Source organism: Rhinoraja longicauda, chromosome 18 (genome assembly GCF_053455715.1).
Source record: "Rhinoraja longicauda isolate Sanriku21f chromosome 18, sRhiLon1.1, whole genome shotgun sequence".
NCBI lineage: Eukaryota > Metazoa > Chordata > Chondrichthyes > Rajiformes > Arhynchobatidae > Rhinoraja > Rhinoraja longicauda.
In genome coordinates, this window is record NC_135970.1 from 16,954,496 (window position 1) to 17,200,083 (window position 245,588).

Below are 245,588 nucleotides of genomic sequence, written 5' to 3' on the forward strand. Positions count from 1 at the left end.
ATTTGTACCAGAACATCCCACAAAATGTGACGGCAAAATACTATTTCTGAATACTTGGAAAATATATGAAATATATTGTGTTTTCATTATTGCTTAGATTTTCTAGAGAAATATGGGTATTTTTGTTCTTCTGTCCTTTCCAATCCTAGCATTTGAAGATGCCCCAGGGGCTCTATTTCTCCTGTTGAGCTTTTAACAAAGTTGGAGAAGTTGTTTTGACCTCATTTCCAGCTTCAAGATTTGGGGCAAATCTGTGAATGCTGATTCTACATTGGAGTGATTCAGCATCTTGGGATGTTCACTTATCCCACAGGGAATAGTCATTGAAATGTCAGACCTGCTCAATCTTGATAGCAAAACCAGCCCATGTAGACAGCACGAAAGCAAAAGTCCTGAACGTTTTGAAAAGTTCTCTTCAGCAATTGCTGATTGTACTCTAATATTGTGGTCCCTATAGAGTCAGCAGCAAAGGTGTTTAATTGTCATGTGTACCGACAATAGAACAATAAGATTCTTACTTGCTGCAGCTTAACAGGCCTGTAAATGCAATAACACATAATATAAACAGATGTACAATAAATTAATAACTAATTCTGTAATCATAATAGTGCAGAAAATGAAGTCCGTAGTGCAACCAAAGACAAAGTCCATTAAGATCATAGTTGCTGAGGTTAACCTTGTGCAGTTTTCAAGAGCCTGCTGGTTGTGAGGAATAAGCTATTTGTCACTGTTTACAGGCTCTTGTACCACCTTCCCAATGATAGGAGCGAAATTAAACATTAGACCCTAAAAGTCATCTGGCCATTTCTCTCCATAGATGCTGTCCGCCCTGCTGAGTTCCCCCAGCAGCTCTTGAATTATTTGCCGCAGATGCATCTGCATTCTCTTGTGCCTCAGCAGAAATTAGTCAAATGCTCTCAGTTGTATTACATAATGCAGGGGAGTGATGTAACTGGTCATCAAAATATTTATGTGGAATTTACAACCAAGCCCTGATCTGCACTGGGCATTGCATGCCAGCTCAGAGCCAGCATTCAGGACCAAATCCATGGTCCAGACAAGTGCAAGTCTAATGATTGACGAGGAGGGGAGGGTGCACAGAGACTTGCCAGAATATTTGAGCATATATTTCCCCACATCAGTGTCTAGTTTAATGTCGACCTCAGAGTTACATCAAGTGCCAAAAGGAGAAAGAGATATGAGGAGGTAAGGCAATTTACATTTTATTAGTCAATCTGCTTCAATTACTTCTCCCCTTCAGACACGTACAAGTTCATCATTATAGCATTTGCAATGTTGTGCACTCTTAAGGACTCAGTTATTGATGGAAAAATCAGTTACATGTGCGTAAATTGACTGACTTATTTCAAATTTTGCAGTCCAAGAATCTGTCCAAGTTTATTGTATGTTGTTTCCCAGAAGGATAAATCTTTTATAATTGTTTATTTTAATTCTGACATTCACAGCCCAGTGCACCTAGTTTCCCATGAGATTCTTTTATTTTATCCCATTGGGTGTAGTTTCTCGAAGGTTGGCAGCCTTCCATTATCTCTCCAGCCGAAAGAATGAGCAATGACAGACAAGAAAATTAAAAACTACTGGGAATCTGACATGAAAACTAAATTCTAAAAATACACAGCAGGTCAGATAACATCTGTGGAGAGAGAGAGAGAGAGAGAGTTAATGTTTTGGGTAAATGGTAAATGACCTTTATCAAAACCAGGAAAAGTTTGAGATGAGTTGTTAAGTAAGGATGCAGGAAGGGAGAATGGAAGGACTGGTGGGGCATGAATCAGGAGAGATTAAATAACAATTGTGATGAAGCTTGGTGAAAATGGTGGCAAAGATATGAGGAAATTAAACACAGGTTTGGAGAAGTGCAAATAAAAGAAACCATTAAAAATATGAAATTACTAAAAGAAAACAGTTGGAATTATGAAATGCAAAGGCTGAAATTTTTAAGTATTTGAAGACGGCGTCAAGTCCATAGGATGTTAAATACCTTGTTGGAAGGTGAGGTGTTGGAACAGTGTGGGAGGCCATGGGCAGAGTGGTAATGGATTGGAAAATAAAAATGACAGGTATGGTAAGCTTAGGTTATACTTATAGATTCAGCAACGTTGTTCTGCAAAGTGATCACCCAATCTGAGTTTGGCTTTCCTGCATTGTGACCACCTAAAGTAGTATATTAAACTGGGAGTAGTAAAAAATATAACTGCTTCAACATTATATATTTGGGGCCCTGGACAGTGGTGAGGGAGAAGGTAAAAGAGCAAGTCTTGCATCTCATGCCAGACTACAGCAGGGTGCCCGAAGAAGGAGTGAGGGTATTGATGAAGGTGGTAGACTAAACCAGAGAGCTTTGGAGGGGAAAGTCCTTCAGAATGCAGGAAGGGGAGAAGATACGACTGGTGGTGATACAATAAACCTATACACACATGGTGTATAAAATCATGAGAGGAATAGATCAGGTAGATGTACAGTCTCTGGCCCAGAGAAGGCAAATTGATGACCAGAGGACATAGGTTTAAGATGAAAGGGAAAAGATTTAATAGGAATCTGAGAGGTAACTTTTTCACACAAAGGGTGGTCGGTGTATGAAACAAGCTGCCAGAGGAGGTAGTTGAGGCAGGGGCTATCCTGACATTTAAGAAACATACAGGTATATGGATAGGTTTGGTGGGATATGGATCAAACGCAGGCAGGTGGGACTAGTGTAGCTGGGTCATGTTGGCCTGTGTGGGCAAGTTGAGCTGAAGGGCCTGTTTCCACACTATATCCCTCTATGAATTCAGAGATGTTGGAAATGTAAGGAGGGCTCTAGGGGCTGGTGGAATCAAGGGATATGGGGAGAAGGCAGGCACAGGTTACTGATTGTGGATGATCAGCCATGATCACAATGAATGGCAGTGCTGACTCGAAGGGCCAAATGGCCTCCTGCACCTATTTTCAATGTTAACATGCAAGCTAGTGGTGCAGGTGATTGGAAAAGAGGAAGTAATTTAAACATTTGGGTGACAACTGGAGCTCAGTGAGAAGCAGACTAGTGCACGAGTCAAAATCAGCAGTTACTGATGCTTATTTCAGATATCCAGCCACTCGTTTTTTTTTGCTTCTTGGACTAGGTCTAGGATACTTCCATTGATAGACTTTGAGGGGCAGAGTCCGGGAGGCCACCACAATCAATGGAAGGGATATAAATACTGGGTGGGGTGGGGAGTACACAAGTGGCAAGGATTTCCTTTAAAGGTGCGAATACGGCTGAGTTTGACAGTTCAATGCATAGACACAGAGAATGTATGAAGAGCTTTTGCACAGCTTTTGTATTGTATAATACTTTGAATAAAGTTTATTTTTGAAATTAAAATACTTCCTTCTAGATCAAGCAAGTTCACTTTCCATCTTTATTAATAATTTTATTTTCAAGTCAAGTCAAGTTTATTTGTCACATACACGATGTGCAGTGAAATGAAAGTGACATTGCCTGCGGATTGTGCAAAAAAAGTTACAATTACAGCATATAAATTAAAATTAATGCAGAAAAGAAAATTTAGTGCCTGGAATTATAATAGTTAACAGTCCTGATGGCCTATCGGAAGAAACTGTCTCATCCTCTCCGTTTTCACGGCATGACAGCTGTGTTATGGTGACACTTCCCTAAAAGACCCCTCAAGAAGGTTATCAACTAACTTCTCATTGCACGAAATTCGAAAGTGCAGAAATTCCAGAGATGCACGGGGGAAAGGATGGATCAAAGTCTAATGGAAACATTTACATTTACATTTTGTGCAGAGTATTTCAAATCCCCAGGAGATCCAAAAGCCTTTACAGCGAATAACGTACTTTCAACTGTAACCATAGTGGAATTCAGGCAAGGCAGCGGTTAAACTGTGAAGAACAATTCCATGGACAGAAATGTAACAATGACCACATGATCTGATCTTACTGAAGTTGACTGGATAATAAATATTAGTCAAAGAGCGCCATTCACTCACTTCTCCGCCAATTTGTTGGAACTGTATTGTGAGCGCTTTGCACAACGACCTGTCCTTTTACATTGTACATTTCCTTAACACCGTCTGCTTTGATCTGTCGTATTCACACCTTACCTTCCATATCTCTAGACCCTCACCCCCTGACTCAGTCTTGAGAAGGGTCTCGCCCCGAAACGTCACCCATTCCTTCTCTCCAGAGATGCTGCCTGCCCCGCTGAGTTACTCCAGCATTTTGTGTCCTTTTAAGAGTTTCTGTCAATCAGTCTCTCAAAGAAAAATCCCTTTAAGATCCCCAACCCCCTCCCCCCACCATCCCCTCTCAACACCGAGCCCAATGGCTGTTTCTGATTGGCTGGCGGGACGTAGTCTGATGTCAGCGCGCGCGCCGAAATGGGCGGAGGCCAATGGGATGCGGTCTCTTTGGTGTCCGCCATTAACGCGCGGAGGTGACTGAGAGGCGGCGGGTAACGACAGTGGCGGAGAGGAGAGGAGGTGAGGCGGGGAGTGGCAGGCCCGGTGGGGCGAGTAGGCGCCGGGAGTGGTGGAGGGGGGAGTGTGTGTGTTCGTGTTCAGTCGGGACTGGCGGGCGGCTTGAGCTGGTGTAGCGGGGCCTGGGCTTCGGGCTTCCTCTGCAGCTGCTCGCAGCACGTTGCGGGCTGCGCTAAACTGCGGGCCACGCGATGTCAACCCGACCGCTGGTTGGAAGCCAGGCAGCAGCATGAGGCCAGAAAGCCTTTAAACCCTTGGGTCTAGCCTCTGAAGGCATAGCAACCGAAAGAGTTTTATTTCACTCCAATCAATAGTTTCTCGCTCTATAGTTTGAACTTTCAAAAACGGTGTCAAATAAGTTCCAGACTTATTCAGTGATTTTGAAAAACGAACCGTTTTGCTTCATGTCAATTTTGTTAAACTTGCATCAACGACTGAATGTTCAACTCTGTTTTGAGTTGCAATGAGGTACTTTTGTCAGCTTTGAAATTTCCTGCTATAAATGATCCTCAAATGATATTACACTGGAAGTAGTCCTTGGCCTTTCTAAATAAAAACGTGGGTAATGTTTGAGAACGGATGCTGTCTAAGATTTGTCCCCATGGTGGAATATATTTTAAATATTCTACTAGTAAATAATCAAGGGGCTTTAGGGAGGGGGAATTAAACAATCTCTATCACCAGAAAAGTACAAGATAACGAATGGGAATAAAGGATGGTGTGTTCTTGACTCGATGCCATTCATTTTGGAGTCGAAAAGGAGATGATTGCATAGATGGAAGACAAGTTGGTTATAATCACCAGAGTTCCCTGGATTCTGGAAAGGTTGTAAAAGACGGGGGAAATTAAGCAGGAAACTAAGGCCAATTAGTCTGTCATCTCAAAAACGATGGTATCACAAAAAGCTGGAGTGACTCAGCGGGTCAGGCAGCATCTCAGGAGAGAAGGAATGGTGACGTTTCAGGTCGAGACCCTTCTTCAGTCTGAGATGCTGCCTGACCCGCTGAGTTACTCCAGCTTTTTGTGATACCTTCGATTTGTACCAACATCTGCAGTTATCTTCCTACTCAATAATGATGGAATCATTATCTAGAAAGTAATAATAGAACTTTAAAAAAACCCAATCAAGTAGAGTCAGCATGAATTTCAGAATCTAATGAAATCTAGCACTCTATCATTAAAATTCCACACGTTGATAGAATTAAAAATGAAACTCAGTTAAGCCATCTCAAAAATCGTTTTACTTATATTTACCTCAAGGCCTGTGTTTGACTTTTATGCTGGAGTTTTTGTTTTGTAGGTGTAACAAATGGACCCAGTAAACGTGTATTTGAATTCACAATGCACTCAATGAGGTGGCACTTAGAAGGTAACTGTATAGGAGGAATGTGTAAGAAAGAACTGCAGATGCTGGTTTAAATCAAAAGTAGACACAAAACGCTGGAATAACTCAGCGGGACAGGCAGCATCTCTGGAGAGAAGGAATGGGTGAAGAAGGGTCTCGACCCAAAACGTCACCCATTCCTTCTCTCCTGAGATGCTGCCTGTCTCGCTGAATTACTCCAGCACTTTGTGTCTACCTTTGTATACAAGGAATAACCTATTAGAAAGGATAGGGGAGTGACTAGGCAAACACAAATTTAGAATAAATGGCGATCATTTTTGGATAAGCAGTAAATAGTGTGTGCCACATGAATCATTGCTGGGGCAGTGAATATTTGAAATATTCACTGATGACGAGGACCATGGATCTGAGAGTACAATGGAGATATTTGATGATACCAAAATGGGTAGATGAACAAATTCTGAGGAGAATGCAGCTGCAAAGGATAAAGATGGTTAAATGAGTGGGCAAGAAGTTATAAGATGCCGTAAAGTACAAGAAATCATGAGGCTATCCAGGAGACACGAGACTGCACATGCTTTAAAGGTTGTCCACTTTTAGAAGGAAGTAAGAAATTAGCTAAACAGAGTGAATTGAGAAACTGTTGCCATACAAAGGAATCTGAGGAATCTCATATTTGAAACATAGGAAAAACCCTGCAAGTACATGCAAGTAATTTGGCAAGCTAATAAAATGCTGCCCTTCATTGCAAGCTGTGAAGAATATGCATGGAGAGAGGTTTTGAAGCAGTTTTACAGGTGGTGAGATCGTGCATGGAATTCTGCCTCCTATTTTGGTCTTCATATGTAAGAGTGCCTGCACAGCAGTCTTTTCTGAGAAGGTTCATGAAATTCATTTATGGGTTGAAGGAATTGACATATTAAGAAAATTACAATATTTAGGATTGAGGTAATCTCAGTGAGACATTGCTGAGGGGTCAATCCACAAACGATGTTTCCTATGAATGGTGTGCCTAAAAAAGGGAGAATGATAATGATAAAGGAGGGATATCCCAATTTAGATGGAGATGGGGTGAAATTTTTTCTGATGGTCATTTATCTTTAGAATTCTTCACCCCAGAGAGATTTGGTGATATTGTCATTGGATCTTTCGTTCTTAAGAGTGGGAATTTCCAAACCAGGCCGTGATGCAACCAATGTGCATAACTCCGTACACATGCGGAAATTTGATTGAGTATTCGGCGACATGCTGAATAATCTCAAACCTCTGAGGAAGTACAAGCGTTGGTGAGATTTCAATAGACAATAGGTGCAGGAGTAGGCCATTCGGCCCTATGATTGCATCAATTTGCTGGGCCAAGGAACAGATCATCAGAGATGTGTAACCTCAGGAACTTCAAGCTGTTGACTCTCCACCACTGTCCTGCTAATAAAGACAGGTGAATTGTCCCTCGACTTTCCCTTCCTGAATTCAACAATATTTTACTTGGTATTGATAACATTGAGAGCAAGATTGTTGATCTGGCACCATTTAACACGGATTATATATCGCCCTCTACTCGGATTCACCATTACCAGTTATTCATCGATGATGATATTGTTGGCAAATTTAAAGATGGCTTTGGAGCTGCATCTGGCTATACAGTTATGGGTATAGGAAGACTAAAACGGGGGACTGAGCACACACCCTGATGTGCCCCATGTGCTGATGCTCAGACAGAGGAAAGTGTTGTTGCCCATCCGTACTGATTGAGGTTTGCCAATGAGGAAGTCAAGGATCTGTTTGCATAGGGTGGAACAGAAAAAGTTTGATGGAGTTTGGAAGGGTTGATTGTGTTGAACAGTGAGCTGTAGTCAATAAACAGCAGCCTGACTTGTGTATTCCTGTTGTCCAGGTGGTCCTGCACAAAGTGGAGAGCCTGCAAGATAGCATCTGCTGTCAACCTGTTGTGGCAGTGGGCGAATTGAAATATGCCTAGGTCATTTACTGAGGCAGGATTTCATTTGTGTTGTAACCAACCTCTCGAAGCACTTCATTGTAATGGATGTGAGTGCCACCAGTTGGTAATTATTGAGGCATCTCACTTTGTTCAATGTCAGGTATTTTAAAGCAGGTGTGAACCATGGACCATAATAACAAGAGTTGAACGTTTTCCTTGACCAGTTCTGCACAATCCTGTTCGCTTGAGCTGTACTATTCACCTGCTATCTCAATGCAGGAAGAAGGCACACAGCTGGATGGTCTAGTTTTCCAATGTATCGGTGAGGGATGGATTTATAGGTATCTCTGATGGTGGAGTGGCTGTGGTGGAGACTATTTGATCTTCTGATGCTGCAGGAGACAGGCTGATATCGTTTGGAAGTGTCTTCAGGTTACTCTTGATGAAATCTCTATTGGAGGAGGTATCGGTGTATAACTGCTGCTGTTTGTTGGCCCTGGCGTGTAGTTCCTTTCGTTCTAGCCGAACAACTGCAGGATGTAGACTGCAATAGTGACGATATGGGTGAATTCCTTGGGAGGTAGAAGGGACGGCTTCACTGCTAGATGTTGCAGGTGGAAAGAACAGTAGTTGGACAAGACCATGTCCAAGCACCACCAATAGTTTATCATGAAACAGATGCCACCCCTCACCCTTTTCCCAATAACTTCATCCCGTCCATGCGATGGATCGAGCAACCTTTGGGCTGAAGGGTAGAGTGGAGATCTGGGTGTAAGCAAGACACAAAAAGCTGGAGTAACTCAGCGGTATAGGCGGCATCTCTGGATGGAAGGAATGGGTGACGTTTCGAGTCGAGAGCCTTGTTCAGACAGAGTCGGGGAGAGGGAAACAGAAATGCAAGGGTCAGGTCAAAATGAAAGATCAAAAGGGGGCGAAGATAAAAGAAAATGTAGAATGGATCATTGTTGGATTTAGATTTAGAGATACAGCGCGGAAACAGGCCCTTCGGCCCACCGAGTCCGCGCCGCCCAGCGATCTCTGCACATTAACACTATCCTACACACACTAGGGACAATTTTTACATTTACCCAGTCAATTAACCTACGTCTTTGGAGTGTGGGAGGAAACCGAAGATCTCGGAGAAAACCCACGCAGGTCACGGGGAGAACGTACAAACTCCGTACAGACGGCGCCCGTAGTCGGGATCGAACCTGAGTCTCCAGCGCTGCATTCGCTGTAAGGCAGGAACTCTGCCGCAGCGCCACCGTGCCGCCCCGGCTGAGGGGAAAGTGACAACGAGGCATACTAGTTGGCGAACTAGGATGGGGAGGGATGGAGAGAGAGAGGGAAAGCAAGGGTTAAGTTAGAGAAGTTAATATTCATACCGCTTGGTTGTAAGCTGCCAAGTGAAATATGAGGTGCTGTTCCTCCAAATTGTGTTGGGCCTCACTCTGACTGGAGGAGGCCCAGGATAGAAATGTCAGTATGGGTGCAAGGCATATCTCTGAAACAGTGCACACCATTCTTAAAAAAAATATACAATACTGGCACAATGCAAAAAAATTACCCGACATTCTCGAATACATGCATTCGATACTGTTTACCCAAATCACAATTTTACCCCACACAATTGCCACTCATGTGGCCCACTGCCATGAAATCCCTTCCCTTATTTTGAGGGGTGTCTCCACCACACCCTGCCCCCCATGTCAAGAGGTGGTAGGACCCTAGCCCATCCCCACAGTGCCTTGGCGTTGGCTACACCAAGCTTCAGTGCGTCCCTCAGCACATACTCCTGCAGCGGGCCAGTCGGCAACATTTCCCGACGGACATCGTGCTCTGCTGGGAGGTCAACAAAGCTCGGGCAGACCAAAGAGTGTCTTTCACCAAGTTGATGACCTTCCAGCAGCACTCGATGTATGTCTCTGAATGCTTCCTTGGGAACAGTCTGTAAATCACAGAGTTTTCTGTGATGCAACAGTGCACATCATTCCCAATGTCCCTTTGGTATAGCAATTGTGCCCTAAGTATTCAGTCTTATTTTCTAGGGGGTGTACATTGGCCAAGAGAATACGAGGGAGAGGGTGGGACTTAATCCATACTTGATGCCACCCTGGCGACCACGTTTACAGGCACGCTGGAGGTTTTTCCGACTCTTCCAGGTGGTCTGCTTGCTGTGCCCGCAAGTCACAGGGTTGGGCAATCAAGATTGCTAATTTATTTAGATTGTCCAGAATCCTTTTAGTTACAGCACTGATTTGTGTAGTTTTTCTTAGTGTTAGGCTTTTAAAATGGACAGCTGTAATCCTTTTCTGATGCATACAATTTCAACTGGGGAGGTTAGAAAATAGTCACTTTTGGAGTACTTTTCAGAATTATTCTTAGCAAATACAGTATTGCCGTCTCACATGACATGCAGTGTTTTGGTGCATCCCTTTGGAGAGCACAACTTTTCCTAAACGTACTTCTGTCCTTCTCTGCCAACTTCATCTGCAGTAAGTTTGTGTAGCCCATCAATAACTTCATGACTCGAAATTCATGGCCTTCTGATTAGCTGTTACTTGACCTTCGGCAGTAATCTGCCTTCAAGATGATCACTGAAAATTTGTTTTTAACTTTCTTTCATGTCTCCTGTCAATTTCACTTGACCAAATCACTTGGCCCTTCCCAATTAACAATCCTCTCTTTTCTAAATTGCTGTCCCACCTTGAATCATCTTTGAAACATCTTTCTAAATGTCACTCGCACTTTTCATTCAAACTAATCAGGAGAGTGAATAAAATTTATTAGTCCGAACTCTGTTAGTGTTTTTGAATTTAGGACTCAATTGAAGAGAAAAAGTAAACTTGTTTATATGATTTTTTTGCATTCCATTTTGAGGTAAAGTATTAAAACATGAGGTTTTCAGCCAGTAACATCTTCCTTGGACATTATCACTCTATCTAAATCAAGAGTTTAAACAAGTCACCGAAGATATCTTGCCTATTGCCATGGGATCTCTTGTCTGCGCGAGAAGGAACATGGGACTTTGGTTTAAAAGTCTCATCTGAAAGATCTCACCGCCATTCAGTAGCATGCTGTAGTACCAAGCTGGATATTTATTTACGTCCATGGAGAAGAAATTGAATGACAAACTTATTGAAGCGAAAATGCCAACCATTGATGACTAGAATATGTTAATGTTGGATATGTAAATAACATAGTTATTGTCACGGGATAGTTTCCACAGATCTGGTAATTGGTTCAAAGGCACAGGTTTGCATTATCATAATGCAGCAGGAGAATTTAAATTCAATAAATTAAAACTTGGATAACGAACCTCCAATGGTACGATGAATGTACTGCAATGTGATAAAATCTCATCAGATTCATAAATATCTCACCATCCTCATCTGGTCTGCCTTATGATCCCTGACCCAACAATATGGTCTCTTTCTGAAATGGCCTAGTAAACGATTCAGTTTAGAAGGTAACTCGGATGGGTAATAAGTATTAATTTTTCCAATATCTACATTCCATGCTTGTAGATGAAAAAGATTACACTGTAGTAACTAATCATGCATGTCTTTAGTGATTTTTAAAAAAAAGTAAAAACACATGTTTGTGTGATAATATATTAATGTTAATACACTGATCAGCCAAAACATTATGACCACCTGCCTAATATGCTGTTGGTCCTCCGTGTGCCGCCAAAACAGCGCCGACCCGCCGAGGCATGGACTCTACAAGACCTCTGAAGGTGTCCTGTGGTATCTGGCACCAAAACATTAGCAGCAGCTCCTTCAAGTCCTGTAAGTTGCGAGGTGGAGCCGCCATGGATCAGACTTGTCTAACCAGCACATCCCACAGATGCTCAATCGGATTGAGATCTGGAGAATTTGGAGGCCAGGGCAACACCGTGAACACTTCATCATGTTCCTCAAACCATTCCTGAACAATGTGTACAGTGTGGCAGGGCGCATTATCCTGCTGAAAGAGGCCACTGCCATCAGGGAATACCATTGCCTTGAAGGGATGTACCTGGTCTGCAACAATGTTTAGGTAGGTGATTCGTGTCAAATTGACGTCCACATGAATGGCCGGACCCAGGGTTTCCCAGCAGAATATTGCCCAGGGCATCATACTCCCTCGCGTCTTCCCGCTGTCGGTTCGGACCAATGGGATAGCTTTTGTTGCCCTTGCGCATCGATGAGCCTTGGGCGCCCAAGACCCTGTCGCCGGTTTGTGGTTTGTCCCTCCTCGGACCACTGTCGGTAGGTACTTGCCGCTGCTGACCCGGGGCACCCCACAAGTCTCGCCGTTTCAGAGATGCTCTGACCCAGTTGTCTGGCCATAACAATTTGGCCCATGTCAAAGTCGTTCAGGTCTTTACTCCTGCCCATTTCTCCTGCATCCAACACATCAACTTCAAGAACTGACTTCATTTGCTGCCTAATATATCCCATCCCTTGACAGGTGCCATTGTAACAAGATAACCAATGTTATTCACTTCATCTGTCAGTGGTCATAATGTTTTGGCTGATCGGTATATATTAAAACATATTCCCAAATCCTTAACAATAAATGCAAAAGCTAATTTTCATTGGCATGTATCCAGGATCAGCAGACCTTCCATAACAAAATTGGGTTTGGGAAAGGTTTCTTAATGATGGATAGAATGTGAGAGAGGCTGAGCTTTTTATGCAAAGGGGCCATAAAGAGGATTCAAAGCAGGAATAAATTGTAATGACATGATTGGGGAAAGTTGCAGAGAATTTGAAGATGTGATTTTTAAATTAAATGCTTTGAAGGACAGCGGGTCAACATATGTGGTGAGTAGATATAAAAACTTTGGGCAAATGGGACTTTGTACAGGAGGACATGGTGTAGTGACTGGAACTGGGTAGTTTTAATTTGGGATGGTGAATCTCAAGAAAGGTCTCTGTTAGCAGGGATAAATCGTCAAAGTAAATTTTATGAATAAAAAGAGTTTGGTGTTTCCCTGAATGTTCAATTGAAGCAGACAAACCACTTTGATAGTAAAGACGATCTTAAGAGGTGAAGAATTAATCTAAAGTAGTTTGCAGAAGTACTGGCATCAGAAGGCGAACTGGTTTAATGGAAATACATTGGCGATATTCAAATGGCGGGCAATGGAAACAGTTTGAATGGAAGATGAGTATCATAGTGCTGGGTAAGGAGAAGATGGAGAAATGCATCAAAGTTTACTTGGAAATTGTATCATTCAAGGGATTGTAAAAGTGGTCCTGTTGAGAAACTTCACTGGCTATTGTTGTCAATAGTTTTAACATTCTATGGACTTTTAGTCACATTGAAGGAAGTGTTTAGATGAATGGGCATCCATGTTGGTGGCAACAATAACACAATGATGGAATCAAGGAGGTTAAAGTGGTGAGAAAAATGGGATGCATTTAACCAAACTCACTGTTTATAACATGGATGGGGACAATTTGGCTGCTTATTTCATGCTGGCTCGATATAAAAAAATGTCTTCAATTCTCTAGAAATAGTAGGAAGCTAGGGCTGCCTCTGTTGATATCATTTGTAGCTGTGGGTGAAATTTATATTCTGTGCTGATGATAACCTTCTTGTTAATCCTCCATTGGTTCTTTGTTATTGGGTGCCATTTTCTCTCAAATAATATTTGGGAAGAGAAAAAAAACATGTCGGGATTTTTTCATCCACAGCAAAGTAATGAAGCTCAAACACTTCAAATGTTTTACAGGACAAAATCAAGGTTAGGACAATCGTGTGAGATTAAGGGGGAGAAATACTAACATTTTTTTTAAACAGATTTCATTTAAAAATGCTAACAGTTTTGCCTTTGTTTTGACTGCAAATAGTGCCACTGTCATTGGACTGCTGCCACAGTTCTACCCTTCACTTTAATGTTGTTTCTCCTCTCCAACCATCCAATGCTCAGGAAGATTGTTCCCAATGGTTGGTGTCCTGCTCTACACAGCAAATAAAAGAATCACTTGATTTGTATGTATTCTGAGATATGTCAGCTCAGAATATGAAATGGATGAGCGTCATCTTGGGCTTCTCAGAATAAACAGAAACATAGAAAGTAGGTGCAGGAGTAGGCCATTCAGCCCTTCGAGCCAGCACCACCATTCAATATGATCATGGCTGATTATCCAAAATCAGTACCCCGTTCCTGCTTTTTCCACATATCCCTTGATTCTGCTAGCTCGAAGAGCCAAATATAACTCTCTTGAAAACATCCAGTGAATTAACCTCCACTGCCTTCTGTGGCAGAGAATTCCACAGATTCACAACTCTGGGTGAAAATGTTTATCCTCATCTGTCCTAAATGGCATACCCCTTATTCTTAAACTGTGACCCCCTGATTCTGGACTCCCCAACATCAGGAACATTTTTCCTGCATCTAGCCTGTCCAATCCTTTAAGAAATTTATATGTTTCTATAAAGTCCCCTCTCATCCTTCTAAGTTCCAGTGAATACAAGCCCAGTCAACCCATTCTTTCATTATATGTCAGTCCCGCCATCCCGGGAATTAACCTGGTGAACCTACGCTGCACTCCCTCAATAGCAATAATGTCCTTCCTCAAATTAGGAGACCAAAGCTGCACACGATACAGCTGCGGTCTCACCAGGGCCCTGTACAACTGCAGTAGGACTTCCTTGCTCCTAAACTTAAATCCTCTCGCAATGAAGGCCAACATGCCATTAGCTTTCTTCACTGCCTGCTGTACTTGCATGCTTACTTTCAGTGACTGATGTACAAGGACACCCGGGTCTCATTGCACCTCCCCTTTTCCTAATCTGACACCATTCAGATAATCTGCCTTCCTGTTCTTGCCACCAAAGTGGATAACCTCACATTTATCCACATTATACTACTACCATGCATCTGCCCACTCACCCAACCCATCCAAGTCACCCTGCAGCCTCATAGAATCCTCCTCACAGCTCACATTGCCACCCAGCTTTTTGTCACCTGCAAACATGGAGATGTTACATTTAATTCCCTCATCTAAATCGTTAATGTATATGGTAAACAACTGTGGTCCCATCACCGAGTCTTGCGGCATCCCACTAGTCACTGCCTGCCATTCTAAAAAGAACCTGTTAATTCCTAATTTTTGCTTCCTGTCTGCCAACCAGTTCTCTATCCATGTCAATACCCTACCCCCAATATCATGTGCTCTAAGTTTGCTCACTAATCTCTTGTGTGGGACCTTGTCAAAGGCTTTTTGAAAGTGAAGATACACCATATCCACTGGCTCTCCCTTTTTACATCCTCAAAAAATTCCAGAAGATTAGTCAAGCATGATTTCCCCATCATAAATCCATGCTGACTTTGACTGATCCTGTCACTGCTTTCCAAATGCGCTGCTGTTGCATCTTTAATAATCGACTCGAGCATCTTCCCCACTACCGATGTAGGACTATAATTCTCTGTTTTCCTTCTCCCTCCTTTCTTAAAAAGTGGGGCTACATTAGCTACCCTAGTTTCTGTTGCAGCGTGTAAACAAATTGCCTGAGATCATTTTGAAGATGCCGATTGGATGACGTTGAAAAAAAAGCTGAATGAATGAATTGAATTTATTTGTCATTCAAAACAAGTTGAACAACATTTAGTTACCATGCAGTCACAACACTAGAAAAGCAACAAAAACACACAACTACATAATTCAACACAAACATCCATCACAGTGACAATGCTCCAGGCACCTCCACACTGATGGAAGGTAAAAAAGAAAGTGAAAGTTGAAACAACAATAACCACATGCTAGCAAATTTTTATAGAACAGCAAGGTGTCTACGTGCAATACGTCGCATGTCCTTTTGCGAGGGGTTACACAGAATGATTTGTAATTCAACTCATCATGTCTGTGTTCTCTATAAATGAAAATTGGCATTCTGTGCACATGAAAAGTCAACATAACTTTCTTGTGAGAACCTGGGTGTTTTTAATATTACTTCTGTGTTTAAGACAGTATTCCACTGTGTAACAACTTAAAAATGAAAGTGAATTAAAAGTTTCTTAAAATATTAATAAAATAATATCCAACAGTTCATAAAGTCTGAAGGGCAGTCTGAAGAAGGGACTCGACCCAAAACATCACCCATTCCTTCTCGCCAGAGATGCTGCCTGAGTTATTCCAGCATTTTATGTGTGTCTTCGGATTAAAACGGCATCTGCAGTATAATGCAGCATATGCATTATATTTCCTTTTATTTGTCTGATAGCATTATGACTGAAGCTGTAAAAGTAATACTGATATTGCTCTGTTTCTTCCTAGTTGGACCATCGTGAAAGATGGCAGATAAGAACAGGTAGGCCAAAAAATCCATAAGCTTTGGTAATTTCATGTAATTTATAGTTTGATTTGGGAAAATGGGAACAATATACTCCATTATGATAAAACTACTACAAAATTCATAGTTGGATATCTGTACATAATAGAATGTCATTTAAGCTGTGAAATTCATTAAATTGTAGATTTATATATTTAAACTACTTTGCATTGTAAATCTTTGCTGTATTTGTTATTGTGCAAATATTCCCCCCGATCTTGCCATATCAAGTTATTTTAAGAATTTTTCTATACTTTAGATTTAAAGTTTGAAGGCAACAATTCAATATTTGAACTGAATTATTGCTGAGAAATGGAACAATGTGCTGGCATAATTGGGATCTTTACTTGTAATTTGAATCTTTACAGAGATAGAGCTTTGAGTTGTTAGTCACACAATAGCCTTGTTTAGGTTAGATTGGCAATATTAGTTAAAGCATATGGATGCTCTGCAAAAAAACAGTTTAGAAATTTCCATGCAAAAGTTGGGAATCATGTAGATTTAATGGTTCATCTGCATATTGAGTTATCCATAGTTGTTTGAGTCTGAAGTGGGTTATAGCAGTGGCCTATCCTAATAATGTAGCTACTAATAATGAATTCAGTCATTTATGGTGAATCATCGGCTGGATCTGTAGTTGTTGTATGTGGTTCAAATCTAACCTAATGTTGTTGCTGGCTTAATTAGTTGGGTTTCTGCAGCAATTCTTCCTAGTCTGCCTTTTGCAGTTGTAAAAGCTCACTCGTATAAGCGTTCAAGAAAATGTGGCATTTTGGAGGAAGGGTGTGGAAGCAAAGGGTGGCATTTTGAGGAAGGGAGGCGGGTAACTCATTAAACACTTTTAAAATGAGGAATTGTTTAATTCTGGTATTCCAGATATACCAACTGCACATTGATTCTGATGCAATTTAGCAGTTGTATTATGTCGCAATTGATATTTTCCTGCTCACTGTTTGTGCAGGCTGGGTTAAATTAATTTCTATCATATATATTGAGCGTCAGCCCTATGCCAATAGATCTATAGTCCACTGACAATGTTGTTTGTGTTTCAGTAAAGGGGATGATACTTCTGTAGAGCCTTTGGGTATCGACAAACAGCCAACTGAGAGCAAAGGAAAAGGTACGATAAATACTATTGTACCCTTTGTTAATTCATGTTAAAAATAGTTAAGCAGTATTATTAAGGATTAAACTTCACGAACAATATACATTTTTAGTATTCCGTTTTAATTATTTGCTCTTTTTAGTACATTCAGTTGCACTATTCGTAACCTCCTGTTATTCCTCAGACTTGGGGTTCCATTCTGGTGCCATATTAAATAAATCCAGACTATCTGCAGAGTCTCCACATTGACATGGCGACTGGCAAACTAGTCTTGAACATTACGTAACTTGCGTTTGTTTTGGAAGAGCAAATACTATTTTATTCATACAATATTTCCAATAAGCTGTTCATAAATGATTTATGTTCTTAAATTACATATGAGGGTCATGCATCAGCCAAAAAGGAACTTTATTAAGGTAAATTTGTTTTAGCAAAATGTGCGACTTATAAAACCATCAGGGTTAGTTTATTGCAGCATTTTTAAGAAATTGTGATTGAGGAAGATCATTTGGGTTCCATATGAGTGTTGGCCATTGACTTTAATGTAAAGTCAAACCAGAGGACATATAGGGTTACCTATTTTCTATTTGCAGTTTTTTGCAATACAGTCTCAAAGTATGCCATGAAGTTCTTCAAATCTTAGTGATACATATATAACAAATTGGAGTAATAGTTGGTGATTTAACAACCCTAGTCATTATTTAATGTGTGAAATGCTGATTCTTTTAGACTTTTGTGTCCTTTTTTTCCTCTGGAGCGGCAACCTTATTGCACAGTTGCTGCTTTTCCCTGCTTACATCTTCTTTACCTTTCATTTTAGAAGGCACTGAGTCCTGGGAACATTCCATAATAGTGATAGCTTTTAAAAGAGCATTTTTTGTGTGCCCTGTAAGTGTTGTCAAATTGATTGACTGAAGGAAATAATATCTGATCAAGTCGAATCCAGATCATTGGGATGTTGTTTATGCGGTAGGACTTAATTACATGGAATTATTGCAAAGACAAATATCTTTAACATGTTAAACAAACATTGTTAATAAAAATAAAGTGATTTTAAATTTAGCCCAGATTTCCAAATCGGAGATGTACTGCTTGTGATTGTTACAGAAATAATTACTTTCTAGCTTTTTGTAGACATCATGTGAAAATTTCCTTCTGAATCCACAGCGAGAAGCCCTTCTGTATTTTGAACTCAAAGCTTTTTAAAACTAATGGATGGATTTAACTATTTTTTATAAAAAAAGAAAAAAAAATCATTTACTGGTTCCCTTTTATCCATCCTGATAGATGAACTCTCAAGGAACTGAAAGGTATTTCTGTTTTATGAAGCCATATTGATTCACTAATTTAGAAACAAGGAACTGCAGGTGCTGGTTTACCAAAAAATGACACAAAGAGAACATCCGATAGGCAACGTTTCCGGTTGGGATCCGAAGTGTGCGCTGAGTACAAGAGTAGGCGCCTGGCAGAGATTATTCTCATTTTGTTAGTCACTGGTGAAATACTGAAAGACTAGAGGGTGACTAATTTGTGCCTTTATTTCAGAAGGGCTTCAAGTCATGGAGAAAGAGGCTGGTGAGCTTTGCATCAACGATGGGAAAGTTGGATTGGATACTGAGAGGCAGGATCTATCTGCAAGGACTGATTAAGGATGGTCAACATGGTCTTGTGCTCGATAATAGTGTCTTACGAATTTGATTGAACTTTTTGAAGAAGTGACGAATAGGATTGATTGTCTACTTGGACTTAGTAAGGTTTTTGACAGCCCCACCTGGTAGGCTGGTCCAGACGGTTAGATCACATGGAACCCAGCGTGAACTAGCCAGCTGGATACAAAATTGGCTTGGTGGAAGGAACTGGAGCATGGTGGTGGTTATTTTTCAGATCGGAGGCCTGTGATTAGTAGTGTATTCGTTCAGTGGTCAAGTATCAGTGCAGTGTCTGCTGTATATATCAATATTTTGAATGAGAATGTAAGTGGCGTGACTAGTAGGTTTGCAGATGACACCACAAATTGGTGGTGTGGTGAGCCGTGAAGTGGTTATCTAAGGTTGCAACAGGATCAAAATCATCTGGGAAAGTGGGCAAGATATTGCAGATTGATTTTAATTTGGCCAAGTACAAGTAATGCATTTTGTAGACAGGATTGGTTGGTTCATTGGTTGGTGCACTGAATACAAGAATTGGGATGTGATGTTATAGCTGGGCAAGCCATTGATGAGACTACCTTTGGAGTATTGTGTGCAATTCTGGTTGCTATACTATAGGAAGGGTGTGATTAAATTTGAGAGGGTGTAGTAAAGAGGATGTTGCCACAACGGGAGGACTTAAGTTGAAGAGAGACTTGGATTGGATGGGTCAGTTTTCCCTGGAGGGAAGGAGGCGGAGGGGTGGCCTTTAGAAGTTTTCAAAATCTCGAAGCTCCTAAAGAAGATGGCTGGTCAGTCTTTTTCCCAGTGTAGGGGAGTCTAAAATGTTGGGGTGTCGATTTAAGGTGAAAGAGGAAAGATTTAAAGGGGACCCGAGGGGCAAGTATTTCATACAGGGGAAGGTGGGTATGTGGAATGAGCTGCTGGATGAAAAAGTGGAGGCAGATTTTCAAAATATTTGGACAGCTACATAGATAGGAAAGGCTTAGAGCAACATTGGCCAAATATAACAGGTATAACAGGTATAACAGAGCTTTATTTGTCGTTCGGTACCGAAGTACCGAACGAAACTACATAGCAGTCATAGAAAAAAAAAGAACACAAGACACATAACCCCAACACAAACGTCCATCACAGTGACTCCAAACACCCCCTCACTGTGATGGAGGCAACAAAACATCCCCTCTCTTCCCCACGCCCACGGACAGACAGCTCGTCCCCGACCGACCCGCACAGTCCCCGCACCGGGCGCTGAAACGTCTCGCGGCCGAACCGGGCGATGAAAGGCCCGCGACCAAGCCTTGCGCAGCTAAGTCCCGCAGCCGAGCCGCACCAGCGGTGAAAAGTCCCGCAGCCGAGCCGCACCGGGCGGTGTTAAGCCCCGCAGCCGAGCCGCACCAGCGGTGAAAAGTCCCGCAGCCGAGCCGCACCGGGCGGTGTTAAGTCCCGCAGCCGAGTTGCACCGGGCGGTGTTAAGCCCCGCAGCCGAGCTGCACCGGGCGGTGTTAAGCCCCGCAGCCGAGCTGCACCGGGCGATGTAAAGTCCCGCAGCCGAGTTGCACCGGGCGGTGTTAAGCCCCGCAGCCGAGCTGCACCGGGCGATGTAAGTCCAGCGGCCAAGCCGCACCGGGATGTAAAGTCCAGCGGCCGAGCCGCACCGAGGAATGTTAGGCCCCGCAGCCGAGCCGCACCCCGCGCCGTGAGGAAGAGAAAAGTTCCCCACACCCACCCCCCACACACCACCACCCCCTCCCACACATACACAACCAAAAAAATATATATAAAAATCATCCCAACTCCGACACTCAACAAAAAAAAGACGGACAGACTGCTAGTCAGCCGCTGCCGTTAGGCGCCGCCACGTGTGACTATGATACGATAGAACTTATCCCCGGAGGGAAATTGGTCTGCCAACAGTCATAAAACACAAGATACGTGAAACATGACATTAAAGGTAAATTAAAATGACGAGTGGAAAGTCCAGGATTCGGGATGTGCAAAGATTGGTGGGGGAGGGGAGAGTCGGTCTACTCCACTCCACGACAGAAGGGGGAGGAGTTGGGCAGCTACAGGGAAAAAGTATCAGTGGCGTTCTATGCTGCATCTTGATGGAACCAGTCTGTTGCTGAAGGTGCTTCTCGGGTTGACAAGTGTGTCATGGAGGGGGTGAGCTGTATTACCCAAGATGCTCCGCAGAGGGGAGCATCCTGCCCTCCAAGACCATATCCAGTGAATCCAACTCCACCCCCAGGACGGAGCCAGCCTTCCTGATGAGTTTGTTAATTCTGTTGCCGTCCGTGGCCACCCTGCTATCCCAGCACATGGCACGACAGCGAAGAAGATGGCACTTGTCACCACCGATTGGTAGAACATCTGCAACATCTTACTGCAGACGTTGAAAGAGTGGAGCCTCCTCAGAAAGTACCGATGGCTCTGTCCCTTATACAGTGCCTCGGCGTTCCTGGACCAGTCCAGTTTATTGTCCAGGTAAACTCCAAGATACTGGTTTTCCTTGGTAAACTGCACATTCACACCCCTGACGGAGACAGGGGACAGGGGTGTTCCTTTCCTCCTAAAGTCCACCATTAACTCCTTAGTCTTGTCGGTGTTGAGCTGCAGGTGATTCAGCCTACACTACTCAACAAAGTCATTGACTATACCTCTGTATTCAGTTTCCCTCCCCTCACTGATGCAGCCCACAATTGCAGAGTCATCTGAAAACTTCTGCAGGTGGCAGGAGTCCGAGTTGTATCTGAGCTCCAAAGTGTAGATGGTTAACAGGAAGGGAGAGAGGACCATCCCTCGTGGGGCCCCTGTGTTGCGGACTACCATGTCTGAGACACTGTTTTTTCGCCTGACATACTGTGGTCGTCCAGTCAGGTCGTTGATGATCCAGGACATCATTGGAGCATCCACCCGCATCTTCGTCGGTTTGCCCCCTAGCAGTGCAGGCCAGGTGGTTTTAAAAGCACAGGAGAAGTTTAAAAAAATGACTTTTAAAAAAATGACTAGTTCAAAGGTGCAGGAGTAGGCCATTCGGCCCTTCGAGCCAGCACCGCCATTCAATATGATCATGGCTAATCATCTACCCCGTTCCTGCTTTTACCCCCATTTCCCTTGATTCCCTTAGCATGCCTCCCAACCCGTCCGAATTTGGCAGAAAGTTTCCGTTTTCTTCATTTCCGCCATACCAATTTTGCCTCACATTTTTCCACAAAACAGTAGGTAATTGCAATTTGTCAATTCAGCCACTACAGGTCGCTAGGGGTTCAGCGAGAAATCCCCCGCTCCCTGGAAGTCTCCCCGAAAATGTGGCACCTAGGCTGGGCAAGGCAGCCAATCTCGACCTCATTGGGACTTCCATGGCCAATCGGTGGGTTGAATTTGCAACCTGCGGCCGGAGCTGTGGAATTCCAGCCCAGCTGGAGCCAGCACATCTATCCCCATAGCTGACTTCCTTGGCCGGCTGGATAAACCAGCAAAGCTCTGGAACCAAGAGTGCCAGAAAATCAGTGGTGGAACTGTAATGAGTAAATATTAAATTTAAGTGCAAGATAATATAACTATATTTATTAATTAAGACGGGGTTAAAATATAAAACACAGCATAAAAGCCCATTACCACCTTTTTGGGCTGATTATCAATTAATGTGTGAATTTACTTCAACAAGTACATTTTGTGACCATTGTTATTTTATTCAATACCAAGAGAATTGGGATGTGTAAGGAAAAAGCAAAATAGAAAAAACAAAACAAAACAATGTTTTCTTTGTCTTGCAAAAAGTATCTCTGTTCAATAACCTTTCTATAAATAGAATATACTCATGATAGGCCTGACAATGTACATGTAGTCCAAGAACTACAGACTGTTGGAAATAATAGTCCTTTTTCACACATGAATGTAGTGCAACGCTTATGCACATTTGGCGTGCCTACCTTTTTTTTGCTGAAAAGTTACGCGCCATATTATGAATTTTGATGTAAAATTCCGAATTTTGGACGTCTAAATTATGAATTTGTAAAATCAAATGTTGGGAGGTCTGCCTTAGCCCTAAGAGCTAAATCTAACTCAGAAGAGCACTTTGGGCCGACATGGACGAATTGGGTGAAGGGTGTGTTTCCATGCCTATCTAGATTTGTTACTTAATTATCCTCCAAGTTCAGCCTTTGGAAGATTTTCTTTATCGCTGGCACCAAGCAGGTAACACGTCTTTTAAGATTTGAAAATACAGTATTTGTGCTCCTATTTATGTTGCTTAGCTTTTGGGGTGTGAAGATAATTTGAAAGTGTGCAGATGACACCTGCAGATATTTGAAAGTGTGCAGGTAGCTTATTCCTCCCTCGTGTTTTCAGTTTCCAACTTGCTTATCAGTCGAGTTGAAGTACCATGAGCTGCAAATGAAATTGCAATACCTGCAAATGAAACTGGCAAATGAAACTGGCTTCTGCCAGCTTCCATGTTCTGCACCCACAAAATATCACCTGGTTTGTCATGTGCACCATAATTGGACATTTTTAAAACTTCTTAGAATTCAGATTCGTTAGGTGGTTTCATGCAGGCTCAAGGCAATATTCTAATTGCAATGAGCCACCAGCAGAATTGTCTTTGCATTTAAAAATAGATGATTGTGTTGTAGCACAAGTGGAAAAAGGTGACATTGAGTAACTGAGTTCCACAGATTTTACCCTGTTAATTTAAGGAGTGAAGAGGGAAATAAGAACTAATAATGATTTTTTTTAAATATTGGAGTGCTTCAACAATAATTGGCTTTTCTTTTACAGCAAAATTGACGGCCCAGGTTATGCAGAATCCACAGGTATTAGCAGCTTTGCAGGAAAGACTTGACAGTGTAGCGCACACTCCTTCAAGCTACATTGAAACGTGAGTATAGCATTGCATACAAAATTAAAATTGTTCTCAAGTTAGTTTTGGGCTTTGTGGTTTCCAGAAGCAGAACAGTGATTAGTTGCAGAACCATAATGCACTAATGCTGCTTCAATGAGAGAAAAAAAATTGTTTCATTCTGGGATTTAATATGGGCAGTTTTAAAAGTCCGGTCCTTTATCTATTTATATGCAGCACTATTGTGGCTTAAGCATGATAGATGTTCAGAATATAATGGACGTTTCCACCTGTATGATGTAATTGTGAAGCTTGATCTCTCCACCATGCTGCTATATTGTTAGACTACCTGAGCACGAACCAATTCTGTGTAAGCTGCAATTATCTCCAATAAAACAATAGGAAGCCAGAAGCCACTGTTTTTAACAGCCACTGACAAAATCCCCCCCCCCCCCCCCCCGTTTCCCTCATATATCAGGACAAGTCAATTTTTTTGTAACCTGTGTGTTTTACGACCCCTTTGTGGAGTTTCTGCTGTTGTTGTCACCTCCCACAGCTGCTGAAACACTTATCCATGGACCTTCTAGATGTCCACCCACAGAATTCCCATCTTAAAGTCTAAGCCAGCTCCTCCAAAACTTTGTGTCCTTCCCCCACCCAATACAATTCTTGATTGCCCTTGACATAGATGAGCTCCTAATACTGCAGTATTTCATATTTAAAATTGTCATCCCATACATTTAAATGTTTTAAGGGTCTCTCTAACTATCCACCTCGACTACTGATCAGCTTCCTTGTTGAACAAACTTAATTCTGTCTATTGCGTGTTTCCTGGTCCCACAACGGATGATCATGCCTTTACATCATGATCAAAGCAGTTAAATTTCTCAATCCCTTCTGCCTGTTCTACTCTTTAAAACCTATCCTGGAGTAAATATTTGGTCATACTATTGCACACTTGCTACTGTGACCTTATTTCAGTGGACCTTTTTGTCGGATTGCACCTGGGAAGTGACATGCCCTCCTTTAAAATAATTTTAAAACTTTTTTCCATTCATAAGCATTAGTAATGAACTGAAGAAGTCTGAAGAAAGGTCCCGACCCGAATCGTCACCTATCCATGTTCATCAGCGATACACTCTGACCCACTGAGTTATTTTTAGTAATTAACTCATTCCACTGTTTCATCTTTGAGTCTTAAAGGCATTACACAATTTTAAAAGCCAAGAATTAACGTTGAAAATTATGAATCGGGCTGTACAACCAAGATAGTCATAAATTTGATGCCTGCTCTATACTGATATCAGCCAAGAAGGGTGGGATACGTGTAGGGTTGTATTTGGGGAATAGGCGGTTGGGGTTATTTCATATAATTTACTCTGAAAAGCTGGAACCAGGAATGTTGACAGTCATGGTTCTGTTTTGTGTTTGCATTTGATTGAACTGCAGTGAAAATTGCTCACTGCTGAAACTGGATGAAGCCAGGCATTGATGGACTGTGCAGTAGGAAAAAAATACTATTTATTGCTTACACTTACGTGAGGCATGTGAGAACTTATGAGGCTTAACCGAAGGTGAGGCATGTGAACTTATTAGTAGTAACAGTAAGTTTATTGGTTCCACAAACTTGCTCCACTATTCATTGTTGTGGCTGAACTCTGCAATATTGCCTTCCCCTGGTAATATTTCACCTGCTAATCAAGAATCCATCTATATCTGCCTTAAAATATATGCAACTACTCTACTTTCACTGCCCTTTGAGGAAGAACATTCTAAACACTCATATGCAAAAGGGGAAGAGAAAAACTTGCCTGGCTTAAATGACTGACTTTTTGAAGTGACCTAATGGTAGATTCTACCACAAGAGAAGACATTCTCCCTGGAAACAACCCTCACTATCTATTGTTTCAATCATTACCGATCTCTTCTAAACACTTATAACCTCAGCCTGGCCTGTCCAACCTTTGCTCATAAGATAACCTGCTAAACTGCTTGCAAGGCATAATTGTTCTTAATTAAACAGATGTATTCTTGTCATTGCTCTATCAAGCTTAAAACTTTTGGAACATAGAACAGAACAGATTAGGAACAGGTCCTTTGGCCTTAAGGATAAGGGGGAAGTCTTTTCGGACCGAGATGAGAAAACATTTCTTCACACAGAGAGTGGTGAGTCTGTGGAATTCTCTGCCACAGAAGGTAGTTGAGGCCAGTTCATTGGCTGTATTTAAGAGGGAGTTAGATGTGGCCCTTGTGGCTAAAGGGATCAGGGGGTATGGAGAGAAGGCAGGTACAGGTTACTGAGCTGGATGATCAGCCATGATCATATTGAATGGCGGTGCAGGCTCGAAGGGCCAAATGGCCTACTCCTGCACCTATTTTCTATGTTTCTATCTGTGCTAATAATGATGGCAAGTGTAATAATCTCCTCGACCAGCACAATATCCATATTCTTCATTCCCTGCATATCCATATGCCCATCTAAAAGCCTCTTAAATGGCATTAGAGTAGCTGCTTCCACCACCATCCCTGGCATTGCATTCCAGGCAGCCTCCACTCTGTGTAAAAATTAAAAAAACATAACCAAGCCCCTCTGAGCTTAAAGCAATGTCTTTGACATTTCAACCCTGGGGTAGAAGGTTCTGATTGTCTACCCTATCTTTCCCTTTCTTAATTATATACTCTTCTATCAAGTCTCTCCTCAACCTCCAATGCTCCAGAGAAAGAAAAATACAAGTTTGCCTAACTTTTTTTTTGTAGCTTCGGTCTACATAAACCGTCAACGCCGCATCTACGCCCAGGATGAGGTTTTCCATACCAGGGCATCGGAAATGTCCTCAGTCTTTAGAAAACAGGGGTTCCCCTCTTCCATTATAGATGAGGCTCTCACTAGGGTCTCCTTGATATCCCACAGCTCCGCTCTTGCTCCCCAGCCCCCCCATTCGTAACAATGACAGAGTCCCCCTTGTCCTCACCTTCCACCCCATCAGCCATGGCATACAGCATATAATCCTCCCAACATTTTCGCCACCTCCAACGGGATCCCACTACTGGCCACATCTTCTCATCTCCACCCCTTTCTGCTTTTCGCAAAGAATGTTCCCTCCGCAACTCCCTGGTCAACTTGTCCCTTCTCAGGTACTTTTCCCTGCAACCGCAGGAGATGCAACACCTGTCCCTTTACCTCCCTTCTCGACACCATCCAAGGACCCCGACAGTCTTTTCAGGTGAGGCAGAGGTTCACTTGCACCTCCTCCAACTTTATCGACTGTATCCGCTGTTCCAGGTGTTAGCTCCTGTACATCGGCACGACCAAGCGCAGGCTCGGCGATCGTTTCACTGAACACCTCTGCTCGATCTGCCTTAACCTACCTGATCTCCCGGTTGCTCAGCACTTTAACTCCCCCTCCCATTCCCAATCTGACCTTTCTGTCCTGGGCCTCCTCGATTGTCAGAGTGAGGCCCAGTGCAAATTGGAGGAACGGCACCTCATATTTCACTTGGGTAGCTTACACCCCAGTGGTATGAACATTGACTTTTCTAACTTCAAATAGCCCTTGCTTTTCCTCTCCCTCCATCCCCTCCCTTTCCCAGTTCTCCCACCAGTCTTACTGTTTCTGACTACATTCTATCTCTGTCCTGCCCACTCCCCTAACATCTGTCTGAAGAAGGGTCTTGACCCGAAACATCACCTATTCCTTCTCTCCAGAAATGCTGCCTGTCCCGCTGAGTTACTCCAGCATTTTGTGTCTACCTTCGATTTAAATCAGCATCTGCAGTTCTTTCCTAAGCTTTCTTTATAGCTAATGCCTTCCAATCCAGGCAACATTCTGGTAAACCTCATCCTCACCCTTTCCAAAATCTCCACATCCTTCCTGTAATGTTGTGACAAGAACTCCATGTAATGCTCCAAAGGCAGCCTAACCAAAGTCCCATAAAGCTGAAAAACTTCCTGACTCTTATAATAAATGTGCTGTCTGGTCCCGCTGTTTGATCGCAAGCTGCACATCAGGAACTTAGTTTGCTACTTTTGCCTTGGGTTTCTCTAACAGTAAATGGTCATGTTTTGTTAGATTTTCCAATTACTTGCTCTATGTGCATCTTAGGCATCTGAAGGTGCCCAAAACTCTCACCATTTAGATAATATTTTTTATCTCCTGCCAAAAGAGGCAATATCATATTTTCCCATTTTGTGCACTCTTGCCTACATACTTAACTAATCTATATTACTTAGCTATCATGTCCTCTTCACAACTTGCATTCTGAACGGTCTTTGCCTCGTCAGCAAATATAGCAACTTATGGAGTCTTCAAGTCACTTTTATAAATTGTAATAAATTAGGCGGCTCCAGGATTATTCCCTGTGGTATACTACTTATTAACTCTTGCCACTAAGAAAGTAGCCCTTTTTTAGAAAGTTTCCTGTTTACTGATGAGTAATCTTTGCAATGACTGATCAGGTGCTATCTGAAAATTGGGTCAAAATATATCCGTTGTCCATAAAAATGCAATAAATTGATAACAATTATTTTCCTGCCACAAAATCATATTCACATTGCCTGATTATCTTAATATTTATGGGAGCCCTGCTATAACTATATTAATAGCTTCCCTGTGATGTATGTTATAAATTGGCGCATAGTTTGCTTTCTGATTCCCTTTTTGAATTCCAGAGCCCTATTTGCTCTTTTCCAAGGTAATGGAATCTTTTGCAAGACTGTAGAATTTTGGAAAATTAAACCCACTGTATGAACAATTTCACATTTTTAAGACTCCAGTAGAAATTCATCACGGAATTCGTCAGCCAACAAATTGCTCCATCCCACTTTCCTTGTGATTGTAATTTTCCTAAGTTCCTCCTTCCCAATTCCAACTGTATCACTATTTCTGGAATATTACAGGCCCACCGACTTTTTTCCAGCAACTGGTGTCTCACCACCTCCTTTAATTCAGACAAAATTTAAGAGTGAGCTTGAAATTCCCCCCCCCCCTTCCCGAAAATGTGGCGCCTTGGCCGGATGAGGCGGGAGGTCTCAATCTCATCGGGATTTCCACAGCCAATTGACAGTCTGATTTGCCCCCTGCTGCCAGAGCTCTAATTCCGGCCCAGACAGAGATGGCAGATCTGTTCCCAAAGCCAACTTCGAACGCTGACTTTGCAGGCCGGCATCTTGGCGGCCTAGGAGGAACATTCCGGTATCATTCGACTCCTCTCGGAGGCCATGACCTCTGGTCTGGCAAAATAGATCATCCAAAAAGGCTCTGGAACGAAGGGTGCCGGAAAATCGGTGGTGATCCTGTACTTGCATACCATTGTGAATCAAAACAGTTGTTCAAATCATCTGCCATCTGCTTATTTTCCTTTTTTCCTTATTTTATTTTCCGTGATTGTAATCATGGCCTTGATTGGAATCATGTATCTTGATTATAATCATGTATAGTCCTTCCGTTGACTGGATATCATGCCACAAAAAAGCTTTTCACTGTACCTTGGTACATGTGGCAATAAACTAAACTAAACTTTAAAAAATCTAAACCTTAATTAACCAAACTCTGAAAAGACCAATCTCAGTTTATTAAGTTTTCTATTTTAGATGCCTCTAGAAACCTTATTTAAACTTATTTTAGAGTTATCGCAAGTTTTAAAATTTGCACTAGTTTTCCCTTCCTTAATAACTTTTGAGTCTGCTTTTGTGTTCTGTATTCTCTCCAATATTCTGGCATGCCATTCATCTTTATTTGATGTCTGCTTTTTGCCTTGGAAATTATCAACTTTATTTGGGAGATAACTATGGACGGTGGGCCCAGTGCTTGGAAATTTTCTTTCCCGGTGGAATGTTTCATCAAAATATATGTTTGCATGACTCAATCTCACATAAAAAGAGGAAACTAGTTATTTACTAAGTCGTATTTGGCTTACAAAAATGTTTGTACTTGATCTGAATTAAGCACCTTTTTAAAATGTGCAAGAGAAAATATTTTAATGCTTTATTTCGTCAGGAGTATGTGCACCAGTATTTCAGTGGCATATCCGTGCTGCACAATTGTTCATTGAAATTTGATCTTCACTTAGCCTGGCTGAGAGATGCAAAAAAGTTAACTTGTGCATGAGATCACAAAACAGAGTGGGTTATTGTGAAGTGATGGTAATTTGGATAGATGTGAAATTGATACTGCAGAAATGTCATCATGCCATGTAAACTGTTCAGATCCAATTTTCTCATATAACAGGTGAAAAAATAAGTGGAAATTTGTAATGTGTGCTTGTGAAGCTGATTACTTCAGGTTCTGTTACATAGTCACAGTAATCTAATAGATGTATGACCTGAGGTATTCTGCAATGATTAACTAATGCTGTGTGTTCCTGCTCCTAGATATTGTAAAACGATGATTTTTTGAATGAGATTTATCTTGCCTGTAGTTATAAATTTAATTTTGAAGATACAGTTGTAAAAAAGGTAAAATTGGGAATATTCTCCTTTATCTGCCAGTTTATTTTCTGAACATTGACAGCTTGCAAGGGTGTTGCCCATATCCCTTTTGATGCTCATTGGATGTTAATAGAAGCTGATGGTGCACGGCACTAACTTGTGACCATACATGTCAGTGGTCGAGCCATTATGAGGAAGTTGTTATTCATTAACACTGAGATTAGAGTCATACAGGTTGGAGAAAGGACATCACCACACCGGCCCAACCTGTCCATACTGTGTTTGACCCATATCCATCTAAACTTTTCCTATCCTTGTACATGTCCAAATGTCTTTAAAATTTTGTTATTGCACCTGCCTCAACCACTTCCTCTGGCAGCCAGTCCCACATACCCACCACGCTCTGAGTTTTAAAAAATTGCCCCTCGGGTTCATATTATATCTTCTCCCTCTTGACTTAGTTATGTCCTCTGTTAAAATGCACATTGCATTCACCCTATCAGTTCCCCTCATGATTTTATCACCCCTTAGCCATCAGCACTCACAGGAGTCCTAGCCAGAGCATACCCTCCTTATAGCTCAGTCCCACGAGTCCTGGCAATATCCTCAAATCTTTTTTGAACTCTCACTGGCTTAGTGACATCTTTCCTATGACAGTGTGACCAAGATTGAACATAATACTGCAAATGGGGCCTCACCAATGTCTTGTGAGAGTGCGAGATGACGTCTCAACTATGTAGATAAAAGAAATTGCAGATGCAGGTTTACAAACAAAGTCACATAATGCTAGAGTAACTTGCCAGGTCTGGCAGCCTCTCTGGATAATGTGGATAAGTAACGTTTCAGGGTCCCTTATTCAAACTCATTGTGGTAAGAGGGAGAGAGATGGGGGCGAGTGCTTGCAGGTGGCAGTAAGTTCTAGCATATTGCTTGAGCAGCTAGGTTATTATCAGGGTCAGGGCCCTGACCCAAAACGTCACCTATCCATGTTCTCCTGAAATGCTGCCTGATGCACTGAGTTACTCCAGCACTTTGTGTCTCTTTTTAGGTTATTAGCTGTTTAAATTGCGTGGACAAACTGGTGAGGGGTGGAGGGTATAGCTGTGTTGGTAATAATAATCTGTAATTATTTGCATTAGAAAGATGGAATATAACGTTGCCCTGTGTTTCGGCTATTTATGGTCAACTGTCTTTTGCAGTTTACCTAAAGCTGTAAAGAGAAGAATAAATGCCTTGAAGCATCTTCAGGTTAAGTGCGCCCACATAGAAGCCAAATTTTACGAGGAGGTTCATGAATTGGAGCGGAAATATGCAGCCCTTTACCAGCCATACTTTGAAAAGGTATGAGTGCTTAAAAACATTGTCATTTGTATGTCAGCTAAACCAATCCTTTACCTTTATTAGTAACTCCACAATTTGTTATGGCTGATAATTTGGCACGTGATACATTGAAATTTATAATCACCACTTCTTGAAATATCCCAAATTATTGTGCTAAAAATATTTACCTTCATCTTCATTTTAGGTTGTTTTACAACTATTGTGCGTAGGTTATACATTTTTTTAAACAAAATTACTTTATGTTTCTCATGTGAAGGATAACACAGCTTCAGAAATTTTCTCTCTGATTGTCCAATAAAATCAGATTCTACATCAGTTCACAAGTTATAGGTGTAGAATTAGGCCAGTCGGCCCATCGAGTCTACTCTGCAATTCAATCAAGGCTGATCTCTGCCTCCTAATCCCATTTTCTTGCCTTCTTCTCTTAACCCTTGACACCCGTTCTAATCAAGAATTTGTCTATCTCTGCCTTAAAAATATCCACTGACGGCCTCCACAGCCCTCTGTGGTAATGAGTTCCACAGATTAACTACCCTCTGACTAAAGTTCCTCCTTATCTCCTTTTGAAAAGAGTGCTCTTCAATTATGAGCTATGATCTCTGGTCCTTGACTCTTCCACCAGTGGAAACATCTCTTCCTCATCCACTCTATGCCTTTCATAAATCTGTAAGTTTCAATAAGGTCCCCCCTCAACCTAAACTCCAGCGAGTAGAGGCTCAGTGCTATCAAACACTCATCATATGCTAACCCACTAGATCAGCATTTCATTTCCATCCCTATTTGTTCTAGAGAATGATAGAAACATAGATGAACTACCTTTTTGAATGCTGCTGCCTTTGTAACCAAGGTCATTCCACAGTGCAACCAGCAGAAATCTTAACACAGAAGCAACAAAGAAGAATATATTTCTAAGTTAATAGGGTGTGTGACGGAGAATTAGCCTTGGTGTTTTCCTGCAGCTGTTGCCATTCCCTTCTGGGTGGCAGAGGCCATATGTTTAGGAGAAGCTCTAAAAAAAAACTCCCAACAAATTACTGAATTTTACTGCCACTTGTCCTCTCTTACCCATTGCTTTCAAAGGCCAGGCCCAAACTATTTCATATTTGGTGATCCTTTTTGTGAATCTGTAGCATAGTTTAGAAGGATACTTTGAAGGAATTTGTTTTATAATAACACCAGCAGGCAGTTGATTTAAATTTCTCTAATGAGACCGGGGAAATCATGATGCCAGCGCCTTCAAGTATCTGCAGAATCACAGATTCTAATGGGTACAGCATGGAAGAGGCTTATCAGTTTGTCAAATTCAAAAAGAGCAATTTAGCTAGTTTTGCTCTCCCATCCTCTATTCATAGCCCTGTAGATTCTTCCAATAGCTTTACACTATTATTAAATTTGTGATTGTGAGCATCACCAGGATATAGGCCATCTCTTACTGCCTTCAGTGAGCAGTTATGACCTGTCTGGCTCAGAGATTTCAATGGTGCAATTAAGTAGACGGTGACAGTGAGGAAACCATTATGTTGTGGCAGGCTGAGCCATTTTGGTATCGAACCGTCGTTTGTCGGGCTCGAACTCTCGCGTGATCTGGGCCGACCTATCACGCGGTCAGGTGGGCGGGCCGTCGTGTGCCAGGAGAACAAAGGATTTGGCAGTTGGAATTTGAACGGGCTCGCGCGGGTGAGCGATGGGAGGCTGTATTCGGTTAATGATTAAATAGAGTGTTTACACAACGCGTGGACCTCTACAATGTACTATTTATCATTCGGTACAACATCACATTTCATTGAGCAGTGTCATGGACAATGTCTAACCAGGTTATAGAAGCAGTGCAAGGAACAGGATTGGTGTTGCAATAGTTTAAACCACAGCTTTGACCAAGTACAGATGGAGAAATAAGTACGTTCCTGATTGGGTCAGCCATGATCTGAATAACAAGAATGATGAAATTAAAATTTTAGAATGTTAACAAATAGACCACATGATGTGTAGAAGGAACTGCAGATGCTGCTTTAAACCAAAGATAGACACAAAAAGCTGGAATAACTCAGCGGGTCAGGCAGCATCTCTGGAGAGAAGGAATGGGTGACGTTTCGGGTCGAGACCCTTCAGACATGGTAGCGGTTTCTTGGCTACTGATGTTGGCTTAAATATGTAGTCTGCGTAGGATGGGAGGCCTGGAATGAATACTACAGATGTGACTGCTGAATACAGTGGTGCATGTTTTTAAGTTCCTAGGTATAAATATTGCCAACAATTTGATTTTGTCCAACTACTGACACCATGGCCAAGAAAGCATACTTCATGAGAAAGCTAAGGAAATTTGCTTCCAATGACTCATCAATTTCTACGGATTCTCCAAAGGAAGCGTCCTATCCGGATGCATCTTAGCTTGGTATTGCAATTTCTCTTGTCTAAAACCGTGTGAAATTGCATAGTATCTGACTGAGCCCAGTTCATCAGGAAAACAGGATCTTCTTCCCTCCCCTCACCCCCACAATTGACTCCATCTACACTTCATGTTGCCGTGGGACCATTCACAACCTGTTTGTCATTCTTCTGTCTCCTGCTGTGCAGCGCACACAAAAGCTTGCTGAGCACGTACCATCAGATTCAAGAACACCTTTTTTCTCACAAATATCAGGCTCTTGAACAGACTTCTCAAATTCTACGGATGTGTTCCTGACATCCCAATTAACCATATTGCCAAATCACTTGTTTTAATCTCCACCTTCTTTATAGCTGTAACACTACACTGATCAGCCGAAAATTATGACCACTGACAGGCGAAGTGAATAACATTGATTATCTAGTTACAATGGCACCTGTCAAGGGGTGGGATATATTAGGCAGCAAGTGAACAGTCAGTTCTTGAAGTTGATGTGTTGGATGCAGGGGAAATAGGCAGGAGTTTGACAAGGGCCAAATTGTGAGCGACTTTGACATGGGCCAAATTGTTATGGCCAGACGACTGTGTCAGAGCATTTCTGAAATGGCAAGGTTTGTGGGGTGCTCTCGGTCAACAGTGGTGAGTACCTACCGACAGTGGTCTGAGGAGGGACAAACCACAAACCGGCGACAGGGTGTTGGGCACCCAAGGCTTATTGATGCGCGAGGGCAATGAAAACTATCCCGTCTGGTCCGAACCGACAGAAGGTCAACTGTGGCACAACTCACAGAAAATTTTAATGGTGGTCACGGGAGGAATGTCTCACAATGCACAGTGCATCGCACCCTGCTGCGTGAGGGGGTTGCACACAGAGGACCAACAGCATATTCGGCAGGTGGTCATAATGTTTTGGCTCATCAGGTCATAATGTTTTGGCTGATCGATGTATATTCTGCACTCTTTCCTTTCTCTTTGTCACTACCTATTACACTTGTGTATGGTATAATTGTACTCGTGAATGATATTTGTGTGGATGGCAAGCAAAACAATTTTTCCACTGTATCATCACTGTACACAGGGCAATAATATACCAATCCCGATAATAGCTTTTAGCACTGAGGATTTCAGTGCAGAACTCTGACTTGGATGAGTTCACAGAAAATGAGACAAATCAAGTCTGGATAAAGTGAGCTTCATATCGCCTAGAAGGTTAAACATCCATCCATCTTGGGCTTGTTCAACTTGTCACCTCGTCGTAAAGACTTAAAATGATGGGTCATATATGCATTAAAATGTGTGAAACATTTATTTTGCGAGCAAGTATGCAGCACACCAAAAATATTGTTGCGAAGATAGGCAGAAAAAGCTGGAGTAACTCAGCGAGTCAGACAGCATCTTTGGAGAAAAGGAATAGATGATGTTTTGGGTCAAGACACTTCTTCAGATTAAGAGCCTGGGGACACCTAACTCTCAGTCTGAAGAAGGGTCTCGACCTGAAATTTCACCTATTCCTTTTCTCCAGAGATGCTGTCTGACCCGCTGAGTTCCTCCAGCTTTTTGTATCTATCTTCAGTTTAAACCAGAATCTGCAGGTCCTTCCTACACAAAAATATTGTTGCATTCTTTCTTTTCAATGATATAGAATATTAGTTCATTATCAGTTGTTTGCCGTCCTTTTGTTCATTAATTTTTTTCTTGCAGAGACGAGACATAACAATGGGCAATGTCGAACCTACAGATACAGAGTGCGAATGGCATAGCGACAAGGAGGAAGAGGAAGAATTAGCAGTAAGTTTCACTCGGAAAAAGTGAAGCCTGACAAATCCTGTGACTTTTTAAGACCTGTTTTCTGCCATTCAAAATATTGATATATTGCAAAATATGGTGTGTAAATTATACCTGTGTGTAAATTGCTTTCCCTTTATTTGGGAACATCAGGTTTAAGAGAAAACATTTAAGAGAGCTTTCAAGTCCTGTCTATTACTGTGGGACCAAAACTACAGACAATTTTCCAGATGCACCACCAATGTTGTATAAAGCAATACCATAACTTCCCTGCTTTTGTATTCAATGTCCAGGCTAATGAAGGCTAGCTTCCCATATACTGCCTTTATTATGCTATCTACATGTGCTGCCACCGTCATGGAATTTTATACTTGTACGTCAGGGTCTCTGTTTCTCAATACTCCCTGGGCTGCACCATTCATTATGTACAGAGTCATAGAGTGATACAGTGTGGAAACAGGCCCTTTGGCCCAATTTGCCCACATGTCCCAGCTACACCAGTCCCACCTACCTGTGCTTGGTCCCTATCCCTCCAAACCTGTCTATGATACCCTTATTTAACCTCAAAAGGTATCGCTTCACACTTATCCATCGGTCTAACTTATCTGATCAATATTTCTGTTGCTTGAGATCATCCTCCTCACCCATCCGCAACATCAATTTTTGTGTCACCTGCGAACGTACTAATCAGACCTTCTGCATTAACATCTAAATCATTCATGTAAACAGCAAACAGAAAGGGTCCCAATACTGACTGCTGTGCTACACAGTTGGTATCTGGCTTCCAATCAGAAAAGCAACTTTCCACTGTCACTGTCTCATATTGCCAAACTAAAATTGGATCCAATTTCTTGGATCCCTTGGGGTTTTAACCTTTTGGACAGTCCCTGGTGGACATGGATAGATAACGTTTTGGATCGGGACCTTTCCTGCTAAACATCTTCCATTTCTCTCATCAACTTTTCTATAACTTTCACTGGTTTATCTGTTTACCGCTTGTTAGTGTTCTAAATGTGGTTTTATGTCATAAGCGGAACCTGACTAAACTCAAGTGGAATTAATTAATATTTCTAGGTGGTGGTCATGTTTGTGGCCAGGTTTGTTTTCTGATCATTAAAGCACAGATTTATATTTTTATTATACAGATTATATATTGCATTTTATTAAAATTTAATATTTATCTTAATAGGAAGAAATGAAAAAGAAAGCAGCAATAGATGAGAAGAAAGAAGAATCAGAACAGGATGAGAATCCCAAAGGAATCCCTGATTTCTGGGGCACAATTTTCAGGAATGTGGATATGCTATGTGAACTTGTGGAGGTGAGCAAGTGAAGGGCATGATTGTCAGCTCAGTGCAGATTTCATTTAATTTGTTGTTGCTGTCTTTTTGCCAAGATTCAATTTCATTTTCAGCTCTTGATGGTAATTCTTACGCAATTAAGTACTTCATCAAAATGGGTTTTTTCTAGGTAATACACAGTTCTTTAAACATTTTAACCCAATCTATTGCCCAATTCGATTATATATCATGTACTGCATTGCTATATCTTCATCTGCTTTTCTTGATTGCTTCATTGGAAAGAGCTCATTTCAACGAATTGGGTTGAGCTTTTAGCTTTAAGAGCTGATAATTGAATTAATAAGGCAATGTTTATGGATCTAATATTAACTTGCAAAACGCACTTTTGAGTGACCTTTAGCTGAAAATTGAAGTTCACATATTGAGCAGGCAAATATTGGCCTGATTGGGAATTCAGCAAAACAGGTGGAGAAGAGATGAGGGGTAATGAACGGGTACTTAAATTCAATGTTTGTCTTGCAAGAATCTTCTGGCGCTCCTGCTTTTCAGTGCATTTGGAGGATGGAATATACATGCATCAAGAAGGATAAACAGTGCCCTCCATAATGTTTGGGACAAAGACCCATCATTTATTACCTCTGGAATCCACAATTTGTGATTTATAATAGCAAAAATCACATGTGGTTAAAGTGCACATTGTCAGATTTCAATAAAGGCCATTTTTATACATTTTGGTTTCATATTGTAGAAATTACAGCAGTGTTTATACATAGTCCCCCCCATTTCAGAGCACCAGAATGTTTGGGACACAGCAATGTCATGTAAATGAAAGTAGTCATGTTTAGTATTTTGTTGCATGTCCTTTGCATCTAATGGCTGCTTAAAGTCTACAATTCATGGACATCACCAGTTGCTGGGTGTTTTCTCTGGTGAAGCTCTGCCGGGCCTGTATTGCAGCCAGCTTTAGCTTATGCTTGTTTTGAGGGCTAGTCCCCTTCAGTCTTCTCTTCAGCATATAAAAGGCATGCTCAATTGGGTTCAGAACAGGTGATTGACTTGGCCACTCAAGAATTGACCATTTTTTAGCTTTGAAAAACTCCTTTGTTGCGTTAACAGTATGTTTAGGATCATTGTCTTGCTGTAGAATGAACCGCCGGCCAATGCGTTTTGAGGCATTTGTTTGAACTTGAGTAGATACATTTCAGAATTCATTGTGCTGCTACCGTCAGCAGTTGTATCATCAATGAAGATAAGTGAGCCAGTACCTTCAACAGCCACACATACCCAGGCCATAACACCCCCACCACAATGTTACACAGATGAGGTGGTATGCTTTGAATCTTGGGCAGTTCCTTTTCTTCTCCATACTTTGCTCTTGCCATCACTCTGATATAAGTTAATCTTCGTCTCATCTGTTCACAAGACCTTTTTCCAGAACTGTGGTTGCTCTTTTAAGTACTTCTTGGCAAGCTGTAACCTTCCCATCCTATTTTTGCGGCTAACCAGTGGTTTGCATCTGGCAGTGTAGCCTCTGTATTTCTGTCTGTGAAGTCTTCTGCGGACAGTGGTCATTGACAAATCCACACCTGACTCCTGAAGAGTGTTTCTGATCTGTTGGATAGGTGTTTGGGAATTTTTCTTTATTATTGAGAGAATTCCTGTCATTAGCTGTGGAGGTCTTCCTTGGCCTGCCAGTCCCTTTGCGATTAGTAGGCTCACCAGTGCTCTCTTTCTTCATAATGATGTTCCAAACAGTTGATTTTGGTAAGCCTAAGGTTTGGCTGAAGTCTCTAACAGTTTTATTCTTGTTTCTCAGTCTCATAATGGCTTGTTTGACTTTCATTGGCACAACTTTGGAAACTTTTATTGCTGTTTATCAACACGAGGACCAAAGGTGATGGAAAGACTAGGTGCTGAGAGCTCTCTTATACCTGCGTTAAGGTGGCAGTTAAACACACCTGAGCAATTACAAACGCCTGTGAAGCCATGTGTCCCAAACATTGTGGCGCCCTGAAATAGGGGGACAGTATAAACACTGTTGTAATTTCTACATGGTGAAACCAAAATGTATAAAAAAGGCCTTTAATAAAATCTGACAATGTGCGCTTTAAACACATGTGATTTTGTTTTATTACAAATCTCAAATTGTGGAGAACGGAGGCAAATAAATAAATTATGGGTTTTTGTCCCAAACTTTATGGAGGGCACTGTACGAATGCTTTCCCGCATTTTGGTACTTATACCTTTCGCTTTCTCCACATCACTAGTTCAGGGCCATCTGCAAATAGAAACATCGAAAATAAATGCAGGAGGAGGCCATTTTGCCCTTCGAACCAGCACGGTCATTCATTGTGATCATGGCTGATCATCCATAATCAGTTACCCGTGTCGGCCTTCTCCCCATATCCCTTGATTTCGCTAGCCCCTCGAACTTTATCTAACTCTCTTTAAAATGTATCCATTGAATTGGCCACCACTGCCTTCTGTGGCAGAGAATTCCACAAATTCACAAATCTTTGGGTGAAAAACGTTTTTCTCAACTCGGTTTTAAATGGCCTCCCCTTTATTCTCAGACAGTGGCCCCTGGTTCTGGACTCCCCCAACATTGGGAAAAAATTTCCTGCATCTAGCTTGTCCAGACCTTTTATAATTTTATACGTTTCTGTAAGATCCCCTCTCATCCTTCTAAATTCCAGTGAATACAAGCCCAGTCATTCTAATCTTTCCTCATATTGCAATCCCGCCATCCCGGGGATTAACCTCGTGAACCTATGCTGCACTGCCTCAATAGCAATGATGTCCTTCCTCAAATTGGGAGACCAAAACTGCACACAGTACTCCAGATGTGGTCTCACCAGGGCCCTGTACAACTGCAGAAGGACCTCTTTACTCCCATACTCAAATCCTCTCGTTATGAAGGCCAACATGCCATTAGCTTTCTTCACTGCCTGCTGTACTTGCATATTTACTTTCAGTGACTGGTGTACAAGGACACCCAGGTCTCGTTGCACTTCCCTTTTTCCTAACCGGACACCATTGAGATAATAATCTGCCTCCTTGTTCTTGCCGCCAAAGTGGATAACCTCACATGTATCTACATTATACTGCAACTGCCGTGCATCTGCCCACTCATTCAATGTCCCAAGTCACCCTGCAACCTCCTAGCATCCTCTTTGCAGTTCACACTGCCACCTAGCTTTGTGTCATCTACCAATTTGCTAGTGTTACTTTTAATTCCATCATCTAAATCATTCATATATATTGCAAATAGTTGCACCCCAGCACCGAACCTTGCGGCACTCCACTCGCCACTGCCTGCCATTCCGACAGGGACCCGTTTATTCCTACTCTTTGTTTCCTGTCTGCCAACCAATTCTCTATCCATGTCAATACCATGTGCTCTAATTTTGCCCACTAATCTTCTGTGTGGGACCTTATCAAAGGCTTTTTGAAAGTCCAGATACACTACATCCACTGGCTCTCCTTCGTCCATTTTACTTGTCACATCCTCAAAAAAATTCCAGAAGATTAGTCAAGCAGGATTTCCCCTTCATAAATCCCTGCTGACTTGGACAAACCCTTTTACTGCTATCCAAATGCGCCATTGTTACTTCTTTAAAAATTGACTCCAGCATCTTCCCCACCACCGATGTCAGGCTGACTGGTCTAAAATTCTCTGTTTTCTCTCTTGCTCCTTTCTTGAAAAGTGGGATAACATTAGCTACCCTCCAATTCACAGGAAACTGATCCTGAATCTACAGAACATTGGAAAATGATCACCAATGCGTCCACTATTTCTAGAGCCACTTCCTTAAGTACCCTGGGATGCAGACCATCAGGCCCTGGGGATTTTTCAACCTCCAGTCCCATCAGTCTACCCAATACTATTTCTCACCTAATGCAAATTTGATCCGAAGACTGATCCGAAGTACCTGTTCAACTCTTCTGCCATTTCCTTGTTCCCCATAACAATTTCACCTGTTTCTGCCTTCAAGGGATCCACATTTGTTTTTACTAATCTTTTTCTCTTAACATACCTAAAGAAGCTTTTACTCTCCTTCTTTATATTCTTGGCCAGCTTACCCACGTACTTCATCTTTTCACCCCGTATTTCCCTTTTTGTTACCTTCTGTTGTCCTTTGAAAGTTTCCCAATCCTCTGGCTTCCCCCTACTCTTTACTATGTTATACACCTTTTCTTTTAGTTTTATTCCATCGCTAACTTCCCTTGTCAGCCACGGTTGCCTCTTATTCCCCTTAGAATCTTTCTTCCTTCAAACTGTACTTCTGATTAAGTCCAAATCGTTGATAAATAATGATCCTTGTGGAACACCATTTCCAATCTTTCACCAATCTGATTTTCTTTAATAAAATCATTGTATTTATTTGTGGTGGGGAATTGAGAGGATATTGGTGAGTTGAGTTGTAGATGCCATGTGCTGGAGCAACTCAGCGGGTCAGGCAGCATCTCTAGAAGACATGGATAGGCAATGTTTGGATTGGGATCTTTCCATCTGCCGAGTTACTCGAGCACTTTGGTTTTTTTAAACCAGCATCGGCAGTTCCTTATGTCTGAGATGTAGATACTGCTGCATAACAAGGAATAAGATAGGGTGTTTAGCATGACAATTTTTTTTAAATCTTGTAACTTGTCAGGATCTCTGCATTTACATATATATTTCTCATCAGGAACATGACGAGCCCATCTTGAAACACTTGCAAGATGTCCGAGTGAAGTTCTCAGATCCCAATGAGCCTATGGTGAGTAATATTTATAAAGCTGATACAGGATTTTTGGATATTAAATTCATTTGAACTTCAAAGAATCTGCTTTTGCTGGAATTCAGAATTACATAATATCAAGAAATTTCTAGTCACAGCTGAACCTGCAAAAATGTATGTGAACTTAGGCCTTATGGAAAAATATTAGTTGATAATGTTTTTGTGAATGTTTCTCTACCTGTCCTTTTGCTGCCTCTCTTAAACCCAGCAATGGTTAGTTATATAAGATTTTAAAAGATATAACTTAGGAGCTGACGGTGATCCACCATTTTACTTGTTAAATGTTGGTCAGGATTAACCATGATACTCTGTCTGATCTATAAATTAAAACTGAAGGCGAATGGGTAACTAGCCAGTTAAGAGTTTAAAAATTGAGCAAAAACATTATTGAAGACTTTTACTAAAGTAAGGAAAAAAATAACTTTGGTCATCTTAATAGATTTAAAAGACGATCTGTATAGGTATCAAAAGGGCAAAAACGTGTATGTAATCAAGGATGAAATATCCACCTAAAACCTTGCATGATAAAAATTACAATGAAAATGATGAAACTAAATCATCAGTGGATGGAGCCCCAAGCAGAGGGAATCTAGGGCGATGTGCAGTTATATCGAAGCTTTGAACTGGAAGACTGGAAAAATATTTCTTAATTAAGTGGTATTTCTTTTCCGATAATGCACTTGCAATGAGGTGAGGGGTATCACTTTTCTGAATGTTTGAAATCAAAAGATAAAAAGAGGTCTAGAATCTTCAACTGCTGAAAAGTTGTGGATTTACTGGTGGTATCGACAGTACATGGAAGAGAAACATGGCTAAAATTCAAGACAACATTTTCTCTTATAGAAAGAGGTTAGAATTCCACCTGCACATCAAATTGTTATTTTTGAAATTCACTGTTTTGTAAGCAAATTCAACTATAGTTATCAGAAAGGCATTTGACATACACTTAGAGTCATCCAGTATGGAAACAGTCCCTTTGGCCCAACTTGCCCATGCGGACCACGATGCCCCATCTATGCTACCTGCCCGCATTTGGCCCGTATCCCTCTAAATCCTTCCTATCCATGTACCTGTCCAAATGCCTTTTAAATGTTGTGGTACCTGCCACAGCTAACTTCTCTGGCAGTTCGTTCTATACAGCTCGTTGTATACCTACCTACCTCTGTGGAAAAAGTTGCCCCTCGGGTTCCTATTAAATCTTTCCCCTCTCGCCTCAAACCTATCGTGATTTTATACTCCTCTATGAGATTGCCCATCGGTCTCCTGCACTCCAAGCAATAATGTCCTGGGCTGCCCAGCCACTCCCTATCGCTCAGACCCTCGCATCCTGGCAACATCCTCACAAAATTCTTTGTACTCTTTCCAGCTTAACAACATTCTTCCTATAGCAGGGTAACCAAAACTGAACATAATATATAGAGCAGGGAGAGGTGCTGGCAACAAAGTGAGCAAGAAGTGTGAAAGGGACTGCAAAGCATAAATTGAAAGATAGAGAGGAAAGACTTACAGAAGAGCATGAAGTGGAGTGCATAACCAGTTGAGAACAAGTAGAAAGCCAACAATGATAACCCAACATGTTGCCTTATCTGTTCTCAAATTGTATAAATCAACAGGCACAACCTTGTATCCAGTTCTGGTAAAGGTCAAGCTACATAGAATTGTATCCGGCTTCATTGTCTTGTAGTGGAATGGGAACCAGTGCAAGATGCTAACAAACTGATCTTGAGTTTGTGAACCCCCAAGTATCAGTTATGAGAGATGAATGATTAATATGTTCCAACATATCTTCTGTGCAGATCGTTTTAGCCGTACTTTGACTTGGACCATGGTTCATGTTACTCAGAGACCCATTCATCATCCATAGTGGTTTTTGTTTAGAAAAAAGGAAATTCACCAGGCACATCGCTACAGCAACAACATCCTCAAAATGTCATGGTTGCATTCTATGTACAGAGCCATTTAGCTATCCTTGTCTTGAGATATTTGAAGACCAGCTGGCTCTGAACAAAACGTAGAAAGGGTTTAAAAAAATCAATATCTAGAAATCTATGAGTCATCAAGATATTTGTATTGTTACTGACTTGTAATGGAACTGCAGAATCATGGTACTTAGCCATGAAACTGATGCAATATTGCATATTTGAGTTGCCTGGTTTGGCAACTCAAATGCCCAGGAGCAAAGGAGATTACAAAAAATGGTAGACACTGTTCTGTTCATTGCCGAAACTAATCTCCCCACTATTAAAGGGATCTACAGGAGATTCTGCCTCGGAAATGCAGCCAGCATCTTCGAGGACCCACATCACCCTGCCCATGCTCTCATTTCACTCCTGCCATCTGGTAGATGGAAAAGGAGTCTGAAAACCTTGACCTTCAGGTTCAGGACGTCTTCCCAACAACCATCAGGCTCTTGAACACTACAAGCACTAACTAAACTACAAACTGCCTTAGTTACACTAGGGACTTATGGCTTTTTTTTACTAATATCGTTAGTATTAATGTTTTTCATTTCCTGAGGGAGTACTGTGTCTACAGACCTGTTATGCTGCTGCAAGTAAGAATGTCATTGTTCTGTTTTTGGTACATATGACAATTAAACACTATACTCTTAAATCTCTTGGTTCTTGACTCATGAACCAACACTTAATTTCTTTCTCTAAACCAGGGGCCTCCAAACTTTTCAGCATGAGGGCCACATTATATATTTGGCACATTTTTGCGGGCCATAGGAAAAGATAAAGAAGTGTGAGTTTTATAAATTTAATGAACTCAAAAAAGTTTAGACTACGTTACGTTAGATTAGATTAGGAAAGGTTAAACTAGGTGAGGTCATATTAGGTTAGTTTACATTAGGCTTATATGACAACAAATAAATAATATTCAATTTTTAAAAAGAGCCTCAAAAATATTGGAATATATATATACCGTAGGTATACAATTATTTATAAAACAGAAAAAATATAGTGACCACCACTGGGGGAGAGAGCAGAGAGAGAGAGAGAGAGAGAGAGAGAGAGAGGAGGGGAGAGAGAGAGGAGGGGAGAGAGAGAGGAGGGGAGAGAGAGAGAGAGAGAGAGGAAGAGAGAGAGAGAGAGAGAGAGAGAGAGAGGAGGGGAGAGAGAGAGAGAGGAGGGGAGAGAGAGAGAGAGAGAGAGAGAGAGAGAGAGAGAGAGAGAGAGAGAGAGAGAGAGAGAGGAGAGAGAGAGAGGAGGGGAGAGAGAGAGAGAGAGAGGGGAGAGAGAGAGAGGAGAGAGAGAGAGGGAGGGAGAGAGGGAGGGAGAGAGAGAACGAGAGAACGAGAGAACGAACGAACTGGAGCAGCGGCACAGATCTCGCTGCCTCTGGGAGAGAGGGAGAGAGAGTGGCGGCGCTCCTTCGCCGGACCCTCTGACACCGTCGCACTCCCGCTCTCACCCGCTGCTCCCTCTACCCGACTCTCTCCCCCCCCCCCCCCCCATTCTCTCTCCCCGTGGTGTGCGGCGGCGACGAGGAGGGAAGTTTGTTGTTTGCGAGGGGACGCTGCGATCTCTTGCCTTGTCCCGGCTCTGGGTCGGTGGCGATCCGCTCTCCGGTGAACCTTTGCCGGCAGCTTCTGCCTCCAGTCCCCGCCACCTGAGAGCTTGCTGCGGGCCGGATGTGGCCAGCGGGCCATAGTTTGGAGATCCCTGCTCTAAACTTATGTGACATGTTACCGTTGCTCTCTTTGTGTTTCTCCTACTCTTATGTCCTATCCAGTTCTCATTTTGTATTTTATCCATTCTGACATTGCCTCCCCCTCAGAAGTCATTCTGAGCTTTCCCCAATTCGTTTAATGCCATATTTCCCTCCAATTCCCTGTATGCCACATTTTTCTGCTAGTTTTTATGGAACAACGAAAAGTACAGCACAAGAAGAGACCATTGGGACTGCCATGTCTGTGCTAAACTTGATGCCAAGCTAAACTAATTTTATCTGCCTACACAGGACCCATATCTCGACATTCCCTGCATATCCATGTGGCTATATAAAAGCCCCTCTAACGCCATTATCGATATATCAATAACTTTGCCCTTTTCACCTTAAGTTTATGTCCTCTAGACTTTGGACTTATAATCCCTCGTCTTGTATTTTTCTGTTGTCCCTCAGTGCAGGTCATTGCCCCTGGTCACTTTCCTCTTGCCCCCCACCTACTCTCTACCCCATGTCTTACTCCATCATTTCAATCCATTTCTCATTTTCCATGCCTGTATGCCACATTTTCTCAGCATGCCCTCTGTCTCAATCTAACATAGGATTTTTTACAAATAACCTCCAGGTGGCACTATAGTACATTTTTTAAAAGATTTGTGTTTTCTGAAATGAGCATTACTTAATATTGCAAGAATAATGTTTGAAATCGATCCGGCCCTTTCTGGGTAAAACTAGGATTGTTAATTATACCCAGGTTTTAGTGAATCTCAAATCTTGGGGAGCCTGTGAGGGATTGTCAGACCCTTGGGTAAGAAGGTATAAATTTAACCTAATAAACGTAACCACCTTTCTTACTTGCATATTGCAATTCATAGAGCCTTAGGAAATTTGTGACGCAAAAGTAAGCCATTTAAAGATTTGTGTTTTCTGAAATGAGCATTACTTAATATTGCAAGAATAATGTTTAAAATCGATCCGGCCCTTTCTGGGTAAAACAAGGATTGTTAATTATACCCAGGTTTTGGTGAATCTCAAATCTTGGGGAGCCTGTGAGGGATAGTCAGACCCTCGGGTAAGAAGGTATAAATTTAACCTAATAAACGTAACCGCCTTTCTTACTTGCATATTGCAATTCATAGAGCTTTAGGAAATTTGTGACGTGAAAGTAAGCCATTTAGCACATTATGTTCTTGTGGTTGAGATGGTTATGCAGCCCAATACCATCTTCCTTTCCACAGTAGCTCAATTGACTTGCAAATCACAGGATCTCCAACTGCAGTTCAAAGTACTTTGTAAATGTGATGAGGGCTTCCATATCCATCAGGACTTCAGGCCAAATGAAAAGTACCTCTGTACCCTGTCCAGTGCAATCACATCCTTCCTATTTTGTGGCTACCATACTGCATACAGTACAGCAGTTATTGCCTAACCAACGTTTTTTTTAAGTTGTTTGGTTTAAGCTGTTTTTTTTAAGGTTAATTGGCTGGGTAAATGTAAAAATTGTCCCTAGTGGGTGTAGGATGGTGTTAATGTAAGGGGATCGCTGGGTGGCACGGACTTGGTGGGCTGAAAAGGCCTGTTTCCGGCTGTATATATATGATATGATATGATAACCTCCCAGCTCTTGTAATTTATCCATTGGCTGATGATGGCAAGTATTCTGTATGCTGCCTTCACCTCTTCCCATCTTATCAATTGATTAATGTTTTTGGATAGGTACAAGTACACTCCTTATTTTTAACCACCAATTTTCATGTTATCTGCAAATTTAATGTGTTTCACTGCATTCGTATCCAAATTGTTATTATTTCACAAACGGCAGGGGTACCAGCACTGATCACTCTGGTACACTATTAGTCACAGGCTTTGAGTCACACTGACTCCACCATCACCCTCTTCGTCTTAATATCAAGCCAATTTTGGATCCAATTTTTAATTTCACAGTACATTTTTTAAATTGCTTCAATGTAAATTCTTCTATCACAAATAACAAGGGACTGAGCAGTCCTGTAGAACCTTATCAAAAACGCCTTTCCATTTACAAAACACATTAGTCAACCATTATAGATACAAAAAGCTGGAGTAACTCAGCCGGACAGGCAGCATCTCTGGAGAGAAGGAATGGGTGACGTTTCGGGTCGAGACCCTTCTTCAGACCATTATAACTTGGTGCTGTTGTAATATCAGATTCCAGGGACATGTTTGACCAGCCCACTAGCTTTATCACCAAGTCATGTTAAAAATCACATGAACTGCAAAAAAACTCTTCTCTTGGAGCCACCTTAAATGTATTAGTTTGTTAAATATGACTTGTTCTAACTTAAGATTTCCATTTTCTTTCAAAATTGATTCCAATAATCTTTCACCACTGAAATTAACTGGCCTATTTAATTGACTCTAAAAAAAACAATGGTACAACATTGACAGTCCTCAAATTTATTTATTTATTCGTGTCATCACACAACTGTTTGCCGATAGCGAGCTAATTTTAGTGCCACGTCGTTGGCCTCTGCAAGATCCTTTACAGTGCATGTGTCATGCAGCATGTCACAGCTCAGGAGATGTTCCATAGTCTGGAGGCCCCGTCCGCACTCGCAGTCTGCTGCATCTTCAGTATATCCCCACTTCAGCATGTTCGATTTGTTCCTCCCCATGCCTGTCCGCAGTCTGTTGAGACTGCACCAGGTTATCCACGGTTGGTCGCAACCTGATGGGAGTTTCTCAGAGGGATCGATTGCCATGTGAATGTCTTCCGGAGATTTCTCTAGTCTCTCTTCCCAGAGTTTGAGCCTTCTGGACGATGCGCTGCAGTCCAGGGGATGGACAGAAGAGAGGAAACTTCTGTGTTATTTCAAACGCTGAGGTAGCAAAGGGTGGTCATGTAGGGGGTGTCTTTCATCCTCTGATTGTCTGAGGTGTTCTTTTTGACTGGCTACAACTTCTAATTCCAGGAGGTGCAATGCCAGAGAGTAGGTAGATATTGTCAGTCTTGGTAGGTTTCATGCATCCACTGATGCAGCGACAGCTTGTGTTTAGCAAGGGATCAATCTTCCTTGCATGTGTTGAGCGCTCCCTCACTGTGCAGGCATACTCGGCTGTGGAAAAGCAGAGAGCCAGAGCTGTTGATCGAATGGTTTTAGAATTTGCTCCCCATTTTGAGGTACTCAGCTTGCTAAGAAGAGCATTTCTAGAACTGACTTTTCCTTTAAGCTTGGTGATATGTGCTTTGTAGGTCAGAGATCAATCAAGAGTCACACCGAGATAGACTGGACTGTCACAGTGCTCCAATCCGACTCCATTCCATATGATCTTCAACCTTCGATTTGCATACTTGTTCTTCAAGTGGAAGGCGCAGACTTGGGTTTTAGATGGATTGGCTCTCAAGTGATTCTCTGTAGTATGAGGACAGGTTGACTAAAGCCTCACACAAAGTAGCTTCTGCCTCAAGGAAGTCAGCACTTTGGGTTGTAATACACAGGTCATCTGCATAAATGAAACTCCTGGTGTTGGGATGGATAATGTTGGTCGTTAACATAGATATTGAATAAGGTGGGTGCCAGGACACTTGAGGGAGGTCGTTTTTCTGCCTGCGCCAGCGACTTTTCTTTCCCGGCAGCTCGACAAAGAAGCGTCTGTTTTCAACTGGAGTCTTCACCAGGTTGGTTAGGTTCAAGTAGTGTGTCAAATTAAGTACTTTGTGTAACAGTCGGTGATGGTTTGCTGTATCATAAGTGGCTGAAAGGTTTACAAAAACAGTGCCTGTGATAACACCTTCCAGAAAGCCATCCTCTATGTATTGGGTGAGATTGAGAAGCTGACCTGTGCAGGACTTCCCAGGCCGGAACCCTGCCTGCTCCTTTATTAAGGATGGCTCTATCACCTGGCTGAAGCGAGTCAAGATGAGTCGTTCAAACAGCTTGTGGGTGTGGCAAAGAAGTGATATTGGCCTGTAGCTCTTTGTTGCTGAAGGATCTTTGCCTGGCTTCAGCAATGCTATGACACGTGCATGACGCCAGATCTTTGGGATGTGACATCTCTCCATGCAGGTGTTAAACATGGCCAGCAACCACTGTTTTGCAGTTGGTCAAGGTGCTTTGTTCAGTCATGATGTTATCCAGACCTGCAGCTTTACCTATTTTGGCTGTGCAGATAGCAGCATCTAGTTCTTTCACTGTGAATGGCTGACACAGTTGAGGGTTATCAGAGTTACCTTCATAGCACTGCTGGGGTTTCTGCTATGTCACTGGTGAGTCAGTTTTGCCATTGAGTAGGAGTTGGTGTGCTACTTGATTAGCAGTAGGCCGGTCAGTATGGAGTGACTTGGCCTTCTTTGGGTCCTTGTTAATCCGATTGAGAGTGGCCCAAGCCTTCTTGCTGCTGTGTGTCATATCCACGGATTCAATCAGATCCTGCCATGACTTGCGCCGATCAGATGCGATAGCAGCAATAAGAACTTCCCCGGTGGCTATAGTATCAGCAGAAAAGGGGTCGGCTTCATACTTCTCCTTGTATAAGGCATATACGGCAGCAGAATCTGGAGAAAGGCCAGGTACATATTCCGTGCGGCAGCCTCGAGGGATATGTCTTCTCGACGACTTCCATACTCTTAGCACGAATTGGTCATATGCTTCAGGTGTAGTCCTCAAATCATCTGGCACTGCTCCAGTAACCAGAGAGGATTAAAAAATGAATGTCAGAGCTCCTGCAACCCTCATTTCCAACAGTCGGGGGTGTATTTTAACTGAGCCTGTCAGTTGACATTTAAACTTGTGAAATCCCATCAATTCTTTCTTTCATGGTGATAGGGCTGTACAACATTGTACAGGCCTTTCAATTTGCCTTGCTGATCAAGTCCCATTTCCCTGCATTCAAGATTCAAGATAGCTTTATTTGTCATCCAATATTGGACGAAATTCAGTCCAAGCCTCCTATGCTCCAAAGAAAAAAAGTCCCAGACTATCTGGCCCTCCCTTTAACAAGTCCAAGCAATATCCTGGTGAATCTCTATATACCCTTTCCAACTTAATGACATCCTTCCTGTAGCTGGGTGACCAGAACTGCACAAAATACTCCAAGTATCATATTACCAACAATATTTACAACTGCATAACATTTGCCCCATGTCGTGTGGCGGAGCTGGAATAGGCCGTGGGATTTTCCACCGCCCAGCGACCGCCCCGACGTGGCAATTTCGACTGCTTGACCTCGGGAGAAGACGGCAGGGAAGAGAGAAGACATTCTGCCCTTCCATCACAGTGAGGAGGTGACTGGAGGAGACTCTGTGATGGACGTTTTATGTTGGTTTTTGTGATTGTGTGTTTTATTGCTTTCTTTTTTATTGCCTCTCATTGATGACTGTGGGTAACATAATTTTGTCCATAAACATGTTTTTGGATGACAATAAAGGTTATTCTATTCTATTCTATTCTATCCCTCTAACCCCTACCTACCCATATATCCGTCCAAATGTCCTTTGAATGTTGTAATTGTAATTGTATCTGCATCTATAGTTTCCTCTGACAGCTCATTCCAGATATGAACTAAGTAAAAAAAATAAGTTACTCTCCCCTCTCATCATGTCTATGCCCTCCAGTTATATAATCCTCTGTACATGGAAAAAGACTGAGTATCCATGTCCCTCATGACTTGTACACCTCAAAAAGAACACCGCTCAGCCTCCTATGCTCCAAAGAAAAAAAGTCCCAGACTATCTGGCCCTCCCTTTAACAAGTCCAAGCAATATCCTGGTGAATCTCTATATACCCTTTCCAACTTAATGACATCCTTCCTGTAGCTGGGTGACCAGAACTGCACAAAATACTCCAAGTATCATATTACCAACAATATTTACAACTGCATAACATTTGTACTCGATACCCTTCCCAATGAAGGCAGACCACCTTCACCATTCTGTCTACCTGTTTCGCCACTTTCAGGGAACCAGATCACCCTGACGTGCAACATCTTCAGGATCTATCATTTACTGTGTGAGTCATGGATGGCATTATCAAAATGCAACATCTCACACTTGTCAGAGTTAAATTCCATTTGCCATTCCTTGACCCACCTTCTCAACTGATCGAGATCCTGCCATATTTATCTCATCCGATATGCAGTTCATACTCTTCCTTCCTTAACTATAAATTCAGCATTGTTTCCATCCCCCCCCCCCCCCCCCCCCCCTCTTGTGAAAACAATCACAGAGTTTATTAACAACTTTACCCATGTCTTCTGCTTCTATATACAAGTGAAGAGTTTTGGCTGCCTACAATTTTCCTTAGTTATCTTCTTGCTCCATGTGTATTTGTTGTCAATTTTGCTTGTTTGTTGCCAGTTTTTTTAACATGCATTTTGCTTTTGTAATTTGGATTTTATCTTTGCACTTTCCATACTTTTCCATTCCGTCTGTGGTGTTGAATTCTCTGTCTGCCATTGCATCTGTTTATTCTACTGTCCTTTATGCATCCTGACATTCAGGGGCTGCAGATTTAGCAGTCCTATCCCTTTACTTTATGGTCTCCTATTTATCCTGTAGTCCTTGCATTTACTTTTTGAATGCCTCTCATTGCTTTTTCACCTAATGGCAGGTATCCCAGTTAATATTAGCCATAATGGTACAGGGTGTGGTGCTGCTCCTCAGCTCCAACAGCTCAGGTGTGATCCCCACCTCCAGCTTTGTCTGTATAGAATCTCTACATAATGCCTAAGATTGTGTGCATTGGCTTTGTCCAGGTGCTCAGATTTCCTCTCGTGTCCCAGACATGCTTATTGGTAGGTTAATTGGTTACTGCAAATTCCTTTTAATGCAGGTGTGTGGAGAGATAGAGTTGAGAGAGAGCTGATATACACTCGATAAGCCTGACATACATTTGATAAGCTGTCTTCTATGTAACAAGAAAATATTGAAGTTTGAAATTTACCCCACTATTTACTACTTATATGATAGAAATGTATGTACACAATTGCTTTTCTATTTCTCTAGGAATGTTTGGCAAACCAGTACAGTTCCAACAGTGTGAGTTTTCTTCTCTTTTCTTGATCTTCAGCTCAACCCCTTTCATAATTTTAACAAATCAACATTCCTCACTGCTGTGATTTGTTTCTTTACCCATTGTAGCCAAGTTGTCTTTCCTTTTTAATCTGCCATCTCTTCTGAAAACTCTGCAACTAGGAAGCTATATTCCATGACCCTCTTTTTCAGCTTTATTTCATTTATTGCTAAGATGTACGTTATGATGTCCATTTGTACCCTCTGCTCATCTGATTTATTTGGTGTACTGTTGCATTCAGTCCATTAAGTATAGCCAGGCTCCTTTCTGTTTTTCAAAGGAAATTTGTCTTACTACTTTTCTGCCTTCCATTTGCAGTCCTGCTTTTCACCTTTCTTAGTCTATGCTCAGTCTCCCATAATCCTACCATGCAACATTAAAACATTCCCAGGAGCATTTTCAAGCTTCCATTCCAGTCAAGATGCACTCTATCTGGCCTCCACAGATTTCACCTTCCCCAGAACTAGTCTCTTTGCCCCAACATGATGTAACAAAATGATAACTTTTGAAGGTTTGATTTTTTTTTAAATTCTGAGATACCTATTCTACATAATGATGATGAATAAGACAATTGGAAGTGTTGCCTTTCAGTTGAGGTTTTAGACTGAAATCTTTGTTTCATTTGGTTCACATGGATATTAGTCTTGTGTGAATGGGGGAAGGTTAAACTCTAATATTGCCATTTATACCTGAACCTTAACCAAAAATAAGACTGCTCATACAGATCATTGCGAGCTGTTGCTACTATGGCTTTCTTCTGTATTTGGCTGCACCTCAAATTTTCTCATTGTGGAAAGTGCATTGAGATATAATAAAGCACTTGAGGTAAGCCAGTACTTACATTGTAAATGGTTACAATACGCCGCAAAATACTTATGAGCCTGCTGCAGCTTTGTTCCTTGCAGATCACTTCTTGTTAGCACTGAGCACTTTAAAATGTCAGTAGAATTAATTGCATGTGTTAATCAACTATTCTGATTAAACACCTAGTATTTTCTACAATACAATATTATGTTTTGCCTGCCATGTCTTAATAATAATGTGGTTGATATTGGTTAAATGACAGCAGTCTCTTCAGCAACGATCATTGATTCATAATTCTGCACACGTCTGTAGGTTTTAAGACTCCATTGGACTGATGGATTAATAGCGTAAACAAAAGCATAAATGCATAAACATTTTATTTTCATATTGGCTTGAACCAAGTTGGTTCTCCTTGCAATTATTTAACTTTAAGGGGATAATTTGCAAGTGCATTGTAAACTGCTCCAATAGGGATGTGACAAACGAAGTGGTTGTACATCATAACTTATAAAAAATACACTATCAGTTCATTTAAAAAGTGACAAAGAGACACTGCCACCAGGTATGGATCTAAAACAGTTCAGATTAGTGGCTAAAAGAAAGCCAGTCAAGTGTACTTTTCAATCATGCTACGAAAGACATTGGCATCTCATTGAATGTTGATTTTGGATTAAAAAAGTTATGGGAAGATATGGAAGATATTTCATCTTGGCAATTAAGGGCAAGATTTCATCTTGGTAATCATGAAGACAATATTCTTATCTTCATGTAAGTCCCAGAATATTTTGAGGCTTACAATGAATAGCCACATTTAAATTAAAAGTCTGGTTGTGTGAAATTTCTAGTTCGTGGTTAATATCAGCAAATAAATTGGGTAGTTTACTTTCATTCAGCTAACTTGTTTAAAAAGGGCACATATTCAGTGTTTTGAGTACACTGTTTGGATCAATGGGAGATAGAAACAACAGTGTGCTCTTTAAAGTTTTTTGTTTAATTGTTTTCTCCCACAGAGTTTTACACTAGAATTTCACTTTGAACCAAATGATTACTTCACAAATTCTGTATTAACCAAAACCTACAAGATGAAGTCTGAACCAGATGAGACTGATCCTTTCTCCTTTGAGGGCCCAGAGATAGTTGACTTTGTAGGGTGAGTGAAAAGCCATAATTGACATGATATTTTATTACCACTTAATTTTAGCATCGGACAATGTTACTATAACCTTATGTTGAAATAGTCTATGCAGTGAAATAATTTAAAAAGTCATATTTGGTGCAATCTGCGGATTACTGCTTTGTTTTCCCAAAAATGAGATTAAAATTACTTTTAAATTAAAATGAAGATTCAAATTAATTGACTTCCACCTATACTTGGACACATTCTTGTAGGAAGTTAACTGGCCAGTTAATTGACAATATTCTCCTTTCTCTGCCATTCGAATAAAAACATATTTCCATGCTGAATAATTTTAATATAATAATCATACATCTTATGAAGCCAGTACTATTGTAATAGTAATGTGCAAAATGTCACCTTTCTATCCTCAAAGTATGCTCAATTTCTTGGACCTTGCACTGTCCGTAACCTGTTACTTGTCCTCTTGTCTTGCATCAGGTTCCATTCCAGTGCTACATTAATCCCGGCACTATGTAGGTTGGATCTTCATGCTATCTCTGGCCTCTTCAGAGTTGGGAACATGTTTTTGCCACTAAGTTGAAGCTGCATTGATCAATTGTCAATATATTTCTTGAACAAAGGGGCTTGAGAGGTTTAAATTTAAGTACCCAAATACTTCAATTTTTTAGCAGTCATTACATTTGAGCTATAATAGTTATAATATGTTCAAATTGAAATTAATCTGGATCATTTTGAATTTTAAAAAACACGAGCACAAGAAAGAGAACACGGTGCTGATCTTGTTAAATATACCTGGCCAGCTACACGATTGAACAAATCCTGCAAGATAAATTGATTTGTACTGTATGGTCTTGTGGTGATTAAATTTTACCAATAGTTTATGTTCAGTGGAACTATTTGTAACTCAAGATTGTGTTGTATTGTTATGGTATGAAGACTAAACTTAATTCATTTCAGCCACATTTTATATTGCATTATTATAATGATTCTGTAGATGCGAGATGGAATTTAGTTTGCCAAAATACCTGTGTAGATCAACCATGCATTACTATCATTGCAAAAAGATTTCAAATGTTAAAGGAATGACTAATGGCTACATTTTAAATTAATTTGAGCCTGATTCCCAGTACTGCTCAGATGCTGGTTTTTGTTGCTTTCAATTCTGCTTTAGGTTAATCGTTAACTTCTTAACAGGTGTACGATTGACTGGAAGAAAGGGAAGAATGTAACTGTGAAAACTATTAAAAAGAAACAAAAACACAAAGGCAGAGGGACTGTACGAACCATCACCAAACAAGTACCCAATGATTCCTTCTTCAACTTCTTTAATCCAGTAAAAGGTGAGGAGTTTTGGTAATTAGTTGAAGGCAAAATGCCATTCTCAAAAATTGAGTAATTAGAAAGTCTAATTTTTGAATTTAAATAGAAGTTGAAACAGTCTGTACATATGTAAGTCAGCCTTTAACTGAACAAAGGCATTTTTGCAGTAAAAGAAGAGAAAAAAAAATCTTACAGGTACTGGAAACCTGAAATAAGAATAAAATGCTCAAAACGTTCAGCAGATGAAGCAGTATCTGTCAAAGAGCGAAAAAAGCTAGATTTAAGTTGCTGAGCTGACGTGGGAGAGATGGGTAGCACAGAGAATGATAGTGTGTGGCCAGCGGTTGCTATGGGGATACATTGTAGGTAAGGTCATCGGGTTTGATAGATTAATGGGGGCAATTAGCTACTCATAAATAAAAGCGATGTAAATAAGGCAATTAGAGAGTGAGAACTCATTTTAAGAATGTAAAAAAAACAAGTTGCAGAATATACTTCATATATCTGTGCATAATGGAGGGAGATAGAGACAAACAGCATCACAAATGGGTCATCTACCTGAAGTTCTAAATTCAATATCAAGACAAGAGCATAACAATGTAGTTTTGCACAGTACACATTTAAACCTAATTGTTTACAGCAGTTGTAATTAATGCCTTGGAAAGTTTAGTTGATAGAAAATTACACAGGATGAAGTTGTTTTTTGGAATGCAGCATACAGAATTTTATGTTCCTGAACTACAGCCAAAACGGTACACGATAGCACAAGAAGTTTAGGCCCACCTTACTCACCATTGTCCCTTTGGTGCTAATGGAAGAAGTTTCATTGAAATCGGTGTTATATTTTTTAAGTTATTCACATTTTAAAGTTTAAATCTATCTCCTAGGCAGGGAGGGGGGTGGAGGGAGGGAAAGGGAGGAGGATAAGGGGGGTTGAGGGGGATGGAGTGAGGGGGGGTTGGGGGAAGGGAGGGGGAGAGGGTGCTGCACCAATGCAGGAGAGGTTTGGGTCCACGTGGTCTAGTAACCTTTAAAAATTAAAAAGTTATTAACAGTTTGTGATGAGCATGAGAAAGTAGCACAATAATTCGGAAATTATTTTGAGTTATCTCGCTCAGATTTTATGTATAAACAGCATTGCTCATAATATTGGTCGTCTTTTTAAGTATGAAGTAACGCAAATGGTATGTGTATCTTACCACAGAATAAAAGGTGCTTTCCACCACATAAGCACTTTTTCATTCACTTGGAGTAATTAAAACAAAATCAGGTTGACCAAGAAGAGAGCTCCCTGCTGTTCACTTTCACCGTCTTTCAATTCTTTGATGTGCTTTCTTCTTGAAAGACTTTATTAAAAGGACTCTCCCTGAAAGATCAATGTTTTTCTTTTAAGGGATTGAAAAATTGAAGTGCCAACCATGGTGCAGTGTTTTATTGGATCTTAAAATGTATAGTTCCTGTATTTAAGTTGTCTGTGGTGAATCATCAGTGGAAAACCCCATTTACATTCATGCTCTCCTGTTTACCAATTAAAGATTGCAATATTGCTACCGAAAGATAACTTTTCAAAGGTTGAATTTCAGTTCTATAGCAATGCCATAAAATGAAGTAGGGTTGGAACGTTTCTATTAATGATAGAAATGTATGGTAGAATGGTATACATTTAGTATAGAGATGCAGAAAGATGTTTAATAATTTTAAATGATGTACAGCAGTTGCCTCTTTCATGATTATCTGTTTATTTTTTAAATTCTGATCAATTTAAAAAAAAATTATCTGAAGCTTTTGCGTTTTTTGTTGCTACTTGTTTTCTGGGAGTTCGTTGACAATGCCAATAATTGAACAAAATCAAATTATTTTTCGATCAGTGTGGGGAAGAAATGACTGGGTGTCTATATGCACATGCACAACTCTAAATCATGGATGTGGGTTTTATTATTCACCTGTGAGTTTAATTTTCAGTGGCAAAAATTGAAAGACCATAATGAAATTCCCTGTAAATGTTTCTTAGTTTCTTAAAATATATAATTATTCCTTTGATTTAAATGCTCCCTCTACTTTTTCCCCAAGCTAGAAAGAGAATTTGCTTTTCTATCACAATTCAAAGTTAAACAATTGGAAGGACGATAATTCAATTTTTTATCAAAGATATAGGTTTAATTCAATTAACAGGATTAGTTCTGATTTATTAGTATTGTGGGGATGTTGGCGAGCAATAGGAATTGGAATGAAATATGTTATTGCCCTTGCTGTGAAAGACTGATCTCTTCAGTATGGTTGAATTTAAACCAATCCACGAGCTGAAATGCTAAATCATCTCAGAGGGCTATCTGGAATCCAGTTTAAATTAAATATTTCTATTTGAACTAAGACCTTGCATTGTAATTTAAATTGCGATTTTAAATGTGCAAGTCTGATAAATGTTAGCCAAAACTTATTGGATTGCACAGACATTAAAATCAATTAATTTTGATGTTTTTAGGAGTGAAAAAAACTGAAATTTAATTTTGAGGCAGCAGTGAACTAGTGAAATCTCTTGTATGGTCTATTAATCAGCTTGACATACAGAAAGATCCTTTTGGAAAAAGGTTAAACATGGGCGTATAATCTACACCTGTTTAATTCCAGACTCTCTTAAATGATATTAACTTTAAAGGCTTGACTGCTTCCACATTTCTATCCTATCATTTTAGTTATTCATTTATCATCTACTGAAATGATAATTCATTATAGTATATAAAATGTCATCAATAGGTATGATTTAATAATGTTTAAATGTTTAAGAAATAAGATTTGGTTAGTAACATCTCAAGAATAATGCTAATGACAAGAAGCCTGAGAAAGAAAATCGATGCTTTTTTGCTTGGTCCGGTACCCATTTGATGCATTTATAATCTGCTGCTCTTTTTCCACCAGATTTTGCCCCACTTTAACATTTTAAATTAACAATATTAATGTGAGAGCAATATTGTGAACCACATAAATAAGAATGGAAACTTAAGAACCCAGTTGCAATATTTAAACACCTGATTTTTTTTTGTAGGCTAATTTAAACCGTGTTGGTAATGGATGCACAAATCAGTTTGACTGAGAAATATTTCTGGGTAAAATGAAATATGTTCAAGCAAAGACAATCCATAGTTTTTCTCTGCCTTGCAAAACTATGTATGAAGTACCAAATGTACTTAAAAGGGAAGATAAGCACAAAAAGCTGGAGTAACTCAGTGGGACAGGCAGTATCGCTGGAGAGAAGGAATGGGTGACGTTTCAGGTCAAGACCCATCCTCGGACCGAGTCACGGGAAAGGGAAACGAGAGATATAGAACAATGAATGAAAGATATGCAAAAAAAGTAATGATGAGGCAGAAAGAGGTGGAGATGGGAAGATGTGACTAGTGGCGGGATCCCGTTGGAGGTGACGAAAATGTCGGACGATTATGTGGTGTATGTGATGGCTGATGGGGTGAAAGGTAAGGACTAGGGGGGCTCTGTCACTGTTGCGACTAGGGGGAGCAAGGGCGGAGCTGTGGGGTACCGAGGAGACACGTGTGACGGCCTCATGTATGATGGGAGAGGAGAACCCCCGTTCTCTAAAGAATGAGGACATCTTAGATATCCTGGTATGGAACGCATCTTGGGCGCAGATGCGGCGTAGATGGAGAAATTGTGAGTAGGAGATAGAGTCTTTGCAGGAAGCAGAGTGGGAAGAAGTGTAGTTGAGATAGTTGGAGTCAGTGGGTTTGTAATGGACATCAGTCAATAGTCTAATCTCGTGATGGAGACTAAGATCAAGAAAGGGGATGGTCCACGTGAATTTGAGTGCAGGATAGAAATTGGTGACGTTACTTAAAAGGGAAGCAGTTGCTTCCTGATCAAACAAATAATGTCTGTTCCCACAAAACGATTAAAGGCAAACAAGTGTCTATTATTCACCAAATAAGATAATCCATTTTCTTTAAACTGGCAGTTTACACATTTAATGAGCCCTCCTTAATAACACGTGTGCTCTGGTCTTGTTAGGTTTCACACCCATTGAAGAATGTTAGAGCTTAAGAATGAATAAGGCATTCTCCTGGCAACAAGGAGAAATGCTAGAGGTATAATTGGAATTTGATCAGCCAAGCCTTCCACTGAACTGATAGAAAGGAATGCAATCGGTTCATAAAATGCATTGAGAAATAGTTAACAAGGGTGTGGATGTTTAACATACCTCTAATTATAACACTGATAAAAATTGTCAACTATCAGGAAGTAGCAGACGTTGGCTTGGTGCTAACCGTGTTAATCATGACATGTCAGCTGGAGCAGGCATTTAGCATCTTCAGTCCTGAGGTTAATCATTAATGAATGGATTCAGATTAAAGAATGTATTAAAGCAGATTGGATTAATCAGTTTCACTATTGTTTCTAAAAGGAAATCCTGGTTTGTATTTTAAAAGCTGCATAGCATGAACTCATTATACAGAAGCTAAAACTTGAAGCATCAAAAATCATATACGCTCGTACATTCAAAGCATTGTTCAAATCCTGGGCAGTCATCTTGATGTATTTGAATGAATCAAAATGAATGTAGTTTCAAAAAAATCTTAAGAGATTGTGTTTAAGAAAGAAATGCAGATCCTGGTTTAAACCGAAGATGGACACAAAAAGCTGGAGTAACTCAGTGGGACAGGCAGCATCTCTGGAGAGAAGGAATGGGTGACGTTTCGGGTTGAGATTGCGATTGCGTCCTCAGTTTGAATACTAAACCCAGATATAACTGAGGCATTGTGTAAGGTTCCTCAATTTCTATTTGCATTAAATATTATTTTTACACAACGTTCAAATGTAAAAACTTTTGGGCTAAGTATCAGACTGCTGATTGTGCAGGCAGTGAAATCTGCACCTTTCTTAAGTACAGTTAGTTCTGCTATACGGCCATAGATGCATTCCCAGGAAACTGCAGTTGTAAAAATTGCATTGTATAAACAATTTTGCCACTGGAGAAAGGAGTTAGGAGCTAGAGTGTTTCAGACTCGGTAACAAAGTTTTCTCCCACAGGATTTTCAAAAATAGAGGTCTTATTAACATCTACAAGTTTATTTTTATTACTGCTAGCTAAATGACAAATTATTTAGTTGAGTTAATTGCACGTATTAATAGAAGCAATTGCTCATCAATTCCAATGGCCTCCCCGGTGAACTGTTAAGAGACATTGGTGAGAAGGAATGGGTGACGTTTCGGGTCGAGACCCGTCTCGCTGAGTTACTCCAGCTTTTTGTGTCTACGGTTTAAACCAGCATCTGCAATTCCTTCCTAAACAAGAGGCATTGGTGTCTGATTAATTCGGTGAGGTTATATGGAAACAATTTATTTTCCTGTGACTTTTTTTTCCAAGACAGCTATTTTCCTGCTTGTCAATTTCCAAAGTAACTTTTCAGTGGTCCTCTAGCTCCTGATAGAAATCTTGCATGCTATAAGCAGTTCAGTCTGCATCGTACAAATGATGTTCCTTAATGCATCAATCATGTTATATGCAATTTGAGTTCTGAAAACACGCATTATAACAGAGATTTTAAAAAAATCATCATTCATTAGTAATTGCTGGCCTATAAAAACGCAACGTGGATTTTTTAAAATGGGAATATGCAGATGTGATCTAGCTGCATGTAGTGTGATCCACTATTGGTAAAGCTGCACGCAGTATAAATTTAAAAATGTGTTCATAATTATGTGCACTTTTGAATCGTTGCCTGATGATTGGGTGTGCATTTCTATCACATTTGGGTAGATATGAGCAGTTAATGTATTCTGCACAAATTAGGTAAAATATATATTTTTAATCTTTTAAAATGATCTGTTACTCTGGAAGGCTAAATTGGTTAATGATGCTGTATTGTATTTCCTCACTCTAGTATTGGTGGGCTGTGCTGTCGAGTGTTGGGGTACTTTTGTGCTAGAATTACTTTTCTATTTTGAGGTTTTTAATGTCCTGAATTAAATGGTTTTACATTTTGGACCATTTATTCATGCAATGTAATTTTGGTATATGATAGAAAATGCTTCATTTGCACGGGTTTACAAATCTGGTTGTCCAAACATTTGTTTAATTGTTCGCATTTTCTCTGTAAAATGCAAAAAAAATTGTTGTTTGGGGGGGGGTGTGTGCAATTGAAAAGGAGAATGGGGTAATTGAATGAGTTGGAAATTGATTGGTGATGAGGTGTTTGAGGATTATTCCAGCCCTGGCATGCTGGTTTCATCAGGTCACATGACCACTGTCAGATGTTTTTAATTGTATTTATAAAAAAAAAATTTATGCGGCATTCCTTGGAACACATCTTCCTCAACCCCAAGCAATTTGCCCAATGCAAAGAGCAAACTGACACTTTTTAATCCTTTTTTTTCAGTTTCTGGACATGGCGAGGCAGAAATGGTAAGTTTTCTTGGAGTTCGTGATGAGAAAAGAATTAATAGTCTGATTACAATTACATTTCAAATGTATTTGCTCCGTGTGATCGTTATTTCTTGTAGTCTTCTGTGGTTCAGATGGACCCTGTGTAATCGGTTCTGGCAAGCACTGAGTAGCAACCTTTTTCTCAAGGGTTAAGGATGGGCAACAAATGCTTGCCTTGTGATTGATGCCCAGATATAGTTTTTTTTAAACTTCCTGCCTGCAAGCAGCAATCAAAGCTTATAGATACATTTATGAAATGGAATAGTGAACGTACTGTGGTTAAACATTTTATCAGCCTTTCTCCAAGGTCTTATAACAGCGCCACTGAGACCAGAATGACAGTATTGTTAAGAATCAAATTGTCTTTCTAGATTTCTATTAACAATCCAATGTTCCGCACTACTTTTAATGGAAATTACATACTTTATCAAATTTTATTTTATTCTTAGCGTAGTTTTATGAGAATTTATTGTTTCTGTGCAAATAATATCTATCGTTATTAAACATAATGCATTCTAGGACCTTGGAAATTATCTCAGTTGGCAAGATTAAATGATTAAACTAATATTCCCATCTGTCTTATTAATAGTTGCTAACTTTGTATACAAACATATCCTTTTTGATTCTCCTATAAAGAACTTACCTGAATCATAATATTAATATTGGTGCAAATTAATTATTACATATTGCACCACATATTTATCAAGGGTAGCTACTAACAGGGTTTTGTTTTCCTAGGATGAAGATTCAGAATTTAATTTAGCCACAGATTTTGAAATTGGGCATTTTTTCCGTGAGCGGATAGTTCCTCGAGCAGTTCTATATTTCACTGGAGAAGCTATAGATGATGATGAAGATGTGAGTATACTTCTAATATGTAATTTTAACAGAAACTTTAAGACATGAAATAGTCCAATCATCGAACCTTGAATTCGATTGAAGAGAAACTAAGGTTGCATAGGACCTAAGATACTTACACTTGAAATGTTCATGAATTTGCAATCCTTTTGGTGATAAAATAATGCAAAGATTCTGTTTCTCTTAAAAGGGTTGAAAAAAGATAAATCAATTGAAACATTTTGGTTCTATTAGGTTTTAGAATTGGGTTTATTAATGTCACATGTACCGACCGAGGTTCAATGAAAAGCTTTATTTTCCATGCTTTCCAATCGGATCAGATAATACTACACATAAATACAACTCGGGTACAATAAGTAGAGCAAAGTGGAAGATACAGAGTGCAGAATATAGTTCTCAGCATTATTGCACATTAGTTCCATAAACATAATCCAGTGTCGGCTATGGGTAGAGGTGAATCTGACAGTACCCTAGCTTATGGTGGGACTGCCTGTTGACAGTGGGGAAGATTCTGTTCCTGAGTTTGGTGGTACCCACTTTCAAGCTTCTGTATCTTCTGTACGACGGGAGTGGGGGAAAAGGAGGAATGACTGGGATGGGACATGTTGTTGATTATGTTGGCTATTTTTTGAAGGTATTGGGAGAGTAAATGGAGTCAAAGCCAAAGACTGTTTTATTAATGACAATATGTGCAGTTAGAATGAATAAATTGAACCCTGAGGAGGTGACATAGGATTTGAAACTTTGAAAAGATTTGAAACTAACTAAAGTATTTGTGTGGCGAGAGGTCAAGCATCCATAAATTTGCAAACTAATCAATCAGAGGTCAGTCCTCATTAAAATAATTAAGTGATTATAAGGGGGCAAACCAGTTCGAAGAATCTAAATGGACTAGGATGTGTTTGGATTAAAAAAGACTGACAAATCTCCTTAATACTTGGAGAATGTCTAGATTAATGTTAGAGTCATACAGCACTGCAACCGGTCCTCAGTGTTGACCATCAAGCACCAATTTAAGTTAGAATCCAGAGGATATAATGCTGCAACCTCTGCCACTGATGGTAAAGGGTTGTGAGGGTGTTTCACTTATTGTTGTAAAGCACGAAATACTTTGTACTTGTTTTGATGGTTTAAATGCTTAGTCACAATATTAAACGACAATAGAACAAAGAAGAATGTTAGTTCCCCAAGAAACTGCGGAGAAGAGAAGCACTGAAGATTTTAAAAACAGCCATTAGGAATGGGGTTGTTAGTTTCCAAATAAAAAGGAGTCCAGTTTAGTGAAGAGGCCATTGTGAGAATGGCTGTGAGATTCTGAGTGCAATCTTTGAGTAGTAAATGCTGATTTTAGCTTTGTCTTGTGAGGTGGAGCAGCGTTATAGGTAAGGAAAGTTAAAGTCTTATAACTTTACTCTTCTGACTTAGTGAAGTTGGGATGACAGTGATATGCTGTTCCTACAGGATGTAGGATATCAGGGAAACTTCCAGTGTCCCTGGTAACTACAGCAGTAGGATGTGCCCAGCTGCAGCTTCTGACTAACAGTGTCATGACACTGGATCTCAAGTTGGACACATTCTGGATCATCTGGGATGATCTGAGCATCATAGATGGGAGTTTTAATTATTTGTTTAGGAGGGATTTGGAGGCTTTAGAGAAGGCATAGATCAGGTTAACTAGAGGTTGAGTGAAGACGATGGAAGTATATAAAATTTATGAGAGGCATAGATATGGTAGATAGTTGAAACCTTTTTCTCACGGTGGAAATGTCAAAAACTAGAAGTGATAGCTTTAAAGTTGGAGGGGAAATGTTTAAAGGAATTGTGCAGGGCATATTTTTTACAAGGGTGACTGACGAGTGGTGTTGAGTGCAGATATGATGGTGACTTAAGAGGATTTTAGTTGGGTACATTGATATGAAAGGGGAGGTTCAGCGAGGAATGTGTTTCATATGCAGGCAGATATGCAGGATCATATGCAATTTATCTTGTCATCGTGTTCTGCACAGACATTGTCAACTGTGAGGCTTTTTCATGTGCTATATGTTCTAGCCAAGTCATAGTCATAAAGCGTGGAATTGGGCCCTTTGGTCCAACTTGTTTATGCTAAGCAAGATGCCCCATCTAAGCTAGGCCCATTTCCTATCCATGTACCTGTCCAAGTGTCTTTTAAATGTTGTTATAGTACCCATCCCTCCCAACTCTTCCGAATTTGACAGAAAGTTTCTGCTTTCTTATTTCATTCCCGCCATTCCAATTTCACCTCACATTTTTCCGCACAACAGTCGATAATTGCAAGTTGTCAATTCGGCCGCGAGGGGTTCCGTGAGAAATCCCCCCCGCCCTGGAAGTCTCCCCGAAAATGTGGCATCTCGGCTGGGCAAGGCAGCCAATCTCGACCTCATCGAGACTTCTATGGCCGATCGGTGGGTTGAATTTGCAACCTGCGGCCGGGGCTCTGGAACTCCAGCCCAGCTGGAGCCAGCACATCTATCCCCAAAGCCGATTTCCTTGGCTGGCTGGATAAACCAGCAAAGCTCTGGAACCAAGAGTACCAGAAAATCAGTGGTGGAACTGTAATGAGTAGATATTAAATTTAAATGCAAGATTATATAACTAAATTAATTAAAATAGTAAAAATGTTATTAGTATACAGTAACATATTCACATTATTTTGTAATGTCCGTTTTTACTTTGAAATGCACTAAGAGGCTTGAAACTGGTAATTTTGTGTGTAAATTTCCCCAAAAAATCCTTTTTTTGACCCCCACTGCAAGCGCTCGGCTCTTTTCCTCTCTTACCTCGCTCACATGCCTGAAAAGTATAATAATCATAGGGAATACATTTAGCGACATCTATATGGCGCCAGTGTGAAACAGCCTTTAGTGGTCAGTGGACAGGAGTTGCATGTGACAATTTTTTATGTAGGGGTTCCCCGAGACGTGAAAATTATTTCAAGGGTTCCGCAAGGGTAAAAAAGCTGAGAAACGCTGTGCCAGATGGTATAGGAATGATCAAAATTACCGACTGTTTTCGGATGGTCAATATCGATGCGTTGTATCACTATCCTTGTTAGCACGGTCACAGACTCGCGCTATGAAATCCTTCCGTATGCTTAGTCGAGTCGCATATATCAACTCCTTCATAACTTAGTCATACATTTTATGACCATTGTTCTTTTATTCAATACCAAGAGAATTGGAATGTGTAAGGAAAAAGCAAAATAGAAAAAACAAAACAAAACAATTTTTTCTTTGTGTTGCAAAAAGTATCTCTGTTCAATAACCTTTCTATAAATAGCAGAATATACTCATGATAGGCCTGACATTTGTACATGTAGTCCAAGAACTACAGACTGTTGGAAATAAGTTGTTTTTCACACATGAATGTAGCGCAACGCGTATGCGCATTTGGCGTGCATCCTTTTTTTTTGTTGCTGAAAAGTTGCATTACGTGCCACATTATGAATTTTGATGTAAAATTATGAATTTTGGACATCATAATTATGAATTAGTAAATGTTGGGAGGTCTGAGTACCTGCCTCAACTACCTCCTCTAGCAGCTTGCTCCATATGCCTATCACCCTCAGTGAAAAATTTGCCCCTCGGGTTTTATTAAATCTTGCACCTCATTTTAAAGCTATATCTACTGGGTCTTGGTTCCCCTACCCTGGGTAAAAGACCATTCACCATATGAATTCCCCTCATGTTATTAATCACCTCTATAAGATCATACTTTAAATCTCCTGTGCTCCAAAAAGTCTTATTCTGCCCAATATTTCCCTATAGCTCAGGCCCTCAAGTCCTGGCAGCATCCTTGTAAATCTTCTCTGCACTCTTTCCAGCTTAATGACATCCTTCCTATAGCAGGGTGATCAAAACTGAACACAATACTTCAAATGCAGCCTCACCAACGTCTTGTACAACTGTGACATCACATCCCAACTTCTATATTCATTGTGTAGGAAGGAACTGCAGATTTCCTGCAGCACTTTATACCGTAGATGGACACAAAATGCTGGAGTAACTTTTTTTGTCAGAACAAGGGTTCAAACCCAAAACATCAACAATTTTTCTCCAGAGATGCTACCTGACCTGCTGAGTTACTCCAGCATTTTGAATCTACTACATTCATTACCCTGACTGATGATGGCTGATGCACCAAAAGACTTTACCACCCTATCTGTCTGTGACACCACTATCAGTGAACTATGCACCTGTACCCCTAGATCTCTCTGCTCTACAACGCTATCCAGGGCTCTAACATTCTGACGGTCCTGCCCTAGTTTGACTTCCCTAAATGCAACAGCTCACACTTATCTGCATTAAACTTAATTTGCCATTTCTCAGTCCTGTTGCCCAGCTGATCAAAATCCTGCTGTAATGTTTGATCACCACCTTCACTGTCTACAATACCACCTACTTTAATGTCACCTGCAAGGCTTAAGGGAAGTATTCGCCTGTGGTGTGCAGTATCATGTTTCGTTCAAATTGTTGTGCTTCCATGTACCGGTTTTGCTGTATTTCGGGAAAATATATATACAGGATGAGATCTCCATTTTGATCTAATACTTCCGTGTTCAGTGTCACAATGGGAACCCAGCGGGTCATATATGAGATTGCCATTTTGATCTAATATGGCGTCACAACGGGGAGGGTTACCGGGCCCGGCAGCTCCGCAGGCGCAACAGCGCCGGGAGGACCGGTGCCCGTCTCGGCGTGCCCCGTGCCTGACCTTCCTCCCGTGGTGCAGCGCGGCGGCAGAGAGAAGAAGATGGTCGCCGGCAGGACAAGCATGGGGTAGCTCTCCTGCTACTGGCCGCCCGGGGCCAACGGGACCCAATGGGTCTGCACCTGACTTTCCTCCCGCGGTGCAGAGCGGCGGCAGAGAGAGGGCCAAAGAAGATGGCCGTCGGCAGGATGAACATGGGGCAGCACTTTGCGGCCACTCTCCTGCTGTGGCCGCCCGGAGCCAGGGTGAGTGGCTTCGCCACCGGCCCCGGGGGGAGACTTCCCGGCAGCCACAACCTCGGATATACCCTGGGATCTTGCTGTGCGCTTTTGGAGTGGGAGAGGGGAGGGTGCTAGACCAATGCAGGAGAGGTTTGGACGCAATGGGTCCACGGGTCGTCTAGTAATATAATAAAACTCTGAAAAAGAGTCTGGATGGATGCACATCCTTATGAATGAGGCTTTTGGAAATGGGAAGTTTAAGCAATAGTTAAGGTATGTGCTGTAAAAAAAGACAAAATTGAAAGGGTACCTGCTAATTTATCCAAGAAATGTTCAGGGGATTATAAAAAGAGTTATGTGATCATGGATATATTCCAGAGTTTCATCTGCTCCTGACTTGCAAATGTAATTGAATCTGTCCACTAATGTTTTTTCTTCATTTGAGGGACATGAGATTAAGTTAGCTCCTTTCTGGTTTGCAGAATGTTGAAATGCTTTTGTGTCTCGATTAAGATCACAAGTAAACAATCTAACCATTAATTTCCATTCTAAAAATAAAGATAGATAGAAAGACTCAACAGGTAAGTCAACATTTGTAGAAAGAGAAACAGTTAATGTTTGATATCCAAGACTTTATTATTAATTTCAGTGCAGAGTTAACATTTGTTTGATCTTCTGTGCCCAATGTAACACAATTTATTCAGTTTTAATCAGTTTAATTACAATTATGCAAAAAATCTCTGCCACACTTGTCATTTCATGTTTGCAATCCAACAGGCAGGTGTTTTTCTCATTGCATTTTAATTCCTTATACCAATGGTCCTTCCCACTTGTAGAAGAGCATGAAGCACCCAAATTTCTCCGTGTGGTCAGAAAATACCAAAGAATATTTTTTACTCGTTGGCATTGCATTAAAAATTGAAAATGGGTGCAATAGAGGTTTTACACTACAGCAAATTTTCCCCAGTGAAGCTGAGCTGCCAGAGAAAATGATAGAGGCGGGTACGATTATAAAAGACAATTAGGCAGGTAGATGAATAGGAATGGTTTTGACAGACATACGCTGGGTACAGGCAGGTGTTAGGCAACTTAATCCGCAGACAAGTTGGACTGAAGTGCCTGTTTCCATTGTGCATACCTCTGTGACACTAATACTTATGTAAGGCAGAGCCGGAATGAATGCTGGCAGATGTGAACAAGGAGAATCTGAAGCAGAAGAGCTTTGGTAGTCGATTCATTGGAGCTAATTCATCCAAGTGTAAGCGGAGATATGTTTGGCCAGGGCATGTCAATTGAAAATGTTACCTTGTTCTTTTCAATTCAGCCCTGTTTTATTTTTATTTACATATAACTTCTAAATTTGTTAGATGCTTCAGGAAATATATAGTTCTGAATCTGCTCTCTGTTAAAGGGCATTTGTAGTTTGCTGCTACCTATATCACAGCTTAAAGGTTAAATGGTTTTCTTTTGTGTGCTGTTTATATTAAATTTGATATCAAATTGTTATTTTCTGCACCAGTAATTCAATAATATGATAGTATTATATGGAATATTATGCCTTGAAGAGTCGATTATTGGTATCTTGCACCCTTTGTATTGCTGTTAATAATTTTATTAATCTCATCAATCCAGAACAGTTGTTTATTTAGTTTGAGACCAACAGAACTGTAGCTGCCAGCCACACATCAGCCACACACATCAATTCCGCCCTTTAGTTCAACGATAGGTTTCATTAGCTTGTTGAATATGAATATAATCATCCAGTATTTGAATACACTTTTAGTTTATCAAATTATTTTTTTTAGAAACAAATTTTCCAGCGTCAGTTTTAAAGTGCAGAGAAATTAATTTCTTCATATTGATTATCCTAACAAGCAGCTTTATTATGTGGGAAGCACAGGTCACTTATTTGGAATTTATATTAAAGAATGTTTGTAGAGTTTCAAAATTATACCTCTGAAAGCACATGACCTATTTGATGAACCTCAGTTTCATGAGAAATGTTTATTTTTCAGTATGAGGTGGAGGAAGGAGAAGAAGGTGAAGAGGAGGTAACTATACAGCGACTTTATTTTCTTTAGCATATCAACCAATCTTATTTTTAAGCTTCAGTTTATCTTAAAAATGTTATGGCTTCCTTTACTTTGCCCTCTTATAAATAAGTATTAGAATTATCTTGATTTTATTATAGTATTGGGTTAACTGGACCAATGCTTCCATAAGTCTTCTGTTTACGAGCATTGGTCTGATATGAAGTTAACTTCATTTGACGAGAAGCAATGTAAATTATAGATTTTTTTACCTGTAAGATAGTGTCAGTGGATCTGACAAATTCTCCTGCCACTATATAAGCAGTTTAGTGGTGACAGGCACAATACACATTTGCATTTTGTGTAACTGTCATCTCGTGTGTTGTTACTGACCTTGGTAAAATTAAGGACATGATAGCAAGGCACTTGGAAATTTTCAGAGAGTATTTGCAGCGCCTAAACAGTGGTGTGAAAGGAGAATAACATGTAACAAATGTGTTATTTGGGAAGGCATCAGATATTTGAGTAAGAGATATCCAGTGTAGATATTTGCTGAGATATAAAATTATTTCCAAACCTTAATCTGGCCAGTCAAAACTACTCACCTCTGATGACTATTTTAAAACTCATGCCAAATATGCACAAAATGTACTCCAGCTATGTCATGCTCACATCAACCAGATTCTGATCTAGCAGGTTTAGTATATAGGAACTTGAAGGCATTTGATTGGGAGTTGAAACTGGAAAATATTGACAAATTGCAGTAATTTTTATAGAATGGGATGTGATGGGAAAATCTTGCTGAAAATAAGGAACATTTTCTTTGAGGAAGATATATCGAGAATGACAAGTTGACTTTCATCGAGGTGAAGAACCTGATAATGCTGCTACAATCATTCCAAAAATCTGTGCATTAAAGGGTGGGGAGGAAGGAAGAAAAAGTAGACATTTGCATTCAAAGTTCAAAAACACTTTATTTGTCCCCGTGGGGCAATTTACAAAGGCACGTAGAGTAGTACAAAAACTATTTGGGGGGGGGGGGGGGGGGATTAGCAGGGTGAGCAGCGGGACAGGGGTGGTTGGGAGTTGAGGAGCTGAACAGCCTTGGGGACAAAGGTTGCCCTTCTCCTCTGTGTCCTACAGCCTGGGCAGCGAAGCCGGTGTCCTGAGGGGAGCCACTCAAACGCAGAGAACAGGACGTGTGAGGGGTCCTGTAAAATCCTGCCAGCTGACCTTAGCATCTGCTGGTTGCATAGGGAGGAGAGGGCTCTGACAGGGAGTCCAATAATTTTGGGACAGACTTTGGCTCTGCAGTCGGTTTCTGTTCTGAAGGCTGATGGAGTGGAACCAGCAGGTGAAGGAGAACGTGATGACGCTCTCAATGAAGGAGTAGTAAAACGTTATGACGATGTCCTTGCTGACCCCAAAGGAGTTGAGCTTCCTCAGGAGATACTGCCACTGCTGGCATTTCCTGAGGATACCCTCTGTGTTGGAGGCAAATTTCAGCAGGTTGTCGAAGACTGTGCCCAGGTACTTGTATTCCTCAACAATCTCCACAGGCTTCCCGTGAATAGTGGTGATGTCTGCCGCAGCCAGTTCCTTCTGTTTGTCGGAGAAGGTCACTACCATCTCTTTGGCCTTGTTTGCATTTAGTTCAAGACAGGAGTTGTCGCACCACTCCACGAACTCATGAAGAGCTGAGCTGTGGTGCTGTGAAGGGCCTGAGAGCAGAGATAGGAGAAGTGTCATCAGTGTACTTGACCAAATGACAGTTTGGCTGGGTGGATCTGCAGTCATCAGTGTACAGAATGAAGAGCAGGGATGAGAGGACACAGCCCTGCGGGGAGCCAGTTGATGTGTGAAGGAGGTTGGAGAAGTCAAGTCAATTTTATTTGTATAGCACATTTAAAAACAACCCATGTTGACCAAAGTGCTGTACATCAGTTCAGGTACTAAGAAAAGAACATACAATGGTGCACAAACATAACAGCACATACATAAACAGTTCACAGCGCCCCCTCAGAGGGCCTCAAACGCTAGGGAGTAGAAATAGGTTTTGGGAGTCGATGGAGGGGGCAGTTCTGATGGGGAGAGGGATGCTGTTCCACAGTCTCGGAGCTGCAACCACAAAAGTGCGGTCACCCCTGAGCTTAAGCCTAGACCGCGGGATAGTCAGTAGCCCCAAATCGGCCAACCTGAGGGACCTGGAGATAGAGTGGTGGGTTAGAAGATTTTTGATATGGGGGGGGGGGGGGGGGCGGGGGGCAAGCCCGTTTAGGGCTTTGTATGTGAATCGGAGGAGCTTGAAGTTGATTCTGTGCTGTACTGGGAGCCAGTGGAGAGAGGCCAGAATCGGTGTGATGTGGTCCCTTTTACGAATACCCGTCAGGAGTCTCGCTGCGGCGTTTTGGACCAATTGTAGGCGGGACAGGGATGATTGGCTGATCCCAGTGTATAGGGAGTTGCAGTAGTCTAGGCGGGAGGAAATGAATGCGTGAATGATTTTTTCAATTTTGTCAAATTGGAGGAATGGTTTGATTTTAGCTATGGTACGAAGCTGGAAAAAGCTGGCTTTTACCACAGCGTTGACTTGCTTGTCAAACTTTAATGTAGAGTCAAATATCACGCCAAGGTTTTTGACATGCGGTTTGACTAGGGAGGATAGGCTTCCAAGAGAAGGTGTTATTGACCAGCACTCTCTGTAACCATGGCTTTTGTTGTAGGGCTATGGCAATCCTTTAAGGATTTGTTTCATCCGCTTCATTTTGACATGATTTTGTGACATTCTGTTTAATGCCTCGGCTACCTTAATAATCTGAAACATTCTCTTAACAGGATGATGACGAGGAGGAAGAAGGAGATGAAGATGATGATGCTGAGATTGATCCTAAAGTGAGTTTTATTAGCTTCAAATTTAACCTGCAACCGTCTTAGTTTTAATTGAAACAATAGCAAGCATCTGCAGATTCTGAAAATCTGAAACTAAACCGAGAATGCTGGTTGTACTTGGCAGGTCAGTCAGCTAAAGGATTTCAATTCATGCTTTGCCTGTTATTAGCATACTTTGTTAGTTTTATCTATTTTCTCCTTTGTATATATATTCCTACAATTCAAAATATTTAAATTCCTGCCATATTGATTCATGATTTTCTTCAAACTAATGAATTTCAGAGGTGCTCAAAAGCGCAATTGTTCAAATGTGCAGTTTTGTGAATCTTTTCTAATTATTTTGTTTTAGAATTAGATAGGGTCTTTTGGATAGAATTAGATGAGTCTTTTATCCAAAGTAGGAGAATCAAGAACCAGATGACATAGGTTTAAGGTGAAAGGGAAAGATTAGATAGGACCTGAGGGCAACTTTTTCATACAGAGAGTGGTGGGTATATGGAACGAGCTGCCGGAGGAAGTAGTTGAGACAGGTTCTATAACAACATTTTTAAAGGCAATTGGACAGATACATGGACGGGAAAGGTTTGGTGGATTTGGACCAAATGCTGGCAGCGGGACTAGCGTAGATGGTGCATCATAGTCGGCATGGAAAAATTGGGCTGAAAAGCATGTTTCCATGCTGTATGACTGACTCTAATTGCCATTAATATATTAATAGGTATCACCTCTTTGCTCCCTCATTAAATTGTTGTCTGAGAAAGCTGGGTGTTGTTTGATGTTGTCATGTTGAGCCTAAACTTAGCAGCCTCGGGTTCCAGGTTCTTGAAACTTAATAACTTTCTCAAGATTCAGCAACCATACAGAATGGAAGGCGGTTCCCTATAAAACAAACACATATTTAGTCAATTAATCTTCGGTTTATCTAGTTTTCATAAAATATATGAATTCATGTGCAATCTAACTAAAAAGATCTTAACCTTATTTACCTAGAAATCTTTGTTTCATTTCTGCCATTGGTCATCATTCTAAGACAGTAGGAGTCAAATTAACAGTTTGCGACCATTTATTCAGTGCATACTTAATTACCCCAAGAGCATTAAAAATTCTATGGCACTTCCCATGGAAGTTGGATATAAGCTAGGCCCAGTAATAAATAACCAAAACTTTTTAAAATTCAAATATTTGGGCTAATTTCTTAAATAATTTTGCAAATCACATTAATTTCAAAATTTGCAAATGGATTTTTTTTGGAGTTTCTGGGTTTTGTAATTCCAGAGCTGTAAATGTCACGTTACCTTAAATGAGGATGTTCTTCTTGTTTCTGCAAAATTATTGGAGTGTTTCTCCAGTGAATGCAGACATCAACATCCGCTTCTGTTTGAAATCAATTTGATGTTGATTTTAGTAAGATATCAGAATTCATTATCAAATCATAAGTTCCCAGCTTTTGAATTTTGTTGTTGTTTTTGTGCTGGCGTGTTCTGATGTATTAGTATAATATGTATACTTCTGGGGGCAAAGTGGCCAAACAAGCAAATAGCAACATCTAGTAAGATGAGGTAAATCATTATCCTTTATAATTTTAATCATTTGGTATTTAGATATGTTGTCTTGAGTTTCTGAAGCAATTAGTCATTCCTCAATTTTATATAAATTAACCGTAACAATACAAAGTCTTGAAGAGCCGTTGCTTCCCTTCCCCAATGCTTGATGCGGTCCTCAATTTCCATAACTGCAATAAGATTTTCTGTGGTTCAGAATGATTAAGGAACTTTGAGTTCAATTGATCCTTTTAAGCTGTTAAAGGGTCCTGTTTATCCTGTTTCAGCATAAATTTATGTAGTCCTTACAAAACTAAAGTCGATCCATAACATTTTAAACCAATGACTTCAAATTAGTATTATTGCTTGATGTGGCTGTAAACCACCCTTGTTCATTACATAATAATGCGCCAATTAAGATGATTAACTTAAAATTTCAGTTAGTTTAAGCTTCTAATTAGAGAACAAAGTTAAATGTTGTCCTTAAGCAATTTTCAAATCAATCTGAAGGACTTCTGAAGTGGTTTGCTTTTTACTCTTGTTCAGTTCTTTTGCATACTTTAATTTTCCTATGGTCAATTTGCATGATAATTTTTGCAAACTGCATTTTGCGCCAATAAAATTTCAGTTAGGTTCTTGTAACAAATAGAATTGGAGGTGGTTAAATCATGAGTTCAGATTGACTAAATAGTTTCCCAGTGGCTAAACTGTCCTTTAGCATATGCCCAGATTAGTAGTAATGAATAAAAGAACCAGAAAGAACATTGCAAGAAGTCTCATCTATACATTTGTATTCCCTCAAAACTGAATTCTTTCTTAAATCTTGAATACCCTTTCCAAATTGCAGTTCCCAGAGTTGCACTCCATAGTTGGCATCATCTTAAAGTATTATGTTGGTTTTGCACAACGACCAGACCATTGATGTTAAACTAATACATTTTAAATGACCAAGCTTATTCTTCCCTTTTAAACAACATTGTTACATTACCATTATTTCACCCTTCTGCTCCACGCATGTAACTGAGAAGGATCAGAACACAGTATTATTTAGCAATATGTTAAACACCTTTTACTGGAGCAAAACTAATGATGGGCTTTTTGGAATAGTTGATGAGCTTTTTGGAATTAACATTTTCTTAATCAGAATGTAATACTTGATTGATGTGGTTTTGTTAATATTCAATAAAATGATTAAGATGCCAGAACAATTACTCATCCATTTCCGCCTTAACTGCTTCATTGAATTGGCAATCAAGGTACAGAGTAGGATATTCCTGAACCATTGCTGTTGTGCAAACTGTACTCCCAGAATTATTCTTTCCCCTGGTTTGGTATGTCGAGTTAGATAGCTACCTTTTCCTTACTGAAAATTGTACCAACAAAAATGAGATTTAACGTTTACCCTTGAGTAACAATAGAATTATCCTCAATGTTGTAAATACAATTTACATTAGTGCTAAATATTTTTTTGAACTAGTGATTTTCTGATTGTCGATAGACAGGTTATTGCACAAAATGTCAACATATATGTGTGAATTTATTTGGATATATGGTATTGTGAGAAGAAATAGCTCATTCCCAAAAAATCTCACTAATTTGTGATTGGGAGCTTAGAAAAGGGTGTGCATTTTCTTATCAGATTAGATAAGGAACCTCATCATTGGGTCGCTGTCCCCTTCAAATTGAATTTGTAAATCCCATGGGCATATTCAAGAATTTGACCTGTTTGTATTATTAAACAAAGACTGGAATGTATTTTTAATTTTTAGGTCTAAGTGTAGGGGACTAACAAACGTGTCTCCACTCTAAACACTGAGTCATTCACTGAAATAATTACTTTGTGATGCTAAGAGGAACAATTTGTGAAGACCTAGATATTAATATTGGTATCTAATCTGATTAGGTCTCAGTAATAGCTAATTCTCCCAACATATCTTCTGTGCTATTTAAGGTCAGTATCTGGCAAGTTTTGATACCTATTAGAGTATGCCTAGCCCTGATTATTTAATTTCAGTGACATTGATATTGACCTATTTTGTTCTGAATTTTCCCCTGCTTAGGTATAATTCATATCTCAGTAAAACAATTGTACGTTTCTAGGTAAGGGAATTTTCTGCCTTATTTCTCTGATCACTTTTTGCTTAACTTTTGCTCTGTATCTTTAGTTGCAATTGAACTCGTTTTATGGCTGAACCATTTTGGATTTTTTTAGTTTTTCAATGTTTGCCTTTACAGTAATGTAAGTCTGCTTTGAGTTAGCGCTGCTGCTGTATCATATTTCATTTCCAGTCTGTTTTGTGGAAGCTATCCCTTTCATATTAAAAGTTTAAATAATTTCTGCAAAAAATTATTAGTTTTAACATAAGGATGTTATTTTTTTTACATGATATGTAGTTTGATATTTTATGTTTAAATGCTTAAATTTAATTAGAGGAAGTCCACAATCATAAATGATGGTTATTCAAATGTTCTTGAATAGTCTTTCTAAAACAAAAATATTTAAAATTCAGCTTGATCCAGTGTGAAGACCTGAGGTACATATAATCTTTACAGAACATCTGTCTCCATTTCCGGGTGGGGGAAAATAACTGCCTTGCATCCTGTCTGTGGGACCTTTGAATATCCACTTGGCAGCTAGATCCTCATTGCATTTTCAATATCTCTAGCCTCACTATTGTCCAAGCCCTTTATTTTCCCTAATACTTTCTCAATCATATTCTGCAGGATACCAATTCAGCAATTTGATGTATAGTCAGTGATATTTGGCAGGTTTTCTTTTTGCCCTTGACCTAAAGACAAGGGTGTTCACCAGTTACAAAAACTGTACGAGGGTCAAGATTGTCTTATTATCCCAAAACGTAACAATGAAATTCTCGCTTGCAGCAGCAAAGCAGATATGTAAACGTAGTACTCCGTAAACACCATAATCAGCAACCAAAGTTATTTATTTACCTATATTTATAGATATTTATTTATATTACATATAGATAAGTAAATGGGTGAGTGAGTGGATAGGTAGAAAGATAAAATAACTAAAAACATTAATAGTGCAAAGACAAAAACAATGTCCCCAAGTCTACGTAGTTCGGACCTTATTTGGAAGTTGTAATGTTTTATAGTCTAATGGTTGTAGGGATGAAGCTGCTCCTGAATCTGTACGTTAGTTTTCAGGCCCCTATACCACCTTCCCGATGGCAGGAGTGAAATGTGAATGTGGCCAGGGTGCTGTGGGTCTCTGATGATGCTGGCTGCCTTTTTGAGACAGCGACTATGGTAGATCCCTTTGATGGTTGGGAGGTCAGTACCTGTGATGGACTAAATAGTGTTCACCACATTTTGCAATCTTTGTTCTTGGGCATTTGAGTTGCCAAACCAGACCCAGACTATAATGCAACCAGTCAATATGCTCTCTACTGTACAACTGTAGAAGTTTGAGAGTATTTGTTGTTATACCAAACCGTCTCAAACTTCTAAGGAAGTAGAGACAAAGATACTGCAACCATTTGGCTTGAAAGTATAACGCTCTTCATCCCCTTCTGGTCAGTTGTGTTGTTGATGAAATGGGGCATGCCTGTGGATGATGGTGGGTGAGCTTTGCATTTTGGCCAATAGAGATGATTGATCCAATTTTACTGGACTGCAGATGCTGGAACGGTGGATTTTCAACCTTTGCTTTATCTGATGTCTCATCGCTGCCTGATTTTCCACGACACAATAGCATGTTAGGTTACAGGTTAAACTCAATAAGATTAGCAAGATTCCATAAAATACATTGGCTTGTCAGATAGGCTTTTTCTAAAACAGCTCTGTAATTTTTCTGAATGTGGGCAACATTATTTAAACGGATTCTCAACTTAACATTGTAAGATATGAAATTGTACCTTAAGTGATAGGTTTAGTAACACTACCCTGTACAGCTAATGTCTAAACTTTATGAAGATTCAACCACACGGTTTTAATCTTTCATACTCAAATGTTATATCAGTTGAAGTCTTTTGATTGGTCTGCTGTTGATATGGTTGATCCAATGGCATAATTTTCATCGTTTGTGAACAACAATTTAGAATCTGGATATATTGTAGCTTTTATTGTTCGGCAGGGTGATGGCATTTTCCAATCCTTTCCGAGTCATAGTAGCACTCGGCAATTTAAATATCAGATACAAATTGTCACTTGGTCTCATGCCTTTACCTTATGCTGGAGGAGTGAGATTATTATTACGTTTTGTCCTTTAGTGAGATTGAACTTGTAAGATGCACCTAGCTTGGTAAATATTCTAGACCAATTGGAGGCCTAAGAAACTGCAGAAGGTGGAATCTTGATTAAAACACAAAGCGTTGGATGAACTCAATGGGTCAGGCAGCATCTGTGGAGGATTTGGGTCTGATGTTTTGGGTCATTGTGTAACTCAAATACCTATACTTTTAGGTTTTTAGATGCAAATGCTATCATTGTTGCTATCCGTTTTGCCCTCAGACCTATGCTTATAATACCTGACACTTGGGCCTGGACTTGGAAGAAGAGACCACGTCTGTAGTCCCTGAAAGTCTCATCTCTGGGTCCCTTGTCCCGGAATTACTTGGGACCTGGCATTTGGGGTGGGGAAGAGAAGGAGTCTTCAATTGTCGACTAATACTTCCATGCTTCCTGATATGTCACAGGCTGCTTGTTTTAAAAAGTTGGGGTGTCTACGGGATACCTGAGAAATGCTCGGAAGCCAACTGAGAAAGCAGCCAGTATGGTGTGTGACCAGACCAGCATAAATTGGAGCTGGTGGGATAATGAATACAAGCAGGACAGATCCATCAACATGGTCCCTTCTCCAGTCTGAAAACGACCCAAAACGTCACCTATTCCTTTTTTCCAGAAATGCTGCCTCTCCCTGCTGAGTTTCTCCAGTATTTGGGGTCTATGAGAGAGATCTGGGTACCCTCTTACATGAGTACAAGTTTTTAGCATGCAGATGCAATAAGTAATTAGAGAGACGTGATAATGACCTTTATAGCAAAGAAATTGGAGCACAAAGATTGTTATAATTGTGCAGAACGTAAGCGAGTTCTTATTTGCAACGCTATGATTATATTTGGACAGTGGACAAAAAATGAGCCTCTATATCTGAGGATGGCATTGGAGAGGGTCCAGAGGAAATACAAGAATGATCCAGAGGATGATTGGATTAACTTTTGATGAGCGTTTGACTGCTCTGGGTCTATACTCGCTGGATGAGGGGGGACTTAGTTGAAACTTACCAAATTGTGAAAGCCCTTGATAGAGGGATGTGGAGAGGATGTTTCCACTAGTGGTAGAGTCCAGAACCAAAGGGCACAGCCTCAATATAAAAGGACGTACCTTTAGAAAGGAGATAAAGGAGGAATTTCTTTAGTTAGAGGGTGGTTGTAGATCTGTAGAATTCATTGCCACAGACTGGAGGCCGTCATTTTGGAATTTTTAAAGCGAAGATTGACATGTTCTCGATTCATAAGGTTGTCAAAGGTTATGAGGAGAAGGCAGGAGAATGTAGTTGAAAGGGAAAGATAGATCAGCCATGAATGAATGGCAGAGTAGACTCAATGGGACAAATGGCCTAATTCAGCTCCAATGACATATGAATTTAAGATTTACTGGGTTTTGAGATGAACAGATTTTGAGGATCCCTGAGCAATTTAGGCCCATAGTCTGGAATATTTGAGTAGAGGAGTGTTCTTATAGAGATGTACAAAATTCTGGTGGGAGGGATAGGTAGATTGTGTAAAGATATTAGCCTGGGTGGGTGAATTTAGAACTGGGGCCATAGTCTCAGGATTAAGAGTCCCATTTAAGATAGAGGTGAGCAGTTTCCTCGGAATGTTGTCATTCCATGTAATTCCCGACTTCAGATATCCCCAGGTAATGGAGATTGAGTAGTAAAGTGGAGGCCAAGAATAGTTTGCCATGATCCTGTTGAAAGGAGCATATTCATTGTTTACTTCTGGTCCCATTTCTTAAACTCTTACCAAAGATGCAACTTAATCTGTCTTTAAACCTCTACTGTGTTATAACTTAATCACAATTTTTGCATCCCTGGTCCTTTATCTCAAGGTTGATGTGCTTGGTTTCGCTATCTGATCAAAGGCAAAATATAGCTTTCCTTTTTTTCTATGCTTACAACTTGAATTCTATGCATCCCAACCCCGTTTTCAAAATCCTGTCTCACCCTCTTTCCTCATCTACTTCCACTTGATATTCTGTTGCTGTCCATTATCTCGTGCTGAACCAGTATGTTCCGATCTGATTATCTGTCTCAAAATTAATCTATTTCCAATTCCGCTACAGTTTTATTCCAGACTCCAGCATCTGCAATCTCTTGTCTTCCACGACAATACCTGTTTACCTGTCTTACATTTGTCATTAACTGCACAAGTTTTCTATATCGTACCTCATTTCAATTTACTATCAGCTTTGTCTTTGCTAGCTTAGCTGGGCATCCAGTCCGTTAATATCAATTTAAAATACCCATTCACATTCCTTTATGGATATATTCTTGCTTATCTCTAACTTTTTAACTATACTTAAATGTAAATTTTGATGTAAGGCCATCAACTTAACTCTTAAATCCTTATCTCTCTGCAGATGCTGTCTGACCTGAATTTCCAGCATTTTCTGTTTTTCATATATAAACATAGCACAAAAAGTAAGGAAATTTGTGTTTAGTAGATTATTTCTTTGTTGTAACAATGCTTCTTGGCAATAAATCTTATACCGTTGGAAAGCCTGTTTATTTCCCTTTTAAATGGTGCCACATTTGTAAGGAACATGCATTTGTGGGATGAGCAGCAGAGCTGAGTATGTGGGTTGCGCCCATGAAAAATCTGCCAAATCTTCTCTGCCAATGCCAAACAGCTTATTCTGCCATTGACTCTTGTTCGGTGTTGTTTGGTGGATTGGATGATTGAAGTCTGAAGAAACAAGACATATTGGCAATTTAACAATTTATTCATTTAATAAACAGGAGCCTCAGTAGCGTGTGGAAGAACCATACACAGCCACAACAGCCTGGCACCTCCTCCTCATGCTGGTCACCAGCCTGGTCACACACTGTTGTGGGATGGCATCCCATTCTTCAACCAGCATTTGTCGCAAGTCAGCCAACGTGGTTGTGTTGGTCACTCTGGCACGAACAGCACGCCCAAGCTGATCCCACAAGTGTTCAATGGGGTTGAGGTCAGGACTGCTGGCAGGCCATTCCATCCTCTCCACTCCCAAATTCTGGAGGTAGTCTCTGAGAAACCCTGCTCTGTGGGGGCGAGCATTGTCACCTTGGAGGATAGAGTTCGGTCCCAGACTGTGGAGATATGGGATTGCCACTGGTTGCAGAATCTCATCTCGATATCTCTCTGCATTGAGATTGCCTCCAATGATGACAAGCCTCGTTTTTCCAGTGAGGGAGATGCCACCCCACACCATCACACTGCCTCCACCAAAAGATGTTACTCTATCGGTGCAGCAATCAGCATAGCGTTCTCCACGTCTTCTCCACACTTTGACCCTATGATCCAACTGCCGTAGGCAGAATCTGGACTCATTGCTGAACATAACGTTCCTCCACATGTTCAGGTTCCAGTGCACGTGTTGCCGACACCAGCGCAAACGGGCCTGACGGTGAAGGGCAGTCATGGCAGGCCTCCTGGCAGCCCTATGAGACGGGAGATCGGCTGCGCGCAGTCTGTTCCGAATTGTCTGGGCAGAGAGCCGTCGGCCATATCGTCCTGCAAACCTTGACTGCAAATCTGTAGAAGACAGCCTACGGTTCCTAAGTGCTGACAGGGTGAGGAAACGGTCTTCTTCGGGTGTCGTCTTCTTGGGAAGCCCACTTCGCGGCCTGTCTCTGACATCCCCCGTTATATGGAACTTGGCCTTCACTTTGCAGATGGTACTAGGGCTCACTCCAAATAATGCCGCAACTTGGTTTTGCGGAACACCAGCTTGAAGTTGCCCTATCGCACGGGCCCTATCCAAATCAGTCAAACGTGGCATGCCGATTCTTGGAGCAGACACCTACTGACCACTGTAGCAGGCCCATGCTCACAGATGGTGCCAATCAGGCACCTGATTGTCAGCACCTGGGGGTACCAGAAACTCAAAACAAGAGTCAATAGCAACAGCAGAATAAGCTGTTTGGCATTGGCAGAGAAGATTTGGCAAATTTTTCATGGGCGCAACCCATATACTCAGCTCTGCTGCTCATCCCACAAATGCATGTTCCTTACAAATGTGGCACCATTTAAAAGGGAAATAAACAGGCTTTCCAACGGTATAAGATTTATTGCCAAGAAGCATTGTTACAACAAAGAAATAATCTACCAAACACAAATTTCCTTACTTTTTGTGCTATGTTTACATGTTATATTGAGCCTCTCCTTATGGTTGTTATAATTTACTGTTTACATTTGTTCAAGATAGAGAATAGTATATCCGTTGGCTGGGATTGTAATGTCTCGGGTATTAATTTGCCATATTAAAGAGATGGGGCATGGTGGTACAACAGTTAATGCTGCTGCCTCAACTTTAGGCCTGTGTTTGAGCTTACCTTGAGTGTTGACTGCAGAGTTTGCACGTTCTCTATGTATTTGCATGGGTTTCCTCCAGGTGTTCTTATTCCCACACACATCCCAAAGATGCTCGGCCAGGTTAATTGTCTACTGTATGGTATAGGATAACGATGTGGAGTGGAGTTACTGGACATCTCTGGTTGGGGTGCAAGGGATAAGGGGAAAGATAATGGGATGGCTATGTGATGGCCTTGTGTCATTGTAAGTAATTATTACAGTCATTCTTTAATTGTGAGTAGATACTAAAGTTCCTCCTGGACAAATTCTCTTTCATGGTTTTGATTTTAAAAAGTCATTTTAGACAAGCACTCTAGATCCTGGATCTCAATACAGAACAGAGCAGGGGAAGAAGAGATTAAGTACAAAACTTCGTCAGTGGTAACTTTCTTATAATGTGAGAGATGCTTTTGTTCCAATGTTAAAAGCCTTATCAAGCAAGTCATCTTTGAATTTGAACAACAAAATAAGTGGGACATTTTAAATGAACTTGCATTTCTCCACCAGATCTGAAATTATTGGGGAACATTCCATTGTCAAAAATCATACTTTAAAAGTTCAGTTTCATATTCACTTAACTGTTTTAAAATTGGAGCTCCAGTAACTTATTTTTTTCTCGTCTCTACTCTATTTGCCTTCCTAAAATGTCATTGATTGCTATCAATGTCTAAATAACGTGTATTATCTAAGCTGCTATTTTAACTTCCTCAATTTGTGATATTCTTACTGCCCAGTCATCGGGTAGAATGCATGCCAGGGCTGCATACAGTATACCTGTAATAAGTATCACTGATAAAGTTTTTTTTCCTCTTTTCCAGAAAGAATCCAAACAGCCTGCTGAATGCAAGCAGCAATAGGAGTGTGGTACCGAGGAAACACCACTGCCTAGAGACTGATGCCATGTGATAAAGTATCTAAAATACTCTTGTGCAGTTGAGGCAACCCTTCCTTATTGCAGCACAATCTTGTAAGCTAAACACTATTTTAAAATGCATGGGTTGCTCTTTAACTTCAATTTTCTTTTTCCTACTTTTGGCTTACTTTTACAGTGAAAAAATACAAAATTCTACTTCAAAAATACTGAAGGGTTCACGACTGTAAGGTAAAGCAAGCATGCACTCTGCAGCTCCAATGAACATTGGTATTTTGAAATGTAATGGGTGTTACACGCTTGTCACTTGCAACTAGGGCAGCATTGCTGAGTCAGTCGGTGGTGATTTTCATGGACTTCTGAAGTGCATCTTTCCTGTGCTGCCCAATATTTGTGAGCAGCTACAGAGTTTTAGCATTTCCTATCCATTAATATTTATATTTAAAAACATTAAAAAAGCTTAATTTCCTACCCAATCCAACTATGCTATAATCACCATTGCTGTTTTAGTCCAAAATGGTGATGGTAAACAAAATATATATATACATGGTGGCTGCGCTGAAGTGTTGTTGTCACAGACTTATTTATTACTGTTATACAGAAGTTACTAACCAGCATGTGGGGAAAAAAGATCCAATTTCCTGTTCCAGTTACATTCACTTCATCTCCAGAAAAGATGCATATTAGGATGTTGTGAGAATCATCGTCACTTTTACTGTGGAAGTAAAATCTTTAACACAAATCTATTTTTATTTTTGTGTTCAGCGCACAACACTATGCCCAGGCATAGAGTGCTCCAGCCTTACCTTATTCTACACAGTTGTAATGTACCTTAATATGCTGTTTTCAATTTGTACAGAATAGCCAGAGTATTCTAATAAAGTTGTGCAACATTAAACAAAACTTTGGTTCTGTATTGTTATCGTTGTTCATAACACATTGAACATAGGGGAAAACTGGGAACATAGGAAAAACTGTCCCAGTAGATATTTTAAATACATTTTCGACTGTTAATGTTTGTCAAGAGGTGCTTACCAGGAGTTAGCAATATTTTTAATTTAAAAAACTTTCTCGGAGTCTTTTGACTACTGTCCACAAAAGTGTGAAAATCCTTTTTCATTTTTCTAAGAAATATATACTGGCACTTCCTTTAACATGCCCCTGTATTGTGATAATTTACTATATAGTGCTCTTGGTTCTCTAGTCTGAGCATTTACTACCCTCTCCCACCCTCTTTCCCTCTTCCCACCCGCAAGGAACCTGGCCTCGATTCCTGTCTGCTGCTGTTCGCAGAGCAACGAATAGCCCACAGGTCACCCTACTAGCGAGAATCCTACCTGGGCTGATCAAGTCGGCTGGTGTGATTACATAGCACCAAGATACTAAATGTGGTAGAAGCTGCTGTTTCTCCTTATTGTTCAGCTGCACTGTTTGCCCTAACCCAGACCACCATTCATCTTGCCAAAGAGTTCATGCTATGTTCTCTATTTCTATAATGTCTAAGCATTATAGCATTGAATCTGTCAGCACTCTTGGGATTGCATTGTAAGCACCAATTGAGGCACCAGTATAAAAGCATAGAGGTCAATTCATCAAACAACTCCAATTTCCCCTGTTAGATGATTTAATGATCTGTTTATGTTGGACCCTTTGCACAGAATATTTAGTTTATGAGGAGAGCTAGGCGTAAAATTTGCTGGTTGATGTTATGCCTAGAGTTTGAATTAATATCCCAGATGGAATTCTCAGATACATTTAGCACATTTAAGAGGTGCTGTTCTATATATATGTTGCAAAGGCTACTGCATTATCATTAGATCATGTGATAGTAGAATTAGGCCATTTGGCCCATCATGCGATTCAATCATGGCTGATCTAACTCTCCCTCCTAACCCGATTCTCCTGCCTTCTCCCCATAACCTCTGACACCTTTACTAATCAAGATTCTATCTATCTCTGCCTTAAAAATATCTACTGACTTGACTGGCAAAGAATTCCATAGATTCACCACCCTCTGACTAAAGAAATTCCTCCTCATCTCCTTCCTAAAAGAACGCCCTTTAATTCTGAGGCTATGACCTCCAGTCCTAGACTCCCACTAGGGGAAACATCCTCTCCACATCCACTCTGTCCAAGCCTTTCACTATTCTATATGTTTCAATGAGGTTCCTTCTCTCATTCTTCTAAACTCCAGCGAGTACAGGCCCAGAGCCGACAACCGCTCATCATCGGTTAACCTACTCATTCCTGGGATCATTCTTGTGACCCTCTCCAGAGCCAGCACATCCTTCCTCAGATATCGTTTCCAAGTGCTCACAGTATTCCAGCGACTTATAGACCGAGCATTACATCCCTGTTTTTGTATACACGCCCTCTTGAAATAAATGCTAGCATTGAGTTTGCTTTCTTTACTACAGATTTGACTTGCAGATTAACTTTTGGGGAATCCTGCACCAGCACTCCCAAATCCCTTAGCACCTCCGATTTCTGAATTCTCTCCCCATTTAGAAAATAGTCTATGCCTTTATTCCTAGTACCAAAATGCATGACTCCACACTTTGCTACACTACATTCCACCTGCCACTTCACTGCCAACCTGTCCAAGTCCTTCTGCAGAGTCCCTGCTTTCTCTACACTACCTGCCCTTCCACATGTTTTCGTATCATCCGCAAACGTAGCCACAAAGCCTTCAATCCCCTCATCCAAATCATTAATATACAACATGAAGAGTAGCGGCCCCAGCACCGACCCCTGTGGGACTCCACTAGTCACTGGCAGCCAACCAGAAAAAGCCCATTTTATTGCCACTCTTTATCTTCTGCTATCCATGCTAGTATCTGCCCTTTGATACCGTGGGCTCTCTTTGTCCTTAGCAGCCTCACGTGTGGCACCTTATCAAAGGCTGGATGATGCTCAACCTTGTGATGGTAAATAGCAATCACAAACTGGAGCACTGTGTCCTCCTGATTGATAATGACTCCCTCATGGTCAGCACACTGAATCGGCATCTCATTAACCTCTGTCTTTAAGTTGCTATATCTGCACACAGGTGTGGGTGATGGGTCGTTTGTGAGCCGCTCGTATCCGATCCTGTTAAATCTCCCATCTGCAAGGTTCAAATAAATGCTTCTTGCCAGCTGCAGCAACAATGATATTAGAATTGGAAACAATCTTAAATTGGTGCTTGTTAACATGACAATTTATGCACAAGGTACAGCAACTTGTTAAAGTTTATTTGCTAGCACTTCCAGCACTGGCTGAAAGATCAAAGCCAATATATGAATACAATCTTATCCATAGGCATACACAAAATGCTGGAGTAACTCTGCAGGTCAGGCAGCATCTCTGGAGAAAATGGCTAGATGACATTTTGGGTCAGGACCCTTCAGACAATCAGCCTGAAGGGCCTCAATCTGAAACACCGTCTGTCCATTTTCTCCAGAGATGCTGCCCGACCTGCAGTTACTCCAGCATTTTGTGTCTATCTTCAGTATAATCCATTATCTGCAGTTCCTTTTTATCACAATCATATCCATGTAGCATTCTGGTATTATTACCATGCCTTCCTTCGTGTGGTCATCTTGGCATTCCCTTGCGAAGATGAGTGTGAACACTACCTGCACAGAACAGTAACTCAGAGCAACCAGTATCCAACCAGGAGAAGGGGATTACTGTTACTTTGTCACCTGCCTGACAGCAATCACATATGATAACTTATTTCTTGCCTGCAGTTATGAAAGAGTCAAATGTAACATGCTGTTAAATGAAAAACGATTGTTGCAGCTGATTGACAAATGCACCACGTTTGGTTAGACACTGAAGCCTCCAATGGTCCAATTGCACACATCTGTAAAAAGCACTAACGTGTTCTCTGCTCCTTGGTGTGGTTGCCAGTCCTTCAAAAACATTAATGAAATCTATTTATAGAAATATCTGTTTAATTACTTGGTAACAGAAATTATCCAATGAAATAGCACTTCAAATGCTAGAGGAGGATCCTACGAGGTCAGGCATTCATGAATATGGAATAATTCAGACAGAGCCCACACATTACCTAATGCTGCAGGAATGTGCAAGTGTTCGGCATAATAATGAACTACAGTGATCCTTAATGAACTTGCTGAAACAAGCATACAAAACAGTACAGATTATATGTTGAAAAAAAGACCTTTGAATGATGCTTACAATCGATCCTGCAGTTCTGTATTGACATCCATTGCAGAGGTAAAACATAGATTGCTGGACAAACTGCATGTACAACTAAACAGCAGGAGTGATACTTAAACTAGCCATTGAATCTTGCTCTTGATCAACTTCCAGTGACCACTTGGAAAAGTTTGATAACGAGACATCAGTAAGATTCTGGTTTAGCTGTGACATGGCATATCTGAGCATGTCCAATGCATGTGGAACCAAATGCCATAGCATTGGGGAAGGAAGAAATTTAAAGCAACAGAAAGAAAAAGAAAAATCTTAAATTCATTAGATGGCACTACCCTAGTATCCGAGATGAATCCATGTGGCACAATAAATTACTTCTATGACCCTTGCTGTTTGGTGTTTTGTTTTTAAAATGTACAACTTGCTCTGTTTCACATCTCTAGTAATCTTTGCTTAGCTGGTGGTATTTTTCAGGTCAAAGATTAAAAAGTTATGGCATCAGAAGAAAAAAATTCTTCCCATGCCTTTGTTTTTTTATTCCCTTTTAATCCCACTAAAGTTCATGTTTGGGCATTTCGCTCTTTGCTGATTGTGGAATCTTGCTATGTGCAGAATTGCAACTGCTTTTATCTGCATCTCAGTGCTGGTGAAGCATTTGAGAAGTGTTAAACACAAGTCACTTTTCTTCCCACTACTATTCTTCAAGCTGAAGCCATTCCAATTTTCCGAGTGCTCCAGTTTCCTTCCACATCCCAAACACATTTGTTGGTTGGTAGGTTAACTAGCTGCTGATTTAGTCGTAGTGTAGGTCGCTGGTGGTACAGTGGTTGTGGGTGAAATAATAGATTACAGGGAAGTGGTGGTAAGGGATTGCCCTAGACATAAGTATAAGAAAATAACTGCAGATTTATTCGATTTATTCACAAAATGCTGGAGTAACTCAGCAGGTCAGGCAGCATCTCGGGAGAGAAGGAATGGGTGACGTTTCGGGTCGAGACCCTTCTTCAGACTGATGTCAGGGGGCGGGACAAAGGAAGGATATAGGTGGAGACAGGAAGATAGAGGGAGATCTGGGAAGGAGGAGGGGAAGGGAGGGACAGGGGAACTATCTAAAGTTGGAGAAGTCGATGTTCACCTAGACATAAGCATGGACCTGATGGACTGCAGAGGCTCACGAGTTGTAAGAGAATGTGAAAGAGTGCCTTACACATGAGTGATTGCAAGTTATCACAAGAGACATTTATTCTTTATCAGTTACTGGAAGAAGGTATTGCCTCATATTATTGTGCTGTCCAAGGTGCAGTCAAATTGCATACAATTCCTGCAATTACAACATGTTTTGCTGTGTTGATCCTTCCTGGAAAGCGGTTGAATTTCCTTTTGTAGATATCAGCTGATACTGCGTTATTGGATATTTGGATTGAATGGGACTATAATGGGAAAACATATTTGCAAAGACTGGCTGTTTACCTTGCCAAATGCAATCTAGTCTATGCCATCTTCCTAATGAATCAAAGTGGCATTTTAGCCCATTTAGTCTCATCTGAATAGATTACATAGAACCCATGATGATAGTTACCGAGAGTGTGGAGCCAAAGATAGCCGTAACTCCAACCATGCGTATATTTACTTGTTAGTTGACACCCAAAGTCATTTTTGTATAGTTCAGTACAAGTATCACTATATATAAGCACTGAGATATATCTTAGAAACCTGATACAAATAAAGTACCATTGGTTGTTTCAGATGAAGTGACCTGCCTACTACTTGAATGGTTTGCAAGTTCTTTGGGGAATAATATCTTGCAGACCAACTTCATTCACTACTTTTCTTTTCCAATACTGTGTCCTGTTTTTCCTGTAGCAAAATTGAAAGCAGTCCAAAGAAAATCCTACAACTGCTTCTGAGAGATTATTAGCAGAGGCACAAAGTATCACAGAACCATGGCTGCCGTTTTTAATCAGTGCAACGTAAAAGGAAAAATAAACATTGAAAGTCGGTTTGCAACTCTATAACAACCTTCATGGCAGAAAATTGAAAGTCTTCATAGTTCTAATATTTCACAGCACGTTATCATTACTTCACATGGGGCTGTTGACCTAGATTTCAGAATCGGCATTTTTCATCATTTTGATCCATATATATTTAAATTATTTAATGTAACTTCAACAGCAAACACACGAGGGAGGGGACTGATCATAATATAAACGTGTTATGGAACTCAAAAGGAATCTGTCAGTTTGTAGCCCACAAAAACAAAAAATATAGACACATTGGTAAGGCTTGGATTTTTTAGCTCATTTCATAGTCAGATCTATGTAGCATGGATAAAGACCCTTCAGGTCAATTTGTCCATGGCAACTAAGCTGCCTAATCAAGCTAGTGCTACTTGACTCTTTCTGGCCCATATCCCTCTTAACCCTCACTGTCTAAGTGCCTTCTGAATGCCGTAATTATACGCACCTCCATCACTTCCTCTAACAGCTCGTTCCATGTACCCATTACATTGCATGAAAAGAGTTGCCCATCAAGTCTTTTTCTAAATCTTTCCCCACTCACCTTCAACCTATGTCCTCTGGTTTGACACCACTCTATCCTGGGAAAAAGACTGCCTATTCACCTTTATCTGTGCCCCTCATGATTTTACATACCTATACAAGATCTTATCGAAACATATAAGATTATTAAGGGGTTGGACACGTTAGAGGCAGGAAACATGTTCCCAATGTTGGGGGAGTCCAGAACCAGGGGCCACAGTTTAAGAATAAGGGGTAGGCCATTTAGAACGGAGATAAGGAAAAACTTTTTCACTCAGAGTTGTAAATCTGTGGAATTCTCTGCCTCAGAAGGCAGTGGAGGCCAATTCTCTGAATGCATTCAAGAGAGAGCTAGATAGAGCTCTTAAGGATAGCGGAGTCGGGGGGTATGGGGAGAAGGCAGGAACGGGGTACTGATTGAGAATGATCAGCCATGATCTCATTGAATGGTGGTGCCGGCTCGAAGGGCCTACTCCTGCACTATTGTCTATTGGCCCCATCCTAAAATCCAGTGGAAAAAAGATTCAGTCCATCCAGTCTTCTTCTTATAACTAAAACCTCCAGATCTAGTTATGTTCTCGTAAATCTTTTTTGTACTCTTTCTAGTTTAAAGACATCCTTCTATAAAAGGGCATTCAAAAATCTACACAGTACTCCTTTTATAGCTGTAACATGATGTCCCCTGTACTCAAAACACTGACCCATGAAGGCAACACACCAAACACTTTCACCACCCCGTCCACCAGTCCAGTTAGCTTCATGGAAACTAAGTGTCTACATCCCTAGATTTCTCTGTTCTACGATACTCCCCAGGGCCCATCCATTTACCATGCAAACCATGTCCTCAATTGTACTACAAAATTACAATACCTTGCATTTATCCAAATTAAACTCCATTTTGTCATTGTTCAGCCCATTGGCCCAGTTGATCAAGATGTTGTTGTAATTGTAGATAACCTTCTTCACTGTCCTCTATACTATCAATTTTAGAGTCACCTACAAACTTACTAACCATGCCACCTACATTTGCATCCAAATCATTAATATAAATAATGAATAACAGTGGAGCCAGCGTGTACCCCTGTGGTACACCACTTGTTACAGGCCTCCAGTCTGAAATCAACCCTATAAGGTCTCCAACCGAAATGTCACCCATTCCTTCTCTCCAGAGATGCTGCCTGTCCCGCTGAGTTACTCCAGCATTTTGTGTCTATAATACCACATTCTGCTTCCTATCTTCAAGCCAATTTTGCATCCAAAGATAGGCCCAAAATGCTGTAACTCAACGGGTCAAGTAGCATCTGAAGAAAATGGATAGGTGACATTTCAGGTCACGACCCTTCTTGCTAGTTTGCCATGTGATTTAACCTCCCAGACCAGCCTCCAATGTGAAACCTGTAAAAGTCCAGGTAGACAACATTGACCACTATGCCTCATCAATCTTCTTGGTTACTTTTCCAAAAAACTCAATTTGTGAGACAATTTCCTACGTACAGAGCCATACTGACTAATCAATCCTTGCCTTTCCAAATCCTGGTAGATCCTGTGTCTTCAGAACAGCCTCCAATAATTTACCACTAATGTAAAGCTAATCAGTCTGTAGTTCATAGGGTTTTGTTACAGGTTTTTCTTGAATCGAGGCACAATATTAGCCACACCAGTCTTCCAGCACCTCACCCATGGCTATCAATGATGCAAATATCTTTGCCAATGGCCTTGCACTTTCTTCTCTAGCTTCATACAATGATCTAGGCCAATGAACGACAGCTGGAGTTTAGTTCAGATTCAGTTTGTCTTTCTTTCCAATCAATAGTACTTGATCATGTCCTGGTCTTAAAGCTGCATTAAGGTAGATAATTTCAGGTCTTGTACATTTAAGACTCCAGAGCACCAGTTTTTGTCTGTGGAAGGGTCCAACCTGAAACATCACCTGCCCATGGCCTTCATAGATGCTGCCTGGCCTGCTGAGTTACTGCAATACTGTGTTTTATTTAAGATTCCAGCAACTGCAGTTTCTGTGCCTCATTTTTTGGATTTGTTGTTTTATATTCAAAGATTAACCAAATTATCTCCTCCACATTGTCTTGAAGCTATTTATGTCATAGGAAAGTGAAATTAATATTGATCATTGTTCAAAATGCATTTTGTCCGGGCAAAAATCAGCTTACCTCTACAAAAACTAGATTCACAATTACACTGATCTAGCCAAATAACTCAATAGTCCTAGTTACTTTATTTATCATTGCCTCTGAGTGCTTGGACATATTGAGCACTAGGTATGTTGACATCCATGGGTCACTTTTGTCCCTACAATTTAGGTTGCATCAGAACACTACTAGTACAGTGGAGACACAAGACAGCAGATATAGTTTTGAGCAAAGGAGGAACTCAATGGATTAGGCAGTATCGGTGGAAGCAAATGGACAAATGTTTCAGGTACAGATCTTCAGACTGTAGAAGTCTGAAGAAGGGGCCTGACCCAATACGTCCTCTGTCCACATCTCTCCACAGATGCTGCTGACCCACTGAGTTCCTCCAGCAGTTTGTCTTTCTTTCCAATCAATAGTACAGACTTGTTGCATTCCCATTACACGAATGAAGGCAGATGAGATTAGTTTATCTTGGCATCATGTTCAGCACAGATGTTATGGGATGAAGGGCCTGTTCCTATACTGAACAGTTCTATGTTATTTGAAACAAAAACACTGCTTCTATCTCTACAGATGCTGCCTGACTAGGTAATTAATTTCTGTCTTACTCCCTTTATATTCCGTGGACAGTCAAAGGCTTTCCTGGATTAACTAGCCTCAGGGAGCTAAACTTCCTGCCTCAATCAACGCAAGAACAGCTCATGCTAGTTTGGAAACTCCTGATTGAGAGGGGGGGGGGGGGGGTGAGGGCACATGAAATGTATAACTCTGTCACTCAACCATTCAATGAAAGACACACACCCAATAATTACCAGTTTAATTTCTATTTCAAGTTACTCACTGAGCTAGAGTGAATTTCCAGAATTTTCTAATAATACCAAGATCTTCTGGCTGGATTCAAGCAAGTGATTTATGCAGTTTTGGCTCCATGATGTGATCTACATGTTTGTACAACAGCAGCAATTTTTAGATTTAAAATCAGCATTTTCAGCATTCAGCCCTTAATTATAAGCTTACAGCTTCTCATTAGATATCAGAGGGAAAAGCAAAAGGAGTGGAGCAGGAGCAGTGATCTGGCCAAGACAAGCAGTCGACTGTGAGGCAGACATCCAGCTCACCTGCAGACAAATGTTCAGCCCGTCATTGGACCTGTGGCCAACAGGCAGACAGTCTGCAGCTCACCATTAGACAAGCAAAACCCAGCCACGAATCATGGAGAACAAGCTAAGCAAGGTCTGTATGAAGCCAACACCTGCCTGCACAAGTTCTGTATCAATGCACACAATCCACTGGTCAGCCCAACCCATTTATGCGAAGCTGGAGGGCAAGAGTCGCTAGATAACAGCTTCAAATTTCTGATACCCCAATTTAAAGAGCAATTCTATGAAGAAAAACCTAAAAGTTAACAATGCCAATTATTACTTGCAATCTTGGCCCCATCAACTGATGTTTAAAACCTTCAAATACCAAAAGTGCTGGAGTAACTCAGTGAGTCAGGCCGCATGGCTAGAAGATGTAGATACGTGATGTTTTGGGTTGGGACCCTTCTTCAGACTGAAGGTGGGAGAGAACGCTGGAAGAGTGGTGGGGACAGGACAAAGTCTGGCAAGAGATAGGTGGATACAGCTGAGAGAGGTTTTGATTGGCAGATGAAGGGACAAAGGCCAGAGATGAAAAGAAGACAAAAGGCTGCACGATATGGCAAGAAGTGTGAAATGTGAAGCCAGTGTAAGGTACACAGTTGGAATAGGGGTGGGGTGGATGGGAAGGGGGGAGCAGGATAGTGAAAAATGTGGATTGCATCTGGGTGGGATATGGGGGGGTGGTTTGGGTTGTTCCTTAAAATTGGAGAATTCAACGTTCATATTGTTGGGTTGTAAGCTATCTAAAGTGCTGGAATGCAAGGTACTGTAGCCTTACTCTGGTGATTGAGGAGGTCTAGGGCAGGGAGGTTGGTATGGGAATGGGAAGGAGAGTTAAAATAAAATAGTTAGCAACTGGGAAATCCAGCAGGCCTTGGCAGAGCAAGTGCAAGTGTCTTGCTGATGGTCTCATCTCGTGCACAGAATGCGGTAGATGAGGTTAGAATAGGTGCAGGGAAAAAAACTGCAGATGCTGGTTTAAATTGAAGGTAGACACAAAATGCTGGAGTAACTCAGCGGGTCAGGCAGCATCTCTGGAGAGAAAGAATGGGTGACGTTTTGGGTCGAGACCCTTCTTCAGACTGATCATGTGAACTTCTGACTCACCTGGATGGGCTGCTGGGATCCTTAGATGGAGGTGAGGGAGAAGGTAAAAGGATAGGTGTTACAATCTCCTGCGGTTGCAGGGGCAAGTAACTGGGAGGGGGTGGTTTGTGTGGGAAGGGATGAGTGAACAAAGGAGTTGCGGTGGGAATGGTCTCTACTGAAAGAAGAAAGCAGTGGGGATGGGAAGATGTAACTGGTGATGGGATTAACTCCCTCAACTCAACAGTGGGGAATGTGCCGGTGAAGGCAATAATCTTTCTGTGAATTTGTTGAAAATCTGCAGATTTAGACCTTGAGGTAAATGAACAACAAAAAAAACTGTAGTTGCTGGAAATGCGAATTAAAATCAAAACATGCTGGAAGCATTCAGTAAGTGAGTCAGAAACTGTGCAAAGGGAAATAGTTAATGTTTCAGGTCCAAGACTGTCAGAAACAGGTCTTCAACCCGAAACGTTAACTGTATCTCTACCCACAGATGTTGCCTGACCCGCTGAGTGTTTTGATCCTATTTTAAACTTCCACATGGTGGAGTTAAAAGACTGATGTGTCAGCCTTGGGCTGTCCAGCTGCCCGGAAAAGGTAGCTTTTGCTCTCCTTGGGTCAGGAGATTCAAGGCAGAAGAGCCAGGCAAAGCCAATAACAGGTGTGAGAGCAGGGAATAACAGACGCAAGAGCAAATGGATAGATGAAATATCAACGAATGGATACTGAGAAAAGCGGATGGACAGACATGAGAACAGAAAATAGATGTGAGAATTTGCAGACAGATGTGAGATAGAAGGACAGTGAGAGCTGGGGAGACAAGTACCAGCCATGGATGTGGCAGTGTATACCAATCCAGCTAATGTCTAACCAACAACCACTGCCCACCCCCTTTTGTTTTAAAAACACTCCCTTCCCTCTTCACGCCTCTCCTTCCATTATATCACAGCCTTTTGTCTTTACATCTCTGACCTTGGTCCAACCATCTGGGAATCAAATCCCCCTCACATTTATCCACCCATCGCTTGCCAGGCTTTGTCCTATCTCCCCCACCCCCACATCTCTTCCACTATTCTTCTCCCGCTATATTCAGAAATGTCGCCTATTCATGGCCTTCAAATAGATACTGTCTGACCTGCTGAATTACTTTAGCACTTCATGGCTTTGTTTGGAAACTGGCATCTGCAGTTCCTTGTGTCCAATGTGAAAGTCTTGATCTTTTGTTACAGCTCCTACAACACGTTTGTATTAACTGTTAATTTTGGCTGGTACATCTCTGAACAAATCCAATTGGTGATTACCTGACTATTCGTAGTTAAACAGAGGTTGACTCCAGGCTCCACTCCCAAATGCCCCCATTAGTCATTAAGCAACGAGACATTTTTACTGCTGGGGACTGGAAGTGTCTGTGGTTGGGATTATCTGTTAGTCTCATTGTGTAGCAAATGCTGGAAACACCCACTGCACAACTGTTGCTCTTGTACTTAATCAGGCACAGACAAGTTCAAATGCATATGACTAATTTTGCTTCCCTTTTCTACTTTTATTTTCTCATTAATCTTTTCTTCTGACGAAGATTCATTCCTGGGATACAACATATGCTCCATGGTAACAGGACAACCTTCAGTGTCTCACTGAAACATGGAGGCACAAGAGATTGCTTTCGACCAGAAGCTCCAACTATCTGTTCCACCCCACAGGTGCTGTCTGACCTACTGTGTTCCTCTGGCAAATCTACTTTTTTTGCCTGACTCATACCTCTAGTTTCCCTCTCCCCTGACTCTCAGTCTGAAGAAGGGTCTCGACCAGAAACGACACATCAAAAAAGATCAATATATTTTGTGACATAGACTGAATCAAGGGATATGGGGTTAGAGCTGGAAATTGGCAGTGAGATGGAAGTTCAGTTCCAAGTCTTTATGAATGGCAGAGCAGGCCCGAAGTGCCGGATGGGTTACTTTTGCTCTATTCTTAATACGTTCTATGTTCACGATAATAATACCTCGATTGATTGGGTCAGAAGAAGATTGGACAGAACAAGCTCACATATGCTGGAATTTAGAAGAAAGGATTAGAAGAAATTCTCCAATTTTAAGTAACACCCCCTTCCCCCTCTCTATTAGTTGGTCTGCACACATTTCTCCCACTGTCCTGCCCCTCTCTCCCCATCCCCTTCCACCTATATCACTCCCTCCTCCTTTGCATTTCACTCTTCTATCCTTATCTGACACCCGTTTGATTCCTTTTCATCTCCCAGCCTTTGTCCATCCATCTGTCATTGAACCCCACCCCTATCTGTATCCAACAATCAACTCCTGGCTTTGTCGTCGTCCCCTCTCCCCTTATCTCTCTTCTAGATTTCTTTCTTCTACTCCAATTATACTGAAAATGTACAAACAAGGACCTGTAGATGCTCGTTTATATGAAAGATAGACACAAAGTGCTGGAGTAACTCAACAGGTTAAGCACATCTCTGGAGAAAAAGGATGGGTGATATTTCGGGGGAGGACTCTTCTTCAGACTCAATCTTGACCTGCTGAATTACTCCAGCACTTTGTGTTTTACTTAAGATTCCAGCATCTGCAGTTTCTTTCTCTCTTTCTTGATTTTAAAAATAATTACTCTTTCTCTAACCAATCCAAACTGACACAGAGGAAATAATTGAGGCTAGGCTCTCTGTTCAGTGTAAGTTAGATAAATTGTAAGTAAAATATAAAATTCTGCCCCACACTATGAGCTGTTGCCAAGCTTTGAGAATATATGTTGGAGTAGAGGCTGCAAGTGCTGCTTACAGCTCAGAATCGAAAGCAACTCCAGTGAAGGGCTGGGCAGGTTGGTTAATGTAGAAGCAACAGATCACACCCAGGATCTATATCAGGCTATGAAACAAATTAGCTATTTAAACCTCAGGATTGGGTTTAGACTTTGAATTTAATTAAATAGCCTTCTGCAGATTCTGCATTATAAAAGTCACAATGTTTCATTGCTGATGGAGTGCTATTTAATGTCCTGACAATGACTATGAATGCTATGAATATGAAAGCCCAAAATGCAGATGCAATTTAAAATGAATGTATCCGAAATAAAACCAAAGTGCTGTTAAAACTCAGCAGGTCAAAAGGAAAGCAATTAACAAATCGGGTTTATGTCCCATGTAAATGCGAGTCATTACCTATCTGATCTGACACATTTTACATGGGCGTAGAGCCCAGAGAGCAGCTAGTGTAGAAGTGTGCTGTCAGTTGTCAGAGAAAGAGAAGTAAAGTTGTGCAATCCTCTGGTTTAATGTGGGATAACGTTTTCCTCCATGTCACCTTGGCCTAATCTATTCTTCTTTTCCATATCTTGAAGCAATTATCCAATTCTGCTTAATAAGATTTTCTAAAATTCAGCTTCAAAGGTTTGCAGATCTCAAATAATAACGAGCTGGAGAACAGGAAGGAGATAGTAGTGTGGGATCAAGACAACTACCTCTCCCTTGATGTCAGCAAAATGAAGGATCTCTCATCAGTGTCAGGATGTGGGATGGTGTGCATGCCCCAGTTGGCATCAATGGTGTTGATGTGGAGATGGTTGAGTGTTTCAAGTTACTTGGGGTAAATATCACCAACCATTTGACCTGGTCTAACCACATCGATGATACAACCAAGAAAGCAAACCAATACCTCTCCTTCCTCAGAAGACTAAGGAACTGTGACATCTCACCAATGATTCTTACCAAGTTTTATAGATGCTCCGTAGAAAGCATATCTGGATGCATCATAGCTTAGTATGACAACTATTCTGCCCATGACCACAAGAAATTGCAGAGTTGTGGATGTAGCCCAGTCCATGACACAGACCAGCATCCTCCTTCCACCCTCAATCAACACCATCTGCCTGGGGAAGTAGTTAACATGATCAAGGACCACCCACATCCTGGTCATTCTCTCTTCTCCGCTCTACCATTGGGTGGAAGATACAAAAGCTTGAAATCATGTACCACTAGATTCAAGAACAGATTTTCCCCCATTGTTGTTGGACTCTTGAATCAAGCACGGTATACCAAGAATGAATTCCCAATCTAGCTTGGTCTGAAGAAGGGTACCAACCCGAAATGTCACCCATCCATGTTCTCCAGACATGGTGCTTGACCCGAAGAGTTCTAGCACTTTGTGTCTTTTCTTTCTAAACCAGCATCTGCAATTCCTTGTAATTCCTTCCAATCTTGTTCATTTTTTTATTTGCACCTTCTCATTAGTTATACCACTATATTCTGCACTCTATTTCCTTTTGTATTTTACTATCTGATGTACTCATGTAAAGTATGATAGTCAGTCATACAGCATGACAACAGGCCCAACTTGCCCATACCAACCAAGATGCCCCATCCACGCTAGTTCCACCTACCAGAGTTTGGCCCATATCCCTCTAAACCTTACCTATCCATGTACCTGTTTTATGTCAGCCCAGATAGCACACAAAACAAAGCTTTTCACTGTCTCTACATGATAATAATAAATCGATACTACAATGTGGAGAAGTGACATACTATTGATTATGTTGCTGTATATCTCCTTGGATAATTTGTCTTGTTGCTCTGGTTTCAAGTCCATTAGAATCAATTGCAATTACAGATTTCCTGCTTTAATGTTGACTTTCTTATCACTAACATTTTAGGTCGTAAAGTAGTGGATCAAATAACTTGCTGCAGTGTGATTTATTTAGCGTGTTTGGTTAATTGCACCAATTAATTAGTATTTATTATTGTTATTATTAAAGCCAGGATATTTAAGTATTCATCTCCAGCACCTGGATTGTTAGAGAATCAGCTGGAAAATTTTGATACTCTGGAATATACAGAGTGAATGGCTGAGGCAGAGGGCAGCACTGTGATGCAGTGGCAGAGTTGCTGCCTTACAGCTTTAGATACCCGGGTTCGATCCTGACTATAGAGTTTGTACATTCTTCCTGTGACCACATGGATTTTCTCCCTGTACTCCAGTTTCCTTCCACATTCAAAGATGTGTGGGTTTGTAGCTTAATTGGCTCTGTAAATTGCTGCTAGTGTGTATTATGCGAAACTGAGATAACATAGAAGCGAAAGGGTGATGGTTGGTCAGTGCGGACTCGATGGGCCAAAGGGCCTGTTTTAACGTTGCATCTCTAAACTAAACCGCTACAAATTCTGGTACAATGGTAATGCATGCAGTAGAATGGAACTTGCTTAATTAATGCCTCAATGGCCATTTTCCTCATCACTGAGCCATGACAGGAAAACGGAAGATTGGTGCCTCAGATAAGGATGGAGGACACGAGGAGCTCAACTTTCAGGTGGAGGAAGGTAACACAATTGAGGTAGGCCTCGGGTCAATCGAGGGAGACCTGTAGTGAGAAGTTTTAAAAAACTTAAAATGGCCCCAGCAAGTCTCCAGACTTCACTACAGGCTCCATGGGCTTCACGTTTCAATTGAAGACCAGGCACTGCAACACTCACCAGGGAATGAATTGCTGTCTACCTTCTTTTAAATGGAGCTCCTTCATTTTGCTGACATTGAGGGAGAGGTTGTGGTCACCATGCTACAAAGGCCTATCTCCTTTCTGTACTCTATCTCATCTGATCCACTGCCCTGGTGTCATCTGCAAACTTGTCGAAGGCGCTAGAACAGAAGTGCCATCTCCATGTTCTGGTCACTCTACTGAGTGTCATTGTGCATCTCCGGTCATCTCCATGTGTTGGCACGTCACACAATGAAGAAACAATAGTCAAATTGCGATCATTCTAGCAAATCTCAAGCGCTAACAATTGGCAACATAAACATTCATTCCTTTTTTGGTGTGCTCAATCTCACCAAAACCAGAAATATAACAATTCTATCTGCTCCAATAACTCTCATTTGCTACGTAACCAGTCATGACCACATAAATGTTGATACACCTTAAAACAATTCATATCTATATGACCATCGACTTGGAAAACAAAATGGCTCTGTTTTCTTGCTTTCCAGGATGAAGTTTCCTTCTCAATATTGTACCAATGGATTATCTTTGATTTACAGGTTATGGGCTTTGATATCTGTAGCACGGTTATTACAAAAGGAAAGTCCCATCACAGTTAGTTGAAAACTAACACTGAATAATCTGAAAGCATGGAAAATATTAACTTCAATACGAGTTATTTCCTTCACTTTTTCTCCAGATTGAGAAGATTCTGGGTTGACGCAAAGAGACACAAACTGACACTCACAATGCACACCACAATCTGCCATTTTGTTGTTGGCTTGTTTCAATATTATTCCCAGAGAACACCGCACATCACGCACTTACAGTCTGAGTGAGTTCCTTTTCCACCTTCCCACATCCTCTCTTCCCACATGCCCTTTTAATTTATTTTATAATTATCTTTGCCGTAGTTATCATTATGGTTCCTTGCCAAATACCTTTTGGGAATTCATAGCAAAGCAAGGCCGCCGAATGTCCTTTATGTCAGGGCTCCATTAGTTACTCTGAACGTCAGCTTCCAAACGCAACTTCAATGACCAAACATGTTCATGTTTTGACTCGGGCTCAGTAAAATTCACTCCATAGTCTGCTGACCTTGCCAGCAACCCAACTGAGGCCAGCTGACCCCTGTTTTTGTGTACATCCTCCTCTCTTTTTTGCCACATTACAGATTCAGGATGCAATATCCCATTTGAAACAATTACAGGAAACTGTGGTCAAAGCCTTTAGTGGTCTGTCCGAAACTTTTGTTCTGATCTTCAGATGGAAAGTATGCAGCTGCGATGATTTAATCATTAGAGTAATTATATTGTGCAATGAGGCCCAATGTTTACCAACTCCTGACCACTGAAATTCCTGTTCATTTAAATCAGACATTTACTTAGTCGAGGTTTTTGGGATGATCCCGATGGCTCACCAGTGGGTTCTGTGTTTGCATTAGCATGCCTGTGTGTCTGCGGCATTGAATCTTGAGTGAGGCCATTTAATCTTGATAGATCCCCCAACATTTTCATGGTCAGGCCTCTGAATATCGGTGAGCTGCCCACACATTTGTAGCGCTGAATGGGAAGGGGGCTCTTTGGAAGCACATAGATGTTGAATTTGGGTCCTGTGTGCATCGGGAAACCAGATTCGCACATCAATCAAGGTTCCTACATATTTCAGGCAGCTTTTGCTTCCCTGTAAACTGATAAACCACTGCTCTTGGTTTCCTTACCCACCAACCATTTATTTCTGCTCTTTAAGCCATCTGGAAGAAACTGAGGCGAGTGGGCGGGAAAAAAAATCTGATCTTTATTATTTGGGGGAAGGTCTGGAGATATCCAGTCACAACTTGGGCAATGCTGCCTACACCTACTCTCTGCTATTTCCTGAGGGCTGTGGCTTTCACACATTGCACAGTCTATCAGGGAGAAATTCACAGACTATATACATGGCATCATTCCTGACTCCTGATATCACCTACCTCCGCACAACAGATTTTACTTTAACTACTTAATAACTACACAGATGTTTTTACCCACCCCATCCTTTTCTTTCCTACTTTCCTGGTGATGCAGAGTCCCTCTGGGTTACAATCCCCATGGATAAATTGTCTCATTTTCTCAACTGATGATTCTTTACCATGGTCCAAGCCACTGCAGAAGATACAGTCTGGGAGGAGGGAACATAAGGAGGGTTGAGGGAGATGGAGTGGGGGGAGGGGGGAGGGGAAGGGGGGGAAGGAGGAGGGGAGGGGGAGAAGGGGGAAAAGGGGGGGGGGAGGAGAGGGTACTGCACCAATGCAGGAGAGGTTTGGGCCCAACGGGTCCACTTGGTCTAGTGTAACTTAAAAAGCAGTCATTGGTTGTGAAATTGCAAGGAAAGCTCCAGAAGCAACACTGCTCATACCACTTCATACGAAGTTCTGTGCATCAGAATCAGGCATTAGAAGTCAGGTGTCAAGAAGTTTGCACCATTACAGCACAGATAAGTAGATATTATAATTAAAGTGGTCCTGGGTCTCAAATCCTGGAATCAGATCATGAGAGGTTTCAAACTAGCCACAGCGTCTGAACATGGTCATAATGATCTTTTGCTCAAGACTCCAGCATCTGCAGTTTCTTGTTTCTCCATGGTGATTTTCATCTTTGTTTTCATTAATTAATTTCTTAGGTTTTGTGTATCCAGAGAGCTACCCCTCACAATATGGTGGTAAGGTTTCAGAATATCAATAAGAACAACTCGATGTGCTTTGAGTTGGGAAGGTTCTTCCACAAAGCCTCTCCAGTGTGTTTGTTTGTGCTGTTACAATCACAATGCTGAACTTCATGTTTCTTTTAGAATCAATGACTCCCTCAAACTTCTATAATTTTTTTTCAGCCTGCGAAATGTGTCCAAATTTGAACCCAAATGCAATTGTATACATCAGGCTTCCAATTTCTGGCACTGAAAGTTAATATAGCTGAAGAGGAAAGACCCAATCTGGTCTCCCTAATAAGCCGGCTAGGCAGATGCCGAAGGGGGTGGTTCTGGGATGCCAGAATGCACTGTTGAGCCTACTGGAGACGTCGTGGGTCCAATCAGCGAAACGTCGATGAAAGTAGGTGCCCACTTGATAACCCCAATGACGTGTCTGCCTAGCCTTTCTCAACATCGGAGGAGAATAGGTGAGTGCATAAGCCTCCCATCACCACCGGGAGCAAATTGACATTTGGCACTTTGGATTTCTAACATCTTGTCCTGTGTATTTGGAAACATTATAACTGTAGATAATTTATAAAGGTGACAATCAATGTATTAGCTACTGTACATCAGTCAGGGAGTTGGATATTACTCTAAGCTCCCAGAAGGCTTTTATATCAATCATATTTCAGTACATAAATATGGAACCAGAACATATATGTTCTGTTTGAGTCTTCCTGGGAACTTATGCTTTTGGCACACTGGCAGATAACTTTTACTTCTAAACTTGAACCTGCTTTCTTTGGTTTAGGAGCCATAATAAACTCCAACAGAATAAGATTCTCTACTGAGAATTGAAACATTACAGATGCTGTACATGTGAAATAAAAACAGTATGTGCTGTACATACTCAGTAGGTTGCACAGCATCTGAGGATCAATGTTCCTATAATCAGTGTATTATGTTGCATGAAGATAGACAAAATGCTGGAGTAATGCATTCCTTTTCTCCAGAGATGCTGCCTGACCCACTGAGTTACTCCAGCATTTTGTGTTTATCTTCAGTATCAATTAGCATTTACTGTGCCTTCCTACATATCATGTTGCCTGCCTCCACATCAAGTGTTGCCATCCAGCAATCTTCCTCTCAAACTCCTCTATTTTGCTTGCCAAATAAAAAGTTTATAAAGTGCCTTTCACATGCTCAGAAAGTATTCGCTTTTAAACATTGGTTATTTGTTTTACCTAATCTGGTTGTGTTGGTGCAATGCTCTCTTTGGTACCGAGTGAAATTCAAAGCAATGCTTCTTGCATAAAACTAGTAATATTGAATTTATAGGTAGTCACTAAGAATGTATTAAGAGTCTTACTGTTTTCTTTTGTGTATATATTTTTGTAGCAAATAAAATTTATTTTAAAATTAAAACTGCATTTGACCTTTTTACATAGAACATCGAACAGCTCAGCACAGGAATAGGCACTTGGGCACTCAATGTTTGTGCCAAATGTGTTGCCAAATTAAACTAATCTCCACTGCCTGCGTGTGATCCATATCCCTTCATTCCTTGCGTATTCATGTGCCTATCTAAAAGCCACCTAAACGCCACTACTGTATCTGTCTCTACCACCACTCCTGTCAACCCATTCCAGGTATCCATCACTCTCTGTGAAATAAAGAGTCCCTCGTATCTCCTTTAAACTTCATCCCTCTCACCTTGACGCTATGCTCTCTAGACTTTGACATTTCACCTTTGGAATAAGGGTCTGTCTACCCTATCTATGCCTCTCACAATGTTATATACTTCTATCATGTCTCCCCTCAGCCTCCCACGCTCCAGTCCAGAGAGAACAATCTAAGTTTGTCAAACAGACCTTCTTCCATTAATTAAAAGTAATTTCAAAGTCTTCTTGCTGTGCTAACTCACGACCGCCCTTCTCGACTTTGTAAAATAAGACTTTGTTCCTTCGACATGCTCAGAAAGACTTTGAAACAAAACCCCATCTCATTTTTTTCCGAATGACCATTTATGGAGCGGCTTTGTTTAAACCATATGCTTCAGTTTTATCTCCATTATTATCCAGTGCATTGAAAAATTCCACCCTGCCCACACACAGAGAAGGCAGCCGCGGGGCATGGAAATGCTCGGGCCGGGGTAGGTGGAGCGCGGGGCTGATGTCTCGGTCAACAATCGGCGCCGAACCACCCCCGCGGCCAACAACTCAACCCCAGTTCAGCCTTCCCGGAATCCTGAACGAAAATTCCTCCTTTTCCAAACAGTAGATGTGGGCGGGCTCCAGGCTCCGGGCGGGGCCTTTTACGTGTATGAGCCCAGCAGAGGGCGGGGGGTTGGTTGCATCAGTTCCTCCAGAGGAAAGGGATGCTTTCACCATAAAGAGCTGTGGTCTTGATCAAAGCTCGCTCCTCCTCCGGCCGCCTGACATCAGCTGGGCGAGGCAGGAAATGGGATGGGCACCCGGCGCCTTTATCAACCGTGGAAAGAGGCCGCCTTGTAGTCAGAGCTGAGAGAGAGAGGGATTGGCACCAGCTCCTGCTTTACAGGCAAGCTTAGCTCTTACATTACAGCCCAAGACAGCCCCTTCTTTGCGGCCAAGCTCCCCGCTGAAGGCCCTCTCTCTCGCCAAACATGAAGAAAATCACGGACGGCTCCCAGGTGACGAAAGAAGGCGTCCTGGAGAAGCGAGGGGACAATCTCCTCCAGCTATGGAAGAAGAAGTATTGCCTCCTGACCCAAGACTGCCTCCGCCTATTCCCGGATTCCCAGAAACGCTCCCGGAGCAAAGACCTCTCCCTACAAGAGATCAGGACGGTGGATAGTGTGGAGAGGACGGGCAAGTATATCTACTTCACCGTGGTCACCACCGACAACAAGGAGATGGACTTCAGGTGCCTGGCGGAGTGCTGCTGGAACTCGGCCATCACCATGGCTCTCATTGAGTTCAAGAACAAGAAGGCCATCCAGAGCTTCAGGTCGCGGCAGGACGCCGAGATCCTCACTCCGGGCCAGCAGGAGAAGCTGTTGGGAAGGGCGCCCTAAACTCCGGCTTCAGAGGTAAGGAGCCCTGAATGTTACTGAGAGAAGGCGGGTGTTCAAACCCCGGGCACCCATCGCGGGTCGTGTAGTCGGTGTTTCCCAAACCTCCCATCACATTCCCTCCCTGTCTCAAGTGTTGGGTGGGTGGGGGGTCCGACTCACTGGTCCGACTGGTGGAGAAAGTCCAGGGTTTTGAGAAGTTTTCGAAAGCTTCTGGTCAAGTCTCGCTCCGGGATCTCGACACGTGGAGGCGCCGCTCCTCCGAGCAGGAAGCCGGCCTTAGTGTAACGCCCGGGGTCAATGATTAAGGCAGGATAGGGTCAAGTTCCCGAGGTCCCTATTTCTACATTTCCTTGCGTCCCCGTTTCTTCGGGCCTGTTGCGTGGGAACATGTGCAGACCTATGATATCATTCCCATTCCTTCTCTCCCGAGATGCTGCCTGACCTGCTGAGTTACTCCAGCATTTTGTGAATATGCAGACCTATGACATTGCTTTAGGTCCACAACCTGGATGGATGTCCATCTCGGGAGGGGGCCAGCTGCCAACCGTCAGGATGGTTGGGTGTGGCAACACCGGATGAAGCAGGAGAGTTGACCAGGCCAGGGTCATCACTTTCTGTTGCATACGGGAGCAGGATGTGTCTGGGTATTGAGCAAGAGCGGGATCGGGCTGAACTCTGGAGCTTCGCCCACGCTCACCTGGTGGATTCATCCCTGAAAAATGTGTAGATCGACAGGGAGGTGCCTCCCACACCTTTGTGAGCGACTCACCTGCATGAGTCAGCGCGCTGGGGATCGGGCAAGGCAGGGGAGGGGAAAATAACTCAACAGTCTAGTTTATATATTCTGGATGAATATCTCAATGGTAAAAGTCAAACTTTATTTTACATCTCAAACTTCTCTGGCTTTGCATGGTTTTGAGTCTTCCCCTCGTTAAACGTTAAAGTGACCAATACCAGGAAAAATCTATTTCTGATGGTTAAAGAATATTCTGGTCACTAATCAACTATCTTTTGTCTAGGACGGTCATATTGATTGTGGATGAAATATCTGAGAGCGAACAAGTGGATGAAGAAACCCAGGTCGTCGAGAGCCATTAGAATTGACTTCAGTTACGCCCTCGGTGCTGCTTCTGCCAAATGGATCCGAGCTGCTTTACTCAACCATGGATATCCTGGACCTGACGCACAGCTGAAGAGGCTGACTGGAAATCTGCTTTATTTATTTATCTATTGCAGAATCCGCGAACATTTACCTTCTTGCACCAAGTTATCTTATAAATTATTTTGTACTCTAATTTTGCATATTTATTAAAGTTTTATAAAAAATGAATCTCCATCTGCTTTCTCTTCAGTCTTTGCATAAAGCAAATTTTATTTATTCATAAGGGGTGGTTGCCAGCATTTATTGTGCATCCCCAATTGCCCTGAGGTGGTAGCTGAGAGGCTACTACATTGGGTGAGTCTGGATTATTAAACGGGGAAGGAAGTGTGCCATCCTTGCCCAGAAGGAGATCAGGTGACCAATAAATAGCTCCTTTCAATCCTGCAGACCAATTAAATTGAATCCTGATTTATAAACAAGCAAGTGATGCCAGGATTGTGCTGTCTGGACATTGAAGGTTGTGTGGCCAGGCACAGGAAATTGTATGCAGTCTGTCACCACAGACCAGGCATGCATGCAATTAGTTTGTATCTTCTGGAAGATTAACCCAGGTGTAATCCAATGAAATGTTTTTTCCTCTTATTCCCAGAGCACATAATTACTATGGTCTATAAATAGGGACCATTATCTAGTACACTGCAATTTTTTTTTGTACAAATAAGCCCTAAAGGTGTCAACATCTGGAGAACGTTACTTCTGTGTAAGATTCTGCTTCTTTCCATTCCATGCCTGTACTTTTCAGCTGAGGTCAATGATTCTTAATGAGAACTCTGCCTAATCTGGGTGCAGGACAATTCCAGCACCTATACCACTTGTCTTTGTAAGAGAGCAAATTTGATTTTTAAATTTCTCTGAAATACAGGTAACATTGCAACACCTGAGTGCAGTACTTTTTAGGAATAATGAGTGTTGTCACTGTTTCACCCATACCTATTGCTAGCCAAATTGTAATGAAGAGAGGGCTAACCTGTCACTTTGCAGCACTTTGTGTATAGGTGTGGTGGTATCTTGCAACAGAACGTGACTAATAATGCCACTGCCCTAACCTATTCCTAAATGAGACAGATCTGTGCATTCAGTAAAAAAATATGGATAGCCAAGTGGATCCCATAGATCACTGCATTATTTGTGCACTCCCATGTGCTATTTTCTTATCTGCTATAATCAATTGTGACCCACACTGTTATTGTTCAAAAAACAAATTGGTAAAGTTCTTCCAGCAGTTTGGGTTTTTTTGCTCAGAAAACCAGCCTCAACTGTCCTCATCACTATGTGTTCAGAGATACATCTTCTGTGTGCAGGGCAGACTACCATGGTGTTCACCGTCTATATGTTCCAGGCATATTTGACACAACCAATGGCATTTCCTTTGCCTTTACTGCCAGTGTGCCAACAAAATAAGCTCCTGTAAAATAAAAAGCTATAACTATACTAATGTAGCACACCAAAATTTTAACATTCCTGACCTCTTCTAAAAGTCAAATAACCTTTATATTTGTAGGAAGTAAATAGAAGACACAAACTCAACACTAATCCTTGGTTTGCTGGGCCCCTTTCACACTGGAGTGCATGTGTTTATGTGCCAGTTGCTGTTTTTCTTACTCTTAATTTACCTCCTTTCCCCCATGACCACCGTGTTTGTTGATGAACGGAATAAAGTGGGATAGAGTAATATTAATGTTAGGCACAAAATTTGTACCCTACACTCCAACTTAAACATGTGTGGTAGGATAATTTCTGAAAAGCTATTTTAAAAACAGCCGTGGACTTAATTTCCTTAGTACTCAGGTAATGTAGAAATTTGGGGCTGGAAATTTGTTATTACGCAACTTTAAGAAAGAGTGAAAAACAGTGCAAATCAATGTAGAAACACACATTTAAAAAGTTTGCACACTGGTGGCAACTTTTCAGCGGGCATTACTTAGTGAACAGCGTGTACTTTGAATGTTGGCCGAGTTGCATTGGATAGGTAGTGAGGGATCCGAGCTTCCAGCCCGCGGCGACAAACGTGGCGGTGCGCAGCCGTCCAGGTCAAGATGCTAATGAGCTGCGGCGGAAACGGGTGGTTCCTCAACCCATAGGCTGAGGGGGATGGGAAAGGGGTGGGGGTGTGCTATGGTTCCTCCATCCATTGGGTTGGGTTGGGGGGTGGTGGCGGCAGCCAGTGCGTGGGGTCCCCGAAGAATAGCAGGTGCCCCTTGACGACCCCACGTCCCTCAGAGTCCGAACGGAGATGAGTGTTGGGAGAGGCAGCCCAAACGAGAAATTAGAGCAAACCAGCCGTGGGCACGGATCGGCCACCCCGAATGCTAAATAAGCTTTAAACGATATTGGAAATTAAATATGCCCTCACACAAATTATCCCTGCCCAGGAGGATGCATGCGTCCAGATTAGCATGTACAAAACTTTGAAACTCCATGTCATAGGAAATGAGCCACAACTTCCTTTGAGCTTCTGGCACAGTCCATCACAGGGACTGACCTCCTCACCATTGAAAGAATCTACAAGAGGCCCTGCCTCAAAGAGGCCGCCAGTATCATCAAAGGCCCACACCCACCCTGGCCACGCTCTCATTTCACTCCTACCATTTGTAATCATTGGTAATAGAACAAATTTTGGAGGGGCAGCAATTTCAATTTCCTGAATGACTACTGTAGTGTGTAATTTGCATGAGATTTTCAGAGCTACAAGAATGCACTAAGATCCTTATTGTAAATCAATTCAGTTCTTTATTCTTCTATTTCACAATAGATACAAAAATATCATATTTGCATTTGAAATCACGTTAATGATCAAAAAGGATGCACAGAAAATGACTGTAATGAGACAACATTCAGCATTGAGCTACTGAGTAGAAGCCTCAAGGCATGGTTAACGTTTTACTTGGTGCCTACTACTGCCAATGATCAATAATTCACATCACAGAACATGTGCAGGGTTTTACATGATCTGGCTGAAATTTCACCCTCTTGAGGGGTGCTCTCCAGATGGGAATGGGTGCAACAACACATAGCCGACTAGATTAATGGGCCCCACCTTCAGCACATCCCACATTGACTCCATCCACTCTGTTCCTTTCCAAGGTTGTTTTGCAATTACTTGGTGTCAGTTTTTTCTCATTGGAACATTTACCACTGCAGCATCACAGATCCCTTAATCATGTTCATCCCATTTGTGTTTCCACCCTGAGGCTGATTTCGCAATATTCCAGAATCCCTATAACTGCCAGTCTGTACATTATCAGAAGATCTTTATTAACAAAATCACCTGCAACACAACTCGGCCTGCAAGTATACTTTCTCCTTCACATATCTGCTTATGCACCTTCAACCACTTCTTAGTCCCATTATTGGTACCTCCATCTGCTGATTCACCTTCACCAACATCCCCAGCTGTTTCCCATCTGTCCAAGACACCAAACACTCCATTCAACAATTTTTCAGGTCCTCTAAAATTTATTTATTGTGTGAGAACTATTTATGTGCAATTCTCCAAATCCTTGGAAATAAGTGTTTTTAAAGTTACAGTCCTTAGTGGAATCAAGTTCTTCTCGATCCTGAGACAGTGCCTAAGTACACTGTTTGGCACACGACATGATCGGAAAGTGTCCTTGGTATGGGGCTGCCTGTCCCTCTTCCTGTATATCCTCAGCCTCTTACTCAGAGTTCTCCTCTTCCAATGGATGTGGCTGGACTCCTTCTATGCTACTGTTAACGTCCATGGAGAAACCAAGGCAGATCTTCCTCTGGCAATGGAAGGCCTGCGACCTTTATATCTGAACTGTTAGATTTAAGTTTATCTACACAATTCCAAATGCAGTCCAGAAAACCAGTAACAGATGTTGGTTACAGAGAGCCATTGGTCGAGTTTCCTGAATTGGAATTGGTTTGAAGGTCTGTTCAGAGATACCAATTTCCCAACTGTTCCCTTGCTTTCCAAAGTTGATTTCCCTTGGCATGACCTGATAATTCTGGGGAGAAATTGGGGGGGGGTGGGGGGAAGGGGGGAGAATGTAGTGAAAGTATAAATGTACCCCTCTCTGAGGCGCCTCTTTCTTCCCCAAACCAGTAGTTATAGAAGTCACCTCAGTGACATAGCGTAAACCTATCTTTATGATTGGAAGATACAACAGGATCCACAGAATCCACCTAAGATCTGTTTAAACCTGATAAATGGAATTAGCAGCTCAATGAATCACAGTTAATGTGTGCAATCAATGCAAAGAAGAATGAATAGAATTTAATGTTAATTGCAAATTTCTTTAAAAAAAATCACTTTTAATAGCCTACAATTTGAATTCTGCAGTCACCCACAAATTATAATTTTTTTTAATATGGCTGGGTCTCCTGGAAAACCCAACCTTTGGACAATAGTTTTAAGTAAGGCCTATGGTCTTAGAATTCACCACATTTATAGAGCCATGGAGATGTACAACATAGAAACATGCCTGCTGCATCCATGCCGATCATCTTGCCTATCCACTTGCCTGAATTAATTCCATACCCCTTATGCCTAACGTCATGTTGCATGCTTACTCTCTTCAGCCTGAAATAAAACTGAAGTTCTGAAAAAATTTAGAGCTGACAGTTAATCCCCCCATAATGCACATGATCATTGAGAACTTTGTTTATGCACTCATCAATGTTAAAAGCACTCAAGAACAATATAAAATGTGCTCCATGGGTTTGGCTGTGGTGGTGGGATGTTGGGGTGGTGAAATAGAGAGAGAGAGAGAGAGCTGAGGAAGGCTTCTGAAATTTGATCTATTTGCACCATTAGGAACAAGAGGTGATGGGCTCAGTTTCAGCTTTATATGAGACAGGTGCAGTATCAGCTGAGTCTTAACACTGCATCTTTGTCCTCATGGAGTGTCCCAAGAAAACATCTTTGTGCACAGGGGCTAGAAGGAAGAGTTCAAGATGAAATAAATGATTCTGAAGTTTGTCCTAAATCAGGTTGCCTTCTGATCTTATGTACTTCCCAACTTCTTAGGTGGTGTTTCAGGAAACCATTCCCAACAAATCCTTTGTTATTAAATCCAGCCCGACAAAAGGATTAGGAGGAAGATAAAAATGTTCAGTTTACAAGTGAAACAAGCCTTTAGACTGGTGATCATCATTATTTTTCTGGTGGGTGGAGGGACCCATTGGACATGAGAACTACAGTAGGTACTAAATTTAACACAATTCCTTCTACTATCCCTTTCCCTCTCTCTTTTAGTTTACATTCCATTTTCTGCAACTGCCCCTTAATATCACTCTCTTCCGCCATCCTTCTGTATCTATCAATTTTTCTGTTCCCTTCCTATTTGGCTTAACCTTACCTACAACCCCCCCACCCCCCCACCCCCATTCTTCTAAACTCCAAAGAATATAGCTCTAAGCAATGAACGTACAATGCTTTGGAATAAAATACCACAGGACACATAGTGCTGTTGAGAAGCACAAGAGAGAAGGGAAATGTAGATAGCATTGGCTACAAAATGCCAACACTTAAAATTCAGGAGGATTTTTGAAGCATGGCCAAGGTTACAATGATCTGTAAAAAATTGAGATTTTTATATTCTAGGGCTTCTGTGAAAGCATCTGACACACTTGCTCGCTGTACATTTATTTTTGACTACCTTTTAACTTGAGTAACCTGATCTGCTATTGTTTTTTAATTTATTGCAATAGTTCAATTTTGATTTGGGGGCGGGCAATTTTGGGCTGCTTTTTGGTGGTCTTGTAATGTTCAGTAGTTAAATGTCAGCCTGACCAGGTAGTGTTTGTAGTGGCCAGCAGAGAACCAGAGTTTTACAATCTGGCCTTCAACAATTCCCCCCAAAGGACAAAAACACACATCGCTGGAGGCAGTATTTGTAGAGGGAAATGGACAGACGACATTTTGCCTGGGAGTGAGTTGGGACCATTCTTCAGACTGATCTTACAAAGGCTTCTAAAGTTAACCTAACATTAAATGGGCAGCACAGTGGTGCAACTGGTAGAGCTGCTGCCTGACAATGCTAGAGACCCAGATTCGATCGTGACCTCAGGTGCTGTCTGTGTGCAGTTTGCACTTTCGCCCAGTGACCACGTGGGTTTCTTCCGGGTGTCCCAGTTTCCTCCCAGATCACAAAGACTTGCGGGTTTGTAGGTTAATTGTCCTCTATAAATTGCCCCTAGTGTGTGTGGAGTGAATGAGAAAGTGGGATAACATAAAAAACTAGTGTGAACAGGTGATCGATGGTTGGCATGGACTCTATGGGCTGAAGGGCTTGTTTCCATGTTGTATCTCTAAACTAAATTTCTCCTTGAACCTGTATAGTATTTTCAGTATTTAATTCAGTGCTTTTGGCTTTTTTATTGCTAGCACATAGATAATTCATTTTTATAACTTGGCGATGGAGTTAAATTCATAATCTCTAGTAATTGATCAGCAGCGTAATCATTATATTATTTGCAGAAATCAGGCCACCTTACCGGCACCTCGCACAAGTCCTCTCTCACTCTCCACCCAAAGGCACCACTGAGTCATATTCTCTTGGCAACCGGCCTGATTTGGGCCTGGGCAACTAATGGTGGTGATCTATGTTCAGCAGGTGGAGAAGGAGCATTCAGGGTGGCTTTGAGAATCTTGAATCCATTCAATAGGAGCATTCAAAACCCAGTGTATATGCCTGAAGAGGTGCACCACCTCCCAACTTACCTGACCACCCTGCCCCATCATGCTCCTCCTACCCACCTATGCCAGAGTCTCCTCAGCCACCTCAGAATCCACGTTACTGGAGGGAAGCAAGTCATCCTCAATGCCGAAGGATTGCCTCAGATGTAGAGGAGCAGAAATAAAGTTGCAGCACAATAGCAACAATGTGGCTGCTGCTCACATAGAGAATTAATTATCTTGTAGCTAATGTAATTTTACGTGAAAATACTGACAATTTCTGTAATGTATAATATTCTACATGTTTTTGGTTGTTGACTTCCTGCATGTATCAGTTGAATACTAATGTTTGTGGTTAATACATCTGATTAGCAGAAACCTTAGAACTTTTCAGCATTGATCTTCATAACTTAAATTGAGAACTGGCCATGCTGTGAGTCCATTAGCACAGTATCTCCCTTTGCCTCTGGCAGGGCCGTCTTAACGCATGGGCCTGATGGGCACTTGCCTGGGGGCCCACGAGCATAGGGGCCCCATGCTGATCTGTGTATGTTAAGTAACTTGCAATAAATCAATACTACTTTAAAAATGTAGGTTCAATAAGTGCTTTTTTCGCAACATTTTCGGTCACTAAGTGCTTCTCACAGCGATCTGTAAGTGCTTTTCGCAACAATGTAGCACCCTAAGTCCATCGCTAAGTGCTTTTCGGTAAGTGCTTTTCGCCGGCACGACAGGGGGGGGGGGGGGCTGGTAGGGAAAGGAAGGTGGGGGAGAGTAATGGTAGGGGCCCCAGTACACTGCTTTGCCCGGGGGCCCATAATGCTGTAAAAACGGCCCTGGCCTCTGGTACCAAACAGCTGAAGCACTAAGTGTTGAAATTATTCATAAATTAGATTTCTATTGTGTACTGCAATTCTCTTAAACTATTGATGTTCTGGACCTGAAAGCCATCTTTTATGTCTGTAGGTTGCCTCTAGTTGCAAGAGTCTTCCTAGAGTTGATGGCAGCCTGGCATTTTCAATTGTAGATCTTCCTAAAGAGGTAGAAGAAGACTAGCAAATTGATTGCAAACTGCAGATAACCGAATGATGGGTACCCGTACAACTGGTATAGGTATCCTCCAATAGTGGGAGACACGGAACGAATGAGAGAGTGGACGGACATATTCATCCCAAGAATCGCACCTACAGAAAGAAAGATTCAGAATCAAATAATGAATGAGAGAAAATAAGAATACAGCAGACGTGGAATGTGTTGCTGGGAAAGTGGTGGAGGCAGATATGATAGTGGTGTTTAAGAGGCTTCTAGATGGACACATGGATGTGCAGGGAATGGAGGGGTATGAATCATGTGCAGCGAGATGAGATTAGTTTAATATAGCATCAAGTCCACTGTGGGCTGAAGGGCCTGTGGGCTGAAGGGCCTGTTCCTGTGCTGTACTTTCCCATGTTCTATGTTCCAGCGCATAAAATCCAACTCTATTTGTTCTTCAGCATGGCTTTCAAATCCACTTCCTGATAATAAGAGTAACCCAATCAAGATCATCCAGCTCACCCTTCCCAAAAACACAAGGACCAATTCACCATCTATCTTCTGATTCCCCTGACACAATAACTATGCTTGACTACCAGATAAAACTGCTCGCTGGCATGTAAATCTAACCTTGTCCACACTGCCCATGCTGTTCAATATCTTCAGAAGTAGAGGAAGCAGCAGTAGGGTCACTGCCCATATATCTTACACAGTAAACCACCCTGGAATCTGTAGACCATCTCTCCCAGAGGGCATAGTTGGCCAAACAGCAGCAACAACAATTCAGCTTCCGCTGCCTTTACAGCAAACCAATTGGCAACCATTTGGACAAAAGTAATTTTGCTTAAGTTCAAAACTTAACACCCCCCCAACCCCCGATAGGCTAGCTCATCTTTGTCACCCAGGCGTATGAGATAAAAATAAACAGCAAATGTTGGTTTATACTAAAGATAGACACAAAATGCTGGAGCAACAGCAGGTCAGGCAGCATCTCTGGAGAAAGTGAGCTAGTCGCATTGAAGGGTCCCGACCCGAAAGGTCATTTGACAATTTTTTCCAGAGATGCTGACTGACCTGAGTTACTCCAGCATTTTGTGCTTATCTTTAGAATTGTTCTTTCCTATCATTTAGGACAAAGTCAATAGCAGCCTAATTACATTTCCCTTGCTCTGAATTATATCAATAATTACTGGGACCAACTCTCTCTGAACTTCAAATGTGATCTATGTATAGAAACATAGAAACATAAAAAATAGGTGCAGGAGTAGGCCATTTGGCCCTTCGAGCCTGCACCGCCATTCAATATGATCATGGCTGATCATCCAACTCAGTATCCCGTACCTGCCTTCTCTCCATACCCCCGATCCCTTTAGCCACAAGGGCCACATCTAACTCCCTCTTAAATATAGCCAATGAACTGGCCTCAACTACCTTCTGTGGCAGAGAATTCACCACTCTCTGTGTGAAAAAAAACTTTCTCATCTCGGTCCTAAAAGACTTCCCCCTTATCCTTAAACTGTGACCCCTTGTTCTGGACTTCCCCAACATCGGGAACAATCTTCCTGCATCTAGCCTGTCCAACCCCTTAAGAATTTTGTAAGTTTCTATAAGATCCCCCCTCAATCTTCTAAATTCCAGCGAGTACAAGCCGAGTCTATCCAATCTTTCTTCATATGAAAGTCCTGCCATCCCAGGAATCAATCTGGTGAACCTTCTCTGTACTCCCTCTATGGCAAGAATGTCTTTCCTCAGATTAGGAGACCAAAACTGTATGCGATTTTAAAGTGGAGAGAAATCAGGTGGGGAGTTTGGGTGGAATTATATTTGCATGTAAGTAATTTTACACTTCTATGGCATTTCTGATGTGCAGGAAGATATCTCAAGGCACTATATTAGGACCATAAAACACTGGATATTAAACAGGAGTAGAAAAGCAAATATAGAATGGGGTGGGGCAGTGGGAATAGTTAAAAGGGCAAAATTAAGCTTTTTAAAAACAAGATACTATGCAAAGGCTCTAGCGTACATTCATGACTTCCAGCAAAGATAATATAGACAGGAAGAGGATGATCCATGGTGTAAAGGATATGCATGTAGAGAAAAAAACTTCTATAAATGATTTTCCAATGCACAAATTAGTTGTAATCACAGTGGGAAAATCTGTTGGCAATTTTGCACACAGAAAGATTTCACAAAGAAGAACATAATTGTGATGCTAAAAAACAGTCATGTTGATTGAAGGATAAGAATTGGCCAAGACATTAAAGAAAACCTTCTGTGCCTCAGCCTGTAGGAATTTTCCAATCCATGGCCTTTTAATGCAGCAGCAAGAGTTAGGCAAAATGAGAATCCGAAGGGAGAGTAAAACAAGTGTGAAGGGATTATAAATTTAATGAAAGGATGGAGGACAGGGCATGGGGAATGGCAATCTGGTGGACATAAAATGTGGGCTGTTGTTCTAGGAGCTCGAGGGAAATGAAAGAATATCAAAATTGCCATAGTGAGTTGGTATCAACTAGCACAGGGTCTCAATAACTAAACCGTGGACGTTCTACTCTGACTAACTGCAAATTACTACACATTGCAATTCACATGAATCATGAGGGAGGATAAGGGTTTCAAGGGGAAGTTCAATAGTAGTAAAAGTTAATAATTACAGTGTTGTATTAGTCACTCACCAGTGTCTGTAGGAGGAACGGTTTTGGTTAAGATGCTATTTGTGGTGAGGTAGAATGCAGAGATTCCCAAGGCCATGGGGATGCAAATTAGGCAGAAATGGAATATGTTGCTCATCAATGCCTGAGGAAAATAGATGGAAACTATTAATCTTAGAATAAAGAGAACTAAAGACCAAGCCAAAAGCATTATTAAAAAGTATATTGGATCTGTTATGGTGTATTCCTCCTCTTCTGATTTATTTTTGTTGGCAATGTCACCATTTCAGCCTGTGCTGCACCGGAAACAACTCACAAACGGTGCACAAAGACCAGTTGGTGTTTCCAGAAGAGAGGGTGGGCTTTGAAAACTATGGTAAAAAAAAATCCCTGATGTCTCTGTCAGCTGTAATGTGATCTTCCCAGGCTTATACATGACTGTATGATAGCTAAAACCCACCAGCAAAGCATTCAAATGACTTCAAATGCACCCAATTGCACTATACTTCCATTTCCATTTCCATTTCCAAAATTTTAGCCTTCTTGAACTGCTCTTAAGTGTGAAAGCACATCAGGCCCTGGTGCTTTCAACTCACTCTGATCATGTTTAAAGATTGACAAAATCTTTGACCTCTGCCCTGCGACCCCTCCCTCACTTTAGTGTGAGGATGTGGGTGAGCCGCAGGCTATGAGCTGCATCCTGCTATTAAGCCACAGACATAAGCACAGCTGCCGCAATGATGTAGGTCAGGATGTGGGGGGTGATTATCGAAGTGATGCAGAAAAGCTTTTATTTATCATCTGCTTTAGTAGTGGCTAAAATATTTTACTCTTTTTGCTCTTTTTACTCTAATTTTCCCTCTCCGCCACCCCCCACTCCCCCACCCAATCTTCCTTTCTCTTTATCGGAGTGGGTGACTTAAAAACTCCAGAAATTGAGGGTAAACTCAAGGACACAGATGTGAGCATCCAGATAATGTTTTTTTTTATTGTGATATTGTGGCTTTCTTTTTAACGTCTAGGTTATGTGTGTAATGCCCTCCCACTGACTCAGTAGCATATCAGATTATTCATTGTGTAATTAAGCTCATGTGCTCTATTAGTTTCTTGTGGTATTTGCTTTGGATAGTGTTGGAGGAACTCCACCCGGTGTAATGCATGGTCACTGGATCAAAGCTTACCGTGGCCAAACCCACCAGGCAGATCACCAGGACAGATAAAGGAAGCAGGTTTCTCTCTCCGAATTTCTCAGTCAGCCGTCCAACCACCAGCCCCTGCATAATCTAGGGAAGAGTGAAAACCATCAAATTTATCTTCAACACTTGCAAAACATATAACAGACAGATTATTAGTTTATGAGCTCCATAACCAGAATATGAATCAGTGAAGACCAATGAGATAAACCTCCGCAGTTTAATGATATGAAAGCACCAAAGATACATTTATTGTTACCATTTATTGATGTGTTTGAACTCAGAACTAAGAATTAAGACTAAGACTAAGTAAGAACGGCTCAAAAAAAGACTCAAGGTGCTGGAATAACTCAGCGGGTCAGGCAGTAGCCCTGGAGAACATGGACAGATGACGTTTTGGATCGGGGTCCATCTTCATTCTGAAAAAGGGTCCTGACCTGAAACGTTACCCGTTCGTGTTCTTCAGATATGACACCTGAGTTGCTCCAGCACTTTGTGCTTTTATTTGTAAATCAGCATCTGCAGTTTCTGTGCCTCTATGGCTCTCGACTCAAAACATCACCCATTCCTTCTCTCCAGAGATGCTGCCTGACCCGCTGAGTTACTCCAGCATTTTGTGTCCACCTTCGATTTAAACCAACATCTGCAGTTCTTTCCTACACATTTTGTCTACCACTGCGAAATCTCCTCTAGGTATGTCTACTTTGAAGATGTTCTCTTCCTCTCTCCTACCACAGTTCAGTATACAGTCTGAAAAAGGGTCTCGACCCGAAACGTCACCCATTCCTTCTCTCCAGAGATGGTGCCTGACCTGCTGAGTTACTGCAGCATTTTGTGTCTACCTTCTCTGTGGCTCAATGTACACCAGGCAATGCTTACTCTCTGGTCTACTGGGGTTCAGTGAATAGCTCTGACTGCTAATATGTAGATTAAACTACGGCCAATTTCAACGTAAGTAGTTTATTATAATTTTTCATTAAACATTTACCAGAATGTTGAAGGACCTACAAACCCAAAAATCAGATGTTAGTTCGAATCAAATCATTTTTATTCTCTATTGAAATGTCTGTAATTTTGCATGGAAGTGAGGAAATATATTGAGGAAATATCCATGGAATTGACTGCACTCCGAATTTATGTGATTGATTGTATGCAAAGCTAGCATTCGCTTTTATTTAAACTCACTGAGTTCAACGTGACAGGTTGTGCTGCTGGGTGGGTGCTTCTGTGACTCAGTCATTTGCTGATGACACAGTCAGTCCACTTGCTTCATTCACAAACTGGGAGTTCACTTCCTTTCCATTCAAGCCACCGTATTTGTCTTTTGTTTGGTGTCAGCAAGCGCAAATTCTCGTTGTGCAGAGAAATATGAGACAGGTGCATTCAGTGACCTCTCATTACGGGGCCATGCCCTTGCACAGCTTGTGCTGGCCGGAAGCAGGCCTGTCCACACTACTAAAACACCTGCTGTGGCATTGAGATAAAGAGTTCAGGGGATTCTAGCTTTAAGGCATTGCCTGACCCAATGTAGCCAATTTCATTGCAGCAACAACAATAACTTGAATTTATATGGCCCTGTAATGATTGCAAAACAAGCAACAGTTCTTTTTGCATGAGTGCTCTTGGGTTATAGGTAAAATATGGGAGGGTGGCTATTATTAATTGTTCAGTAAACCTCTGAAAACCGCATCTGGGTCTTTGTAATGGCACGCATGTTATGAAGTCAGTTAGTGACAATTCACTGACTCTAATGATTCAGTAAGAATAGTCACTTGTACGCACAAACTTGTTTAAACTTGTTAGAACTACCAGCACCAGAATGGCACCTTAACAATAAAGACCTTTGAAAGACTGTGGAAGAAAATTTCTAAAATACCAATCACCGTTTACATAGGCTCTACAGGGGTTTCCTAGTAATGGACTGAACATGTAAAATTAACTGCAAATGGTCAAAACTGCAAAAGCTTTATAAAAACACAAATCATTGAAGCGCTGGAGGAATTCAGCAGTCAGGCAGCGTCTGTGCAGGGAATGAATGGAATACATTTCAGATCGGATCCCTCCCTTTTTGATTCTTGCTGCTCTCCTGCTGCTCGACCGTGTCTAAACCTACCCCACCCTGTTCATTCCCTCCAGAGATGCTGCCTGACATGCTGAGTTCCCTCAGCACTTTGTGTTTTGTTCAATATTCCAGTATTAGCAGCTTATTGTGTCTCAAAGCTTTATACAACTTTGATTCGGCCGTATTTGAAGTACTGTGTGCAGTTTTGGTCACCCCTTTACAGGAAGCATGTAGAGAGAGTGCAGAGGAGGTTTACCAGGATGCCTAGATAAGAGGGTATTAGCTATGTAGAAAGGTTGGACAAACTTGGATTGTTTTCTCTGGAGTGTTGGAGGCTGAGGAGAGACCTGATAGAAGATTCTAAAATAATGTATGCGTGGGGTAGACAGTATGAATCTTTTAATCAGGTTGCAAATATCATGTTAGAGGGCATAGCTTTATGGTGAAAGAGAGTAAGTTTAAAGGAGATGTGTGGTGCAGAATTTTTCAGAGAGTGGTGAGTGCCTGGGGTAGTGGTGGAGGTAGATACAATAGTGGCATTTAAGAGGCTTTCAGATAGGCACATGAATGTGCAGGGATCAAAGAGATATGGATCATGTGCTGAGAGAAAGGATTAGTTTAACGGCATCATGTTCAGCACAGACATTGTAGGCTGATGGGCCTGTTCCGAATCTGTACTGTTCTATGTTTGATAAAACAGAGCTCTGTGCGCAACTTAACCTGCAATCTCTTGTCTGCCATCATCATGCACACAGCCAGTGCTATTTGTTTGCCAGGAATGTAAGATGATTATGACCAGACCAAAGAGGAGGGAAATAGTTTGAAATGATTGTGATAAAGCAGTTGCCCTAATGTGAATAAAACAGGTTGAGTAATCTGGTTGTATAATCGTGGAATTTCCCATTTAAATTGAAAGCAAATAACTCAGAATATTATCGGCTTTCTACAAACAGAATCCTTTGAAATAGTGCATAGTCATGATAATATGAAAAAGGCACAAAGTGCTAGAGTAACTCAGACCCGCTGAGTTATTCCAGCACTTGTGTCTTTTTTTTGTAAACCAGTGTCTGCAGTTCCTTGTGCCTACATCATGATAATATAAAGTGGTTTTCCAAGGGCTGAGGGAACTGCCATTATAGGTCACATCAGGAGAGAGGGGAGGGTGGAGGGAGGGGAGGTGGAGGGAGCAGAATGGGGGGGAGAGAGGTGGAGAGGGAATGGAGTGACAGAAGGAGACGGAGGGATTAGATGGAGAGAAACCATTTCAAATGTGAGCTATTGTGCTTCAAGAATCGTCATTACATTGCAAGTTAAAAGAGAAAAAGATCCTTTGCTTTTTCTGATGTAATGAGCTGATAAAGAGACACTAGTAAAGATTGTAATATGTTACATCTAAGTGCTGTTCATTTACCTGCTTAATAAATATAGTGGTCTAGATTTTCTTGAGTTTTGTCAGATCACATCAGTTTGGTTGGAATTGCCAGACTCCCATACACACACCCTATTGGTGCAGTAATGCAGGATAGACAGAATGAATTGCACTCAATCACACACTGTGCTCTATTGCTGCTCTCTATACTGAATGGTAGTATATAAAAAATGTTTTGCTTTTGTATAATGTTCCCTCTCTTCCCCCTCTCCCTCCTCCCTCGTCACCCTGTCCCTTTCTACTCCTCCATACGCTCTCCTCCACCCCTCCCATCTCCTAGTTTCCCCATTTACATTTTTTTCCTCATCTTTTCTCTTCCCCTGGCCCTTCCATCCATATCCCTCCAACTGGTTTCACATTCACTCCTCCTTTTCTTTCCTTATCTCAAACCCTTTTAATAATAATAATAATACATTTTATTTATATAGCGCTTTTCATATACTCAAAGACGCTTTACAGAGATTTTGAGAACTCCTTTTCGCCACTAGCCTTGTCATCTTCTCCACCCATCAACCAATCACGCCCCCCCCCCCACCACCTGTATCCACCCATCACTTGCCAGGCTTTGCCCCACCCCCACCTCATTTTACAGCTTTCTCCCCACTACTCCATCAATCTGAAGAAGGATCCTGACCCGATACATTATCTGTCCATTCCCTCCACAGATGCTGCCTCACCTGTTGAGTTCCTACAGCTTTTTTTTTGCTCAAGATTCCAACATCTCCAGTCTCTTGTGTTCCCTAATTAAAAACTGACATTTGACTTCCATGAGGTGGAGGTCAATTCGCAAAATCACAACACCACAGCCAAAGTCTGCAGGTTTGATGGCAATATGGGGTGGTCCTCAGGTAGCAGAGTGCTGCAAGTTCACAGGGGGTTGGGTTGATGGCCATTTCAATGAAGGGCAGAAACAAACCACTCAGTTGCACAGGTCTGCTATATCATTTAATAGGATTGCAGCAGATCTGAATACACACTGCAATTCCACCCATGGTAATCTTCAAAAACTATCAACCCCATCCTTGCTCATCAAGCTTCTATCCACCTCTCCTTTGTAAAAATCCAGACTGCTTCCACCAACCTCTCAGGAAGAGAGTCCAAAGATGCATTACCCTCTGGGAGAAAACAAAAATCAAAATTTTATCATAAATGGGTGACCTCTTATGGTCAGTGCATTCAATTCTACTACCAATAAACAATAACATTCCTATAGCTTTTCTAATTACTTGCTAAAGTTACATCCTGCTATTTGTGAAGCATGCGTTCATGCATTAAACCCTCGACACATCTGTCTTAGATAATACGCTTCTTATTTCTATCTTTGCCAAAATGTCTGATTTCATATTTTCCCACATTTTAAATCCATTTTTCAGATCTTTGCAATTGGCATCAACCTGAAATGTTAACCAACAACAGGCTGCAGCTCCACCTGGCCCACATACACCGCGCTGGGCCCACAGCCCCCACCAGGCAGAGCCCCTCAGTACTGCTGGGTCCTACTGCCCACCCTCTACTACAGGTAACTGCAGCAGGGGTTCCACTGGGTCTCCCCCTTCCCCCTCCAGCCAGTTGACCCCTAGTGCTCCCCACACCGGTCCTCATGCCCCCCTCTGCCCAGCTAACCCACCACCCCCTCACCATACATCCCCTCCACCTGCCCCCCTGCCTCCATCCGACCCCAACCCCCACCATTGCCGGGTGTTCACCATCCCCCCTGACCTCCCCCTTTCAGACACCGAACGGTCGGTCCTCAGCAGAGGCCTTACCTTTGTTCCCCTCCGCCCCCACATCAACGAGTTCCGCGTCCGCCATGACGTGGAGTTCTTCTTCCGCCGCCTCCGCCTCCGAGCCTTTTATCATGGCAAGGAGCCCCGACCCCGCACTGATGACCCCTTCTCCCTTCTCCAACGGACCCCCTCCACTTTTACCCCCCAGTATGGCCTACTACCATCACTAGAACTTTTTATCGCAAACTGCCGGCGTGACATCGGCCGCCTCAAAGTTTCCACTCCCCTGACTAACTCCAACCTCTCCCCTCCTGAACGTGCAGCCCTCCACTCACTCCGCAACAACCCGGACTTAATAATTAAACCCGCTGACAAGAGAGGGGCTGTGGTAGTCTGGCGTGCTGACCTCTACCGCACCGAGGCCAGACGACAACTATCAGACACCTCTTCCTACCTATCCCTGGACCATGACCCCACCGATAAACACCAGACCTTCATCAGCAGCACCATCACCGACCTCACCAACTCCGGCGATCTACCCCTCAGTGCCTCCAATCTCATAGTTCCCCAGCCCCGCACGGCCCGATTCTACCTCCTACCCAAAATCCACAAACACAACTGTCCCGGCAGACCCATTGTCTCTGCCTGCTCATGCCCCACCGAACTTATCTCTACCTACCTCGACTCCATCCTATCCCCCCTGGTTAAATCCCTCCCCACCTATGTCCAAGACACCTCACACGCTCTCCATCTCCTGGATAACTTCCGGTTCCCAGGCCCCCACTCCCTCATTTTCACCATGGATGTCCAGTCACTCTACACTTCCATCCCCCACAAGGATGGTCTCGAAGCCCTCCGTTTCTTCCTCGACCGTAGAACCAGCCAATCCCCATCGACCAACACTCTCCTCCGCCTAGCAGAGCTGGTTCTTACCCTCAACAACTTCTCCTTTGACTCCTCCCACTTCCTCCAAACCAGAGGCGTAGCTATGGGCACTCGCATGGGCCCTAGCTACGCCTGCCTCTTTGTCGGGTACGTCGAACAATCCCTGTTCCAGACGTACACTGGCCCCATCCCCGAACTCTACCTCCGCTACATCGACGACTGCATTGGTGCTACCTCTTGCACCCATGCAGAACTCACTGACTTCATACAATTCACCTCCAATTTCCATCCTGCCCTTAAATATACCTGGACTATCTCTGACATCTCCCTCCCGTTTCTGGACCTCACCATCTCCATCACAGGAGAAAAACTAGTGACGGACCTTTTCTACAAGCCCACCGACTCGCACAGCTATCTGGACTACACTTCTTCCCACCCGGTCCCCTGCAAAAAGTCTATCCCGTACTCCCAATTCCTCCGTCTACGCCGCATCTGCGCCCGGGATGAGGTGTTTCAGACTAGGGCTTCCGAGATGTCCTCGTTTTTCAGAAAACGGGGCTTCCCCTCCTCCATTATAGATGAGGCTCTCACTAGGGTCTCTTCTACATCCCGCAGCTCCGCTCTTGCTCCCCCTCCCCCCACTCGCAACAAGGACAGGATCCCCCTCGTTCTCACCTTCCACCCCACCAGCCAGCGGATCCAACATATCATCCACCAACATTTCCGTCACCTACAACAGGACCCCACCACTGGCCATATCTTCCCATCCCCTCCCCTCTCTGCGTTCCGCAGAGACCGTTCCCTCCGCAACTCCCTGGTCCACTCGTCCCTTCCTACCCAAACCACCCTAACCCCGGGCACTTTCCCTTGCAACCGCACGAGATGCAACACCTGTCCCTTCACCTCCCCCCTCAACTCCATCAAAGGACCCAAACAGTCTTTCCAGGTGAGACAGAGGTTCACCTGCACCTCCTCCAACCTCATCTATTGCATCCGCTGCTCTAGATGTCAACTTATTTATATCGGCGAAACCAAGCGCAGGCTCGGCGATCGCTTCGCTGAACACCTGCGCTCGGTCCGCATTAACGCAACTGATCTCCCGGTGGCCCAGCACTTTAACTCCCCCTCCCATTCCCAGTCTGACCTCTCTGTCATGGGCCTCCTCCAGTGCCATAGTGAGGCCCGCCGGAAATTGGAGGAGCAGCACCTCATATTTCGCCTGGGCAGTTTGCGGCCCGGTGGTATGAACGTCGACTTCTCCAACTTCAGATAGCTCCTCTGTCCCTCCCTTCCCCTCCTCCTTCCCAGATCTCCCTCTATCTTCCTGTCTCCACCTATATCCTTCCTTTGTCCCACCCCCGACATCAGTCTGAAGAAGGGTCTCGACCCGAAACGTCACCCATTCCTCCTCTCCCGAGATGCTGCCTGACCTGCTGAGTTACTCCAGCATTTTGTGAATAAATCAAATTGAAATGTTAACTCTATTCCTTCTTGCATATATGCCGCAGAATGTTTCCAACATTATATTTGTGTAGCCATATCCCTTGATAGCCTCCTTACATTGCATTCACAACTTAAAATGCAAGCTTACAGAGCAAATTAAAAATAACATTTAATGGCATACAAAATGTGTAGGAAGGAACTGCAGATGCTGGTTTAAACCAAAGATAGACACAAAAAAGCTGGAGTAACTCAGCGGGACAGGCAGCATCTCTGGAGAGGAATGGGTGACGTTTCGGGTCGACACCCTTCTTCAGACTGAAAGTCACAAGAAAGGGAAACGAGAGATATAGACGATCATGTTGAGAGATAAAGAACAATGAATGAAAGATATGCAAAAAAGTAATGATGTTAAAGGAAACAGGCCATTGTCAGCTGTTTGTAGGGTGAAAAAGAGAAGCTTTTGACATACAAAATGTTCGTTTCTTGAGGAACTGAATTGAAATGGAGAAAACTTGTGTTAAATGGTTACAGTACTGTTTGTGAAAAGATTGGGCCGTTGAGCCTTGAATGGAAGAGATGGTTCCATTGTAGACATGACCAGATACATGGGCTATAACTAAAAGATAGATACTAATAAATAGGGAATTCAAAAGAAACCTCTTTGCCCAGAACTGTACACCAGCTGTAGTTCTTCGAATGAAGTATTGGATAGAAAAAATAAGGCAGGAAGTAACCGATTATGTGATAAGATTAGATGAAAAAGAATCAGAGGAGATTTGAATGGAACATAAACAGCATGAACTATATAAACAACAGGAATCTATTGTGCAGAATGGAACAACTCTGTACTATACACTCTATGCAATTCTCAGCAATTTGCAAGAGTGCATAAATATCAATAAGATACTTGATCGTCTGCTTTTCCAGTGGGTGTTGGCTGAAGAAATAAAGTTGGTCAGGATTTTGGCATGCCCTTCATTAAATGTGATACTTCACATCTACTTGATGCCTCAGTCATTAATTGTGCACCACAGTGACACACTGAAGTGCAGGTAGGGAAGATAAACTTAGTAAGCCAAAAGTGTTCAATGGGTTTAGTTGGCAAAGAGAGGCATTTAAAAAATGGTTGATTCCAGAAATCAGTGTGCAAAGTTCATGAAGGCAACATAGACATAGAAATATAGAAACATACAAAATAGGTGCAGGAGGAAGCTATTCGGCCCTTCGAGCCAGCACCGCCATTCATTGTGATCATGGCTGATCATCCACAATCTGCCCAACTTCTCCCCATATCCCTTGATTCCACTAGCCCCCAGAGCTCTATCTAAATCTCTCTTAAATTCATCCAGTGATTTGGCCCCCACTGCCCTCTGTGGCAGAGAATTCCACAAATTCACAACTCTCTGGGTGAAAAAGTTCCTTCTAACCTCAGTTTTAAATGGCCTCCCCTTTATTCTAAGACTGTGCCCCCTGGTTCTGGACTCTCCCAACATTGGGAACATTTTTCCTGCATCTAGCTTGTCCAGTCCTTATATAATTTTATATTTCTCTATAAGATCCCCTCTCATCCTTCTAAACTCCAGTGAATACAAGCCTTGTCTTTTCAATCTTTCCTCATATGACAGTCCCGCCATCCCAGGGATCAATCTCGTGAACATACACTGCACTGCCTCGATTACAAGGATCTCCTTCCTCAAATTAGGAGACCAAAACTGTACACAATACTCCAGATGTGGTCTTACCAGGGCCCTATATAAGTGCAGAAGAACCTCTTTACTCCTATACATCAGGTGCAAAGATTTAGAGTCATGGAGCCATGTTGGAGTAACTCAGTAGGACAGGCAGCATCTCTGGAGAGGAATGGGTGGTGTTTTAGGTCAAGGCCCTTCTTCAAATATTGGTTTACAAGAAAACCCCACAAAGTGCTGGAGTAACTCAGTGGGTCAGGCAATATCTCTGGGGGACATGGATAGGTGACATATCAGAATGGGGCCCTTCTTCAGACAAAAGTTCACACAAAGTGCTGGAGTAACTGAGCGGGTCATGCAGTACCTCTGGAGAACATGGATAGGTGTCATTTCTGGTTGGGACTTTTTTTTAGACTGAAGAAGGGTCCTGACGCAAAACATCGCCTATCCATGTCCTTCAGAGATGCAGCCTAACCTGCTGAATTATTGCAGTATTTTGTGTAGGAGAGAACTGCAGATCTGCAGAACTTGGTTTAAATCAAAGGTAAACACAAAATGCTGGAGTAACTCAGCAGGACAGACAGCATCTCTGGAGAGAACGAATGGGTGACGTTTTGGGTCGAGATTTTTTCTAAACCTACATCTCAGTTCCTTGTATTTACATCAGACAAAAGTTGTCAGTTTGCCAAGACCATCAACTTGAGGCTTATCCCAGGTTGAATATAGTGTGGAATTGAGTCAAAAGTCAAGAGTGTTTTATCGTCATATGCCCCACAACAGAAAAATAAAATTCTTGCAGTTGCACAACAGTCCAATATTTCATTACAATAGAAATTGTTAGGACAGAACTGAATCTGAAACATCAGGAAGAATACTTTTGGAATATATTTTTTCCTTCACACTATATGCATCACATTCAGCTTGAGACAACCCACTCAATACTGTGATTGGTTGGTTAACCTGGTGATGTCTGGTCCTATGCCGATGAAATGGCCGTTAAGTTGCTCATTCCGCTTCCTGATGCCTACTGCAACTTTTGAAAACTCTGTCCACCCACTGAATGTAATCGAGAGGTCACATTGTACCAATGGAACCAGCCCAGCTGTAAATCTCTTTAATGTGCAACAATGCTTTCCACGCCACTTTGCATATGAATGTGTTTCCGGCATGTGGTTTATTTTCCCTTTGGGCATTTTTAGAGTCACATCTTTCCCACGGTTGTAATCTCAGCTATTTCATTGTCACTGAATATGCATACTCTCTCCAGGTGCCATGGCATTAGGCATTGTGAAATAGAAGAAATGCAGGTATTTCAAGTTTAATGCAACATCAGAATTGTCAAATAATGTATGAGAGGCTGGGGTTGAACAGACTCCGCTGGCCTGGATTTTTGCCATTCAAAACCCCTTTGACATTTTAATGCTAAATGTCATCAAAAGTCCAAAGGAACAATTGGCATCCAATAATCAGCACCTCAAACCTAGATGTTCTGCACAGGAAAACTGTTTCAATTAGACTATTAAAAAAATATTACCACTTCATTGAGTAAATGCACACCTGTGTGATATTCAATCACACATACTAGGACTCCAGGTTGAATTAGCAAACAGGCTACTCTTGGATCTCTGGGCTGGGCAAATTAATCAGCCAGAACATCCATTCCTGATTGCCACTGACTCGCTGTGGTCAATGGTGTTTTACTGTCACATTTACAAATGCACAGTGAAAATATTTTTTTTTGCATACTGTTCAGTAAAGTATTGTCATACCTAAGCACACTCCCCGATTAGCCAAGTGTTCAGAAATAGTCCAGTGACACCGCATGCAAGAGTCGCCATGTTTTGGCACCATTTCCAAACTCCAAAATGCACATGAGGAAATAGGTGAGATGTGCATGGTGTGCTCACACCATTTTAGGCTTGCATGCAAAGACCAAATATAGGCACTAGATCGTGAAAGGTTGCTGGCAGCTGTAGGAAAAGTAATCATTACTAATGCGTCAGTCCATTGGTAAAGGAAAAGTGAAATCATGAAAACTCTACAGCTATGTCAAATATGTGGAACAGAAAATAGAAGCAGAAATTATACATTGCCGATCATGTATGAATGGGAGTTTCACACTGCAAAGAAGAAAGGCTCAGGTACATTGTATTTTTTAAATTAATTGAGAGTCATAGAGTCATACAGCACAGAAGTAGGCCCTTCACCCCAACTCGTCCATGTTGACCAAGAAACCCCATCTAAGCTAGTCCCATTTGTCTGTGTTTGGCCTATGATCCCTCTAAACCTTTTCTATCCTTGTACCAGTCCGAATGTCTTTTAAATGCTGCCTCAACTATCTCCTCTGACAGCTTGTTCCATAGACCCAACATCTCTGACTGAAAACCTTCCCCCAGGTTCGTATTAAATCTTGCCCCTCTCGCCTTAAACCTATGTCCTCAGGTTTTATGATTTTTGTGCCCTGAGTAAATGATTCTGTGCATTGAACCGATCTATTCCCTCATGGTTGCATACACATTTGATGAATGAATTATGATTGATGTCATGTTTAAGGGTTGGTTCAGCTACCAGGAATCCATAAGAGGCCAGAAATGTACATAGAATGCATATTATCTGCAATGTGATATGTTGTTCATGCAGTTTTAGTTTTAGTCCTATGGAGAAACCACTGATATGAGTTTCATTCTATTAGAATCAGAAAATGAAACATCTTGCACCCTTCACTGCTTCGCTGAAAGGATGGACTGAATATCCTTCATTCTGCAGAGTATTTGGGACCCTTCTTCAGACTTTGAAGAAGGGTCCCGAAATGAAACGTCACCCATCTTTTTCACCAGAGATGCTGCCTGATCCGCTGCGTTACTCTAGCACTTAGTGACAATCTTCAGTATAAACCAGCATCTGCAGTTCCTTTCTACATAACTGAATCCTTTGTTCTGTTAGCTTGCTTCTTATCTAAAAAACACTTTAAATATCAATATTCGACTGTTTTCACTTACTTCTCCCAACTCTTTCTGGGATTCTTGCTCAAGTAGCTGCACTTTAACCCATCAACCAGTTCAGCCCAGCTTGAAAGATTGAAAGTTACAGCATGGAAACAGGCCCTTTGACCCACTGAGTCCACGCTGACCACTGATCACCCATTCATACCAGTTCTATGTTTTCCGACTTTTACATCCGTTCCCTACACATGAGGTGCAATTTACAGAAACCAATCACCCTATAAATCCACATGTCTTTGGGATGTGGGAGGAAACCGGAGCACCTGGAGAAAACCCATGCGGTCACAGGGAGAACGTACAAACTTCACACAGGCAGCACTTGAGCTCAGGATCAAATCTGGGTGTCTGGCACCATGAGGCAGCAGCTCAACTGGCTGCGCCACTGCATTGCCCTGTTATTCAATACAGCTTAATATATTACCATCAATAATGCCCAGCACAATGGGCAAGATAACTATGGCAATAGAGTTAACTAGAGTACAGATAAGCCAATACTCGAAGCAAGTGACATCCTGCGGAAAACAGCAGCAACCTGAGCAATTACTTGGCTTGGAGACTGAGGATTAAGGTAATTCTGATAGACCAGGAGAGGAAGTATATGCAGGATCATTGTCACTCTCTATGACACATTGCATCATCTTACAACTCATCAATGTGACCTTCCTTGATGATATCTTCCCTCCAAAATATGTAAGTCTTGTTCAAATACAATGGCAGAAAATCATTATTAAAAAATAGAAAGTTAAATGTAAACCTGGCACTTGCGGTAAAGCACAGAAAAGACCGTCAACGTGTGAAATGAAAGAATATATTGATAATGCATCCAATGGAAATGCCTCATCAGGATTGTTCAAACCGACATGCAAAACATTCCGTGTAGGAAGGAACAGCAGATGCTGGTTTAAACCGAAGATAGACACAAAAAGCTGAAGTAACTCAGCGGGACAGACAGCATCTCTGGAGAGAAGGAATGGGTGACGTTTCGGGTTGAAACTTTTCGTCAGACTAGAGAAGGGTCTCGACCCGAAACATTCCCCATTCCTTCTCTCTGGAGATGCTGCCTGTCCCGCTGAGGTACTCCAGCTTTTTGTGTCTATCTTCCATGCAAAACATTTCTCTCTCTCTATCCTTCCCCCACCCAAGTCGCACAAGCTTCTCATTTTCACCCAACAAACAGCTAACAATGGCCTGTTTTTTTTTAATCATCGTTACTTTTTTGCATACCTTTCATTCATTGTTCTTTATCTCTCTACATAATCCTCCATATCTCTTGTTTCCCTTTTCCCTAACTAGTCTGAAGAAGGGTCTTGACCCGAAACGTCACCCATTCCTTCTCTCCAGAGATGCTGCCTGTCCCGCTGAGTTACTCCAGCTTTTGTGTGTCTATCTTCCATGCAAAACATTAGCTTACTTTTTATTTCAGATATCTACCAATTTAGTTCTTATACTTTTCTGCCTCAAAGTATAAAATGCACACGGATACCATGAGACATGGGTGTATTTGCCTCCTAAGGTGACTCACTGTGGTACTTTATATCTAAGAACTGCATGAATCATTAGTCAAGAATGCGTTACACAGAAAAGACGCAAGAACAAAAGAAATGGCAGTGTAGGTTGAGGCAGATTTGCTGGTATGTTATGCAGTGACGGGTATCAATTTATTTGTGAGATAATCATTAAGAAAGAAAAATGCTGCACGTAAATGAAAATAGACAATGAATTAAAAAATAAATAATCTCCAACTTCCCTGACCGCAATGGTTCTTGCCTAAGACTGATTCCTCCTGCGATTCACCCAAAGAGCATTAGTCATGCAAGAGTCAGGGCTGCTTCTGATACGCAAATTTTAACTTTAGGTTTATGAAAGATAATCCTAATCCTGTCCTCTTGCAATATCCTGGTACGTGCACTTTTGATCAGGGCTCATTTTGTACAAATCAGGGTGAGAAACCATGGCTGATCTTTTACGTTTCTAACTCTCATATGCCAAAACCAACCACAGCACTGATTCAATGATACTTTATTATCACATGTACCTAGCTAAAGTGAAATGCTTTGTTTTGCGTACAACCTGTTAAAACCATACAGCAGACCTCACCTAGGCAATATACAAAAGTCGGCCCATTTTTGCAACCCGACTATTACTTGATTAATTTTGACCAACCCAAGGCATACAACAGATTAAATCTGGACCTGCTGCTCTTTATATTAACGTACCTAATAGTGCCTTTAGCCCTTGAACCATTTGGGAAGAACCCAAATCATCCTGATACAAAGTTGGATCTTTTGAAACTGCAATCTAAACGTTGGTTTGCAGTTGCAGGATTTCCTTAAGGCTGGAACCACTGTTGTATTTGGTGGGGCTCCAATTTAGGGCTGTCTTTTTGTCCCAGGCTTGACATTGTAAAATCCAGCCCTTCCGATAGTAATTATTTTAATTCTTCTGAATTTGTTTGCAATTCACTTTTCGGCGACAATCTGTGTTGCCCAATTAAATAGAGCTAAAACACCATGGGAATGGCCACTCAATGAGCACAACATTGAAGAATATCACCTGGACATAGTTAAGGATGGCAACTGGTGACGTTTTGGGTCGGGACCCTTCTTCAGGCCGAAAGAAGTGGGGGGGGGGGGGGGAGAGCTGGAGGCGAGAAAAGACCAGGACAAATCAGGGCTGGCAACAACTGGACTCAGGCAGGGTGGTGTCCTGGTAGGTCAATTGTCGGCTAGGAAAGGTTTGAAGAATTATCTTGTACAAGTAGTACAAGATCTCATCAATCATTCAAGCTATAGGAGCCAAAACAGTTGAAGAATGAAAACAATTTATACATATAGGGACCTTTCATTTATTTAAACATTCCAAGGTATTTCATGACGAGGAATTTCTCCTGAAGCAACTCAAAAATTGTACCTAAATATGTCCAATTGTCCAGGATCATAGATGTATATCAGAAACAGGCAACAAAAGTCAATCATCTTCATCACCTAATTTCTGAACAATGTTCATGAAATCGGTGGTTTTGCAGGAGGTGTGGAAAGGAGCTGAAGATTTGATTCACTGGGCGTGTCTATAATGCTGCAAACCTGCCCTTGTAAAGTGACAAAATCAGTCTGACGAAGGGTCTCAACCCAAAACGTCACCCATTCCTTCTCTCCAGAGATGCTGCCTGTCCCGCTGAGTTACTCCAACATTTTGTGTCTACCTTGTAAAGTGACAGTAAGATCCTTGGGTGTGGGTGTTGCCTTCCTAATCATAATTATTCAATTGTCTTATTCTCAGCTTTTACTGGCACCGCAGGCAGAAGAACGGCTTATGTGATTTGACTGAACCTTATGATTATTGGTGATTGTTTGAGCATGTGAGTATTCGCATGAAAAAGCTTCATGCATCCTTGATTGGGAATATGCTTAGAGAATGTTGGAAGCATTCAGTATTCATTAGTTTTAAATCAGCAAATGATGTCACCATTTTATCCATTGGATAATGTATTTTCACTGGAAAGAACAAGTTCAATGTTTATCACAGAAATTAACATGTTTACCTGACAATTTTCTATTTGAGACATAAACTTTATCCATAGAATATATGAAAGTAGTATATAAATATTGTGTATAGTTATCTTTACATTTGTAATGCCATTCAGTCCATATATTTTGGTGGTTATTGATTCTATACATTTAAGTGTTGGAACATTCTGCGTACAAAGCACCACTGCCACTTATGTGGCCTTCTAGGACGATACAAACTTTCAAGTATGGCTTTTACACAGAGCTTAGTCCCTCAATGTCTATGGGGATCGGGACCTTAGACTGCAGTCCTTTCTCACTAAGCAATGTGATGTCACTGTACAATCTCCATTGTATTGGAAGACCAACAAGTTTCAGGCAGACCAAAGGGCGCATTTCACGAAGTTGATGATTTCCCAGCAGCACCTGATTTCTGACTCATAAAGAAAGCATAGGTATGCTTGCCTTTATCTGTCAGCAAATTGAGTAAGAGTCAGGAAGCAGTTTGCAGCTTTATAAAACGTTGGTTAGGTCATATCTGGAATGTTGTGTGTGCAGTTCTGGTCGCCCCACTATAGGAAGAATGTGGAGGCTTTGGAGAGGGGGCAGAAAAACTTTACCAGCGTGCTGTCTGGATTCAAGGGCATTGGCTAGAAGGAAAGGTTGGACAAACTTAGATTGTTTTCTCTGCAGCATCAGAGGTTGAGGGGCAACCCGATAGAAATAAAAAGGCATAGATTGAGTAGACAGCCAGAACCTTTTGCCCAGGGTGGAAATGTCAAAGACTAGAGTGCCTAGCTTTAAGGTCAGTGGGGAAAAGTTTAAAGGAGATGGGGGGGAATGTTTTTTTTCTTACACAGAAAGTGGTGGGTGCCTGAATCCACTGCCAGTTGTGGTGGCGATAGTGGCATTTAAGCTTTTGGATGGGCACATGAGTATGCAGGGAATAGAGAGATATGGATCATTTGTAGGAGGAGATTATTAGTTTAACTTGGCATTATGTTTGGCACGGCCATTGTAGGTTGAATGGTCAGCTACTAAAGTACACTCTTCTACATTCTATAGGTTCCTGAAAACAGAGAATCCTCTGTTACGTAGCTGCTCAGAATGACCCCAATCAAGGACTCTTGCTTTTATTTTCCAAACCTTCTCTGCAAATGCACCATTCACAAGTTGTTGAGCGATCATCTTGTTAGGGAGGGATTTATATTTCCAATTCAGGATGGTTTGGAGGGTAACTCCTAGATGGTGGTGTTCAACATGCTCCTGCTGCCCTAGTCCTTCTAACTAGCAGAGATTGTGTTTTTGGAACGTGCTGTCTAAGAGGTCTTAGGAAGCTGCAACAATGCATCCTGTAGATGGTATCGATGGTGGAGTGAGTGAATGATTCTGAGTAGGCGTATCAAGTGGGCTGCTATGTCCTCTATGGTGTTGAGCTTCTTGAGTGTTGTTGAAGCTGCACTCATCCAGGCAAATGGAGAGGATTCCACCACACTCATATTTTGTGCTTTTTAAGATGGTGGACAAGGTTTTGGGGAATTAAGAAGCGGGTTACTCGCCTTTGGATTCCAAGCTTCGTCTTGTAGCAACATTGTGTATATGGATACTCCTGTTCAGTTTCTGGCCAACAGTAACCCCCAGGAGACACAAGGAACCACAGATATGGAATCTTGAGTAAAACACAAAGTACTGATGTGACTCAGCGAGTTAGGCAGCTTCTGTGGAGAGATTGGATAGGCAAAGTTTGAAGAAGGATCCCGAGCTGAAACGCTATCTATCCATTCCCTCCTGAGATGCTACCTAACCCGCTGAGGCACTCCAGCAATAATCCACTGGATATTGATAATGGGGTGATACATATGGTGATACCAATGAATGTCAGGGGGTGACAGCTGGATGTTTTCTTATGAACATCATCATTGCCTGGCACTTGTATGACACAAATGTTATTTGCCACTTAACAGCCTAGGCCTGGACATTGTCCAGGTCTTGCTGCATCAGGATGGTGACTACTTCATTATTTGAGGAGTCGCATACATTTTGCAATCATCATCAAACATCCTCACTTCAGACCTTATGATTGATGAAAGTAGCTGAAGATTGTATGTACGTATAATATTTATCAGAGCTACTGCGGTTATCTGGATTGGCATTGGTGAAGATGGTGGAAATGAGACAGAGAAAAAGATTCATGAACATGCTGAAAGTCTCCTTGAAAAAATGTAACATTCCCACAGACTTTGTAATTCTTGGCCCATGAAGATTGTGGAGAAGGAATGTACGAGCTGATATTGAGAACATCAAGAACAGCGGGAGTCTTGCAAAAAAACAGCAGTTGGAGCACATCGCCTCACAGATGTATTTCCAAGCATTTTTCCCTTCAATGGCTTGCTTTTTTCATCCGTTTTTTTGCTTGCTGGATTGGGGAGTGTATGCAATGTGATGCACGAAAAGCAAACATTGCTTAGGACAGGCTGAAATGGTTCAAGCATAATCCGCTTGGTTATTCAGTAAATCTATAATCCTATTTATGAGCTACTATTTATTTAAATGATGTGACTCAGCACTGTTCCTTCTGTGACTAGTTTGTTCTTTGTCTGACAGTGAATGTTTCCCTATGTTTCAAATGTACAGAGTGGAAGTGTTCCTTGGCATCAAGGCAGAGGTCAACCTTCGTTGTGTGTGCCAATCTTTCGGCATGTAAACGGATTCTGCCAAAGGGTACCGTGCTGAGGGAAGCAACCTTTCCCTGAAATGCTGTTATATTATCCTACCTTCAACCTAACCCAGTTTTGCAAAACTCCAGGTTCTCCCTCTGTTGTACGGTCAAACCAGATACATCCCATTGCCCCAAACTAAAAGACTCTTTCATGAGTGTTAACAACAACACTGCTTTCCTCTCCCTCGCCCCCCTATCTCTACTGCCAACCCACGCACTACCACGCCGGCCAAAAATTCTCCTCCAGTGCTGCAGAACTTTAGAACCTCTATTTTTATTACTCATCTGCAAAATGCCTTTGAGAGCTACATTTTCTTTGGTACTATTCTGTTTCTTCAGAAATATAAAATCAAAGACCTCATTCAATTTTAAGTGACACTTCAGAAGATAGTGGTTTTACCTACTCCAATTCCCCACCTCCCTGCCAACCTTCACACCATGTCAGGCGTACTTTAAAAGGAAACAAGGAGACTATTATCAGTGCAGGATAGAGAACTTACTGATGATTAATAACGAACTGCAGGAGGAACTCAGCTTCTATGGGGGTGGGGAGGGGGGACAGCAATTGTTGGTGTTTTGGGTTGAGAACTTGTATTAGGGCTTGCATGTTAAGCATGGATAGACTCATCTGCAGTGCTCCAAGAAAGTAATATGAAAAGTACAGTGTTGGAAACCTGCATTAATATCAATGAAAAAAGAGAGCGAAAGGGTGCAGATAAAGTGGTGAATGCAGGAAGAAGCAGTGCAGAAGAATAAGAGCTGGAGGTTATTACTATCGGGGACCAACTTTTAGTTGGTTGATTTCTAATTGTACAATAATTTAATCAAGTCAAGTCAAGTCTACTTTATTTGTCACATACACATACAAGATGTGCAGTGAAATGAAAGTGGCAATGCCTGCGGATTGTGCTAAAACTACAAAACAGAATAGAATTTTATTTTAAAAAGACACAACACAAAAAATAAATTAATATAGTAAATTAGTTCCTGGTGATATAAGAGTTGACAGTCCTGATGGCCTGTGGGAAGAAACTCCGTCTCATCCTCTCTGTTTTCACAGCGTGACAGCGGAGGCATTTGCCTGACCGTAGCAGCTGGAACAGTCCGTTGCTGGGGTGGTAGTGGTCCCCCATAATGTTGCTGGCTCTGGATCTGCACCTCCTGATGTATAGGTCCTGCAGGGGGGCGAGTGTAGTTCCTATACTGCGTTCAGCTGAACGCACTACTCTCCGCAGAGCCTTCCTGTCCTGGGCAGAGCTGTTCCCAAACCAGATTGAGATGTTGCCGGACAAGATGCTTTCTACAGCCCCAGAGTAGAAGCACTGAATGATCCTCAGAGAGACTCTGAATTTCCTCAGCTGCCTGAGGTGGTAAAGGTGCTGCCTTGCCTTACTCACCAGTGCGGCAATGTGTGTTGTCCATGTCAGATCCTCTGTGATGTGGACTCCCAGGTATTTAAAGCTGCTCACCCTATCCACAGTAATCCCATTTATCTCCAGTGGCGTGTACGTCCTCCGATGTTGGGCCCTTCTAAAGTCCACAATCAGCTCCTTAGTTTTTGTGACATTCAAGAGGAGGCTGCTGTCCTGACACCAGAGTGCCAGAGGGCCACCCGGTAGGCCTTCTCATCATTATCGGAGATCAGGCCCACCACCACAGTGTCATCAGCAAACTTGATGATGGAGTTGGAGCTGAACCTGGCCACACAGTCATGTGTGTATATGGAGTATAGTAGGGGGCTAAGGACGCAACCCTGGGGGGATCATGTGTTCAGGGTGAGGGGGTTAGATGTATGTCTCCCCATCTTGACCACTTGGGGCCTGGCAGTGAGAAAGTCCAGGACCCAGGCACACAGGGGAGTGTTAAGCCCCAGTTTCAGCAGCTTCTCAGCAAGTCTGGTAGGGACTATTGCATTGAAAGCTGAACTAAAATCAATGAACAGCATCCTCACATAGCCCCCCTTCTGGCTGTCAAGATGAGAGAGCGGTGTGCAGAACCTGGGAGACTGCATCATCCGTGGATCAGTTTGGACGGTATGCGAACTGCAGCGGGTCCATATTGCGAGGGAGGAGGGCACAGATGTGGTTCTTGATCAGCATCTCGAAGCATTTCATGACCACCAAGGTGAGGGCCACTGGTCGGTAGTCATTCAAACAAGCTGGAGAGGCATTCTTTGGCACTGGTACGACGATGGATCTTTTGAAGCATGCAGGGACCACGGACTTGGCCAAGGAGAGGTTGGATATTGTGGTGAGCACTGGAGCAAGCTGAGTAGCACAAGACTTTAGATATACCATCTGGGCCTACAGCTTTCCTCGTGTTCACACGCGTCAGAACCCTCCTCATGTCGTGCTCGGACACCGAGAATGTGTGCACATCCCCAGCGGTGGATCCCCCTCCAGCCTCGCTAGCCAGCGTGCTGGCGGTGTTGTTTTTAGACGGCGAGCTAGGGGTAATGTTGCCCGTCTCGAATCGTGCGTAGAAGGAGTTCAAGTCATCAGCTAGGGAGGTGCTGGCACTTCCAGTGGGGGGCTGCACCGGTAGTTAGTTATAGTCCGTAGCCCCTGTCAAAGGCATCTGGTGTCCTGCTGCTCCATCTACAACTCCATCCTGTCCCTGTACCTCCTTTTTGCGTCCTTCACCAACCTTCGCAGTCGGTAGGACTTTACCTTGTAGTGGTCCATATTGCCGGATGCCAGGCCGGAGTTGTAAGCAGCAGTGCAAGCATTCAAGGCAACGCGAATAGACCTGTCCACCCAGGGTTTTTGATTAAGAGAGATACTAACCCTTACCGTGGGGATGATATTATCGGCTATTGTTGCAATGAAGTCCGTAACCGCTTCCGCGAACTCACTGACGTCTCTGGAACTTGCTTGGAACATATTCCAGTCGACATCGCTCAGTGCATCTTGCAGCATGGCCTCTGAATGGTCAGACCACCGCTTAACGTCCCTCGTCACTGCCGTTTCCCGTACTGTCTGTTGTTTATACTCCGGCAGCAGGAAAATGGCAGCGTGGTCAGATATTCCAAAAGGAGGGAGAGAAACGGCCTTATAGCCTTTCCTGAACGGCGTGTAGCAGTGGTCCAAAGTTCTTTCTCCCCTGGTGACACACGTGATGTGTTGGCAGAAGTTAGGCATGACCTTTTTGAGATTTGCCATATTAAAATCTCCAGCCACCACCACAGCCGCATCAGGGTTCTTGTTTTGGTGTCGACACAACACATCGTGTAGAGCCGATAGTGCCATGTTGGTGTCCGCATGCGATGGAATATAGACGGCTGTGATGATCACCGAGCTGAACGCCCGGGGAAGGTCAAATGGACGGCATGAGATAGTCAGATGCTCCAGGTCCGGCGAGCAGGAACAAGCGTCTTAATATTCCTAGGGTTGCACCAGTTATTGTTGGTCATGAAGTAAACTCCTCCACCCTTGAAATTCCCAGATCCTTCCGTTCTGTCCGCACGGAAACCAATGAAGGACTCGGTTGGGCAGATCACCTGATCCGGCACCAGCGGGGTCAGCCATGTCTCGGTCAGACAGACCTTTTTTCTTGCAGTCTTTTTTGTCCTGCTGGAATCCGATCCTCGCCCTGAGGTCATCCAGCTTGTTCTCCAGGGACTGGACATTCGCCAGAAGGATGCTGGGCAGAGGTGGACAGAAGGCTTGGGCTCTCAGCCTATTCTGAATCCCCCCCTCTTTCCTCGATGTTTTTTTCGACTTTTTCTTGGAGCCGCGCTCCCATTTCTTGTTGCCACGGCGCGCTCTTTTGATCTCTGTCGGCCACGCTGGATCGGTGAGTACAGTGTCTAATAAGTCTTCGGTTACGCTAAAGTTTAGCTTTACGAGAGTTTTCCGGTCATACGTTATTAGTGCTAGTGTGTTAGTACTTAAAAATAAATTTAAAATGAACATACAAGTTAAAAAAACGCACAGTCTCCGCGGAGCTACCACAACGGCGACCGGACCCGGCCGCGTCAATCCGCGCAGGATTCACATTTCTTATAACTCCTGAGCATTCAGGGTAAATGGCAAATAACATGCCAAGGAGATCAAGGGCAGGACTAACCTGAATGTCAGCCGCATTACTGCACAAGTAATGCAGATCACAACTGGCTGTGGGCAGTGCAGGGGGAATTCCTCCAGCAGCAATTACTTGCAGGAAGGAACAATGAATCAGCCTGGGGTTCAGATAGACAAAATAACATGTTCGGCACAGACACTATAGGCCGAAAGGCCTGTACATTTGCCAGACTGTTCTATGCTCTACGAGGAGGAAGTTGTATTATGGCTCTGCTGAACTCTGGACAGACTCAATCTGGAATAGTTTGATTCCAGGCCTTGGAATTCTTAAGAGATGAATGACCATTAAGGGAATTGAGGTGATAGGGAAGGCTTGGAACAAGCAGTGGATACATGCAGCCCCAGGATTACTGGAGCCAAATCGTTAAATTCCAAGAATAATGATTAAAGGACTTCTGGTTTAATTTTGGGATACAACCCACTGAGTCCACACTGACCATCGATCACCCGTTCACACTAGTTCTATGTTATGCTAGGCACTACTTTGGCTGACTGTTGGTACTGGCGAGGAGTTAGGGTAATGGTAGCATCTATCTACTTATTCACAGATGAAATCTTTCCAAACTTTGAATGACAATGAGATTGCAGAAATTCCTTTGCAGAACTCGTTGGCATTGATCTGCATTTGGAATGTTTACAATGTGGACCACAGGATGTTTGGCTTCATTGACCTACTTTAATACCAATGTTTCAGGTACAGTTTACGTTGGTGGACAGTGAACAAGAACGAGAGATAATAAATGAATGAAAGAAGAATATAAAATTATAAATATTGTCTTGCATGACACAGATAATTCTGCCGGCACACAATGTAATTTGTAATCAGTTGCAGTTCCAAAATCATAGAAGTACAGGTAAATAATAAGATGCTAATCCCACGCATCCACCTGGTGTACCATTGCTGCACTCTCTCTCATTCAAAAATATATTTCCTTAGGAAGGATTGGAGACCAGACCTGTACATAATATTCCAGATGCATTCTCCCCAGGGATGTGAAGCAATGTCTTATTCTTAATTTCGAATCCTCTTTCATTACATGCCAACATATATGCATTTCTAGTTTTTTTGCCACATTTGCATGTTAAATTCGAGCGATTTGTTCACAAGGATTCACAAGTGCTACACCTTTTCATCTCATCGAAAGAATCTGCTTTTCTGTTTTTCTACCAAAGTAAATAAAGTCATGTTGTCAATCAAGATCAAGCCTCTTTTCACCTGTTAGAGCCTTTGGCAAGCCTTGGCAAAATTGATCCCAATGAGTCACTAGATGTGTTCCTGGAGTGAATTAAAAGGATTCACGTGGAATCAAATTGAATCATATGGATAGGATAGGTTGAGAGGGAAATGGGCCAAATGCAGGCAGGTGACTAGTGTAGATGGGGCATGTTGGTCCGCTTGGGCAAGTTGGGCTGAAGCCCCTGCTTCCGCACTGTATGACTTGATTCTAAAAAGGAATCCAAACCTGATCCTTTGTGCACACCACATAAAACAGCAAATTTACAACTGATACTTTAAATGTACCCTGTGATACTTCATCATTTTACTAAATCTACACTATAATCTTGCAATTATGAATAAAACTTGATGTGATTGTCACCAAATAAAACCCGGCTAAGTAGAGATATTTGGAAACACGAAACTGATAAGTTTAGGTTTATTATTGTCATGTGTAGGGAGTTACAGTGAAAAGGTTTGTTTTGCATACTATCGAATAAAATCAGATAATACTATATTTAAATACAATCAAGCCAAACTCAAGTATAATACGTAGAGTGAAGGGAAAGATACAGAGTGCAGAATATAGTTCTCAGCATTGGTATTTGATCCAGATTGTATTGGTTGTTTAATTAATTGAAGATCACTCCACTTTTATTGTAATCATGAATACTTTATACTCTTGTTTCATGACATGCATTGCAAAATAAAGCAGTATTTGTGTCTGACAGTCTTGGATGATAAGAGCAACCGCTTCATGTTTGTAAAAAGGTCCTACAGTCCTGCTCTGCAGACTAGGCTTGGCTAACAATAAAAGATATCTCAATGCAAGCAAACTGAGACATCATACATTGAATCCTTAACATAAATGGCAAGCTGCAATCTAATTTTCCAGTGGATATGTTGGTGAATGGGGAAGATGAAAAATATTGTTTTAAACTGTGCAACTTATACCTGCTTAATGATAACATTTTAAGAACAGTATTACACTTATATTGTGCTAGATATATGGGAACATCAATTTCTTCGGGTATTTGCAGTTATCTCCAGTAGTGCTCAACACAGCTGGATGGAGTATTGAAATATCACTTACCATTTGCAGAACACCAACATAAGCCATGAGGTAGCCGTTGTGCTCTGCTTCCAGTTTGAAATAATTCATAGCAACAACTGAAAACATACTCTGGAACACTCCTGCAGGAGAACAAGATAGTCAGATCATTCAAGGTTTTGATGCATTCCAGTTCTACAAAATATGTGGCAATGCAATTAACTTGAACAAATTCTCCATTTAATCAAACTAAGATTGGAGGCTGTCCTTAAAGTTTTAGTTTTTAGTTTTAATTTTAGTGATACAGCATAGAAATAGGCCATTCGGCCCACAGAGTCCACGCCGACCGTCGATAACCCATCCACACTAGTTCTATGTTATCCCACTTTCTCATCCATTCCCGAAACATTAGGGGCAATTTACTGAGGCCAAATAACCTACAAACCCACATGTCTTTACGATGGGGGAGGAAACTGGAGCACCAGAGGAGACTCATGCGGTCACAGGGAAAATGTGCAAACACCACACAGACAGCACCCGAGGTCAGGATCAAACCTGGGTCTCTGGTGCTATTAGGCAGCAGCTCTACCAGCTGCTCCAGTGTGCTGCCCATCAAATAAAAATGTCAGTAAAAGTTGTGTGAAGTACTATATACTACATGGTGCTTAGACTACCCAAATAATTTTAAGCTAATTTCACAATTAATCTGTCTGCCCACCAATAGCTGTTTAACAACAAATTATTATGGTAAATTAGCAGAGTTAGCGAGGGGCATGAATGAAGTCTAATATTGCATTTTTCACAATCATTACTGTTCTGGGTTAGAGGACGACCTTGGCAAGTTTACATGATCCCACTTTTATTTTTGTCAATCTTCACGTGGGTTTCAGCACTCAAAATGGATATTCCCTTGATTAGCATTTTCTCCCCCCAAAAAACTATATTGATATTATATTTTCAATATATACTATATTGATGTTATATTTTCAAAGTACTGTACAGTACGTCACTTTTGTACAGTATGTCACTTTTTGCAGCACATGGTATTTGCTCACAAAATTTAATTTATATCAGCATGATACCAATTTTCCCTAACAGATATGACTGATAACTTGGAGGGTTTTTTTCCACACAACTTCCACTCCCACATTCTGCAGTTGCAGGAGGGCCCGAATCTGTCTGCAGCCTCTGCAGCAGCTGCATCATGCTTCAGTGGTAAGAATAAGACCAATTATTCAGGTTGAAAAGCCTGTGAAAAAATATATGGGAAGGTCTCTTTGATCTGATGGGATAACCTGTCATTTAATGTACCGATGAATACAAACCAGATAGTCACAGGTTCCATTCTCAGGTTAGAATATCAATGCATGTAAAATGTTACCAGCCCTGGAGAGTGGAAAAATTGACTAAATTTCCTGCTCTTGATTACTATTCTATGAGTAGTAAATTAATGAGGGCAGGGTTGAACTCTGCAATTAAACCCACCTCGTTCTTTAGAGTCACTACTACGAATTGCCATTAAGGAGTGGGGAAAGAGAGGCAAAAGAAGGAACAGATGGAGAAGAGATGAGTACTAGAAAATTATGAGGATCTTTTGGGTATGCAATGCCGAGTAAATGTATTCTCTTTAACATGTCAGAATATTGCTGCTATCTACCTACACCTTTGAAGTTAAGAACCAATAAATTTGAGGCAGAGGTTTCCAGGTTGTTAAATGTATTATGTTAGACAGTCTAACAATCTTGTAGGACGGGATTCAAGTTACACAGAATTTGCCAATGACATTTCCCAAATACTATTGCAAATGTATCAAGCAAGAAAACTAATGTTAATTTTTTAAAAACATTTCCTTACTTTATATAACATTTTAGGTTTACTGTCTCAAAGTAATCAGACTTCAACTTGCAGCACAATTCTGTGTGCACCACCATTGTTCCAGTGAGCTCATTTATTGATTAATTCAAAGATATGGGATGATTCAGGCCTTTCGATCCACCAAGTCCATGCCAACCATCGATCACCCGTTCACAGTGGTTTTATGTTATCCCACTTTCGCATCCACTCCCTACATGCTCATTGCAATTTTCAGAGGCCAATAAAGCTACAAACCCACACATCTTTGGATCTGGGAGGAAACCGGAGCACCCGGAGGAAACCCACACAGTCAGAATCCAAAAATGCCATGTAAATGCACACATCACTCACACATTGTACCTGTTTCCTTCATGCTAAAACACTTACCTATAATCCAAATTTTGAGGAATGCCGAGGATGAATTGGCTCTGTTGTAGCATAAATTGCTTCAAAACATGGCAAAAATATTCCTCAACCATACATCGAGGGATGGAATGGAATGGAATGGAATGGAATACTTTATGGAATACCTTATTGTCACATGTGACAAGGCAAAGAAATTCTTTGTTTGCACACTTAATGTATACAAATAGAGGCCACCTAGGGCGCAGACAAAGTTCAAAGCACGCCGGCTCCTCCTTTTGTGCCCCCCCCTCTCCTAAAGCATGGTAACCGACCATTCCTCTGATGGTTACAAAAGTTAAAAAGTTTCATTAGTTTGCTGAAACTTTAGATCGATGTATAGTTTTCTATACACTGACTGTCAACTTAATAATTAGGCATAGAAACGGGAACATATCAGGGTCAGATATCCAATGTTTATGCTGGAGCAATTTGGAGGTGCTCGCTTAGGTAGTTCATGTCTTCAGATCATACAGATAGGCTGAGATCACTTTGAAGAGTAGACCATAAGTTTAATGCCATCTTTATCTTTAAACCCTCTTTTTGTCAGATGGTCAAAGGCTGTGTACTGGAAGAGTGTGAATTTGTCAATATCTGTCTTCATTGAGAGGTAGCTCCTGAAATATGGAAAGTGATCCTCATTGTCCAGAGGCTTGTCACAGACTTTTACTGATCTACAGGAAGCGCCTCAGAGCACCTGGAAGAGCAGCACCAAAGCTCTCTCTCCACAGACCTCCATAATCAATTAGTAGGATAAGGGAACCCATGTCGCTGTTCTCTCCCAGATCAACATCCGCAACATGCTCGAAACATGCTCAGCCAGCTCTGATGGGAGGGTCCCATCACTCATATGCCTGACATCTGACTTCTGAAATAGGCATTCTGTGCAGGAGGGGATTTCTAGCAGGGGATTTCTAGCTTGGCAGAGGAATTGCTTCAAGGATATCCGCCAAATCTCCCTAAAAAATTAGAAACATTCACATTGACTTAGACTTTAGAGTTACAGGAAAGAAACAAGCTCTTCGGCCCACCAAGTCCACACTGATCAGTGATAACCCCGTATACTAGCACTAACCTACAATTTTTTTGCACAAGCCCATTAACCTACAAACCTGTATGTCTTTCGAGTGTGGGAGGAAACCGGAGCACCCGGACAAATCCCATGTGGTCACAGGGAGAACATTCAAACTCTGTGCAGGTAGCACCCGAACCCAGGTCTCTTGCGCTGTAAGGGAACAACTCTACCGCTGTGCCATTGTGCCCCTTACCGACCTATGGGAACTCTGGTCCGTGCTTGCTGAAAATGGAGAATGGGGAATGCTCAGTCTCGCCAAAAGGAGCACCTGGAGACCATGCAAGCTGGCAGGGGCAGTGGGCCTCCCAAGCAACCCATCCACCCACCCTATCAAAGCATCTCATCTGAGGCAGAGATTGTGGATGCCATATAGACCTTGTCAACCACATCACAACCTACAGTAGCAAGTAATCCTCAAACCTAAGGTTCTTGGCTGGAAGATTTATTTGGAGGCCTTGAGTAATTTGCCAAAGAATGCCTCTTCAAGTAATTTTGTGAATTTGAACTATGGCACAGGGCGACAGTGTGACACAGCAGGTAGTTTTGCTTCCAGACAATTGAAGTGACTCAGGTTTAATTCTGATCTCGGGTGCTGTCTGCTTGCAGTTTGCATATTCTCCTTGTGAAGCATGGATTTCTCTCACATGAACCAGGTGATTTCTCTCACATCCTAAAAAAATGTGCTGGTAAGTGACAATGGAATCAAAAGGATAATGATGGGCATGCGAGAAAGAATAGGTAGCAGGGATACAAGGTATAAAGGAGATGAAGTATGTGTTCGAAGGGATAGCTTTGATGAGAGCTAACATAGACCCAATGGACTGAACAGCTTCCTCTTAAGGCGTAGTTTATAAATAAGTAATGGCTGCAAAGGGGTTTTGGGTCAGGACCCTTCTTAAGAGTCCAAAAAAGCTTCCTGACCCAAAACATCACTGATCCTTTTTCTCCAGAGAAGCTGCCTGACCCGTCGAGTTATTCCAGCACTTTGTGTCTATCAAGGGGTTCTAGTTGGATTGATCTAAAAGGCGTGATAGCTGAATGGCTTCTGAATAATATTCCATTGAATCCTTTGATTATTCTAGAAAAAATGTTTACCTCCACCAGACCTTTTTCCAAACCCTACAAAGGACATAAGTCGTATTTCCCCCACTACCCCTACTACCCTCCCCCCCCCCCCACCCCAGTACCTCTCCTCCTCTGAAAGCATTTTTATACACCAAATGACCTTCTACCGCTGCACCACAGAGAATATACTGACATATGGCATCTATGTGTGGTATCTCAGCTGCACGGCAGCGGACAGGAAAGCTCTTCAGAGGGTCGTCGGCAGAGCGCAGAGGATAATTGGGACACAGCTGCCAGCCCTGGAGGACATTTACAATGCACGTTGCCTCAAGAAAGCCACCAGCATCTACAAGGACTCTACACACCCATGTCACCGTCTGTTTGAACTACTCCCATCTGGCAGACGTTACAAAGCCTTCTACGTCCGCACCTCCAGACTAAGGAACAGCTTCATCCCTAGAGCCATAGCTGCTCTGAATTGGTCCTGCTGAGAGCCCGCCATGATCGGTCTCTGCCCCCAGGGTCATTTGGCACAACTGACCCCTGCATGACCCTTTTTTTGCACTTTACCTTGTTCCCCCCTTTTCTTTTTCCTTCCCCCCCCCCCTTCTTGTTGTTTACATGTTCGCCGTGATTTATTTAAATATGTGACTTGATAGCATCGATATGGAAGCGACAATCAAAATCTCGTTATACTTGTACAATGACAATAAAGGATATTGTATTGTATATTGTATTTAATTAATAATGTTATGTAAGAAAATAATGTTTATTTCTGCATATTTTGTTTCGCAGTACCAATTATTTCCTTTATCCTTCATTCCATGAAGTATTCCGTCATTTGGCCCAGATAGCCAGCCAAACTCTTCATTCATCTTCAGATTTCTTTTTGTTGAGTTTACTGTGTTCTATATCCCAATTCTCACAGACCTATGCCGCAGTTTCCAAGTTCCTGACGGGGCTGTCAGATAATCCAACTCCTGATGTGACAGAGAAACCTTTCAATCAAACTATCCCAGGCTCTGTCTGAGGTTTACAGGATTAAAGAACTGCCTGATGGAATCAACTCAGGGCTTGTAGGCCCCAGGTATGCCATTCCTCATTGCTTAGCACCAATGCTTAAATGTTTGGTCTCGCATATATTAGTTTAGGTGAAGTAGCAAACAGAACCGGCTGAGCTATATCCTTGAGATGAAAAAAGGAATCATGACAATATTAGTCGTCAGGGCGGCACGGTGGCGCAGCGGTAGAGTTGCTGCCTTACAGCGAATGCAGCGCCGGAGACTCAGGTTCGATCCTGACTACGGGCGCCGTCTGTATGGAGTTTGTACGTTCTCCCCGTGACCTGCGTGGGTTTTCTCCGAGATCTTCGGTTTCCTCCCACACTCCAAAGACGTGCAGGTTTGTAGGTTAATTGACTGGGTAAATGTAAAAATTGTCCCTGGTGTGTGTAGGATAGTGTTAATGTGCAGGGATCACTGGGCGGCGCGGACTTGGTGGGCCGAAAGGGCCTGTTTCCGCGCTGTAGAATCGAAATCTAAATCTAAAAAAAATTATACAACGCAATATATGGTAACATGTTTTACATAATGCTTGACCATTGTATAAAATATGATGTTACTTACCCACTGCGGAAGCACCAACAATTATATTAAAGCGAATTAAACAAAAACTTACTGAGCAGCTGTCTCTTTTATATTCAAATATAAAATACCGAATACCGAAAGATGGCTTACCCATGGGCAGTGCAGTGATGGTTTTAATGGCAAGTATTTCTGCAGCTCCAGGGATGCTCAGCAGTCTGAAGAATTTGTTCACATTGAAGATGCTCCTGCAGGAAGTCATTTCTAGGATTGAAGTGAGTATGTCACTGCTCTGACTACAGGTTCCTGGTTTCATGTACATGCTCTCGATAGTTTATTTTTACTACTCGTCCAATTTGACTTATTTTATTCTCTATCAGTATAATCCAGTAATTAAAGAGGGATTATTCTATTTAATGTCTTTATCCACAAATCCTTTGGGGAAGTTGCTTATCATTTTGTTACATATGCTGCTGAAGTATTGGGGAGAGGATGATCTCAAATACATTTTTCATATAATCTCTCCGAATTAAAATATCAGGTCATGCAAATTTATAATGTGCCTTAGTGGGCTGACAATGTCCAAATCCCCTTGGTGAACCAAACAGCCATTTGAAAGCAGACTTGCATTGCACTTCACAGTCTCTCATCCATACTATCTACAATTCCTGCACAAGTCATGCACACTATTGTTTAATAGCAAAATAAATAGATATTTTTAGTGATCTGCACATAAATGAACTGACTTATGGTATTGAGCTATACAAATTAAATTATACAAGCAGGAAAAGACCATGCATTCTCTGAAGGACACAATGTGCTGGAGTAACTCGTCAGGTCAGGCAGTAGCTCTGGAGCACATGGATAGGTGATATATTGGGTTGGGATCCTTCTTCAGACTGATTGTAGGATGGTGGAGAAGAAAGCTGGAAGAAAGAGGCAGGCCAAAGTGTGGCAGGTAATAGGTGGACACAAGCGAGGGGGGAGGGGGTCGATTGGCAGATGGTTGGAACAAAGGCCAGAGATTAAAGAAGGTGTGAGACAGAGGATTGAAGAGTTGCAATTTGTGAAACCAGAGAAAGGAACATAGGAGGAGGGAGAGGGAGAGGGCAAAAATAGGGGCAATCCAGGTTGGAGGCACAGTGGAGGTTGGGGGATGGGGGGGGGGGGGGATCCTTTTTTGCATTCTCTGAAGTTACTCTGGTATCAAGTACATTATGCAGATCTGTAACTTAATTCATCTTTGTTTCCCATCTCTTTCTACATAAAAAATATCTGCAGACCTCAGTCTCAAACTGTCTCAAACTGTTCAATCGGCCCAGCATCATTTGGGAGAGGTTTTCAAACTACCATCAGTGAGAAAACATCTCAGCCTCACATCCTCAGCTGAGGCAGCTGTTCCAAATCAAAAGACCATTGCATCTAACCTTAGGAGTGGGGGGTGGGGGGAAATGGACTGTAATCATATTCCTGGCTGCACTAATCAGTCCCAGCTGGACGGTTCCTGTGGATGGATGCCTACAAGTACTGCCTTGGCAGGAGTTGAACGTTGCATATCCGGCTTCAACAGACCTCCACGATAAGAGTACGTAGGAAAAATGTTTACTCAGGCAAGTGGGTTGATGACCAGATGTTAAAGATTTTAAATAAATGGCAAAAATATCAGAACGGAAATTAGGAATTTTTTTCACCGAGGGCGTTGTCAGGAACTGGAATGTGTTACCTAACACGATGATGGAATCAGATTCCATCAGAACCGACAGCAGTAACGAGACTCATACATTGATTGTAAGAATTTTCAGGATTATGAGGACAAAATAGGAACTGTAATTTAATTCAACAGCTCTTTTAAAGAGGCACAGATATGACTGGTTAAATGACATTCTTTAATATCCAAAGATTTGATGGAATGTCTGAGAGCTTCTGATGCCTGTGAACTTAATGTTTTCTGGACTGGATGGATAATGCAAGAACACTTCTAAACCAGAAATTGGACAGAAGTACAAAGGCGTGGGTTCACACAAGAACTATTGTTCACGGTTGGACTGTGCCTTGACACATATAAACCTCAACTGACCTGGTTTTTCCTGCGTCAAGGATTTGGTATGCTCTGGGATGTATTTCATCACTACAATGGCGTTCACAACAGATCCAACTGCTGCTATGTAGGCGGCAAATGACTCCCTGAAGGAAGCAATGGAAGTTAAATCAATAACGTGGACATGACAATTTGCATCATACACCTGGCATCAATTAGGCATCAGACAAAGACATATATCAGAATAGCTTAGATCAAAGTGTGCAAGAGATTCTTTGATCCGCATCATACAACTTTGCTGTTTTAGATTTTCTGTCCATTGTATTAATGTAACAGGAGTTTTATCCATTATTTCTTGCAGCTGAGAATTCAATTATTCCAAAACAAGAATTTCTGTATCATGACAACTCACAAATTGAATGTGATCTGAAGACCAATTCACACAAAATATTTTACTTATATATTTTATGCTGCACTAACAAATGTGTCAATTTAAATGCAGCAGGAGGTTTAATCAAGAGTCTCTGGTTTGAAAGAAATAATCAACCAACACCTTCAGTTCCGAGTTCAAGATCTGGGGCATAATTAAATTAGTTTGCCTGCTTCAATATTATGTGCTATGGCTACAACAGTACTCATCCCACAGAAAAATTGAGGTATTTGGCAAGTGAGAATACATCTGCTCAACCAAGGCAAGCCATGTAGCTTCAACTGATGCTAGCCTCTCACTGCATTCGCCTTCGACTGTACCATCCAGCTAACAATGTGGTGCAATGATCTCAGGTTGCAAGCTGTAATCGTTCACATGTGCAGGTAGTGTGGAGTAATCTACATTACATTCAAGGGGCAAGGTTAGTTGGGTATCGAAAGCCTTGCAGCCACTGTCTGTTGCCATCAAACTTAACCACCTCTAATTTTATAGCAGTTGGGGTAAAATGAGCAAATATTTATTTCAACTTTCTCTAGAAGGCACCAACTCTGCTGGAGTTCATTTCCAGAAATACTAAGGCAAAGGCTATTTTTTTCACGCCCTATCCAAAGAATGAGCATTAGGAGGCTTCATAATTATGGATATCACTGAAGCCAAGGAAAGTCTTGTCCTCTTCCATTTACCATAGTTTTCAGTGTGGACTACTGAATATCACTCAGTAGTGGGGCGCAGGTTAATTGTGCCTTCGCTCACTCCAAGATCACTGAAATCACGGTAAAATTGAGGTATTTGGCAAGTGAGAATACAATAAACTTTGGATGTAATATCTATGTGGTTGCATTATTTGCTAAAACACATTCTGTGCTTACACACAAATAATTCTTACTTTGGTGAGTGATGAAAAGGCTGTAGGTAACTATGAACATACATACACCAGCATAAGTCAACATTTTACTGACAGCCCAGAGGGGAAACAGAGAAGCCTCATTGACCATGACTGGTTTTGGATATGGCCATTAGAGAAGTAGTTCCAATTAGCAAGTGATTCAACGACCACAGTGTTTTGTTTTGAACAAAAGATTTAAGGAGGATATGAATAATCTTATTTTTTAATACAGTGAATAGCTATGATTTTGAACTCACTACTTATTCGGGCTGTGTAAACAGTATCAATCAGAGCTTTCAACAGGCATCTAGAAAGGTACTCGAGATAGAATGATTTGTATAGCCATGGGCCAAGAACAGGGAAATGGGACTGAAGGAACATATTAGTTGACTCGAAGGTAGGAAACAGGGTAGCCGTAAATATTGTTTTACAGACTGGAGGCCTGTAACAAGTGGTGTACAATAGGGATCAGTGCTGGATCCACTGTTGTTCATTACACAGTATATACTAACAATTTGGATATCAATGTAGGGGGCATGGTTAGTAAATTTACTAATGGCATTTAAATTGGCAGTATAGTGGATAGTGAATGACATTATCAACAATTACCATGGGATCCTGATAAATTGGGTCCATGGGATGAGGAATGAAAGATGAAGTTTAATTCAGATAAAGGCAGGATAAATGGTAGGATAAACTAGGTCAGGACTTATGCAGTAAATGTTTGGGCCTTAGGGGTTATTGTAGAACAGAGATCGAGGGGTGCAGGTAAGGAAGACAACACCAGTGGACAGAGTGGCAGAAAAAGTGTTTGCCACACATGTTTTTAATCGGTCTGGATATTGAGTACAACAGTTGTGATGCCATGTTAGTTATACAATGTTGATAAGCCCACAGTTGGCATACTGTGTACAGTTCTAGTTGCCTTTACCGTCTTTTCCCCAAGGTAGCATTATCAAAAATTAGAAGATGTAGGTTTAAGGTGAGAGGGAAAATATTTAAAAGGACCTTAGGGGTAACTTTTTCCACACAGTGGATGTTGTGTACATGGATTGAGCTTCCAAAGGAAATGGTGGAGGTGGGTACAAGTATGACATTTAAACAGGTAAATGGATAGGAAAGGTTTGGAGGGATATAGACCAGCCACAGGCAAGTCAATTAAGCACGTTCACAAGTTACAAGTTATAGGAGTAGAATTTGGCCATTCGGCCCATCGAGTCTACTCCACCATTCAATCATGGCTGATTTCTGCTTCATAATCCCATTTTCGTGCCTTCTCCCTATAACCCTTGACGTCCATTCTAATCCGAGTCTATCTCTGCCTTAAGCAAATTGGTTGGCATGTACAGGTTGGGCCGAAGAACCTGTTTCATACTATAAGGCTCTGTGGAGCTAGCACAGACTTGTTAGGCCAAATGATCTTCTACACTGATGTAATAATTCAATGATTCCATAAAATAAAATTAACTATAATTCTAATTAATGAAACTACCACATGCGTTTATACATGAGAAATGAATGACTGAATATTTGGCAGTGTTCATATCCAACTGGGTGTGTATCATTGCTGAGAGCGAGGGTGTAATTGACCACATGAATGCTGAGTATGAGCCCCATTTGATGGCAATTATCAGAGGTGGCAGAAGAGGGTGTGGTGAATAAGGCAGTGCCTGAAGCTAAAAGTACACATGGCAAGATAATGCATCTATTGATCTCGATCATTGTGCAAAATTCACTAACTTCTTACAACTCTGCATCCACAGTGTCTACTGTTCATTTGGGCCTTTACACCTTATGTTGAACTCTGGGCTTTGTGTCTCTAATGCCTTCCGACCAAGTATCTGGAGAGAGGGTAGGTAAGTGGGTTTGGATTCTGGGGAAGTGGATGTGCTGTAGGAGTATTATTGGTGGTTGTTTGCTGCCATTGGCTATGTCTTTATTTAATAATCAACCTCACCTCACAACTGGCATTGTTCCTCCAGTTTGCGTGTGACCTCACTCTAGCAATAGATGACTCATAACAGAAAGGTCTGTATGGGAATGTGAAGTGTTTGATGAAATGGTCACCGAGTCTGCACTTGGCCTTGCTGATCATGATATGACAATCTGTGCACCACCATGCTATATTGATTAATGCAGAACACCTCTTCTTTCCCACTCCATCTGCTCAACCAAGGCAAGCCATGTAGCTTCAACTGATGCTAGCCTCTCACTGCATTCGCCTTCGACTGTACCTTCCAGCTAACAATGTGGTGCAATGATCTCAGGTTGCAAGCTGTAATCGTTCACATGTGCAGGTAGTGTGGAGTAATCTACATTACATTCAAGGGGCAAGGTTAGTTGGGTATCGAAAGCCTTGCAGCCACTGTCTGTTGCCATCAAACTTAACCACCTCTAATTTTATAGCAGTTGGGGTAAAATGAGCAAATATTTATTTCAACTTTCTCTAGAAGGCACCAACTCTGCTGGAGTTCATTTCCAGAAATACTAAGGCAAAGGCTATTTTTTTCACGCCCTATCCAAAGAATGAGCATTAGGAGGCTTCATAATTATGGATATCACTGAAGCCAAGGAAAGTCTTGTCCTCTTCCATTTACCATAGTTTTCAGTGTGGACTACTGAATATCACTCAGTAGTGGGGCGCAGGTTAATTGTGCCTTCGCTCACTCCAAGATCACTGAAATCACGGTAAATGCTCAGGCTAATTCAGAACAAAATCTGAATGCTGGAATAAATCAGCGGGTCAGGCAGCATAGAGTCACAGAGTGATACACAGGCTGAAGGTACAGGCCCTTCAGCCTAACTTGTACACACCAGCCAACAATGTCCCAGCTACACTAGTCCCTACTTCCCAGCTACACTAGTCCCATATCCTTCCAAACCTGTCCTCTCCATGTACCTGTCTAACCGTTTCTTAAACAATGGGATAGTCCCAGCCTCAACTACCTCCTCTGGGCGCTTGTTCCATACACCCACCACCCTTTGTGTGAAAAAGTTACCCCTCGGATTCCTATAAAATCTTTTCCTCTTCACCTTGAACCTATGTCTCTCGGAAGAATGGGAACAGAAGTTCTAGAGGGGAAAAGAAATTAAGGGCAGGGCCAATTGTGACCGATGTGAGAGGGGAGGTGAATACAGAAGTTAAAGTGTTGTACTTAAATGCGCGTAGTATAAAAAATAAAGTGGATGAGCTTGAGGCTCAGTTAGTCATGGTCAAGTATCATATCATATCATATCATATATATACAGCCGGAAACAGGCCTTTTCGGCCCTCCAAGTCCGTGCCGCCCAGCGATCCCCGCACATTAACATTATCCTACACCCACTAGGGACAATTTTTTACATTTACCCAGCCAATTAACCTACATACCTGTACGTCTTTGGAGTGTGGGAGGAAACCGAAGATCTCGGAGAAAACCCACGCAGGTCACGGGGAGAACGTACAAACTCCTTACAGTGCAGCACCCGTAGTCAGGATCGACCCTGAGTCTCCGGCGCTGCATTCGCTGTAAAGCAGCAACTCTACCGCTGCGCTACCGTGCCGCCAAGTATGATGTTGTAGGGATCACTGAGACATGGCTACAAGAGGACCAGGGCTGGGAACTGAATATTCAGGGGTACACAACGTATAGAAAAGACAGACAGGTGGGCAGAGGGGGTGGGGTTGCTCTGATGGTAAGGAATGATATTCATTCCCTTGCAAGGGGTGACATAGAATCAGGAGATGTTGAATCAGTATGGATAGAAATGAGAAATTGTAAGGGTAAAAAGACCCTAATGGGAGTTATCTATAGGCCCCCAAACAGTAGCCTCGACATAGGGTGCAAGTTGAATCAGGAGATAAAATTGGCGTATCAAAAATGTAATGCTACGGTGGTTATGGGAGATTTCAACATGCAGGTAGACTGGGAAAATCAGGTTGGAAATGGACCCCAGGAAAGAGAGTTTGTAGAGAGCCTTCGAGATGGATTCTTAGAACAGCTTGTACTGGAGCCTACCAGGGAGAAGGCAATTCTGGATTTAGTGTTGTGTAATGATCCTGATCTGATAAGGGGACTAGAGGTAAAAGAGCCATTAGGAGGCAGTGATCACAACATGATAAGTTTTACTCTGCAAATGGAAAGGCAGAAGGGAAAATCGGAAGTGTCGGTATTACAGTATAGCAAAGGGGATTACAGAGGCATGAGGCAGGAGCTGGCCAAAATTGACTGGAAGGAGGCCCTAGCAGGGAAGACGGTAGAACAGCAATGGCAGGTATTCCTGGGAATAATGCAGAGGTTGCAGGATCAATTTATTCCAAAGAGGTGGAAAGACTCTAAGGGGAGTAAGAGACACCTGTGGCTGACAAGGGAAGTCAGGGACAGCATAAAAATTAAGGAGAGGAAGTATAACATAGCAAAGAAGAGTGGGAAGACAGAGGATTGGGACTCTTTTAAAGAGCAACAAAAGTTAACTAAAAAGGCAATACGGGGAGAAAAGATGAGGTACGAGGGTAAACTAGCCAATAATATAAAGGAGGATAGCAAAAGTTTTTTTAGGTACGTGAAGAGGAAAAAAATAGTCAAGGCAAATGTGGGTCCCTTGAAGACAGAAACAGGGGAATTTATTATGGGGAACAAAGAAATGGCAGACGAGTTAAACCGTTACTTTGGATCTGTCTTCACTGAGGAAGATACACACAATCTCCCAAATGTTCTAGGGGCCGGAGAACCTAGGGTGATGGAGGAACTGAAGGAAATCCACATTAGGCAGGAAATGGTTTTGGGTAGACTGATGGGACTGAAGGCTGATAAATCCCCAGGGCCTGATGGTCTGCATCCCAGGGTACTTAAGGAGGTGGCTCTAGAAATAGTGGAAGCATTGGAGATCATTTTTCAATGTTCTATAGATTCAGGATCAGTTCCTGTGGATTGGAGGGTAGCAAATGTTATCCCACTTTTTAAGAAAGGAGGGAGAGAGAAAACGGGTAATTATAGACCAGTTAGTCTGACATCAGTGGTGGGGAAGATGCTGGAGTCAATTATAAAAGACGAAATTGCTGAGCATTTGGATAGCAGTAACGGGATCATTCCGAGTCAGCATGGATTTACGAAGGGGAAATCATGCTTGACAAATCTACTGGAATTTTTTGAGGATGTAACTAGGAAAATTGACAGGGGAGAGTCAGTGGATGTGGTGTACCTCGACTTTCAGAAAGCCTTCGACAAGGTCCCACATAGGAGATTAGTGGGCAAAATTAGAGCACATGGTATTGGGGGTAGGGTACTGACATGGATAGAAAATTGGTTGACAGACAGAAAGCAAAGAGTGGGGATAAATGGGTCCCTTTCGGAATGGCAGGCAGTGACCAGTGGGGTACCGCAAGGTTCGGTGCTGGGACCCCAGCTATTTACGATATACATTAATGACTTAGATGAAGGGATTAAAAGTACCATTAGCAAATTTGCAGATGATACTAAGCTGGGGGGTAGTGTGAATTGTGAGGAAGATGCAATAAGGCTGCAGGGTGACTTGGACAGGTTGTGTGAGTGGGCGGATACATGGCAGATGCAGTTTAATGTAGATAAGTGTGAGGTTATTCACTTTGGAAGTAAGAATAGAAAGGCAGATTATTATCTGAATGGTGTCAAGTTAGGAGGAGGGGGAGTTCAACGAGATCTGGGTGTCCTAGTGCATCAGTCAATGAAAGGAAGCATGCAGGTACAGCAGGCAGTGAAGAAAGCCAATGGAATGTTGGCCTTCGTAACAAGAGGAGTTGAGTATAGGAGCAAAGAGGTCCTTCTACAGTTGTACTGGGCCCTGGTGAGACCGCACCTGGAGTACTGTGTGCAGTTTTGGTCTCCAAATTTGAGGAAGGATATTCTTGCTATGGAGGGCGTGCAGCGTAGGTTCACTAGGTTAATTCCCGGAATGGCGGGACTGTCGTATGTTGAAAGGCTGGAGCGATTGGGCTTGTATACACTGGAATTTAGAAGGATGAGGGGGGATCTTATTGAAACATATAAGATAATTAGGGGATTGGACACATTAGAGGCAGGAAACATGTTCCCAATGTTGGGGGAGTCCAGAACAAGGGGCCACAGTTTAAGAATAAGTGGTAGGCCATTTAGAACGGAGATGAGGAAGAACTTTTTCAGTCAGAGAGTGGTGAAGGTGTGGAATTCTCTGCCTCAGAAGGCAGTGGAGGCCAGTTCGTTGGATGCTTTCAAGAGAGAGCTGGATAGAGCTCTTAAGGATAGCGGAGTGAGGGGGTATGGGGAGAAGGCAGGAACGGGGTACTGATTGAGAGCGATCAGCCATGATCGCATTGAATGGCGGTGCTGGCTCGAAGGGCTGAATGGCCTACTCCTGCACCTATTGTCTATTGTCTATTGTCTATGTCCTCTGGTCCTCGATTCCCATACTCTGTGCAAGAGACTCTGTGCAACTACCCGATCTATTCCTCTCATGATTTTGTACACCTCTATAAGATTCCCTCCTCATTCTCCTGCGCTCCATGGAATAGAGACCCAGCCTACTCAACCTCTCCCTATAGCTCACACATCTGTGGAGGTAAAAATTTTAAGTCGACATTTTGGATTAAGTCCCTGCACCAGGACTGAGAGGGAGCAGGAAAGACTGCTGTGTATACTAGCATGTTAGGATAGTGCTAGGTGGAAGCAGATGGGAGGTGATGGTGGAACCAAGTGGGGGTCTCTACTGTAACTCCTGCCTCCAGCAATGATTGCCATCCCTTTTTCTCAATTTTTTCCGAGTCTACCTCATCTGTTCTGAAAATGGCGCCTTCTGCTCTAGAGCTTCTGACGTGTCATCCATCTAGAAGCATGGCTTCCCCTCTGCCATAGTCAATGGAAGTCTCACTTGTATTTTGTCCATTTCTTCCATGTATGTTCACATCATGCTCTCCCCAAGCACAACAGCAATAGAGTTCCCTTCATCCTCACCTTTCACCAGTCTTCACATCCAAAACGACCTCCTTAGCCACTTCTGCAAGCTCCAACACGATCCCACCACGAGACACAGCCTTCCCTCTTACCCTTTTTCCTGCTTTTCACATGGAATGCACATACTTCCCTGCCCACCCCTTTCTGACCCCAGGCATTTCCCCCAGAAACTGTAGGTATAATACCTGTCTCTTCACGTTCTCCCTCACCACCTAACCAGCCCTTCCAGGTGAGGCAGAGCTCACCTACACCTCTTTTCAACCTGGCCTACTACATTTGGTGCTCACGATGTGGCCTACTAAACATTGGTGAAACCAAGTGCAGACTAGGCAACAGTTTTGCCGAGCATCCGCTTTCTGACCACAGCGGCCATCTTGAACTTCCAGTTGCATGTAATTTTAATTCTCCTTCCCACACCAACCATTGCTAAAAGCAATTTGGAAGAACAGCATTTCATATTTAGCTTGGGTAGCTTACAGCCCAATAGTATAAATACAATTTTTTCAATTTTCAGGTTACCCACCCACCCCCTCCCTACATGCTATCCTTCCACACACATTCACCTGTCTACCTAGTTTTCTTTTCCCTCTGCTCTTCCCACCCCCCCCCCCCTCCTTCCTGGTTCTATCAGCCCATCATTCCCTTCCCATAATGCTCCACCTATCACTTGTCAGCCTCTGTTGCCCACCACACTATCCCCGCTCCTCTAACCTGGTCCATTCCACCCATAGTTTCCTCCCCACCTGTCACCAATCAGCCTCTATCCCACCCACCAATGTACCAATGTCCTTTGACATGCGGGCCAAACAGACCCTCGCAGCTCGAATGCAGGGTCAACTTACGGAGAATATTGGCCTCAAGGGGAAGAAGGCAGGGAGCATTATCCCTGATACAAGATGCAGGGTGGCACACATTCAGTCTCTAACAGTTTCACCTCCACAAATGCTTTTTCACCTACTCAGAACTTTGAGAGTCTATTTTTGTCCTGGTTTTGATATCTGCAGTCTCTTTTGTCCTAGGCCATTCAGGACAACTCCAGGCTGAGAACGGGAAGCTTTTGGCCCTTATTAAGAACAAGGTAAGGTAAGGTAAATTGGTAAGGTAAGGTAAGATGATAAGGTAAATTGGAACTTTTAAAATATAGAATGCAAGCATATACATAACAAGCTAAAAACTACTTGGAGGAAAAGATGTATGATTTGACATTATGATGACTAAGAATTTTGATTTTTTTATCAATAGAGAAAAATTACATTTATATTGCGAGATGTCAAAGTTGTAAAAGCAACATGGTATTTTGCAGCCAATTAATTGTTTTGTTAAGTGTTGTAGCCAAATGCACCAAATATTGATATACAGTAACGTTCAACAAACAGCAAGAGAAATAATCTAACGGCAGTGGCTTTGGCACTCAAGTCAGTGACTCTTCCACTTTAAAAACAGCTTTAAAGATAAAATTTATGGCAGAGTTCTGCTATAAAATTGCATTTTCAACTAATCGTGTTTTGAAACTCTCATCTGCACAATGTAAATGCCTTCCACACGTTCATTAATGTCCTAAATAATCACTGTTTACTTATTTATTCACTCATAACGAGCCACAAACCAACAGAAATTACATTCTGAGATATGATGTTAAGCCAAACTCAGAGCCACTGCAGCCTTTATTTGGTTGTCGGATACTGTGCTCTTATTCAAGTTCACTCACCACTCAATAAACTGTTCGAGACTGAATGTGTGCTACCATGCATCTTGTATCAGGAATAATGCTCCCAGCTTACTTCCTAATGCGGCCAGTATTCTGTAAATTTATTCCTCTACTCCTTAGTAACTTTGATACAGGGGAAAAATTGGTAAACAGAAGGTGAGAAAAATCATACTTTCAATTCATTACTGGTTTATCAATAGCATGTCTCCCTTCCAATGACATGCGCTGTGGTCAAGCTTGTCCAATTACCGGCATGAAATGTTGGCGGCAAGTGTTCCATTAAATCATTGCACCTCCACTACATAATCGGATTCAATTAAACACTCATTAATTAAGAGGCTACATCAACTTGACAACGAAAACTGTACCAAATGGATTCAACATCGGGGCAACAAATGTAGTGCATCCAAGCATCCAATCAATTCCCTCTCCCCAACAAACACCTCCCTGGACTTCAACTGACAATCACCCATTTCTCATGCAAGGATGATCGCCACCCTCTGGTAAGTAATTTTTTTTCCCACTCCTATTAACACTAAAGGGCAGGTATAATGCTCGTTATGAACAAAGAATATGGAACAATACAGCACAGGAACAGGCCCTTCGACCCACAATGTCTGTGCCGATCATGATGCCACGATAAATTGATCCAATCTGCCGGCACATAATCCATATTCCTCCATTCCCTGCATATCCACATGCCTGTTTAAAAGTTTCTAAATGCCACCATCTTATCTGCCTCCACCACCACCCTTGGCAGTGTGTTCCAGGTACCCATCATCCTCTGGGGGGAAATACTTGCCCTGCACATCTCCATTTAAAATCTTTTCTCCTCTCACCATTGACATTTCGATCCTGGGAAATAGGTTCTGACTGTCTAACCTATTTATGCCTTTTATACTTCATATTATTATTAGATCTCCCCTCAACCATCGACGCTCCAGAGAAAACAATCCAACATATCTTTGTAGCTAATCCCTCATCGAGGCAGCATTCGAATAAAACTCTTCTCTGCCCTGTCCAAAGCCTTCATATTCTTCTTGTTATGGGGCAACCAGAACTGCACTCAATACTCCACATGCGGCCTAACCAAAGTCTTGAGTTCCTGATTCTCATACTTAATGCATGGCAAGCATACCATACCTTCAGCACTTTATGTACTTGTTTTGCCACCCTCAGGGAGCTATGGACTTGGACCCCAAGATCTCTCTCTCAGTGCTGTAATATGGTTGCTTGTAAATAACCGGAGAAGGTAATCATTTAAAATATTTAGTATTTAGTCTTCTTAAACTTCAAAAATACCAGCAACGTTTTTGTTTTCCTTTCTTCTATGACCTACCTCTTCTTGTGGTAGATTTAAAAAATGTTATATTGCACTGTTGTTTGCTTCTACATTCAATAGCCAAGAGTTTTCATGTCCAAAATGGATGTGAGTTTTTTAAAAAAGTTGTCATGGAACAAGCTCAGAGAAAATGCAAAATTATGGAAGTTGTCTTTATATTTTAGGCCATCAACATTGTTTGTATTAATGAAAGCTTGATTTTATTTTGTGCTTGCTTCGTCAGTTCAACATAAGTGACATTCCTCACTAAAATAGATTCAGTAAATGTAACCATTTATGAATATTGGCTACCAATATACTAACTTTCCAATAGAGAGCAGAACCCGATCTGCATATTTCTATAAAATAAGATTTAAATTAACTACTTAAAACCATATTAAATATGTAGAAATCACGTGTTTCTATTGCCAGAAGAATGTGGAGGCTTTGCAGAGGGTGCAGAAGAGTTTACTGGAATGTTGCCTGCATTAAGGAGTATCCAAGGAGAGATTGGACAAGCTTGGATTGTTTTCTCTGGGACCCTGGGTGTTGATGGGGGACCTGATAGAAGTATATCAAATTATGAGAGGCATAGATAGTGTAGACAGTCAGAACCTTGTTCCCATGGTGGAAATGCCAAAGGCTAAAGGGCACTGTTTTAAGTTGAGAGAGGCAAAGTTTAAAGGAGATGGGTAGTGGATGTATGGAACAAGCTGCCAGAGGAGGCAGTTGAGGCTGGGACTATCCCATCGTTTAAGAAAGAGTTAGACAGGTACATGGATAGGACAGGTTTGGAGGGATATGGACCAAGAGCAGGCAAGTAGAAATAGTGTACCTGGGACATTGTTGGCCGGTGTGGGTAAGTTGGGCCGAAGAGCCTGTTTCTACACTGTATCACTCTATGACTCTGTGAGATATGCAGGGCAAGACTTTTTTACACAGAGGGTTGTGGGTGCCTGGAACAAGCTGATATGAATAGTGGTGGAAGAAGATATGAGAGTGGTATTTAAAATACCATTAGTTAGGCACATGGATATGCAGGGAACGATGGGGTATGGATCATAGGTAAGCAGATGAGATTAGTTTATCTTGGCATTATGTTCGGTAAGGACATTGAGGGCCAAAAAGCTTGTTCCTGTGCTGTACTGTTCTATGTTCACCCGCTCTTCCTCTCCAATGGTGGAAGATCCTGGTACTGCTCTCTGAGGTTTATATAAAGAAAGTTTACTTGGGCCTGGTACCAGCAAGATTCTCCAGAAAGCAATGACAGAGGAACCAAGGGATAGAAGAATAATTTTATTTTGTGAAAAAGTCATATTCAGGAAGGAAACATCAGGCGTAGGAGGATTTTTTAAATATCAAAACACCACATGTAGTGTAAACTGCCAGTTTCCTACCGTTTAAAAATACTCCTGCTGTTTAGTGCACAAGTGCCAGGAAGTGGTTTAATGTTGACACGAACCTCCCGCAGCTAATTATATGCAGGCTGAGCACAGCATTACATGTTCAGGATATACCACTTCCTCCCGCCACCCCCCAGCTTCCACAAACCTGACAACAAACCATTAGCCATCTGACACAGTGCAAGCCCAAACATACATATAATGAACTGTGAGCTGTTCAGCAGTCAAAACCAACTGTGACTCCTATCCCAATACCTCAGTTGCCACAAACATATCACATGGTGCAAATATAAACCGTGTTTCTAAAATTAACAGTATTTTGATCACAAATAAACAATGTTTTCATGCAATTGTCCTTATGCCCACTTGTGCCATTTCAAATTAATCCTTACATTTCATACTGCACTGGTAAGATCATACACTAAACCAGTCTCTGTCAAGTGTTTATAAGAGCAATCCAAAACTAATCCCACTTACTCATTCACTCCACAGTTCTGTATTTTCCTCCAGTTCAAATATTTATCAATTTTTCCTTTAAGAAACGATGCAATGTCCTTGCCTCAATTATTCCAATAAAAGAATTCAAATGGTTCAAATCTCAGATTAAACACTTATGTCACCCTCACTATTTTAATGTGAAATTTAAATCAATAACTCTTATCACTACTTTCTACATGGGAGGAAAATATTTTTCAACATCCACTATTGTGATTTGAAAAATCTCCATTAAAATTCTTCTAAGCTGATTGTCCCTTGTCTCTTTTCCCAACAAGTTTTTCATCTCTGGAAACATTGTGACAAACTAAAGTATATATTTTCTATACCTTGCAGAAAATTATCTTTTCCTATGTGTCATTATTTTCTGTACTCTTACTTATAAAGAATAACAATTTTACTTGAACTTTCAGGAAATGTCCTTTTTCATTCTTTTCTACATTGTTCTACCCACCATATCTCTAAATTCCAAGCACTTCATCACAAAACAAATTACCTTAAATTTGTATCAGCCATCTTCCTTCCATTTGCTATTCCTTCCTTCCTTCCTTCCTTCCATCCTGTAATTCCCTGGATTCTCTCTATTTCCCAATTAATTAAACAATCTGAGGTGACTTAAAATGCAGCATTGATTTTCTAATGTACCCCCATTCAATGTTATTAATCCACCTATCTACATTATTGTCCAAATCCATCACATATATCCCAAACATCAGAGGGCCCACCACTGATCTCTAGCCAAAATATCACTCTTCCGCTACTACCCTTTGCCTTCTCCTTCTGCATTCAAACTACCATGTCACCATTTATGTAATGTCTTCAGTACATAAAGGGAAAATTTGGAAACAACTTCATGGTAGAAACATGATTGTTACAAACTTGGTGGGGAAACGATGACTGTTGCCTTCCTATCAATGGGAGTCTACTTTCACCAGGTGGAATGCTGAGCAGTCACAGGACCAAACTAAATCAAATATTAGACCTTTTGCAATATAAATGAGCATCCTCTGATATATGTCTCAACTACCAGCACTCAGCTCAGCAAAACCACAGCATTAGCAGCTTGTTCGATTGAAAAAGAGTTTGCACGATGGTAAGAAAGAATTATTGTGGGGCAGGAAGAAGTGCTCCACCTAGACCCACAAAAATACCCTGGGCTGTCCCAACATCTGTCCTCTCACCCCCATCCAACAGAATCTCTAGACGTTACCAGTTGAAAATTCAATGTTCAAAGCTTGTTCTCCTCACAGCGGATGATCCTACAAAACTGAAGTCTGGCCCTCAAGAAAGACCACAGCCCAAAATGTGCTCATCTCTGGTCCAGGACAAATTCTCCTTGTGAGTCACAGGACAGAATCTACTCATCTCTGGCCAGCAATGAAGATCCCCTTGTGGGTCAGGTCATCTGATTTCTGTGTTCGTACACACTACAAAATGGACGTCAGAAATGAGCTGGAGGACAAACGCCAGTATGTTTGAACGCAGCAGTGGGTTGAGGGCAATTCCATTCATCCAAATAGTCATAATTAAAGAGTCATACAGCATGGAATCAGGCCATTCGGCCTAACTTGCCCATGCCATCCAATATGCCCATCTACACTAGTTCCACCTATTTTGTCCCAACCTATCCTAGTATTTGTTTAAATGTTTCTTAATGCAGAAACTTTTCTTAATTAAAAAGGTTACATGTGGGTAAATGGTTTGGTAATCTGTTTAAATGTTACTGTTTTGTGATTGCTTCTGGAATTTTTAGCTAATTTTGAATAAATATATTACTTTTTTATTTACAGTATTTTAATCTATTTAACCATTTTTTAAAAAGGCTTTGACTGTCCGAATATTTTAAAAGATAAGAAGGCCCGTGACAGCAACCTGCTCAGCCTCAGGGATGTCTCATTGCCAGGCTTCAAGTTCCATTGGAACCACAAAAGTATGGTTGGTAAATATAGCAGAAGGGAAAATATGGGGGCAACCCTGGCGACAATCAGAATCAAGCACAATCCAGGCCGCAGAATTAGAACATAGAACAGTACAGCACCGGAACTTGTCTTCAACGTGCAATATCTGCGCTGAACATGATCTCATCTGCCCGCACACAATCCAAATCCCTCCATAGCCATATGCCTTTTAAATCCTCCACTACCACCCCTGGCAGGGCATTCCAAACACCTACCACACTCTGGGGAAAAAAAACTTGCCTAGACATCTCCTTTAAACTTTGCCTCTCTCACCTTAAAGCTATGCCCTCTAGCTTTCGATATTTTCACCCTGAGAAAAAGGTTCTGACTGTCTACCCTATCCATAATTTTATTAATCTGATTCCATCAAGACTGCCAAATGGTATGTAGCACACACTTTGGTAACAGAACAAGTGTAACCCTGATAATTTTAGTGCAATTATAGGCCCTTTTGAAATATTCCGGCATTCCTGAGACAGGAACTGCCTTTGGCAAATGCACACTGCTTTATATAATTTCATGCATTTCAATTTGATCTTGAAGCTTAGATGCCATAAGTACCATTCTAGAGAAATGGATAAAATCAAGATCTGGCTGAGAACCACCAAGTGTAAGGAAATTAAGATGCACCGGATGCTGTCTGTATGGAATTTGTATATTCTCTCCGTGACCTGCGTGGGTTTTTTCCAGGAGCTCCGATTTCCTTCCACACTCCAAAGACATTCAGGTTTGTAGGTTAATTGGCTTGGTAAAATTGTAAAATTGTCCCTAGTGTGTATAGGATTGTGTTAGGGTGTGAGGGGATCATGGGTCAGCGCAGACTCAGTGAGCCGACGGGCCTGTTTCTGCACTGTATCTCTAAACTAAACTGAACCCGAATGTCTCACATTCAAGTTTAGTTCCTCAGCTGGAACCCCTTTTTTGGTATCGGAACTGGTTGATTATATTCTTTTCACCATAAAATGCTAACTCTGTTTCTCTATTCACAACTCTATTCACAGCCTGGCCTACTGAGCATTTTCTACTGTTCTATTTTAATTTCAGATTTTCAGCATCTGCAGAATTTTGCTTCTCTGGATTGTAACTTATGATTCCAGCATTTTCTTCTCTATATTTTCATTCATCTTCTTCTATTTACATTTCCTCTGGGCACATCGTCTGTGATTAACGAGTCTTCAGCACTCTATCCCAGCTGACACCAACATCGCTTGAGTATTTCAGTCTTTCTTGGTCTCCAACCAATTACCTGTTGCTTTTTCTCCTTTCTCTATAATTTTAAACTTTTTTATATTTCAAGCTGTGCTGCGAGATAATAGACAATAGACAATAGGTGCAGGAGTAGGCCATTCGGCCTTTCGAGCCAACACTGCTATTCAATGTGATCATGGCTGATCATTCACAATCAGTTCCTGCCTTCTCCCCATACCCCCTGACTCCGCTATCTATCTAGCTCTCTCTTGAAAGCATCCAGAGAATTGGCCTCCACTGCCTTCTGAGGCAGAGAATTCCACAGATTTACAACTCTCTGAGTGAAAAGTTTTTCCTCATCTCCGTTCTAAATGGCCTACTCCTTATTCTTAAACCGTGGTTCTGGACTCCCCCAACATTGGGAACATGTTTCCTGCCTCTCGCGTGTCCAATCCCTTAATAATCTTATATGTTTCAATAAGATCCCCTCTCATCCTTCTAAATTCCAGTGTATACATAGAAACATAGAAAATAGGTGCAGGAGTAGGCCATTCGGCCCTTCGAGCCTGCACCGCCATTCAATATGATCATGGCTGATCATCCAGCTCAGTAGCCTGTACCTGCCTTCTCTCCATACCCCCTGATCTCTTTAGCAAAAAGGGCCACATCTAACCCTCTTAAATATAGCCAATGAACTGGCCTCAACTACCTTCTGTGGCAGAGAATTCCACAGACTCACCACACTCTGTGTGAAGAAATGTTTTCTCATCTCGGTCCTAAAAGACTTCCTCCTTATCCTTAAGCTGTGACCCCTGGTTCTGGACTCCCCCAACATCGGGAACAATCTTCCCGCATCTAGCCTCTCCAACCCCTTAAGAATTTTATATGTTTCTATAAGATCCCCCCTCAGTCTTCTAAATTCCAGCGAGTACAAGCCCAGTCTATCCAGTCTTTCCTCATATGCAAGTCCCGCCATCCCAGGGATTAATCTGGTGAACCTTCTCTGTACTCCCTCTAAGGCAAGAACGTCTTTCCTCAGGTTAGGAGACCAAAACTGCACACAATACTCCAGGTGCGGTCTCACCAAGGCCCTGTACAACTGCAGAAGGACCTCTTTGCTCCGATACTCAGCTCCTCTTGTCATAAAGGCCACCATGCCATTAGCTTTCTTCACTGCCTGCTGTACCTGCATGCTAACTTTAAATGACTTTAAGAGATCATCCACATGTAATGTTAACTTAATTTCTCTTGATCACCAAACTCGCAGGACTTGGTGTCAGCACTCATCTTTGCAACTGGATCCATGACTTTTGACCAACAGACCTCAATCAGTGAGGAAAGGGGACAAATCATCCTCCACAGCAATCCTCAACACAAGGCTCCGCAAGGATACGTTCTCAGCCTCTTTCTTTACTCCTTGTACACCTGCGACTGTGCAGCCATGTACAAATCTAAATCAATTTTCAAATTTGCAGCCGACATCACCATTGTGGGCTGGATATCAAATAATGATGAGACAGAGTACAGGAAGGAAATTGAGAACCTCGTGCTCTGTTGTCGAGACAACAACCTTTCTCTCAATGTCAGCAAGACAAAGGAGATAGTGATCGACTTCAGAAAGCGAAGGGGTACACATACCCCAGTTTGCATTCACGGTGCTGAAGTAAAGTTGGTTGAAAACTTCAAGTACTTAGGAGTCAATATCACCAACAACTTCTCCTGGACCACCCATGTTGAAGCGACGACCAGGAAAGCACAACAACATATCTACTTCCTTGGAAGGCTTAGTAGGTTTGGCATGTCCCCTACAACTCTCACCAACTTCTACAGATACACCATAGAAAGCATTTTATCTGGATGCATCACAGCTTGATTTGGGAGCAGCTCCATCCAAAACCACAAGAAATTACAGCAAATTGAGCACGCAGCCCAGACTATCACACAAACCAACCTCCCTTCAAGAAGGTTCGCAACCCGAAACGTCACCCATTCCTTCTCTCCCGAGATGCTGCCTGTCCCACTGAGTTACTCCAGCTTTTTGTGTCTATCTCCCTTCTATTGACTCCATTTATACCTCAGGCTGCCTCAGCAAGGCTAGAAGCATAATTAAGGACGAGTCGCACCCTGGCCACGCCCTCTTCTCCCCTCTCCCATCAGGCAAAAGATATAGAAATCGGAAAACGCACACCACCAGATTCAGGGACAGTTTCTTCCCAGCTGTTATCAGGCAATTGAATCATCCTACCACAACCAGAGAGCAGTGCTGAACTCCTATCTACCTCTTTGGTGGCCCTCGGACTATCCTTGAACTGGCTTTATCTTGCATTAAATGTTATTCCCTAGTCATGTATCCATACACTGTAAATGGATCAATCGTATTTTTGTATTGACTTTCTGCTGACTGGTTAGCACGTAACAAATGTTTTCCATTGTACCTCGGTACACATGACAATAAACGAAACTGAACTTTCCACAGATGTTCCCTGACCGTTGAATATTTCCAGCATTTTCTGTTTTAATGTCAATTCCTGAGTTTTTGTTAATACTTCACCCTTTGGGTGAGATGGGGAGTGCGGTAGAGAAAGCTTTAGGGAAACTATAAACATGCAAGAGCTGCAGAATGGTTGTAATGGGGACTTTCCCTTCTTTGCTCTATAATATTGCCCAAATCAATAACCCCAATATTGACTTGGACCATATTACAGACAAAGAAGGTGAGGAATTTTTGCTGTGTTCAGTGGAACAGTGTATTCTTGGTCAAAATGAGGAAGATGGGTGAAGTTTAGATATCTTTTCACATGAGGAAAAAGATGGGCCAACCAAATGCAGATCTCTTCATAGACATTAGAGGTAAAGAGTAGGATAAAATGGAATAAGAGCATATCATTTCATTACTTAATGGGAATCATGTTGTATAGGGAAAATCAAAAAAGTAAGGATAAAGAGACAATATGGGAATTGGATTAGAACTGTGTGAAGTTTGCACATTCTTCTTGTGACTGCATCCATTTTCTTAGAGTGCTTCACTCCCATGTGACAGTTCGCTAATAGCTCCTTGCCTTTTCTGTCTCTCAGAATCCCCTCCAGCAAATTAACCACCAAAAATTAACTCTACATCCTTTATGTAGAGTTCCCCATATCACTTAATATCTCTAAAAACATATATATTTTATTGTTAATTGAAATTATTTTTTTCTCAGAAATATTCTCCAACCTCTCTCCAGAAATTAAAATAAATTCCAGGGAAAATACCCTAGTTTATGTAATATTTCTGCAAATTAATTCTTGGAGTCTAGTGTCATTATGATAAATCCATGCCATGTTCTCTCCAATGTCAGTATATTCCTCCAGAATATTGTGCAGTATTCCAGGTAAATTTGAGCCATGATTGGTAAAGTGACAGCTTTTACCCCAGCCAGCTGTACTCCAATAATTCAGCTGTACACCAACTACTCCTTTAAGATCTTTTCATTGACAACCTTAATGGCTGATTTGGGTTTAATTACAAACTAGCAGACAACAGTACATTTATACTGTATGTATTAGTTTTGGATAAGTGTGTGACAGAGAATTCGGTAGCTGTTGGTAAATTACATAAAAAGAATTAGGATTATATTTCACAGGGTATAAGCATAATGTATAAATGGAAATTTCACAGGAATGCGGATCTGTGTTTGCCAATCTCAGTTTGCAGTGAGATGAAAGGTTTCTTTCAGCTTGTGCTATCACCTGATTTCTGTTCACTCATTGCTAAGTAGGGAGTTTAGTGCTGAACAGGCCTCGGGGAAAGTTCATTGGAATGCCAAGCAGTCGACAAAATATTTCTAAGTCACTGAGGACACGTTTGTGTTGAACTCACTGAGCACCATAATTCAACAAAAGATGACGATATTAATAAAAGGCTTTCCCACTATGCTTTTCCACTCTTTCTCCAGAGATCACACAAAACCTTTAGTTTTAGAGATGCAGCATGGAAATAGACCTTTCGGCCCACTGGTCCCACGCTGACCATCAATCCACAACAACCACTGATCACACGTTCACACGAGTTCAATGTCAGCCCACTTTCGCAAGCACTCCTACACCTTAGCGGCAATTTTTTAGAGGCCAGTTAACCGACAAACTCACGTGTCTTTGGGATATGGGAGGAAAACGGAGCACCCGGAGGAAGCCCCATGGTCACAGGGAGAACTTGGCACAGACAGCACCCAAGGTCAGGAGTTAACCCGTTCAGGCAGCAGCTCCACTAGTTGCGCCACTGTGCTGCCTTAGTTTCTAACTCAACTGGCCTTTACTTATATAAACCTAGCCACTGAATGTCAAAATGGTGGATTGCTTTGCTGGATGACTTTTCTAGGATTTGTTCATTCCCAACAGCTCAAATTTCTTATTTGTTCCAGCCTAATGTTGTCCTCATTTGATACTGGCAAACTGCTTTCTACTTACTGCAGCCACTAGATCACAAACAGTGGCAGGAACTCTGGCTGATTAATCTGACTGTTTCTTTGATCAGTGACACTGACATCAATTAGAACATAGAACAGGCCCTAAATGTCTGTGCCAAACATGATGCCAAGCTAAACTATTCTCATCTGCCTGCATATGTTCCACTTGCTTCCACTCCCTGCATATCCATGTGCCTATTTAAAAGCTTCATAATTATACGACTTGTATGTTGCCTTCCAAACTCAGTAATTTTGGAGACACAAAAGACTGCAGATGCTGAAATCTGGAGCAAAAACAAACTGGTTCAATGGTTCTTTATTATCACATGCACTGGTACAGTGAAATTCTTTTTTGAATACAGTTCAGTAAATTATTACTAGACATAAACACAATCCCAGATTAAGTACAAAGTGCATAGAAATAGCCCACAGAGACCATATATAGGAGTTGGCGGGTTTTGGTGCCATTTGCTGAAAGAACAGTGGTGTAGCTGGAAGAGCTGCTTTCTTACAGTGCCAGAGACCTGGGTTCGATCCTAACAACAGGTGCTTTCTGTAGGGAGTTTGTACGTTCTCCCTATGACCGCATGGATTTTCTCCGGTTGCTTCGGTTTCTTCCCACATTCCAAAGACATGCACTTAATAGATTAATTGGCTTCTGTATGTTGTCCCAAGTGTGTGGGACAGAACTAATGCACAGGTGATCCTTGGTCGGAGCACACGGTGGACTGAAGAGCCTGTTTCCATGCTTTATCTCTCGTCTAAACTAAACTAATTTGAAGGGAAAAAAACTGCGGATGCTGGTTTAAATCGAAGGTAGACATAAAATGCTGGAGTCAGGCAGCATCTCAGGAGAGAAGGAATGGGTGACGTTTCGGGTCGAGACCCTTCTTCAGACTGATGTCAGGGGAGGGGGCGGGACAAAGATAGGATGTACTCGGAGACAGGAAGATTAGTAGAACTGGGAAGGGGGAGGGGATAGAGAGGGGAAGCAAGGACAACCTGAAATGGGAAAAGTCAATGTTCATACCATATTTTTTATTTCATATTTCATATTTCAGATACAGCGCGGAAACAGGCCTTTTTGGCCCACCAAGTCCGCACCGCCCAGTGATCCCCGCACACTAACACTATCCTACACACACTAGGGACAATTTTTACATATACCCAGTCAATTAACCTACATACCTGTACGTCTTTGGAGTGTGGGAGGAAACCGAAGATCTCGGAGAAAACCCACGCAGGTCACGGGGAGAACGTACAAACTCCTTACAGACGGCGCCCGTAGTCAGGATCGAACCTGAGTCTCCGGCGCTGCATTCGCTGTAAAGCAGCAACTCTACCGCTGCACTACCGTGCCGCCCACTGGGGTGTAAATATGAGGTGCTGTTCCTCCAATTTGCGCTGCGCCTCACTCTGACAATGAAGGAGGCCCAGGATAGAAAGGTCAGATTGGGAATGGGAGGGGGAGTTGAAGTGCTGAGCCACCGGGAGATCAGGTTGGTTGAGACAGACTGAGCGGAGGTGTTCAGCGAAATGATTGCCGAGCCTGCGCTTGGTCTCGCCGATGTAGAGAAGTTGACATCTGGAACAGCAGATACCATAGATGAGGTTGGAGGAGGTGCAGGTGAACCTCTGCCTCACCTGGAAAGACTGTTTGGGTCCTTGGATGGAGTCGAGGGGGGAGGTAAAGGGACAGGTGTTGCATCTCCTGTGGTTGCAGGGGAATATAGCTGGGGAGGGGGTGGTTTGGGTGGGAAGGGGCGAGTGGATCAGGGAGTTTTGGAGGGAATGGTCTCTGCGGAAAGCAGAAAGGGGTGGAGTTGGGAAGATGTGGCCAGTGGTGAGATCCCAATGGAGATAGCGGAAATGTTAGAGGATAATTTGTTGCATGCAGCGGCTGATGGGGTGGAAGGTGAGGACAAGGGGGACTCTATCCTTGTTACAAATAGGGGGAGGGGGAGCAAGAGCGGAGCTGCGGGATATTGAGGAGACCCTAGTGAGAGCCTCATCTATAATGGAAGAGGGGAACCCCCGTTTCCTAAAGAATGCGGAGATTTCCGATGGCCGAGTATGGAACACCTCATCTTGGGCGCAGATGCGGCATAGACGGAAGAATTGGGAGTGGGGAATAGAGTTTTTACAGGAAACAGGGTGGGAAGAAGTGTAGTCAAGATAGCCTTGGGAATCAGTTGGTTTGTAGTAGATGTCGGTCACTAGTCTGTCTCCTCTGATGGAGATGGTGAGATCCAAAACCGGTAGGGAGATGTCGGAGATGGGCCAAGTATATTTAAGAGCAGGACGGATATTAGTGGTGAAATTGGTCAGTGAGTTCTGCATGGGTACAAGAGATAGCACCAATGCAGTCGTCAACGTAGCGGAGGTAGAGTTCGGGGATACGGCCAGTGTATGCCTGGAACAGGGATTGTTCGACTTACCCTACAAAGAGGCAAGCATAGTTAGGGCCAATACAAGCTACACTTTTTAGCAGGATTTACCAAATGCACATTATTTAGGCATTATATACAATGCCTAAATAAATGCTTGGAATGACAAGCCCTGACCTAAGAGATTTATTGCTGTTCCTTTATCATAGAGACAAAATCCTGGAGTTTGTGATCTGCTAGCACTGAGGCATTGCTTTCATCACACGGCCTGGAGCAGTTCAAAGAAGGTGCTTCTTCTCAAGGACAATATGGAATGGGAATTAGATGCTGGCCTTTTCAGTGATCCCCACACCTTATGAATGGATTTTAAATAACTACATAGCCAGTTATTATTCTGAAATTAACCCTAGGGCTTAATTACAAAGTAGAAATTTCAAATTAATAGGATATTATTATTATCATTGCTGCAGCTTCTTGATCAGCAATGAGAAAATTAATTCCTTTTCATTTGGTCTGTAGATGCTGTCTGTGTCGTTCGAGTGTTTCCAACATTTTATACTGTTGATAACCATTAACATGCCATTTACTTACTGCAGGGAGTGAGGTACACAGTAAATGACATTGCCCATTGATCTCCTTTTTGTACGTTGTGCTTCCAAATTCAAGTTACCAGTTAGCATTCAACAGGTTTTTTCAAATGGATAAAAGGAAATAAATCAGTCACGTGAGTGCAAAAGTAGATTGGAAGCACTTAGAGAAGTCTGAAGAAGGGTCCTGATTCAAAATGTCGTCTGTCCATTTCCCTCCTAACCTGCCGAGTTCCTCCAGGACTCAAGATTTCATCATCTGCAGTGTCTTGTGTCTCTATCTCAAAGCAGTTAGTCCTGGCTCTTGGACTGGAGGCAAAAGATTAGGGTGGTGCCCTGGCTTTGCTTTTCACTACGTACTTCCAGTTCTTCCTGGGTTCTCTGCATGTTAGATCCCTAAGGAACCTCATCCAATTTTCATTCTGCATGAATGAAACTTGTTCTGTCCCTGAGTTCCCACTCTTATCCCATCAATCCTGGGACACTCAGCTGAAATAATCCAACACACGACAAATGAAAAATATCACTTTTGGAACTATGAGAATTATTTGCCTCTGTACTGTATTGATGTGCCTATTGAATAACAGGCAAGCAGTGGCTGAACTCTGGGTATGGATATTTTACATTGTTGTTTTCTTGCAGTGTTACCTCGAAACATTTAGAACAGTACATGTAACTCTGTTGTTTTCTAGACCATTGATTGGACCTCCCACAACATCTTTGATTTCCCATTATTACCTGAGGCATGTTCTGGTATCAAGGGAAATATTTTGAGATAATGTCACCATGGAAACATCAACATGAAGAATAAATGTAACAAAAGGGAGGAAGTCTGGAGGCACGATGGGACTTGTCCAAGCCAATCTGATCTGTTGAAAGGCAGCCTTGTATTCATGAAATGACTGTTGTTGCAGAAGGACAGAGAGTGCAATTGTAAAACTTGCTGAAATCATGCAGTGGTTCCATGCTGGGATCACTTAATACAATGTCTCCTTCATGCCCGTATCTGACCTACATTTTAAATGGAATCTACATGATTCGATTTCCAGTTCCTCTCCTTTGGAAGGGCTGATTTTTCATCGTTTTTATAGTTTAATCAATATTAGTACATGCTACCAGACTGACCAAAAGCACATATCTTTACAGCTGGGGTCGATATATAGTTATTTAGGAATAGAAATTTACTCCCTAATTTTTTTAACAAAAAAACACCTTTGGTATTGGAGACAATACTCTTGTTGAGATTTTCTCATCCCTTGTGCAAGGCTGGGTCTCAACCTGGGCATAATCTATGTGCCATGGAGCTCATTGTTTATCCACCGAACAAATAGGAAGTTCACAAATTTGCTTTTTTAAATTGAGAATACGATTTGCATTTCAACTGTTAATTGCATATCACTTCCTAATATTCGTAATGACTTCATCCGTGTATACATGGACGTGGATCATGGTTTGCAGATTTCCATTAAAAAAAATATTAGCTAATAAACTGGGTTAGTTAGCATTTGTTTCTCAGGAGCGGATCATGGAATAATCAATCTACTCCAGAACAGATCTCCCTAGTGATCACTGCTGGTAAACTACTGCCCATCAGGACTGCTCATTTGCAGACGCTATTAATATTTGACCATCTGATACTGTCTTGTTGTCAGATGCCCATCCAAAGACATCATAATTTCAAAAACTCCCATTTTTGCCTGCATCAACATAAACTGGATCTCATCTTCACAATCACTGTCCCTTGTTGAAAAGGCACAGTATAACCAAGACCACATTTTAGTTATATACTTTGTTGCATAGAGGGCCATTCTGCTGATATTCACAGAATCGTACAGCACAGAAACAACTATTTTGGCCTACCTTACCTATGCCGACCATGATGTCTACCTACACTAATTCCAATTGGGGTGGGGTGGGATAATGGATGAGACAAGTTGAATATCTGTAGCCCACCCTAATGCCATGTTAGCTAATTTCATAATTTGCAGGCAATCAAGCTGTATATTAATGAGAAACATGAAGAGTGGTTTAGTGCAGCAAGAATCACAGAAATTAAATTCTTGGGATATCATTCAGGGTTAATTTATGATGCTGTTGCACTGGATTGTATTAATTTATTATGAGGAAAAATTGACTTTAGTTTGGGGAGAATAAGGCCCACAATGTACAATGTGGAAGGTGCTGGATTCTTTATGTATTGAGCTTGACCACACATTCAGAAAGCATACTACACTTGCTTAATGATGATACTGTATTATAGCTGGCAATGGAAGTACATGGAACGTGGACCAGTGCAGCATAGGAACGGGCCCTTCGGCCCACAATGTCCTTGCTGAACATTATGTCAAGTTAAACAAATCTCCTCTGCCTGCATTTGATCCATATCCCTCCATTCACTGCATGTCCATGTGCCCGTCTAAAAGCCTCTTAAATGCCACTATCATTTCTGCCTCCACTGCCACCCCTGGCAACTCATTCCAGGCAACCAACACACTCTGTATAAAAAAAACTTGAACCGCACATCTCCTTAAAAATTTGCCCTTCTCACCTGAAAGCTATGTCCTCTGGTCTTTGATATTTCTACCCTGGGGAAAAAGGTTCTGACTGTCTACACCAGCTATGTCTCTCATAATTTTGTATATTTCTAGCAGGAGTGTAGGAAGCAGGAAATGTTCAAACCCAATGTCTTTGTGTGTAGTTTTTTACCTTCTTTTCGAAAATTGTAAATAATTTAATTAAACTTTCTATTCCTTCTTGGCAATCTCTGATTGTTGTATCTCGAACTGCTCTATACACTGTGGTCTGGATGGTTATCCTTGTTTTCTTAAACTAGCCAACTTTCCCTGATCCCCAGCCCAGCACTTACATCCTTTCCAGCAATGAAGTCCCTTTTACAGCTCTTGTTATCAATTTGCCAAGATGATGTCCTAATCTGGTCTACACAGAGCACACTGCAACAGAAAAGCTCTATTTTCCCCAATACTGGCGTGCCAGCAACTCATGAATAAAACCTCTGTCTTTCGTGCCATCCTTTGAGAACCCTAGTTGATTTTTGATCTGGGTGGGAGAGAGAGGCCTGAAGAGGTCTGGATTTGTCGATGCTGGAACAAAATACAGGGATTTCCTTCATAACACCATCAGATGTAAATTCCGTTTCTGCACCCACGAGAGGATTTACTGTAAATGCATCTGATGCAGTGCAGTTTGGAATCATTAGTAGGACTTCTCTGAAGGGAAGATTAACCGATGGAAATGGTGGAGTAAGCTTGATCAGTACCTGTTGTAGTTTTGAAAAATCAGAACTAGCGATCTCTGGCAAATACAGACATTTTGGAGAGGGAGAGCAATGTCGTCTCTAGCTGGAAAATTAAGAGTTAAATTCTGATGACACATTGACTTTGTTTCTCCATCACTGGCACTTTCTGAGCTGCTGAGTATTTCCAGCATTTTGCTTTTATTTGAGAATTAAAGTTAAGGGTATGTTGGTGTCATGGTGGATGGAGGGGGTAGCGGCAAATGGTCTCTAATAATTCAAAGTGAAATTGAGGCAAAATCTTTTACTCATTGAATGCAATTCTTTGCAATTCCTGATCCAAAGGACTGTGGATATCTGACTATTTGTGACCGAGAGCTACAAGATTTTAGCATGGTTAAGGATATTATAAATGGGTGGAAAAAGGGGCAGTCATGATCTTCATAGAAAAATAAAATTATATAACTTTACAGAATAGAAATATGTCCTTCAGCCCACTAAGTCCATGCCGACTGTCAATCATTCATTTACATTAAGCCTACATTAACTGAATTGATTTGTTCTCCCCACATTCTCATCAACTCTTCCCAGAAAAGAATGAGTGAAAGAGTACGTATGAGGGAATAAATAGCCCATTCCCCTTTCTAAACAGAAGGTTAGTGATAAATTCTGCCGACAAAATCCATACCAAATCTTACATGTTAATTCAATAAGTCATCAGTCAACAAATTGCTGCCTTCAAGAAAGAGTCAGCGCCTTTAGGGAAAAGATCCAGTCAGCGAGTGGGTGAAAGCTCCTTTGGTTCAAGGCTACACTATTAATAATATGAACAACATGGTTCTTATCACGGACCCACCTCAGTGACTGCATGAAGCAGACAGATGTACACATTTATCCTTTAAAACAAGCACCAACAACTCCCAGAGGATTTATAGTCAATGGCTGAGTACATGAATTCCTACATACAGATAGCTTCTTTAGTGCTCAGTCACGGTTTCGTGGTACCTCTGAATCAGGTGTGGGTTTAAGAAACACTCAAGCACCACAATCTAGACAGAACGGTACTGTTTTTTTACATGAGGCATTAAATCCTCTTGAGAGGATCTCATCCATGGTAGTGTTTGAAAGAGCAGGAGATTCATCATAGGCATCCTTGCCAAACTTCATCCATCAAACTCATAAAAACTGATTCAGTGCTAAAAGTGAGTTATGAAATGTTTTTCTTAACCTCAAGAAACCCCAAAGCACCAACAATTGCAAAAATATTATTTTTCAAAATCAACTAAAAAGACTTTTTTTGAACTCTTATGTAATTTTTCTGCTGTGGTATGGAACAAAGAAGAAGTCATAAACATGTGTCACAGTTCATGGTTAAATCTAGCTAATGGGAGAACAGAAACAGAGAGATTTGGCTCATCCTCTCCCCTGAACCTGGAGTGCAGCCAAGCACACCCTTTGGGCTGTTTCAAAGCTCCAGACAGATTTCTTACATTGTGTCGGAAAAAAACTCCAGTTGCTGGTTTAAATCGAAGGTAGACACAAAATGCTGGAGTAATTCAGCAGGTCAGGCAGTATCTCGGGAGAGAAGGAATAGGTGACATTTCGGGTCGCGACCCTTCTTCAGACTGATGTCAGGGGCGGGACAAAGACAGAATGTAGTCGGAGACAGGAAGACTAGTGGGAGAACTGGGAAGGGGAGGGGATAAAGAGGGAAAGCAGGGACTATCTGAAGTTAGAGAAGTCAATGTTCATACCATTGGGGTGTAAACTGCCCAAGCGAAATATGAGGCAGTTTACACCCAATTTGCATTGGGCCTCACTCTGACAAGGTCAGATTGGGAATGGGTGGGGGAGTTGGTGCTGAGCCAGCGGGAGATCAGGTAGGTTAATACGGACTGAGCGGAGGTGTTCAGCTAAACGATTGCCGAGCCTGTGTTTGGTCTCGCCAATGTAGAGAAATTGACATCTGGAACAGCGAAAACAATAGATGATGTTGGAGGAGATGCAGGTGAACCTTTACCTAACCTGGAAAGACTGTTTGGGTCCTTGGATGGAGTCGATGTGAGAGGTGAAGGGACAGGTGTTGCATCTCCTGCGATTGCAGGGGAAAGTGCCTGGGGAGGGGGTGGTTTGGGTGGGAAGGGACGAGTGGACCAGGGAGTTTCGGAGGGCACGGTCTCTGCGGAAAGCAGAAAGGGGTGGAGATGGGAAGATGTGGCCAGTAGTGGGATCCCGTTGGAGGTGGCGAAAATGTTGGAGGATAATATGTTGTATGCAACGGCTGATGAGGTGGAAGGTGAAGACAAGGGGGATTCTGTCCTTGTTACAAATGGGGGAGGGGGAGCAAGAGCGGAGCTGCGGGATATTGAGGAGACCCTAGTGAGAGCCGCATCTATAATGGACGAGGGGAACCCCTGTTTCCCAAAGAATTAGGACATCTCCAATGCCCTGGTATGGAACACCTCATCCTGAGCGCAGATGCGGCGTAGACAGAGGAATTGGGAGTAGGGGATAGAGTCTTTACAGGAAGCAGGGTGGGAAGAAGTGTAGTCAAGATAGCTATGGGAGTCAGTAGGTTTGTAGTAGATGTCGGTCAATAGTCTGTCTCCTGTGATGGAGACGGTGAGATCCAGAAACGGTAGGGAGATGTCGGAGATGGTCCAAGTGAATTTGAGAGCAGGATGGAAATTAGTGGTGAAGTTGATGGTCAGTGAGTTCTGCATGGGTGCAGGAGGTAGCACCAATGCAGTCATCAATGTAGCGGAGATAGAGTTCGGGGATAGGGCCAGTAGACGCCTGGAACAGGGATTGTTCAACGTACCCTACAAAGAGGCAGGCATAGCTGGAGCCCATGCAAGTGCCCATAGCTACGTCTTGGATTTGGAGGAAGTGGGAGGATTCGAAGGAGAAGTTGTTGAGGGTAAGGACCAGCTCTGCTAGGCGGAGGAGAGTATTGGTAGATGGAAATTGGCTGGTTCTGCAGTCGAGGAAGAAACGGAGGGCTTTAAGACCCTCCTGGTGGGGGATGGAGGTGTAGAGTGACTGGACATCCATAGTAAAGATGAGGAAGTGGGGGCCTGGAAAACGGAAGTCATTGAGGACATTTCTTACATTTATTGGTAGCTCATTGCTACCCTCTACTGTTGAACACCCACATTACAAAATAAAAATAAGGTACAGTACTACCCAAGACCTGGTTTTATTCATATCCTTGAAAACAAAAACCTAGTTCATTCATTGCTACGGCCCCATAGCAGAAGCGTCCACGTCGCGGGGCTGGAAACTGGAAGTGTCTTGAGCTAATTCTGCTACCACCATCGTCTACTGTACAAGTGAGGCTCCCACTGATTGTCGCCGGAAGCTAGCGCCCTTTTCAGGACGGACGATGATAGTGATGTAACATTTGAATGATGGACACGAAAGAATAAGATTCATTGCTACCATTGAAATTACCTTGAAATAAAAGTATTCATCACAGGAACTGGTTTTGGCATGCAAAATTGTGAATTGGGGAGGATACTGATCAAAATGGTGGACTATCAATGTGATATCAATTGGGGGCTGTTAAAATAAACTATTTTTGTATTCAACATTGACATTGATTTTCACCATAAACTGAATCCTTCTCAGTAACAAAGGTGCAGTATTCTCAGGTGAGAGACCACCGGGTGGCGCCGTATAATGGCAGCCTCGCCAACAGTCTGCCTCGTCCTTTCCTTTCTTTGTTGTCTTTAGTATGTTTTAAATGTATGTTTTAGTGTATCTTTAGCTTTGTATTATGTGGGGGGTGGGGGGAGTTGGTGGGAAACTTTTTTAAGTCTCTTTTCTCGACAGAGATGCGATTTTGTTCCATCATATCTCCGTTCACGCTGCGGTCTACCATTGAGGAGCTGGCGGCCTCTTGCTGGGGGTCGACTTTGGAAGCTCCAACTGCGGGAGCCTGCGGACATAACATCTTGGAACTTGCGATCCCCTTGTCAGGGATCGACTTTGGGAGCTCCAAACACGGGAGCATACAGACAACATTGTGGAACTCGCGGTCCCTTGGGGGGGGGTCGACTTCGGGAGCTCCAAGCCGCAGGAGCTTCGATCGTGGGAGATTTGATCGCCCCGACGTGGGAGCTTCAATCACCAGCTGCGGGAGCTTCGATCGCTGCTCGCGTCCGCGGGAGAATAAGGAGGAAAGAAGATAAGACTTTATTGCCTTTCGTCACAGTGAAGAATGTGGGGGAGCTGCCGTGGTGGGTGTTTATGTTAACTTTTATGTAGTTGCGTGTCTTGTTGCTTTTTTCTGGTATATCTGTATGGTAAATCAAATTTCACTGTATCTTATATGGTACATGTGACAATAAAGGACCATTGAACCATTGAAATATGTACTTTATTGCAGGCATGCACAGTTAGAAAACCCAGGAGAAACTAAAATCTAATAGAAAAACATGCAATGTAACCCGATTGGTCGTTAAGATTTGTATATATTTGTATATATTTTATGTTGTAAGAAGTGCTTTGTCATGTCAAATTAATTACTCTAATTAAAAAAATATTAACAAACACCATTCAGGCTAATGTACAAGTTGGCAGAAGGATCTGCAGAGAATGGAGGCACATAGAGATGTAGGGGATGGAGGGATATGCATCATGTGCAGGTACATGAGATTAGTTTATCTGTGGCATCATGTTTAGAATAGACATTGTGGGCCAATGGCCTACTCCTATGCTGTACTGTTCAATGTTAGATATTCTAAGATCCAGAGAAAACATCTTGTTAACAAATCAGCACCTTCATTGATGGTACATGGTCTGCTGTCACATTGACAAAGTTGTAAAGAAACTTTCCATCATACAACACAGAAAGATAAAATTAAAATCACTGCTTCATTGTAATCTTCATTTTTATTTTTAAACAGCAAAAGTTGACATCTACTATAATTTTTTTCCATCCCCATCTCAAGTTGTGATTTATGTTGGATATTATTTCTATTGATGTGGATCCCTTTCAGAAGATCAGGACCAAACGGTTATTTTCCTCAAGTGGATAATGAGTAGCCAATCAAATTTTGGGCACACTGTACAATCAAATATATGTATTATATAAAACAAGAAATCAAAATTAAGGGATTAGTCTGACTTCCATTTGTGCAGGTTCTAGTGGGATGCAGGAGATGAGAACATAAAAAAGGCACAAAGTGCTGGAGTAACTCAGCAAGCTAAGCAGCATCTCTTTGTACTTACCCAAATTTGGAGATCAGCAAACCTCCAGCTGAAGAACCAACTATCATTCCCAGCCCATATGAAAGACCAAGCTTCCCAAGTGCTCCAGCCCTTTCTGTCTCAGAAGATAGGTCAGTCACAACCATTTGAGCAGCTGAAAGGGGTTAAAAAGGGAAGAAACACATTTTTAAAGAAATCAGGCACTGGAGAGATTAATAGAAAAATGGGTGGGGAAAAGTGGCACATTGTACCTTGCATCCCGTGCATGAATACGGAGGGCAATCGGGAAAGGAAAAGTAGTGACACACTCGTTGAGAACCCCATCAAAACGTAGGTAAGGCCAGAGGAGAGATATGCGAGTGAGAGGGCAGCTCGACCTCCAAACAAGTCACCAAACCTGTTGATAGAAAAATACAATATCAAAGAATCGTGAAGACACAAGAGAACAGATGCTGGAATCTGGAGCAAGTAACAAACTACTGGAAGAACACAGTAGGTCAGGCAGCATTTGTGGAGGCAGAGGAGAGTTGCTGTTTCAGGTTGAGACCCCACATCAGCGAATGTGATTGTTAGCGGAGTGGAACTGATTAAGTTTTTGGTCCAGAAAAAAACAGTGGATAATGGGGTATGGATGTGTATAAAGACTGGATAGACATCCATGATGAAGATGAGGCAGTTAGTGCCAGGAAATTAGAAGTTGTCAAAATGGTGGAGGGCATGAAGGGCATCCTGAATATAGGCTGGGTAAGACTGGATAAGAGGAGACAGGATGGAGTAAAAGTATGAAGAGATAAGTTTGATGAGGCAAGAGCAAAAGGACAAAACATTCCTTCGCAGCCACACATTAACACACAGTGGATAATTAAGAGACCACCAGGGAAACACTCTTAACTAGCTGGGCAAATCACCTGACATCTTGTGTAGGAAGGAACTGCATTGGAAAGAATTCAAATGGAATCTCTGTATCTCACCATTTTGTATGGTGTCTCCTCATCCTGGTGGCCCTTGTATGAATTACCACTTCACTCCCTTCCCATTCTTTTGCAATATGTTCAACTGCCGCTTTAGTGACCAATTTACAAGAGGAAACAGTTTTGTACTCCTTCCTCTGTTTCTTCATGATTCTGATTCCTTTTCATAGTCCTCTTCAACCTTCTCTTCTTTATGATCAACCCCAGATTACATGACCCTCATTTCTGATAACACTTTGACACACAACCTCCTTTTCTTCTAAAATCTCTTGATATTCTTCCTAAAAAGTTTTCCCAGAACTTTACACATTGAGGCCAAATCAGTGATTCCTGGAGATTAATATGGCCTGCATTTTGCTTGCAATCAATGTCATATTTACAAAATCAAATATCCCATGACCTTTCTTAGTTAGTTTATTGAGTTGCCCTGCTGACTTAAAGTATTTATGAATTTGCAATCCCCATTGCTCAAAGTGCCAACCATCCATTAGTCTCCCACATTGGATCTGCTATTTTTCCATTTTGCCAGTGTGTCTATATCCTTAGGCCTGCTACAACCTTGCTATACACTATGCTGTCAAATTCTGCATTATTCATAAACTTCAAAAGTTGATTCCCTATCATCAAATGAAGGTTATCCACATATAATAAGTACAGGTGCTCCTCAGCTTCCGATGGGGTTCCGTTCCGAGAAACCCATTGGAAACCGAAAGTATTGTAAGTCGAAATGCATTGTAATACACATGATCACGTGGCCGGAAGCGAACGGTGGCTCGCTACGGGTCGCTGCCGTTTGCACCATCACAAGTCGAAACATCGTAAGCCAGGGAGCACCTGTAAATCATTAGCTTGGACTGTGCTGGGTTTTGCAAATAATTTCATGGCAAATAGCATTCACTTGTATGCCTGCTGCATGCTTGGGATTTTGGTTTATTTGCACAAATCTAGAATTTGCAGGCAGATTTCTGATAGATTATCTGTCCTTGCATTCTTGTTTACAAATGCTGCACTGGGTTCACCCCGATGTAGAACATCATAAAATTTCATCTCATGATTACAGATTAGTTAGTTGATGGTCAGTGCAATTCCTACCAATTTCCACGCTCACGAAAGAGCCTGAGGCATCATGTAAGTGCATCCCATTCTTCAACAAGTCCACAATCCTGGCAAAGCTGCACAATGACGCTACTCAAGAAAAGAGCAGCTGAAATCCATTCTTCGAGAGTAGAGTGTATAAATGACATTCTTAAAGCAGTGGTGAGCCATAAACTATGATCGTTACACACATCAGCAATCAACTCCTGGATTATTCTGAAGCTAGATCAGCCATGATTGAATGGCGGAGTAGACTTGATGTGCCGAATGGCCTAATTCTGCTCCTAGAATTTATGAACTTATGAAAACATTCAGCGTAACAGTGACCTGCATTTTATAGTCAGAGCTGTCCAGGTAAGTGTGCATGGCTGGGGTTTGCAGAAGATTACACACCACAAGTGCCTTTTAAAACACTGCTCCACAGTAAATTGAAGTTGGGGTGTGATTCTCTTCATATTCTTTGGGTATAGGCTCTGCAGGCAGGAGCCAGCCTTCCTCTTCTCTCTTGGGGTCATTTGTCATATTTGTCATGTCTACATCCATATCTTCTAGCTCTCGCTCATGCATCTCAATACTGTGGGGTTGAGGGGAAAATAGATAATAACTGGAGGAATGTCCTCATCAAACAAGAGGACCATAAGACATAGAAGCAGAATTAAGTCATTCAGTCATTGTGTCTCCTCTGCCATTCAATCACGGCTGGTCTATTTTTCCCTCTCAACCCATTCTCCAGCATACCTTTGACACCCTTAGTAATCAAAAAACTATCAATCTCTGCTCTAAAAATACCCAATGATTTGGCCTCCACAGCCATCTGTGGCAATAATTCCATAGATTCACCACCCTCTGGCTAAAGAAATTCCTCCACATCACCATTCTGCAGGTACATCCTGAAAGCTGTGCCCTCTGGCCACACTCACCCGTTACTGGAACCATGCTTTTAACTCCACTCCTGTCACTCCACTCTCTTGACTTCCAGCTTTTAGACTCAGCTGAATGTGACTCCACAAAAATGTAAAAGTGATGAGTAATCCTTTATGTAGAACAGATGTTGTGCACAAGACATTGTGAAGTCATGCTTCCCAGCACGAGCCATTTCTTAATCAGACAAAAGTAATTCACTTCAGTGAGAGAGTTTTAAAAAGCAAGTTCCATGAGAACTGTTGTCATTATGTATGCTCTCTGTTCCTTTTTAGACTTCCCTCCTTGATCCAGTCACTAGTCACTGAAAATGTTAAGGAAAGACTGAGGCAGGGTTCATCTGCACCTCCTCCAACCTCATCCATTGTATCCGCTGTTCCAGATGTCAACTTCTCTACATCGGCGAGACCAAACGCAGGCTCGGCGATCGTTTCGCTCAACACCTTCGCTCAGTCCGCCTTAACCAACCTGATCTCCCAGTGGCTCAGCACTTCAACTCCCCCTCCCAGTCTGACCTTTCTGTCATGGGCCTCCTCCATTGCCATAGTGAGGCCCAGCACAAATTGGAGGAACAGCATCTCATATTTCACTTGGGCAGTTTACACCCGAGCGGTATGAACATTGACTTCTCCAACTTCAGATAGTTCCTCTGTCCCTCTCTTTCCCCTCCCCCTTCCCAGTTCTCCCACTGTCTTCCTGTCTCCTACTACATCCTATCTCTGTCCCGCCCCCTCCACTGACATCAGTCTGAAGAAGGGTCTCAACCCGAACGTCACCCATTCCTTCTCTCCTGAGATGCTGCCTGACCTCCTGAGTTACTCCAGCATTTTGAGTCTACCTTCAATTTGAACCAGCATCTGCAGTTATTTTCCTATGAGCTTGAAGGTGATAGGCTCCATGTAAGAGCAGTGATTACATCAGAAAGAGATAATCAGGTGCGGGTGTAGATCACGATTCATCATCCGACAGACCTCTATATCAAAACTGAAGTTTCATAAAAATTGTACCCTGGAGAATCCAATTTCCTGAACCAAAACATTTACCTGCCAAACAGGGGTCCTCCCAGGAGTTGGATAATAGCAAACGTTGTCTGTAGGTAACCAAACATGACTGTATCCATCCCCAACCTCTTCGACAAATACTGAGGACAAAATATTCATGTTAGAATCGGGGATAATACATTGTGCTCTTCCACACCCCATAGCTCAGTCGACCACAGTCCTGACAGACTATATGACCTCTCCATATTTGTTCAACAGAACCATCATTGCAGTTGATTACTGAAAGTGGAACCGTGACTATCAGATCACCTGCACCAAATCCAACACATACTTGGCTCTGGACTCCTATAGAAAATAGTTTAAGTTTTAAATGTAATTTGCAATAAGAAGTCCAGCAACTCTTTAAAAGCATTAAACAGTACTTGCACAGTAAGTACATTCATACTTACAGGATTGCAAGAATGGTAACAAAACCAAAGTGATGAGTTGCAGGGAATTAATTTGTTTAGATAAATTATTTGACAGCAGGAATCAGAAATGTACCAAAAATTTTAGTTGACCAAATTTGAGATTATCATTATTATTGGGGAAGATTGTGCCAAAATACAAAATCACATAAACAGACTTGCGTAATTAGCAAAGAGCAAATGAATTTTAATACAGTGAAGTTTAAAGGTCATGCATTTTATTAAGAGGTAAAAAGGGAATCATCCTGTTCAGTCACAAATCATTAAAAATGGCAAAATAGATTAACTAAGACATAATTTTAGAACAGTAATTAGAGAAATTATATTAATGATTAGAGAAAATATTAAAGGAATGGCCTTCATATTGAAGGAAATAGAAGCACTGGGGAAAATCAGAATTCATGTCATCAGAACCGATAAGAAGAAACATTTTGGGGCTGAACTCTTTTCTCTCAAAAGATTGAGAAGTGACTTGACAGAGTTATATAAAGTTAGTAGACCAAGTGGACCCGTTGGGCCCAAACCTCTCCTGCATTGGTGCAGCACCCTCTCCTTCCCCCCCCCCTCCCCACCCTCCTCCCCTCCCCCTCCCTCCTCCCCTCCCCCTCCCTCCTCCCCCTCCCTCCTCCCCCTCCCTCTCCCCATACCCCCCACTCCATCCCCTTCAACCCCCCTTATCCCTCCTCCCTCCCTCCCCCCCTCCCTCCACTCCCTCCCTCCCTCCACCCCCTCCCTCCCTCCCTCCCTAGGAGATAGATTTAAACTTTAAAATGTGAATAACTTTAAAAATATAACACCGATTTCAATCAAACTTCTTCCATTAGCACCAAATTAGGACGATGGTGACTAAGGCGGGCCTAAAATTGTCAGGCTATCATGTACTGTTTTGGCTGTAGTTCAGGATCAAACAAACAAGAGCTTCTGTTTGGCCGGGCGGCCAGCTCTATGGAGAGACCTGGTGGTTCCAAAGTTCTTCCATTTAAGAATGATGGGGGCCACTGTGCTCTTCGGGACCTGCAATGCTGCAGAAATTGTTTTATACCCTTCCCCAGATCTGTGTCTTGACACAATCTCGGAGGTCTACGGACAATTCCTTCATCTTCATGGCTTGGTTTTTGCTCTGACATGCACTGTCAACTGTGGGACCTTATATAGACAGGCGAGTGCCTTTCCAAATTATGTCCAATCAATTTAATTTACACTGGTGGACTCCAATCAAGTTGTAGAAACATCTCAAGGATTATCAATGGAAACAGGATGAACATAAGCTCAATTTTAAGTGTCATAGCAAAGGGTCTGAATACTTATGTAAATGTGATATTTCAGTTATTTCTTTTTAATTACTTTGCAAATATTTCTAAACACCTGTTTTTGCTTTTTAATTATGGAGTAGTAGATTGATGATAAAAAAAAAGAATTTAATCCATTTTAAAATAAGGCTGTAACGTAGCAAAATGTGGCAAAGGTGAAGGGGTCTGAATACTTTCTGAATGCACTGGAGATGAATGGAGAGCGATTTAAAATAATGAATGGGGTAAGAAAGAAGAAATATTCCCCTTGATGGTATGTTTGGAAACCAGAGGCCTAAAAATAGGATTGTTATTGAAATATCTATTAAGCAAATCAGGTTCAGTGGAACCTGCTGGTAGAAGGAATTATCGAGGGGGAGAATGCTCATTAATTTTTATGAGGTAGCTGGATAAGAAGGATAATGAAGGAAAAAGTATTTAGGTTGATAACAAGATATAAATTATAAATCAAGTCACAGACTCTATAAATAGAATCTTGGTGGTAACAGAGCAAACAAAAACACACAATGAACCTTCATTAAACACTGGTTTGGACACAATTCAACTATAGGCACCACATTTTAGAAATAATGTAAAGGCTTTAAAGAGGCTGCAGAAGTTAGTTATCAAAATGATTCAGGGATGGGAGAGATTGGTAACGTGGAGAGACTGGAGAAGTTGGGGGTCACATGTTTCTTGATATCAGGTGGAATTAATGACATCCCATAGGAGTGGGAACCAAGATGGATCATCCGCTCAACATTTCTGAGTGAATTTGAGGTAATAACATTTCAGGCTAATGTACAAAATGAAAAAAACAATTCCATCGCAGCATTGGTGTGCTAATGTGCCGTGAAATGATGAAATGGTGAGATGGTTCGTGAAATAACTCTAGGTGATTGGGATGGACGGTACAGGCTAGGTCCACCCACGCTACTCAGCACGGACATTTTAGAAGAGACCAAAAGGGGAACGATGTTGAAATTTATATGATTTTCAGATAAGATAGATATGGCATATTGCTCAAAGAGATGATACGTTATTTTAGAAGGTTCTAATGTGAGGAAATTGGTTGAATTAAAGAAAGAAATAACAGAAAAATCACCCCAGAAGTACTATCAGGTGCAACTGTTCAAGAAAGTTAGTTGACCAAATGTGTAAACAAATTTCTGTGAGAAAGCATTAGGTTTAAAACAGGGAATTTCAATTTTCCATAACAGATCTACAGGTTGAGAGGGCATAGAATTCTTCAGAATTTAATTGTGCAACCTTTTAGAGAGCAGAGTGCCGGGATATTCTGGATGTCGCTTTATGGAATGAAACAAGGAAGATAGAAGTAGTAGGAGCGCACTTCTTTGGTCATGTTAGTTTTAGCACAGTCATGGAAAGCTCAAAATGGTAAAAGATATGATCTCTCGAAATTTGGACATGGCCAGAGACTGCGAGGCAATTTAGCAAAAGTGGACTAAAAACAGTTTCTTGAAGGAAATCAGTCTTGGCACTTGAGAAAAAAGGGGTTCCTATAGAGTTGTATTCTCAGAGGAACTAATAAAAATGTTTCAATCTTCCCCTGCAATAGATGTGGTGGCAATGGAGTGGGAAGACTGTTTCACTGCAAAGGCCGCAAAACAGTTTTCAGCCCTATTGTGCATGCTGTAGATTCACAGCAGAGGGCACTAGACCATAAGATTGAAGGCTTTGTGGAAAATTTGCAGATGATGAGAAGATGGGTGTAGTGTGGAGGAGAAAGCAGGGACTCTGCAGAAGGACATGGACAGTTTGGGAGAGTGGGCAGAGAAGTGGCAGATGGAATATAGTGTGCCAAAGTGTGGAGTCATGCATTTTTGTAGTAGGAATAAAGGTGTAGACTATTTTCTAAATGGGGTGCGAATCCAGAAATCGGAGGTGCAAAGGGACTTGGGAGGGCTGGTGCAGGATTCCCAAAAAGTTAATCTGCAACACTCCAAAGACGTACAGGTATGTAGGTTAATTGGCTTGGTAAATGTAAAAATTGTCCCTTGTGTGTGTAGGATAGTGTTAATGTGCGGGGATCGCTTGTCGGCGCAGACCCGGTGGGCCGAAGGGCATGTTTCCATGCTGTATCTCTAAAATAAAAAAACGAAACTAAAAGTCGAATCGGTAGTAAGGAAAGCAAACTCAATGCTTGCATATATTTCAAGAGGGCTTGTATACAAAAACAGGGATGTAATGTCGAGGCTCTATAAGGCGCTGGTAAGGCTGCATTTGGAATATTGTGAGCAATTTTGGGCACCATATAGAGTCATAAAGTGATACAGTGTGGAAACAGCCCTTCGGCCCAACTTGCCCATACTGGCCAACATGTCCCAGCTACACTAGTCCCACCTGCCTGCGCTTGGTCCATATCCCTCCAAACCTGCCTATCCATGTACCTGTCTAACTGTTTCTTAAACCTTGGGATAGTTCCAGACTCAACTACCTCATCTGGCAACTTGTTCCACACACCCACCACCCTTTGTGTGAAAAAGTTACCACTCAGATTCCTATTAAATCTTTTCCCCTTCACCTTGAACCTATGTTCTCTGGTCCTCAATTCCCGTACTCTGGGCAAAAGACTCTGTGAGACCCAGCCTACTCAACCTCTCCCTGTAGCTCACACCCTCTAGTCCTGGTAACATCTTCGTAAATCTTATCTGAATCCTTTTAAGCTTGACAATATTTTTCTTATAACATGGTGCCGAGAACTGAACACAATATTCTAAATGCGGTCTCACCAATGTCTTATACAACTGCAACATGACCTCCCAACTGCTATACTCTATACTCTGACTGATGAAGGCCAATGTACCTAAAGCCTTTTTGACCACCTTATCAACCTGCGACTCAACCTTCAAGGAACCATGCACCTGCACTCCTAGATCCCTCTACTCTACAGCACTCCCCAGAGGCCTACCATTTACTGTGTAGGTCCTGCCCTTGTTAGACATCCCAAAATGCAACACCTCACACTTCTCTGTAATAAATTCCATCAACTATTCCTCAGCCCACCTGACCAATCGATCCAGATCCTGCTGCAATCTTTCACAACCATCTTCACTATTTGCAAACCCACCCACTTTTGTATCATCAGCAAACTTGCTAATCTTGACCTGTATGTTCTCATCCAAATCATTGATGTAAATGACAAACAGTAACGGGCCCAGCACTGAACCGTGAGACACACCTGAGGAAGGATTGTGCTGTCTCTGGAGAGGGTCCAGAGGAGGTTTACAAGAACGATCCCAGGAATGAGTAGGTTAATCTATGATGAGCGGTTTCTGCTCTGGGCCTGTACTCGCTGGAGTTTAGAAGAATGAGGGGGAACTTCATTGAAACATACAGAATAGTGAAAGGCTTGGATAGAGTGGATTGGAGAGGATGTATGCACTAGTGGGAGAGTCTAGGACTAAAGGTCATAGCCTCAGATTAAAGGATGTACTTTTTGGAAGGAGAAGAGGCGAAATGTCTTTAGTCAGAGGGTGGTGAATCTGTGGAATTATTTGCCATAGAAGGCCGTGGAGGCCTTCAGTGGATATTTTTAAGGCAGGAATAGATAGATTCTTGATTAGTACAGGTGTCAGAGATTATGGGGAGACGGCAGGAGAATGGGGTTAGGAGGGAGAGACAGATCAGCCTTGAATGGCGGAGTAGACATGATGGGCCGAATGGCCTAATTCTACTCCTATTCCTTATGACATTAACTATCTCCAAATACTGTGAATTGTCACCAAACTGTTGCCAAAAAGTCCAAGGGAAGCCTATAGCATGGTGAATGGAAAACACTGTTCCAACATTGCTGGTGGCACATTCCAGGCCTTTGATCAGTGGATTGTCCACCCAACCTAATAAAAATGATTTAACGATCATTTTGCACTTTAATCTTTTAAATCTACTGAAAGTTTGCTTTCAATGCTTTTTATAATTGGGTGCACTTACTTGGGAGACAATTCTTGCTAAATACCCAAGGTAAGAAATCTCCCAAATAACAATGTAGCCTAAACACCAGAAATGACTGTCATATCACCTAATACAAAGTGACATTTAATTTCAGAATTATTTAATTATTTTATATTCCTATCTCTGTTTATTTAGTCCAGTGGTAATTCTAGTCATTCTAATTGGTGGCTAGAAGCAAATATAGAATTAAACTTGAACATGGCTATTTGTTTCATTCAGTGCGCCTAAACATGATCTTTCAAAACCAAAAAATGCAGATGCTGGCAATAAATTCAGAAAAAAATAGAAATATCCAGCAGCTAAGGCGGCATCTGTAAATGGAGAAACAGGATTCATGTTTCAGGCAGACCATGATCTAACCCTTCTGCACTTTTCTGCAAGTGTCAGTAAATTAAGGATTGTTAATTAGATGGTGTTCTGAATCATTTAATTGTATTCTCAACTTTAGCATAGAAAGTCTATACTGTTCACTTGGCAGATTCCTTTATATTGGGGTGATTATACAATTGTTATATTGAACATTTTGAATTCAGCTTACAAGTGTAACTGAATTGCCAGTTGCTTCCGATTTGATTTGCCGATCTCCACTGCTACTCTGATCTCTCAAAACTATTTGAAAATGGTAGTGATTAAAATAAATTAGGGTTTTTTTATGAAGCAAAAGTAAAACCTACGGTGAGGGAAGCTTTCATTGAGAAGGTAAAAAATTAGAGTGAGATGGACCGTTCAGTCCCTCAGAGCTGTTTCACCACTTCGACAAGATCCGTGGTGATCACTTAAAAACGTATTTCTTTCTTCATCCCAATATCCCGTTAATTAATTTAACCAAGCTGTTTTGAGCACATTATTGAAGGCTCTACAGTTTTGTGGGGTAGAGAACTCTAAACATTCACTATTTCAGTTAATGAATTTCTTCTTTCAGTCTTTATAGGCTTAACCATAGTTTTGATGCCGAGTTGGTATTTTGGGTATTTTCTAATATTGTAAACAGTTGTAATCTATGGCTTTTATAATATTGGGTCGATACTGTTGTGATATTGCTGGGACTACTTTATGTATCCCAAGGACTACTTTGTATGCCTGTGTATATAAGTGATTGGTGTGATTAGGCGGCCACTCTGGAACCAGGCGGCCTTGGAACAAACAGCCTGGAGTACAAGCTGCACCATGATCACATTTTAAACATGTGAATTCGTGGTCCGTCCAGAGTCACCAAAGGTACCGGACCACGAAGGACAACATGGTGGCAGCGGTTTGGGTGTTTAGCCTAGAAAAGGAAAACAACAAAAAACCCAAGAAAAAAGGTTAACAAGTGCATAAAAAAAAGGGAAAAAAAGAAGGTTAACAAAAAGGAACCCAGCAAAAAGGTTAACAGGAAGAAAAGATAGAGCCCTAAAGAACGAAAAAAGTTTCCCGCTCGGTAAGGGGCCAATATATGTAGGTATACTTACCTGTTCAGTAGTCAGCGGCGAGCTGCCGACGTGACGCTGCAAGCTGCAAGCTGCAAAGGGCGGTGTGTGAAGGCCCACATCGCGCCCCAGCACCTGTGCAGGCCCGAGATTAGGAGCCTGCGACTGCTTCGCGGGGGAGAGAACGGGAGACCCGACACCCACGGAGGTGTGCGGTGACCGGGGAAGACCGACACCCTCGGAGGTGTGCGGCGACCGGGAGACCCGACACCCACGGAGGTGTGCGTTGACCGGGGAAGACCGACACCCACGGAGGTGTGCGGCGACCGGTAAGACCAACACCCATGGAGGTGTGCGGCGACCGGGGGAGGCCGACACCCATGGAGGTGTGTGGCGACCGGTAAGACCGACACCCACGGGGGTGTGCGGCGACCGGTAAGACCGACACCCACGGGGGTGTGCGGCGACCGGGGGAGACCCGGAGGAGACCGACACCCACGGAGGTGTGAGGCGACCGGGGGAGACCGACACCCAGGGAGGTGTGCGGCGACCGGGAGAGACCGACACCCAGGGAGGTGTGCGGCCACCGGGAGAGACCCGGAGGAGACCGACACCCACGGAGGTGTGCGGCGACCGGAGGTGGTCGGCGACCGGAGGGACCGACCACCCGCGGAGGTGCGGCGGCCGGTAAGGCCGAGGCACTGCATAGTTACCCAGGCGCGGCGACCGGAGAGTCGGGACGGCCCTGGGCCCGACGTAGCGGCAGCGCATCCGAATTTGAGCAGCAGCTGCCGGGGAGCACCTGTGGGCGGGGCCGGGAGCACCTGTGGGCGGGGCCAGCGCGCACCGCAGCGGCAGCGCGTTCGAAGTTGAGCGGCAGCTGCCGGGGAGCACCTGTGGGCGGGGCCAGCGCGCACTGCAGCGGAGGCGCGATCACACCGCGATTCCAGCAGTGGGAGCCCAGCAGTGCCAGCCCAGCAGTGCCAGCCCAGCAGTGGGAGCCCAGCAGTGGGAGCCCAGCAGTGTCAGCCCAGCAGTGGGAGCCCAGCAGTGGGAGCCCAGCAGTGTAAGCCCAGCAGTTTGAGCCCAGCAGTGCCAGCCCAGCAGTGCCAGCCCAGCAGTGGCAGCCAAATCATGGTGGTGCAGCATCTAGAGCCTACACTATGTTTGATCTACACAGCAAGTCTTCTTGGGGAAGATATGGAACAAAATGAATATTTTGTGTTTAATGATCTGTGTAGTGATCTGTGTACTGAAAGCTTAATGTATTATATTTGATGCTTTTGTATATATGTATATATCTGTGGAATGACCACACGGAGTGAGTGACCACACAGAGATGAGTGACCACCCGGCGATGAGTGAACTACCGCAGAGGAGTGACCACCATGATGGCGAAAAAAGCAATTGTGTTTAGTTGTGTTATTGGTTTTGTTTGCAATGGTGTTTTGGTTTTGTTTGTTAAATATATTTTAGCCCTAGAATGGTAAAGAAAACAATACAAAAAACAAAATGTAGACAAAACAAAGATTTTATATAAGACAAGGGGGATGTTGTAATATATAAGACAAGGGGGATGTTGTGATATTGCTGGGACTACTTTGTGTATCCCAAGGACCACTTTGTATGCCTGTGTATATAAGTGATTGGTGTGATTAGGCGGCCACTCTGGATCCAGGTGACCACGGAATAAACAGCCTGGAGTTGAGCTCCAGCATTGTAACCTTTTATACACGTGTACTTGTGGTCCGTCCAGAGTCACTAAAGGTACAACAGGTACCGGACCACGAAGTACAACAGATACTCCCTTAAGTTTTCCACACAAGTCGATTGGGCTACACTAAAACATTTGCAGCATTATGGAGAAAGAAGTTGGTTACCTGCTGCAATTTTTACCCCAATATTACATAAACTACAAACATTATGTTCCTCCTTTAATCATGAATAAAATAAAACACATTCAAAATAACTGCCCAGTCTTGGTGTTTCACTTTAGCTCTCAAGTCTTCCACCTGATGATGTTGATGGTGTCCTTCCCGACCTGATACCATGCCTGCTTCCCTGATATGGGACGGCGTCCACTGCAATGACTCGATATGAACTGGAGTATGATTTGTGAAAAGTCACCATTATGTTCTGTCACATCTGGAATCTGTCTGTTGCAAGCTTCATCTTCAACTGTCTCCAACTTTTAACAGACTTTGTTGTACTTATCTTCTTTTGTCCTCCTGCAATGGAGTGGTACAGTGGTGCAGCTGTTAGAGCTGCTGCCTCACAGTGCCAGAGATCTGGGTTTGATCCTAACCTCGAGTGCTGTTTGCGTTGAGTTTGCATGTTCTCCCTGTGACCGCATGGGCTTCCTCCAGGTACTCCAGTTTCCTCCTAAATTGTTCCTCGTGTGTAGGAAACGATGAGAAAGTTTGATAACATAGTACTAGTATGAATGGGTGATCAATGGTCAGTGTGGACTTCGTGGGCTGAAGGGCCCATTTGCCATTCAGTATCTCTTAAAAAAACTAAAAGATTTTTTACACCTGGTTTGATGAACAATTTACATATTTATTTATCTCTGTTGTGTGGCTGAAATGATTGCTTGTTTTAGAGCAATCTTCAGAGTCCTGTCATGGTGTACCTTTATCAATCCTATCTGCAGAGTAGAACAATTCTCAATCAGATTCAGGTCAGGTACGTTACCAGGCCAGTCCAAGACATGTCCCTCCTTCTGCTGGAAAAATTAGGTCACATCTTTGATGTGTGACACAGTGCAAGATCTTGCTGAATATCTCAGATCCATCTGGAAAAGTCTTTTTCATCTCCGGCACCACTCTTCTTTGCAATACATCGATCTATTGTGGTAATCTCATCATTCTGTTAACTGGGTGCAGCGGGCCAATACTGTAGTAGCTGATAGACACAAAATACTGGAGTAACTCAGCAGGACAGGCAGCATTTCTGGAGAGAAGGAATGGATGATGTTTCGGGTCGAGACCCTTCTTCAAACTTCTATTGTCATAGCTGAAACAAGCCCAGAACATCATCTTGTCAGGATGTTTGACGAACTGGTCGATGTGGCATTTTCTCACCTGCTCTCTACATATCTTCGAACATGTTGGCTACATTGGCCCTGAAAGTTTTTGTCACTGAATAACACCCTTCTCCAGACCTCACATGTTAAATCTTTATATTTTAAGGCCCACTGGCATAGTTTTTTTCTTCATTGCAGCAGTTAGAAGTTGTTTTTCACAGGTCTTCCCGCTGTACAAACAACTTCATGAGGTGACAGTGCATGGTGCTTGAGATTATTCAGATTCCTGCTGCCTCCAAATCTTTCTTCAGGGCATCACTTATCTTTCTCAGATCCTTCTTACTTTCCTGAATCAGCAAAGCCTCATCTCTTTGAGTCATCTTCCTTTTGTGGCATCTGCCCTTCCTCTTGAGCGAGAATTATCATATTTCAGACCCTTACTTGACAATCTGGATACAGAAGCTTCGCTCACACCTCCCAACTTTGCAAACTGTCGCTGTGACTTCGAGCAATGTTGATGCATGGTTGTGATCTTTGTTTGCCTCCTTGGAGTGATATCCATTTTGTGAATTGCTTGACGGTTTTTTCTCAAATGATGATAAAACAGTGGGTAGATGATGCAATACTAACACAATGCTGGTGTACAGTTGTTATTTTGTCTTTTATTTATTTTGAATATTATCAGTTTCAAATACAAGAACAAATAGTTGACATAGAAACTCATCATATAAAAATAACAGGAAGTTCAGGCTGTTATTCAATTAATTTTTCATAAGGATGTACATCAAATGATATTGTGTGCAAAAGTTCCCTACATGCAGACCATTTGTTTTATCTGCTTCTTATGACATCATCCATTGGACTTGCAACACTGAAGCCAACCTATTATGCTTGCGAACTCTTGCCTCACTGCATGTATTTCCTTCTGTTGGCTGTTCAGTCTTTCTGGCCCGGCTTTGAATAGATTTGCAAGTCTATGCGTGCACATTTCAATAAATTTATTTTCTCGCATTATAGTTATGCCATCAAACAAATTTATTCCATGGGTTCATCGAACCTGTGATTATCTATTAATAATCTTGGCTCATTTGTAACCTATAAAAGATAACATAAATCAGTTGGTGGTTTAGACTAACAAGGATACTTTTATGGCGAGTCTGAAGATTTGTAACTTTGTCAAAGAAGTTTATTGCGGTAGCAATATTCAGTTTCAAAGATAACAATCGAGATCGCAGACAACCATTAAACTTAAACTATTCACATCGAAGTCCAACTGACTGGTTTTGGCGCCAAAACAACCACGTGACCTTGCTGGCCAATCCGAGGGTTCGACTCTCAGGACCAATCCCTATGGTCGCTACATGACCCCCCCCCCCCCCCCCCCAGAACCCGAGGTACGGTATCTAGCAGGGAGCCGGATTTCGCGACCAGAACGAGTAAGGAGAGGGGCTGCAGGAACCACAGGGGTAGGAGGGCCAGGGCCGGAGGTTATTGCAGGAGGACGACCCCGTCGAGAGGGTTGACCGACCAGGACAGGACGGTCCTGGTCCAAGTGGGCAGGTTTGAGCCTGGATACAGAGACGAGCTCTGTCCTGCCCCCAACATCTAAGGTGAAAGTGACCGTTCCTTTACGCAACACGCGGAACGGTCCTTCATAGACCCTCTGCAACGGGGAACGATGGGCATCCCTACGCAGAAACACAAATTCACAGTCCTTCAAGGCTGGCGGTTCATGCACCATGGAACACCCGTGGCGTGAAGTAGGAACCGGAGCCAGGGAACCCACTCGCGCCCGGAGTGATGCTAAAACCGACGGAACCGAGGGCTGCTGTGCAGAGAACTCCGGAAGGAAGTCACCAGGCACTCTGAGTGGCGAGCCATATACCAGTTCCGCAGACAAAGTCCCTAGATCGTGTTTAGGAGCAGTACGGATGCCCAGAAGGGCCCAGGGCAGCTGATCCACCCAATCAGGACCATCCAGCTGGGCACTGAGGGCCGACTTAAGTTGGCGGTGAAACCGCTCCACGAGCCCATTCGCCGGTGGGTGAAACGCTGTGGTCTGCTGCAACTTGGAACCGTACAGCTCCGCTAGCGTAGCCCAAAGGGCAGAGGTGAACTGGGAACACCGGTCGGTGGTGATGACTGATGAAACACCAAAACGGGCCACCCAATGCAGGGCCAGGGCACAAGAGGCGGCGGAGGTGTCGGACAACGGGAAGGCCTCAGGACAACGGGAAGGCCTCAGGCCAACGGGTAAACCGGTCAACCACCGTGAGTAGGTGAGTGTAGCCCCTAGAGGAAGGTAAAGGACCAACTAAATCCACATGAATGTGGAAAAAACGGACCTCGGGAACCATAAACTCCTGTACAGGAGGTTGGACATGCCGGTGAACTTTGGAGGTCCGGCAGGGAACACAGGATCGGGCCCAAGCAGCTACTTGCTTCTGCAGGCCATGCCAAACAAATCTAGCGGCTACTAAGGCTGAGGTGGAGCGAATGGACGGGTGCGCCAGCCCATGAATGGCATCAAACACCCGACGCTGAAGGGCGGCCGGCACCACCGGCCTGGGGCGGGAGAGTGAAATATCACACAAGACTTCTGTACCCGAGGGCCCACAAGCCACTTGGGCCAACTTTAACCCCAAAGTGGTGGAGTGATATGCTGAGGCAGTGTCTGCCAGGCGCTGTGCCTCCGCAAGCTCCTGAAAATCAACCTCGCACTCCACCGCCGAAATTGGGGGAATGGCTGGCCTGGACAGGGCATCAGCAACGGCATTAAGCTTACCAGTGACGTGGCGAACATCCATGGTAAACTCTGAGATGGAAGTCAGGTGCCGCTGCTGGCGGGCCGACCATGGGTCAGACACTTTAGAAAAAGCGAAAGTCAGTGGTTTATGATCTGTAAAGGCCACGAATGGACGGCCTTCTAAAAAATACTGAAAGTGGCGGACAGCTAAATAGAGGGCCAGAAGCTCCCGGTCAAAGGCGCTATATTTCAGCTCAGCCTGATTAAGCTGTCGGCTGAAAAACGCCAAGGGCTGCCAACTGCCATTAACATGCTGTTCCAAGACCGCTCCCACCGCCACGTCTGACGCATCGACCTTCAGGGCCGTGGGGGCGGAGGTGCTCGGGTGGACGAGCATGGTGGCATCTGCCAGAGCCATTTTAGCTGCTTCGAAGGCCGTCTCGGCTGCAGCGGACCACTCTAACTCGACAGGTTTACCCGCGAGACATTGGAAGAGCGGACGCATGATCCGTGCTGCTGCAGGCACGAACCTGTGGTAGAAATTCACCATCCCTACAAACTCCTGCAACCCCTTTACCGTGGTGGGCCGTGGAAAGGCACGAACTGCCTCCACTTTTTCCGGCAAAGGAGTGGCACCGGCTGAGGTGATCCGGTGACCTAGGAAATCAATAGAGGAAAGACCAAATTGACACTTTGAGGGGTGAATGATTAGCCCGTGATCTTGAAGCCGCTGGAACACAGTCCGTATATGGACCAGATGTTCTTGCACCGAGCGACTGGCGACCAGGATATCATCCAAATAAATAGAAACAAAAGACAATTCCCGACCGACATGGTCCATAAGTCTCTGGAACGCTTGCGCCGCGTTTTCAAACCGAAAGGCATACGCAACCATTCGAACAATCCGAACAGAGTGATTGTGGCAGTCTTTGGTACGTCTTCCGGATGCACAGGAATTTGGTGGTACTCCCGCACCAAATCAATTTTGGAAAACACCGTAGCACCTTCGAGACTAGACGAGAAGCCCTGGATGTGCGGTATGGGGTAGCGGTCAGCAGTGGTGACGGCGTTAAGACGCCGGTAATCTCCACATGGTCTCCACCCCCCAGATGCTTTGGAGACCATATGCAACGGAGAGGCCCACGGGCTGTCGGAACGATGGACAATGCCCAGTTGTTCCATTTTCAGGAATTCTTCATGCGCAACCATCAGTTTGTCCGGCGGCATTCTCCGGGCCCGAGCGAAAACGGGGGGCTCCTCGGTGGGAATATAATGGACAACGCCGTGCTTTGCAGACGGAGCGTCAAAACGCTGAATGAGCAGCTCCGGAAACTCAGCCAGGACCACAGCATACGGGCCGGAGGCCGCGACTACGGCCTGGACTGTCGGGCAGGGCGGGATGGCAGGTGGTGGAGCAGCGGGCTCATCGCTGCTAGCGGAGGATCGAAGACCTTTACCTCAGACATCGGCCACTAGCGAAAAGGCCCAGAGAAAATCTGCGCCCAGGATCGCCTGACCGACTTCTGCGATGATAAACGACCATTCGTAAGTACAGGTACCGAAAGACAGAGACATTGCCCGCGTACCATACGTGCGGATGGTGCTACCATTGACCGCGATGAGGGTAGGCCCTCTCTTACCCGATCGAGCTTCGAGATCGGTTGGCGGCACGATGCTTACTATGCCTCCCGTATCGACTAAGAACTCTGTGTCTGTGAATCGATCCACGACGTAGAGGCAGCGGTTTTGGCCAATCGCAACTGCCTCTATGTACGATCGGCCGAGGCATTTCCCGAGAAGGTGCAAGGTGAGCGGCAGTTGCGGGCTTCTCCACCCCATCGCAGATGATAATAACACCAGCCGCGCTTGTGCAGCTCCTTTTTGCGGGGTTTTGGAGAAATGGCGGGAGTCGTGGCGCCATCTTGGTGTCGCGGCGGGCTGCCCAATGGTACCGAGACTCTGTTGATCGAACTGTATTTTCGCGACTTCGACGCCATGAGCGCATCGGCTTTCTCCGCGTATGCCACGGGATCCTCGAAAGAACAATCCGTGAGCATAAGCCTAACGTTTTCTGGGAGTTGCTCCTGGAATGCCTGCTCATACATGAGGCAATCCTTGTGCCCGCCTGCCAGCGCCAACATTTCGGCCATGAGGACGGACGGCAGCCGATCTCCGAGATCTGGCAGATGCATAAGCCTCTCGGCTCGATCGTGCCTACTAAACCCGAAGGTTCGAAGCATGATTACCTTCAGCGCTTCGTACTTGCCGTCTACAGGAGGGGAGGTGATGAACTGCATCACCCGCGCGGACGTCTCAGGTGGTAGGGCACTCACCAGGTAGTAATATTTTGTCTCGTCCACCGAGACGCTTCTCAAATGGAACTGCGCTTCAGCATGCACAAGATGTGGTTGGTGCGCCCAAAACGGAGGAAGATGAACGCTGATCGCGCTTAGCTGCGGTGCGCTGGGCGGTAGAACCAGAACAGGAGCGACAGGTTCCTGCGTGGTGGGTGATCGGCTAGATTACGTCGGGGTCACCAATATGGCGAGTCTGAAGACTTGTAACTTTGTCAAAGAAGTTTATTGCGGTAGCAATATTCAGTTTCAAAGATAACACTCGAGATCGCAGACAACCATTAAACTTAAACTATTCACACCGAAGTCCTCTTCCAACTGACTGGTTTTGGGCGCCAAAACAACCATGTGACCTTGCTGGCCAATCCGAGGGTTCGACTCTCAGGACCAATCCCTATGGTCGCTACATTTTATTAAATGAAAGAAAAATCCACAGTAAGGAACACTCTCTTTGCTTATTTCCACACAGGCAGACTGTTCTGTCCAGTTCTATACTGGACGGCACGGTAGCGCAGCGGTAGAGTTGCTGCTTTACAGCGAATGCAGCGCCGGAGACTCAGGTTCGATCCTGACTACGGGTGCTGCACTGTAAGGAGTTTGTACGTTCTCCCCGTGACCTGCGTGGGTTTTCTCCGAGATCTTCGGTTTCCTCCCACACTCCAAAGACGTACAGGTATGTAGGTTAATTGGCTGGGTAAATGTAAAAATTGGCCCTAGTGGGTGTAGGATAGTGTTAATGTACGGGGATCGCTGGGCGGCACGGACTTGAAGGGCCGAATAGGCCTGTTTCCGGCTGTATAGATATGATATGATACTGAAACATTTGCAGTACCAGAGCACTTAGGTACATGGTACAATTCATAAAGGGGATACATCCATTATTATATAAGACATATGCATGTTACACAAGGCAGTGTTGAGGAACTGTCCCTCATTTTCCACTAGGCACATTGAAGCCTTCTGATCTCACAGTGTGGAATAACTTTCAACCATAATCACGACTCCAAATTTAATTGCAAAATGGAAACTGATAATGCTTCTGTTGTAACCATATTGATTCTAGACCTACCTTTAATTTGTTTATTCATTCCCTTACTACCCTCTTTTGCTTTTGCTCCATTAATTCTTTCTTTAATCACTCCTGCTCAGATTTCGTAGGAAAGAACTGCAGATGCTAGTTTAAATCGAAGGTAGACACAAAATGCTGGAGTAACTCAGCGGGACAGGCAGCATCTCTGGAGAGAAGGAAGAAGTCTGAAGAAGGATCTCGACCCAAAACGTCACCCACTCCTTTCCAGAGATGCTGCCTGCCTCGCTGAGTTACTCCAGCATTTTGTGTCTATCCTTTGTTCTTTCTTTCTTTATCTTCTACCCTGGCTCATCACTTGCTTAAACAATTAAAACTCTAACTTCATCCAGTTCTAAGGAAAGGTCATCAAGGTTAAATGTTGTCGGTTCTTACTTGTAAAATACTACAATTAGGAAAAGTTGCTAATTAATGTGCACAATACAAGGTTCCCAAACGGGCAATGGGTAAGATGATAAATGAATAATGCTTGCCTGCAGTCCGTCTGTCTTTTGTGTTTTTTGTTGTTTTTGTCTGAATTGTAGTTTTAATATGATGTAGTGTTGTATGTTATGTTTTGGGGGGGGGGGGGGGGGGGTGGGAGGGAACAGGAACTGTAAAATTCTCTCTCCCGAACAGAGACGCGACCTTTGTTCTGTGTCGTGTCTCCGTTCCCGTTGCGGCCTACCACCGGCCATGCACCTGGGACCACCTGGGGCTCTGGTTCGCAGAATCCACGGCCCGGACTCACCACCTGCGGCGCTGGCTGCCTGCGGATGCTGCGGGCGCGGCTGCGGCTGCGACTCGTCTCCGGAGGCTCCGGCGCGGGCCGCGTGGACGTCGGAAGCCCGCACGCCCCTGGATGGGGGCCGACATCGGGAGCTCCGGCAGCGGCAGAGGCAGCGTGTTCGCCCGCCCCGAATCGCGGGGCTTGGGTCGGCCCCCCGCGGACCTTTCACCCTCCGGCGCGGCCTGAAATAGGCCGTGGGATTTTTCACCGCCCAGCGGGGGCTTCAATATCAGGAGCCCCGACCGCCCCGACGTGGCAACTCCAACAGCCTGACCGCGGGACAAGACGGCAGGGAAGAGAAAAAGACATTTTGGCCTTCCATCACAGTGAGGAGGGGACTGGAGGAGACTCACTGTGATGGATGTTTCTTTTTGTTTGGTGTTAGTTGTGATTGTATGTGTTATTGCATTTTTATTGATTAATCTTATTGGTCTTATTGTTCAACTGCGGGTAATGTTTCATTTCACTACACATTTATGTGTATGTGACAAATAAACGACTATTGACTATTGATTGATCACTAGATCACTTCTTCAAATCACATCTCAGGCATTATGAAAGGGAAACTTTGTTTGACCAATTTATTGGAGTTCTTTAATGAAGTAATATGTTTGTGGAATAAAAGGGAAATTGATGGATGTAGAATTTTTTTAATAAGGTGCCACATCAAAGTATATTGTGGAAAATGAAAGTTTATGGTGTCGGGATGGATAGTAGACTGGCAGCCTAACATCAAACAGAGGGGACATAAATGTTTATTTTGCTGGTTTGAAAGATGGATCAAATGGAGTGCCTCACATTTTAATATTTATATAATTGACTTGGATGAAGGCACCAAGGGTATGGTTGCTAAGTTTGCTGATGACACAAAAATAAATAGGAAATTAAGTTGTGAAGGTACAGGAGCTTGAGAAACATGACCTCCGAGTTCAAGAACAGCTTCTTCCCATTAACCTTCAGGCTGCACAATCTTAACCACAGCCCTACCTCAGCACTGAACCACTATGGACTTTGCACTACTGGTTTATATCCTGTGCATATGACAAATAAACACTCTTGACCTTTGATAGGTACAATCTAGTACTCTATATCATAATTTTATTACTCGGGCACCGAACCATTTAAAACTGCCATTGTTTCAGCTGTGTATTCAATCCTGTAGAGTTGAGAGGATTAGAGAATCACACAATTCTGTTTACCCAACTATCATAAACCAAGTTCTGGGCACTGAGGGTTGGAAAGTCCGAGGAGATTTTTTTTAAAAGCACCACATACATTGTATATGTTCCTTCAAACAGAACCCTTCCGCCACACCTTAAACCCTTAAGGGTATTTTAAAGAGATATTTAAAACAACAGAAGGTGTGGCAATATGCTTTAAATCTGCTGAAAACGATCAGGCCCAGGATACATCCCAGGAACTCTGACAGCAATGTCCCTGCATGGAGTTCTCGATCTCCAACTATAACCATCTTTTGAGTTAGGTATGACTTTAAGAATACTCTATCATATCTCTGCAGGTGGACAGCAGAAAGCACACTGACTGCTTGCAACACAGACTAGTTCAGTACCTCAAACACCCAAGAACAAAGGAGGCTGAAGAAAGCGATTGGCATTGCCTCAAAAAGCAAGCTAATATTGTCAAAACCCACATAACCCTGGCCACACTCTCATCTTACTGCTACCAGCAGGGAGAATGTACAAGTGCCTGAGAACCTTGCCCACCAGGTTCACGATCAACTTCTTGCTATCAATCATCAGGCTCTTGAACCACAATGCACAATCCGAATCACAAGCTTACCTCAGCAATGATCTACTGTGGGCTTTGTATAAGTTGTGGTTCATACTTCATTTAGTATTATTAAGGTCTGGTTACCTAGCATTGTTGATAATTACCTACTATTATTGATTATTGTATAGTTATTGTTGTGTTGTGCAAAAAAACTCTGTTAACTTGTAGCAATTAAGAATTTCATCGTTCTGTTCCATTGGACATTTAAACACTCTTGGCTCTCTCTTGACTTTCCCAGCATCTGATGTCTCTTGAGTGCTTCATCCAGCATGCTTCAATTAAACTTGGAAATGTATTGAAAATAATGGGGGTATTTTTCAAACATTTTCTTTAAAAGGGGAACAGTGTGCATGTTTCTTTAAGAATATTACTGTATCATAAGATACCATCTTTGATTCTCAAAGTGAACAGGTAGAGACCACATAACAAAAACAGAAATACTGCAATAACTCAGCCATACAGTCATAGAGTGATACAGTATGGAAACAGACCCTTCGGCCCAACTTGCCCACCAGCCAACATGTCCTAGCTACATTGGTCCCACCTGCCCGCATTTGGTCCACATCCCTCCAAGCCTATCTTATCCATGTCTAACTGTTTCTTAAATGTTGGGATAGTCCCCGCCTCAACTAGCTCCTCTGGCAGTTTGTTCCATGCACCCACCACTGTGAGACTGTGCATCTCATGATCTTGTACACCTCTATAAGAATACCCCTCATCATTCTGCGCTCCAAGGAATAGAGCCTATTCAATTTCTCCCTCTAGCTCAGACCCTCTACTCCTGGCACCATCCTCGTAAATCTTCTCGGTACCCTTTCCAGCTTGACAACATATTTCCTATAACATGGTGCCCAGAACTGAACACAATATTCTAAATGTGGCCTCACCAACATCTTATACAACTGCAGCATGACCTCCCAACATCTATACTCAATACTCTGACTGATGAAGGCCAATGTGCCAAAAGCAATTTTTGACCACCCTATCTACCTGCGACTCCACCTTCAAGGAACCATGCACCTGCACTCGTAAAACCCTCTGCTCTACAACACTCCCCAGAGCCCTACCGTTCACTGTGTAGGTCCTACCCATGTTAGACTTCCCAAAATGCAACACCTCACATTTCCCTGTGTTAAATTCCATCAACCATTCCTCAGCCCACCTGGCAAATCAATCAAGATCCTGCTGCAATTTTCCATAACCTGCAAAATCACCCACTTTTGTATCATCTGCAAACTTGTTAATCTTGCCATCAATGTTCTCATCCAAATCATTGATACAAACAGTAACGGGCCCAGCACTGAACCCTGAAGCACACCACGAATCACAAGCCTCCAATCCGAGAAGCAACCTTCCACCATGGTTTCCTCTCTGGTTTCCCACAATGTTCTCGGATATATCTGATAAGGCCAGATCAGGTAGATTTGTCTACCTGCATACACGATAGTACCTTCAGAACCTCTTCAAACGTAACACTGACTGCTCTCAATACACTTTCATTGACTGCCCCAAGTTCCTCTCCCCTTTTGTCTTTCTCCTCAGTAAACACAGAGGAGAAATACTCATTGACGACCGTAACCATGTAGCTCCACAGAGTTGACCACTTTGATTCCTGAGGGGTCCCACTCTCTCTCCAGTTATTCTTTTCATCCTTAAGTATTTATAAAATCTCTCAGCATTGTCCTTAATGCAATCTGCCAGAGCTATTTCCTGGCCCCTGTTTGCCCTACTGATTTCCTCTTTTACTTTGCTCCTTAGTTCCTGAAACTCCTCCAGGGATACATTTAATCCCAGCTGCCTGTGCCTGTCCCATACATCCTACTTATTCTTGACCAATGCCTCAATTTCTCTCGTCAACCAAGCTTCCTTACGTTTGCCTGCCTTCCCTTCACTCTACTGTTTGGAACAGTTCATTTGTGGTCAGGGACCCTTTCTCGATCTGGGGAGAGAGTGGAGGGTTTGCAGTTTATAAAGCATAGCTAGGGAGTTGGGGGAGCAGAAGTGAGGTGCAAGACTGAAGATTATATAGAAAGAGGTTATGAAAGATCAGGTGATAAGGAGCACAGATACTGGCTGCTAACAAGATAATTTAAAAGAAACAAGTTTAGGATCATTATTGTCATGTGCACCAAGACACAGTGAAAAGCATTTGTTTGCATGCTATCCAATCAAATTCAGAATATACTCTACATGAATACCATCAATAAATACCACAAGTACAACCTTTAGAACGAAGAGAAAAATACCAGAGTGCAGAATATAGTTTCTCAACAGGTTGAGAAGAGCATATAAGCATGCTAATGGGAAATGGCAAGAAAACAGTGAGCTTGCAGTGGTCTACATTTTAATTCCCAATCCCAACTGTCTCCACTGCCCAATGTAATATAGGAGAAGGCCTGGGTACTTTCTGTCTGGGTACTTTGCAACCTTCTGGAATGAACACAGAATTTTCCAACTTCGGGTAAATTTCTCAATGTTTCCCATGATTATATTTAAATCGCTTTAAAGTGCCTCCTTCATGGACAGTACCCATGATTGTTATCAGTACATCTGCCTTCACAATATAACCATATAGGTTCCGAAGGTCCCGAAACGGCATCTGTCCATTCCATCCACTTCTCTTGCTCCTCAGCCCCTCCCCTCTCTGCTGTGAAAACTGACACCCATTCATTCTTCCCCCAATTCTGAGGAAGGGTCGTTAACCTGAAACATTTACTGTTTTCTCTTCCCACCGATGCTGCTTGACTGGGTGAAATCTTCAAGCATTCCAGTTTTATTTCGGATCTAGCGTCTGCAGTTGCGTGTTTTTTTTAGAAACTAGCAGCGATTGCCTTACATATCTATATATAGCCTACATCCATAATAATCAACATTCAACTACAACAATGCCTGATTAGACCCATTCGTTGCAAAAGAAAAGTTTATATCAACCACATTGAGAATAAACAGTAATTAAATAGTTTGCAACCGTCCTCATGGAGACAAATCTGCCAATGTCACGGTAAAGGCATATTTTATTTTCTAAGTATGCTTTAAACAGAAATGTACAACACCGGAGCAGACCATTCGACCCACAACATCCGTGTCAAAGACGATACCATGGTGTACAAATGTGTTTTTTTGTAGTGTTCTTATTTTAGCATTTAATTTGTAAATATGTATAATTAGTTGTTTAGCTATTTTGTCTATGACCAAGATTTCGCATTGTACCTGTGCCTCACCGTACTCGTGCATTTGCCAGCAAACTTGAACTTGAAAAATATGACTAAAATATAGGGGACGTCCTTGAATGGTTGGCCATGAAAAACATCTCTGCCCAGATGAAATACATCTTCGACTGTTTCTGTAACGGGAGTTAGGGAAGGCAACGTTAAGGGATTGTACTCATCAAACTGATCAAAAGGGATTAAGTATTGAATTGTGCAAAACATAAAGTGCTGGAGGAATTCAGCACACCAGGCAACATCTGGGGAGGGAATGGATAGGTAACATTTCGGGTCGAGTCCCTTCTTCAGACTTCACCTGTCTGAAACGTCGTCTGTCCATCCCCTCCCCAGATGATGCCTGATCCGCTGAGTTTGTGTTTTGCTGAAGATTTCTGCATCTGAAGTATCTCATGTCTCCAAGTATCAAATTGTAATGAACTCAATTACAAACTTACATGACACATTTTCAATACTGCCTCAAGTATTGCGCAACCAGGAAACTCAATACACCGTATTCGAGATGATCATGGATCACTTATCAGGAAAACTAATCTTCCAACTGGTTAATAACTCACCGGCATGACTCCGTTCTGGATCCAGAAGCAAGTGGAATAGAGCACCATGTTGATGTGGGTGACCAGAATGATGAAGCCCGTCCTGGCATCTTTCTGGGAACCGGTCATTATCTCCAGGCTAGTTTCACTCTCTGCGTGGAATTTACAAAGCGGGATCTTGCGGCTCAATCGGCGGCCTGACTGACAACTGTCACTCGATGACGGTGCGGCAGTGGCCTGTGACCCATGTGCACTCCCCCCACCACCGCCGCCGCCTGCCCGCCCGGCCACTGCCCAGAGCAACCAGCGTTGAACCAGGTCGCCGCTGCCCAATCGGAGCCCGCAAAGGGAGACGGGAGGGGGGGTGTCATCCTCAGTAAGTTCGCCTCTACTTCACGGCGATTGACCACAATCCCGCCGTCTTGGCTCCGATTAGTCGGCTCGGCTGCCAATAACCGTCAGCGTGACCGGGCAGGGATGCTGAATGACAGGTAACACTTCACCAGATTAACAATATCATTCAACATTGTGGCGGAACAATTTGTTATCGCGTAAATGGCCAAGAAAGCGTGAACATCATGAGTTTTGGAGAGGCAGTGCGGGAGATGGAAGCACTGAGGTAATCATGACAGATGGTGTAGGGACTACAACTCCCGGCGGGCACCGCGCCCCGCGCCCATGCTCCCAGCTCATTGGTCCCCTCGATCAGTCATTTCCGGTGAATGCGGGTGAGCGGTGGGAGAAGGTCCTGTAACGGAACGTGCCGCGTCGTATCTGGGAATCAGGCCGCACCGTGACTAGGGGGATATGGACTCGGAGTCACAGCTCAATGAAGATAGAACCGCTGTCCTCGTAGAGTTAGGCAGTATTCTGTCCACCGCTCAGAATCTGTGAGTATTGCGGACGGAGAGAGGAGGGGGGAGGGGATGGCGCGAGCGCTGGCGCACGCTGCGTCATCTTACGTGCTTTCTGATTGGCCCGTCCATGATGGGAGTGAGACGCAGCCGAGCGTCCGGGTACAGATCACTGAGAGAGGGGCGACCGTGCACGGTGGTGGTGACTGTGAGAGGGGCGACCGTGCACGGTGGCGGTGACTGTCTGAGAGGGGCGACCGTGCACGGTGGTGGTGACTGTCTGAGAGGGGCGACCGTGCACGGTGGCGGTGACTGTGAGAGGGGCGACCGTGCACGGTGACTGTGAGAGGGGCGACCGTGCACGGTGGCGGTGACTGTCTGAGAGGGGCGACCGTGCACGGTGGTGGTGACTGTCTGAGAGGGGCGACCGTGCACGGTGGCGGTGACTGTGAGAGGGGCGACCGTGCACGGTGACTGTGAGAGGGGCGACCGTGCACGGTGGCGGTGACTGTCTGAGAGGGGCGACCGTGCACGGTGGCGGTGACTGTGAGAGGGGCGACCGTGCACGGTGACTGTGAGAGGGGCGACCGTGCACGGTGGCGGTGACTGTGAGAGGGGCGACCGTGCACGGTTTTTTTATTATCAACAAATGTATTCAATTATTTAAAAAACAATATTTACAATGCAATAAAACAAAACAGAACCCACCACCAGAATACAATACAAACAAATATACCAAATGAAACTATTATACAACTATATTACAATCCCTATCCAGGATGCATCCAACAGTGCCCAACAGTCCTAGAAATCCCACAGGGTACCCGTGGACAGCGCCTAGTCCCTCTCCAACACCACCCGGGTCCGGACGTAACTCCGGAGCGACTGTGCACAGTGGCGGTGACTGTAAGAGGGGCGACCGAACACGGTGGCGGTGGCTGTGAGAGGGGTGACCGTGCACGGTGGCGGCGACTGTGGGAGGGGGGGGTGACTGTGCACGGTGGCGCGAGTGATTTATTGTCATATGACCCGAAATGGAGCAATGAAATTCTTACTTGCAACAGCACAACATATATGTAAATATTGTTTGTAGGGCGGAACTGCAGATGCTGGTTTACACCGGATAGACACAAAGTGCTAGAGTAACTCAGCGAGTCAGGCAGCGTCTCTGGAGAAAAGGAATAGGTGACTTTTCGGCTCGAGACCGTCTTCAGGCTGTGAGTCGGGGAAGGGAAACTATAGATATGAAAAGGTACAAAGACCAGTAGAAATCAATGAGGGAGAGCAGCTAGAGTGTGTTGCAGAACTCTTGATGGAGAGAGGAGAACTTTTGTCAAAGTAGGCATGCTCCACTGCAAAATCACCTCAAGGTATGCTATATGGGAGAACAGAAAACAAGAAAATAACTGAGTATAATTTGCCAATCAAATAGTGAAATTATAATCAAATAAAATGTGGGACAGAAATAAACGAAATTATTCAGCAACTACGGAAAATTGAATTAGAGCCTTGAAAAATAACCCTCATCAGATAATGCTTGGGTTCCAAACAGAACTCATTCTTTTGGTGTCAAAAATATAGCAGGAATGCTGGAGAATAATTGCAAATTTCCCTGTTTGTAATCAATGCCTAGCAAACAGGGCCATGGGAGATGGTCATACATCTGGATTGCAGCATGGAAATGGAGAGGAGATTTGGAAAGAAGAAGAGGTCAGTGAATTTTCAGAGAAAGAAAACAGACAAGGACAGAAATGCAGATTGAGATCATCAGGGTTGAGTATTACAGTGCAAGGGCTGTGGTATGAAAAAAGGGAATATTGATGCAAACATCAGATTCAGATGAGTTTATTGTCATATACACCAGGGTGCAGTGAAATTCGTTGTTCACATGAAGGTCACAGAGTAAACCGTACACGTGCAGTAGCGATTAAATACAATGCGAATTATTCACAAAATGCTGGAGTAACTCAGCAGGCCAGGCAGCATCTCAGGAGAGAAGGAATGGGTGACGTTTCGGGTCGAGACCCTTCTTCAGACTAATGTCAGGGGGGCGTGACAAAGGAAGGATATAGGTGGAGACAGGAAGATAGAGAACTGTGATGGGGGAGGGGAAGAGAGGGACAGAGGAACTATCTAAAGTTGGAGAAGTCAATGTTCATACCGCTGGGCTGCAAGCTGCCCAAGCGAAATATGAGGTGCTGTACCTCCATTTCCGGTGGGCCTCACTATGGCACTGGAAGAGGTCCATGACAGAAAGGTCAGACTGGGAGTGGGAGGGGGAGTTGAAGTGCTCAGCTACAGGGAGATCAAGTTGGTTAAGGCGGACTGAGCGAAGGTGTTGAGCGAAACGATCGCCGAGCCTGCGTTTGGTTTTGCCGATGTAAAGAAGTTGACATCTAGAGCAGCGGATGCAATGGATGAGGTTGGAAGAGGTGCACGTGAACCTCTCTCACCTGGAAAGACTGTTTGGGTCTTTGGATGGAGTTGAGGGGGGAGGTAAAGGGACAGGTGTTGCATCTCGTGCGGTTGCAGGGGAAAGTGCCCGGGGATGGGGTGATTTGGGTAGGAAGGGACGAGTGGACCAGGGAGTTACGGAGGGAACGGTCTCTGCGGAACTCAGAAAGGGGAGGGGATGGGAAGATGTGGCCAGTGGTGGGGTCCCGTTGTAGGTGACGGAAATGTTGGCGGATGATTTGTTGGATACGCTGGCTGGTGGGGTGGAAGGAGAGAACGAGGGGGATTCTGTCCTTGTTACGAATGGGGGAAGGGGAACAAGAGCGGAGCTCCGGGATGTAGAAGAGACCCTAGTGAGAGCCTCATATATAATAGAGGAGGGGAAGCCCCGTTTCCTGAAGAATGAGGACATCTCTGATGCCCTAGTGTGAAACACCTCATCCCGGGTGCAGATGCGGCATAGATGGAGGAATTGGGAGTAGGGGATAGACTTTAGGGGTTCACCTGCACCTCCTCCAAACTCATCTATTGCATCCGCTGCTCTAGATGTCAACTTCTTTACATCGGCGAAACCAAACGCAGGCTCGGCGATCGTTTCGCTCAGCACCTTCGCTCAGTCCGCCTTAACCAACCTGATCTCCCGGTGGCTGAGCACTTCAACTCCCACTCCCAGTCTGACCTTTCTGTCATGGGTCTCCTCCAGTGCCATAGTGAGGCCCACCGGAAATTGGAGGAACAGCACCTCATATTTCGCTTGGGCAGCTTGCAGCCCAGCGGTATGAATATTGAAGTCTCCAACTTTAGATAGTTCCTCTGTCCCTCTCTTCCCCTCCCCCTTTCCAGTTCTCCCTCTATCTTCCTGTCTCCACCTATATCCTTCCTTTGTTATGCCCCCCTGACATCAGTCTGAAGAAGGGTCTCGACCTGAAACGTCACCCATTCCTTCTCTCCTGAGATGCTGCCTGACCTGTTGAGTTACTCCAGCATTTTGTGAATAAATACCTTCGATTTGTACCAGCATCTGCAGTTATTTTCTATAAATACAATGCTAAGTGCTAAACAGTGGATTTGTGCAAGATTGCAAAGCAGTCTAAAGTGGTCTCAGTTCTTAGTCTCAAAGCAGTCTCAATTCTTTATACTGCACAATACTACCAATAAATAAGAGCTCAAAACCACAGGTGAATGGTTAGGATATTGTAGTCAACAAATCTTTCTAAATTCTGGAATGATCACCAACAACTGTTGGTGATTTAATGGATGTCAATCAATTGCACAAACATTCAGCAATAACACCACAGCTACAAGTCCTAAAGGCCCCCATAGCGTACAATATGCTGAAAAAATAGTTGTGTATGCTCATCACTATTCATATAGAAAGGGTTATCTTTCATTATCTGACTTCAATAACTTAAAAAAGAAATTACTTTATCCACTGTAAAACATGTACAATAAACCACATTGAACTAAATTAAGTGTGATGAAATAATTGTAGTAGTGTATTGTGGCGATAAACTGTGGACCCAAAGGCTGGGGATATTTGTGTTTTTTTTGGAATAATTTTCTGGAGTTGAATGCCCACCTGTAGTTTGCCTGTGACTCTGATTAATATGAATGTTATGAAATGCAAGTACAAAAATCAATGACAAATAGTTTAAAACTTTAAAACTTTTTGGTCTTGCATTTATTTGGATATATCTGCCTAGTGCTTGTGATATTATCTTATAGGAAATCAACAAATAAATTTTTTTGAGCTTTTCATGTTTTTTACAGTGTTTGCGAGCTCAGAATCTTGGTAGCATTGACAGACCGAGAAACGGGGAAACTAGCCCATTCTCAGAACAAAGTAAGTAGATTCTAAGTAGTTGACTGATGCTAGATTGGATAATGATGTTGTGCTTTGTATTCAAAGGGTAATTGATGGTACTGAAATAAATTTTGTTTAACACTGCGCAAAATACAGCTTCATCCCATAAAGTGGTATATCTTTTTAAGGTTCCTCCATCATGGCCTATATATAATTTTTTTGGTGCAACATAATTTACTTCATTTTGCATGCTATACGATTGACTCTGACATAGGACTCTGACAATATGCTGCCTGACCTGCTGAGTTACTCCAGCATTTTGTGAAATGCTGCCTGACCTGCTGAGTTACTCCAGCATTTTGTGAATAAATCGATTTGTACCAGCATCTGCAGTTATTTTCTTATACTAGGATGTCTTTTGTTCATCAAGATATCAGTGCACCATGCGTTATAAGAATGTATAGGATCTATCACCAATTACCCTGGCCAGTAAAATTCCTTAAATATGATGGTAACGGGCACGTTTTATTGCCTAAATCAGTTAACATTTTAATATTTTGTGTACTTAGTTTAAAAAAAATTCCACATCAATATTTAGGATATTTATGTAGTTTCCACAGACCTGGCTGCTTAGAAATTGATATTCACCTTTTTGATGTTTACCTTTTAGTTTACTAACCTTTTTGCACTTTTAGTACACTCACATTTCCATTACAAAATTTCCAACAAGGTATGTGCGAGGCATGTAACTTAACATTTAGCACACAATTTCTTGCACGAAATTTCACCTTGTTGCTATGGAGAGCTTGCATTTATTGTTTAATTGCCATGTGTACTGGGTTCCAAGCTGATCAACCAAACAGTAATCCCAACAAGCAGGTCACAAGTGGTTGCAGATATTTTTTGCAATCGGTGAAATGTGCTCCAGTTCAATATTATGCTGGCCATTGAAAAGTGAGGGTTGGGGATGCTATGTGAAACAGTGATAGGACCTTGCAGATTTACATCTCATCTCTGAAACTTGTATTTGCATATTTCATTTACTGAATTTTTAACATCATGTAGGATTTCTCCCAAAAGCAATAATGAGCAATCTCAGTGAGGATGATTTATGAAGGAAAGGGAAATAAAGTGCATTGTGTGCAACAATGGATGCTCTTGAGCTTGTTGGAAAGCAGATAACATTTCTGTTATTTTTACCTGACACCAAAAATGGTGTCGGATTGGAATGTGTTCCATTTTAGTTAAAGCTGGTCAGGACCAAAACTAAACAGCTGTTGATAACTCAATTAGCGACTGAGGAGTGTTTTTTGTAGAATATTCAAGTTATAAGTAGGTTCTTTATTCCAATAGCTCTCAACAATTTTACCTTTTAAAGATGACTGATTTTCTGACAATTTAGACAATCGGCATTGCCTATAAATAACTGATTGTACCTCGATTTGTGGAAATCTAGTTATCTCGCCAGGGAACACCATCATTGTCTTTGTGACTTTAGGCTGGGGAAGTCAAAATGCAGCTTGTGTTTCTCCTTTTGTTCATTGTTTCAAATGAATCCCTCTGAAAAACCATGTAAAAATAGTATAGTTTGTCACTCCGAAGGAATGGCATAATTGTTACGTTGAACAGTATCCCTTGTGAGAATTTGACTGAAATAATAATCGTTTAGATAGGAAAGGTTAACAGTTCTATTACCTACATTTTCATATTCCGATATTTTCATATCTGAAGAAGGATATATTCGTAGTCACGTGTGTGGCCAAAAGTGTGAAAAATTGTGGAATACATCTTTTCTAATTCTGAAAGCATTACAGGTATATTGTTTTGCACTGTAGATATAACTTTTATGTCAAAGTTTATCAAGTGAAATTTTTATATGTTACTAGACCAAGTGGACCCGTTGGGCCCAAACCTCTCCTGCATTGGTGCAGCACCCTCTCCTACCCCCCTCCATCCCCTCCCCTCCCCACTTCCCCTTCCCCCTCAACCCCCTTATCCACCCTCTTCCCCCTTCCTTCCCTCCCCCCCACCTCCCTCCCTCCCTCGTCCCCCTCCCTCCCTAGGAGATAGATTGAAACTTTAAAATGTGAATAACTTAAAAAATATAACACTGATTTCAATAAAACTACTTGCTTTATCATTAAAGCGACAACGGTGAGTAAGGTGGGCCTAAAATTGTCACACAATCGTGTACCGTTTTGGCTGTAGTTCGATCACAAATAAACAAACAAACGAGAGTTTTAGTATATAGATGTTTGTTTGGGGTCAGAGGTCAAATATGACTGCTCACTTGTATGACCTCACATTCCACAATTTTCACTTTTTTGGTCACACACGTGACTAAGAATGGCCTATTTTGGTTTCACCATGTAGAAATTACAGCAGTGTTTATACATAGTCCCCCCCGTTTCAGGGCACCATAATGTTTGGGACACTGCAATGTCATGCAAATGAAAGTAGCCATGTATAGTATTTTGTTGCATATCCTTTGCATGCAATGACCGCTTGAGGTCTGAGATTCATGGACATCACCAGTTGCTGGGTGTCTTTTCTGGTGATGCTCTGCCAGGCCTTCATTGCAGCCCCTCTTTAGCTTATGCTTGTTTTGGGGGCTAGTCCCCTTCAGTTTTCTCTTCAGCATATAAAAGGCATGCTCAATTGGGTTCAGATCGGGTGATTGACTTGGTCACTCAAGAATTTACCATTTTTTAGCTTTGAAAAACTCCTTTGTTGCTTTTGCAGTATGTTTGGGATCATTGTCTTGCTGTAGAATGAACTGCCGGCCAATGAGTTTCGTTTGAACTTGAGCAGATACGATGTGTCTATGCACTTCAGAATTCAATATCAGGCATGTGAATATTCCGCGGATTTCCACGTTTTTAAAATCCATTTTCCGCGCTTTTTGCAAGGTTTTCACGATTTGCACTTTGCGAAATAAACGGAGAAATCGGATCGCAAAAAAGAGAAGGAAAAAAAACGATGTATAGACTTGTAATGAACACTAGGTTCCACTAGAGGTCACTAGGGGTTCCGCGAGAAATCCCCCCTGCGCCCTGAAAGTCTCCCCGAAAATGTTGCACCTAGGCTGTGCAAGGCAGCCAATCTTGACCTCATCGGGGCTTCCACGGCCGATCGGTGGCGGGACTCGTACGGTCCTTGAAATTGAAACTGGTTTTCAATGCCTTGAAAGTCCTTGGATTTATCATAGGTCCTTGAAAGTCCGTGAAAATTCACTTTTTAATGATAAAAGTATTAATTCATGCATAGTAATATGGCGTTTATTCATCTTTTATAATACATGTTTTTATTAAAAGTCAGGAAACATTATTAGACATGTTTGTCTTTGTCGCCTATTTTTCCCTCCTCGCTGCCGCCGCTCACCCCGGGGCTTCTGACCAACAACTGCAACGCATGTGGTTTGTTCTTATTTCGCTGCGCTAGAGGGAGACGGGGCCGGGGAAGAGAGGGGAGGAGCAGTGCGGATCTCGCTGGCGCTGGGAGCGATGGCGGTGAGGAGGGAAGTTTCCTTGGGTTTGTTGTTTGCGAGGGGGCGCTGCGATCTCTTGCCTTGTCCCGGCTCTGGGTCGGTGGTGATCCGCTCTTCGGTGAACATTCGCCGGCAGCTTCTGCCTCCAGTTCCTGCCGCCGCAGCCGTGATTCCATGGCTCCGGGACCAGTTAAAGAGTCGGGGAGAGTTGAGGGGAACTTGCCGCATAAAGCAAAAAACCTACCAAATCTTCGTAGTTTTTACTAATTAACCATATATACACCAAATTAACAGTTTTGAAAACAGTATTCTCTTACCTATATGAAAAACTGGAAAAAAACATCAATTTTGCTGGATTTTGGTCCTTGAAAATGGGATTTTTGGACCTTGGAAGACCTTGAATTTTTTCCTGTTCCAAGTGTACGAACCCTGGGTGGGTTGAATTTGCAACCTGCGGCCGGAGCTCTGGAATTCCAGCCCAGCTGGAGTCAGCAAATCTATTCCCATAGCCGGCCTCCTTGGCCTGCTGGATAAACCAACAAAGCTCTGGAACCAAGAGTGCCAGAAAAACAGTGGTGAAACTGTAATGAGTAAATATTAAATTTAAGTGCAAGATTATATAACTAAATTAATTAATACGGGGTTAAAATATAAAACACAGCAGAAAAGCCAATTACCACCATTTTGGGCTGATTATCAATCAATGTGCGAATTTACTTCAAAATATTATTAGTATAGAGACATATTTACATTATTTTGTTTTTACTTTGAAATGCACTAAAAGAGTCTTGAAACTGGTAATTTTGTGTAAATTTTCCAATTTTTTGACCCCCGTTGTACGCAAGCGCTCAGCTCTTTCCCCCCTTTTTTTTTTACCTCACTCACATGCCTGCATTATGTTACTACCATCAGCAGTTGTATCATCAGTGAAGATAAGTGAGCCAGTACCTTCAGCAGCCATACATGCCCAGGCCATAACACCCCACCACTGTGTTTCGCAGATGAGGTGGTATGCTTTGGATCTTTTTTTTGATAAATATTTTTATTAAACATAAATACATATTAATAAAATTTACTTATTACATACATTCGTGATATTATTAATATTAACAATTATGTCCTACATATTTCTATACTTTTTTTTTAAGAGAGGAAAAGATAGAGAAAAATAAAATAAAAATAAGAGATCCAAATTGGAGAAATGAATGGAGTATTAAAAAAGTTATCTATCATTGGAGATATATCCATGATTTATTGTTCATAATTCTTCCTCCATTCCATTATTCAGCCCACGGTCATGTCCTCGAACCAAGCCATTTTGACCCTTTAAATATACAATAAATGGAGACCATATTCCTCTGAAAAGATTCAACCTGTCCACTAGTACAAGTCTCAATCTTTCCAGATGAAGTGTCTCCGACATTCCTGTAATCCACATTTTAATTGTGGGGGATGTAGGACCTTTCCAGAATTTCAGTATTAATTTTTTCCCAATTATTAAACTATAATCAATAAAAATTCTTTGCTTCGTTGTTAATAATTGATCTGTTTCTAATATTCCCAGTATTATTAAGTTTGAGTCGGGGATCAGCTTCCTATTAACAACATTCGAAATTATTTTAAATATTTCTGTCCAGAATTTAGTGATTTTTTCACAGTTTGTGAATATGTGCGTTAAATTAGCTTCCAATTGCTGACATTTGTCACAAATGGCAGATATATTTGGAAAAATACTATGTAATTTAGCTTTTGAATAATGTAGTCTATGTAATATTTTAAATTGTATAAGAGAGTGTCTAGCATTTAGCGAACAGTGATGTATGTGTTGTAAACTTTCATCCCATATATCAGGTCTAATAATTTGACCTAATTCATTTTCCCATGATTGTCTATATATTTCTGTACTTGGAGCGTCGTTTTCCAGTAGAATATTATAAATATATGATATCAATTTTTCTGTATTTGGGTGTTTATTCAAACATTCATCTAAAATCTCTGTCTTTCTATTTCTAATTTCATGTGTATTTGCTTTTACATAATCTCTAATTTGTAAATATCTAAAGTAATCTTTTGAATGTAATCCATAAATTTGTTGTAATTCTTGAAATGAAAGGAAAAAAATTTCCCTATAGAGATCTCCCATCTTATTAATTCCACAGTTTTTCCATTGTAAAAAACCTTTATCTATCATTGAAGGTTTAAATGTGATGTTATTTACAATAGTAAGAGCTAGTGGTATACATTCCAATTTTAATGTTTTCTTTATTTGTTTCCAAATACGTATTCCACTATCTATTATAAGGTTTTCACTATAGGTTTTCTTACTTATTTTATTATTGGCGAATAAAATCGAACTAATTTCAAAGGGCGAACAATCTTCTTTTTCCATTATTAACCAGGTTGGTTGTTTATCTGTCTCTACTAACCAAAAGTTAATATTTTTAATATTGACTGCCCAATAATAAAACGTAAAGTTTGGTAGAGCTAGACCTCCATTTATTTTTGGTTTACATAAGTGTTCTTTTTTTATTCTATGGCTCTTATAATCCCAGATAAAGTTAGTGACTATGGAATCAATTTTTTTAAAAAAAATTTTAGGAAGATATATCGGAATCATTTGGAAAAGATATAATAATTGTGGAAGAAAAATCATTTTTATTGCATTAATTCTACCTATCATTGAGATTGGTAATGTTTTCCAATATAAAATATTTTTATTTAATTTATTCAATAAGAGCGGAAAATTAGATTTAAATAAAGAATCAAATCTTTTTGTTACATAAATTCCAAGATATTTTATTTTTTCGTTTGCTATCTTAAAAGGAAATTGTTGTAATATATGTAGATTATTTACCCTTATCGGCATAAGTTCACTTTTGTTCCAATTAATACTATATCCTGAATATGATCCAAATTCAGTTATTAATTTTAGTAAATTTGGAATACTAATTTCCGGGTTTGTGATATAAAGTAATACATCATCCGCATATAAAGAAATTTTATTTTCAGTATTTGTGGTGTCATATCCATATATTTCAGGATGTATTCTCACCCGTTGAGCTAAAGGTTCTAATGCAAGTGCAAACAATAGTGGGGATAAAGGACAACCCTGTCTGCAGCCTCGAAATAGATTAAATTTATTTGATAGTATTTGATTTGTTATTATTCTAGCTGTTGGATTGGTATATAATAATTTAACCCAAGTGATAAACTTCTCTCCCAAATTAAAAAATTCCATAACCGAAAACAAATAAGACCATTCCACTTGGTCAAAGGCTTTCTCCGCATCTAACGAAATAATTACTAAGTCTTTATTAATACCTCTTTTCGAATATATAATATTATATAATCGTCTGAGGTTTCACAGATGAGGTGGTATGCTTTGGATCTTGCGCAGTTCCTTCTCTCCTCCATACTTTGCTCTTGCCATCACTCTGATATAAGTCAATCTTTGTCTCATCTGTCCACAAGACATTTTTCCAGAACTGTGGTTGCTCTTTTAAGTACTACTTGGCAAACTAGAACCTGGCCATCCTATTTTTGCATCTTGCAGTGTAGCCTCTATATTTCTGTTCATGAAGTCTCCTGCGGACAGTGGTCATTGACAAATCCACTCCTGAAGAGTGTTTCCGATCTGTCGGACAAGTGTTTGGCGATTTTTCTTTATTATAGAGAGAATTCTTTGTCATCAGCTGTGGAGGTCTTCCTTGGCCTGCCTGTCCCTTTGCGATTAGTAAGCTCACAAGTGCTCTCTTTCTTCTTAATGATGTTCCAAACAGTTGATATTGGTAAGCCTAAGGTTTGGCTGATGTCTGACAGTTTTATTCTTGTTTTTCAGTCTCATAATGGCTTCTTTGACTTTCATTGGCACAACTTTGGTCCTCATGTTGATAAACAGCAATAAAAGTTTCCAAATGTGATGGAAAGACTGGAGGAAAGACTAGGTGCTGAGAGTTCTCTTATACCTGCATTAAGGAGGCATTTAAACACACCTGAGCAATTACAAATACCTGTGAAGCAATGTGTCCCAAACATTATGGTGTCCTGAAATGGGAGGGACTATGTATAAACACAGCTGTAATTTCTACACGGTGAAACCAAAATGTATTAAAAAAAACCTTTTAATAAAATCTGACAATGTGCACTTTAACCACATGTGATTTTTTTCTATTAAAAATCTCAAATTGTGGAGTACAGAGGCAAATAAATAAATGATGGGTCTTTGTCCCAAACATTATGGAGTGCACTGAATATTGTCTTGTAAATAGTTTGTGTACTTAAATTCTCCATCTGATGAACTTTGTACTGTACTACAATACTTTGTTCTTTCCTTACCAGGCTGTGAACTCCCTGGACATCTGGAAGCACCTGTTTGCTGCAGTGCCCACAGAAGATAACAGTCCATTGTTGCAATAAAATGGCAGACAGGGAGACCAACTTGGTTTCCACAGATCTCTTGCTTCAAAGAGACCAAGACCATGAAACCAGATTATTCAGTGATGTAATATCCCTCAGTGACTCTGACTCGGAGACTAATCCACAGTCACTTAATTCCATGTCATCTCTTGGTGAGTCTGATCCAGATCCCTGGGGCCTAGATGACTCGCTTGTTGAACCGCAATGTGATTACACGTCAGATTATTCTCTGACCACTGTTGGAAATAGTCCTCCATCGCAGCTGTTTCAGCTACGGGGTGCTAGTTCCGGGTTCACTTCACGTAGTCACAATATATTCAGTGGCTTGGATAATGCTGTAAAACTTGATGCATCTCAACCTAAAGACAAGATTATTGAAGGAGAATTCAAACGTCCACCAAATCCAGGTCCCCAGAGAAAGCTGATAGAGGGGTCTCTTCCAGGAAGCCTAAGCAGTTCACCTTCAAAGAGAAAAATAGTCATGGAACCTCCCAGAGAAAGGCAGAGTAGTGCCTTGTGTAAAAAGCCATCGTCTGTCCCAGACTATCTTCTGCATCCAGAACGCTGGACCAAATACAGCTTGGAAGATGTTCCAGAAACCAGCAATAAGAAGAATACAGCAGTGGCGTTTGAGTTCATGGATGGCTTAAAGAAACAAAGAAAGGAAAAACCTACAATGGATTTCAATGAAAGCTTCACTTCCACTTTCAATCAAGAATCTGATGGTGTTGCTAGTAAAATCCTTTTCACAAAGCCATCTAAACCAGAGATGACAGAACAGGACAGTCCTGGCAGTAAGAAGAGAGAAAAGAGAGGTGAGCTCAGTCCAGTAGATTCTGGGCAGGTGGATCTAGTGCACCTAGATTACAGTGAAGTCAAGGATGTGGATGGTGTAGAAGCTTGGTGGCATGATAAAGATGCAGGGGAGCTGTCAAAGAACAGAAAACAAATAACAATGGAGGAGAAAGAGCAAGAGTCAGTTGTATTTCATAGTGGAAGAAAGAGAAATCGTAAGAATATCCGCATGAAACTGAATAAAGACAGAGAGGATGACTAATGTCCACATCGTTTGATTGTAAGGCTATTAATGTGCTGATGTTTTTAAATGGATTATCTTAAAATCAATATTTAGTTAAATATTCCTTTAAAGGATATGTTTCGTTTTATGTCTTAAGTTTTCTAGGACGGCAGCAATGACTTTGTACAGCTTTCCAATGTTTGTGTTAATGTGTATGTGGGAGATTGGGTGGTGGGTGAGATAGAAATACATAAATGGCCAAATTTGTGATGGACTGGCGAGAAATAGTGTAAGACCTTGAACTGTGGTAAAAGTAAAATGTACACCATTAATAAACATTTTATCCTTTGAATGTCATGAATTGTGTTATCCATATGAGCTGTAATTTTTTTTTTAAAGCCTAGACGGGAATAGTGAGTGATGATTTCAAGAGATTTTATCCGCAGCATTTGAGTGTTGAGACTAAATTATTACGTTGTATTTCATTCTTATAAGATTTTAGTAAATGCCCAATTACCAACGGTGTTAACAATGCACTGTGGCGTAACGAATATAAGCAAATATCATTTTTTAAAGTAAATCCTCGAATAGGTATTGGTGATAGGGCCATTATTTATTGTCCATCCCTAATTGCCTTTGGGTCGTGATCTAGCAATCAGTAATGCTTGAATAATGTTGAACTTAGAAATGTGTTGTCGTTGCACTCGCCCAATTGTTCCATCACACTCCTGCCTTGTACCCTTCAATAATGGATGGCTAGTCCAGCTAAATTGTTGATCAATAGTGCTCCTCCCATCTTTCCTCTCCGAGCTTCCCCATCTACAACCCCACACCACCTCCCAATTCCCTGCCAGGGAGATCTGTTCAACACCTTACGAGATATTGATTGTCTTGCTTCACTAGCGAAGGAACTGAAAACATCATCGAATGCTGAAATCATAAGCAAATGTCATGATTTCTGCAATAAAACAAGAGTATTGTGAAGCAGCTGAAGTTAGCAATGTTTTAGAACTCTGCCCTAAGGAGGCTGCAGCATTTTCCTGGAATTTGACTGGCCTCAAACAATCTGAGCCGTTTTTGTTTTAACATGTGATATGATTTCAGCTATCGGAGAATCTCTCCCCAATGATACCCTTTGACCTCAATTTATTATACCTTATCAAGGTAGCAATTGATTGAATGCAACTGAAGAAGTTGTTTTCATCTTGTCTCTGAAATTAGACTCCTTTCTCCATGTTCCGATATTGGCTGTTTTGATATTTGGAGCCCTGGCAAAAAAAAACATTGAATGAGCAAGCTACCTAACAATAAAACTTCATCACATTATTAATTATGTGGGAAAAGATTGTTGTGCTGGTAATTGGATTAACTGATTTTTTTTCCTGATTTGTTGGGTAGCTCATACCCAAGCAACCTTTTTACTTTGCCAGTCAGCTATCAGAGTGGTGGCTATTTTATAACAATTTCCCTTGTGGGTCAGCTACATCTCAAAGTTCACATCTTAAGAGCTGCAAATGTTTTTGCCCCCCTTTTATCCAGTGAGCTTACATTTATACATAATTCTTTAAAATGGAGAGTCATACAGTGTGGTAACAGGTCCGTTGGACCAACTTGCCCACACTGACCAACGTGTCCCATTTAATCTAGTCCCACCTGCCTGCATTTGGCCCGTATTCCTCTAAACCTCTCCTATCCAATAGTCAATAGTCGTTTATTTGTCAAATACACATAAATGTGTAGTGAAATGAAACATTACCCGCAGTTCAACAATAAGACCAATAAGAATAATTAATAAAAATGCAATAACACATACAATCATAAACTAACACCAAACAAAAGAAACATCCATCACAGTGAGTCTCCTCCAGCCCCTCCTCACTATGATGGAAGGCCAGAATGTCTTTCTCTCTTCCCCTGACGTCTTCTCCCGCGGTCAGACTGTTGAATCCATGTACCTGCAATGGTATATGTGCAGAAAATATTATTGAAATCCAAAAATACAATTGTACATTGTTACATTTTTCTTAGCCCCTCGGGACGCGACAAGCATTTCCTTCCTGTGCCTCCCTTGAGATGGCCACTGCAGCACATTTACAAAAGCAGCAGGAGTAGTCCCACAGGTGGAGCTACTTACAAAAGCTCTCCATTGGGGATATTTTGTTTTTAATTGGTAATTAGACCAAGACTTAGATTTTGAAATGAAATGCTTAATAACAAAAAAGCATACATTTAAATATTTCTACATCCTCTGAAAGAATAAAGTGGTATGGCTAAAGATCAGTATCTCGTTATAATATTTCCCAAACAGACAAGGTGCAGGAAATGCTTCACGGTTGCCTGTGCTACTGTCGATATTCCCCCATTAGATGTATAATTGACCAGCAGCTTTTTTTGGGTAGGAAGTAGGCTATCTCTAACACTTTTTCAAAGGTTTAGTTTTTTAAATGGCAAAATTCATCTGTGCCACCTAAAAATACTTAGTAACAACATAGATGTATGCTCCCAGGTTTACTGACAGGCCAAACCAAGACGGACAGCAAACTAGTTAGGAACTGCAAATGCTGGTTTACGCAAAAGGAGTAACTCAGTGGGTCAGACAGCATCTCTGGAGAACATGAATGGTGATGTTTTGGGTCAGGACCCTCCAGGTAGCAGATGGGAACCACGCTGATCCCGCAGGTGAGCAAAAAGCGGATTGGGCTGCATCTGTGAACGGAGGAAAGGTCGTGGAATAAAACCTCTGTCCATTTCCCTCCACAGATGTTGCCTGACTCAGTTCCAACAGTAGTTTGTTTTTTGCTCAAGATTCCAACATCTGCAGTCTCTTGTGTCTTCATTTTACTGCTCCAATGCAAAATGTTCTCAAAGTATGCCCACTTTGATGAAGTTCTCCTTTTTGAAGATAGTTCTATCAGACCCTCTCTCACTGCTCCTCTGATTCCTATGGCTGTCCTGCTTTTCAACCATGGTCTTACCCTGACTTCTCAGCATTTGCTTTGCTTTACCAGCAGTTCGGTTTTTGCTCAAGTTTCCTCCATCTGCAGTCTCTTGTGTTTCTTACCTGCAGAAGATTGCAAGGGGATTTCTGCTGGGAACAACATTCCCACGCTGCTGATCACCACTTCAAGAAATATCACATTGATAATTATGGGTGAATAGTTAAGGTGAAACTCGCAACTTGAGATTTCTTCATTTATAGATACAGCTCTTCCTCTCACCTCTAGTCACACTCTGTAAATACCTTTCCTTACAAAATACATTCATTCTCTCTTTCAGAGCTTCTGCCTCTATTCCCTTCCCTTCTGCCTCTTTCCCCAGGCATGTCCCAGTTGCAGTGTGTTCCCTCCTTGTTCTCTCCAATTCCCTCCTTATCTGCCTGCCCTTCTCACATTTCTCTATTACCCTTCTGTGTTGCTGGTCTCTCTATGTCAATCACCGTGCACCCAGCCTGCTCATTCATTTACCAGCAGACTTTCCATTAATTGCCCTACTTCCATGTTCTCAAAGAAATATGGCAGCATAGTAATAAGACAAAGGGTTAGCATTTGGTGTTTGGACCATTGATTCAAAAGCACAGGTTCAAATCTCATCACCACAGGTGATGAATTTAAATTCAATGGTAATGTGGTGTCCTTGCCTGGCTTATATGTGACCCTCAACCCCAACAATGTGGTTTAGCCCCTTTGCAATTAGGGATGGATGGTAAAGACTGTCATTGCTAGCACCATCCACATCTTGTGAATGAATGAAAATATAAAACTTCACTCCCTAGACTATTACACACAATCATCTAAGAAATATGTCTGCTCACCCACCATTCACAATTGTAGGTAAAGATCACTTGGAATAGGTTCCTGGCTCTTCATACAGGAAAGGAACCACCCATGTACAGTTGTTTAATTCCTGAACAGAATAAAGACCTGGATCTGATGATTGCTGGGGTAAGTAGTCCCGGACACCAAGGGAGGCAGAACTTGTCTGAGATCAGCCAAGTATGATTGATTGATTAATATAAGAAAATAACTGCAGATGCTGGTACAAATTGATTTATTGATTGATACTTTATTGTCATGTGTACTTGGTACAGTCAGATTCTTCATTTTGAATACAGTACAAGTATGCAAGAGTCACCAGGTGAAGGGTGCTGACAAAGTTACAAAGGCATTCAATATAGCCCCGTTTCCTTCCCCCCCCCCCCCCCCCCCACCCTGCGTTTTGTTCTCGTCCCCCCTCCCCATGCCGGGCCTTCCTTGTTCTTGGCAGTGGTCCTCCACCGACCACCGGGGCTCATGTGGGTCTGTACTTGGCTGACTGCCGACACTCATGTCCCTCTCGCTCGCCGACATCTCACCTTGCTCTGACGGTGGCCGAGCCCAGTCTTGGCTGGCTCCGCATCAGCGGTTGGGCCAGGTCCTTGTCTGCTCCGTGTGGGTGGCAGGACCCTGTCCAGCACTTCAGCCCACTGATTGGTATGGGATTCACCTATAGGCAAAATGCTCATCAGTCATCACCAACCACTGTGCTACACACATTGGTAAGACATTATACCAGTATGTTAGCCCAGTGTAAACAATGACATAAGGCATATATATCATTGAAGAGCACTTGGATGTAGACACCTAAACAGTCTAATGTTTATTAGATCTTGCTCCCCCTCCCTTTAGTTCTTACCTTCCACACCATCAGCCATCGCATACAACACATATTCCTCCAAAATCCGCCCTTGCTCCCCCTCCCCTTAGTCCTTACCTTCTACCCCATCAGCCATCGCATACAAGACATAATCCTCCAAAATTTCCACCACCTCCAATGGAATCCCACCACTAGCCATGTTTTCCCATCTCCACCCCTTTCCGCCTTCTGCAGAGACCGTTCACGCTGCAACTCCCTGGTTAACTCGTCCCTTCCCACCCAAACCACACGCTTCCCAAGTACCTTCCCCTGCCACTGCAGAAGATGCAACACATGTCGCTATACCTGCTCCCTCGGCTCTGTCCAGGGACCCTGACTCCTTTCAGATTAGGCAGAGGTTCACTTGCACATCCTCCAACCTCATCTACTGTATCCATTGTTCAAGATGTGGACTCTTATACATTGGCGAGACCAAACGCAGACTGGGCGATCATTTCGCGGAACACCTTCGCTCAGCCCACATGAACCAACCTGATCTTCTGGTTGATGGACACTTCCTCCCATTCCTACACAGACCTTTCTGTCCTTGGTCTCCTCCATTGTCAGAGTGAGGCTAAACGCAAATTGGAGGAACAGCATCTCATATTTTGCTTGGAATGAATATTGATTTCGATCCATTCAGGTAGCCCCGGCATTCCCTCCCTCTATCCCTCCTCTACCCAAGTTGCGCTAGCTTATTTTCACCCTACAAAACAGCTTACAATGGCCTGTTTCCTTTATCATCGTAACTTTTTTGCATATCTTTCATTCATTGTTCTTTATCTTTCTACATCACCGTCTATATCTCTCATTTCCCTCATCCCTAACCAGTCTGAAGAAGGGTCTCAACCCGAAACATCACCCATTCCTTCTCTCGAGAGATGCTGCCTGTCCCGCTGTTACTCCAGCTTTTTGTGTCTGTCTAATGTTTATGTATATCAACATTGCAGAATGTCCACAGTGCTTACTTCCTAATTCATCTCAAGGGATCAATGCCAACTCCTGGATTTTGCATCAGCACATTTCTTTACAAGCATACAATCCAAAGTAAACAGACACCATGGTTACACATGTACTCCGATACTGCTCCCAGCCAAATGGAATAAGGCAGTAATATTTAAGGACTAGACCAAGTGGACCCGTTGGGCCCAAACCTCTCCTGCATTGGTGCAGCACCCTCTTCTCTCCCCCTATCTCCTCTCCCCTATCCCCTCTCCCCCTATCCCCTCTCCCCCTATCCCGTCTCCCCCCATCTTTTTTTTCCCTATGTTTTTCTTTTTAGCTCTTCCTCTAAGAGTCGGGGAAGCGGGATATGAACCAAAACATGCTGTCCCAGAGGAGTTGCCATATAGTTTTTTTGCACAGACTATGTGAAAATTATAACCTGAGTGTAGATGCTAAATTATGAAATTAGATGTGCAATTGAGCAGAGTGATTTTGCAAAGGGGTTGTAATTTTAGATTAAACCATGAAACTAATAAGTGTGGTCGAGGGTCAAGAGTGTTTTATTGTCATATTTCCCAGAAAACCGAAATTCTTACTTGCAGCAGCACATCAGAATATGTAAACACAGTACACTGTAAACAATATAATAAACGAGAGAAAAAAATTTCAATGCGTGTATATGTACACATACTCACAAATACACATATATGTAGATCATATATATTATTTTTTATTTGTACGTATGTGTGTGTATATATATACATATATACACACGCACACATACGTACACAGAAAGCAAACAATAATAGTGCAATAATAACAATAATAGTCTATTGTAGTTCAGAGTGTATTTGAGGTTGTAGTGTTTAATAGCCGAAGGGCTGTAGGAAAGAAGCTGTTCCAGGACTAGACCGTTTTCAGGCTCCTGTAACTTCTTCCCAATGGCAGGGGTGAAATGAGTGTGTGGCCAGGGTGATGTGGGTCTCTGATTATGCTGGCTGCCTTTTTGAGGCAGCGACTTCGATATCTCCCAAGTGAAACAAGGACCATTTTAGCTAAGTATTCCATTTTGTCCTTCTGATCATTGAGAAATCCCATTTTATACTGTTCCAGGATATCCATTCATGTTTTTTGAATGCAAATAACTTAAGTTGGACATTTGATGAGCACTGGCTGAGTTTGACACCAGAAAACTGATGGTGAACATAAACATCTCACACAAAACATGCACAGAATTGCATTACTTTTCATATTAACTCAATTTTCAATTTCTCAATGCGGTTTTTTTAATCGATGATCAGGCAAGATTTTATTCTTACCATAGTGCAGAAGAAAGCTTTTTGGCCCATCAGGATCTAGTCAGCTTCCAGCAGAGCCATTAGTTCCTTTCCAAATCTCATTTTCTTTTACCTATGCAATTTACATTCTCTCACATGGCCATCAACCCCACTTTGATTCCTTTTACTATTTTTATCTAGCCTATTGGACAATTTATTTGCTGTATAGCACAGAAATGGGCCTTTCAGCCCATCATATCCACAGCAACATTTGTACCCATCTAAACTAATCCTGTTTCCTACACTAGCCCTAGGGCAACCTGTCCTAAATATGCCAGTTTCTACTTAGCATTATGGCTTTAAGGGAAAAAATAGACTTTATTTGGCACAAGACTGAATAATACATTTGATTTGTAGGATTTTGAGCAGTTTTCTGATTTCACTTTTCAACTGAGTCAGTCCTCTTAAATTTAAATGTTCTCATTCTGAAACATAATCAGGGAAACTAAACTCCCAACTATTCTTCATTTGGGTGACATAGCATCATCTCTAACTCTCATTATCTCGATCGTTGTTCTTAAAATTACTTGACTTTCACCTTTGTCAATGCATCTCCCATTTCTGTCTATTCTACCCCCAGATGGATAAAACTTCCCACTTCATCTGCTTAATCATAAACCACGTTGAATCCCTATAATCTTATGAAGGACATTCCCTTTCTCTTTTTCTGATGTTCTGTACCAAATGACACTGTTTATTGAACTTCCGTAGCATGATATATGAAAATCAAAAAATTGTAATTGCTGGAAATATGAGACTAAAGAAAATGTTGGGAACAATCAGGCCACAAGTGAGGAAAGAGAACCAGAGTTTTAGGTTTATGACCCATTATCAGAACTAGGAAAGTGAGAAAAGAAGATAGATACAAAATGCTGGAGTAACTCAGCGGGACAGGCAGCATCTCTGGAGAGCAGGAATGGGTTATGTTTCGTGTCGAAACCCTTCTTCAGACTCAAGTTGGTTTTAAATTTCATTGAAGGGAGAGCAGGAATATTCTGTCATGGTGTGGTCAGCATTTCTATTTGGCTCCTAACGTGGCAAAGGATAAAAGGGAACCCCTCACCAGGAGTGAGTTGGTATTGCAGAGAAATATCAAGTGAAACCCTAACCTTTCAGTGTTACTCTCTTTTTTATCTTTCCCCTCCTCTGTAACTTTATACTACCTTCCAACTTTGAGCAATAGGTCTTTGCTTATTAACTTATTAACTTATTTGGATAAGGACATACACGAAAAGATTAGCAAGTTTGCAGATGAAACAAAAGTGGGTGAATTTGCAGATAATGAAGATGGTTGTGAAATGTTGCAGCTGGATCTTGATTGATTGGCCAGGTGGGCTGAGGATTGGTTGATGGAATTTAATACAGGGAAATGTGAGGTGTTGCATTTGGGAAGTCTAACATGGGCAGGACCTGCACAGTGAATGGCAGTGTTGTAGAGCAGAGGGATCTAGGAGTGCAGGTGCATAGTTCCTTGAAGGCGGAGCTGCAGGTAGATCGGGTGGTCAAAAAGGCTTTTGGCACATTGGCCTTCATCAGCCAAAGCATTGAGTATAGACGTTGGGAGTCATGTTGCAGTTGAATACGATGTTAGTGAGGCCGCCTTTAGAGTATTGTGTTCAGTTCAGTGTTATAGGAAAGATGTTGTCAAGCTGGAAAGGGTACAGAGAAGATTGTGAGAATGTTGCCAGGACTAGCAGATGTGAGCTATAGGGAAAGGTTGAGTAGGTTGTGACTCTATTCCTTGGACCGCAGGAGGATGAGGGGTGATCTTATAGAAGTGTATAAGATAATGAGAGGAATAGATTGGGTAGATGTACAGTCCTTTGCCTAGAGTAGGTAAATCGAGTACCAGAGGACATAGGTTTAAGGTGAAGGGGAAACAATTTAATAGGAATCTGAGTGATGAATCTCGCACAAAGGATGGTGGATATACAGAACAAGCTGCCAGAGGAGGTAGTTGAAGCAGGGACTATCCCAATGTTTAAGAAACAGTTAAGGGCCTGTCCCACTTTAGGCGATTTTAAGGCGACTGCCGGCGACTGTCAAAGTCGTAGCAGATTGCCAAACTTTTCTTTTACCCGACGACAATGACCACGGCAATGCCGAATCAGGTCGAGATTACAGCATCTTCGGAAACAGTGCGAAATTCCCACGCTGTCAATGCTTCTCCGGCGTCCAAATTTTCGCTGAAATCACTGACAAGTCGGTAAGTACTTGAGAGTTTTGAACTATAACATCTTGTATGGGTTACTTAAAAACCAAGCATCACTGTAACAAGGCATAAACTGGATTTACTTACAATTTACTAATAGCTGTATTAAAAAAAATTTTTTTTTAAGTGGTTAAGTGGATTTTTGTGAAAAATGTGTGGGCATTCTTTGAAAATGTACGGGAGATGCATATTTGGTTTCTGGGTTGCATATCTGGGTTGGGAGCCCACTTTAAATGTAATGGCTGATGGCCATAAACATCGCAAAATTCCCACGCTTACCTGACCGGCAAACTGTCGCCTCCAATCTACCTGTCAAATGTCCTGACGGTAAATAAATTGATTAAACACAAGCATTTTATGGTATTTTGAAATGACTTTACTTATTTTAATATTATGTGCTTCTAAATGCATCTAAGAGAACCTAGCAAACCTGGGGACAGCAGGCGACAGCGCCCGCAATAAGCAACGATACCTGGCGACAAGCCAGCTGTTGCTGAGAAATTTCACTCCGGATGATTTCTCAGCGACGCGCTGAGATCCACTACGATTCTTGGAAGACTCCTCACGATCATGCCCGCGACACCGGCGAACTTTCGGTGACAGCCTAGTCGCTGGCAGTTGCCTTAAAATCACCTAAAGTGGGACAGGCCCTTTAGACAGGTACATTGATAGGACAGTATTGGAGGGATATGGACCAAATACGGGCAGAGGGGAGTGGTGTAGCTGGAACATACTGGCCGGTGGGCAAGTTGGACTGAAGAGCCTATTTCCACACTGTATCACTCTATGACTCTATGACTTTAACTTTTTCTTTTTCCATTGATAATGTCTGGCCTGCTGAGTGGATCTCTCAAGCAAAAGGCTCAGCTAATATGCTATAATAATCTCCATATCTTGGATCGTGTTTGCTTTAAACATTATATTTTGTTTCCTGTTTCATCTTATTTCACAATGGCCCAGCCATTCTTGTGTTGTATTCTTGAAACAAGTTAAACAAGTTTTTTTCAGATGATGATTCACCTTCAAGATACTATGCACCTGCACTCCCAGATCCCTCTGCTCTGCTCACTTCTTGCCTGTTCCTCCCAGCGCTGCCGACATGCGTCAGGGCAGGCCTTGTGCAAAAAAGTAATTGGCAAGCCCACATCTAATGCCAACTTCCCCAACCAAGACTCCCCTCCCTCTGCAATCGTTCCCCTCAATCTCCCAGCCTTTTTGAAGTTAATCCTTCTCCACCAGTACCCTTGTCCCGTCTCCAGAAACAAATCCACCACATTTGAAGGAGAAAAAGGACAGCTAGTGCCTTTTACTTTGAGCCTATTGCGTGACACTCAATAAAGCTCTAGTCCATTCCCAAACTCTAGACCGCCTCCTTTCGCCCAACGGCAGCAGCAGGATGGAGCGACCATCAATATAACTTCCCGGCAGCTCACACAGCAGCGTGCAGAGGCTGCTGACACTGTTTCCACATTACAATCTCCCACATAACATGCATTGAAAGAATCTGATGTTGATATATGTGGCGCTTGGGAAGCAAGTCCTCTATTTTGACAGAGTCCCACCACAAGGTGGAGTACCCTCCCTGCGGATTCCAGTACATGAGCTAAATGGAGACGCCAGGAACTATTATTAAATTGACTAGTGTTGAAATGCAGAATTCTACTTCGCCATCTCTGGCTTCCTCTTCAAGTCACACACTATCCTAAGTTAGAAATATAATGGTTGCTAGGTCCAAATCATAGTCATGGAAACAGGCCCTTTGGCACAACTTGCCTTTGTCAACCAAAATGCCCTATCTACACACAGTCCCACCTGTCTGCATTTGGCCCATATCCCTGTAAACCTTTCCTAACCATGTACCTGCCCAAATGTCTTTTAAATACTGTGATAGTATCTGCCTCAAATACCTCCACTGGCAGCTCACTCCATATACCCACGACCCTCTGTGGGAAAAAGGTGTATTGCCAAAGTTTTATTTGCAGGTGTATTGCCAAAGTTTTATATTCATCAAGTGACCAGGGTATTTAATTATCAAATGTACCAAAAACGGAATAATACATTTTTTACTTGTTGCAGTTAAAAGGCATGTAAACGCAATAAAACACAAATTATATGTAATAATAAGAAATACACTAAATGAATATAATTAAACTTACCATGCAAAAAACCCTGAGGTCCGTTGTGCAATCAAAGGCACTGTCCATAGAAGATCATAGCCGATGAGGATAGTATTGTGTGGTGTGGAAGAGCCTAATGGAAGAAGCTGTCCTTGACCTGGTGGTGGAATGGTTGAGTCGGTAGAAGGGTCTCGACCCGAAACGTCAACCATTCCTACTCTCCAGAGATGCTGCCTGACCTGCTGAGTTACTCCAGCATTTTGTGTCGACCGTGACCTGGTGGTCATGGTTTTCAGGCTCCTGTACCTTTTTCATGATGGTAGTAGAAAAATGGGAGCATGGGTAGCGTGGAGAGGTCTATGATGGTATCAAATGTTTTTTTAAGGCAGCGCCTCCTATTGATCCCTTCATTGGCAGGGAGGTCACTACTGTGATGAAGCGGGCAGCATTCATCAGCTTTCCTAGTTAGTGTACAATTAGTGGATATTAATATATCCCTTGCATTCAGCATCAATCCATTATTTTTCAGTTATCACTATTTAGAGTATTTTAAAATTAATCATTTGCATTGGAATTTTTTTTGCCAATCTGCAGCAGAACATTCTCCCTCTCCCTCTCCCTTGTTTGTTCCGTATGTTTGTTTCTTTGTGCGGTTCTTCATGTTATTTTCATCCACAAAAAAACGATGCACGATAGCGTGACAATTTTAGGACCACCTTCCTCACCATTGTCCTGGGGAATGTTTAACATAAGTTTCATTCAAATTGGTCTTATATTTGTAAAGTTAGAGAGATTTTAAGGTTTAAAAATTACCTTATTAAATCGATGCTTGCCATGTTCAGTGTATGATGTCACAACGGGACCCGCCCGAGAGACGCCCAATAAGGGAGGGGGGCCCACGATGACCACAGGGGGCGGGACCCGCCAGAATGACGGGAGTGGCGGCTAATGAGGGGGGGGGGGCGGCTGTGGGCCGATGAGCAGCCCCTAACTCACCCACTCTGTCCCATCTTAACCAGCCTCCTCTCCTCCCCCCCCACTCACCCACTCCTTCCCTCTCAACTCCCCTCCCACCCTCATCCACTCCATCCCCCCTCAAGCCTCCTTTATCCCTCACCCCTCTCCCTCACCCACTCGCCTCCTTCCCCCACCGCCTCCCCCCACCGGGAGGGCGAACTGCATTTTCGACGTCAGTCTGCGATCACCATCTACGATGGTGCAAACGGCAGCGACCCGTAGCGAGCCGCAGCTCGTGTCCGGCCACGTGAGGGGGGATGGAGTGGATAAGGGGGCGAGGGGAGGGGGAGATAAAGTGGGGTGAGGGGGGATGGAGTTGGGTGAGTGGGTGAGAGAGGGGGTTGTGAGGAGAGGGGGGGTTGAGAGGGGGTGGGGTGGGTGAGGGGGAGGGGAGGAGGGGGGTTGAGGGGGGATGGAGTGGGGGAGGGGAGGTGGGGAGGAGGGGGGTTGAGGGGGGATGGAGTGGGTGATGGGGGGAGGGGAGAAGTGGGGGATAAGGGGGATTGAGGGGGGATGGAGTGGGTGAATGGGGGGGAGAGGGTAGTGGGAGAGGAGGGTGCTGGACCAATGTAGGAGAGGTTTGGGGCCAATGAGGGGGAGGGGGCTGCTAAGCCCACGAGCTGTCGCTACCTTTAATAGATGCGCCCCGCCCCCCCCCGTCGCGAGAACCGGCGCCCGTCCCGGCGCGTCCCGCTCCTGATCTTCCTCCCAGGGTGCAGCGCAGCTGCAGAGGATCCAACAAAATGGCTGTCGTCGCTATTCGCCGACGATCGTCGCCGTGCTGCAGAAGAGGCTTTGGGTCCATGACTCGCTCTGGCTGCAGCGCTGGCAGCACGGGGCCGAGGTGAGTGGCACCCTCTCCCCTTCCCTGTCCCCCCTCACCCGCCCACGGCCCCAGGGGACACTCCATGCCGGGCAACGGGCTTCGTCAGTTGGAGAGGGTTGCCAGGCCTGCAGGATCGTAAGTTGGGGGAGTGTGGCCCCAGGAGAGGCCCGCAGGGGAGATTTGGACCCGACGGGTCCACCTCAGTCTAGTTAATTTTAAATGTGTTTCATGTTTCTCCCCTCAGACTGATCAGACATTGTGACATTAAAAGGAAAGGCTTGCAGAGACACTATTTTACTAAACCAGGTAAATCATTATATTGTATTAAATGGCATAATGTGTTTATATTTATAAATAACATATGATCTGCTTAAAAATACCATGTTAAAGCCAATGATGTGACAGGATGCACCTTTAATGCTGAGACACTCTGGACATACACTGATGAGCCAAAACTTTATGACCACATGCCTAATATGCTGTTGGTCCTCCTTGTGCCGCCAAAACAGCACCAACCCACCAAGGCATGGACTCTACAAGACCCCTGAAGGTGTCCTGTGGTATCTAGCACCAAAACATTAACAGCAGATCCTTCAAGTCCTGTAAGTTGCGAGGTGGAGCCGCTGTGGATCGGACTTGTCTATCCAGCACATCCCACAGATGCTCAACCGGATTGAGATCTGGAGAATTTGGAGGCCAGGGCAACACCGTGAACACTTCATCATGTTCCTCAAACCATTCCCGAACAATGTGTACAGTGTGGCAGGGCGCATTATCCTGCTGAGAGGCAACTGCCATCAGGGATTTCCATTGCCATGAAGGGGTGTACCTGGTCTGCAACGATGTTTAGGTAGGTGACACATGTCAAATTGACTTCCACATGAATGGTCGAACCCAGCCGTTTCCCAGCAGAACATTGCCCAGAGCATCACACTCCCTCCACCGGCTTGTCGTCTTCCCACAATGCATCCTGGTGCCATCACTTCCCCAGGTAAATGGCGCACACGTATACAGCCATACACGTGATCTAAAAGAAAATGGGACTCATTGGACAAGGCAACCTTCTTTCACTGCTCCAAGGTCCAGTTCTGATGCTCGCCAATATAGGCGTTTTTGACGGTGGACATGGGCACTCTGACCGTTCTGCGGCTACGCAGCCCCATACGTAGCAGGGTGCGATGCACTGTGTATTGTGACACATATCTCCTGTAACCACCATTAAAATTTTCTGTGACTTATGCCACCTCGCGCATCGATGAGCCTTGGGCGCCCAACACGCTGACACCGGTTTGTGGTTTGTCCCTCCTCGGACCACTGTCGGTAGGTACTCACCACTACTGACCAGTAGCGCCCCACAAGCCTTGCCGTTTCAGAGATGCTCTGACCCAGTCGTCTGGCCATAACAATTTGGCCCTTGTCAAAGTCGCTCAGGTCTTTACTCCTGCCCATTTCTCCTGCATCTAACACATCAACTTCAAGAACTGACTGTTCACTTGCTTCTAATATAACCCACCCCTTGACAGGTGCCATTGTAACAAGATAATCAATGTTATTCACTTCACCTGTCAATGGTCATAATGTTTTGGGCTCATCGGTGTAAATGATTTGTATTATGAGCTGTTATAATAAGATCATAAGTAATTGGAGTAGAATTAGGCCATTCGACCCATCAAGTCTACTCTGCCATTCAATCATGGCTAATCTATCTTTCCCTCCTAACCCCATTCTCCTACCTTCTCCCCATAACCTCTGACACCCTTAGTAGTCAAGAATCTATCTATCTCTGCCTTAAATATATCCACTGACTCACCCTTCTGTGGCAAAGAATTCCACAGATTCAGCACCCTCTGACTAAAGAAATTCCTCCTCATCTTCCTAAAAAAAATCCTTTTATTCTGAGGCTATGATCTCTAGTCCTAGACTTTCCCACTAGTGGGAACATCCTCTTCATATCCACTGTATCCAAGCCTTTCACTATTCTGTACTTTTCAATGAGATCCCCCCTCGTTTTTTTAAACTCCAGTGAATATAAGCCCAATGCCATCAAACGCTCATGCTACGTTAACCTGCTCATTCCTGGGATCATTGTTGTAAACCTCCTCTGGACCATCTCCAGAGCCAGCACAACCTTCCTCAGATATGGTGCCCAGAATGGTTCACAGTATTCCAAATGCGGCCTGACCAGCGCCTTATAGAGCCTCAGCATTACATTCCTGCTTTTGTATACAAGCCCTCTCGAAATAAATGCCAGCATTTGCTTTCTTTACTACTGATTCGACTTGTAGATTTTTTTGGGAATCCTGCACCAGCACTCTCAGGTTCCTTTGTACCTCCAATTTCTGGATTCTCTCCCCATTCAATCCCCTCATCCAAATCATTAATATACAATGAGAAGAGCAATGGCCCCAGCACCGAGGCCTGGGGAACTCCGCTAGTTACTTGCAGCCAACCAGAAAAAGCCCGCTTTATTGCCACTCTGCCTTCTACCATCTAACCAACCTGATATCCATGCTAGTATCTGCCCCTTGATACCATGGGCTCTCATCTTCCTTAACAGCCTCCAATGTGGCACCTGATCAAAGGCTTTCTACTGTATTATAATTGGTGAGAAGCAGGAGTATTATTAGACTGATTAATAATGAAGTAATTGAACAGATTTTATGTTCCTAAAATGGAGTTGCATCACCTGACTGCTGATATTAGCAAATCTTCTTTCTTAATAAGCCAAAACTCTACTTACTTTTGGTCCCCTTCTCTCCTCTCCACCTCATTTGACTTTCTCACATTCTTGTTCTCTTGGAAACCAAGAGTTCTTAGGAAATAAGGCCATCAATTATAACCTAAAGAAGTTTGCATGACAGGTAGGAATGTGCCTTTATCAACATGCCACGTAATACCTATTTTTAGGAGTTAACCACTTTAGATCCTGGTATTAGAGAGGCAAAGGCTTTCTCCAATTAAATTTTGATAATGACGCCACCATTGCTTAGAGTCCATCACAAATTTTATTCCTAGGTCAACTGATTCCACTCGGCCATTGTGTGAGGCTCAGCAAGACTGTTTGGATCCCTGGCTTCTTATTTGATCCACCCCATTTCCTCTTAATCCACTGCATTAATATCCTTATTACCATCTATAATTGAAACTTTTATCCATGCTTTTGTTATCTCCAGGTATGACTATACTCTTCTGACCTTTACCTTGCCGCCATAAACATCAGCTCATCCATTACTCTGTTGGCTGTATCCTACATCACACCATATCCCATTTCCCCATCATCTCTGCCCTGCTACTTGATTGTCAATGATTCAAATTTTAATGTGTCGCAAATAAAAAACAGAGTAAACATATTCCATTATTGACTGTTTCTTTTGTTTCCTGTTTTTGTTTCAGATTTCCAGCATCCGCAGTGTTTTAATTATGTAGCTCTCCTTAATTATAGTCCTCCCTCCATTGCAACCTGACAAAAACTGCCAAACTTGAATCACACAAGCTTTCTGTTACTTGTGTGAACAAGCCCTTTGCTTCACTTGGTCACAACAATCTGCGGCCTTCAAAATCTTCCTTTGCAAGTATACATGCCAAGTAGCGATTTAGCACATTTAGTTTGAAACCTGTGTCTGGAACTAATGTCTTTTCATTGAGCAGTCAGATATTAGCTTTGGTTGTCCTTTTTTTCATCGTCTGGAATCCTTGTTAATCAACTTATCGGCCCCTTATCCATACCTGGATATGAAGATCTAGGCTGAGAACACAAATATGTAATATGTGGTCCCAGGAAGGGTCTGAAAAAGGGTCCTGACCAGAAATGTTACCCATCCATATTCTCCTGGAATGCTGCCTGATCATTGAGTTCCTCCAGCATTTTGTGTCTTTTTGTTTTGTAAACCAGCACCTTCAGTTCCTTGTTTCTATACGATGTAATATTTGTACTTTAGCCTCAACTTTGAAATGAGTTACATTAATAAGATGACCACAACATCAAAGCCATTTGTTTTAAACAACAGCACATTTTCTCGATTTGAAGTGGGGAATAATTTCTTGCCGTCCCAAAAACATCCTGTTTTTCTTTGTTCCTGATCTTGTTTTTTTTCTTCATGTTTTTCCTCTGAGCAAATGAAACATAATTTGGAAACGGCACTGTCACAAAGCTAAATAAAGGAGAAAAATACTGAAACAAAGCAAGTTAATCTGCAGATATAAAACAAGGTGGTATTGTGAGTGGTGAGGAGGATGCAAAGAGTCTTTGGTATGGATGTGGGTGGGCAAGTTAGAATCAATGGGTGAGAACGTACCAGTTGAAAAATGTGAAATCATCCACCGTAGTGCACAAAATAAATGCAGAGAATCTCTTAAACGGTGGTAACTTGGGAAACTGAAAGCTACCATTCAGGTGAAGCAAGGAGTTAGGAAGGTACATGTATGTAAGTCTTTATTTTGAGAGTTTTCAATAGAATATTCTCACTGCTATTACACAGGGCCTTGGTGAGATGGCACTTAGAGTACAATCTACAGGCTATTCTCTTAATTAAGAAGGATATACTTTACAAAGAGGGAATACCTTGAAAATTCACCACGGAATGGTAGGTTTGCAGCATGAGGAGAGATTGAGGAGTTTAGGCCAGTATTTACTAAATTTTATAAGAATGAGAGGTGATCTCATTAAAATTTACAGCATTCTTATAAGATGCAGGGAACTTGATTCCTTCCCCTGGTTGAAAAGTCTTCAACTTGGGAGACACAGTCTCAGAATGATGGAGAGGCCAATTAGATCTGAGGTGAGAAATGTCTTCTTTCAGGGTGAAGAGCATTTGAAAATCTGAGGGTTGTGGAGCCTCAGTCATTGGGTTTATTCAAAACAGAGGTTGATAGATTTGTGGATATTAAGGGTATGCTGGAATGTGGAGATAGTGCAGGAAAATGACCTGAGGTCGAAAATTAGCCATGACCTTGATGGAAGGTGGAACAGGTTCAAAGAGAGGATTGCTTATTGTTGCCTCTATTTATTATAATAGTGAGGAGAAAGCTGGAAAAGAAAGGTAAGGGTGGGGAAAAGCCCAGCAAGTGGATTTTTCACCTATAGCCTCTAGGTCACTTGCCAAGCTTTTCCAGATCCCTGCCTCTATTTTCCAACCTTATCCCCACTACTTCATCAGTCTGAAGAAGGGTTCACCTCCAGCCTTTGTCACGATCTCCACTCATCTGCCAATCACCCCCTCTTCCTATATCCACTTTGCAGTCTTTGCCCCAACCCTACCTCTCTTTTCCAGCCTCCCCCCCCTACTCCATCAGTCTGAAGAAGGGTCTAACCCAAAACGGTGTCTGACCTGTTGAGTTCCTGCAGAATTTTGTTTTTTGCTTAGGATTAAGTATCTGCAATCTCTTGTGTGTCTCTCATTTGCTTAACCACTGTTAACTTTTTGTGATTCACCTACAAGAATACCTAGGTCCCAATGTACTTCATTTATTTGCAGTTTCTTTCAGATTTCCCTTATTGAAGTGCATAACATTCCCTTTTTGCCTCCTCTTCCCCTTCTCAGAAATATGAAACATGCTTTATGTCTATCTTTTCCAAGTTTGATTGGGAATTTAGTTTTGTTTCTCTCTTCAGAGATACTGATTGTCTTGCTGAGTATTCAAAATAATGCTTGGTTTGGTAATGAATGGAGCTAACCCAGTAATTTGCAAGATACAGTACACTCCAATCGCAAATGTACTTACACCTCATCTGAATTCTGACAGTTCAAGCATCATCATGCTTCAGTAATGGTACAGAAACTCAGTAAATGTATCAATGGAAAGAAAACCCAATTTGAAAAAAATGTGACCTTAATTGGAAATTATCAGGAATCTAACACAGTTTATTGCAATTACCCTGTCAGTTGTGCTAGAATTCAATAAAGACAAGATTGCAGTAGCACTAAGTTAATCATTAGATATTCTGCTTGAATGGAATATAAACAAAATCAGAAGCAGTGTTTCTAGAATTGGTATATTAATGTGAGTAGCTAGAGAGAGAAAGAAAAAAAAAGAAAAACCTCTGATTTGCAGGTCAGAACTGTAGGAAATGTCCAGTACATCAAGTTGTGAAGAGAGACTGAGTTAATATTATAGATGGATCACCTACAGCAGAACTGGTTGTTCTGATATGAACATAAAGTGTTTGTATCAGAAAGTTATGAAAGTATAGCTATTGGAAAGACCTTTAGTTTTGAAAATCCTGCAGGAACAATTACATTGTGAGCCTGGAACACACGAGTCATTAATCCAATAGTCAATAGTCAATTTATTTGTCACATACACATAAATGTGCAGTGAAATGAAAAGTTACCCACAGTTCAACAATAAGACCAATAAAAATAAGAGACCAATAAAAGTAACCCCTTTTTCCCTATCAATACAAATGTCTTTATAATATGATTTTCTATAACAAAAGGAGTCCTCGGAAAACAACTATCGCATTATTGTAGAACTACCTGTATTTAGTTGTTCAATTAAGATTGTGTGATGAGAGTGTGATAACATCTGGTTTTTAGATCAGATGTGAACCCAAATCAAGAGTGGTGTGTAAAAACTATACTGACTGATCCAAGCTTGCATCTGAATTTAATGTCATTATAGTTTAAAATGTAAATTACCTGTAAATTCATATGTGTCCACATGTGTGAAAACATCACTTTAATGCATCAGTTCTGCAATGCTCCATTATTGTATCAAGCTTATTGGTCTCCAAAGTCTCAACCACGATTGGCCCCTGTTAGCCACAATCTTCTGTGGATACACAAACATAGTTTATCCTGAATCTTTGAAGCCTCGTCCCCCTTAAAACTATTGCTCTGTTTCGCCTTGGTTAATTCCTAGATGTCATCTCTGCACCCTTGCATCCAATGGTTACAGACATGAATGAAACCTGCAGTTGATTTTACCAGATCTAGCATGTATAATATTTATCAAGTCCTTTCTCCTCAGCTTAGATTGCTTTATTCATGGATCAATCCATAATTGCAGCACCCAATCCAAAGTTCCACTGTCTTTTCAATGCAAAATGTCTCCTTAAACTCCTCCACTGTCACTACCAATGGAAGAATGGGTCCTTGGAAAACAGAAACTCCATGATCAATTCAATCATTTCCAGGAGGACAAAATGCAAAGGAGATGAGCGAGGCAAGTTTTTTTTACACAGTGAGTGGTGGTTGCCTGGAACAGCCTGCCAGGGGTGGTAGTGGAGGCAGATGCGGTAGAGGATTTCAGATAACCTCATGGATATGCAAGGACTGGAAGAGTATGTGCAGGCAGATGAAATTAGTTCCTTTTGGCATTTTGTTCGGCACAGACATTCTGGGCTGAAGGGCCTGTTCTTGAGTTGTACTTTTCCAATTTTTATGTAATTTTAAATAATCAGCCATTCCAATCTTGCATCTTGTATTTTTAATACTCACTTTTCCTATTCTGCTCCTTCAGACTTGAATCTTCCTATTCACATATATCCTCATTCTAGTGGCACCACCTCATGGCATCATTCAATCTTTCCTGTTCTCCATGCCCTCACAAATGTTCCCTCTTGATCCATCTCCCCATTTACTGATATTCCAAATCTCCCCATTTGTTGAATGGAAGGTCATCGACCTAAAATATTCTGTTTCCCTGAGTGCAAACTGAATACCACGTATTCCACCAATGTGGACATGCATTGGGGTTGAATTTCTGGAAAGAATCCATGGCTGGCATGGACGATGGTGGTTTGCTTGGGGGAGGGAATACAGTTGGCTTTGGAAAGAAGTGACTTCGGCAAATTTCTGTCCAAGTAGTTTCAGCATCCCCAATGCTAGAGACACCATGCCGGATAGAAACGTGAATTGAACATGGTAGTGGGGCTTCAATATTGCTGGTTACCTCAAATGTTACGAA

General features: G+C 42.3%; 4 protein-coding genes and 1 non-coding gene across 9 annotated transcripts; 4 read left to right on the top strand and 1 right to left on the bottom strand.

The window, feature by feature from the left end:
- The first annotated feature begins 4,366 nt into the window (after nucleotides 1-4,366).
- nap1l4b (nucleosome assembly protein 1-like 4b) lies at nucleotides 4,367-84,747 on the top strand. Of its 2 annotated transcripts, XM_078415173.1 has the most exons (16): nucleotides 4,367-4,487; nucleotides 16,042-16,075; nucleotides 17,149-17,216; nucleotides 23,633-23,732; nucleotides 31,320-31,461; nucleotides 35,549-35,635; nucleotides 36,822-36,953; nucleotides 41,622-41,693; nucleotides 54,247-54,386; nucleotides 55,569-55,714; nucleotides 62,084-62,109; nucleotides 62,869-62,988; nucleotides 69,953-69,988; nucleotides 72,803-72,859; nucleotides 76,458-76,497; nucleotides 83,801-84,747. In XM_078415173.1, the coding sequence occupies exons 2-15, from the start codon at nucleotides 16,059-16,061 to the stop codon at nucleotides 76,461-76,463; spliced, it is 1,149 nt and encodes a 382-aa protein (XP_078271299.1). In that variant the 5' UTR covers nucleotides 4,367-4,487; nucleotides 16,042-16,058; the 3' UTR covers nucleotides 76,464-76,497; nucleotides 83,801-84,747. The 2 variants fall into 2 exon arrangements, with proteins under 2 accessions (XP_078271299.1, XP_078271298.1); XM_078415172.1 differs by lacking the exon at nucleotides 76,458-76,497.
- Nucleotides 54,807-54,937, top strand: LOC144602474 (small nucleolar RNA SNORA54). The gene has a single exon (XR_013548453.1). It is a non-coding gene; the product is annotated as a small nucleolar RNA SNORA54 (small nucleolar RNA).
- A 20,694-nt stretch (nucleotides 84,748-105,441) lies between the features above and the next one.
- LOC144602080 (pleckstrin homology-like domain family A member 2) lies at nucleotides 105,442-107,418 on the top strand. Its single transcript, XM_078414774.1, is given in 4 exon segments — nucleotides 105,442-105,597; nucleotides 105,600-105,707; nucleotides 105,710-106,147; nucleotides 107,152-107,418. Coding segments are annotated over 3 exon segments (591 nt in total). The 5' UTR covers nucleotides 105,442-105,537; the 3' UTR covers nucleotides 106,133-106,147; nucleotides 107,152-107,418.
- A 2,607-nt stretch (nucleotides 107,419-110,025) lies between these two features.
- Nucleotides 110,026-211,013, bottom strand: slc67a1 (solute carrier family 67 member 1). Its single transcript, XM_078415174.1, has 10 exons — nucleotides 210,544-211,013; nucleotides 187,893-187,990; nucleotides 184,114-184,259; nucleotides 183,884-184,016; nucleotides 151,683-151,789; nucleotides 149,759-149,869; nucleotides 143,669-143,769; nucleotides 118,805-118,906; nucleotides 117,648-117,768; nucleotides 110,026-115,121 (listed from the first exon to the last, which is right to left on the bottom strand). The coding sequence occupies exons 1-10, from the start codon at nucleotides 210,649-210,651 to the stop codon at nucleotides 114,955-114,957; spliced, it is 1,194 nt and encodes a 397-aa protein (XP_078271300.1). The 5' UTR covers nucleotides 210,652-211,013; the 3' UTR covers nucleotides 110,026-114,954.
- Nucleotides 211,014-211,227: 214 nt separating this feature from the next.
- tssc4 (tumor suppressing subtransferable candidate 4) lies at nucleotides 211,228-224,907 on the top strand. Of its 4 annotated transcripts, XM_078415176.1 has the most exons (4): nucleotides 211,228-211,412; nucleotides 215,601-215,673; nucleotides 222,960-223,065; nucleotides 223,460-224,907. In XM_078415176.1, the coding sequence occupies exon 4, from the start codon at nucleotides 223,539-223,541 to the stop codon at nucleotides 224,592-224,594; it is 1,056 nt and encodes a 351-aa protein (XP_078271302.1). In that variant the 5' UTR covers nucleotides 211,228-211,412; nucleotides 215,601-215,673; nucleotides 222,960-223,065; nucleotides 223,460-223,538; the 3' UTR covers nucleotides 224,595-224,907. The 4 variants fall into 4 exon arrangements, 3 of the variants coding, with proteins under 3 accessions (XP_078271302.1, XP_078271301.1, XP_078271303.1); XR_013548429.1 differs by lacking the exons at nucleotides 222,960-223,065; nucleotides 223,460-224,907 and adding an exon at nucleotides 221,424-221,520; XM_078415175.1 differs by lacking the exon at nucleotides 222,960-223,065.
- The last annotated feature ends 20,681 nt before the right edge of the window (nucleotides 224,908-245,588 follow it).

Bases quoted from the DNA above. Each gene is read 5' to 3' on its own strand.
- nap1l4b (XM_078415172.1), top strand. The intron at 35,636-36,821 runs GTAAGTTTCACT...TTATCTTAATAG, and splicing joins AGGAAGAGGAAGAATTAGCA to GAAGAAATGAAAAAGAAAGC. The intron at 54,387-55,568 runs GTGAGTGAAAAG...ACTTCTTAACAG, and splicing joins GAGATAGTTGACTTTGTAGG to GTGTACGATTGACTGGAAGA.
- slc67a1 (XM_078415174.1), bottom strand. From the start codon at position 210,651: ATGACCGGTTCCCAGAAAGATGCCAGGACGGGCTTCATCATTCTGGTC. The intron at 187,991-210,543 runs GTGAGTTATTAA...TTTTGTCCTCAG, and splicing joins TCCAGAACGGAGTCATGCCG to TATTTGTCGAAGAGGTTGGG. The intron at 184,017-184,113 runs GTACAATGTGCC...AACCCCTTTCAG, and splicing joins ATTCATGCACGGGATGCAAG to CTGCTCAAATGGTTGTGACT.
- tssc4 (XM_078415176.1), top strand. From the start codon at position 223,539: ATGGCAGACAGGGAGACCAACTTGGTTTCCACAGATCTCTTGCTTCAA.